General features: G+C 43.0%; 7 protein-coding genes and 2 pseudogenes across 15 annotated transcripts; 2 read left to right on the top strand and 7 right to left on the bottom strand.

The window, feature by feature from the left end:
* Positions 1-8353: 8353 nt before the first annotated feature.
* Positions 8354-30644, bottom strand: VEGFD (vascular endothelial growth factor D). The gene is made up of 7 exons (XM_066619035.1): positions 30101-30644; positions 17029-17239; positions 14903-15093; positions 13863-14011; positions 12794-12891; positions 10346-10541; positions 8354-9004 (listed from the first exon to the last, which is right to left on the bottom strand). Exons 1-7 carry the CDS (start codon positions 30182-30184, stop codon positions 8878-8880), a joined length of 1056 nt encoding a protein of 351 aa, XP_066475132.1. The 5' UTR covers positions 30185-30644; the 3' UTR covers positions 8354-8877.
* On the bottom strand, positions 14385-14504 carry LOC136647019 (5S ribosomal RNA; annotated as a pseudogene).
* A 397-nt stretch (positions 30645-31041) lies between the features above and the next one.
* PIR (pirin) lies at positions 31042-60363 on the bottom strand. 6 transcript variants are annotated; one of them, XM_066619039.1, is made up of 10 exons: positions 60341-60363; positions 59401-59534; positions 58355-58447; positions 51136-51219; positions 48840-49046; positions 37889-37973; positions 35665-35709; positions 33570-33652; positions 32273-32339; positions 31042-31452 (listed from the first exon to the last, which is right to left on the bottom strand). In XM_066619039.1, exons 2-10 carry the CDS (start codon positions 59488-59490, stop codon positions 31337-31339), a joined length of 870 nt encoding a protein of 289 aa, XP_066475136.1. In that variant the 5' UTR covers positions 59491-59534; positions 60341-60363; the 3' UTR covers positions 31042-31336. The 6 variants fall into 6 exon arrangements, with proteins under 6 accessions (XP_066475136.1, XP_066475134.1, XP_066475135.1 ...); XM_066619037.1 differs by lacking the exon at positions 60341-60363 and adding an exon at positions 59944-60132 and having other exon boundaries at positions 59401-59624; XM_066619038.1 differs by lacking the exon at positions 60341-60363 and adding an exon at positions 59944-60132.
* An 11119-nt stretch (positions 60364-71482) lies between these two features.
* On the top strand, positions 71483-101756 carry BMX (BMX non-receptor tyrosine kinase). The gene is made up of 18 exons (XM_066621315.1): positions 71483-71620; positions 71755-71859; positions 76934-77015; positions 79270-79389; positions 80634-80731; positions 84004-84158; positions 85339-85401; positions 86250-86309; positions 91719-91773; positions 93258-93337; positions 94534-94661; positions 95403-95477; positions 95605-95776; positions 96371-96587; positions 98170-98234; positions 98753-98871; positions 99062-99219; positions 101682-101756. Exons 1-18 carry the CDS (start codon positions 71483-71485, stop codon positions 101754-101756), a joined length of 1965 nt encoding a protein of 654 aa, XP_066477412.1.
* A 2735-nt stretch (positions 101757-104491) lies between these two features.
* On the bottom strand, positions 104492-140712 carry ACE2 (angiotensin converting enzyme 2). The gene is made up of 18 exons (XM_066621314.1): positions 140530-140712; positions 139352-139510; positions 132189-132282; positions 130718-130861; positions 127147-127259; positions 124398-124506; positions 123849-123946; positions 121838-122007; positions 120727-120953; positions 119076-119220; positions 117313-117411; positions 114594-114716; positions 113011-113183; positions 111802-111860; positions 106716-106816; positions 105562-105675; positions 104962-105156; positions 104492-104603 (listed from the first exon to the last, which is right to left on the bottom strand). The coding sequence occupies exons 1-18, from the start codon at positions 140710-140712 to the stop codon at positions 104492-104494; spliced, it is 2418 nt and encodes an 805-aa protein (XP_066477411.1).
* A 4743-nt stretch (positions 140713-145455) lies between these two features.
* Positions 145456-164742, bottom strand: CLTRN (collectrin, amino acid transport regulator). The gene is made up of 6 exons (XM_066622339.1): positions 164676-164742; positions 163547-163605; positions 156179-156264; positions 150611-150727; positions 148550-148744; positions 145456-145615 (listed from the first exon to the last, which is right to left on the bottom strand). Exons 1-6 carry the CDS (start codon positions 164740-164742, stop codon positions 145456-145458), a joined length of 684 nt encoding a protein of 227 aa, XP_066478436.1.
* Positions 164743-173297: 8555 nt separating this feature from the next.
* On the top strand, positions 173298-195537 carry ZRSR2 (zinc finger CCCH-type, RNA binding motif and serine/arginine rich 2). Of its 2 annotated transcripts, none has more exons than XM_066622459.1 (11): positions 173298-173367; positions 175460-175539; positions 176133-176211; positions 179467-179575; positions 180377-180463; positions 184376-184414; positions 185337-185452; positions 191128-191341; positions 193128-193183; positions 193395-193504; positions 194961-195537. In XM_066622459.1, exons 1-11 carry the CDS (start codon positions 173303-173305, stop codon positions 195407-195409), a joined length of 1404 nt encoding a protein of 467 aa, XP_066478556.1. In that variant the 5' UTR covers positions 173298-173302; the 3' UTR covers positions 195410-195537. The 2 variants fall into 2 exon arrangements, with proteins under 2 accessions (XP_066478556.1, XP_066478557.1); XM_066622460.1 differs by lacking the exon at positions 173298-173367 and adding an exon at positions 173880-173945.
* On the bottom strand, positions 180814-180933 carry LOC136647280 (5S ribosomal RNA; annotated as a pseudogene).
* A 3854-nt stretch (positions 195538-199391) lies between the features above and the next one.
* AP1S2 (adaptor related protein complex 1 subunit sigma 2) lies at positions 199392-248844 on the bottom strand. 3 transcript variants are annotated; one of them, XM_066622462.1, is made up of 6 exons: positions 248759-248844; positions 244684-244862; positions 229138-229246; positions 227220-227357; positions 217431-217524; positions 199392-201195 (listed from the first exon to the last, which is right to left on the bottom strand). In XM_066622462.1, the coding sequence occupies exons 2-5, from the start codon at positions 244860-244862 to the stop codon at positions 217480-217482; spliced, it is 471 nt and encodes a 156-aa protein (XP_066478559.1). In that variant the 5' UTR covers positions 248759-248844; the 3' UTR covers positions 199392-201195; positions 217431-217479. The 3 variants fall into 3 exon arrangements, with proteins under 3 accessions (XP_066478559.1, XP_066478558.1, XP_066478560.1); XM_066622463.1 differs by lacking the exon at positions 199392-201195 and adding an exon at positions 202542-204494; XM_066622461.1 differs by lacking the exon at positions 217431-217524.
* Between the last annotated feature and the right edge of the window lie 39514 nt (positions 248845-288358).

Genomic DNA, 288358 nt, shown 5'->3' with positions numbered 1-288358 from the left:
CCTGAAACTGCAAGTTGTCTGTATTGTAACTCTTCCCAAGAAATCTGGGACCAAAATCAATCCTTTTCTAAGAACTTTGGTGCTGGGATGTCACACACAGATAATATAGAACAACTCAAAATCCCTATAGAAACTACTCTAAGTATGCACATCTTCATGTTCAGGCACTTTTATTAGCCACTTCATACAGTAAATAAAATTGATCTAAATAGACAAGTACAGGAAGGGGCTGAGCTCTGTCCTATCTCTCTGCTGCAGCTGGACACAGTTCTAGGGAGGTGGGAATTAGGTGACATTTGGTCTCAACCAGCCCAGTGGAGGAAGTCCTGCTATCTTTCCTCACCTTCTGTTGAGACAGAAATAGTTCCAGGAAGGGAGGATCCTGATGGAAGTTGTCCTTATCCAGGCAGATGGTAGAGCCACCTGTGGTTGCCGTTTTACTAGCATAGCTCAATTTTACCTGCACCCCTTTGACACCAGATCTTATCCCCTCTTTTGAAAACATCCCTACCACATTTCTTTCCTTGGACATTTGCCACAAAAATAGGTGACAAATGTAGGTGGCAAACTTCCAGTTTTCCTTCAGATTCCCCAGCTCCACCATAGCATGCACCTGTTTGGCATGGCTGCATGCTATAGCACGGCAGGGTTAGGATTGGGCTGTTAGGGTAGATCTTCCCCTTCATTACCCATGTGTAGGTAACAGCTGAAAATCCATGTGTTCTGCATTTAAGCTGCTTGGGGTTTCAACTATAGAGCTCTTTTCTATTGCTGTTCATTTTTGTTGACTGTTTGCACCTTAAAAATGGTGCAGCCCTGGAATACTTGAAGCCCAGGCATGGATAAAGCCTGAGTTCCCAGCTAAGAGGAACATGTACAGCGTTTCTGCTTCTCCCCTGGGATTTTGTCCCCCTCTTTTTCTTTCTGTAGCAAAGCAGATGGAAAGAGATGTCCAGTTTTCCTGTCCTGAACAGAAAGGACTCGATCTGATACAACCTGACTACAACAAGGCTATTGAAGAGGGGCCTACATTTTCGTGGGACAGAGTTATGGGAATGTTTGGGACTTGCCTCCCTATGTACGTGGATGTGTGTATTCTATCATCTGTTAAGCACTCCTGGAAAGGGAGACTGGTGCAGCTTTTTGGCCCTCCTGGCCATACCAAGAAGTGCCTTGAGTTCAACTATCAGGTCTGTGCTGCCTGTTTCCTGGTCAAAGCTGCATGTGGGGAATTCTGCAGGGAGTTCTCTGCACTATTGCGTTATGTAATATTGCCAGTTCGTTTGCACTCTCTGTGTGGCCTTCTCCTCATGTTACATAATATTAGATGACTTAATACTGCCTTGGTACTTTTTAGACAATACAGTATAGAGCCTAGTTTCAGTAACCCAAGTTTTCTTGCAAATGCTCCAACTCCTCCCTCTGCTCCTTCAGTCATTTTCTGCAGCTGCACTTCCTGTCTGTAACTGTCATGTTACAAATAGAGTCATTTTTCTCCCCCAAATCCTAGGTGAGGGTAGTAGGTCCACTGGCTCCTTTTTGACTACATTCCTGCTACCTACTCCTCACTTCCACACCAGTGTTTTAGGAATCTGCTAAGGAAAGAAATAACACCCTGGCAACAGCAGGTGGAGCTATAGGAACATAAAATTCTTCTGCACAATTACCATTCTGTTGTGCCAGTTGAGAGGGGAAGTTTATTGGCTACTTAGAGTAGTCTAGACCAATTTACTTCAAAAGGACATTAGTGAAAATGGTCAGCTAATTGCCCCTAAAAGATTAGCCAATATATATGATAATATGTTGCTTCCTCTCAGGATTTTATTCTAAAATAGAACCCATTTTCACTCTTGCATGAATTTAAGGTTCCTAATTGCTGCAATGTGAAAGCTGTCTTTGAAATTTCACTATCCCTAAAATAGTTCATCATAAAGAAGCTTTAAGGAAAAAAATAACCATTTGGCTAAATGTCAAAGCACCTGATGAGGACGGAAGCACATATTAGCTTAGCTCTTATTTACACAGAGGTCAATTTTACTGTGTTGTGGTGGCCTAGGGATCATTTTAGGTGAAAACAAGCGTAACTGTGGGCTGCTTTTAAATTGGAAATTTAAAGATGCTTTACAGGAAATCAGAATCTGGCCTTGAGGGGCAAGGTAGATGCATGGCTTACAGTATGATCTGCAAATTGGTATCCTCAGACTCAACAATCACATACCCTCCAACATTCACAAATGAAAGACCTGAGAACATATTTGCATTTAAACACTAAGGTTGGGCCATGTAGTGTGATGGCCCAGACATGCAGCTTGGTCACCCATGGTGTGGACTAAGGAGGTGGGTCCCAGCTGGTCAAGTTACACACACATATCCAGAGTGCCAAAAACATAAAACCCATTGACCACTTTTGACAGTTTGACAAGGGAGATAATACATATTATAGGGTAACTGCTCCACTCTGATTTTACACAATTGATGTGCAATTACATGCAATGATCCTGGTCATCTCACATTCCTGTTCATCCCATATCTCAGTCAGGATTTTTGTTAATGAGAAGAGCATCATATAGGTAGTAAAATGTAAAATGTCATGAGCTATATAGATTCATCTTTATACCCCAGTTTTCACCAACTTGATAATATGTGCAAAACAATGATAAACATGATTCATAATCATTAATCCAGGGTAGGTAATCTTAAATATGTATCCTAGTGTTGCAGTATAGAGTGTAATGCCACAGATACAGGAGCACACTTTATATAGCACATTGATTAATCCAAAATAGTTGTTGACTCCAGTTTCCATACTCTGCTCGCTAATCACCATTGCAGGCTAGAATTTCACATTATAAATACTTAAAATCGACGGCAGTGGAATTCTGTTCATGTCTACTTAGATGTAAGACCCATTGAGTTTAAGAGAATGGACAACCCAATTCTATCTAAAGCCTCACATGGTGATGCAGTGGTACTGGCATGATTATTGCTATACAGGCATGCCCCCTTATCTGCAAGGGTTCTGTTCTGAAACCCCCTGCAGATAACTGAAACTGCAGATATGGGCAAACACTAGTGCCCGTGGTCTGGACCCTCTGTAGGCGAGGGGAGCTGCACCTCCTCTGGAGGGGCTTCTTTGAGGTTGCAGACATCGACCTGTGGCCTAGGCGGGTCTCAGAACGGCTGTTTTCTGCAAGAAACGTCACTTCTAGTTTTTGACCGAAAACCGGAAAAGATGTTTCATGCCCTGCAGAAGAAACCCTAATAAAATACCTCACCATAAAAACATAAGAACAGCCCCACTGGATCAGGCCATAGGCCCATCTAGTCCAGCTTCCTGTATCTCATAGCAGCCCACCAAATGCCCCAGGGAGCACACCAGATAACAAGAGACCTCATCCTGGTGCCCTCCCTTGCATTGGCATTCTGACACAGCCCATTTCTAAAATCAGGAGGTTGCGCATACACATCATGGCGTGTACCCCGTAATGGATTTTTCCTCCAGAAACTTGTCCAATCCCTTTTTAAAGGCGTCCAGGCCAGATGCCGTCAGCACATCCTGTGGCATGGAGTTCCATAGACCAACCACACGCTGTGTAAAGAAATATTTTCTCTTGTCTGTTCTAACCCGCCCAACACTCAATTTTAGTGGATGTCCCCTGGTTCTGGTGTTATGTGAGAGTGTAAAGAGCATCACCGCTTGGCTTCTCTATGAACAGAGTTTGTGAAATTAGATAACAAATGAACAGGACTTTGTTTGAGAAATGTCTGAGGATTCTGTTGCATAGACCCTTTCTGACAAAACTAAAATTGAATTTAGCAGACTTCCTCTGTTACACAGAAAGGTTATCCTGTTAGGCGATATTTGAAGATAACGATGGTGTAATGTATGGTAAAACAAAGAGGGGAAGTAATTGCACATTCTGTGTTGTGTCCATTTTAATGCACCTGTCATACCTCATTGGCTACAATCCATATCCTTTTTCCTTTAATTCAAAACAGATTTTATCCTTCAGCTCAAACCCTTCCTTCATGTCTTCAGTGAATGCTAATGCAAAAGACTGGCAGGCAAAATGGATGACAGGGCGTCATTTGTCGAACCCATCTGTCTTGCCTAATGCTCAGAGCGAAGAGTATTTTATAATGAGCACAGATGAATATCCACCGACGCTACCTTCCCGGAGTTAACCAAGACTGATAGCTCACAACGTGATTTGTGTGCATTAATCCAAACAGGAGTTTCTGTGCATTAATCCGAACAGCAAAGCTGATGCCTTTTGTGAAGGCTAGTTTGTCATTTCATTTAAACAAATACAGCACCACTACTTGAAACTGCATTGTTATTAATTTACACTGCTGTTGGTTGTGGAGAAATGGATTTATTTATTTTATTCATTTATATTTAAAAGATTTATATACCGCCTTTCCAATGCCAGAGCCAATTTGGCTCTTACAATTCCAGAGTAATTGTAAGTAAGTAAGTAATTGTAAGTAAGGCGGCTTACAATTCCAGAGAAATTTTATAACATATGAAATAATAAATAAAATTATAATAAGAACAAAACAACTAAGTGGAGGACGGCAGCTATTTATTATTTATTTGAAAGATTTATCATCCTAAACTGCTGGTGCTCCACTGTTCCTCACAGCTGCAATTTTTCCTCAGGGCAGCACAGTTGTAAAAAGGCAGGCAACCCAATGAATGGGCTCTTTCTTCCTGGTTCTGTGAGGCAGGACAAGCATTTATAACCTTTTCATTTCACTTATAGTGCTACTTCCTTTTCAGCACCAAGAGCTGTTTAGAGCTACTTTGTTTCCCATTGGTTCAGAGTTACTTTGATGGCTGTGAAGGCTCCTGCAGGGTTGGGTCTTTGGCTATGCTCTTATGGGCATTGTTTTTGGTTGCCCACTTGGGGCTGGCTTGTACCTGCACATGCCTGATCTTGTCTGATCTTGGAAGCTAAGCAGGGTCAGGCCTGGTTAGTACTTGGATGGGAGACCGCCTAGGAATACCGGGTGCTGTAGGCTTATACCATAGTCTTTCAAGACTGAAGGTTGCCAACCAACCAGTATCCTGGGTTGAATTTAAGCACACACTCTCTTCATGGCTTAGTGGCAGCTCTCTGTCATCATCACCCCCCCCCCTTTTTGCTGCTTTCTTACCCATCTGCACCTCATTTGCTTTTTTATTTTCTCCTTGCCTTTTACTGGGATTTAAAATCCTAGTCTCTTTCAGTAGGACAATTAAATGACCTGAGACTTGAAATGTCTGAACTCTGACTCTCAGATGACACTGATGAAAAAATCCACCCAAACAACTTCACATGCACTCCGATTCATTCATACCTCAGGGATTCCATTTCATTCATTGGTTTAAATATCAGTGGGTGGTACAGTCCATTGATTTCATGTCTGTCTTTCTGGCATAACCTGTTAAGAAGTCCTACTGTGGTAATAACTTCTGTGGTGAAATAGATGACGATAAATCATATTATCTTTGCTTGTGAAGGTCGTACATTTCTAGCAGGCATATCAATCTGTAGAAATTGGTTCGTTCGAGTATCCAGATGCATTTGAGACTTAAGTGTCATTTAATTTCAAATCTATTGGCTTAATGTCTTTCCTTGCCAAAGAAGGAGAGGGATAGAATGTTTGTTGGTTGGTTGGTTTTGCTCAAATGTGAAAACAAACCTATTTTACTTGTAAATAATGTATTAATTGTTATACATATAATTTTTTTAAGAGATTTTTAAAGAGATAAAAAGGGAAAGAAAAACATACCTTTCTATCTCACCCAACATCCATGTAGTTATACCATAGGAGGAAAGCACGTTTGCTGTACCTGCTGTGGAGTTAATGATACACAATTATCAAGACAAGCCTTCCAAATTGCACCATTATTTCAAAAAGTTTATATTATCATATTCACATATAAAAAGGTAAAATGACCCATTTTGGACCCATTTTGGGCAGGAGGTCTGGTCTAGAGGGTAGAGCCTTCATTTGCCTGAAGATAACATCCACAAGGTCGCCGGTTTGAGGCCACCGGCACTGTGCGACCTTGAAGCAGATGACAAGCTGAGCTATTCCATCTGCTCTGAGCGTGGGAGGATGGAGGCCAGAATGTGAAACCAGATCAGAGTGAAACATCTGGACTGTTGTGGTTATTGAAAGATAGAACCTTCTTTCAATTGTAAAAATCCCTACGGGGATTTAATCAGCTTGCCTATGTAAACCGCCTTGAATAAAGTCTTGAATAAAGACCAAGAAAGGCAGTATATAAAAACCTGTATTATTATTATTATTATTATTATTATTATTATTATTATTTGCATGCATTCACAGGATATATCTTCTTATTGTCTCTGCTGGCAAATCAGTAAAACTGTGTGGTCACATTAAAGCTATATAAAGGTGAATATCTGCATGTTAACAAGATTACAGCCCAATCCTAACCCGTGCTGGAACAGGGAGGCCAGCTGGCCTGCCCCATATCCAATGCAGGGTTGGGGTTGTCTGCAGCTCAGCGTGGAGCAAGGGGAATTCATTCCCCTTACTCAGGGTAATGCAGCAGCAGCCCTAATGAGTCTCTTCGGATCTGCACCACCTTAAGAGGTGGTGCAGATCTGAGCAGCCTGGCGCTGCCCTGGAGTGGGGTTAGGATCCAGCACAAGGCGAGATACTGGCTCCACTCCTCGCTCAGCCCCAACCTGCCCACGGGCATTACATTACCTTTCCAATGATATATAACATGTTGGTATTATTCATACATACCAAGGTTTTCACAACTTTGGCCACTCGTGTCAAGCTCAGTTTGTTGCCCCCCTAAAGCTTGTTACCTGGTGCAGTTGCTACCCCCTGCACTCCTTTAGCTATGCCACTGCTTTGGGCAGGCATGGAAGAGAAAAAAAAATGAGATTCTTCATTCTTTTGTGGGGAGGGGGAGGAAACATTTAAGACATTTATATCCTGCTTTTCAATTAAATGCTTCCAACATGACTTACAAAATTAAGAAATAAGAACAAACATGCCACCAAGTTACAAAGATAAACTATAAAATTAAATTTATAAAATCATAATAAAAGAATCAAAAGCAATCAAAACAAAACCAGAAAGCAAAACATCATTTTCATCTAGTGCCTAACACTCATAAGAGTAAGCATGAACAACCTTGAGAAGCGCATTCCAGGATCAGGACACCACAATCAAGGAGGCACATTCTATAATCACCATTCATGAACAGCCCAATCCTATCTCCTTCTGGTCCAGAGCATGCAGTGTGGCCGACAGAGCACATGTTGCATGCTTTGGGCTGGCAGGAGACCAGAGCCCAAGAGAGGTAAAGTAAAGAACATTTTTACTTAGTTTCCCATAGGCTACCTAGTCTCCAATGGGTCTTGTCAGATCTAAACCAGCAATTTAGCTGCATAAGTATGAGACTTGGGGAAGGGGGGATAGGATCTGGAGTGCATAGCTACCACTGAGATCATCTCCTGACCCAGCCTGATCCCTGCCCCAATCCACTTCCAAAGCACCCCCACTGCCAACCTACCTGCTCTGGTAGAGCTTCTGCTGGCTGCCATTGCCAGCGCGGAGCTTGCCGACTCCCACACCATTGAGAGCAGACTGCAGAATGACAAAGTGGCAGTGCCACCAGTGGCCCTGGCTCTAAGCTAGCTGATCAAGCCAGCAAAAAATTGAGGCCATAATTTCTAAAGGTGAAGGCACATAGAGCCTGGATCAGTGATTTCAGCCTTTTTCATCTCATGGCACACTGAAGGCACTGAAATTGACAAGGCACACCACACAACTACCAGCAGGAGCTCACATCCCCCAACAGCCCTACTAATAAATGACCCTTCCCCAAACTTCTATGGTGCATCTGCAGATCATTTAAGACACACCAATGTGCCACTGCAAACTGGTTGAAAATTGCTGGCCTAGAGTCTCTTCAGATGGCCTCAGTGAATGGGCAAGTTCACTCCGCTTCTAATGATTCTCCCCTCTCCATGTAGAGATGGGCAAGGACCCTACATGTATAAATAAAAGGAGAAGGGAGTGAACTATTGGCCAGGGCTGGAAGAACAGAAAGAACAAGTTTGCCACCACAGGAAATTCCCTTCCTGCCCCTAGCTTCGTTATACCCCATTGTCACGGACCCCCAGTGCTCTCCATCACATAGCTTCCCTCTTGCACTGATGAAAGTGCATGACCTCACGCAGAGTGGAGTAACTGTTCCAGATAACAAGACATGAACCTTCCTGTGTATGAAATGGCACAAGCATGTGTAGAGACAGGACCCTAGTTTGCTCCTTCTGACCAAACTTGTATTTGAAATGATGCAGGGCAATATGTATTTATTAATAACTGAGGCCTTTATTTTCCTATATACATTTTAAATATGGCACACCAGACAGTAGTTCTACAATAAATCCCAGTAATAAAACAAAAGCGGACAGTAGATCAAATAATTCAGTGCTGAATGTATTAGGGAATCCGGTGAATTCTGGAAGGACGGAATATGTTCCTCTACAAAAATATGCGCAATAATAACTGCAGGTTAAGTGTCTAGAACTTTTGTTTTCTGCAATTTCCAACCTATTGGGTGACAATTGCCTTTATAAGCATAGAGTTTTTTCTCCACACAACAGTGGTGGATTTAGGTCTTTTGCAGTGACCCTGGCAGAACCTTTTGCAGTAGACATCTAAGCCAGATGATAATGTCCTTGCAGATCCACTCATCATCTTATTCACGAATACAGACTGGATTTTCTTTTTGCAACAGCGATTCGAGCAGTAATCATCCTGTCCTATGATTATGATGATAGCCAGCTACTTTGCACAGCAGTGTGATGTTTTGTGCATGGAACTGCAGCTTGATTAAGGGGTTTCTTTGCTTTGGGATCCATGAGAACTTCTTCCACCCCGCAGACAGCGACAGTGCCTTGCGCACGCTGGCCGAGCAGTTGGGCACATTCTAGCCTGGAATGGGCATTTGTCTTCACAACTGTTTAAAGACAATAAAATATAAAAGATGAGATGGTAAACGTATCATGGTATGGTGATGTCATACCATGGTATCATGGACGATGGTTAAGACAATATGAGTTGGAAACGATTATAAGAGCATGTAGCTCCATTCTCATAAAGGCAGGACCTCTTTATACCTGACCTGCTTGCTCCAAACCCCATATAGGTAGACTAATATGATCAGTACAATGTGATCAGTGCAATTGCGTTATCGTTTAACAAATACACCACAAGAAGTCTTCCTCTAGCATTTGTGCAAGAGTCTGTGGAATACCACTTACAGTCCAATCTTACCCATTCCACCTTGTTGATGCAGCTGCAACAGAATGGTGACCACTGCCTATGGTGGGAAGACAGTTGCAGAAGTCTTCTCTAGGTAAGGAAACAATTGAAGACTACCCTTACCCAGAGGTAAGCCTCCACGATACAGAGGGGTCTACTCAGATTTGCAACACCTATTTTGCTGTCACAAGTCTGCATTGACCCATGCTGAAAGATTAGGCCCAGAAAGGAGATTGGATATCAGCAGTGCCTTTGCTGCAGATCCTACTCCTCTCCTTGGACCTCTCCACATCTGCCCAGACATCCTGCTGCAAAGCCTGCTGGGACATTGGGCAATAGACTTGACTGCCCAGAGTGTTCCTGTACCCAGATTAAGCAGCAGTGTGGCAGAACAATAAGCACTGGTCAGAACAGGAAGGGCTTTTTCAGAGCACAGCAGTTTCCAATTTGGACACTGCTGTCCTAATGCATGTTGGGTGTGTTGAGTGATAGCCTATTGGCAAGTGGGGAAGGTGGGCAGGGGAGCTGCTATATGACTCAGCTGGCCAAGAGCTTTGTACAACAGCTCCTCCTCCTCCCTCCCTGATCACCAGGCAATGGAAGCAACCCTGAGAGGCCCTATGGTGACACAGGTAGGTTATACATATAGATGGGGTGCTTTGTGCAGCAGCAACTGTTACCCTGCACATGCCTGAACTTGTCTGATCTTGGCAGCTAAGCAGGGTCAGGCCTGGTTAGTACTTGGATGGGAGACTGCCTGGGAATACCGGGTGCTGTAGGCTTCTACCATAGTCTTTCGAGACTGAAGGTTGCCAACCATTTTTTGTGCAGCAGTAATGTGCATCTTTAAGGGATTGGCCCAGTTGCAGGAGCCCTCTGGTGGGCATGGGCCACTGGCTAGTTACCAATCGGATCTAAGTCTGGGTGCCACCTTCTCCCCACCATTCAGCTCTACAACCAACCCGGAGGAGTGGGTCAGGTGCTTGGATGCGGCCTGAATGGACTGTTTTGAACTGTAACGCAAACAAATGCTCACCTGCACGTTTCTGCATTAAACATCTTGTGTTTCTGAAAGCAGCTCTCCTGGTTCTCTGCACACATGTAACAGCTGCAGTTCTCTTTGTTCTGAAATAAATTGCCGGCGCATTTCCATTTACAGATGCACTCACAACTTTCTTCATCAAAGTCCATATTTGGTGCACACATTGCAAGTTCGGCAAGTGGAGGGAGACCTGGCACAAGAGAAACATGTTTTGTAGGAGGAAGGGAGAGAGAGAGAGAGAGAGAGAGAGATATTTATAAAGGCTGTTCTCCGCCGAACGAACTTTTTCAAATGTTGGCAGCTCATAGTTTGCCAAAGGTCACCGAAATAAGGTCTAACTCCAAAGGTATAATATCCTGCAGATTTATATCCTGTCTTGGATTAAACCAATAAAATGCACAATCTGTTCTATCTCTGGTCCCAGGAATTTGGACTATTACCAATATACTTGTAGAACTGCAGAACCCAGTACTCAAAAAGGACATAATATTGGAAATCCATATTGGATAAAAAGAAAACCAGAGTCTGGTGTGCAGCAACTGTTACTCTGCACATGCCTGATCTCAGAAGCTAAGCAGGGTCAGGCCTGGTTAGTACTTGGATGGGAGACTGCCTGGGAACACTGGGTCTTTTGAGACTGAAGGTTGCCAACCACCAGAGTCTGCCTAGATTTTGGTGATCACCTACCCTTTAAAAGTCATTTGTTCTGGTTTATTTTGGACAGGATTCTAAGAGCTGCTGTTGGCTTAGGCATACCCAGTGGGATTTTTGTCTGTTTTCTTGGAACAGCAGACTTTTTTTGAAAGTCCCTGGGGTGGGAACGAACAAAGAATAGGGATGGATGACTTGCCTTACCTGACTCCCTCTCTAAGCAATTCCTGGAACTTGCTTGTAAGGATTTAAATTCCCCTCCATTTTTGAATAGTAGGCACTCATGCTGTGTCTCTGACAGCTCTTGAACTGCCTTGAATGTCAATGCATCTTGGCCCATGGGAGATGGTGGTGGTTGGGAGTTTGTAAATCAAAACATGTTAATCATTTGCTGGGCATGTGATATTTGTTCTTATCTGGTGGGCTGGATTCTGTGCTCTGCATGGATCAGCTATGTTGTTGATGACTGACTCTTCACTTAATTGTGATTTGTGCAGTTACAAAATGCTTTTACTACCAATTTGACAGAGGTGTCCTTTTGCTGGTGGATGCAGAGGTGGACTTTTAGACAGTATTTTTCCACACCTTGTAACTCTGCTGCCAGCAGAGTTACAAGGCATGGAGAAATATTGCCTATGTCCACCTCATTTCATTTTAATGTCATTCTCATTTTATCCAGTCCAAATTTCCATACTTAAATAACTAAGGGTGCAATCCTAACCCCTTATGTCAGTGCTTTCTGGCACTGACTTAAAGGCAATGCAGCCCTTGCAGTTCCCAATGCAGTAAGGGAACATACATTCCCTTACTTTGATGAGGCCTCCATGAGTGACACCCAACTGCAGGACGCAGCACACGTCCCATTGGCACCGCTATGCTAGTGCTGGAAAGCACTGACATAAGGGGTTAGGATTGTGCCCTAAACCAGTGAGTAAGTGTAAATGCTACTGCTTCTATGATATCAAAAGGGATCATTAGACTGAGCAGGACCAGCCCATCCATGAGATCAATTGAAGTGGTTGCCTTGGTCAGCAAATTAGCAAAGGACAGCAACTTCTGTCTGATTGCTTCTACTGATCCCCCTTCGCCTAATCCTCCTTCCAGTCCTTGGCGTATTTCCACTTCCAGCGAATTTCTGAAAAGCAGTGCTCAGCTCAGCAGTGCTCAGTACTAAAGGGCCTTCATGTGGAAGCAACTGTAGTAGCTGTACTGAGCAAGAGCAAAAGCAGGAATCATAACCAACCCTGGCCAGTAGTTTTTCTGCATTTCACAAAATGGAGGCTACTCAGTTGGTTGGCAACCTTCAGTCTCGAAAGACTATGGTATAAGCCTACAGCACCCGGTATTCCCAGGCGGTCTCCCATCCAAGTACTAACCAGGCCTGACCCTGCTTAGCTTCCGAGATCAGAACATGTACCTTCCCCAGGAGAAGCACCAGGCATCAGTGAACTAGGACATTGGCCCAACAAAGAGCCATCTCAGTGGTCCAGTCGCTGAACCTCCCCAATTCTGCTAGCAACAATGACATGAGTTGGTTGACAGGCTCACATCAACACTGTGTCTGGCATGCTGATCTACAATATGGGTATCCCCCTAAGATCCCTACATCATTGCAGGTGGGGAGGGAAGAACTGCTCTCTCTCCAAATTCTATCCATTTGCTGATGGGGAGATGGGAGGAGCTGTTGCCTGCTATTACCACCCACACCACCAGTTGGTTTGAAAGCTGGGGGGGGCAGCATGGCCTGCACAGCCTAGTGCTTTGCTTTAGCGAACTGATTCTAGCACTGACCTTCCCTTCTGCCAGGATGATCTTTGTCTATAACACATTCACATTTACTGTTGTCCCATATCCAGCCATTATGACACAGTTTGTTTATATGGAGGCAGCTACAAGGAAACAGAATGCAAATTATTTTGGGAAAACATTGAAAAATTCACTCAACTATAAACATAAGTAAGTACGTTTCTCACAGGGCAGCTTGGTTTGGCTAGTTGAGTTACACAGATTGGTGGGATTCTATGTATTGGGTTCAAACGGTTTGTTCCGAAACTTGTGTAATCAGATGTGACTGTAACATGCCTGACTTTAAAATCATTCACTAAGAAGCCTCATTAGCAGCAAAGGAACAATTCAAGGAACATTTGCTTACTCATCAAACTGGAGCCTTAAACTATGTTCCAACAGCCTGCTGTTCCCTAATTTACTACAGCTGGCTATGTCAAATTGTGTTTTTTTTCTCTCCAAAAACTTTGTAAAGGATTCCACGTTAATTAGAAACTGCTGCCAGGAGACACTTTTTCTTTATATTACTTAATGTATTTTTACACAGGCTTTTTGAAGCGGTCATCACATGCTTTGTTGGCTTAAAAGTTATACCTGTTCTTGGGTATATTTGGGAAGCTGAATCCAAAAATGGCATTGGTTTTGTCAGATTGGCTCTACCTTTGGGGATATAGCATAGCCACCTTATATGCCGATTCAAGCAGCTTCCTAATGAGGAAGCCATGGCATCGGCTTCATCACGAGGAAGCTATTTGAATGAGCATGTAAGGTGGCTATGCTGTATCCCCGAAACTACAGCCAATTGGGCAAAATGCCATTTTTGAGTTCAGCATCCCAAATATATCCTTAATTTGTTCAAACATCTTTTGCAACTAAAAAAGGGGGTGTTTTTTTTTTTGTAGGCCTGTGTATTTTTTTTGTGACACTGAAAAATAAATATTTTCCATGCTGTTTTGATGATATTCTGATCTTCAAGAAATGCAACATCACTGACAATCCTTGTAGATCTTCATGGTTGGTTTGTTTTAGAGACAAGGGATATAAAGAAAGTGAAAAAAGAAGCAATCCATCTTACCGATCCTCTTCTGGATATTGGACAGATCTTCGTATGATGGTATATGGCTGACGCTGAACATTTGATAAGCACTTACAACCCGTGTGGTTGGCAATTTTGACTTGAACTGGGTCTGGTATGTTGGTTAAAGGAACAGAAATTTCAAAGAGCTGGAAAATTTAAATAGGGACTGAAATGTTAGTGATATTGTCAATTCCTTTATTAAAATACCCCTCCAACTTTTTCCTCCTCAGTGAATTGTTTTCTTACAATTCACTATTACGAACAGGTGATGGACACATGCCAGACCATGGGTTGTCTGACATATGCCTGCCATATGTTTTGAACTGTTTGGAGAAATGTGCCTCCCCTTCACATGCTACACAGTTTTGTTCAGTAAACAAGGGTACGTGGGAAGGAAAGCTTGCATGCAGTACCAAATTGCTGAGGATTCTGGGGTGAGTACCTGCTATGGGCCCAACATAGCACTTCCACCTGTTCCCTGATGGTTGGCAACCTTCAGTCTCGAAAGACTATGGTATAAGCCCACAACACCTGGTATTCCCAGGCAGTCTCCCATCCAAGTACTAACCAGGCCTGACCCTGCTTAGCTTCTGAGATCAGATGAAATCAGGCATGTGCAGGGTAACAGCTGCTGTTGGTGCTTTGGTTACTACAATGGCCAGCCATACTGAGGATTCAGGGGATGGTCCAACCAAATGGATACACTGATGGGAGTGAATCCACAACCAGGGCCCAACCTGGCCAATATCTGATGCTAGGATTACACATGTGCCATACAATGAGTGAATAGGCTCCTAGCCCTGTAGCCCACCTTATGTGACTTAGGGCACACACTGTCTCCCAACTTTCATTCCCAAACTGCAAATTGGGAGATAATAGTCATCTACCAGCATACAGGACTGTTGTGATGAAGAGTCATGTTTAAAAAAGGACTCTGCAAATGATAAAAATGTATAATGAGTGATTTATTCTAGCCTATCTGGCACACTAGAATCTCCTTCAGGCATGCAACCACAGAGTAGGAAACGTCTAAATACCATTTTGGAAATATAGGATGTACTTGTGTTCATGCAGCCCAGGCTCTCTTCATTGCAGCAGCCTCCACATCTGTACACATTCACACAAGGAGGCTTGAAGAACTTATTGGTGGTTGTCCCCAGTTCTTTGGCAACTTCTACACAGGTCTCCCGTGGCATACACTGAGTCCTTTGCCACTCCTCATCTATAACTGGAGAACATAGAGCCATTCTAAAAGGACAGTAGTCGCAACTGGAATAATCGGTCATCACTAGCATGCCATCTGAACCCTTACAGCTGTGCGATGGAACATTACTGTCTGTGGTTTGGGTCTTGTGCTGCCAGAACTCTCATTCCATCAGGCAGTGGCGGACCTCCCATTAGGTTTGATGGGGCAAATGCCCCAGGCACGAGCCTGTAGGACCCTGCAGAAGCCTCTTTGAAGCTCCCAACAGAGTTGGAAACTGTACTTCCAGTTTCCCAGAAGCACAGTTTATAGCTTCGGGGAAGCATCAGGAAGCTTCCCCGACACAAGCTCAGGTTACACAAGGCTCCATGAGCCTCAGGTGAGTGAAGGGAGCAGTGACAGCTCGTTGGGGGGGGCACCATCATGAACCCATGGTCATGGGGCTGGGGAGATCCATCACTGGTGTAAGGCCCTTTACTGCTGTGGCAAGTGACAGGCCATTCAGTGCAACCTGACCAGCATGTGCGGTATCAACATAGACTGCATGAATCAATGTGAACTTGCATCAGCAATATTGCTGGTGCAGGTCCAAGTTGACCCATTGCAGCTGCTGGGGCTTACCTGGGTGCAAGGAGACAAATGTCCCCTTACCCTGAGGAGACCTCCAGCAGTCTAAAACTCACCATGGGAAGCAGCATAACCGACTGACGCCTTCCCCTCCCCAGCACTATTCATTTAAAAAAAGAAAGAAAGAAAGAAACACAGGCCAGGACACACATTTAATGCCACATACTTTGGTTCTGAGCAAAACAACAGATTATGTGGAGACATTGTCTTATACACCGGCCACAGAGTCCTTTGAATTTAATACTAAAGCTGTTTTTGTCATTTCCTTAACACAATCCAGAGGATGGTTGCTTTAAACGGATTTTTCCACTCATCAAAGGAGGAAGAGACGTAAACATGCCACAATATCTAAAAGTAGCCATCTGAAGAATGAGTCAACAACAGCATGCAAAAAACATGGAATTTGCCAGCAGCCCAGAAACAAATATGCTGAAGAGCAAACATTTAAATTCCTCTTTTATGAGGTGTGTCCTGATATAAAACACCTCATTAGTGTTGACATTGCTGAGCAGGGGCTGCCCAGAGGCCTAGTCTTACCAAGTGTAGTAGCTGAGCTTAGAAGTCCAAAAAGAATGTTATCCTCGACTGGTGTGATATGGCCTTTGCCTCCCTGTGACTGGGCCCAATGGTGCCATCTCTTCAGCTAGCCCTTGGAGCTCTCTCTTTAATTGTGGTTGAGCTGCAGAAATTACCAGGTAGGTTTCCCTGCTAATTTGGTATATTGGAGGTCAAGAGAACGCCAGACCAATATTTTTTTTCTGACCAGTTATTGACTCTAGCTGGATCCCATAGCAATGTTCAAATGGCAGGTATATGTGGGCCTGGCAGATCATGGGTCCGCTCCAGCTTTTCCATGGAGGCTGGTACTACTAACAAGGGCAAGCGATCAATCTTGCCAGAGAATTTAGCTCTGGAGGCATTGCTTTGACAAAGCTACCTCCACCTTCAGTGGACACCCTTACAGCCCAATTCTAATTAACCATGTGTAGCAAGGCCTTCTTAGGAGGGGGGCTGAGGAAGGCAGTGGGAGGCAATGAAGAAGGCACTGTCCCTGCAGGTGTGGCACCCTGGGGCATTTGCCCTCCTTAACCTCCCCCCCCGTACACCAGTGGAAGCAGGATGCCTCTTAAAGATCCTTAAAGTGACCATGATCACTTAAAGGCAGAAAGCTTGGGTGGTGTTATAAACAAACCAACAAACAAGAGACAAAGAAAACAAAGGCACAGGAAGAATCCTCAGGCATGGTTCCATACTTGTAACATGAATACCGCCAACAGCCCTATGCGGGCTAGCTAGCGTGTTTAACTTCCCTCCAGATATTCTTGCACCTACTTTTGAGTACGTCAATATCATAGAAAGCTGCGGCAAATCTGGTAGAGCGATGCGACGCAGATCTGGAATCCATTGATGCCACACTCTTAAGTTTTAGTCGGCACTTCCACAATTTCCAGTCCTCAGAGTGGGTAATTCGGAGCAGCTCTTCCAGACTAGCAGCTTTCCTAATCTGCTGCTCTGACCATTCCAGTGCAGACAGTGATGTTTTCTGCAGAGATAGAGGCAAAGCCCAAAGGGGAGAACCAGAACCAAATCAGTCTCATGTTCTGCATTATGCTAGATTAAGCAATGTGATATATGCTTAGCTACTTTATTGATATCGAATTAACTGATAAAAAAATTATTCTATGGTAAAATGCCATTATTCTTGTCCATTAGTTGTTAGATACCCTAGAATGACTAAAGAAGCTGGAGGATCAGAGTCCAGCCCCAGATATGGAATCACCTGAGCAGGAATGCAGCTGTGATGTAAACGACAGAGTTTGCTTGCATGTATAGGAGGGATTTCATGGGGTTTCAAAATAAGTGTCATGTTTTATTTAATTACCCACCACTGCCAAGCAAAGATTAGCAGATCTTCAGTGTTGCTCTTAAGCACCTGTCATTCAACATGGGTTACAGAACTAATTAGAATGGCTCTTCTGAAGCACTGTAGATATTTGCAAGTCACATTATTTTACAATGGACAAGACAAAGTTCAGAATTTTGCCCTGTACACAGGAATTATTTGCATAGTGAAATACAAATAAATTATCATTTGCCTTCTGGGTATCCAAAACCTTTGTTTCCTGAATTCAGTGTATCATCCATAGAATTCTAGGCACAAGAAGCTCTATGTAAGCAAAAGTTCTTTATGTCTGAATACAGTGGGCCCTTTGCATCTATGGGGGTTCCGTTCCCAGACCCCACCCCATGGATGTCAAAATCCACAGGTGGTCAAGTCCAATTTAAAAACACTTTTAAAAGTTAAAAAAATTGTTCCCTACCGTAGCGGCATAAACCACACCAGCAGCAGGGCAGCCTCTAGTGCACATCTGGGGTGTGCCAAGGCATGCAACTTCCTCCCTTGGCGCCTGTGCATACCAGAATGCATCACAGAAGCATTTCCAAATGCTTCTGCTGGGCATGCCAGGGACAAGGGAGGGCGTCGCGGGCCTCATTGTGACCCAGAAGTGACTTCTGGGAGTGCCAGAGACTGCCCGGCAGTCTCAGGATCCATGGATGGTGGAATTCACAGATATTGAGACCGCAGATAAGGAGGGACCATTGTACATGATTATCCCAAATACTTAGGAGGTTTGGTACAGTAGTTCTGTTCCAAATATAGGGCACAATAACTTTCTTGATTGTAATCTCTATTAAATGATTAACATAAAAGTGCTTGTAGTTATCAAAGACAAAGGGCTGGTCTGGACAATACTGCCACAGGATTAGAGATGAAAGGATGAGAGTGTGCACAACCTAACCCTCCCTCAGTGGGGCACAACCTAATTACCGTATGTGGTCAACCTAATTCCACATCTTCTCTCCAAGTGCAATGGAATACTATTACCTTAAAGTTCCAATAATATCCCATGTGTTTAGTCAACAGCACTACGGCATAATGGAAGGGAGGCAGGACATGGCCCACTTACTGGTATATCCAAACTGCATGGGAGCAAGAGTCACTCAGATACTATCATCCAGACTAGTCCAGTTTAAACAACCTTTGAACAAGTGTGTTTTCATTTGTCTGCTAAAATAGTTGAAAATGTCAAGTAAATCAAATAGAGCTTTGATTACATAGCTAATCTTGTTTAGTTTATCACTCTGCATGCTTACTATTTTAACTGTAAAAACTGGTTTCATACTAGAATATAATTATCATTGTTGAACTTAAGCAAAGTCATATGTTTTTCCGTAACATTGACTTCTCATATTTTCCAAAAGTTATTTTGAGCCACAAAGCAAAAGTTGGTTTTCCAGCACTAGAATGGGAGTAGTTCAGCTGGATCAGGCCAAATGCCCATCTTGTCCAACTTCCTATATCTCATAGTACCCCACCAGATGCCAAAGGGAGTGCACAAAACAACAAGATACCTGTATCCTGTTGCCACTCCCTTGCATCTGGCATTCTGAGGTAGCCTATGTCTAAAACCAATCATGTATACCAGTGTTATTCAAACTGTGAGGTGCAGCTCTTTAGGGCGGCGCCAGGAACTCAAAGGGGAGGCGCAGGATGTCCTCTCTCAGTGATACAGTCACACCCCTGGGCAGAATACGAGCCCGACTTCTGCCCGTCGTCTGCGCTTTTTTTTAAAGCAGAAGAAAGGGGAGTTGCTCAGCTGCGAGAGTGGCTGCTGCTGCCCTGTCCTCTTCCGAGCATGCTCGGCTTGCAGTCCTTAACCTTCGCTGATCCTTGTCTGGTTGGTTCCCAGTTCCCAGCCTGGGATCGCTTCTCATCAAAGTGAAATCTCTCTTTTCAACCCCTCCCTCTTCCACTCCCCCCTTTCGATCTCCAAACCTTCCCGCTTTCCTCCCCCTCCCCAAATAAAACGCTTCCTATTTTACCAGTCACCAGGGGTCTTAAAGTTGCTTCCATGCAGTTGGCAACTGGGGGGAGGGGGAGAGACAAGCACACACTTTACTTGGCCAGGAGCAGAAAAGGGGCACTGTTTTTAAAGTGATTTATTAATCTTGTTGTTTGACTGAAGAGGAAAGGCTGTATTTTTAAAGTGAAGAATCTTGCTATTTGATGGGAACACTTATCAGCCATTGATGAAGTGATTGCCAGCCCAATCCTATCCACACTTTCCTGGGAGTAAGCCCCATTGACTCTAATGGGACTTACTTCTGAGTAGACATGCATAGGCTTGAGCTGTGCATTTCCTAGTATAGGAGACAAATCAGCTTCCTAACCAAACCCTTATCAGCTCTGATATATTTTCATGGTCTATTTTTGTTTTCCCCACCAGCTTCTGGAAAAAATTAATTTCATTAAATAAATAAAGGGTTCAGTCCTATCCAAGGAGAATGGGAGAGATGACTAGTTGGATTGGGGTCTACAGGGGTGTGTGTGTGTAATGTTGGTCAGACTGGTTGTTCTGAAAGTTCATTTGATAAAACAATTCTATTGGTATGCTTACAAAGTTTAAAAAAATGAGTCCTCCTGGACCAGACAAAATCTACCTACTCCAGCATCCAGTCTCCAACAGTGATCAGCAGCTGATCATTTATAAAGCATGTATATTGCTGTGTATTAATAATATATTTTTAAGAGCTGCATTTAATTAATGATATGATTAATATAATTAATATTAATGTAGTTAATATAGTTTTAATATTTAATATAATATTATAATAAATATAATATTATAATATTATATAATATTTAATATATAATATAAATATATTATATTTAATATAGTTAATATAGTTAATATTTCTGGCCACTTCCTGCTTAATGATGTCACTTCCAGCCCTCAGGAACACGATGGGGAGTCATGGCCAACAGCCACAGGGGTCAAGGGAGCCACTGGCCGGAAAAGTTTGAGTACCACTGATGTATACCAACCATGGCCTGTAACCTGTGGTGGAATTTTTCCTCCATAAATATGTCCAACCCCCTTTTAAAGGCTTCTAAGCCAGGTGCCATCACTACATCCTGTGGCAAGGAGTTTCACAGATTAATTACACACTGGGTAAAGAAATATTTTCTTTTGTCTAGTCCAACTCTCACACCTGCTATCCCTGTCTCAGCCTCCACATGTTCAAGTGCACAGCTTGCACATGGCCTGTGCATGCCATGCTCACACTCCTATATATTGTACCCTTGCCCTGGAAAAACTGAAGCTTAGATTGTGCTTATGGAAGCTTCTTTGTGTTCAGGTTTAGGTATATTCACACATTATATTGCATGCATGGACATGTTTTCAACTGAATGGCTGTGCATGCATTCATTTAAAGAGTCAGCACAAGGACCTGACTCCTCAAAAATATAGAGTACAGACTTTATGTCCTACTGTATGTAGATAGTGTGTAGATCGCACACACATAATGTGCACATACAGATCAATAGTCTGGGTAAGTTGTGTAGAGATTTTTATGTGTACAAGGACTTGTAAACAAAGAACATGCATTTCAGCACACACTGATTTGCGATGCAGAATGCATGTGTGTAGTCACAGTCCACAAAGAAAACACACAGCTGCACTCAGGTTCCATTAACATCTGTGGTGTTTAAGTATGCATAACACTGTGCTAACTCATGGCCTGTGTACATATAAATGATGTAACATTACAGGTCCATTCTCTGTTAATATCACTTCTCATAAAATACACACAGACACACACACACATTATTAAAATTTTTCAAGCATGCCGTAAAGCAGGGGTGCTCAATAGGTGGATCGCGATCTACCAGTAGATCGCGAGGCAACATGAGTAGATCGCGGAGCCCTGTCTCTCCAAACTGTTAATATGTCAGTTTCGACTAGTGACTAGACGAAACTGACATATTTAGCTAAACTGACACTGAAACTGACACTTTAGCTGCTCTTCAGGCATGCAGCAACAAAACTGACAAAACTGACTAGACTCCAGCAGGGGCTCCATACATTAAAGGGGGTGTCTGTCAGACGCTTCCTTCCCCCCTGGTAGATCTCCAGGCCTTGCTGGGTTTCAAAGTAGCTCTCGAGCCCAAAAAGTGTGAGCACCCCTGCCCTAAAGGGCCTTGAAGTGAAATGTTCATTATTCGATTAATCCAAGAACTGACAGTACAGTAGCTTTGAAACCTGCTAATGGCTGAGAAGGGGCTTTTCCAATCAAAAGCTAATATTTTACAGCTAAATTTCTGTAATACTAGGAACAGACCTGAAGCGATCACATTGACACACAACAAACTGTTTGCAGTTCAGCAAACACAGCTTATGCCAAGTTTCTGGGCGTGAAGTTAAAGAAATATTTTCCGTAATTTTCTAGAGACACCAGGGACCAATCCTATTCAACTTTCCAGCACTGATGCAGCTGTGCCAACAGGGCATGCGCTGTGTCCTCGGGTGGGGGAGCAGTTATGGAAGCCTCCTCAGCACTGCAGCTGCATTGGCACTGGAAAATTGGATAGGATTGGGGCCTAAATGAATGGAAAACCCAAGGCCCACAGCAAATCAATCGTAATGCATTAAAGGCTATTATCAATCCATGCACCTTCTTTTTCTTTTAATGGCTGCTGAACTAAGGCAGTAATCTTTCCTGGAAAGATGCCCCACTAAACATATTGGGATTTACTTCTGAGTAGACATGCATAGGATTGCTCTGCAAGCCCACCTGCTATGAAATGAGAAGCTTATCTCACCACCTCTTCTTCCTGCAGCTGAAGGCCAATCAGCTCCCTACTGGGATCTTTCGATAAACAAAATGGTCCTGACCCCTCTCTCAGCAACTAGCTTGTCTTGCAGTACTACCAGGAATGGTTCTTCCCAGTCTTGCTGGCAATATCAGGCTGAATCTGCACCAGAGACTCATAAGAAATCATGGGTTCTTTCCACAGGAACTTGAGTAGGTCACGGCTGTCACATAAAGGGGATTTTATGTGTTCGTGCACGTCCGTGTACATGGGTGTGTACATTGCTGCACACGCATTCTCAGTTGCCTCTCTCTTCAGCCTGGAGAGCTGTCAGTTTAATTCAAGGAATAGGGATGCTGCTCTCTCAGGCTAGGACAAGAAGAGGAGGACAAGCTCAACCAACTGCTCCTTTGGCTCCCCTCTGCCCCTCCTTTCTTGGTCATTCAGTGGGATGATGCCTGGGGTCAAGATGAAAGTCTCACTGCCACTAACACTTCCCCAACTAGGCATGGGAAAAGAGGAACCAGCTTTGGGGAATGGAGCAACATCAAAGGCCGAAATGAGAGCCAGCAGCACAGCTGCTGCTGCAAGAGCAACACAGTCTCAGCAAATGCTAGCTTCCACTTTGCCCCCCCCCCCTCCGTGCTTGCCCAGAGCTGTAAGCAAGGATTCGGTGGAGAGTGGTTCATGTTCTCTGGGGGCAAGGCAGCGCCACAAATACGCTGCCTGGAACACCACCAGGCAATGGAAACAGCTCAATGATAGTGAAGTGAGGTCCTTTGCCACCTAGGCTAGTCTGCCGCTGATGCAAATATTTAGTCTCACTCCATCCTCAGACTGGCACTTGGGCCACCTGCACTCTGGATGCTGGTGCCCCTTCTGCTGCTTGAACATGAAGAAGGCAAAGACAGAAGCAGCAGCCAGAGCGATCAGTGGCTTCCTTTTACATAAGGAACATGTGCCAATGATGTACCTTCTTCAGGCTTGAAGCGGCTGGAGCTCCATGCCAAGTTCAGAACAGGACACATCTCTCCACCATTATTGCCTGAGATTATGCCCAGTCACTGAACAAGAAACGTTTATGAGAATATTTAACATGCAGTACTGTCAGTTTTTATGCTGGTGTGATTTTTTTCCCCCTCTATCACTGTGAACTACAGGCTTTCAAGCACCACAAAAATCAGGTAGCCAGTGCTGTACCAGTAAATTTTAAAGTGCAACAGCTCATCATGACATCCCACATAGCCACACCCCATTGAGATTATAACAGCAGCAAAGAAGGACAAGAAAAGAACTTACATTTCTTCACCAGAGTGCTTTCTTCTCCTGCCACCTTTTTCTACTTTGACATATATTATACTTCAGTGAAAGAGCTAGATCATTTTAGTCCAGATTCTTAGAGCAGGAGTTTAAAAAAAATGAATAAAACTTGAAAAAATGGGATTTTAAACTATCCCAAATAAATAAGACAAGATATATTTTGAGTGCTAGCTTATGCAAGTTTGCTCAGAAATAAAACTCACCTGTGTTCAAGAAGTTGTACTCTCAAGTAATATTGGAGAGGATTGTAGCCATAATGTAACCTCAGCTACATAGTATCTTTCAGTTAGCCCTTGGGAAAGACTGGCCAAAACATTAATGTACTGTATGCCTCTCTAGGCAAATTTCTCAATTTGCCTTCTGCTGAGCCTGATAGTTCAGGTTGCAGGGGAGGAAGTGGAGTGGGGAATCGTCATAGGCAGCACCTGAATTCTGTTTCTGTTACAGAAGAAGATCCAGAGCTTCACTCAGCCCCTCCTACCCTGTTCTCCCAGGACTAAACCCTTGCTTGTAGTGGGAACTTTCAAGTGTCATACAATGGCATCTACACAGGGAAAAGATGAAGCTGGCATTTGTAAGCTGCTTCTGAACAAACTGGATCAATGCATTAGCTCAAGAAAAGCTTGCTGGTGACTCAATTGTAATCCAAAATATTGCTCACTTTTCAAGGGGGGGGGGAATCTAGGTTGGTTGACATTTCCTGATTTGTATTTCCGTAGCTACTTTGTTTTTGTGTCCTTCATATCAGTTTGCCATATCTTGAAAAACCAGCTATATACAGGTATGTGCCAATTAACAACAGTGAAATGTTCTCCTATCCCCGTTGTTATGAGATTAGGTCATTAAGTGAACATTCAGTCCAATCTATTGCCTTTGTTGTGTAAACAGACACTCCAGCTGTCTGCACAGGCTACTGGAGATGAATTGCCTCTTCTATGCATTAAGAGCCTCTCTGTTGTGTAAACAGACACTCTGCTGCAGGCTATAGGAGACAGGATTGCCTCATTAAGAGTATGGTTATTGTGCTTTGATCACCATCATATATGTAGTTTGTTGTTAAGCGAATGGCTATTAAGCAGTGCACACGTGTATAGTTACGTTTCTTAGGTGTTTTGAAGTGGTAGAAAGGGAAGGTTTCTCTTTACTTGTCCTCATGGGCAAAAATTGGATTGTCTCTAATAAAGCCCGTTCAGTTCCACTTTCCCATCCCAAAAGTGATCATTGTTGAGTGAGGGTCATAAAGCATTTTATCTGCCTTTGCTATTTTAAAACATGGTCCAGGATAGAAGCCTGGAAGTATTTAGCTTTCTTTCATAGCTTACTGGAGAACAATAGATCCTGGAAATGGGCAGGATCTGTTTTCAGGAATATAGTGACCACATTTTTATAAAATGTTGCTCATCATGATTTTACTCACTCTGAATCAGCAGAAGCAATGAGATGATGAAAGACAAAAAAAAATGACAACACATGTACTTCTCTAGGACTGCAATCTTAAACACACTTTCCTGGGTGTAAGCCTCATTTACTATGATGTAACATACTTCTGAGTAAGCCAGGAATCAAACTCTGAAAGAAAGGAATATTCAACACATTTTGCTTAATAGGGAAGATGGTTTGTACAGTAGCAGCCTTGGAATACTGTCTTGAGTTTGTGTCCAATTGTATTTTTTTTTTCAGGGGAATGAAAAAGAACTTTGAGACCTCACAAGTTCTCTTGACCAACTTTTCCTGGGCAAACCATATACCTCTGCCTACCCATTTGGTAGTCATCTGACTCCTCAGGTCTGGAAAGCCAATTCAGTCCCCATAAGAACATAAGAACATAAGAACAGCCCCACTGGATCAGGCCATAGGCCCATCTAGTCCAGCTTCCTGTATCTCACAGCGGCCCACCAAATGCCCCAGGGAGCACACCAGATAACAAGAGACCTCATCCTGGTGCTCTTCCCTACATCTGGCATTCTGACATAACCCATTCCTAAAATCAGGAGGTTGCGCATACACATCATCGCTTGTACCCCATAATGGATTTTTCCTCCAGAAACTCGTCCAATCCCCTTTTAAAGGCGTCTAGGCTAGACGCCAGCACCACATCCTGTGGCAAGGAGTTCCACAGACCGACCACGCGCTGAGTAAAGAAATATTTTCTTTTGTCTGTCCTAACCCGCCCAACACTCAATTTTAGTGGATGTCCCCTGGTTCTGGTATTATGTGAGAGTGTAAAGAGCATCTCCCTATCCACTCTGTCCATCCCCTGCATAATTTTGTATGTCTCAATCATGTCCCCCCTCAAGCGTCTCTTTTCTAGGCTGAAGAGGCCCAAACGCCGTAGCCTTTCCTCATAAGGAAGGTGCCCCAGCCCCGTAATCATCTTAGTTGCTCTCTTTTGCACCTTTTCCATTTCCACTATGTCTTTTTTGAGATGCGGCGACCAGAACTGGACACAATACTCCAGGTGTGGCCTTACCATCGATTTGTACAACGGCATTATAATACTAGCCGTTTTGTTCTCAATACCCTTCCTAATGATCCCAAGCATAGAATTGGCCTTCTTCACTGCCGCCGCACATTGGGTCGACACTTTCATCGACCTGTCCACCACCACCCCAAGATCTCTCTCCTGATCTGTCACAGACAGCTCAGAACCCATCAGCCTATATCGAAAGTTTTGATTTCCCCAGAATGTGTGTTGCTTCTCTCTCTTTTTGCAGCAGACTTAACATCTTTGGAGGAAATGTCCCTTATCCTCCTCAGACCATACTTTGCTAATCCCCCTTTGAAGGTGCCCTAGAAGTTGCCACAGGAGACAATGCCATACAGGCCGGATTCTGGTTACTCGCTGAAATACTCTGCACATACTCAGAGGCCCCTTCCTTTAGTATGACTTCAAATACTACAGGGCCAACAAGACCTGCAGAAGAACCACAAAAGTCATTGGCTTGACAGGTCTTTGGAGTCTAAACTGCTTTTTAGAGTGAACCGTAGCTGCAATGTCTTGAATTCCATAAAACAGGATCTCTAGAAGCAGAAAGAGCCACAAGCATATCATGAGAAGCAGAAGCAGTTTGCAAATTCTCTTGTTGACTCTCTGATGCCTGTTTATTTGAAGCAATGAGCTGTAAGGTACAATTAGCGGAGAACCCCAATACTCTGAAAGAGGAATTTTACATCTCAAATGTATATTCTTGAGGAAGCCCAGAAGAAACTGAGAGGCATCTACAGATGCTGCAGTGTGTCAATCCTTCCCACCTTCGTACAAAAGCTGAGGATCATAAAACAAAAACACTGTGGCTTCATTAGGATCAATAGGCCTGTTGGGTTGACAAGAACTCTGGGTTTCAACCTAGCTTTTCAGCCTCTTCAGGGGAGGAGTTAAATCTCAGCGTAAGGAGCTGGAAGCAAAGACAAGATATTTTCCACAAGACCTGTCCCTGGCTTTCTCTCTCCGCCCCCCCCCCCCACTTGTCTAAAGTTTAAAGCATCCTCTTTCCCTGCATGTTCTTCCAATCACACTATATTCCTCTCTTTTTCTGTGGCAGATATATATTTATGTGAGAAACAGGAAACTAATCTTGCATTTGTGATACATTAGACAGTGCCAGCACCAAGTTGCCAGAGGCCTTAGGCCAAACCCATGCTCCAGAACCCCAGGATGCCCCTAACCCTGATGGAGCATTTGGCCACTGCTGCTGATTCTGAGGGCTCAGAGGTTGGCCTGGCCAGTTGGACCCATTGAGGGGCGTGGGCCATCTGTCAATGCCCAACCTGGACAATCCTGATGCCACCCCTTCATTAGATCTAGGGGAATTAAAAAAAAAACTAATTGCACAGAGTGCTGCGAGATTCCAGCCCCTGCGTCAACAAATTGCAACATTAGAGACCTTTCCCTCTCTACTAGGGCCAGTTGTAGGTCTGTGTGGAGGAGTACAAGGTCAGCCCATCGAGGCCAACTGAAGTGGTTGCATGGCAAGATGCCATCTGGAAAATGCCATCTGATATTGCCTGCCACTCCCTGCCTTGAGGAAGCAAGCAGCAATGGCTGCTAAGAGGAACTGCTACTGCTACTGCTGACCACTTTGACACCACAGATGGCCCATCTGCCCAGGTGAGTAGGTGGGTGAGTACCAATGGCAGGTGCCAATGCCACCTACTGGATGATGCCATTCCTTGTGGATGATGGCAGAAGCTGTCACTGTCTGACATCAGTTGAGTGAAGATGGGGAAGAAGGAGGAGCTACAGCTGCTAGATGGGTGGCTAGGGGAATGGAGAAGAGGGTCTAATTCTTCCTCCAGAACCCAGGGTTAGGTTCCTTAATGCATCACTTCTGCAAACACTACTGCTTGGATAGAGGCCTCTGCTTGGATAGAGGCCTCTGCTGAATGATATTTAAGGCCCCAAACCTCTCTTTCAGCCCCTCAAATTACTTTCTGCTTTCCTGCGCAGTCAGAGGATCAGCCTCTGTCCTGCAAAATGCATGCCTGAACTTGCTATGCTATTGTGAACAAAGCTTGTGTTGAGCAGGTTGTAATCACAGTAAAGTCCTCCAAAAGAGAAAGCTAAGCAGGGTCAGGCCTGGTTAGTACTTGGATGGGAGACCGCCTAGGAATACCGGGTGCTGTAGGCTTATACCAGTCTTTCGAGACTGAAGGTTGCCAACCATCCTGTAATATACTGGGGGGGGGGGGGACACACCACATTCTGTGCTGTGAAAATATTTTAAAACTGAGCCTACTATAGGGATATTCTACAGAGAGATATCCTAAAATGTACTACAAGATGGGATGAGACATAATCCCATGACTTTTCTGTATACCATAGGTAGTATAATGATTAAATCCAACCCTGTTCAAGAAGCACTTTTCCATAAAACAATTCACTGCCCTTAGTACTGCATGAAAGAGGAGCTGTTTAGTTTATAAAGTGGGTTTCGAATAACATGCCACTCAAAAAGATAATAGCCTATCAATCACAGAATAGATCCCAAACTGTAAAATCAACAAGTATCATTTATATGATGAGGAACAAATTTACAACCAACTCCACGAACGTCTTCACAAAAGTTCTACTGTACTTCGTTCAAAAAGACTTAGGGCACAAGCCTATTCATGTCTACTCAGAAGTAAGTCCTATTGTGTTCAATGGGGCTTTCTCCCAGGAAAGTGTGGATAAGATCCCTCAGTGTCAAGGGAACATGCATAGAATTAATCAGATGAGAAATGAAAGAATGTAATGGAAAGAATATAGCCAATACTTAGAAGACAAATAAGTCTTATAAATTATTTGGGGGGGGAAACAAAACATTTACTTCTACTCTTACGTTCTACGAACGTTCCTCGTTCGTGCAGGAACGATCACACTGCATCTTTTTTTAGATTGACCTACACTGCATCTCTATATTGCTTCTGGAATATAATTCATATTATATCACTTTACTGCAGTCATACCCTAGGGCTTGACTGAGTCACACAAGCAAATGGTAATATAATGAGTTACTCTTTTGGACAGTGCAAAGAATATTATCATTAAAAGACATACAGTGTTGTTTTTTCTAAACTATGAAGGCTGCTTGAACTGTCTTGGTGGTTATACCAAGGGAACTAACTGTGCACTTTTATTTTCATACTAACTGCATGAACATAAAATCTTTGATGTGCAGCTTCGAAGTTATAACATATATTTATGCTGGAGCACAGTGGTTGTACCTTTATTTTTCTAACCTGCTGCAGCTTAAGGCCACCAATATTTAAGAAACAACATGTAAAGGAAATGTCATTTTTACAGTTTTTATTCTTGTCAAACAACAAAGCCTCATAGCAAAGTTGCAAGCAATGTAGTGGATTATCTTTTGAAAGTTTCCATCATGAACTAACTTTAGCAAGCATTTCTTATATGCCAGATTTGGCAGCAAAGATGTACTTTTCTCACCCCAGATAAGAATTCAGTCTTTATTACGCAGTACATACCAGATTGTTTTGAAGCAGCCATATACCAAAAAGGAAACCCCTCTAGAGGACGACAAATAAAAATTTGTCAGTCTGGTAGTGTCCTCAAGATTAAAATCTAGAGAGGCAGAAACAGTAATAAAAAGAGCAGAACAGACAACTTGGAATATAAAATTAACTCAGGAATTTTATTATACAAGCCTGGTTCTTTGAAAGAATGAAACAGATATGTGACAGCCAGGACTAAATATCATATATGAACTCTCAGAGTCCCTTTCCAAGAAAAGTTTCCAGGTACTGTTCATCATTCACAGTACAGTTGCATGCATGTAAAGTAAGTCTCAATCAGTTCAGTGGGGCTTACTCCCAAACAAGTGCATTTACAATCACCACTCACAGTTGTTGTAGACCAGAAAGCCAGGTAGTTCCAAAACATTTTTGAACTTCAGTGCAATGTACAATCAATTAAAGCCCACCTACCTTTACAGAGCCATGTTCAGAACCTTGCAGCAGATGTAGAAAAGACACCATGAATATATTTAGAGTGGTCCACGGCTTGTACATCCTTGTGTTTAATATCCACACTTCCGCTACACAGTTGGTCCCATACAGTTGGAGAAGAAATCTGTTTTGAAATGCATTTCTCTATGAACTGTTCCTTCTTTTTATTTTTTTAAAAGCAAATCTCAAAATGTTTACCCATCCACTGTGAACTAAGGAGTATATGTAAAAGAATAGCTGTGGCACAGATTTCTGTGTTTTAAAAAACCAAGTAGAAGTCACTTAAATGCCATTTTGTTCTGTTGTGGAACCTTTTTGGATTAAAAAGTCACCTATATAGTTTAAAAGCTTGTTTCCAGAAGTAGGCAAATACAGGTTCCAGTTCATAAACTCAATACATCTCCCACCTGGATACAAGAAGAAATTCAATATTCACTTGCGGTCCAGGAAACATTAAAAACCGCTAGGTTTTTTTTGGTGACCCACGTTACAGCTCCCTTTCAAGACGGCAGTATAACAACTAATGTTTGGAGCAAGAGGGAGCTGTAATCCAACTCTGTAGTGAAACTTTTTTTCACAGCCTTCATGGAAGCCAGCAGAAGCATGTGTCTTAAATCTGATACAGACACTGGCAAAAAAACTCAGCTGCGCTTTGGCTCAGATCCCATTTCTGTCCCTACCAGTGGGGTAGCATTTACTAAACTAACTGATGCAATGTGGGCTGCCGTTATTTTAAGGACAATTACCTGAAACCTGAAACTTCACAGCACATGATCTTACACGGAAGACATGCTGTGTCTTCTGGAACATAAAAGAGTGCCTTACCGGCATTTCCCACCAACCCCCTGCATCACTCCACCCCCTCTTTATGTTTTTTGAATTGCAAGACTTATGGGACAGAACTTTCCAAGTGCCAGTCATTTATTAAACCAGAATTTATTTATTTATTTATTTTTACAGAGAAAGGCTATGCATACAAAATGTTTTCAATACATAGAACATTTATATACATTGCAGGGGAAATAAAAAGGCAAATATATCAATCTCCAACAGTTCCTTTTGATTCTACACATATTACAGATACATTCTTTGGGCTAATCTGGCAAACCCACACAAAGCAGCAGCAAGCAGGGTTACTCATGAGTAAAGGCAAGATGCTCAAGGTATAATATTTGGAAATATCAGCCCAGCCAGTCTCCCCATCCACATCCCAAATCATTTGTTTCCAATCTTAGATTTCCAAGTGGTGGCTCTCTCAAATCCATTTCTTGCGTTTCTGTAGTCATCAATGGCTTGCAGAATTTCTTCCTGTGTATTCATCACAAATGGACCTAAGACAGATAGATTAACCCGAGTCCATTATTTTAATTTCATTGGAAGCAGAAGCGTAACTAAAAAGGCGTGATAAGTATGGCAGCTGCCACAACGTGGTGTGTAAGCAACCCCTCCCATTCGCTTTCAGAGCCATTTGGGGCAGTGACGGCAACAGGAAGTGTTATGAGGGTTACAGAAAGGAGAGGTGCATCCTTGTAGGAGCACACAAGGACTTCACTGCATCCCAATTGGAGTGGTTCGTGAAGGGACAAAGGGTATGATTGGGTGTGGGCTGCACCCATGAATAGGTTGTTGGCGGGAGGGCCATAGGAGCCACTGATATCACAGGCCAACACACATTTTGCTTCCTTAAATGTTACACAAATTCCTGGGTATACTTGGGGTGCCGATTCCAAAAATGGCATCCATTTTGCCCTATCACGTCTAGTTTTGGTGACACGGCATAGCCTCTTTATTGAACGGTTCAAGCAGCTTCCTCATGAGGAAGCCTACACCATGGCTTCCTCATGAGGAAGCTGCTTGAACCATTCACTAATGAGGCTATACTACATCTCCAAAACTAGACATGATAGGGCAAAACGGATGCCATTTTTAGAATCGGCACCCCAAATTCTTATCAAACCACCATAAAGTTTGGGAAAAACTCTTCTGACCCTCAATTTTGTAGGCCTATGTATTTAACTGTGGGTTTTACAAAAGAGGAAATAAAAATAATAAAAAAACTCAAATTAATGTGGGTGGTTGAAGAGGAAAATATAGAATACATGTATGCCACTTTTATTCAAAAAGAAAACAACTGGATTAACAAATACATACCATGTTGTACCACAGGTTCCTTGATTGGTTCACCAGCTACTAAGACAAAGTGGCTTACTGCTGTATCCTAAATTAACAAATGGAATGTATCAATTGGCAGCATTTTTTTAAAAAAGCAGACACAAATCAGAATATTAGCGCATTATATTGCATATACAGTAGTGGATATTTTTGTGCATTTCATAATTCTTAATGAATGTTAATACTTAAAAAAAATTTTTTTATTAAAGCCAGTCTAATTGTTTGATGTTCCAGACAACAGCAAGAAGGAAAAAAGTTGAAAACAAGGTATTACAGTTTGGAGTTACAAACGCCAAAGTAACAGACTTTGCCAACTTGCGGGAGTAATGGCTCAATCCTCTCTCCCACCATTTTGTGCTATGCAGCGGCACAGACGAAGTGCATGCTGCATGCTATGGGGGAGGCACCCAGATGGCCTGGGAGGGGTAAGTTATTTTGATGACTTAAGTTCAAGGAGAGGCAGGGGACACACGTCGGGCTTGGAAAGCAGGGATAGGATCCCACGTGCACTGCTGCCATTCAGATCCATACTCCCTGAACCACCTCTTGTCCAGCCCACTCCCAGCCTCCTCCAAAGGCAAAAGAATGAAGGTGGCAGCTAGAATGTGGGGTTGCCAAAACAGGAGGCAGGGGCAGTGGAAACAACAGAAACCCAGCAATCCCAGCCCTTTTCCTTTGGAGGTTCTCATTGAGCCTCTAAAGAAGAACGGGAAGGGGGGCGGTCAGACCACCAGGCTGCCCAAACAGGAGGAGGAGGAGGCGGCGCTGGTGCTGATGGTGACACCACAATCTGGTGCCCCCCTTCACATGGTGCCCAGGGCACATTCCCTCTTTGCACATGCCTAGATACGCTTCTGCTCTTAAAAGCACCTTGTTGAATGCAGTTGAACAATCACGAAGAAAAACGAAATTGAAGGAGCATTAATAAAAGAAATCCCATGAAATACAGACTATTTACTCAACAACGGCTTCAGGAGGGTGAACGTGCTACTGAAGAAGAAGGTGTAAAAATGACAGCCAAGGAATTGCTTGCAATTACAGTGGCAGCACAACACATGGAAACATGCACCACTTGACAAATTTTAAGTGAGAAGAAATCTGAGAGGAGAAACCAAATACAAAGCAATCCTTTAAACACTGTAATCTCTCTCTCTCTCTCTCTCTCTCTCTCTCTCTCTCTGTTGTGGGTTCATTCTGTCCCTGTCTCTCTGTTAAATCCTGTCAAGCAATATTTAACAAAAGTGGGTTTTGAGCCAAACAGATGTGCAGCAAATACCTTGTTTTCTAGCTGAACGCCATCACCACCATCCAACACGGCAGTGTGGTGGGGTTCTACTTTTTGCTGAACTTCAGTAGGACCTTTGAAAAGAAAATATTTGTAAGAGGCAAAATATGTGAAATCCCCTGAAGAGTGAATGGCTTTTGCCATCTTACAGTTTCTGTAATATATATCCTGCATCTTTTGGAAAAAAAAAAAATACAGGTGTGCACCGCTTAACAATTGTTCGCTTAATGACGGACTGCAGGTATGATGGTGGTCAAAGCGTAATAAAAATGCTCTTAATGAGGCAATCACATCTCCCATAGCCTGCAGCAGAGTGTCTGTTTACACAACAGAGAGGCTTTTAATGTGAAGAAGAGGCAGTTTATCACCAGTAGCCTGTGCAGCCAGCTAGTGTCTGGAAAGGAGTGTCTGTTTACACAACAAAGGCAATAGATTGGACTGAATGTTCACCTAATGACCTAATTGCACACATCTGTTTCAGGGAAACAGTCAGTGAGTTGGTCACAGAATCATCTCACATGCACTGCAAGACAGACATTCAACATGCTAAGGGGCATTTTATAAAGCTGTCATGCCTGTTCTAAGAAAGATGTGTGCATGCTGGAATAAAGGGACAATATATGGGACATCCAGCATCATGAATGGTCTTTTCAGATAATTGTTTTATTGAGCAACAAACCAGGAGCTGTTTGCTCAGTTGCAGCAGATAGAAAGAAAAGTCATTCCATAAGTGCTACAAATGAAAAGCCCTGGGGCACCATGAGTGTTCACCTGCAGATTTCTAGAGGGTGATATCTAAGGCAGTCCCTGCTCAGATATGCTGTGAATAGGACTGCAGATCAACAATAGCAAAAAAGAGGCAGCAACCTCCATACAGGTGCAAAACTTGGGCTGCTTTGAATATCCCTAAGGGGATATAAATTTGTAAGTTACCCCTGCTAACTGGGTAAGAGGCACTTTTTCAAGTGGGTGTTGCTCTTTTATTTAGCAGAAGGAGAGTAACTGGCCCTCCTCACCCCAGCAGTGTCTTTTCTAGTGGCTGTCTGCTGGTGTTCTTTTTGCATCTTTTTAGATTGTGAGTCCTTTTGGGACAGGGAGCCATTGCTATTTTCTGTAAACCGCTTTGTGAACATTTTATTGAAAAGCGGTATATAGATACTGTTAATAATAATTAATAAATAAATACTGGAGAAATTTATTGAAAATTATTTTTTCTAACTTTTGAGAGGTTGCTGCTTCCCCTTTTTTGCTGCATTACACATCAACAACCAGCATCAAAAGTCAACAGAAAGCCAATGCAGTTGATTTTTAAAAATCTTTATAGTAGCTGACGGAACAAACAAATGCACTAGCTCGCTAGTCCATTTTTGGTTCAGGCTGCATACCTATGCAAATTTAATTCCAAATAGACATGTGTAGGATTACAGTGTAAGGCAACAATCCTAAACATACTTAGAGTCCAGTCCTGAGCTCAGCATGCTAGCCCTACGCCGGCACTAAGTGTCGCAAACGTGCCAAAAGGCATGCCCACAACACTCAGCGCCAGTCCGCACTGAACCCAGCACCAGCCAGAAGCCTTCCACACACCGCCCAGAGCAAGGGAAGAGCTCTGAGCAGCTTAGAGGTCCGTTGGGGTGGGGTGGAAGTGTTCCAGGGTGGAGGGAGGGAAAGGAAACAGGGTGGGAAGGGTAGAATCGGTGGAGCTCTGCTGATCCCCGTGTCGGGCCTTCTGGCCCAACATGGGGACTCTCAACTCTATGCCGGGAAAGACTTGAGTAGACCCACTGCAAAACCTGCGCCCTTCCACCACGGAGACGCTGGCTGTTGCCTGGCGTACACAGGATGCAGCAGCAAGCATTTTGGCACTCTTGCTCCTGCTGGGCTCCTCAGGTTTGGGCTGCCTCTGGGAGTAAATCCCACTGAACTCAATTGGAAGTTACTCTTGAATAAGCATGCACAGGCTTAAGTTGCTAGACATTCTATATTTTGTAAAAGCAGATCACACCTGCTTTAGAAAGAACTTTTTTAAAAAAATCAACTGTTCTGTAAACTAAATTATAGTGAGGGTTGAAAAATAAAAACTTACCAATGTACACATTACCAGAGAGCGTATAAATAAATGCCGTCCAGCCTGAAATGCAATAGAATATACACAAAGATTTAGTACACAGCAGCCAATATTAATGGTCAATTTGTAATGCAGAAAGTTATACTGTACATGCAAATTCCATCAACATTTATGGGTTTGGTTTTTATAACAGCCATCAATTATATAGAGGTTATTTTGTGACATGGAATGCTAGTGGGTTCAGTGAACACATAAAATGGACCCAGGTCTGGATTCATGCCCTCCCTCTGCCACAGGTTCATCTGACTGGTACAGTTTTAACACAGCTGAGGCCACAAGACTTTGCTTTGGTAGACTGCACCACCCAGTCACCCTATCGTCTCTCTGTTTTCCAGCATAAAACTCTGAGCATGTTGAAATGCATGGATGCTACATGCAAGTGAACATTCCACAATTCTCATCTGTTAGAATTATTCTCATCTGTTAGAAAAATGTAATTTTTTTTTTTTAAATAAGTGCACCTCAGAAATAACCACATGGATTTCTGCCACAGCAATTCTCCTTTCAAGGCTACATCCTTTTCGCTCTCTGGGCATGAATCCCAGAACAAGCAGAGAGTTCTGTCTTTTAGACTGGAAAACGTTGACATGTAAAACTCCAGAAACAAGGGCACCATCTTTCTCCAGGAAGATGTCCTAAGAACAGAACTAGATGCTATTCTCAGGACATAAAATGGGCTGGAACTACATTTGTGGAATACAAAATTAGATACTGCTGTAAGGTATATACTCAAAGCGGTAGTTCCCAAATGTAATGCTTGGTTTGCTCTTAGGCTGATAATGTTTCAAGAGTTAATGTCAACTTCAGAATTCAGTTATCGCAGAGTTCCATTATAACTCAGCCTAACCTACTCCATAGGGTTGTTGAGAGGACAGAAAGGAGGGAAGGAACAGGGTACACAACCCTGAGCTCAATGGAGAAAGGGCAGTATAAAAATCTGATCAATAAAAAAAGAAAACAATGATCTCCACAGCTGAGAAGCTTTGCAAGACCAGGCCATTTGCACTCATTTCAGGATTAATAGCTTTTAAAGCATCATAGATGCTGCATAGAAGGCACCTAAACAATGAAATCCATGCAAATATGAATACTGACCCAGTTCCACAGTGCCCTATGACATCTAATTGAGATCTTGTTGCTGAGTATGGAAGAGGTTTTGGGTTGGAGCCTAAGAAGCGGGAACTTTCCTGCTTCCCTCCCCACAGCAGCCTCTACCACTCCTGCTTAAGTGGGCAAAGAGGCACCTTTTAAAGTGGTGCCCTCTTATATTTGGTTGTCCTTCTGCACCCCAGCATGGGTCTTTTCCAATGGCTGGTGTTTCTTTTGCATCTTTTTCAGATTGTGAGCCCTTTGGGGCAAGGAACCAACTGAATACTGTTAACAATGAATAATAATAATAACAACATTGAACCATTTATTGATTTATTTTGCTATGCAAACTGCTTTGTGACCTACTGCTTGTTGAATATTAGTTTGCTTACATACAACAAAATAATGCAAAGAAAGGAATTCACAGACAAATGACTTCTTAATAACTGTTGCAGGCAAGGTTGTATGCCCTTGCAGGCTGGGATTATCTCCCCCCAACCCTACGTTTAATATTAAAGCACCTACTAGCTTTGTATTATTTTCCTGAAAGAAAAAGTTGCAATGACTTACAGAATGAGCTGACAATGAAATCCTTGCCCATTACTTGAAAGATAAATATGTGTGACAAATGTCAAGGAATTCTGTCCATCCTAACTAATTGTGAGCAGCCCATGACACCAAAATAATTCCATATATAAACAGACCACCCCCAGTAATATACCATTGATGAGAATCTGATCCAGGCATTATCACTTAAGCCAGAGGTAGGCAAATTTTTCGGGCAAAGGCGCCAGACATTAGATGATGATGTCATTATGTCATCGCCAAACTTCCGAGTTGCTGACCTCCTGTGGTCAGCAGGCTGTGTGGAGCTCAGCTTAGGAGGCAAAGTCTTCCACCCAATTTGCTGTGAGCCGGACCAGGCATGGTAGAGGTGCCTGACCAAGCTCATGAAGTTCTAGAGCCAGGGCAGGCAGCTCCTCATGGGCCAAATACCTTTGGGTGGCAGGCCAGATACAGTCCACAGGCTGCTGACCCCTGACTTAAGCTATTTCACACTCCCTTCTGACTTGAGGAATACAAAGTTTCCTACCTTTGGGAATTGGCTGTATGTGTTTCGCTCCTTTGTCTAACTTGAAATCCAGATACAGTGTTGGGGTGCGAGTATATACCTTGGACTGGAGAGACGACAGAGGGAAAAAAACAGTTAGGTTTCTATAGGAGGCAGAACAGACACCATGAAGGCAAATTTAGATTTCACAAGGGGTGCATTCTGATGATCCACCACATTTTTTAATGAAAATGTTCACATTAAACAAGCCGCTTACAAAGATATTTATTATAAGAAGCTGAAATAGATATTTGGTCTTCAAACCCCTTATGATCCATTTCAGCACCACAGGGCATTTCAAAACAATACTTTGCTCTTTTCATGCAAAACCCCAACCTCAAACATTCAAAAGAAATTGCATGGAATCAAAACAATAAACAAAGAGCAAAGTAGTTATGACAAGGAATGAAAGTTATGAGACCCAATGATTGGGAAATGAGAGAGCTTTGTGGTGATGAAGACAAATTTATCCCTGAATGGAGGAATCTTCTGCTGACTACAGGAGAACTACAGATTCCTACATTCAAAATTCCTCCATGGGGTGCCTAGGCTCATTAACACAAAGACAAGAATGTAGAGCAGCCATTTTCAACCATTGTGCCATAGCACATTGGTGAGCCGTGAATGGTCCCCAGGTGTGCCGCGAAAATTTGGGAGAGGATCATTTATTAGTAGGGCCAATGGGGATGTGAGACCCTCATTAGCAGCACAGTGTGCCTTGTCAATTGTCAAAAAAACTGGTGGTGTTCCTTGCCCATTTTAGTGCCTTGCCAGTGTGCCATGAGATGTAAAAGGTTGAAAATCACTGATGTAGAGTATAAATGGATCCCTTCATGCAGCCCCATCAATTACATGGGGTGCCTACTTGAACTATTAATTTCCTCCCCCAATCCACCCCCAGAAACAAATGGTAGAAAAGGGAAAAGAAGTTGAATAAGCAGGGACCCTTTAGAAATCAGAGATTTCAATGCTAGGCTATTTTTATGTGTTATATTGCAAGACAGGCTGTAACATTCCTCCCAAAGTTGACTAGACTTTCAAAATGCCACTGTATTTCACTCTAGGTAATATTTTTTGCAACTGCTCTTTTGTGTATTGTGTTTAGGCGGGGGGGTGTAGTTTCTGGTGCTAAGGACAGCACCCTCTAATGCAGCTATTTGCAAACGTTTTCATCTCATGGCACACTGACAAGGCACTAAAATTGTCAAGGCATACCATCAGTTTTTTGGCAACTGACAAAGCACACCACAGGGGTGTGCACACCGTGGGGGTGGGGGGCTCACATTCCCCAATGGCCTTATTCATAAATGACCCTCTACCAAACTCCTGCTGCACGCCTGTGGACCATTTGCGGCACACTAATGTGCCCCAGCACACTGGTTGAAAATGGCTGCTCTAATGTCTGTGCCCAATTCAGTAATGGGCAGGAGGTCTGGTCTAAAGGGTAGAGCCTCCGTTTGCCTGAAGATAACATCCGAAGGTCGCCAGTTCGAGGCCACCGGCACCGTGAATGGCGAGACCTTGAAGCAGCTGACAAGCCTAGCTGAGTTATGGCGAGTTATTCCACCTGCTCTTTGGCCGCTGTCAGCCTGCGTGGGAGGAAAATGGAGGCCAGAATGCGATACCAGATCATTAAAGATCCATCTGAAATGTTGTGGTTCTTGAAAGACAGAACCTTCTTCAATTATAAAAATCTCTATTGGGATTTAGTATTGCCTGCCTATGTAAACCGCCTTGAATTAAAGTCTGAGGAGAAATCTGATGACCAAGAAAGGCGGTATATAAATACCTGTATTAATTATTATTATTATTATTTATTATTAAAACTAATCTGTGCTGACAATACCCATATAGCCACATTTCAGTCTGCAATTACAATGGCAATGCATATGCTTTTGGGGCAGGAGCAGAGAATGCTGCATTCCAGCAAAATCTGGTGATTGGTTTAGAAAATTTGAGAGCTTATGAAACAGTGGCATTACTATGACAGATTCATGGGCTGATCACTACTACATCACTACGAGGAACTTCCAAAGCTCTAAGCCAGTGTTTTTCAACCTGTGGGTTGCCTCTTTTTTTTGGGGGGGGTGTCACAGTAACCTTTCAAAGCCTGTGCAAGAGTAAGTTTGGATCCAATCCAATAATTGTACTACCTGATCAAAACTGAGTTCTTGATATAATCCTGCACAGCCTCTGCTCTCCGTCTTGCCCTGCTGCTCCTAAGGTTGGCCCTGCTCCGGCTGCTCACAGGATTGTTAGGAAGTCTCTAGAGGTAGGGGAAAACAGGGCAGATGGGGTGTGGATGATGGCAACAGGGCAGGCGGGATCAGTGGTGGGTCCCCAGTCTCATTATTTATTAGGGTTGTGGCACAAAAAAGGCTGAAGATCCCTGCTTTAGGCCACAAGGAATGAGTGCCTGATATGGCTTCTTTCTGCTACAAGGGCAATATTGGTGTGAGACGAAGCTGGGATGAAGACTCCTCGATTGGTACCTGGATATTACTAGGGGGTCCCAGTAACAGTAAGAACTGCAAGAACTCCCATATTGTAACACTGGAAGGGGTCTTAAAGCAAGGAGCTCTACTTGTCAGGGAATATATATATAAACACATAAAGTCCCAGCAGAAAAAACAAGAAGCAGGTTGAGACAATCCAAAGAGAGCAGCTGAATAGCAACAAGTCGGCCATCAACAAGGGCATGCAGAGAGGAAACCCCAGCAACAGGAACACAACGAAAAGAGTTTAAAGACATAACTGCTACTCATGAAATTTTGCAAACTTGAACTAATACAAATGGGCAATATAAGTCTTATGCAATTGCATGGACCAGCTTATCCATCTCCCTAGAACTGTTCTGTCAATGGCAGACAAGTGCAACACATATGCAGACTTATTTTATCATTTTTAACTGCAACGCATTATCATTTGTATGTGCATGTTATGCAAACCCTGATTTTTTGGCATCGAGCAGAAGAAAGAAAGAAAGAAAGAAAGAAAGAAAGAAAGAAAGAAAGAAAGAAAGAAAGAAAGAAAGAAAGAAAGAAAGAAAGAAAGAAAGAAAGAAAGAAAGAAAGAAAGAAAGAAAGAAAGAAAGAAAGAAAGAAAGAAAGAAAGAAAGAAAGAAAGAAAGAAAGAAAGAAAGAGGTTTCTTTTTGGTTCTGGTATTCCGCCATTGACAGTGCTTAGGAAACCTAATTCCCCCAAAACAAGAGACTTCAATAATCTCCGACTTCCTGCTGAGATTAATTTATTTAAGAGAATCACTTCTCAATCTTTGAGGAGAGAGTAGTAGCTCACTCACAGACTACCATGAAATGACTGTTGAGTCAGCTCTTTAAGAGATAATAATCATTGTGACAACGACATTATCTGAGCGCAATATTGAAAATCAAGAAATCAATGAATAAGCCTCCAGATTCTACGAGAGCCTTTTCAATATCAATACAGTGTTCCTGTGACAAAGGTCTGTTCCACACATGACAAAATTTCCTACACAGATATCACTTCCACACTGGAAATTCTGAATAATTTTGCTTACGAGCATTGGCAAAGCTCATAAACCTCCTCAATGCGCACATTTCCTTTGTCTAGAGGTGTTTCAAATTGTGTTATTTATTTTACTTAGAAGTATTGTGTTCAGTAAGACTTGGGGCACAATCCTAACCAGGTCTACTCAGAAGTAAGTCCTATTTTGTTCAATGGGGCTTACTCTCCAGAAAGTGTGGTTAGGACTGCCGCCTTAGGCTGTAATCCTATTTTACTTACTGGAAACAAACACCTCTTCCTGTGGCACTAAATTAAAAGTATACTGATAAAACACCAAGCCCATTTCTTCAGTGATTACTGCTGATTATTCTCAAAGTCCCTTGATGGCAGACCATCACCGTATTATACCAATCCAGCAACTGTACATCTCAAATCTTTTCTCAGCCCAATCCTAGGCTACCATAATTCTGCCAGAGCGCTTTATGGCACTTTACAGTAAATACACCTTGCTGTTGGGAGCAGTTGGGCCACCACTGCAAGCATTAAGTGGGGGGGCCCTGCCTGCTAGTGAATATGTCATGGTCGCTCAGCATGGGAGGGAGGTGGGAAAGGGGAGAAATGGTGAGGAGAAAGGGGGGAATGGGAGGGCTGAACAAGGGTGGAAAGGATGGTATCAGCAGCAGCAGTGACACTGATATCCTAACCCTTTTCCAAGGTCCACTCAGACTTGTGCCTGCAAAATCGCTTGCACAGGTCCAAGTAGACCCATTCCAAAGGCTTACCCAGAGTAGACCTGCAGGATTGCCCTCTTTCAGGATACAGTGCGCGCTCCGGCAGCATGGCTGCATCAGCAGGAAAGAGAAAGGACAGGATTGGGCCCTCTCTCTTTTCATTAGAGACGGAACTGCTATTCCCGGAGAAACAAAATGCACCAGAATACCAGTTCCTAGTGGTGTCTTGTGGTGTCTTGTAGTTCATTCAGTATACAAATTGTAATCCTGGTCAGGAAATGAATCACAAGTGGAAATGGATTACACTGAAATTTAAAAAGTGTGTCTTCAGGAAAAAGAAAACCAGTAAATCAAACCACCTTTTAAACCAACACTGCAAAGTACTCATGGAAACATTTGAAGCCACATGTTGAAAGAATTTATGACTGTTTCGGTATGCAGACTCCACTTTGGCCCATCTTGCCTACATTATTCCAAACTCCCCGCTGCCCCCCCCCAGCTATGCATTGTAATAAAGCACTAGTATAAAAATGGTTCAATCAGTCAGCTTCGACATGCAGAAAGAGAATTTATGCTGGGCCTGAAGTCCTTTTTGTTTGTCATACTTGTTCTAGAAAGGGCACTGACTTCCCATTGGTATGAACACAATTTTAACAGACCATGCAGCTTACATGTGGCATTAATTTGGCTTCATAATGAACAACACGTTTGCCAATAAAATCCAAGGAAGGAATGTTAGAAAGTGATAAAATTAAAGTCTTGCTATTAGGCAAGAGTCAGAAAAATATGCAATGTGAAGTCATTCTTGGAGTTCATGGAGAGCATTCATAAGAACAGACAGAACTTCCTTTTTAAATGCTGAATATCTACATCTGCTTAGACCCACTTGTTGCTTATAAATGGCTGGCTAATACTCAAAGTTAAGCTTACTGATATTTCTCAAGTCCGTATTCCACCCATGTCTGAGAGTTGGTATTATAATTGTATTTGATGTACATTGGCTTCCAATGTGTTTACAAGATCAGTTCATGGTGTTTGTTATTATCTTTAGGGACATGACTGTATACTTAAAAAGGATCAATCTGACCAGCATAGGATATGGTATATGCCCTTCTAATCTACACCAACAGAACTTTGTTCTAACCACTCTATACCATTGACTTCACCCCATTGCTGCCACAACTGGGTTCACGTGTCAGCGTAACTCTACATGCCAAACTAGCTGCATCACTGCCACAACTCTAGTTGGTGTAAGCACCCAAACAGGGTGGAGATGTGGGTGGATGGACAGGGAGGGACCAACATCAGTGGCATCACTAGGGTTCGCGTCACCCGGTGCAGGATGATGCCCATGCAGTGGGCGGGGCAACACCCCAGGTGATGGGCATGGGGATGTACCATCACTCCGTTCCCACTGGGTTTTGGCTGTACCTTTTGATAGAACAAAGACAGAACACATTCTGCATGAGATTAAGAATTGATTGATATATAACATGCTGGTATTATTCCTCCAAACTGTGATTTTGATCACTAGTGGTGTCACCCCTCCAAGGGTGTCAACTTACTAACACCTTATTGCAGCAGTTCTCAAACTTTTAGCACTGGAACCCACTTTTTAGAATGACAATCTGTCCAAAACCCACCAGAAGTGATGTCATGGTGGAAGTGACATCATCAGGCAAATTAATTATTTATACTGATTTATTTTAAAGTAAAACAAATAAGCAGAAGCCAGCCCTGGTCCACCAAATGAATTTCCTCTGTTGCCTGCCTACAATAACACCCTCCCCCTCCAAAACCAGTAAGGTTTTCAGCCCTACCCAGTACCCAGTTCAATTTAAGAACTTCTGTTTAAACCAAGGCACTGTCAGCTTTCTGACTTTGCAAGTCTCAAAAAAGTTCACTTTATCAGCTGAAGCCTGTTTTGATCCATTTTAGTGGGTGGGGGGAGGCTGCCTTCTGGAGCATTTGTTGAGCTCCATTTCCATTAGATCAGGACCATTCTAGTGGAATCACATTCCCCTTTGCCTGGCCTGACCACCAGCCAAGGCATTGTCTGCTTACTCACGAGTAAATGCAACTGTGAGGCTTAGTTTCGCTTTCCATAGGGCTCAATACATTCATCTGCTTGGAGGGAGGAACTTCCTTCTCAGGTGTTTTTGGGGGCTGCATTAATTGGATCAGGACCATTCTGGTGTTGTTGGATTCCTCTCAGACCGCCCTTTCCAACGGACTAAGGCAAGTTGCCTACTCACGACTAAACACGTGATACGGCTCACTTTCACTTTCCATAGGGATCCATGCACTTTTTGTTCTCTGGTTTTTTGGCCATAACTTTTGAAAGAAAGGAGATATTTCACTCTGGTTTTTTGCACTGCATTCTGCTCGAAAGTCTGCATCCAAAGGTATATAAAATGACAGAGTTACGCCTAACCACCGCAATTTTAGCGCATCACCCCCCCAGTGCGCGTCACCCGGTGCAGTTCGCACCCCCCTCACCCCCCTAGCGATGCCACTGGCCATCTTATATTCACTACACCATATCTTATATTCTTCCAGAAGACAGACACATCCCTAACATTGGCACAACACTGTTCTGACATTGAAGCTCTTCTAAACCTAAATGCTTCCACAGAAATCATTAGAGAGCAAGCAAGCAAACAAATCAAACATTCCCAGCTTCCTCTGCCTCCTTCACCCCCCCCCCCCAAATCCTGCTGTGATGGAGCATAAGGTGCAGACAAAACTCAGCAGCCAATCTTAGCACTCCAACTATGATTGAAATCGCTGCCAAGGAAAATGTAATTCAGATGACAAAATGTATGGCATGGGCCTTTCTCTCTCTGATCTCATGTCGCACACACCTATGGAACCGTGGCCATGAGAACAATAAAGAAAGGGTACTCTGCATACAAGGGGAACAAAGCGTACAGCCAACTGCACGTGGAACAGATAACAGGAAGATCCTCTGCTAAAATTTGTGTTCTCAGAATTCTCTTTAAAGGTACTCTGCCCCAGAAAAAATCCACATATATGAACACCCTACTGAAGCTTCCACGCCACCATTCCAACAGGGATGCAAGGACAACATACCTCAAAGAGATAAGGGGGGAGGGGAGCACTGGCTGAACTGATATGACATTGTGGAATATTTTGTCAGTGAAATGCATGAAAACGAATCATGGGTGATGGCAGCCTCCTTCCCATTCCAGCAGATGCATCTTCAGAGAGGCACATCTGCTAACTCAGTGTGGTGGGCAAAGTGAAGAGCAACCCAAGTTTAGCTAGACCTGGAATTCCTCCTTCACAGCTATAGTGGATTCATGGGCCACATGGACAGTTTTAGCCCATAACAGTACAATCCTACGCACGTCTTCTCAAATGTAAACTTCACTGAATGTAGTGGGGCTTTACTCCCAGGTAACTGTGCATAACTGGGTGACCCATCAAACTAAACACAGCCCATCAGCCACTGGAATGACCCACCAGAAGCTTGATAAACCTTCTTTATTTTCAGGCTGCCCCAAAATCAGCTACCAAACCTGTCTGTGATCAGTTTTGATGCCTCACAAGTTGTGTATACCAGATTTAAGGGCCATAAAAACAATTCTTAGAATGGGCCCACTAGACTCTTGGGAAAATGCTATAAATAATATTTCACATCTCATAACAAAGAGGATGTGGCTGAGTCCCTTAGGACTGAGTTTTTCAGGAATTCATAAGTACTGGTTAAGTATAATAAAATCAAGTTTACTAGACCAATATATTTTTCTGCACTTTAATTTTAAGACTTTTTTTGGCGTTTATGTGCCTCATTGTGGTTCACAAGTAACTGAATACTAACTGCTGGAACAAACCCATTGTTACTCATTCTACACTCTGTTTTATCTGGCTCATCCCTCGGGGTTCTCTGGTTCCAAAGGCTACTGCAGCCAGACTTAGAGTTCATTCCTTCTGGATATGCTTATTGGTGTCCAATTCAAGTGCGGACATCCTAGTGCTGGCAAGTTTTCAGAATTTTCCCTCCATGTAGGCATTTGCTGCCCCTCTGAGCATGGAGTGCCATATCATACCAGTGGTAGACCTCCCCAAACCCGCACCAGCAGGATACCCGTGCACAAATCCACCCCCACTCACCTGGAGCAAAACAGAGCCTCACATGACTCCAGGTCATAGTGGGAAAGCCTCCTGAGGCTCCACACTCTTCAACTGTGCTTCCAGCAAACAGTTTCTGACCATGTCAGGAGCCTCAGAGATGTTGATTGTTTCAGTGTTTTTATTCAGAGAATAAACGGGCTTTCGTTTCATCATGAAACATGAGTTCTTCCACTTGGAAGACGTTTAGCGAGTGTTTAAACACCAAAGGAGGCAGTGTAGATGATAAATGTCAAACATAGTCAAGTTCCTCTCTCTGGAACTCTCGGAACTCTATAAATTACTTTCAAGCATCACAAAGTGCGTGCTTATTCTAAGCCTTGTCAGAGGCAAGCTCAGCATGAGAAAATTGGTCCTTTCCTTCTAGATCAGTGATTTTCAACCAGTATGCCATAGTACATTGGTGTGCTGTGAATGGTCCACAGGTATGCCGCAGGAGTCGGGGCAGGGTCATTCATTTGTAGGGTCACTGGGGGATGTGAGCCCCCCCACAAGCAGTGTGATGTACCATGTCAATTGTCTAAAAACCGATGGTGTGCCCTGACAATTCTAACACTTTGTCAGTATGCTGCAAGAAGAAAAAAGTTGAAGATCACTGTTCTAGACATACCAGGCACCAGAGTTGATGCTGTGGCTCAAGCACTGGGGTCATGAAGGAATTTGGCTTCACTGATGCACTTAAAAGAGCTTAAGCAGCACAAGCAATAGCCATGTAAAATTCATTCCGTGATTTCTGTAGGCCACAATAATTAGCCTCAAAACAGGAGGCTGAACTATTAGAAGAGGGAAATTTTGCAGACTCTGGGGTGGATCAGTAATTTTCAATAGGATGCATCAGAAAAAGAGGAGAAACAGATTATTTCTATTACTTTGACACACACCCACACACGAGATATAGATCTGTTTCTCAGTATGTGTTACTATACTGACATTCGACAATCAGAACGTTTGACCAAATACCACAAGAACGAAGCCTCAACAGCCTCTAAGCTGACAGGGGCTACACAGGAATGTCTGCACAGACAACCCATCTGCTTCAACATAGGTAGAGGCTCAGTTAATAAAATAAAGCAATGGAATGCCGAGGCAGAGCCCAGGGGTCAGGGTTCAGCTCTGAAAGTGAGGGGTGGGCTTACGTGCTTTGTGTTGGGCCAGCTGGAATTGGCTGAGCAAGCTGTGCTGCTTGTTTTTTCTTTGTAACCTTTTGGGATGGAAGTGGATTTTGGTTTGCTGCAAGAACAAAGACTGCCAGCTTCCTTTGCAAGCCACATTCCAGGATATCATCAAGGCATGCCTCAACACTCTATAGGACAAGACTCACTCCATTATTTTATGTGCTTCCACGATGGTGTACAGCAGCCTAGCATATAAATTGCCCAATAAAGTGCTTGCTTCAAATACCAAGATTATGATCCTTGATACTCAGTCTCCTCTGGCAAGATCCTAACTCCTTTTTCCACTTAGAATGAGTACAAACCATGACTTAACTACAAGCAGATTTAAATTTTTTTCCTTTTTAAGCAAAATATTAGCAATAATTTCTGCATCTCATAGAAAGACCATTTCCAGCAAGACAAGCAAAGGGGTAAATTGTCCTGTGCAATTGCGTACTCTTAAACCAATAGTGCCACTGTCCACTTTTTAGAGATTACAGCTCTATACTGTCTGGTGTTCTCTACTGGCCTTCGGTCAACCCTTTGGATCACAAACAGTGGGCCCTTGGTATCCACAGGGGAACCGTTCTAAGACCTTCCCCCCACAGCAGATACCAAATTCTGTGGATAATGAAATCTGTAGAGGTCCATGTGGTGCTGCAATTACTTACCTGGGGCACACCCAGCCCTCCAGAGGTTGTGCATGACTTTGTGGCTTCCTCAGAAGCCATCCAGGGGTATTCAAATCCAGGGATATCAAGACTGCAGATAAGGAGAGCCCACTATAATTAACTTGTTGAGACATACAATTTCCATGAATTTGGACTACAAGCAATTGACAAGTTAAGGGCGGAAGGAAATCATATAGCCAAACAAGTTCACCGGTTGTGTCCTGGGGATCGCCAGTACAGTTTGCATTTCAACAGCATAGTGCTCCTCACCAGGGCTTCATTTCTGGGGTACTGCGCAGGAAGTTCTTACTCCCCCTGCAACATTTCTCTCGGGTTCTGAACCATCATCATGAATAACAAACCACCTCTTCCAGCCTATGACTTTACTTGGAAGAAACAGCAGGGCCACAGTTTACTCCTTCATCCAGCAGGCTATCACCCTTACTTTCAAGCAAATCCAAAGCAAGTGGGAGAGCAGGGAACAGAATAAGCTGCAGTCAGTTCTTGCAAGAATTGCTGTTCACTCCCCACTTTTTCACTGAAGGGAACTGACACTGCCTGGCCAGAATGCCCTGCTCCCATTGGCTACAACAGCCGCCAATCAACTCAAAATGAATTGTGCTGTAGCAAAACAGTGCTAAAGAAACAGCGTTATCAGGAATATATAACAGTGTTATAAGAATATACCTATTTCAAAAGCACCTGTGCTTCGTCGATTTGTAATTGAGCATTTTACCTTTACATTCAGTGCTTCTCCAGAAATAACAGACACTGTCACACCATTTTGTGAGGGTTTGGGTATGTCATCATTTTTCAGTTCTTGGTATTGAGGTTCCACCATTTTCTCAGAGCTTCGCAGATTGACCCAAAGTTGTAGGCCATGGACTGGCTCTTCAGAGCAGGGCATCTCTGCGTGGAGAATGCCACGGCCAGCTGTCATCCACTACACGCAAAAGGAAAAGGGCTCTGATGAGAAGGGCAAAGCCAACCTCTTAAATAACTCTCATTTTTATTTTTTAGTTTTGTTACAAGCATTCATTGACATGCGTCAGACAAAGAAACTGAAAATCTATCTCTCGTGGTTTGATGCAACCCACAGTTTCCTCTGTCTCACCTGAAAACAGAGAACTGTGGTTTGAACTAATCAAACAGAACCAGTTAATAACCCAGGATATCAAATAGCTGAGATCTGAACAAAGTATAATCCCAGATTCAGATGAGACAGGAAAATGCAGTTTGTGTATAACATTGCAAAAAGAAAGATTTCGGTCTTCTTCCCCTTGCATGCAATGGGCAAGTTTCATAATTTATACTCATAACAATCTTTGATTTCCTCTTGCATTCAACAGTTTTTCCACTAACAATCTTGCAGCCTCCCCTTTATATGACCTCCCACAGGATTTAAAAACAGATTTATTTCACTTGGCTTTTGAGGAAGGATAATTTCCCCAGTGACCCCCCTTTTAAATTATTTTGTATAGATTTTGCTACTCTACGGTTTTATTCTTGTGGTATGCTTTTTTATCTGCTCACTATCTGCATTGTTGCTAATTATTTTAATTTTATTTTTATTACTGTTATTGTTGTATTGTTAATTATATGAGATGTTTTGCATTTTATTACACTATCTGGACACTGCTCTGAGCTTCGGAAAAGCAGTTTACATACAAACATACAAACAAACAAACAAACAAACAAACAAACAAACAAACAAACAAACAAACAAACAAACAAACAAACAAACAAACAAACAAACAAACAAACAAACAAACAAACAAACAAACAAACAAACAAACAAACAAACAAACAAACAAACAAACAAACAAACAAACAAACAAACAAACAAACAAACAAACAAACAAACAAACAAACAAACAAACAAACAAACAGCCAGCCAGCCAGCCAGCCAGCCAGCCAGCCAGCCAGCCAGCCAGCCAGCCAGCCAGCCAGCCAGCCAGCCACAGAATCACAATACATTACTTTATAGAAGCATATCCAAGATATATCCCTCCACTCGGGATCGGTCAATATCTCCAACTTTATATTCCTGCTCAAAGATGGCAAACTTGTAAAAAATTAAATTCTTTACCCACTTGCACCAATGTGCTGGGCCACCTAAGTATAATTATTTTTTATGCTTGTTGCTACAGAAAAAAATTACATATTACAAGAGTTTGAAATAGCGATGAAATCACACAATCTCTACTAGAGGAGAGAATGAAGGGGGTTTGTCTAATGAAAACATCATAAGCCTTGGAAAATACTGCATTTGAGTGGACAGGTTTGGAAGTGACAACAGCTTCTAGAATAATAACCTTTTCAGACCCAGGATCCACCTTTAATCTCAAAGTGATGACGATGATGATGATGATGATGATGATGAAGCCAAATTTGGTTTGGGAGCTTGTGGCCAGCAAGATGACTTGCTAGATTGTCACAGATGCAGAGAAGCCTAAGGCTATCTGGGCACCAGTTTGGGGAGGAGCCAGAGCCACAAATAGGTGGTTAGGAAGGCTATCAAAGTCATTTAAAAGCCCAATGATGAGGGCTGAGGGTTCTGGCCTCTGGAGCAACACAACTGCCAGAAAGGCTCTGGGAAGCTGCCAGACAAGGATGATGAACTGGGTGAAGCCTCTCTCCTCTCCTTGCAAGACTGAGGCTCCACCTTCAACCTGCACAAGAAGGACTACTGGACCTCCCCTTCTTTGGATCTTCCTGTTTGCTGCTCATATCCCCTTTGACCTACTTTTGTCAGTTCATGAAGTGGGTTAAGTCCAAAAGGGCACCAACCTATATGGTAGGACACATCCTAAGTCAGGATACATCCCACTTGTGGGACCTGACCTACAGGGTAAAGACCAATGTGCTACTACATCAACAAGTTTACTAGACCAATGACAAAAAGGGGAGGGGCTATACACTGCTGACCTTCAAAATCAAAGTCAAAAGGAAAGACAAGGGCAGGGAATATCTGTAACAAATTAAGTGCCTCACTACAACCATCAGTCTTGCTTCTGCCCACTCTAGTGTACCTGCAAATCTCCTGGATCCAGTCTACCTGTGTGGCCACAAAAATCTTCATGGGCCATTGATCCACCCTCCAGTAGATAGGAAACCTGAGAAAGAACATGAGAGAGTTTAAAACATTGGGCAAAAGCAAACTCATAGTTTTTCTGGTAAAGGATGGTAGACAACAATGAAGTGGAACTGAGGCCATCTTCTCCTGCTAAACTATTGGAGGAAAAAAGGGGGTAACGCCTGAATGTTACTCCAACCTCATGCTGCTCTGCAAGCATTACTCCTCCGCCCAACAAACTCAAAGGCCGAAAACTCACCTCTGTGTTCTTCAGTCTCTAAAAGGAATAACCAACATACAGCCTGGGTGCTACAAGCAGCAGAGGCAGTACAAGTTCATAGCATTATTGGACAGAAGATGGAAGCTCCATTTGGGCAGAGTTAAGCCTATGCTCCTTTCTGCCTTTTTAGTATGACATGGCAGCTTGCCCAGAGCACTGAAGACAAAATTGCCCTAAGGATGAAAACCCATACATGTGCGGTAGCGTTCCTAGAACAGCAATCTGTCATATCTATTGGTTTTGAAAGCTATGCCCCGTGTTTCTCCAATCAGACCACAGAGGGCTCACGGTTGGAAAATTAAAAACAGATTACAAATTATAACAAAACTTGAACAACAGTGGCAGTAGAATCAATATATTCAAAAGACAAAATGAGGAAATCCGGGAAAGCAAAACAATTAGTGAACAGAACACTCATTTAAAAGAAACGATAGGAGGCTGGAGAATTCCAGCCAAAACAAACAGCCCAATCCTAACTAACTCCCTATGTGGTCATGCAGAGGCACCAGCATGGCACCTGCAGGATACCGTGGGGGAGCTTTGGCCTCCTCAGGGGAAGGGAATATCTGTTCCGTTGCCCTGGGGTAGGCCTGGGCCAGGTTACTGAGGGAGGGTGGTCAACTCTTCCTTGATGGAGGGGACGTTACCATGTGCTTTGAAACGGGTGGTGGTTCGCCCCCTCCTGAAGAGGCCCTCCCCGGATTCCACTGTATTCGACAACTACCGTCCAGTCTCCAAAATCCCGTTTCTGGGCAAGGTAATTGAGCGGGTGGTGGCGTCTCAACTCCAGAGGGTCTTGGATGAAGCGGATTATCTGGATCTTTTCAATCTGGTTTCAGGCTGGGCTTTGGGACGGAAAACGCCTTGGTGGATGACCTACGCTGGGGACTGGACAGGGGGAGTGTGTCCCTGTAGGTCCTGCTGGACCTCTCAGCAGCTTTCGATACCATCGACCACGGTATCCTTCTGGGCCGATTGGTCGGGTTGGGAGTTGGAGGCACTGTTCTGCGGTGGTTCTGCTCCTACTTGGAGGATCGGTCCCAGATGGTGGTGCTGGGGGATGCCTGTTTGACACCCTGGCCCTTGAGGTGTGGGGTGCCACAGGGTTCAATTTTGTCCCCCATGCTATTTAACATCTACATGAAACCACTGGACGAGGTCATCCGGGGATTTGGAGTAGGGTGCCATCAATATGCCGATGACACCCAGCTCTATCTCTCCTTTCCTCCAGACTCCAGGGTGGCAGTTGAGGGCCTGGAGTGCTGTCTGGAGGCAGTGAGGATCTGGATGGGGGCTAACAAGCTGAAATTAAATCTGGATAAGTCAAAGGCTCTCCTGGTTCGGAAATCCTCGATGCAGGTGCTGGACTATCGCCTTGCGCTGAATGGGGTTGCACTCCCCCTGAAGGAGCAGGTCCGCAGCTTGGGGGTCCACCTGGACTCACAGCTGCTCCTGGATTCCCAGGTGGTGGCTGTGGCTAGGGGGACCTTCGCTCAGCTTCGGTTGGTGCACCAGCTGTGGCCCTACTTGGATCGTGCAGACCTGGCCACGGTGATCCATGTCTCAGTGACATCCTGGTTAGATTACTGTAACGCACTCTATGTGGGGCTGCACTTGAAGACGTTTCGGAAACTGCAACTAGTGCAGAATGCGGTGGCCCGTATAGTTACTGGAGGAAGGCAGTTTGACTCTGTCAGTCCGCTTCACTGGTGGCTGCATTGGCTGCCCATTCGTTTCCAGGCCCAATTCAAAGTGCTGGTTTTGACCTTTAAAGCCCTATACTGCTCTGGGCCAGGGTATCTCAGAGACTGCCTACTCCAGTACAATCTGGCCCATCCTCTTAGGTCATCAGAGAAGGCCTTTTTACAAGTGCCGCAGCCTAGTGAGGTACGTGGGACAGCGGCAAGAAATAGTGGTACCAACGCTATGGAATTCCCTTCTCCTTGATTTAAGAACTGCTCCCTCTCTTGAGACTTTTCAGCGAGGCCTGAAGACCCTTCTGTTTAGACAAGCCTTCTGAGTTCTCGGCCTTTTTAAATATCTTTTCAAAATCTTTTAATATCTTTTTAAATACCTGGTTACAGGCCTGATTCTTTTATGATTTGCTGTTCTATGCTCTTTTTACCTGACTACTTTTTATATGACTGCTGTTTTTTATGATATGTTGTTAATATGCTTTCATCTGTTTTTAAATTATGTTTTTAATTTGTTTTAACCTTGTTGCAAGCCGCCTTGAGTCCCTCCGGGGAGAAAGGCAGGGTAGAAATAAAGTTAATAATAATAATAATGAGTCTACTCAGACCTGCACCAGTACTGTAGCTGGCACAAGTCTGCATGGACCCAGGTCAGGGAATTGAGGTCAGCAAGGGGGTTTAGATTCAGCAGGCATCCCCTTCCCAGTCTGCTGTCATTCTAAAAATTGGGTTCTGGTGCTAAAATTTTTGAGAACCACTGGTCTGTAGAATGTAATTAAATGAAACTGACTAGCTGTAAGAACCTTGAGTGCAATTGGTCATTAGTCAGAAAGTCACTAGATAACATGCATTTTTATTCACCATGCATCATGGAGAATGACTATCCCTCTCTAGCTGCTGCAGTCAGGGCTTTTCAAAGCTACAGAAAAGATTCAGAGATAGAAACCAAGGTCAAAATGCATTTTATACTACTGAGGCACTGATCTTCCACAATCAGTTGGAACCAAATCCAGGGCCAGTGTCAGATTCTTCAGGACCTCGGCAAGGCTGAATACTAGGCCCCATGAGCTGCAGGCAGAGAAGATCCCAGAATGGTGTCTGTGGAACCCTCCCCCCCCCATGGTGTGGGCAAAGGGAAATAAGCTCCCAGTAGTTCACCTTACCAAGTGGTAGTCACAACCAGTTTCTCCTCCTTTTTATTCCAACATTACAGTCTCCCAACCAAGCTTAAAGTTTAAAAAATGTCAAGGGATCTAATCACAAATCTCCGGCATCACAATTAATTAACTGACTGCCTTGTATCCAAAACAATCTGTCAGTGCATGTTATTGAGATTCATATCTCCACACCTGCAAGATATAACATGCCAGAAAGAAAAATAGATCCAGCTCACTTGTAATATTATAATGATTTAGATGCACTTTAACAGAGAGGACACTGAACTATTCCAGAAGCTTAATCAACCTGTCAGGCATAAAAACCAAAATAAAATCACAATAATGCTAGAACACTAATTAAATGTTTTTGTTGACTAACGGTACATATACATATACCTTAGAATCACAGACTAGGAAGGGACTTACAAGTCCAACTCCTGCAAAGGCAGGCTGACCACAACTACCACATTCCTGATTGATGACCATCCAGGCTCCATTTAAAGACTTGAAAGAATGGAGAGACTACCAGCTTCCAAGGCAGATTGTTGCACTGCTGAACAGTTCTTACAATCTCTAACATTTCATCAAAATCTGTCTCCTTGTAATTTAAACCCGTTTGTCCTGGTTCTACCTCCCCCGCCCCGAGCAATAAAAAATCCACTCCATTTTCCACATAACAGCCCTCCAGATATTTATAGTTAGTTCTGTCATTGCTTAACCATCCTGTTTCCAAACTAAAACACGCCCAACTCCTTCAACCTGTCTCCATAGGTCATGGTTTCCAGCCCTCTCACCATCCTAATCATCCTCCTCTGGGTTCACTCCAGCTTGTCAAGATCCCTCTTAACATGCAGCACCCAGAACTGAACACGGTATTCAAAATGCAGTCTGACTAAAGCAGATTAACAATAGGTAAAGCTAAATATTCCCTCCTGGCATTAAGCCTAGTTGTTTCCAGCTCTAGGGGTGGTGCTCATCTCCGTTTCTAAGCCAAAGAGACGCTGTTTGTCCATACACAGTTCCCATGGTCATGTGGCCGGCATGACTAGACACCTAAGTGCACGGAACACCATTACCTTCCCACCGAGGTGGTACCTGCTAACTGGTTAAGAGGCAATTTTTCAAGTGGGTGTTCCTCTTTTATTTAGCAGGGGGAGAGTAACTGGCCCACCTCACCCCAGCAGTGACTTTTCTAGTGGCTGTCTGCTGGTGTTGCATCTTTTTAGTTTGTGAGCCTTTTTGGGACAGGGAGCCATTAGTTATTTGATTTTTTCTGTAAACTGCTTGTGAACTTTTTGTTGAAAAGCAGTATATAAATACTGTTAATAATAATACCTACTTATCTACTCGCATTTTTACATGCTTTCGAACTGCTAGGTTGGTGGATTAACAATGTCACTGCTTAATAATTACTGCTCTTCTGTTTCGATCTTAACAGGTTATTAAGATAATGCTGTAATCCTAAGCACACTTAGCTTGGAGTAAAGCCCACTGAACTCAATGGGACTTACTTCTGAGCAGATATTTCTAGAATTGCACTGTCAGTCAGCCTTACTGCCAAGTAAGCATGCATAGTTGCTGTATGGGATTACAGTAGGCTGCATGAAACATACTGTACAGTGATGCCTCGCAAGACGAATGCCTCGCGCAACGAAAAACTCGCAAGACGAAAGCGTTTTGCGATTTTTTTGGTGACTCGAAAGACGAATTTTTCTATGGCCGTGCTTCGCAAGACAAATTTTTTTGCATATTTTTTGTTGTTGTTTTGGTTTATTTTAAATCGCACAACCATTAATACTCAGGATGCATTGCGCATGTTTAAAAAGTTGAAGTTTTGTACAGTATGTATGCCTTTAAAGAGCACTTAATAAACACTTTGTAAACCAAATTTGACTTTGTTCTGACTTTTTTTGCCCATAGGAATGCATTAATTAAATTTCAATGCATTCCTATGGGAAACCGCGCTTCGCAAGACGAAATTTTCGCAATATGGAACGACTCATGGAACAAATTAATTTCATCTTGCGAGGCATCACTGTATTACAATAAACTGAAGTCTTGCTCCATGGCCTGTTGAAATCAATGGAAAACAATTACAGATTTGGTAGTGCATCGTTCCCTGAAAGAAAAATGAACGTGTTCTTATGACGTGAAAGTAATGTGATGATTGAGAATGTGTCACTACTTTTCTTAAATACAGTAATTTTGCCCTTGCTAATTCATGCTTGCAGAGCACTGCCACCTTCTGGCATACAAAGGAAACACTGCAGAATTTCCAAGAGCAGCCTTGTTAGCTGCTCAAGAGTCCCATGAAACAAAACCAAACCAAAGACAAACAGGGTTTTGTGGCTGACATTTAGGGACTCAAGTCCACAAAAGCTTTTACCACCGCAAAATTAAGATAACACAACATGCCTCTTTTCTGATATTCCAGAATTTGTTACAAACATACCAGTGAACCAATCAACTCTTTAAAGCATAGCATCCTATTTTCCTCTCCTGAACTGCTACTCCATTAGCCCACTTACACATGCCTGCATAGTTGAGGAGTGGGGTGGGCAGGGAATCTCAGTGCATGCACAGCCCAACACACTCCCTGAGGTTCCCAAGTCTTAGTTGACGTAGGCCCGAGGAAACCAGGCAACCAGGCTGGAAACCGAGGCAACCAGGCAACCGAGGAAACCGAGGCAACCAGGCACCTTCTGGGGAGGTAAGTAAAAAATATTTTACTTAAAATATTTACTTAAATAAAATATTGTTAGTTACCTTGCTCAGGCAATCCAGTCACCCCTTCCAACATAGGATGGTGAGGGATACAATTGGGACAGAAGAGTCAGTGCTGGCTGGTGAAAATATTGCTACGTAGAACAACCACTTTGCTGCAACTAAGGTAACTGTGAAATCTGACCATTACCTTCTGACACTGGGTTATGCTGGAGGAAGTAGGACATTGATGTCAGTGTAATGCTATATTGGCAATAGCATCCCTTATCTTCTCTCACCACCTGAAGGTAAAAGTGGGGACTGTCCTTCCCCTCAGTTGCATCACAGCAGCCATCTCACCAAGCAAAATGCCTCAGCAGCTATTCTGCTAACCACCACCTTCTTTTTCTGGTCTTCTTCTCAGAAGAGATTGGACTTCTTCTCAGCAATCCAACAATACACAGGCAAGATTTCTACTATGGAGAATATTCAACCACGCTGAGTCTCCCTTGTCTAGTTTTCCAGCCACACTAGAACCACGAGAACAAAACCTATGGCCTAGTTCTCCCTGAAGTACTACCTCTGGGTTGTGCGAGTTCACACTGGGAATCACCGGACAATGTCTTCTTACACAAAACAAGCAGCACAAGATGGCTCAAAGCTTACAACCACCACTGAAAAGAAAATACAGATATGCTCTGGATATAATAATGTTACATAAAGTAAGACATGAACCTGGATGTCTGACAAATGGAATAGGAGGGTTCTAGAGAGGGTAAGAAAGGCTAAGGGTAGGGCTGCATCTTTCAGCAACTTCTTCAAGCATCAGCTGCCAACTGTAGCACAAGCAAATACAAGGAATTATGCAGGAAATGCAAGTGATAAGCTTTGCAGAATATTCAACACCATTATTATTCTATTCTGTTCATTCATTCTAAAGGATTTATGCCCTACCTTGTTCACAGAGAGACTCGAGAAGGCTCACCATATAACTTAAAATACAATAATCAATTAAAACCACAGCAATAAAACAAATCTAAAAAATACACAATAAAAACAGCCTTCGAGAGACAAAATAAATGATGACTGTACTGTTCCGTAGGCAAAGATTTGATGAAAATTGATTTTCTGTCAATGTTATAGAATTAAAAATCTGTCTAAACAAAATACACCCATATCAGAATCCACCTGTGTACCTAAAAAGCGAGGAGAAAGGTAGCTAATACCACAGGCTTTCAGCATGAATACTTTTCAACATGTAGTCGCATGCATGTGGGTGCTCTGTATTGCAGTCAAGCTACTGGATGTAAATGAGCAATGCTTATGATATGGATTACTTACAGTTTCAAAACCTCGGTGAGGATGATCAGGAAAGCCAGCTGGTTTGCCTCCTTTAAATTCATCAAGCATCAGAAATGGATCCAAATTTTTTAACTGAAAATTGAAATCAGTAACATTTTAAAATGTTTGTAAAGTTCAGTCATTATTTTATAGTGGCAGCATACAGTGTTGGCACTGAACCTCATTGAGTAGCATGACCCTATCCTTGAGTTCTACCCACTTGAGAAGAACGCAATCAAAATAAATTGAAGCATTGTAGGAAGAGAAAAGGCACTGTTGCTCAGAAGTCAGTCTTGCCTAGAATGCTGATAAAAGGCCTAAAGAGGCGCCGCCCCAGTCTTGCTAGTCTACTCTAGTCCTACTCTAGTCTTACCTACTCTAGTCCTACTCAAGATCTACTCTAGTCTTGTCAATGCACACAACACCACACCGTAATGAACACCTAAAACTACATTGCAGGTTTGATAGAGAACAGCAATGATTTTAAGTTTCTTCTGGATTCTTAAAAACAAAAATCAGTATTGTTTAACTGTCTCGAAGATGCTGCAGACCAAGGTTGTAAACCTGGGGCCCTGCAAACAATGTTTCCAATTGGCCCCCACGGCTCCTTATATATCGATCATAAGAACATAAGACAAGCCCCACTGGATCAGACCAAAGGCCCAACTAATCCAGCTTCCTGTATCTCACAGTTGGTTGAGATTGGTTGAAAGTTTTGTGCCACGGTGGTACCCAGCACCCCATCAGCAAATGAAGAGCACCCCTCCAACGTTCCTGAATCGTGGGGGAAGACTCACACAGGAGCTGCTGTTGTCAGCTGCTGGGACAGGGCTTTGCCTCTAATAACTGGCAATGGCACTAAAATTGAGAACATCACATAATAAAAGGCCTATGGCTAAAATCCACCTTTTCCCCCCCTCGCTGCTATGAGTGGAGACCACAGTTTAACACCGATCATCTAATAAGAAAAAATGTCCCACACTCCAATGCAACATCAAGTTGTTCTGAAAGGCCAGAAAAGCAAACATTTGCCACAGTTGCCTTACTTCAGGTCTGCCGATGCTCCTGCGGACCCGCGCTCCGACACCTTCCGCCTGTTCCTTGCTGAGCACAGTTTTGATCACTTTTGCAGCCATGCTTCTTGAGGCAAGGAGATGCAGATCCTCACAAGTCCAGGAATCTACCAGAGACCAACCAGGATGCTGTTTAAAGACTGTTAACCAGCGCAAAGGAGCAGAAAGCTCTCATCAAGAAAAGGGCAGAGCAGAAACTGGAAGATAGTAAAGAAAAACAACAACTGGCAAATGATGACATTTATCAACACAAGCCAGGCTTGCCTGGTTTTTGTTGATTGCTGCTGTTTCAATGCAAGCTTGGTTTTTCCCAGCCCTAAAAGCCAGACAAATTCCAAGTTGGTAACCTTCAGTCTCGAAAGGCTATGGCATAAGCCTACAGCACCTGGTATTCCCAAGCAGTCTCCCAGAAAAGTACTAACCAAGCCTGACCCTGCTTAGCTTCTGAGATCAGGCATGTGCAGGGTAAGAGTCCCAAGTTCCCCCCCCCCTTTCCACAGCAGGTCATCATCATACCTCCTAACCGAAGGAAACCTTGAGATGGACAAACAGCAGCGACGCAGCGCTAGATAAAGTTCTGAGAAAACAACAAGTTCATTATGACTCAGCAGAATCTTGGCTCTAAAGGGAGGGGACCAGCAGTAGGCAGCAAGATCAGGGCGTGGATGAGTCATGCGCGCCAGAAAGGGCAGCTTGGGACATTCATGCTGCAGCGTGCAATGAAGTCCCTGCGGGATGCTGCCCTGGAGTGGACCTCCCGGGGGGCAGGGCTTTAGAACAGCAGTGGGGTGGGGGGGGGCAAATGAGAGTCACCAATGCCAGTTTTCTAAGCAGCAAGTCCTGCTGAGTGGGGGGGGGGCGCTTGCTGCAGGCAGATGTGCGGAGAGGGGCACCCTAAAGCTGTATTACCTACACGGTTACGGAGATCAGCGCATTGCAAGGGGGTAGCAACGAACGAAGGGAGCTGCGCCAGCTCCGCCCATCAGCAGGCACGACGTGAAACGAGCAGGGCAGTCTCCCTATCCAGGCAAGCAACGTGAGAAAGGTCCGGTGGAGCAAGGCTCCGATTTGCCCTGAGCCCGGAAAACGAGGCTCAGGCTCAAGAGCAGAGGCGGCGCTTTAGTTCGACCCTTTAAACAAGGGAAGCCCATGGGAAGCTACAGAGCAGCAGCTTCTGATGCTGGGTTGCATAAGGCGCAGTGGGTTCGGATCAGAACCGTTTTATGTTCCACCAAAAAGCCCTAGAATTGCACGTGTCCTCGAAAAATTTCTGAGGAATGCTTCTGGAGCTAAGCTGATGACCACACTGATGATCAACAGGTTTATTGGAAATCAGCTCCAGGCCCTTGCAGTCCAATCCTCTGCATGTCTACTCAGAAGTAAGTCCCATTAGATTTAATGGGGCTTACTCCCAGGAAAGTGTGGATAGGATTGGGCTGTTAGAATCCATTGACAGTCCCTGGCAAATGCAGGGTATTTTTTTGGAGGGGGTGCTAGTCGCCCCTTACCTATACCTGCTCCTTGCAGGGGACCCAATGTCATAACCACAAAAGAGGAGCAGGCACCCCAAAATGTAGGACATCCAAGAAAAATGTAGGACGTGACAAAATAAAAGCTAAAAAACACTTGTATGTTGATTTCATGTAGTTAATTTAAGCACAATATTACTTATTAAATGTAAAAGTATATCACATATAATTTATTGCATATAATTTTTAATTAGAAGGTTATGCGCTGCCTGCAGGGACCCACTCACAGGGAACATTGAAGTTCTTTCCCAGGACATGTCCTGGAAAGCTTGGACTAAAAAAGAGGGCATGTCCTGGAAAAGGAGGACATCTGGTCACCCTGGCTCTGCCTATCCTCAGGCTACTGAGTGGCACATGTAAAATAATGCTCAGATGAAGTTTGGACACTTGCAAGTGACAGAAACATCTGCAATCTGGGTGGGTGTCGACTGCCTGAATGATGGACTGAGTTCCAGGATAGAAGAAAGGCTGGATGTCAATGTCATAATATCCGAAGGTCTCCAGTTCGTGCGACCTTGAAGCAGCTGACAAGCTGAGCCGAGCTATTCCATCTGTTCTGAGCATGGGAGGATGGAGGCCAGAATGTGGGAGGATGGAGGCCAGAGCGTGGGAGGATGGAGGACTAGATGGGCCTGTGGCCTGATCCAGTGGGGCTGTTCTTATTATAATGTGCGATCAGATCAAGAAAGAAACATCTGAATGTTGTGGTTTCTTGAAAGATAGAAACCTTCTTTCAAATTGTAAAAATCCCTACGGGGATTTAAATTGCCTGCCTATGTAAACCGCCTTGAAAAAAGTCTAAGGAGAAATCTGAGGACCAAAAAGGCGGTATAGAAATACCTGTATTATTATTATTATTATTATTATTATTATTATTATTCATAAACAAGCAGATCATAGTCCATGCAGATTTCTGTATATGCTGCTCAGCAGTTGCACAAACATCACAGCCCATGGCATCCTGTCCAGCTGCCATTGCTTCCCCAAGAAATCTGGAGAAAGGTTGCACCAAATTGTTCTTCCCTTTTGTAGTAGTGACTTTGGGAGGGGAATAGACATATTTCCAATGGGGAAATAAACCGTAAATATGAGAGTATATTTGTTCAGTTGTGCTTCTTGCTACCGGTTCTGTTTCCCCTTCCTTTTGCTGCTTTGGGATATTTTTCTAATTACTTCCACTTTTTCCTCTTCCTGGATACAGTACAATACAGCCTGTAATGTAGTGTACAGGATGATATCACAGTGTTCCTCTCAGATGTTTACAGTGTGATCATGTCATGGAGAATAAATGAACCGATGTGAGCCTCACATATTGCATGAATGAGTGGGGGGGGGAGGATTGTGCTGAGTGGCTCCACTATTGGCCTTCGTGTATTTCGCTGGTCCCATTCTCAATGTGGGGTGAAAGCATGGTTCTGTGTCAGGTTCGGTATGCATGATCAGGAACCCTGAATGATTAGGAGTCTCTATCATGAATACAGATCCTGCAAACATACAATCAAACACATGTAGAGGGAGCAGCAGTCCTGTATATCGCCGGAGAGGTCTTCCTCTCACACACTGCTACAGCATGAAAAGAGGATGGAACTAGTCTGTACTCCATGAGGCAGCAGGATGGGGAAGGCAGCAGAATGGCACAGGGTACGCCCACTAACTCACTACCTCCTCCAGCTCACTGCTTGATAATAAATTATCAGCTTGCATCATGGGCAGCTGCCCTGCCAGAGGGGTACTGGTTTATTCATATTCAGGAGTGCATGTATCCCAGTATCTACAGTTTCTTATTGCAGTGTCTTAATGGGAGAAAATTTGCCTCTTTCAGTAAAGTGAAGGGCATTGATATATGTATGGTCCCCATTAGGTGGGGGGGGGGAGGCTGCCTCCGGGGCTGCACACGTTTACTTGAGCTCCGTCTAAAAAACTTCCTTTTTTCCTGTTTATGTGTGCCTTCTTACAATATTTTCTTTTCTGCAGCACCTCTGAATGCAGTTTTGCAAGCCAAGTGTTTTGGTTTGCAAATGTCCCTATTGGGGATAAGAAATCAGCTTTTATCTGTAAGTATGAAGAAACAAAGTAAACGACAGAGAACCAGCCCAGCTGCCTCCGGGCAAACCGCCCTGAAGAAGAAACGCAGCGTCAAGGTCTCTAAACAGCTGCTGTTATTGGAATGTCCACTTAATCATGGAAAAGTGACTAAGACTGTGGAATTAATCTCAGAGGGTGCGGAGGTGATAGAAGAAGGGAGTCAAACATTAAGTCATCCTGGAGAGAGGAGTGAGACGCCATTATCCTCCGGTGTTTTCAAGGGGCGGTGAAATCCAGCTCTGTGTGTAATGCAGCTACTAGCACAGATAATTTGGAATGGATAGGTCTCAAGGAACTGAAAGCCCTGTCTGGCAAACAATGTGCTCTTATCTCACAAACTCTGCTTACTATCTTCAGAGGCCAGCAGGCTATGGCCTGTAAGTTAGAGGCTTTGTGTCATCAGTTGAAAACACTCACAGTGAAGGACAGGCCTCCCTGTGTGGGTGACATTCCTGTTGTTTCCTCAACGTCGGAAGTGAGGACGGGAAGAAGATTGCAACCTTGCAAGATCTCCCTCTCCATTTTTCAAAGCCAGCTAAACTATGGCAGATGGCACACAAAATTCAGAGCAAAATCTTCTCTGAGCAGTTTTTTTGCGCTGTGATTTGCACGAGGTGGACTTGCAGAATGTGACCAAATTAAGGTCTTCTCCCAATTGGCAAAATATCCTGTTGTCTTTTCGACAGGATGTTATACCTCAAATGCTTCGTAAGTCTTCTTCTCTTTTACATCATTTTGGAATACGACCTAAGAAAGTCTATTATGAACCTCCCATTACTGCTTTTACTCAATCTCGGGGAGTTAGACATCCCAATACAGTTAGGGCAGAGGTTTCTCCTATTAGGCCTAGAACATTTGAGCATCTGGATTCACAACTCTTGGATCCCACTTCTAAATTTCAATTGAAAGAGTCATTTTCAGAGCTAGCTCTGCTAGAACAGGAGCGTTTGATTTCTGCCTTGAAAGAGCTGGTGCAAGACTTTGAAAATATACAAGACACATCAGCTTCTACTCCTTTCCAGAAACAGGATGTTTCTCCAGAAGATTTGATGGATATGGAGGTAGCTGCGAAGCTATCTAGGACTCTTCATCCAGACCTACAGTGTCTAATAGACTTTAAAGAACAGTCCATGATATCTTCTCTTTCTTCAACTTTTCTGTTGCTCCCTTCTCAGGTTGGAGAGAATACCCTGGATGAAGTAAAGTCTGCGTCTGTTGCCCATGACTTGGTGCTTCTATCTGCACAAAGTGGATGTCAAACCCCTGGATTAATAGAAACTGATGTTTTACAGCAAAGTCATCTATCTAGTAATTTGACTGTGTTGGAGGCTGATGAACCTTCATCTGGCAATGATCAGACAATTTTAGATTGTCCAGCTCAGGGTACTCAGTGTTCTCCAAAAACTGCAAACTTGTATCCTGTTGTGGAGTTGGGCTCAAGCCCAGTTGGGAGTCAAAGAGTTTCCAATGGGGTTCCCTGTAGAAATGTGGGGGCTGTGACCCTGGTATTGAATCCCTGTGTGGCAGCCGATATTAGTTTTACCATCTCCTCTGTTGCAAATAGTCAGGCTCCTTCAGTGGGTATTTGACCCGAGTGCAGCTAATGTACTTCATCTTGTTTCATGGAATGTGGCGGGGTGGGCTGGGAAATTTGGGCAGTCTGATTTTTTTTTATTTCATCAAGAAATGGGATGTTTTATGTTTTCAGGAAGTCTGGCTTTCCTCTCCCCCCCCCAAGTAGATGGCTTTAGAGCTTTCTTAACCCCGGCGGTCCCTGGTTTGGGAAGGGGCAGACTTAAGGGGGGATTACTTTCATTGGTTTCTACGAATTTGTCTATTGTAGTGGAATCCTTGCCCGCTTTTGACCATTATACTCTGGTGGTAAAACTTAATTTACAGCCAATTCCCTTAATTTTGGTAAATGTGTACTTCCCGCCACTTGTGGGTTTAACCACCTTAAGGCAAATATGGATCAATTTTGAGAAGCATCTCGGGGAGATCCAAGAGGCATATCCTTCTGCTCAGGTGGTCATTTTGGGCGATTTTAATGCAAAAATGGGCAGAAATGATTTGGAACTTTTTACAAAATTTGGAGCTTCCCCCCCCCCCGTCTTTTTCTGACCCTCCTCCATTGTGCAAACGAGTTTCTAACGACTGTAGGTGTAATCGTCAGGGCTTATTTTTGGCCCAATGCTGCATAAAGCAAGATCTAATAATCCTTAACGGCTCATGGCCGGAGGATCACCTGGCAGTGTGTTCCTTTTGGAAGGGGACTAAACCCTCACTTCTAGACTATGTGGCTATTTCTAGATCATTGCTACCGGATTTGCTGGATTTTAGGGTACTCAATAGATCAGAGAACGACCATCTCCCTTTATCGCTCAAATTGTCAACAGCTGAGCATTTTAAGTCAAGAGAGATCCATCACCCTACTGACCATTTAGGTCCTGTGACGAGTTGTGTGAAATGGACCAGTCATGTTAGTGCTAAAATTCAAGGGCTTTTGAGTTGTGAGCGGGTAATGGGCTTTAGGGATGCAATTATAGCTAAGGAAGGTGATCCTTTGTCACATTATAATAATGTTGTTGCTGCCTTAAAACCTTTTTTAAGTAATTATACGTGCAACATTAGTCTGAGAAGTAGATCTTATGACTGGTATGATTCTGAATGTAGGATCCTGAAGAAGCAGGTTACTGCTGCTTTGATTATGGTGAGATAATCTCAATTGGAGGTTCATTATGTGCATTTAAAAAATTTAAAAAAACAATTTGAGGAAACTATTAAATTTAAGAAGGAAATCTTTATAAAGAAAAATTGGGAAGATTTAATTAGTGCAGCTAATCAGAAAAATACATCTCTCTTCTGGCACATAATTAATCCACTACTGAAGGTGTTTCCATCGGGAGCCTCAAATTATATTACAGCATCAGAATGGGTGGAACATCTTCAGGGGATTTATGCATCGGAGGAACCCCCTTGTCCAGATTTAAGATCTAAATTATTAGCTGAAGATCTCCCATCTTGGGAACCTGTAACCAGTGAGGAGGTTGTCTCTCTTATTAGGAGAGTTAAAAGTGAAAAAGCTCCAGGGGAAGATTTTATTAGAAGTGATTTGCTTAAAGAACATCAGGATTGGTGGGCTCCACCTTTGGCTGCCCTATTTTCGTATATTGATGAAACAGCTAATATGCCTTCTGATTGGGGTTGGGCAATTATAGTTCCCATTTATAAAAAAGGAGGTCATGAAATTCCCTCAAATTACAGGCCTATTAGCTTGCTCAATGTCATCAGTAAACTTTATGCCTTGCATCTGAGAGAGAAGCTATTGGCCTGGATGGAATCTCAAGACATTATAGCCGATATTCAGGCAGCCTTTTGCCCTGGAAGATCACACCTTGATCAGACTTTAGTGCTGCAATTTCTTGTCGAAAAACATCTGGCCACTAGGGGTTCTAGACTTTTTGCAGCCTTTGTTGATTTCAAGGCTGCTTTTGACCTAATCCCTGCTAACCATAAGCAGCAATAATCGACGGTCAATGGACGAAGCTGCAAACTTATCCCATAGCCTTGATCTAGGGCAGGGGTCGGCAACCTTCGGCTCTAGAGCCGCATGCGGAGCTGTCTGCTGCGGCTCCTCCCGGTGAAAGTGGCAAAGGGGGTAGCAGGAGGCACCTGTGTTGGGAGGGCAGGCTGCTTCCCTTTGCCCCCTGAGCTCACTGCCCTCCTCTCCCTTCACCCCCACCTGCTCCACATTGGTTTCCCTTTTCAATTTTGCCCGCTCTGCAGGCTTAAGCTCCCTATTTTTCCCTTCCCCAACTCTCCAGCAGGACGCCCTCCTCCTCAGCCATTGCGAGCCCTTGCAGCCGGCCTTTCCCTGAGCAGGTCCCCACTCAGTGCAAGGAGAGGCTTTTCCTCCACAGCTGAGGAGACATCCTGTGTGTCTACTCAGTAGTAAGCCCCATTACAGCGGATGAAGCTTACTCCCAGGAAAGGGTGCCTGGGATGGCAGCCTTGGAGCCTGCTCAAGGCCAAGCGCAAGGATGGGTGAGTGGGAGCCTGCGCAGGTCTGTTCGAGAGCAAGCCCCAGTGTAATACCTGGGCTACTCCCAGGAAGGTGTGGAGGGTCTGTAGCCTCAGCCCCCTCCTGTGCAGGTCTACTCACAAGTAAGCTGTAGTCAGTGGGGCTTCCTCCCAGGAAGGTGTGGAGGGCTGCAGCCTCAGCCCCCTCCTATGCAGGTCTACTCACAAGTAGTCAGTGAGGCTTCCTCCCAGGAAAGTGCAGAGAGGACTGCAACCTGAAAGCTCCAACCAACTTGTCTGCTCAGAAGTCCCATTGTAGTCAATGGAGCTTACTCCCAGGATAGTGTGGAGAGGGTTGCAGCCTAAGTGAGGGAGGACAGGCAGGCAGGACAGAAGCTGGCCTGTAGCTCCCCCCTACCTCTGGCTTCTTCTCTTCCCCACCTCTGGAGTCTGTGTCCTTTTTTCCTTCCAGCAGGGTGCCTCTGGAAGGTGGGGGGAGTTCTTTAGTATCCATGTAAGATAAGCAGATGTCATAACCGACATATGTATTGGAATCCTGGAAGATCTGGTGAGGAGGTAGATGTGGTGTCAGCAGTGGCCCCTTTAAGGGTAAGGCCTGGGCATCCAGCAGAGTGCTGCTGTGTTGCACAGCTGCAGCCACTTGAAGGCAATAGGGCCCTCAGGGATATAAGAGCACCTGAGGCAGGAAGGGTTTGTGGATTGTAGAAGGAGTGCAGGTTGACTTTGGAATCTGACCTGGCTTATTGACTTTGGACTTTGACTTGGATACTCTGATTGATTTACTTTGGAATCTGACCTTGGACTGTGACTTGGCTTATTGACTTTGGACTCTGCCCTGGATACTCTGACTGACTTTGTGACTAAGGGACTGCTGGAGACACTGGAGTTTGAAGTGTGGCTGCTGTGCCCAAGACCTGCTGAGGACCCAGGCTCTGCTGTAGTGGTGGGAGGCTGCTGGCAGGAGAGAGGACCTTTGCAGGTTGAACAGGCAAGCTACCCTGGAGGTGGGGTCCAGCAGGAGTGCAGGGCAGAACCAGGGTCACTTGTTGGGGGAAAGAAGGGGAGCTAATTTGCTTAAAGTGGGCATAATTCTCCAGGCAGAGAATGGCCTTGGAATAAGGCAAAACACCATAGAGGACCAGGTGTCTGAAAACACAGGACAAGAATGTATGACAAAACTAACTAAAAGCTACAAGAGGGGGCTACATTATAAAAATGGGACCTATAAGAGCATAAAGGTAAAAAAAACCCTATATATGCACTGTTATTTTCATTTTAGATGTCAAAAGGGTTTTGTGGCTCCTGAGGTTTTGTTTCCTCCGGAAAATGGGTCCAAATGGCTCTTTGAGTGTTTAAGGTTGCCGACCCCTGGGTTAGCTTGTACAGCAATTCTGGCATAAGGATTAGGTGTTCATCTAATGGTCATCTAACGAATCCAATTTTGGTTAATAAAGGGGTTAGACAGGGTTGTGTTCTTGCCCCCCTCTTATTTAACTTTTATATAAATTCATTGATCACTTCTTTTGATGATCTGGCCTTACATCTTCCAAAGCTTGCTGATCATCATGTTCCTGTTCTGGCATATGCCGATGTGCTTATATTATCAAGAACACAGGTTGGCATGAGGAGGGCTCTTTGCCATCTAGCCCTGGTCAGTTCACAGGAGGAATTAATTATAAATTCTGATAAAACAAAGGTGCTGGTTTTTGCTAGACGTTATAAGGCCTTTCGATGGCTCCTAAATGGGAAACCCATTGAGCAGGTTAAAATAATAAAATACTTGGGGGTGATCTTTCATTATCAAGGAGGCCGTTTGGCCCACAAAAACTTTGTCGGTCAATCAGCGCAGAAAACATCTGGTGCCATTTATCGTTTTTATTCATCTAAAGGCGCCAAATTTCTCCCTGCGGCTTTAAGGCTGCACACTGCTAAAACTAGGGTTCAATTGCTCTATGGCTCTGAGATCGCCCCATATTTAAATACCAGGTCTTTGGAGGTGATCCAGACCAAATTTTTGCGCCAATGTTCCCGATGTGTGCCAAACACTGTAGTCAGGTTGGAATCCGGTACCCCAAGTATAGAGATGTCAATGTCGCTAAATGCCTTGCATTATTTTTTGAAGATTCTCTCGCGACAGGATAACTTTACTTATTTGATCTTTTCAGATCCTTTTGTAGGCACCTGGGGAAAAAAGCTGCTTGGATCATTTCAAACTCTGCAATCTCTCCACAGAGTCTTTAATAATGATGAGCCCGGGAGACGCAAAAGAAATTTTGCGTCAGAGGTTGGTAGACCTCGAACTGAGATCTGCGAGAGCCAGACTTTCTGTGTATGTTTTTCTTGGGGATCAAGCTCTTGCATTTTCTCCTGCCAGATATTTTTATAATATTATTATTCCTAAATTTAGGATTGCTTTTACTAAAGCTAGGTGTAATGCACTATTATCAGCAGTTCTTTTGGGGCGTTATGCAAGGCGTCCCTACTCAGAGAGACTGTGCCCCTGCCCTCAAAATGTGGTGGAGACAAGTGCCCACATTGTTTTGCAATGTCCATACTATGACAATTTGAGATCTAAATTTATCTCCCTGATCTTCGGTATTGAAACGGGGATGCAGGTGGAGGAGCAGCTTGCATTTCTGCTTTCTGATGTATACTCAGATATATCACTCAGGGTTGCCTGCTTCTGTTATGCTGCTCAGTTGGTAAGGAAGAAAATTGAGTGTGTAAATCTCTGATTTTATTATTTTACATATGTGTAACGGGGTGTTGGTTTTAATTCTGTGTATTTTGTTTTGTTGTTTGTGACTAGCTGGTCGGATGCCCGTAAATAAAGTATCTATCTATCTGGTCCCCATTAACCTTTATTTACATTCTTTCTTATGGAGGAAAATTTCTTTTTATAAATCATTTTACTATAAGTCCAATCTTTCCAGTTCCTGAACCTAACATATAACAGAGGCCCCCTGTACCAAAGTGGACTCCACTCTGTACAAATGGCATTGACTGTAAGAAGTGAAAATTGAATGCCCAATTATTGACAATATTTCCCTGTTTAAAATGTACAGACCAGCATAGACAGAACTGTGATGATGGGAAAAAAAGAATCATGGGTAGTGTGAGGAACATGCAAATAACATCTGATAGACACCCCATATTTGCAAAATATATGAGAAAGTAGCACTACTTCCTCTTGAAATGACAATGGAAAAGCGAAGAATATAGTCTCTGTAGAACAAGTCGCACTGAGGTAAGTTGCATGTCTAAAAGTGAATAATTTAAAATGGTAAATTATCTTGTAGCAATTTGAAGCCTAACAAATGTATGTAAGCATAAGTTTTTGTGAACTAGAGTCCACTTTGGATAACCAGCTAGCAAAATCATTTTAAACAGGCTGCTTTTAATGCATTGTTCTCTTCTTGTTTGTTTAATACATTTGACAAAATTACAAAATACATTATACTCACTTCTGAAATTTCTGTGTACATAAGGATGCATTACTATTTTTTTCAAAACATTCTAAATAAAACATTGGACATTTCCAATTATATATTTAGATTAAGGCTAGGACCTTTCCTTTGATCTATAAAACCTGGAAAATATTTGTTTACTTGTCTGTTTGAATTTGTTGTCATATTTAGAGACACTTAGAATTACATTTAGTTGTTTGTTGGATGCATTTCTAAATATATTTCAAATTCAAGTCCGATTGGAATCAGGCTGTTTTTTCGCTGAGGTATTAATATTTCTTTTTTGATATGTATTTTGAGAGTAAGGAAATAATGCAGGTTGATTATCCCTTATTAGGATGACTTGGGATGGCAAGATGTCTGGATTTCAAAATAATTGCATAAATACAATGAGAAATGCTTGCTCTTGCTCTTTTCACTGTTACATATGGCCATTTTGACCTCTTTGAACTATGTCTGTACAAGGACACACAAGAGAGAAGAGTACAGGATGTCCCTGCTTTGTATGTGAGAATGAGCCCAAGACCTTCTACTGTTCACACTACAGAAACAAGTCTTGGACAAAAATGCCTGGATTTCAAAGTAGTCCAAATTTCAGGTGTCTGGATAAGGGGTAAACGACCTGTACAGAAAAAGGGTTATGTTCAGAACTGAAAACTGATGGTATGTTATATGTGAATTGCAAATTGCCTCAGTTTTGTGGCACAATCCTAAACATGTTTATTCAGATGTAAATCCTACTATGTTTAAATGGTGTTTACTCCCAGGAAATGTGTCTAGGGCTGCAATTATATACACCAAGAGAAAGCCCTATTGAACACAATAGGACTTACATCTGCATAAACATGCATAGGATTGCAACCTTAACCTCAGTAAATTGGTGTTCTAGTTAGCAACATTTGCTGCTTTTTAAAGGACCATAAAGTGGAAACCATGGAGAACCAATCCATTCTAGAGGAGCTACTGGTAAAGAAGTCGCAACAGAAGAAGAAAATATCTCCAAATAACTACAAAGAACGACTCTTTGTGCTGACAAAAGCAAGCCTCTCCTACTATGAATATGACAAAGGGGTGAGAAGCTGATTTCTAAATGTGGTGTAAGAATTTAGGGAACCTCTTGGATCTCTACCCTATTTTAATTCTCCTTTACTAAGTTGAGTATTTTGTTGGGAATTGCCAATTTATTCCCTACTTTATCTTCTTAGAAAAAAGGACACCGAAAAGGGTCAATTGACATTAAGAAAATTCGATGTGCTGAAATAGTGACTCTTGAGGAATCCACCCCTCCAGAGAGGCAATATCCCTTCCAGGTAAGCATGTGCACACAGTAAAAGATTATGAATGGCTGCTTAATCTTTGTTGGATGGAATGGCTTGTGTCTTGCAGATTATATCAGTTATAGTCTTAACTCTTTGTTTTCAGTGGGGCCAACGGAACAAAGCAAGTGACAGGGTGTTGGGGGCCTTGGTGCAAAATCGGGAACCCTGAAAGTGCATTAGGTGCTATCGCTACCATTAGGATTATGGGGTCAACCTGGGCATGGGCATTTGACCAGTTCCTGTCCTGTCCAACCTCTAGTGCTGATTCCTGAACAAAACTTATTGTTTTGTCAGAAATTATTCTTCCTTTTGAGCAGAGTACAATCTGGAAGAAATGGTAGTCACCAACCTCAGATCTTCGGGGTAAGGAATCTTGCTTTGGGGGTTCAAGTGGGTGATTGTTTTTGCTCAGCGCATAGATCCACACACTGCTGCCAACCCTGGCTCCAGCATGTACAAAGGCTCCTCTCCATCACTTTTTGGCCCTTACTGTTATGTCCCCTATTTTGTTTGTTTTGCCTTGGAACTGGCTAGAAAAAGTCCCCCTTCCCTCTGGCTTTCTCCTGTCACTTTAATAGCACAGGCCAACACACATTTTGCTTCCTTAAAGGTTACACCAATTCCTGGGTATATTTGGGGTGCTGATTCCAAAAATGGCATCTGTTTTGCCGTATCATGTCTAGTTCAGTTTCAGTTTCAGTACCTCTATTGGCATACAGTTACAATACATACACACTTACATATAAAAAAACAAAACAAAACTTAAAAGAGCTGACTAGAGAACCATAACATGCCAAACTAAAATTGACAATTATAAAGCACGGACTTCAGGAAGTAGGGACACGCTGGACGCCACTATTTGTGAAATAAATATAGCTATCTGGAAAATGATGTTAGGGTCAGTGGAGGCTAGTAAAGATTGCAATATAACAGAGCCCTCAAAAGAGGAGTTAAGATAAGATTGGAGAACTAAGCATTTTTCCCTAGCCACACTATGGAGCGGGCAATGAAAAAGGAGGTGATCTAACGTTTCTGCAACTCGCTGGGGGCAGTGGAATCGTTCCATCTTATTTTTGCCAAATGGGTATAGCTTTCCCTAGCGCACGTTGGGGGAACGGTGCAAGGTGAGTCTATGCTAAAAACAGTACATAACGGGAGATGGTCGCTCAGTTTAAAATCATCAACTTTAAAAGTGGAAACAAGGGGCAAAAAAGAGGCTGAAATTAAAACATAATCAATAACACTAGTACCTACTGGGGAAATATAAGTAAATTCCGAAGCCCCAGAGAAGTTACATAAACTGTTAAGCCAAATCAAATTAAACTGGAGGCTAAAATTTGCCAGAAAATACCCGGCATCGTTAAAACAAATGTCTTTAGAACATCTCGCTAGGTGTCCATGAGTAGAAATAAAAGGTTCACAGTCCTCACAAGCCATCTTGTGAAAAATCTCAATACCATCCCCAACTCTTGAGTTAAAATCAGCACCAATAATTACTGTAGCGTTAGGGAAGATACTGCACGCGGCATTGCATTGTTCTGAGAGGAAGTTCCAAGCTTGCTCCCGCTGCAATTATTTTGGCAGGGGGGGTAGATAGACATTGAAAACGAGAAATGTCTGCTGTTGAACAATCAGTTTGACGATTAGTAAATTGCATAGATTTTCCGATGCCTTCACAAGGGTCCCTGGCAGGAGCGGGTTGATTAGAATTGCCAGACCCGCTTGAGCGCGGCCCTTCTTGTTGGGTCTATGAGCTGGTAGATGGAAAGTTTGATAATCATCAAAAAGAATTGGTTCTATTGACCACGTTTCTTGCAAGAGAATAATGTCAAAAGATGTTAAATAGGATAGAAATTCCTTATCAGAGCACTTCCGTTTCCAACCTGCAATTTTCCAGGAGACCAGCTTAACTTGATTGGGTAAATGTGCAACGATGCCAGAAAACTATGAGGGGAATAGCTCTCAGCCGGAAGTTGCCTTAGTCACGGTTGAAAAAGATTAGAAATCAGTGGGGACATAGCAAGGCAATTAAAAGGTCGGCCAGAGTTAATTATTGCAGAATCAATGCTACTTCCAGCTGAATCTAGCTTCATAGTAAACATATTGAAGTCACCTGGCACATCCTCCTGCGCTAAGGAGGTTGAGCAAGGAGGTTGTCTGGAGGGAGAATGATGATGAGTTGCCTTGGGACGGACGTCCAAATCAGGTGTGAGCGAAGAAATTACAGTCGACAAAGGCTGGCGCTTGGCAGTCTTCGGGGAAGGGGGACACTCACCCTGCTGAATCTCGAGTTCCCAAGGCGCATTGGTATCAAATTTCCCCAATCATTACTAATAAAATGCGCACTGGTCGTTTCTGGTTGTAAATTCAAACCCATAGAATTGGACAGATTGTCAGAAATTGAGTTGGACAAGGAAAGCGAAAATAACGGCCTTTCAACTACATTAGGCATCAGAGGTTTGACTGAAGTCGACAAGATTAAGGCTGAGGGAGGGTTATCCCAGGGAAACGTTCTTGGGCCAACACAAAGGGGGTGGATCGGGGAGTCCAGTTCAGAACAAGAAGAGGACTTCGCATGCTGACACTTCTTAGGCATGGTGCCTGCACCTGCAAGATCCGCCACCAATGGGGTTCGGTTGACACCATGCACTGGACTGCGCAAAAGGGTTCTGGGAGAAACATTTGTTCGAGAACCAAGGGGCAGACTCTTATTTGGAGTAAACGGCTTATGAGATTTGAATTTAAGAAGCGTTTGACTTCCAGACTGTATAAAAGTTCTCTGGATGGTTATATTAAAATTCCTAAAATGTGTTCTAGCATTAAATATAAGATTAGGTAATGCTTCTGAATTAAAAGCCAAATAGAGCCTTTTGGTATAGTTCCTGGAGGGCAAAAAGAAAGATTCCTGCAGTGCAGACAAATCCACTTGTGCCTTCAACAATTGGGACAGAGCCTCAACCATCCTGGGCTTAGAAGACCACAGAAAAGCATCTCCATATGGAATATTAAGAACCACAGCTGAGGGAGTTAATCTCAAGTGCTTATTGCAAACAGTGGATATTGGGCTTCCTCTCTCCAGTTGTGTATTGTTGTTAAGCTTTGCTCTTAAAGGGGAAAGTGGCACTGGGAGAGAGCTGGGCTGGCATAGCTGAAGGTTGCTGCCAGTTTGGATTTTATTTTCCAAATGCTGCAATGCCTGTAAAACAGTTTGCAAGTGTCCTTCGAGTTCATCAAACTGTTCGTAGATTGTTCGAAGGGTCTGAGCAGAGATTAAGCAGGCATCTCCCAAGGATTTTAATTGCACCACAGAGGGAATGCTGACATCCAAGCTTGCCTGAGCTCCACCTAACAGCACAGAGTCTGTATTCTGGATAATGTCTTCCTTATCAGGGGCAGATAAACAGACTGCTGATAAATCCAAGGAGGAAGAGCAGAGGGGGGTAACATCTGTAGCCTCCGACTATTGTTTGGAATTTGTGGGCAAGATAGGTAATTTTTTTTGTAAAAGAAAGGGCTCAATGGAAGGAGTAATCTTTACCACATTGTTTGAGTTCTTTTTTTTTTTTTCCTTTTGGCTCCCTTCTTATCAGTCCCACTCAGCACCGGGCTGGTTCTCCGTCTTTTCATTGTGGAGGCTGTTGGCACTGATGGCTTTTTCTTAGAAGAAGCTATCGGCTGTGGTCTTCAGGAACTTTACCAAGCTATATATTAGCTCAAAACTGCTCAATATCACACTAAACTTATAAAAACAAAAAATATACTATAGAATAACAATAACAAAAAAGGATAGGAAAAAAATAAAAGATGGGAGTAGGAGGATAAAACAAATCTTATAAATTAAAGCCGGAGCACTCTAAAAGAGCAGCTGCACCGGCAGCCATCTTGGAACCTCCATCATGTCTAGTTTTAGAGACACGGCATAGTCTCTTTAGTGAATGGTTCAAGCAGCTTCCTCATGAGGAAGCCTATACCATGGCTTCCTCATGAGGAAGCTGCTTGAACCATTCACTAATGAGGCTATACTATATCTCCCAAACCAGACGTGATAGGGCAAAATGGATGCCATTTTTGGAATCGGCATCCCCAAATTCATATCAAACCACTATAAAGTTTGGGGAAAAACTTTTCTGACCCTCAATTTTGTAGGCCTGTGTAGTTGTTTGATCTGCAGGAGTTAACAAATGTCATTTTGTATGGCACGGAGATAAAGGTTTATCACCTGCTACTTGGTGCAGTGACCAGTTGTTAAAGGCACAGGACAGAAACCAATAGCAAAAGCTGGCAATCATATTCTGATCATAACTGATGCTGTTGTCAACGAGTTCCTGCATAGGATCATTTAGTATGTTTCATGATGGTTGTCTTTAAGGAGCTTCTTTTGCATGTTATGCTCATGCATTCATTCCTTGTGATTGACAAGGCATTGGAAGTAGGCAAAACAACAGTGGCAGCTAGGAACCTAATTCAGTGGCATAGCTAGGGGGTGCAAAGCACTAAGTTTTGCAGGGAGCCTCACTGCAGCATGCAAGTGGCGCCTCCCCTTTGGAGCCATTCTGAGCAGTGGGAGCAAAACAGAGGCAAATGTCTCTGTTTTGCTCCCCACCCGGGAATGACTCCAAGGGGGAGGGGCCACTTGCACGCTTCGGTGAGGCTCCCTGCAAAACACAGTGCTTTGCACCCCCTCTCGCTATGCCACTGGCCTAACTAGATGTGACAAATAAGACTGGTGACAGGACTTTCTGCCTCTTTCCAACTGAAGGGTGAGGGGTACTTTTGGCTGCAGTAGGGACCCACAGTGCTGAGGAAGGGGGTGTTAACCTTTTTCTCTGCACCATTTCGCGTTGCTGTCACTGCCCAGAATGGCTCCGACTGCAAGGGAGAGAGGCAGCTTACACAGTGCATTGAGGTGCCCTGCAAAATGTAATGCCCTGGGATGCCACTGGGGTGTGTGTATGTGAACTCTATATCTCTGATGAAACAAACCTTAGTACGTCGCACCTGGTGTGCCAGCGATATGCTTATTTTCCTTGCTGGTAACTACAGAACTGCTTTTTCCTGCTCTTAGATTGTGTACAAAGGTGGCCTGCTGTATGTGTTCACTGCAAACAAAGAGAGCAGAAGGCACTGGCTGGAAGCTTTGCATAAAGGTATTAAGAGTTCTAGTAGACTAACAGTGCAAGTCTATGCATGCCTACTCAGAAGTACCATTACATTCAGTGGTTCTTACTCCCTGGTAAGTGTTTGTAGGATTGCAGCCTTTGTTCCATTAATATAATGGAACTTGTATCTATGTAGACATACATAGTAACAGTGTAATCCTAAGTGCATTGCATGCCATCTTCCATACTGTGAGGCTTCACAGAACAGTTAGCACACACTTGCAAGGAAATCAGTCTTTATCTAGCAGCCCCACTGTCAATAGCCCTCTATGTTCAGTGGGTCTTGCTGTCTGGCTAGATTAGAAGATATGTTTAGGATGGCAACTGAAAACAGTTTTTGTGATTTAAAATGTATTTCACATCACAAATAATGGGAGAAACTCTTTTAATTTTAATTTTTATTTTTTGTAGGAGGGCAAGCCCAAAACTTCTTGTGCCTGAGGTAGCAGGCTAGGGTTACCAGATACAAAGGGGGACAGAGCACTTAGACCTTTAGTTATTGTAAAGAAGAGGGAATTTGGGCAGGTGAAGCTTTATAAATCCCTTCCATGCTGAGCGGCACCTGCCAAAATCCCTCTTCTACACAATGGTTAAAGGTGTAGGCACTCTGTCCTCCTTTGTATCTGGTAACCCTGTAGCAGGCCAAATGCTGCCCCCTTCCCTAGTGAAGTACCAGTCTTTGCTCCTCCCAATCCCTGGACTGGAAAATGAAGAGAGAGGCGGAGAAGCAGAGAAAGTGTGGAGGAGAAGAGAAAAAAGTGATACTAGACTAGTGTATTGGAGACTGTGTCCTCTTCTGCTCTGTCTCCCTCTTCCTTTTTCAGTCCGGGAAGTGGGAAGGGAAGGAGCAGTGGAAAGAAGTGGGTGGATAGAGGTTGTCATCCCCGGCCAATCTGTTGCCTGAGGCAACTGCCTCTGTATAGATTTACAGCCTTATGGATGTAAATGAAAGCATCTGCACTCTGTATAGATATCCTATATCAGTGGTTTTCAAACTGGGGATTTGCGACACCCTAGCCTGAAGGTCATGGCCTCTGCCCCCCTAAGGGGTGGGGACAGCGAGGAGGCAGGGAGAAGGCAGCAACCGTCCTGGGGTGTGGAGAGCCCTGCGCGAGTGTCTGCAGGGCTCCCCAGCCTGCAGACAGTGAAAGCGATCACTCCACTTTCACTTCTGCAGACCTGGGGAGCCCTGCAGGTCTGCAGCACCCCTGAGTGACACGATCCTGGGGGATCCTGGGGATCGTGTCACTGCCTTACCCCCGCTGCCCCCCCCCCCGCAAGAAATGACAGCAGTGCAAACTCTTCATGAGAGTTTGAAAAACGCTGCCCTATATAAATTTTGTACTCTGCATATGTTCTGGAGCTACTATTCCCAATATTAGTTTTTCAAGTTTAGATTCATGTAACCTTATCAATTTGGAGTACAGAGAGCAAAATTCTTGAGATCCAAATGTCTTACCCATTGCCACCTGAACAAGAGCACTTCGTGTATGGCTGGCCGCCAGCAGAAGTTCCCAGAGGGAAATTAATAGAGCCTGGACAAGAGACATGGGAGGAGTATTCCCTTTGTTATGGGCACATCATGCCAGTGGACAGGTCCTTCAGCATACACATTCATGAGATCAGGAGGGGTGCCTGAGGGGTGAAATTGGGAGGGGTGCCGTTGCACTGAGTCCTGGAGCCAGTAGCATCACAGCAAGGGTACAGCTGGTGCAGGCCACACTGGGTGTCATCTTCAGGAGAGGTGAGACCACACCACCTGAGCCTCCATCCAGTGATCTTTGGCCTGCTCTGGGACACCTCATGCCTTCACCAATGATCACTGAATGAAGGTAGTCTGGAGACAGATACTTTGAATTTAAAGCAATAGGCTGGAAGGTTGGGGGTGATGTCATTGTGTCAAACTTCCTGAATGCCAGTACACACCATACCAGATTGCATCCACCGCAGGGGCTTCTCTGGAGAGATATTTCTCAATATTTATCTCACATACACTCCCATGCATCCCCAACTCCCGCCTATCACAGTAGGGGGGCTGCACCTCCCTCTCCCAGTCTCTAAAGAAAGAAGAGGAGAAGCTGCTTGAGATGGTGCTAAATCCTTTGTTGATGACTCCAGTCCTCCCTGCTGTCCACTGGGCTTCTGGTAGTCCTAAATCTGTGCTTCTGTTGTGCTATTAAGATCCTTGTTTTACAGTAGCAAAAAAAAGTATCTGTTTTTTTCCTCCCTCTGTGCTTTCCAGAGATTCAGGGCAACAGAGAGTTACTAAACAAGTACCACAAAGGAGTCTTTTCAAATGGGAAGTTTCCCTGCTGCAATCAGACATGCAAAACCGCTCCTGGATGCACCATATGGGAGAAATGTAATGTGCTGTTTGTTTTTTTTTTCTTAGTTCCTACATTTGAAGTGTATCCTCTTCGTACCATGTCCAATATGCACAGATAGTTATAGTCAGTAAACTATAACTCATCATGTCAGCAGTAAACATGCAGCCTAATCCTAAACTTCCCAGCACTGCAGGCTACAGCGGTGCCATAATGGCTGCCGGCATATCCTGTGGAGTCTCAAGGAAGCTGCCAAAAGTCTCCTCGGGGGAAGGGGACATGCCATTTAAACCATAATTTTAAAGCTTGTAACTGACAAAATAAATGTTAAATAAAATCAAGCGTCCTCTGTGATACATTTTCATTGTGTTTAGGGTCAGAGCCACATATTAGAAAAAGCTATAGAGTATTGGACAACACTGGTTTGATGTATTTACCATAGGGCACTGAGGGCCCAACCCTTACCTGTGTGTGCCAGCTCAGCACCAGCACACAGTGTCGCAAACGTGCTGTAAGGTTCAGCCCAGCTAACACGCTGAGCCAGCACCAGGTATTGGATAGGTGACCGCCGCCCGGAGCGCTGGGCAACAGAGGGGTAAATGTGGGCAGGGGAAGGCATTCTGGGGTAAGGGGAGGGAAGGGAGAAGGCATGGTGGGGGAGGAAGTGGAGCAGTACTGGCAGAATCCTGAGCCCTGCATCGGGCCTCTCAGCCCAACACAGGACTCCATTACTCTGCACTGGCTAAAAAGCCAGTGCAGAGTGGAGTAGCCCCATAGTGGGACAAATGTCCTCTTCCCCCAAGCAGCTGGTGGCGGCAACATGATGCATTTAGGATGCTGCAGCAGCCATTTTGGCGCTGGGCAGCTCAAGATTGGGCTGTTCATCTGTTTGAATGGGTCTTTCATATATTGTAACTATGCAACCCAACTTTCAGTCATTCAGTGCGCTTTCTATAATCACTGATGGGGGTTACCCAAAGTCTGTTTGTGGGTTCAGGCTCAGACCACGAGGTTCATTTATCATTGTTGTTTTTGTTGATGTAGATTCCAGCCTACATTGCACAAGCACTGCAGGGAGGTCGCTACCACCTGTACCTAGAAAACAGGTGAGTTTGGAACTGTTCAGCAGTGAATTTGTCTGTAGAGTTAGATTTGCTGCTAAACATAGGTGACTCCTGGCAAAGAGAGACGTCCTTGGCTCACCTCTCTTCCATCGGAGAGAAACAATATACTGTATATGGAAATTTCACATAACCTGTAACAGGTTTATTGTCTCTGATAGGTGGAGTCAACTTTCCTAGAGAGATGCTGTGTAGAGTGCTAGAAGAAGGGGCCTGCTTTAGTGCTCTGACAGGCAAGCCCAGGCATGTCGACTTGGAAGTAAGTCCCATTGTGGTCAATGGGGCTTGCTCCCAGGAAAGTATGTATAGCACTGTAGCCTGAAATTCCTTCCTTGTATTGACAAGGGAAATTGTTTTAAGATAGCAAGCCGTTGTGCAGCTCCTGTGCTTGCAATACAGTCAGCAAAGGCAGTACCCTGCATATCTGACTTCTTGCACAAAGAAGCACAAAAGCAGAATTCCTTATCCTTGAAATTTGGAAACATCCTTAGAAAAGAGGGTTTTGACTATACAAGCAAGTTTTCACACAGGACAGCAAGGGTGCTATTTTGCGCTTAAAGAGTCTTCCAGGTATGCTCTGTCCCCACTTTTTCAGCCCATGCTGCAATCGAAATCCAAAGGTGTGCTCACAGCACTCTAAAGGATTGAATTACTTCTTTGAATGAACACTTCAGGTGTACCTGGAAACTCTGTCATTGCTGACTATTGTACAGAACAAGCTTTGTTTGGTGGATTAACAGTCACGCAAATCAGCCAGGCTGATCACACAGGCTTTAACACTAGGCTTGAAGACTCATTTTCATGAACCCTGTTCTTCCAGGCAGTATTTCGAGTTGGGAAAGACATTTAAAGTAGCCATGTGACGATACTTCTTTTTATTTTGTTTCTGCTGTTCTGAGTATTTTTGACAAATCACTTTGCTGACAAATCATTTTTGACAAATCACTTTGGAGTATTAACCAAGCAACATAAGAAATAAACAGATTAGGGTTACCTGCTGCTATGAATACTAGAGATCCCATCAAATTCTGCAGGATTTGTAACTCAATACTACCAAGGCACAAACTAATGATGTACTTGTAGGAGCAGTCTAAAATTGTACAGTACTGGTGTTATTACGGTCTTATTTTTTCCTTCTTCCACCTGGGACTTCATGGGTACAACCGGTCTTTCTATCCCACTACCTAAGTGAGATTTGATGAGGAATCACATTCTGTATCTAGGTGCTTGCATTTATGGTGTTACTATCATTATGAGTGTAACCACACAAGAACAATTTGGGGGCAAGGCTGGGCTCCCCCTCCTCCTTCCCCCCCCCCCCAACAACTGGTTCCTCTTTTAGTAGTACATTTTTGAGTTAATAGGCCATTTTTTTCCTGGGTGCCACTCTAGGCCTACCAAAACTGGTACGCTGTACCCTGGGGTTCCACTACTCAGCCTGCTCTGTGCCTTGCACCCAGACCCCACTAAGGTACCAATTTTTTTATTTCCAGGTTTGGCAGCCCATATCCAAGCAGGCGATTAGGATGTTGCTCCCAGGTGGCAGTCCCTGAGTTGTTTGGGAACAAGACAGGGCAGGCACCCTCTTACCCGCCTGTGTGATAGGCTCTACTTTGGTATGAGAGCAGGAGGGGAGGATGAAAGGAAAAGGAAAACAGAGGCAAGGAAGATAGAAGCAAACTATGGGAAAGCAGCACAGCAGGAAGCCGTGCGTGAAGGGTCCCCCTTTGGTGGTTCATCAGGGCCTGACACAACCTGGCATTAGCCCTGTGGCTTTCCCCAAAGAATCCTCGGGACTGGAGAGGCTGAGGTGCTGAGGATTTTCTGGTAGAGATCGACAACCACAGAGCTGCAGGTCTCAGCAAACAATCGCACAGCCCTCCACCTATTGGCAGGCAAAGGCAGATTTTCCCAGTATCTGGAAATAAGAACTTTGCCCTTACCTTGCCCTAAACAAATAACACTAATGAAAAACCATTTCAGAATCTTCTCTGGCATATTTAATAGCAGAGTGCTGGCTCTTTCGTGTCCTGGGAGCTTGTCCAAATACGTTTTTGAAGTTCGTTACACAAAAGAGGCTTAAGCGTGAAATACATTGCTTCTTTGGAATTTGCTTAGAAAGGAACATGCCTGAGGGCCTTCTGAACAGGCTTTTTGAGTAGCAAAAGGATCACATTCGGAGGCCCTCCTTATAATGCTATTGAATTCTGTATATTCTGGGATTTTGCTCCACCCAAGTATGTTTGGGCCAAACTAGATGTGATATGAGTCACGCCATTCGTGCTGGTGTGCTTAGTTTTCTTATGTCAATAGCATGTGTGGGTGTGGGAGTCCCATTTGGGTGTGGGAACACATTTGGTTCCCATTTGGTTTGACATTTAGTTTATCTCACTAAATGACTCTCAGCTATGTCACGTACTATAGGCTGTATGGGAGAAAACCTGAAGGGTAACCTTGTTCCTAACATTTATGTAATATAGGGCTGGCCCACACATGATGCTAGCTTGTGTCAAGCGTTGAATGTGGCAGGAGCAGTGAACTGGAGGGGGTCTCCCACCCTGCTTCTTTCTACTGTCCTATTCTGGCCCATTGCTCGCAAAATTGCCAGTTGTGAGCAGGATCAGGGCAGTGGCAGCCTGCCTTTTCTTTCAGTGCCGCTGGAGGAAGAAAGAAAAAAAAAAACCACTGTCACCACTGCCTCTGCTCACACGAAGCTGCTCCCGTCATGCTTTGCACATCCTATTTATTTCAAATGGGATGACATTGATAACATTACAGGACAAGAAGGTACTGCTGGAGCATACAGAAAGGGTATCCCCTTTCCCCTGAAAGGGCAGGAATGGGATCACCTTGCCTTCCTTGCCCACCCAGCTACTTTTCGCTCCTCCTTTTTCTCCAGCAGCACTGGAGGAAGAGCAAAAACAAAAAGCTGCCACTGCTGGTGCATGAGATTGCAGCAGCAGTAACATGTTCACACATGAAAGAATGGCAGTATTTGGTGCTCCCTTGGGTCTCAGCCAAGCTTGGAAATAAGTTCCACTGAAAATTACTTTCAGGGGGATGATCCATACTAAAGGCACAATCCTAACCAACTTTCCAGCACTGGCATAGCTGTGCCAGTGGGGCATGTGCTGTATCATGCAGTTGGGGGGCAGTCACGGAGGCCTCCTCAAGGTAAGGCAATGTTTGTTCCCTTACCTCAGAGTTGCATTGCTCTTATGTCAGTGCTGGAGAGTTAGTTAAGATTGCGGTCTAGAACCGTAATGGGGGTAGGGGGGTAGGATGGCTTTAAATCTACTCTCTTCATGTTCCTGTTCCCATTTGGTGACCCCACATGAGACATTTACACAAGAAAAGAAACTTCAGTTAGGCCACTCATGAGGCCCAAGATAATGTGCTTGATGTGCTCTAAAGATTTACAATGTGCAACTTAAGTGCTAGTGATCATTGTAGAAGTGGCAATAATTTCTTTCTTTAATGTGTTAATGTACTTCCCTGAACTACTGATTCTGATTTCATCATCCTTCTCAGGTTCTAGCCTCTGACAAGTCGTTTCTGAAAGAAGTCTTGGCTATGTATAACTATGAACCAAAAGGAAACTCTGATGTTCAACTGGTCAAAAACCACAAATATTATGTTTTGAAAGATGAGGATCCTGACTGGTGGCATGTGAAGGATCTGGAAGGGTGAGTGTTCTCCATGGATGTCTTTGGATCATTCACAATGTCTTAGCTAATCTACCTCATCGCTTATATCTAAGGATACAGTGGGAGGGAACCTCATGTACATTTCTCTGGGCTTCTTGGAGGAAGAGTAGGGTATAAAAGTTGGTATGTAATGGCTTATATAAGTGGTCTGCACACATTATCAGGATAATGTCTGAAGAAGGGACTTATGTAAGATCAGAGCTCCACTTTGATGAGCATTTGGTAAGAGTACATATGTCTCAATCAGGTAAAATGCCTGCTGCACTTACATCAGAGCTTATGCTGATGTACCTGGATGAAATCCTATGCCCTTCCCAGCATCATTGTCAAAAACAGTGCTTGACTGGCAGGGAGCCAGAGAGGGCCTGACCTCCTTAATTCTTGTGCTAGCCTCCTTAGCTGCTGTTTTGGAAAGTTATATGTGGGGCACAAGTTGGCTAAAATTGGGAGGAGTCAGATGGTAAATTTCATTAAGAGTCCCTCTGTGTTCCCTGCCCTAATCTGAACATTGGTCAGAAGCACAATAATCACAGTAGAAAAAGAGAGCAGATGTCCCAATGACGATGGCCTTTCCCACATAACCCTTTAGCAACACTTGCTAATTACACAGGCCAACACAGATTTTTCTTCCCTAAACGTTACACCAATTCCTGGGTATATTTGGGGTGTCTATTCCAAACATGGCATCCATTTTGCCCTATCACATCTAGTTTTGGAGACACGGCATAGCCTCTTTAGTGCATGGTTCAAGCAGCTTCCTCATGAGGAAGCCTACACCATGGCTTCCTAATGAGGAAGCTGCTTGAACCATTCACTAATGAGGCTATACTATATCTCCAAAAATAGACATGATAGGGCAAAACGGATGCCATTTTTGGAATTGGCACCTCAAATTCATATCAAACCACTATAAAGTTTGGGGAAAAACTTTTCTGACCCTCAATTTTGTAGGCCTGTTATGGTTCATCATTCCCCACAAAGATGCCATATTAGCAACGTATGGAAGGTACCATCAACATGCCTCAAGAACAGGAATACCATGATATCATGTAACCCAGTCCCTCATTTTGTCATGTTCCCTTGCATATCTATCTTTGTTGTACTTCCTATAGTTTTTTTTAATGAAGCCTTACGATTACTTGATATTTTTCATTTGCAGAAACGAAGGCCTTGCTCCCCGTGCCTGTCTGATGGAGGTCTCTCACACCACAGATGAAGCAGGGTAAATCATAATCTAGCCATTTTGATATACAGTATTAGCATTCAGCATATTAAAATCAGAGGCCCAATGTAGTTCTTCCATTCATGTGCTATTTCAATGGGAGTTTTAAAAGACCAGCTAAGATGAGAAAATCAGAAATTGCTCTTCAGATTATTCAGAGCTACCTTTTACTGATGGTAAAATATTCTGTCAACATTAATGAGTAATCATATATCATACAGAGCTTATGTTTTACCAACACAGTCTCCACACACAGTCATTCAGCACACAAGGCCATTATGGGAATGGAAAACTTCTAGGTGCCTCTTATATTCCCATATAGCCTACCCTCTTCCATTTAATCAAAGACCATGAGTGGAAGAACAATAAAAACAGACTGTATTACACCCAGTTGGGTTCCTCCATGCAAGGGCTTTGTGGATGTGTTGGGAATCTGAAACTGACCTAAGATTAAATGCAAACTTGATAGAATTTGAACACTGAATAAGTTCAAAAATAGATGTGTTGACAACCTGGAGCAGATACATGGGTCTAAGAAGGAGTCTACAACTCTAATATCCCAATCCTGACCAACTTTCCCGTGCCAGTGCAGCTGTGCCAATGGGCTGGGGTGTGTGCTGCATTCTGTGGGGGGGAGGGGCAGTCATGGAGGCCTCCTCAAGGTAAGGGAATGTTTGCTCCCTTACCTTGGTGCTGCATTGCAGCTGCATCAATGCCGGAAAGTTGGATAGGATTCGGCTGTAAATGTAGATTTTTCCTCTCCATAGTCTCAATATCAAGAATGAGAAATGAAGTTGATGATGTAAAGGATTTTCATAAGGATTTGTTGTATCCTTTTGCTTTTGCAGGGAATGCTCTGATACATCCAGAGTGTCATCCGAAGAGGAGGAAGGCATCGCCAAATATGAGTGAGGAGCAGACATTGGGTGTAACTGATCCTTGGGGCTATGATGGGCCCCCAAGCACTAGGGCTAGTTTGAGTATTTACCAACAGGATTAATCTCTTTGCCCTGGGCCATAGAAGCAAAGATGTTAACAATACCCTCTCCTGCTTCTGTTGTTGTGTAATTACAGAGCTGCTAGTGTTAGGTGCTCTTTGCTTTTCTGTACAGCACACTGAAACTCTTTCATTGGTTTGATTGTACAAACAGGAGCACAATCTCTGTTTGTGCTAGATGAAAAAGGCGATCCGGTGGAAATAAACTTAGAAAGGGACAAGATTCTCTGGATCTAATGCTAGTAGGGGCATCTATTGGACTTCATGCTCACCTCTAAGGATCCCACCAGTTATTTCATGAGAAAATGCATCCAGGAATCACATCTGTGAGTCCCAACCATGTGGAATTTGCATCCATACATTCATTCCAATCTGAGGTTTATTTGTGGCAAACACCATGCTAGTCCCTCCTCTCATGCTGCCAATCATCCTTGAGCCTATGCCTTCATATATCCCAGCAGCAATTGCCTACTGAAATGTGCAAGAGTTTACCCTGAGAGCTTGTGCATCTGAGGGCAGAAAGCTTCATGCTCCCATATAGAATTTAAGAAATACTACATGATTTGCTACTCCAAATTTAACAGGGATTTTTTTTCCCCAGAACATTCAGTTCTGTTCTTTAACTGTTGAAAAAACTGCCCCCCACCCTTGATTCCAAGCAGGAAGGATGGAAATCAATAAGTATAATGGATTGTTTGGTTGCACAGGGCAATCATCCCATTTAGAACCAGAGAGGGGAGCTGTTGAGTATCAGTGCAAGCAGCCAATCACTGTCCTGGCAGTCCTGGCACAATTTATTCATGTTCAATGGAGGCTGTTCAAGTGTGCCTCTCCTACCTTCCCCACACCTCCAGTTTTAGGGACCACAACAACAGTGAAGGCGGGAAACATTTCAACAGGGAGCATGGACAAAGGGATGAGAGTGGAGCAAAAACTGCACATTCCACATGTATCGATTTTCTTCACGTTATCATTTTTTGACGGGGAGAAAGTCCTAGGATTCCCCCCCAGTCCAATCTGTTCACTCCATTATGTTCCATCTGCATATTGGGAGTGTGCGTTCTGGCAGGTGTGAGTGTTAGCCCTTGTGAGGGCAGCATACCTCCTGCCCTACTGGATACCCTAATGGGGAGCCTGGAGCAGCTGGATATTTCACTATGGGGAGAATTCCCCCGCCCTTTCCAAACCCTGCAGGTGTGGATCAGGACTATATTTTATTTTTTGAGACAAGTAGAAGTCTGTGCCTTGCCAAATTTGAATTGGGTTAAAAAATGCATGCTTGTATTAGGGCCCCACAACTGAGGTCATGGTGATTTGAGAAGAGCTTGGGGTAGTTTGGGGGATTAAAAAGAAATTATAAAAAACTCTGAATCACTATGTTTGAGATTTATATAAATAAATGTATTGAAGGAAAATTTATGCCTTGAGATGCTATAGTTCAAACATTTGCATAAATAAAATCACTTAAAATATCTCATTGGACAAATTATTAAGACCTGGATGTGTAATGTTCTCCCTGGTGCCAGGTGCATCAATGGATGGCAAATTATTATTATTGCCCATCTTAGATTTTGTGGATCTCTCTAACAGTGGCACCAGCCATACGCCTATTATGTAATTGGCTGGTCCAACTCGGGGAAGTTCTTTCCCCATGTTTGCTAAGTTCCGGTCTTTAACCAAGACAGATAAGACCTGTCGATTCGAGTGATCTGCCTTTACATGAAGCCACTTATCATGTGCTGAGTGTCCTCAATGGCCCAACCAGTACCCTACAGTCCTACAACCTCTGCTCTGCCAAGGCCTCAAGTCTGGTGGTCATATTGTCCAAGGGTCTTTCCTGGCCCTTGGTCACTACCCTCTCCATGCTGCAACATGCTACCCTGGAAGCAATTGAGGGGTTTTGTGACCCTCATTTCCTGGTTTGTCTGCAACATCTCCCTAAAGCAGGGGTCTCCAAAGTTTTTGGCCAGCGGGCCGCATCAAATATCTGGCATGGTGTTGGGGGCCGGAAAAAAATTTAAATATAAAATTTATATAAATTAAAGAAGTAACTTAGATGAGTGAATAAATGAATGAATGGGCTCATTCATTCAACCTCTCTGGCCCTTAGAACACACTCCAGATGCAACCAGAGCATAGCTCCAGTCATGTTCGGCCAAGTAGGCCAGAGGCTTTCAGGGGACAAGAGGCTGGCCGCAGGCCAGATAGAAGCTCACTGTGGGCCACATCTGACCCCTGGGCTGGGGTTTGGAGACCCCTGCCCTAGAGATGCTGCCACTTCTGGCAGCAGATTCCTCAGTTGCCTAATTCTCTCCATCCCATTGCTCGATTTCTGCAAAGGAGAGACTGGTTTTAAACAGTGCATCCATTAGTGCGGTTAGTGCCAAAGGTGAGAAAGACATCCCTCCCTCCAGCTTTCATTGATCCTGCTGACCAGCTGTCCCCCTGCCACTTTCCAATGCATTGTTTTTAAATAGTGCAGTACTTATCTGATCAGTACCAATGGCAGGAAGACCATTAACACCCCCTTGCAGTGGTTCAAGCAGCAGGGTGTCTGCATCACCCATGGTTTGGGGCGACTCACCCAATGCAGAAGTTCTTGTCAGTGGGGAGGGAGACTCCTCTGGGTTGTTGGGAAACAGGCTCAAGACCACTTTTTTTTGTTGCCATCTGCTTCTCCCCTGCATCCCTCAGTGTGGTAGTGCACCTCCTATGCTGTATACCCATGACCCACCCTTGAGGGATACCTCTGTAGGCCACACAGAGAAACTGGTCAAGGATGTTGAAGAAGCTTCAGGAGCTCCCAGACAGACATTGCCTTTCTTCACTCGTTAGTAGCTCCTCCAAAGTTCTTTGGCGTTGCTCCAGCCTGAGTCTATGCTTCAGCAGCATGTTCCAGTAGCTTGTGTCCTTGAGCCTCTCTGAAATGTAGTAGAACTGATCCATGTTGCAGTGAGTTTTGGCAAAGCTGCCTGGATAGCCTCTTCCTGCCAAATGTCAATGAAGGCTCTCCGTCTTGCTCCACGGAGGATTCCTCCGACAGCCAGGAAGCCCCTTGCTACTGACAGGAGTAGCTGGAACAGTCTGAATACCAGTTTCCTCCATCTATTGTTGATCCAAAGATCCTGAGTTTCTTACAAAATTCAAGTTAGGTCCACTTTTGTGCCTTTCCTTTCTACTCACCACAAGGGGTAGAGACAGCTGCCCATTAAAGCCAAAAAGGAGAGTATGGGCTTTGGCAAAGGAGGCTGCATTGGGAGACAGACTAGGATGCTGTCTTGCCTCCTTTGGGGACTCAAAACCACAGATATTGACAACCACATGAGTTTTGCAAACATACATCTGCAAACCCACATGAAAGATTCTGAACTCGTGGACTAAAAAGTAAAAAGGGTACTTGGCTTATTCTCTGAGAACAAACTCATGGATAAGGAAACCCATGTGGGTTTCACATGCAAGCATGTATTATATCTGTGGCAAAGGCTGTTTACCACATGGAAAACATCGTTGAATGGTGTCGGCTTAAATTAGCCCATTCCTAATATTAGTCATCTCACATAAGAACAGGAAAAAAACTCCTCCATTCCTAATAGTTACATAAGAATCTTAAAATCTTCCTTCACATGGCATTCCTAGCATTTGCACTGAAAACACAGCCAAGTGGCAAAAAATATAGTTGTCTTGAGGAGAAATAACAAGGGTCCTTTGCAATATCATATTCCCTCATAAGCATCACTTAGAGTCATGTGAAGGAACCACAGTGGTTTGAAAATTTGTGCATGGCTTCAAAAATTGTATCTTCACAAGGTCTTTGAGGACATTGCTTGTGATGTTTAATGAAATTGATAATCCCAGAGGTTAAAGTGGGTGACATAACTAAAACAGTGATCAATATGGATTGATTTCCAACCATTCTAAAGCCAGGTGTCCATTCAGGGGGGTGGGAGAGAGTAGGCCCAAGCAAGCATCTTGGTTGTATCACATCAAACTTACAATGCGACCCTATGCATATATACTCAGAAGTGTCACTGAGTTCAATGGGACTTACTCTCAGGTAGGTATATATAAGATTGCAACCTTACTGTAGGTGGTTATTAGCATGATTAGCTGTGAACCAGAAGTTTGTAAATCAAATCCAATTCAAGACATCATCTTTGTGTATAGCTTTTGGAAAGCCATTACAGGTGGGACCTCTGTATCCACTGATTTGGTATCCACTGATTTGATGGGGGTCCACCTTTAACTGCCTGTAACAAGGAAAAAAAAAGAACACCAAAATCCAGTTTCCTACCTTTGCACTATTAAATAATTATGATTTCATTCCTTTAGATTCCATTTATTCACCCCATCTAGTGACTGAATGTGGTATAGCATCTAGACCAGTGTTTCTCAAACTGTGGGTCAGGCCCACTAAGTGGGTTGCGAGCCGATTTCAGTTGGGTCCTCATTCATTTCAATATTTTATTTTTAATATTTCAGACTGGATGCTACCATGTTTTGTGACTACCTTTGGGGAAATGTTACAGATCTGTACTTTTAACAAGTCACTGTGTATATGCTTTTAACAAAGATAGTAAATGGGACTTACTCCTGGGTAAGTGTGGGTAGGACTGAAGCCTAGGATTGTTAAAATTTTCCTACTTGATGATGTCACTTCCAGTGATGACATCACTTCCGGTGGGTCCTGACAGATTCTCATTCTAAAAAGTGGGTCCCAGTGTGAAATGTGTGAGAACCACTCGTCTAGACTCTATACCAATGCATTATTGGGGCAACAATGGAGGAGCAAGTTTTAAAGCTATTTTTCTACTGATTTGGTATCCACTGATTTTTTTCTCCACGGGGGGGGGGGTGTTCCAGAATGGAACCACAGTGGACAACATGGCATGTCCTGTATTTCTTAGGTTCATCAGTATACTTGCAATGTAGGGCTAAAAACATCTGCCTATCTTACTGTCTTTTGTAAGGATTGCTGAGCTATTGTATGTAGAACATTTTTTCTGTTTACAAAAAGTGCTATATCAATATTATGTACTCATTGCTTTGCATATGCTGTGTTGCAAATATAAAATGTTGCAGCAGTCATATATTGCTGTTATTGTGCCTGGGATTTCAGATTTCAAGAGGTATAATTTTAAATTTTAAGGTCTCACAGATATATTTATTTAGAACATACATGCCACTTTTAAAACGTAGCAACTAAATAAATATGTCCTGCTTAATCTCATGACAGGATACTTTCAATGGTTTTTCTAATCTACCTACAGGTGATCTTAGACTAAAATCATTGCACTGCAAATGTGTTTTTCTTCTGTTGCAGTTGGTATGCTGGTAGAATCTCAAGGGCCCAGGCAGAACAATTGCTACGGCAGAAGGTATTGTTGAAAAATCCCTGTGCCAGTTATTTTCAATCACTGTGCCATGGCACACTGGTGTGCCGTGAATGGTCTGCAGGTGTGCCGTGGGAGTTTGTGGGAGGGTCATTTATTATTAGGGTGATTGGGGGGTAGGAGCCCCCCACCAACAGCATGATGTGCCTTGTCAATATCAAAAAACTGATGGTGTGCCTTGACCATTTTAGTACCTTGTCAGTGCGCCATGAGATAAAAAAGGTTGAAAATCACTGCCCTATACATTTGCTAGGTTTCTGCACTGACATTCAACTATAAGCATGAAACAGCTGCCCTTAGAGCACTTCAGCTGATAGCAGTGAGACTATTCTACTTCTTGCTTCTTGGAAGGAACAGCGATTATGTTAGAATTCATTTTGAAGTTAGCAATTGTTTTCCTCACTTCTGTGCTGGAGCTGCACAGTGGGATACCACAGTGAACTTCTGTGCAATGCCTGGCTGTTGATACCTGCAAAATGAGTTTGTGCCGTGGTTCTCAAACTTGGGTTGTGACCCATGTTTTGGTGGTTTTCAAAACTGACAGGGCAGATTCGGCTATGTACATCAAGGGTTAAACTTCGGGGAGTGCTGCTGCCCAATCACCATTATAGCCACATCCCTTGGCTTTTATAACTCAGAAGCCTCTAGGCCAGGGAGGTTTCATACAGAGGTCTAAAGTAAGCATTCATAGTGCCTGCTGAGAGCCAGAAGTGACATTATTAAGTGGAAAGTAACATCATAAAGCAGATGATGGCCCAAAATAAGCACCTTGTTTTCGCATAGTAACTGCAAATGAGCTGCAAATGACAGGAGAGAAAATGTGTAGATCTTGTTCATATTTTTGAGATATGAGAGAACCCAATTATCTAGCTGGGAGAGCCCAGTGGGAGGGGGGAATAAGTTGCTTCCGGTAGAAGCATTTGGCCCTTATGTTTAACTCCCCTGTTCTAGAGCCTCTAAAAAGGTTTAGAACCACTGAGTTAGTGCATTTCTATTGTGCCATCTCCCAGTTAGGGATTATGTTGCAAATATAAAGCCATGGCTGGAGAAGAGTTAGAGGCTGTGATCTCGGCTCAGGGGGAGTTAGAAGTGCTAACATAAGAACTCAAGGAGACGACAGGTCCCCATCCTATTCCTTTGTTATGCTCCTGATCAAACACTCTTGTGTTTTCCCATGAGTCAGTTCATATATTCAGCTGTCAGTTATCCTGATACAATCAACTGGGGCCTGTGCATGTATCAATCAACCCCCATTTCCTTCATGGAGACCATCCTCTTTTGTGGATGTGCATGGTTTGCTCTGATCACCAATGAATGGGAAGGAGCCATGTGAACGGTGAAATCACCGTTTAATTGTTCTTTTTCAGTAATATACTGGTTCAATAGGCCTCTTGCTTTATGAAACCAGTGCAGCAACTGTCTGAACTATAAAGGGTTTCTTCTGGTATTTTTCTTCCTTTTATTAAAAGGGGAAAGAAGGTGCTTTCATGGTTCGGAATTCAAGTCATGTGGGGAAGTACACAGTATCAGTGCTCAGCATGACCTACAGGTAAGTATGTATGGTCTATCCATCATCCATTGTGTCATGAATCATATTGATCTCACTTTTCTGTATGAAAACTGGGCTGTGGAAAATTTTTATCCTGGTTCCTAATTACCAATTGAGTTCACACGTACTACAAACTTAACACCCCCTATATAACGGTTAGCTAATTCTAATGTTAATGTCTTACTTCCCTCACCAAGATGCTTATGGGAAAGCATGCAGAAAATGCCTGTGGTGTGTTTCTGTAAAGTGAGAATAACAGCACCCATAGAAGAAACGGTAGTAAGGAGATTCATCTAAGTATCACTACTTAGTCCATGCCTAAATAAGAAACAAATGTATGTTATTTATCCAGGGGAGATTTATTATTATTATTATTATTATTATTATTATTATTATTATTATTATTATTATTATTATTATTATTATTATTATTATTTATTAACAGTATTTATATACCGCTTTTCAACGGAAAGTTCACAAAATGGTTTACGGAGAAAAACAAACAAACAACTAATGGCTGCTGGTCCCAAAAGGGCTTACAATCTAAAAAGATGCAAAAGAACACCAGTAGACAGCCACTAGAAAAGACAGTAAGGAGGGCCAGTTACTCTCCCCCGCTAAATAAAAGCACCCACTTAAAAAGTGTGTCTTAGCCAGTTAGCAGGGATTAATGTCAAATGTACACTAAAGAAAGCCATAGAAATGTATGGGTTGTCTTGATCCCAACACCAGCAGCAAAGGGGGAAAAATCAATGTTTTAGGAAGAATTTCCTTTTGACAGTAGAAAAATAGGATAGCAGCAAAGATAATGGATTGAAAACAGTGATATTTTTGAACATTTGAAAATGACATTGAACAGCAGGTGCTGGTCAGTTTCAGTTACTCTTTCAATTCTAATGGAAGTTTGGAACATCCCGAACAGCATTAGAGATTATAACACAACATATGAAAAATGACAAGAAGGAGGCACAAAGAGCACTGTGCAACTGACCGCATTAAGGTTAGTAACATGAGCAGTTGTAGAAGGCTAAAATCAATGCTTTTTTTCCATTTCTCTAGGTCACTTTGACCCTATTGTGAGGGTTAAGGTTAGAAGCCTCTCCAAATATGAAAGAGTCATGTTAAACGTTTTCCTGCCTTTTTCCTACATTAGTTAGGAGACTGGAAATGTGATATTGTTTGCAACTATTTTTCAGGGACAAAAAAGGAACAGTCAAGCACTATCACGTTCACGTAAACAGTGTAAACCAATTTTACATTGCTGAGAATTACTGTTTCAGTTCCGTTCCCGAGCTCGTTCAGTATCATCAACACAACTCGGCAGGTAATTTTGTTTCACATCTCAGGGTCCGTACCGTGTCTATAAATGTCCTTTTCTCTGGTGGTCTGTGCTGTGATTGTGGGATGGGCTTTGAGTGGAGCTGTTTTCCTGGATCAAGACTCACCTCATTCACAGACAGAATAGTTGGCCTTAGCCAAGTCAGGATCTATAAGCCTTTCCTTCCATTTGCAGTGCTGATAGTGCTGTTGGAAAGATTACTGATATGTATCTGGTGTCACTTGGATGCTTTAACCCATTTCTGCCCAGCCCACAGGTGCACTTTTGATCCCTGTTGTATATGTGCAATGTTGGGAAGAAATGGCTTAACCCTTCATCAATAACTGTAATGACGTCAACCTGCCAGCCAGGATTAGACAGGATAATTGTCAAGATCCCCTTCCCAATCTCAACTCCTTCAGAGCTTCCCTTGCCACCCTCACCCACTTCGCAGGAATCCATGGGCTCCCCATCTCCTCCTCACCCCCTTCATGGATCCCTTTCACATCCCCTGCAGTCAAATTTGGAAAATCCATGACAACTTCGTGTTTTGTTTTAATTATCTGAACAGGTTTCTTACCAAGAATGGGATTCCTTGATTGTCTAGTAGTGTTTCTGGGGCAAATCAGATGCATGTGATGGGTGTGATGATGAACCCAATTAGGCATGCTGAAGTGTGTGTGAGTCCAACACATGTGACTAAGTGTAGGATTGTAGCCTTGAATAACAAGCAAACTTGCCTTCTAGGTGTGGTTACCCGACTTCGGCATGCAGTATCTACAAAGGCAAGCAAAGTTCCACCCACAGCATCTTTGGGACATGGTATGGACAGACTTTCTTTGCAAAAGCCTCTTTGTTTTTGACAAGGAATGGTCTCACTCCAGCAAACCTTCTCTGGCCTGCAAAAAAAAAAAAAAAAAATTAACAAATGTAAATTATTTCTAACTAGGACCCTGGGAGTTAAAACGTGAAGACATTGTCTTGCTGAAAGAAATTGGGAGTGGTCAGTTTGGAGTGGTGCAGGCGGGAAGATGGAAAGGAAAATATGATGTGGCTGTTAAAATGATCAAGGAAGGGTCTATGTCTGAAGATGAATTCATAGAAGAAGCAGAAACCATGATGTAAGCAGCTGCTATTATGGCAGGAGGGTGGGCAACCTGCAGCTCACAGTGAAGAAAAAGGGGGGGGGGGTTCCCCCTTAACACTATTTTCTTCATTGTAAAGTTCACTGAAATATTTTCAAGATGTTTTCATTTCAATGTTTCGGCCATTCTGGACCTAAAGAATCACAGAGTGTGCATCCACAGGATTTATTTTCTTTCCGCTACCTGTACTTAACATAATCTTAGCTAGATCAGATAGTATTCCATTAGCATCTTTTCTGCTATTTGTGCTAATGTTCAATTTGTGTTCCTGTTGAAGAGAAAGAGGAGGAGAGTCATTTGTGGCATGAATAAACATTCCAGTCAGCAATGGGCTTTCCATGCACGTTACAAATCTTACTGTTTGTAATGTCTCACCTTAAGCCATGTCTGACCATTCCTTCTACTGTAGTTGCTATTTGCTTTGATCCAAGCAAGTAGCTTGTACTGCTCCTTTACAAGACTTTAATCGCTTTGTACAACAAATTGCTTTGCCCCGAAAATGACTAGAAAACCAAGAAATGTACCATCATTATAGTAATTTAAGAAAATCCGTGGATTATTTCATTTTAGGAGGCTCAATCACCCCAGACTTGTTAAACTGTATGGAGTGTGCACAAAGGCGTACCCTATCTATCTAGTGGCGGAGTACATGGCTAACGGCTGCTTGCTGAGCTACTTAAAATCCCATGGGAAAGAACTGCATCCCTTTCAGCTGGTGGAGATGTGTTTCCATGTTTGTGAGGCAATGGCTTTCCTAGAGAGACATCAGTTCATACACAGAGATCTGGTAAGCTCATGCAGTTCTTTCTTCAGAACAGTGACCAGCAGCTCCAACAACTTGCCTGACATTCTGCCACCAGGTCATCTCCATAACAAAACTCAAATGGCAGTAGCTGGTTACACCCGCACCCCCCAAATAAGGAAAGATAAGAGGCAGCCAAGGTCAGAGGAATTTGAATTTGCATTCAGAGCAGGAGAGGGAACTATACTTGACCCATGTTCATGTTGGCAACCTTCAGTCTCAAAAGACTATGGTATCGCGCTCTGAAAGGTGGTTCTGGAACAGCGTCTAGTGTGGCTGAAAAGGCCAGTTCGGGAGTGACAATCCCTTCCACACTGGGAGCAAGTACAGTCTGTCCCTGGTCTGTCTCCCTGGCTATGGGCCTTCCTTCTTTGCCTTTCCCAGTCTGAAGAGACTTGACCCAGCATAAGCAAAATAAGAGAACTATAGCAATTATCAAGGCACAGTATTTTGTATCTTAAAACAGTGCATCTCTGGGTAGGATTGTGGATGACTTACCAGAACATAAGAACATAAGAAAACTCAAAAAGGATATAGTGGAACTGGAAAAGGTGCTGAAGAGAGTGACCAATATGTTTAGTGGGCTGGGGCACCTCTCTTATGAGAAAAGCTACAGCGCTTGGGGCTCTTCAGTCTAAAAGTGTCTTTAGGGAAATGAGGAGGGACATGATTGAGACACATAAAAATTAGACATGGGATAGACAGAGGAGATAGAGCAGCAATTTTCAACCAGTGTGCCACGGCACATTGGTGTGCTATGAATGGTCTGCAGGTGTGCCATGGGAATTTGGGAAAGGGTCATATATTAGTAGGGCCATTGGGGGATGTGAACCCCAGGCTGGCAGTGTGGTGTGCCTTATCAATTGTCAAAAAACTGATGGTGTGCCTTGACAATTTTTTGCACCTTCCTAGTGTACCATGAGATGATAAAGGTTGAAAATTGCTGAGATAGAGGAATATTTTTTACCCTTGCACAATACCAGAGTCAGGATACAGCCTCTAAAATTGATTGCTGGGAGAGTTAGAACAGACAAAAGAAAATATTGCTTTACCCACCATGTAATTAATCTGTGGAACCCATTGCACAGGGTGTGGGGATGGCATCTGGCCTAAATGCCTTTAAAAAGGAATTGGACAGATTTATGGAGGTCTTTGTGAAGTCTGTCACAGGTTACAAACCAGGATGGGTATATACAACCTCCTGGTTTTAGAAGTTGGAACTCATGCTAGTCTTGGATGAGAGAGGGAGAGCAAAATTAATCCCCTCCTACCCCTGAACTGTCCCAGCCCACCCTGATCCATCCACAATCCTTCCCCATTTCTCCCCAATCCACCCCCACCGCTGACTTATCAATGATGATAGGGGACAAAAGATGTTCAGTGGACTGTTGTTGCCCATGTGTGGCTTCCAGCTGTTTGCCCTGGCAGCTGCAGCCTGCCAAATGGCAAGCATCAGGGTGTGTGTGTGGATGAGAGAGAGAGAGAGATTCTAATCAAGCTGATCTGATTTGTGATTAGCAGTGCATCTGTTTTGGACTTGACGTCATTTCTTGTCTTATCTGTAAAGGCTGCTAGGAATTGCCTGGTTGATAGTGACCTAACAGTGAAGGTGTCTGACTTTGGGATGACAAGGTAAGCCACAGCTGAAATCTTCATAATAGTGTAAAATCTTCTAACGCTGTAAAATACCTCAGACATAAATGGGAAATTAAAAATGACCACCACCTCTTTAACAGCTGTAACATCTGGGCAGAGCTGGCTTGAGACCTCCTGATGCATGAGATGGCATGCCAAATGTCACCCCATTACCTGATGATGTGACAGCCTTTGCTTCTGCCAGTCTCCAAGGTTCCAGCTCAGCACTCTCTTCCCCTCCACATTTCCCCTTCCTCTCTGCTCCCTTTTCCTTTTGGATGGATGGACCGGTAGATCATTACTGTCAGTGTAGTTTGGTAGATCTGACTTGTGGAGGATGGATGCAGAAGTCAGCTAGCTAGCTAGCTCTGCAATCCATGCCTACTCAGTAGGAAGTCCCATTGTGTTCAGTGGGGCTTACTCCCATGAAAGTGTGCCTAGAATTGAAGCCAAAGGCCTTCACTCTGCCCCATGCGTTATACTGTGTAGCCTAAAAGCTTGTTCTTGCCCTGTAGGTATGTGCTGGATGACCAATATGTCAGCTCCTTGGGAACCAAATTTCCAGTGAAGTGGTCAGCCCCTGAGGTTTTCCATTACACCAAATTCAGCAGCAAATCTGATGTATGGGCCTTTGGTGAGTACGTGCAATAGTTCTAGAAAATATGACAAAAAGCAACCATGGGTAGAGATGGGCAGATAAGCCAGCCCTGGGTAATGCACATCATTTTCAAACGTATTTCACAAGGGGAATGGTGCAACTGTAATCATCTGGAATACTTACATGGCTTCTTAACAGCTTTTCAACACTGTGGTCATGTCTACAGGAATTTTAATGTGGGAGGTGTTCACTTTGGGGAAACAACCCTATGAGCGGTACGATAACACAGAAGTGATCGAGAAGGTTTCCCATGGTTACCGGCTTTACCGACCACAGTTGGCTTCTGAATCAGTCTATCAAATAATGTACAACTGCTGGCATGAGGTATGTGCTCTAGTCTACTTTAGGCCAAAAAAAGTGGTCTAAGAAGCCCCTCCCTCCATTACAGTGCAGCCTCTAATCTACACAGTGCCAGGATAAGGTTGCTGGGACCCTGGTGCAAAATCTCATATGGGGTTCTCATGGAACCCCATCCACTGGTGGGGTATTAGGTACTACCACTAGTATAGGTACTGAGGATTCAGGGGTAGCCGCACTGGGTGGACCTCAGTCAGTACCCAGCTTGGCCAACCCCTTCTAGTTGCTAAAGTCTACATATAGAATTTCCCAAATCCCTGAAGAGTTTTCCATTCATTTCAAGGAAGGGGTTAAACTCCATCCATGTAAGGGAATGACTGCACAAAGTTTTCCCTTCCAGTTCCAAGCATGCACTTTGCTGCACGCATGCGGCTCTGGTTTCAGGTATCTGACTTCAAGGTAAGTACATGAGGATAAAGTTTAAAATGGAATATTTAAAACTGTATTGATAATGAAGCCATTTTCTTCATTATGTTGAAGAAAGTACAGGTGTGCCCCCATATCCTCAGGGGTTTCATTCTGCAACCCCTTGCAGTTACGTGAAACTGCAGATACAGGTGAACGCCTTCCCCCACCCTCTGGAGGCAAGGGGAGCTCCACTCCCCTTGCCTCCAGAGGGTCCTCTGAGCCCAGCTCAGGCTGCAGATATCCATTCACATCATCTGCCAGGCTCAGACTGAGCCTTTCAGTGAAAAAAGTAACTTCCTGTTTCTCCATGAAACTGGATGTGATGTTTTAATGCCTTATGAGGCATTAGGAGGCCTGAGGAAGCCCCTCACCTCAAGAGGGGACATGCGCTTAGGGAGGCCCCATGAACCAGTGAGTCCACGGATATGGGATCTGCTGATACAGGGTGCCCCTGTATCTAAAAGTAATAATGAAACAATACCTTTCCTGGAAACATTGAAAAGGTGTTCACTGTGTTTCTTTTTAAAATAGGAAGACAATGAGGGAAGAGACTAAGGTTGGTTTCAGACATAATGGGAAACCATGGTTTGTTTAGCTAAACCATGATTTTGCACCATGCCTGAAACAAGGCCTGTCCTTAAACCATAGTTTGTGTGGGTCCAACAAACCAGAATGTGAACCTATGATTGGACGTTGGTTTGCAAACCAACTTGCTAATAGTGGTTTCATGTTATGTCTGAATTCACAAGCCACTGATAAACCATGGCTACAGCCACTGATCTTCCTCAGGAAGCTGTTGCACCAGGCAACAGGAACAAACTTGTGACCTTCTACGGCATAGTCTTGAACAGATAAGAAACAAAAGCAGACAAACAGCTATAAATCATGGTTTGTCTGTTGTGTATTTGGAAGCTGAAGCCATGGTTTGGGTTATTAACTATGGGTAGCACAAACCATGGTGTGAGGCTACATCTGAACCCAGCAAAAGATTGCAATTTTGATTTGATGACACTGTGTTTGATACCAAAGCTGAGGGCCACAAACTGTGTATAGACAGTTGTTTTTCTGGCTCAGTGGAACAACATTTGCCTTACAACTTTTGTGGCACTAGACCAGATCTAGCATCAGTAGTGTGGTAACTGAACATACACAAGAGCAGAAAAGCCAAGCTGCTCCATTTTCCTATTTCTGCAGTTTCTAGCCATTCAAGTAAATGGATTCGTGAGATAGGTAGACCAACTTGCAAGTATCTTCTGGTCTAGTCAATCTCATTCTTGATAAACCTTTAACTTCATTTTCCTTTTAAAGTGCACATACATCGCTAAGATCCTATCTCTCCACTTCCTGAAAACCTGAAATTCAAAGTTTTCATGTATGTTCAATGTTTTTATGTTCTCATCATAGCGCTCATCTCAAGTCTTCTGGGAGTTTCCCTAGACGTCAGAATTCCTTAAAAGGCATTAAAACACCACTTTCGGTTTCCCTCGTTTTTTTGCCTCTACAGGCCATTCTGAAGCCTACTGGAGAGGTGGGCGGATGCATGCTGCCTCTCTGGGCTCCAGAAAGCCCTCTAGTGGGGACTGGAGCACAGCTCCGGTCCCCTTTGAAGGGTCCAAGTGGACCCAAGTCTGGCTCAGTGCAGTTCCGGGGGAGGTCAATGCAGGTCTGAGCCAGATCAAAGGATACAAGATCCATGGAGGCCCCACCTGTATTTGACAGATCTTATCCTTTCTTTTTAAAATCTCCCTGTCCCTTTTTTCTCCTTGATATATACCACTAAAACAGCTAGTATATATATGAGGAGACCCATAGGCAGTCTGAGGGCTTACACAGAGGCAAGTAAATTTTTTTTACTCCTTCCGTTTGCCTTCAGGTCACCCCCACCATAGTATGCAACAGGTGCCTTTTTGGCACAGCTGCATGAAATAGCATGGTGTGGGATAGGATTGAGCTTTAAGAAATCTGTACATCTGAATGAGAATCTGAAGAACTGGCTTTATTTGTTTCTCCCTTATGTATAGTTGCCTGAACACCGTCCGACCTTCCATCGTCTGCTTTCCTCCATAGAACCACACAGAGAAGATGACAAACATTGAAGGAGCATCCATCTAAAGTGGCAGAGAGCTCTTATTTTAATGTCACCGCTAGAAACTTTTGCCCTATGTCTGATCTGAGCAGTGAACGAAATGCAGACAGCACAATGCACAGGGCAAAAAGATGTTTTGGTCAATTGGAACTGTATTATCTGAATTTTTAAAAAATGTATTTTCTCTTTGTACTTCCCCTATTGTAAGAGTTGTGAATGTTGGTAAAAAATTACCGGAAATACAAAACAAAGAATGATGTTACTACAATATGCTGTTAACTGGTGACTCAATGTATAATTGATTAATCCATTTTTTTTGATTAACCAAGTTTGCTTTATTTTTAAAGTGAAAGAAGCAGGTGGTCCTCAAAGCAACCTCCCACTTCTTTTGCTTTGAAAAACAAACTAACAAAAAAGTGGTGCGCAACCAGAGAGTGCATGTCGTGGGAGCAGTGGATGCTGGGAGTGGATTGTGGCTTCCCAACCCCCCATCAGGTACAGTAGTGAAGGACACCTATTACAGGTCAGAAGATTTAAATTCCTTTTACCCTCCAAAGCCTTCTGCTCCTCCATCACCTCTGCTGAATACAGCGTGTGCCTTTTTGCATGGCTGCACCAGAGGGGATAGGATTGGACCATAAATTCTGTATGTGTGTGTATGCTGTGCGTGTGATGACTGTTGTTCTCTGTATTTTGTTTTTACATCTTGAGCAAGTAAAATAGTTAGTTGGAATCCTTTCCTTTTGAGTTCTTGTCAACACTTTGCCTTGCTAGAACTCAATGGTAGTGATGTGTTTCCCATCTTTGGTTACCTGAATAGTTTAAAGCTAACCCAAATACTGGAAGGGCACAATTCTGCCCTTGACTTGGGCCAGCGCAAGTCCCTTGTGCTGGCCCAGGAGGGCCGTAAACGTGCGGTAAGGCACATTTGCGCCTCCTCAGGAGGAAGCCGGACCGGCACTCAGAAAAGTGCAGACCTGTGGAGGCCAACACAAGGCTACGCGCTGGCTTCCTCCATGTGGGTTGTGTCGGCCTGCCTGGGCCGACGCAAGGAGAAAAGGTAGATAGGGGAAGGCGAGGAGGAGACAGGATATCTTGTCCTAAGGCTTTACAATTATGATAGACTGCTCCCACAACAGCTTGGATAACATATGAATAAAAACAGCAAAGCGATACATACACACCCTGCATTTTTGTTTAAATATTTCTGGAAGGCTTTTCAATGACAACACAAAGATGGGCAGAAGGGAGATGGGACTGGCAGAGCACTGCAAATAGCAGACTTAAGAAACCCCATTGCAGGGCTTGGGGCTTTGTCTGAGGGAAGGGGATGGAAATTCCCTTCCTCTGAGGAGACCTCCAACTGCTTCCCAGCGCCCAGTGGTAGCCATTTTGATGCCGCTGTTGCAGCGGGTGCTGGGACGTTTAGGATTGGGCTGTTATACATAAGTTTAAAATCATTTTAAAAGAAAAGAACTGGGATCACTTTTTTTTTTTTAATCTTTGGCAAAATCATTTGTCATTACTTTTTCAAATCTATCTCTGCGTCAATGAAGAGCTGGGGAGTGGAACAAAAAAATTATTGTTATACAATTATAACAAACTTGAGCCATCAAAAATACTTCGAGGACTGCACATGGCCTGCCCCAGATATTTAAAGCACTGGCATTTCCAGCTGGCTTCTTTATTCAGAATTTTATTTATTTGTTACATTATTTATATACCACCTTTCTCATAGACTCAACTCTCATAGTGGTCCTCATGGATGTTCTTCTTATTATTATTATAGCAGTAGCAGCAGCAGCAAAAAAGAGAATCTGTCTTCAAAACAGCAGCTTTTATTTTAGATAAAATTCAGCCAAGGCTGTTGAAAACAAAAGTGCATCATGGAGACACAATTTAAATGCACCCAAATAGGTGCCAGAAACATTTCAAGAAATATTCCATTGTTTGCGTTTTTATAAATGGCAAGTCATTAAATTGTCACTGGGATGATTACAAATAATTTGCTCAGATACAGCAGAGGAGATGTGTCTGAAGCATTCAAACTAGATGAGGCAATGGAGATCTATGATCACAGGGGACCGTGTACCTGGAAGTTTTCCTAAAAGGGTGAAAAATAGTTTGAATCGGGGAGAGACAGCTTTTCAGTAGGTAAACAACTTTTGGGAAGTGCTGGGAGAAAAAAAAAAAAAGACTTTCCCCCCATCATGATCCTGATCCAAATAAAGGCTCATGTGGCTGTTTATACAAATGTAAAGAGATCCACTATCATCCCCACCAGTTTGTCCAGGACACTACCAGTTGACATGCATGCATACCCTGCTGAATCAGGAATGGTGCATATAATGAGAATATACATGCATGGTTGCCAATGCTGACTTTCTTCCACTAGCCCCCACAGCTGTATGTGTGGTTCCTGACGTTGGTCTGGGATCTATATATGCAGTGATGAATGAAATGGTTCATTCTGGCTATCACCTGTTGGGAACTGGAGGGGACTGAATGTGTCATTGGGAGTAGAAGGGCAACTCATTGGTTCAGGCCCATGCAACTCAAAATAAGTGACTGGCCCGGCTGAACCTTTTGCACTGACCCTCTATTTTGCATCTACTTGCACAAATACAGAGGTAGTAATGCTGTGGCAGCCCAATCTTGTAGGCACAGAGCCTTTATGTTTAACATTATCAACATCATAGCTAATAGGCTATGATAAATAGGAGACATGATTTGACTGTGTTTTTTTTAGAAAGTTGTTGTGACCGGTTCCTCTCGTAGAAATGCTGGATTCTTTTCTCCTTCATATACATTAACGGCATCAGTTCGGACTAACTCCTCTTCGGCGGCTCTTCTTCTCCTGTGCATTAAAATAATACATTAGAACAGCCTGGAGATATGTACACAGAGCAAAGCAAGTTCGATTTTTCTCTAGCAATGTTGTACTTAATATCAGCCATGTATGCATGGGCAATCATTGTGCCAAAAGGCAATTATTGGACTCACTAACTTTAATAATACCACTACTCAAGGCACCATGTGGTATTGTGTAGAAGCTGTGTTCATACAAGTGAGTTGAAATGAATGATTTGTTACTTTGCTGTACAGGAGAACTGGATCAAAACTATGTTGTGTTATATTTATATCTCTTACATCTTGTTCAAAATGGGACAGTATAAGTTTAAGGAGAATGCATTGTACATGAAAGCAGCACTAACCTTCTTTGGTTTCTCTGCCCCATGATGATCAAGGCAACTAATGCAATTGCTACAATACCCATGACAACACCAAATACTATAAGCCACACTGTGACTGGGGGTTCATAAGGTGGCGCCAATGTTGGAGGAATGTCAATAAACTCCAGAGTTTGGTCATTCAGCCTGAAAACTTCATTGATGCGTCCCCGAGAGAGTCTGCCAAGAAAGTGGAAATTAAGAGACAATTTTAAAAGAACTTTTTCTTATTAAAATATCTTGCCTTTCTGCTTTAATGTTTAATGGAATTCCACAGAATAATGGTGGGCTGATATGACAGAGCACTTTGCATCTCATAAGATGAAAAATATTCTGACTTCATTATTTATTTACTTCTTTTATTCTTTTAACTTTTGGTTTCTTGCTCACACAAGTTCCTCTCTCTCGCCTCCTCCTTTGTCTTTTCTACTTTTTAATCAAATATACATTTTAATAAATCAAGACCAACATTGCCATTAATTGCAAGTCATTTTTTTCATGAATATTACCAGTATGCCAAATGCTTCATTCAAACAATTCTCCAATCTCACATGCATACTATTTCCTTGCAATCCATGCTTTCACCTGATTGCTTCTTCCACATCAGATTTGGGAACCCAGTCTGTGGTATCAGGCATGGTGACAGCAAAAATAAAGGAGATCCTTGGTGTCTCATCTCCTACATGGACATCTTTGACCCTGATGAATAAACAAAAACAGAAGATTTTATTTCTTCCAGAAGTATGACATTGGACTTAAAACCATATGGATGAACACTATTTCCAAATATACGACAAAAGAGATCTCCATATTGTTCAATGAAACACATATATTGAAGAACTGTTGTTTTCATATACATGGAGGGAACTTCAATCTAGACAAAGATATTCAGTTAACAGTTGCCCAGAGCTATATATTTTGGTTATATATAACCTGGGCTCTGGGGTGGGTGGGAGAGACGTGTTCCTGGGAGGGGAGAGGGCGGAGGGAGGGAAGGGGGAGGCAGTGGGCAGCCCCGTGGGTGGGTGGGTGGCAGTTATGCCAGATCCCAACCCCCATTCCTGGGGAGATCTGAGCGGCTTGAAGTCGCTCCGCTCTCCTCGAACTTGTGCCACCTGAGAAAGTGGCACAAGTCTGAGGAGACCCATAGGGGCCAACATGCTTTACCTGGAGGTAAGGGGAAAAGTTTCCCCTTGCCTCTGGCTGAGCTGCCTTGAGCCCCTATCCTGCACTGGATACAGTGCAGGCTTGCCTGTTCCAGCACAGGGTAGGACTGTGCCCTTAGTCTCAGACAATGCCCGACTACTTTCACTTAACTTGTCTTACAGTCTGCTCTACACTTAAGCTAAAGTATCAGAATTAAAGTGTATTTAAACCCGCACACACCCCCAGTTTGACCCTCAGAGTCCTTTCTACAGAAGCTTCAGAACAACAACGTATTCTGGGGGTAGTTTCTGACTGGGTGAATTTCATCTTGAGGTTAGCATAATAAGGGTGTTACAAGAGCATCCTCATTTTCATATGTGATGATTTGAAGAGTAATATGTAAATGACAAACAATATGTGCTTTTTTTTTTTTTTTTTTTGCTAAATACTATTGTTTTGGCATATTCCTGCTCTGAAGTTACAGAATGTAACCATGATATTTTAGAAAAACTGCTGCACCTTTTTGAAATGAAGCCCCTCTGGCGCTCCACAGCACTAACCCACAGCAAAGATAATTGAAAGGAGTCACTTACTGAAATGCCACAGTTTCATTCTTCTCCTCCAAAAAGTACTTTCTCATGGCATAGGCGATTGTTGATTGGAATAAAAACATTTCATTGGCATTCCATTCGTACTGGAAATTCAGAATGATGTTGGGTCAGATGAATTAAGTCACATTCTAGAATTCTATTCAGCCACCAAGAAGCACCTTCTAAATCAGGGTTCTTCAAACTTTTCAGTAGGTGGGCCACCGTATATTTTACATATTTTTGCAGCCCCCCCCCCCAAAAAAAAAGAGTTATATAGAAGATGGAGACGAGTGATGCATGGCACACTATCTCTGTCCAATCCATTGCAAAACCCATTGCAAAACAAAACCCATTTGTTTACACATGTACAAAAATGATCCTGTTTCATCACTATGATTGGTTTACAGCATTATTGAAAAGTCAATATGCAGAAACCTGATTTGTTTTATCAGCAGGGGTGAGGTTAACATTGAATAATTATAGTAATAATCGGGTCTTATAGCATATAGCCAAGATGACTGAAAATGAGGGTTAGTCAGTGCTATTCAGTGCTAGCCTCAGCACCAGGATGACACAGGACTGGAGTGCAAGGCAGTGAGTATCCCCGCTGGTTGGCAGGGAGGCCTTTCATGACTAGGGGACAGAGGGGGGAGGGCGGAACTGGGCAGAGGGAGGGTGGACTGGAGGGAGATTCAGGCCCAGGTGGAGGGCGGGAATGGTGCCAAAGTCTGTTGCAGAATCCAATGGCTTCTCCCAAGCCACTCTGCCCGACATGGGTCTCTTCAATTCTGCACCCGCTAAAGTGGGTGCAGATCTGAAGAGACCCATTGCCGCCAGTGCAGCCAATGTTCCCTTACCCCAAGGAGGCTCCAGCAGCTGGCCTGGCCCCACAGGATACAGCAGCAGCCATTTCTGCACCACTGTACCTTGTGGCGCTGGTGGAGGACCATAGGATTGGGCTGCCCACCTCATCAGTATTATTTATTTATAGCATGATTGCAGTGGAGATATTTTACACACAACTGATTCTGGGTGCTATATGAGAAAATATATAAATGGTAAGATGAAGGTGGGTCCGTGGAGTAGATCTTGAGCTGTTCTAAATCAAACAAGTCTACATCACGCTTAGAGGAGACTCATAACCTTGTTAGTTACTTCAGAGCAGATCTTCAGTCCTGATATTCAAAGTTCAAATCTTAACATGTGCTTAGACAGCACAAAAATGATGTACAGTACTGGAACTGAGCCCACGTATACAATGCCACACTTGTTTAACATGTGTTGAAACTCAGGTAAATTATAGGAATAAGAGGAGGAGGAGCTCCTCTGTATAGTCATACATTACATTTTAAGCAGAGTAACTATTACAGAGTATGCTAGCCAGTCAGAATGCCAACAGAGAGTAAGAAGATAGAGCAACAATCTCTTCTCCACTAGCTGGTGCTATTGACCATCACACATGGATTTTGGCATTTATATACTATTTCTGTTCCTTTTCACATTCTCAGCTCTTTCAATTTTAAATGGTATTTCCCCCAAACAAATCCCTTATAATAATGGATTATAAACCACATTTTCAGATCATGTGGCTTTTAAATAATGTATACTGTTATTAGGATATGAATAGGGCTGTTCATACATTACGCTGTACCTGGGTACATTTATGTACCTGTTACATATTACAGGGTACAATTATGTACCTGTTTACAATCATTGTATTGTTGGTAATTACATGTTCTGTTCAATGCAGGTGCAATCTGCATACTATGTACATGAACTGCAGGCCTGTAAAAATGAACTCATGTACAGTCATTCACATGGCAACAATGAGTGAACAGCCCTAGCACTGTGATCAGAATGATCAGGCTGGCTTACATCAGTTGATATCCTGTGTGTAAAATCCAATCCATAAAATCCAAAAGAGCAATTTGTAATTTGTGTAAAATCCAAAAGAGCAATTCCATAAAGGCAGTAATTTGTGTAAAATCCAAAAGAGCAATTCCATAAAGGCAGAGGATAGTGGTATGGTTTGGGGGTCCTTGACCTGGCTTATGGACCAATCCTGTTCAGGCCTTTTGCTGCCAGAATGCTCACTCTGGCGATGTAAGGCTCTTTACAGCTGTCACCAACGGCAACAAGACATTTGGTGCAGCCTGGCAGTAGCCACAAACAACCGATGGCTGGGTCCATGTGCCAGCAGACCAGGGATGCCTGCTGGCTCCAGCAACTTAGTGCAGGGGACTTGAGGAAGGCAGGGTGGAATGGGGTGGGCAGGAGTAGGAGCAGAGAGGAGATGGGGCAGGAAGGAGGGTAGATAAGAACCAGGAAAGGGCAGTATCGACAGCAGCTCATCCTGATATCCAAGCCCATTCCTGGCCTTGATCCCCTGACCTGGATTCACATGAATTTGCATCAGTGATATAGCTGGTCTGAGCAGTGGCATCACTAGGGGGGTGTGGGGGGTGCGGGTCTCATCGGGTGACGTGCCAGGGGAGTGACGTGCCCTGGAGGTGATGCGCTAAAATTGCAGCTTTAGGAGCTACTGCATCATGCCATACACCGTTGGGTGCGGAATGTCCAGTGGAACGCAATGCAAAAAACAGAATTGAAATAGCTCCTTTTGTTCAAACGTCATGGCCAAAAACCGGAAAGAAAAAAATGCATGGAGCCCTATGGAAAGTGAAAGTGAGCCGTATCGCGCGTTTACTCGCAAGTAGGCATACCTGCCATAGTCCATCAAAAAGGGCAGGCTGAGAGGAATCCAACGATACCAGAATAGTCCCGATCCAATGAATGCAGCCCAAAAAAAACAGAGAGGACCCTCCCAGCTGCAAGTCTATTGAGCCAGAAACAAAGCCACATGGCTGTGTTTACTCGCGAGTAGGAGAACATTCCTTAGTCCATCAGAAAGGGCAGACAGAGAGGACTCCAACAACGTCAGAATGGTCCTGATCCAATGAGTGCAGTCCCCAAAAACACCTGAGAAGGAGGTCCCTCCCTCCCTGCTTCAAGTCTATGGAGCCCTATGGAAAGCAAAGCAGCCTCACGGTTGCATTTACTTGTGAGTAGGCAGACGCGCCTTGGCTGGCGGTCAGGCCAGGCAAAGGGGAATGTGAGGACACCAGAATGGTCCCGATCCCATGGAACTGGAGCTCAACAAATGCTCCAGAAGGCAGCCTTCTTCCCCCCCCCCCCCCCACTAAAAAGGACAAAAAAGAGGCTTCAACTGGTAAGGGGAATGTTTTCTATTTTGCACTTGTAAAGCCAGGTGGGTCTTCAGAAGAACTTTAAACTGGGCACTGGGAGTTTTGGAAATTTCACTGATCCTTTTCGGGGGGGGGGGGGGGGGTTGTTATTGCAGGCAGACTACAGAGCAAGCTCCGTTGACCACTATGGGACTTACTTCTGAGTAGACATGCATAGGCTTGAGCTCACAGGCTTCAATTCTACCCACACTTTCCTGAGAGTAAGCCCCATTGACCACTATGGGACTTACTTCTGAGTAGACATGCATAGGATTGGGCTCACAGGCTGCAATCCTACCCACATTTTCCTGAGAGTAAGCCCCATTGAGCACAATAGAACTTACTTCAGAGTAGATTCACTTGGTGGAACAGGACTGGCTCCCCCTTATTTAATTATTTCTTTTATTTTAATTATTTATAATTATTTATTTTAATTTGTTTGATGATGTCACTTCTGGCCATGACATTACTTCCAATGGGTCCTGGACAGATTGTCATTCTAAAAAGTGGGTCCCAGTGCTAAAGTTTGAGAACTGCTGCAATAAGGTGTTAGTAAGTTGACATGAGTGTGTGCGTGACTCGACAAGTTTTCAAAATCACTAAAATCAGAGTTTGGAGGAATAATCCCATCATGTTATATATCAATCAATGACCAATTTCATGCAGAATGCAACAAAACAAAGCACATTAAAATTGCTGTGTTCTAACAAAAGGTACAGCCAAAAATCCAGTGGGGGTGGGGCAATGGTACTTCACCACGCTCACAACCTGGGGTGTTGCCCCACCTACTGCATGGGGGGTGACGCACTGGCCTCCTGCACCGGGTGACACAAACTCTAGTGACACCACTGAATTTGAGTAGACCTGGTGAGCTAGTGCAGGCTTACCCCAGGGTAAGGGAACAAATGTTCTCTTAATCCCAAAAATGCCTCCAGATGCTGAAACGTCCCAGGATTCAGTGGGTGCTACATTGGTGCAGCTGAATTGCTGTGTGGCAAGCTGTGTTGGATTGGGCTGAAAGGCAAGCTTTGCTTTCTCTCAGCAGCTCCTTGATGGTCTGGTTTATGGTCATATAATCCTAGCTAGCTAACAGCCTTACACAACTGGCAATTTCTATACATATTGCAGCTGTAAAATTTAGCATTTTGTGTCTCGCTGATTTCAAAGGCAGGGATATAAGCATAAGCCTAACCCTTTACAGAAATCAATGGGATTTAGGGCCAAATCCTATCCAGTACTGGTGTAGCTGTGCCAATAAGGTAACTGCTGCATTCTGCAATGAAGTCACAGAAGCCTCAGGGCTGCATTGCCGCTGCATCAGCACTGGAAAGTTGGATAGGATTGGACCCTTACAGGTCAATCCTATGCATATACTGTATACTCAGAAGTAAATCTCATTGTGTTCAACAGCACTTACTTCCAGGTAAAGCTACCTGGAAGTATTGTAGCCTTCAAACTAGATCATGCCTATATTTACTTATTTACATACGTATGTACCCCTCTCTATACAGAAGTGGCTAAAGCTACTAGAATATATTGCTACATTGAGTCCTACATAGAACAATGCAGGAGTCAGGTGTGCTCCAACCCTAGGATTTCAATTATTTGAATGGTTGTAAACTTTCCTGTGTTGGATTCTAGTTCATGGATTAGTCAATAGCATAAATTAGTAAGGAAGAGTCAGATGATCAAAGTTGATGAGAGCATGCATTATTAAAACAAAATCGATAGCATGCAAATTGTAACAGACTCATTTAGATATCCTTGCTTATTATTTCATGTTATTTTCCTGTTTATTCTTTTAGAATGAAATGTAATATCATCTTTCTGGTCTGTCTACTCACTGCATCACTTCCTAGAGCTGTCTTCAGGCTGATCCTCACTTTGATTGTATAATTGTTAACTGGATTTAAAAGAAAAGAAAAGAGTAGAATCCATTGTTATTATAGTGATATCACTATGTGTGATGGTGAAAAAGGTGCCTAGAGTAGCTCTTGCCTCTAGTGATACCAGACACAAGTTTCAGGGGCTCAGATATTATGAGATCCCTGTATTCTTTTCCAACTCAGATTAAAATTTTTAGATGGAGAAAAATTACCTACCCCCGATCCCCCAAGCCCCCTTCCCTTTAAGCTACATTTACTGGCTGAGTCAGAAGTGGAAGCCAAGGGCATGCTACGTGGGGGTGGTAGGTGAAGTGGAACTGGCCCATCAGCATCCTCAGAGAATCACCACAGCCTAAACTGGTGCTCATGCATATGTTCCACCTGCTTACTCATGTGCAAGCAGATGGCACATGATCACTGGGTTAGGTTGCAGTGATTCTCCAAGGCCACAGGTGGTGTGGTTCTGCCTCACCTGCCTCCCCCGCACCGCATATCTCTGGTGGGAGTAATGGCATCACTTCAGCTGTAGTGAGAGGGAAAGAGGGGTGATCTCCTTCCCTCCCTTCTCCAGCCAGTACTTTGCACTGAGATACTGCCTAGAGCCAACTGGACCTTGGAAAATGTAGCTTGCTCAAGGACTACTGCAATATCAGTAGCTCTTGGAAAAATCATTGATGCCTATACAACAAGGCAGGTGCTGAAAGGACACAGACTGTATATTGACAAAGAAACCCCTTCTGAGCGGCAGACTCTCATGGAGAGCCTGTCTTTTCTGCATTCTGAGACCTGTTGTCAGCCCTGACATATCCTTCCCCCACTCCTGTAAAGTGGAGTTATCCCCCCCCCCCAAGGAGAAGGAGTGAGGGAATCTGTTACAGGATGTCAGTCATCTTTTTTTTTATTTTTGAGGTTCTTGTCAGTTGTATAAGTCTACAATTTATTATGTTTTAATCATGTCATTAAGCCATGAAATTTCAGGGAGAAGGATGAAGCTGCATATAACTGGCTGCGGATAATTCCATCTTCTGTACATGATAAATTTTCAGACATTGAAATGGAACTCGCCTATCTATCCTCGAAGACATTCTTATGCCTGGGTCAAACTACTGCTAGAATAGTTGCTTTTCTTAGTTCTTGCCCTGCAAGACAAGAACATCAAGTACCTACATGGAGTCCAGACTGTGTTCCAGCCAACTGCTCTGTTGGCGTTGTTCGTTTTCAGCCACAAATACAAGGGCTGAAAGTAGTGAAGCAATGGTGTTGCATTCATTTTCTTCTCTCCTGTCACACTTTCTAAGGCCTCAGTCCACGGTTGTGACCTCCCCAAACTAAGCATGTGCCTGTGTTTAGAAAGATATAGGTAGGCATTAAACATACATGTTGTGGTGAGATATCTAAATGCAAAGGCCACTAGATGGCACTGAACAGAATGCCACTGCTTTGCAGGGTGCCACCCCCTGAGCAAAGAGGCACCTTTTAAAGTGGTATCCTCTTATATCTGTTTACCCAGTGAGTAATTAATCCCTGGAACTCCTTGCCACAAGATGTGGAGATGGCACCTGGCCTAGATACCTTTAAAAGAGGATGGCAGATCTATGAAGGCCACCACAGGTTACAAGCCACAATGACTACATGTAACCCCTCAGTTTTGGAGGTAGTCTGAATGCTAGGGAGTGGCAGCAGGATATAGTAACTTGCTTCTTGTCTTGAGTGCTCCCTGAGGCATCTGGTGGGCCACTGTGAAAATACAGAGAGCTGGACTAAATGGGACCTCAGCCTGATCCAGCAGGGCTGTTCTTATGTTCTTATATTTAGCAGGGGCAGAGCAAGTGTCCTTCATCTCCACAGTGTGGCATCTTTTCCAGTGGCTGTTGCTGGTGCCTGTGTGGTTTAGCATCTTTTTTAAGATTAGGAGCTCTTTAACTTTTACTGATTTATTGCTAGATGTAAACTGCTTTTGGCCCAAACATCCCGCTTTTGGCCCAAATGATGCGGCATTCTTGTTCAGGAGCGTAATACCCTTTACAACTGTCGCCAGCCACGACATGCCATTCGGTGTGGCCATGTCCATGCACCAACAGATCAGGGATGCCGACCAGCACACATAAATCAGAGCAGGCAATGGAAGGGAGACAGGGAATGGGAGGAGTGAGGTAGGGGGGAGGGTGGCTTGGGGCTGGGAATCTGGTAGCATTGGTGGCAGCAGGATATGTTGATATTCTGTCCCCTTCCCAATCTCAATCCCATGACCCATGTCCATGTGGACTTATGCCAGAGATATAGCTGGTGCAGGTTCAAGGAGATCCAGAAAGCAGCATGGGCTTATCCCAGGGCAAGGGAACAAATGTTCCCCATCAAGGAGACCTCCAGAGAGCATACCCATGAGATACAGCTTTTTATGAACTACTTCTTGTTGAAAAGCAGTACTGTATATAAATATTCTTAATAATAATAACACTGTTTGGTGTTCAGGCTATCTATTAACTCTGCACAGTGCCAGCACAAAAAGTGTAACAACAGAAAGCCAAGCACCAATAAAGAGAAGCCTTGCTGATTCCTGCTACCAGAGCAGATAAGGGGAGAGGCCTGAAACACAAGCAGGGCTCACAAATTCCTCCCAGTGCATATGTCTGATGCACGGAGGGGAAAACCAGACTTCCTCCATCAGCCCTGCCCCTGCAGTCGATGTACTCCCAGACACACTGCTGTAGCCACACCAATGTACAATTATGCAGAGAGCACTTCATTACCGCAACTTTTCACCAGCTGCTGTGGAATTAGTAATGTCACATTTATGGAGCTCCTCTGTGTGGTTAGCCGCTTTGCAAAGTGCCTCTTGAAACTGGAACTGATAAATGGTTCTTGTGTAATATCTGAATGGAGGGAAAATAATCATTACCATAATAAAAGAACAAAGCCAAATCACCCATTAAGTAACAAGAAAGTCTTGGATTTGAATCTGGCTATCTCATGAAAGGAAGACGAAAAGCTCATGTTCCAGAAGCAATATTAGAATCCTGATCAAATCCAGCTGCCTCGCGGCCATTTTGTTCCTGGCTCAGAAAATTTTCTAAATATAAATCTAACAGGGAACTGAATCCAATATGTCTGATACAATGCAGTCCCTAGCTTTGCTCCCAACATACAGGATAAAAGTGATTCCAGTCCAGGCTTGCAGATCTATCACTTTCAGGTTCTGACTTGAAAACCATGGTGACCACTTGGAAGAACACTGTTTTCAATAAACCTACTCACATGCTATGCTTCCCTGTATCTGCTGTTGGCAACCTTCAGTCTCGAAAGACTATGGTATCACGCTCTGAATGAATCCCTGTATGAGCCTTGTATATTATCTCAAAAGGCTGGGAGCTTAGTACGAAAATGTCAAAATATGAAAATGCAGCTGCTGTGAGATCTCAGCAATTTTTTCAGCAAAATGTCTACATTCTTGTGATGTTACAGGTTGATTAACCCTTATCCAGAACTCCAAAGCCAGAATGCTCCAAAATCCAGAACTTTTTTGAGGGCCAACATGACATAAAATGTCCTTGGGCAGCAGCCGACATGCATTCATTACAAAACAAGTGATCGTGGTTCAATGCACACAAACTGTATTTCATGCACAAAATTATTAAAAATATTGTATAAAATTACTTTCTGGCTATGAGTATAAGGTGTATATGAAACAGAAATGAATTTTGTGTTTAGACTTGGGTCTCATCCCCAAGAAATCTCATCATGGTTATGCAAATATTCCAAAATTCAGTAAAATCTGAAATCCAGAACACTTATGGTCCCAAGCATTTGGGGTAAGGGATGCTTAACCTTATAACTTTTTTGGCTTCATATCATCTACCCTTGTGTCATATTTTAATCTTGTCCTCTCTTAAGTAAATGCCCATTGTTTTATTATCATTTATTTACTATGCTTAAATTGCAATTCTATGCCCACTTAAGTGGGAGTAAGGGTCCAATTTTATCCAACTTTCCAGTGCTCCTGCAGCTGCAATGCGGCCCCGCAGTAAGGGAACAAACATTCCCTTACCTTAGGGAGGCCTCCATAGCTGCCCTCCCACTGCAAAATGCAAAGCAAACCATGTTGGCGCAGTAACCAAAATGTTTACTGGGCTGGGGCACCTTCCTTATGAGAAAAAGCTACAGTGTTTGGGCCTCTTCAATCTAGAAAAGAGGTGCCTGAAGGGAGGCATGATTGAGACATACAAAATTATGCAGGGGATGGACAGAGTGGATAGGGAGATGCTCTTTACACTCTCACATAACACCAGAGCCAGGGGACATCCACTAAAACTGAGTGTTGGGCGGGTTAGGATAGACAAAAGAAAATATTTATTTACCCAGTGTGTAATTAGTCTATGGAACTCCTTGCCATAGGAAGTCATGATGGCATCTTGCCTAGATGCCTTTAAGAGGGGATTGGACAAATTTCTGGAGGACAAGTCCATCACGGATTACAAGCCATGGTAGGTATGTGCAAGCTCCTAGTTTTAGAGGTAGGCTGCCTCTGATTGCTAGATGCAGGGGAGGGCACCAGGATGCAGGTGATGTCTGTAGTCTTGTGTGTTCCCTGAAGCATTTGGTGGGCCACTGAGATACAGGAAGCTGGACTAAATGGGCTTTTGGCTTGATCCAGTGGGGCTCTTCTTATGTTCTTATGGCTGCAGCAGTGCTGGAAAGTTGGATAGGATTTGGCTCTAAATGCCATTGAACAAGACTTACTCCTGAGTAGACATGCTTAGGATTAGGCTATTATAGTCTGCCTTTTTGCTAAAGCACTCAAAGAAATTTACACTGTATAATAAAGACTTGTAGTCTAATAGACATACTTCAAAAGGTAACACAATGAATGGAGAGAGAAGAGGAAGATAAGCATTTTAATTTACCAGTTCCTTCATACGTGCTCATGCCCCAGTTCTCTGAATGATGAGAAGTCACTGGGTCAAAACTTCGCTAAGGTTTGGGCCTTCTTTGGATGAGACAGCATGGGAGACTTAAGTCTTTGTAACATTTTAATCATCTGTCTGGCCCCATGGGACTACTGATGTGTGCTCTCAAGGCATGTGCATCTCCTGGCCTCTCCCCTTGATTTCTGGTTAGTTGTTTTTTTTAACCTACTTTTAGGATGCAATCCTATATACACTTAGCTGAGAGTAGGTGCTACTGAATTTAATGGGACTGACTTCTGAGTAGACATGCACAGGACTGCCTTGTTAAAGTAATATTAGCAGCATGTGAAGACGTTATCCCTCCCATGATTAAAACTCTCCCAAAAGTGAAGGGTGGGGCAAAGACATGCACAGGCCATGAAATGCACACATCTTTAAATGTGTGGGGCAGTTTCAATAGGGGGAGTATCACCCAAACCAGCTCAGTAAGAGTTAGAAGTAAGAGTTACAGTAAGAGTCAGCTCAAAAGAAAGTTAAAGTAAAAGCTGGCAACCATTTGACACACCTTATGAAAGAATAGTCATTAGCAACATGGAAGAGAGCTGCAGGATCACAGTAGGCCTCGCCATGGGGCATGGGTTCAACCACACCCACAATCTCTCGCCTGTTGAGGAGAGAAGTGCAAAACCTTCCATTAGCATTTGAGAAGAATATTGAAACTCTTTATTGATTTCTATAAATAAATAATAATGCCCTCCTTTTATTTAAAAATATCAAAATAGCTTGCAAAACTGGTATGCAAATGAAATGGAAGTGGTAGTTTCTCTGCTGCTATTTTTCCAATGTCCTGAGTTTTAAAATTCTATCTGGGCTTTGCACTGCCAGAACTTGCGTTCCAGCACCACAAGACCCGTTGCGGTAGTCTGAAAGCTGGGCTACTATCGCCTGCTTCTGGGCTGCTACTGCAAATGGGCAGAGGTATGACATCTGCAGCAGTGGCTCCCAAAGGCCCTGCTGGTGCCGGTAGGCCAGGAAGGAAAAGGATCAGTGGAGTATTGGTGTGAGCAGGGTGACCAGATAAAATGGAGGACACCATGCCTATACCTTTAACCATTGTATAGAAGAGGGAATTTTGGCGGGTGCAGCTCAACATGGAAGGGTTTAAAAAAGATCTACAATGGTTAAAGGAATAGGCATTCTGTCCTCCATTGTATCCTCCTGGTCACCCCAGGTGCGAGGAAGGGGAGAGCAGGGACCTGAGATAACTATGGATCCCAGAAGCACTAGCATGCACCATGATCTTATCCCCTCCTTTTTAACTTTTCCCTTTTTGCTACTCAGACTTCCACCAGCTATATAGCTAGCAAAGGTCCGAGGAAACTTTCCCTTCACATTCCTTCTTTCCCTTTGAAAGCTGACCTAAAGGGGGAGGGAAATCTCTCCTAAGCCTCCTGATCGCCCCTACCCCACCACTGGATGCAGTGTACATCCAAATGGCGTGGTTGTATCATCGCCAATGATGGGAAATAATATTGGGCTATAAGATGTAAATGTTGGAAAATTTGACCATAAGGGGTACTACAGACTATGATTTGGGGGGGGGGGGGGGAGAGAAGGAAAAAAAAAAAACTAGTTCAAAATCTATCAGACACCTATAGAAACATCGATGCCATAGTTTTCAGTGGGGAGAAGGAGGGCAAAGACTATGATTTGGGGGGAGGGGGAAATAAAAGAAAAAGAAGCTACTTTAAAATCTGTCAGACACGTATAGAAACATCGGTGCCATTTTAGTTTTCAGTAGGGAGAAGAAGGGCAAAGAGGTTTCAGCGGGATTAAGGTTTCAGAAATGTGTTAAGGGAACATACTTAGATGTATTTGAGATTAAACTGTCCACAAACCCAGTGCATTTCAAAACCGTTTGTTGTAGTTATTAATATATGTGTCAGTCATAATATATGTCAGTCATATTTTTGAGGAAAGGGATTTGTGCCTTTGACATGCTTATCAAGTATGCAAGCCCATTTAATTGTTTCTAACATAACTTGCAGTATTTGAGAGCTGGTTAGAAATACAAGTGCTGTGAGAAATAGGCACATGTGGGGCAGCATGCATAGATACACTTTGACAGTGTTATAGCATAGCAAGATCAAATATTCTCATTATGCAGCCTGTTCTGGCAACTGTGTACTGAATACCAATGAGAAAAAGCTAGCCATTAAAAAATACTGCTAGCAACCCCCTTTTCCCACCCTCACATCACTTATGTAAAAAAGAAGGAAATACACCAGTAATTTGCAGTTCTTTCTCTTAGCTATTCCCTTTACTCACTTCATTTCCCACCATTTCCTCATCCATTGGTCTTTTGGGATTTCACCAGAGAAAACCAGCCACCGCCATTTCTCTAGCATGTAGGTGAAAGGCATCGTTCCAACAATAGTGAGGGCTTGTTTGAGCAGGAAATTGATATCTGTTTCTGTAAAATGAACACATTCCAGAGGGGCAGCTATGTTAGTCTGTAGCAGCAGATATAACAGGGTCATAAAGACCAGCACATTTAGTTATTTAACATAAGGGTTAAAAAGAACACAAGGAAAAGAAATAAGAAGTGAAAGAACAAAGTGAACCAGCAGGGTAAAGAGAAAAAAATTAGTAACTGCAAAAAGTCCTTTTGTGACCAATAGCCCTCACTTCAGTTTCTAAAGTGTTCTCAGAAACTGAGATTAGAACAATTTGAATAATGAGAGGTGAAAGTTTTAGAATTCTGTATATAGTTACTACTAGGTTTTCAGTCATTCAGAGTGCATGCTTTGCATGCAAAAGATCCCAGGTTGAATGGCCTGATAGAGCTTGAAAAGTCCCTATTTGAAACTGTGCAAAGCTGCTGCCAATCAAAGGATACAATACTGTACTAGATCAGTGTTTCTCAATATTTGTCTTCCACCATACCACTTCACATGGTCCATCTGTTCGAAGTACCACTGGAAATAACTTCTGGGTAAGCTAGATGCAACATGACAAACACCAATAAGAGGCTCAGGGTAGATGGGAGGACTTCTTTGAGCACAGAAAAGCATGCTTTGGAGCCTCCTACCATTGTTTGTTATGTTGTGTACCTAGTCTCGCTGCCGGGCAGCAGGGGTTCGGGGTCCTGTGAGTACCACCAGACACCACCACCGGTGGTACCACTGGTTGGGAAACATTGTACTATATCAACCAAAGGTCTGACTCAGTAGAAAGCAGCTTCATATGAACTGCATGAGTATGCTTGTGCAATAGCTGTTTAAATCGGAAGATCTGAGTTTCCATGCTATGCACTCCTAGACGGCTTTAGAAAATGTAGTAAACTGTCCACTGTCATTCAGTTATAGAAACTGCAGTTCTAAATGGCATGACTAAACATGGCATGAGTTTCGTATCTATCAATTAATGTATTCATTAGATCTGCATTACTTAGCATCAGAGTAAAAAAAAAATGGCCAGAATCCAGAGGACCATGTGACTAGTTCCATGTGCCTGAGGGAGTTTTGGACTTGTATTTCTCCAAGAGCAGGCTCTCCACACTGCATGGAAAATCATACCCAAAACACGTGTTTCGTAAGCACTGAATGGACAGAGAGAGATGATCTGGAGCTGCACCAGCTTTTTTTTCCTTTCCTCCTTCTTCCTCCAATACCATGGAGGGAGAAACGGACCATCATAATCCTCTACTGGTTCACTTTCAGCAAACTGGAAGAGGATCAGAGCAGCAACCAGAGCGACAGGTTGGAGAAAATGGCAGACAGACGGGCGAGTTCAGTTTACCACCCCTCAGTTTACCATCCCTCCAACTTTGTGTGTCCTTGTGATAGTTTCATGTCACTTCATGGACAGGCCAGCTTTGCAGCTAAGCTAGTGGCCATCACATCTTGAATTAATGAATTCTTCTTTTGTCCATTTTGAATCCCTCTTAACACTATACATTTTCATTCATATTTCTTGCCATTGTCTTCTTGAAAATGAGGATCCAGAAGGCCAAGCGATTTCAGATGTTTTGGGGTTGCAGCAGACAGGGACATGATCTCTCCTACAGCTTCATGGAACCCTTCGTTGGCACCACTTCTTAGCAGATAAGGAAGATTGGAATATGCCATATCGTATTCAATGTGCCCCATCTCGTGATGTGCTGTCAGGAAGTCATCCATATTCACTTTGGTACACATCTTGATCCTACAGAAAATGCAGTTGTAAAGATTATGGCGGAAGTGCCTTACTGCATTCACTGCTTTGATTACGATTCCCCTGAAGACTCAAGTGCGCCTTTTCTCAATGTACTCTTTTAATCAGACTCTTCACATGCTAAACTGTACCCAGGTACAACTGTTTGCCAGGGTATAATCACTGTCAATCTGTGCCTAGATACAGTTATTCACACATTCCATTCAATGCAGGTACCATCTGTGTACAGCGTACACTCGTGAGTTATCTATAACAATGAACACAGGTAAGGTCATTCATATGGAAATTCATATGGAAATGAAACAGACAGCTGCACTTGGTTACAGACATTCCATATCTGAAAACAGTACTGTATAGCATGTGAGCAGTTTTATGGGCATGCTCCAATTTGGCTCCTAGTTGATTTGATGCCAAAGAATGACCTTGTCTAGTTGGAGTTTGGAACTTATTTTGGTGAAAGTTCTCACTTTAGTGCAGATTAAAATATATGCTTATTTATTTATTTACACATTTATACCCCCACTTTATCGCCCTATAGGGCATTCAAAAGCAGCTTCATTCCTTTATTTTCTGAGCAACTTCTGAGACAGACTATGCTTCCATGTCCTGATTTTCCCATGCACACTGCTTTAGAGCTAAATGCAGGTTTGAAACTGACTGTTCCATATTGAAATGGAATACAGTTGTCTCCTCACCATACTACTTCTTCAATTTATATTAAAATATAATAAAATAAAAAATGAATAATATTCAGATCTAGAACTAGCACGTCTTTGGGGGATTCCATGAGAATCCATTTCCTTTCCATTTCCTACAATAGAGATGCAAACATTTCATGGGATGAAGAAGAAACATCTTCCTCGTGTTTTAAGTACCTGTAGTCTTTTTTCCCCATGTCCCAGGCAGTGGGGTGACAGACAACTTTCCTGCCATCCTGAGGTTCAACAAGCATTGAATTGTTCCAGAAACCTTCAGTCATTGCAAAAAGGCCAACAGAGACAAAAAAATTCTCGGCAGCTTCAAATATTCCTGTTACGGTCCAATTCTGGGGGAGGGGGGAAAACAGACAGTATTTCAGTATTAACTTGTTATTGTATTCACCAATCCTGAAGGACTGTATTATGAGTTCCCAACTGCCCGCACTGAATTCATATCAAATTATTTTGGAAATAAAACTTGTTGCTGCGACTTTGGGAAGCACACAAGGCAGGGGTGCTCACACTTTTTTGGCTCGAGAGCTACTTTGAAACCCAGCAAGGCCCGGAGATCTACCAGGGGGGAAGGAAGCGTCTGACAGACACCCCCTTTGATGTATGGAGCCCCTGCTGGACCAGGTCAGAGGAGGCCCACCAAGTCCAGCTTCCTGTGCCCCACAGTGGCCCACCAGATGCTTCAGGAAGCACACAGGAGGCCTCTCCTCTCTCCCCACCCCACATACTGGGGGCAGCCACAGGTCCCCCCAAGAGGCACATGCCCAGCCTTGCTGCACTACGGGGGGAGGAGCTCCCCACTCCCCGCCCCCCCAAACTCTTTGTGGCTGCGCCCTGAGACCAGCAGGGAGAGGGAGGCATCGCAGGTCCTCCTCGGAAGGGGCGGGGGCTTCCCCATTTCCATGGAGAGGGGCTGCGCGTGCAGGTGGCAGGGGGGTCGACTCACCTGTCAGCCCCGACTGAGGGACTGGAAGGGAAGGGGAGGGTCACTCGGGGCCTCCCGCGGCTACCGCCATCAGAGCAACTCCATCTCGAACTCCCGCCCCCTGAAGAGCAGCTAAAGTGTCAGTTTCAGTGTCAGCTAAATAGTCACTAGACGAAACTGACATATTAACAGTTTGGAGAGACAGGGCTCCGCAATCTACTCATTTTGCCTCGCGATCTACCGGTAGATCGCGATCTACCTATTGAGCACCCCTGGCTTAGAGCCTTGTTGCTTGATGTGGCGCAAGGAGCAGAAGCAAGCAAGGAAGAGACGGCAGACAGATTTTAAAGGGTAGATGCAGAGAAGAAGCTGGAAGCTGGAAGCTCCAGTGCCAACTTCTCCAGCCTTTTATTCACTCTCCTCCCACAATACAGAGCAAGCTGATGTTACTTTCGGTTAAAGATAACGCTAGCTGGCAACAACACATTCTTAGGTCTGACCGCTTCCTATTTCATCCTGTTGTTTACAGGGCTTAGACACTCAGCATAGTACCAAGGCCAGCAGAGTTTACTCTGCGCAGAAGCAGATGTGTCTGCTAGGTTGCCAAGTATGCTAAAGCATTTCAAAGCCCAGCACTTCTGCTCTACTACAAAAACTGACTCCAGCTCCCTGGTCTTTCCAAAAGAGGAGCGAGAGGAAAGAAGACTATTTTGGCTGTGCCCCAGGGCAGAGGAGGGAGAGGGACCAGCCTCCGAAGGTAAACAGCTGCCCTGTCAAGGCAGCAGGCATGAGGTGCTCAGGGCCAACCCTGCTGGTTCACTTTCCCCCTTGTCTGTGATCCAAAGCCACCCTCACGAGAACAGCAGCCCTGTTTAGTTCATGTCTCCGCTTGCAGAATTTGTTAGTGAGTAAAACCTTTGTTTGCTAAGTAGTAGGAAGTCTGAGGTAAAACTTGCCTCAGGATTGTGAGGTAGGGTTGTAAAAAAAAAACCACAGGAATCATTATATCGATTGACTGGTCATGAGAAGCAGGAAACGGGAAAGAACCAGAATTACGCCTGGAAAGTACCAGCTATACATGATGGCTTAGCCATATCGTATTTTTCTTATATGAAACATGTAAGGAAAGCTTATCAGTTACAGAATACTGACGAATGCTAATGAAGTCATTGTGAGATCAAGAACTACCACAAAATGATTTTAATCACCCATGAAGACCATGCTTTTTACCCAGGCATGTGGCCTGCCTACCTTTGCGACCATTGCAGATGATACATCAATGTTTGGTTTAGCAGGATAGGGAATCATTAAGGGGTACAAATTTGTCCAAAATCTACCCCACATGTCACCTTTGACAGAAAGAACAAAATTATAAATAAACACAAAAAATGTACATAGTGCTTTCAAATGCTAAAGCAAGCTTGTGTCACAATGAGCTAACACATAGACTTTTTTTTCCCTCCTTTTACCAAATGTGATTTTCACATTTGAGCTGTTCATTTGCTCAGTGATGCATCCTGAAATTCCCTGTCCTTGAAGGAAGGTGTTATCTTAACCTCTTAAGATAGGTATAAAAAAAACTAGGAAAATTCAGATAGTAATTCACTTGGTCAATTATTCTTCATACAGCAATTCAAGTAACCTGGAGTAATTTATACCAGAGAAATCTTCTACAGTAACACCCATAAAGATTAGCAATAGTCTTACTAAATATATAGCCTGTTATAGCTCTTAGATGGTTTTCAGTCTTGCTCTCAGTGCAGCAAGTAAGAGGTATGGATATTAAAGCCATTTTCATACCAAGTAAATGGGCCGGAAGACATCCTTGTGGGTCAATGCGATGTTCACCATAAACCCTTCGCAGGTTATGCCTCACATAAGCATGCAGTTCTCTATACAAAGGTTTTATCTGGAAAAAAAAAGACAGCCCAGAGAAATGCATTTAATGTTACGCACTGGGTGATGTCTCAAGGACATTTGTCTGCCAATCAGTGGCATCACTAGAGTTTGCATCACCTGGTGCAGGAGGAAAGCATGCCACCCTTATAATGGACCTCCTCCAATGCAGTAGGTGGGGTAATGCCCCAGGCGGTAGGCATGGTGATGTAACATTGCCCTGGCCCACTGGCTTTTTGGCTATAATTTTGATAGAATTGAGATATTTCATTGTGGTTGGTTTCATTGCATTCTGCATGAAATTACACATCAGTTGAAATTTAACATAATGGTATTATTAAAAAAACAGCAAGATTTTAAAAATGTTGGTGAGCAGTGGTGTCAGCCCCACATGCACGTCAACCGGTGTGGCCCACATCCTCCTAGAGACGCATCGCATTTATCTTTTTCTCTCCCCTTTTTACAACAATTCAGCCAAATAGGCTAAAATGAAATATAGCGACTGGCTCAAGATCAGGGCCAACCTATCCACAAAGCCAGCTAAGGAAGTCAGTTGGCGTGACCATGTCGGTTGGTGGAGCACACTCACTTTTGTCCATCCACTTGTCACAAACTTCTCACTTGCCTTGTGAGAAGTGGTAGCACCAACAGCCTTACACACAGTGGTTGTGTAGCATTAGGATGGTTCAAATGATCTACCAGCCATGAATATACACTTCATGGGCAGGTTGTTCAAGCAAATGGTGGCTGAATAACTCCAGGCAGTCTTGGGTGACATAAATTATCGATCCATTCCATCTGGTTTCAGGCTGTGGTTTGGTACTGAAACGAATTTGGCCACCCTGGTGGATGACCTACACTAGAAGAAAACCTGGGGAAATGCAACTCTGTTAATTCTCCTGGACATCTCAGTGACTTTCCATATTTTTCACTGTATCTTCCTGGACTGTCCAGAGCTGAAATTGGGGGCATAATTCTTCTGTGGTTCTGGTGCTATCTTGTTGGCTGTTTCCAGAAAGCAGCACTGGGGAATCAATGCTCATATCCATGTATTCAATCAGTGGATCATTTAGGAGCTGCAATGGGTTGTTCAAATAAATGTATTCATGCCAGTAACGGAAGCTTTCCAACCAACCTTAGCTGAACCTCATTCTGTGTAGTCCAAGTCTAACAATATTTAGGTAAGCATGATTTACGTAATGGTACATTGGAAAGAATCTCATTCACCCCCAGTCAAGCCACAGCACTTTCTACCATGAACCATTCCCTAACCAGTAGGAGTAGTTGAACCATGGCCAGGGATGGATCACCACAGGAACTTCAGAAGAGCCCTGCTAGATCAGATCAAAGGTCCATGTAGTCCTGAATTCTGTTTCCTACAGGGGCTTCCAGGGGCTTCTGAGAAGCCAACCTTGCAGAGCATGAAGGCCGCATATATCCTTTGTTACTTGTAGCCAGGATCTGATATTCAAAGGCATCCTGTCACTGATCACAGAGACTGTATTTAACTAGCATGGCTAACAATGGTCAAGGATGAACCACTCTGGAGATGCTATCATAAGTTCACATGGGCCAAGCCCCTCTTGGCAATAGAGAGTGGCAGCTGCCGTTGCATAGTGAGCTGTAAAAGCTCTCTGGAGGCCTTCTGAGGCCCTCTTCCAGTTTTTGGTGAAAATCAGAAGTGATATTAGAAGGACTTTTGAGGGCCGGGTAGGTGTTAAAGGCCCTCTGGACGTCTGAGAAGGCCTCTGGAGGGCTGCAGAGGCTGCACACAGCCTTCCTGGCCCTCTGAAGTGGGATAGGAAGGCAGCGGCAGGGGGAGCAAGAAAGCCAGCAAGCACGGTGCCCAGGGTTTTTGACCTCCTAGCAACTCCTAGATATGCCACTGACCTTAGATATCTATCTTGAAAGTATCTTAGGAACACTCCCAGGCCATTATACTAAACTCAGATTCAAGGCAGTTAAGGGCCCAATCCTAAACTGGACCAGTACCAGCACTGAGCTTCAGTGCCAGCACTGGGTGTTGCAAACAAGCCATAAGTCATGTCCATGACACCCTGTATGGAGTTAGGACCATTCCAGCACCACTTGGGGCTGAGCCCAGTACCAGCCAGACCCCGAAGAGAGCTAAGTAAGAGCTCTGGGAAGTGGTGAGAAGGCAGGAAGTGAGTTGGACCCACTGAGCTCTGCCAGATCCTGAACACCCTGTTGGACCAGAAGGCCTGACTTAGACTCTCTCAAGTTGACACAGACAAAATAGCTGGCACAGACTTAAGAAGCCACATTGCGGGGCTTGGGACTTCCCCCGAGGAGACCTCCAGCAGCCTCTGTGGCACCACTGTATACAGCAGTAGTCATTTTTGCGCCACTGCACCCAGCAGAGCCACTGCATTCAGGATTGGGTTGTAAGTTCCCTTGAAGTCAACAATAGTTACATTTCAATACACTTAGAAATGGAATGCCAGTGAGCTTAGTGAATAAAGTCCTCATTTTAAGAACTTTCTCACTTACAAGGATTTTGAAGTTAGAGTTCTATATTATTACTTCAGATAATTCATTTTCCTTTCTGAGCTCATGCAAGAACTGCAAAAAGTTTTGCATCAGGCCTCAGTACAGTAAAGAGAAACAAGCCCTGTTCCAACAGTGGACTTACTTGTTCAAATGTCGCCTCCACATCTCTGATCAACTCATCACGACTGTATCGATAATCCTCAGGAAAATCTACTTCATAATTTCCTCTCCAGTAATCACCATAGTCAGAATAACCTGAAAAACCAAGTCATGGAATGAGGCATCAGACTATGGGAAAGTATATTACACAAGGGAACATGGCTTTAAGTAACACTGGCCAAGTTCAACTGTGTAGCCATCAAAGAAGACCAGTGAATCCATATTTGAAATGTTATGGACTCCGTGCGACAAGGATTGTCTTCTTGTTAAAGAGGTAGCTAAATTACTGTATCCAGAAAGAGTAGCCACATTTAAGAATAATATAGAAAATTACTCAAGTTTCAGGCTGATCCATCCCCTAAAGTCAGCAAAGGGCCTCCTGCTTGTATTACTTCTGGCAGAGGCCAGAATGACAACAAGGAACAGGGCCTTCTCTGTGGCAGCACTTTTATTATGGAACTACTCTCTCCCTATGAGTCTTCCAGAGAGGAATGAAGACTTTGCTTTTCCACCTACCCTTCTCTTTTTAATTAGTTGCTTTTAGGTTTTGTGGTTATATTTGTTTAATGTTTTTAACTTGACAATTTTTTAAGATTATTACACTTTATATTTTATTTATCTTATTTTGGCACTGATTTTCTCTATGTTGTACATCACCGGGAGCATTCTGCTTATTTAGAAGGAAAGGTGGGATAGAAATCATTTAAATAAATAATAAATACTGGTTTTGATAGCATGTCATAATTACATTTAGAGAACTAGGAAAATGAGGAGAAAAGGAGGTATTTGACACTCTTAAAAACTTAAAGGTATAAGACCATCTTTTCTCATGCAATATTTCTATTAAATACTGTATAGCAGTGGTACTCAAACTTTTCCGGCCCATGGCTCCCTTGACCCCCATGGCTGTTGGCCATGACTCCCCATCAAGTTCCTGAGGGCTGGAAGTGACATCATTAAACAGGAAGTGGCCAGAAATATTAACTATATTAATATTAATTATATTAATCATATCATTGATTAAATGCAGATATTAAAAATATATTATTAATACACAGCAATATACATGCTTTATAAATGATCAGCTGCTGATCACTGTTGGAGACTGGATGCTGGAGTAGGTAGATTTTGTCTGGTCCAGGAGGACTCATTTTTTTAAACTTTGTAAGCATACCAATAGAATTGTTTTATCAAATGAACTTTCAGAACAACCAGTCTGACCAACATTACACACACACACCCCTGTAGACCCCAATCCAACTAGTCATCTCTCCCATTCTCCTTGGATAGGACTGAACCCTTTATTTATTTAATGAAATTAAGTTTTTCCAGCAGCTGGTGGGGAAAACAAAAATAGACCATGAAAATATATCAGAGCTGATAAGGGTTTGGTTAGGAAGCTGATTTGTCTCCTATACTAGGAGATGCACAGCTCAATCCTATGCATGTCTACTCAGAAGTAAGTCCCATTAGAGTCAATGGGGCTTACTCCCAGGAAAGTGTGGATAGGATTGGGCTGGTAATCACTTCATCAATGGATGATAAGTATTCCCTTCAAATAGCAAGATTCATCACTTTAAAAATACAGCTTCTCCTCTTCAGTCAAACAAGAAGATGAATAAATCACTTTAAAAACTGTTCCCTTCTGCTCCTGGCCAAGTAAAGTGTGTGCATGTCTTCCCCCCCTTTGCCAACTGCATGGAAGCAACTTTAAGAGCCCTGGTGACTGGTAAAATAGGAAGCATTTTATTTGGGAAGGGGGAGGAAAGTGGGAAGATTTGGAGATCGAAAGGGGGGAGTGGAAGAGGGAGGGGTTGAAAAGAGAGATTTCACTTAGATGAGAAGCGATCCCAGGCTGGGAACTAGGAACCAACCAGACAAGGATCAAGGAGGGTTTCTTTCTGACGGTCAGCAAGGGCAAGGACTGCAAACTGAGCATACTCGGTATTTGCCAACTGGAGGGTTGGAGCCGAAGAGGACACAGAAGGCGGCAGCCTCAGAGAGGAGGGAGAAGAGGGTGGGCGGCAGCAGCCACTCTCGCAGAGACTCTCGGAGGGAGCAGCTGAGCAACTCCCATTTCTTCTGCTTTAAAAAAAAAGCAGAGAAGAGATTATGAGAAGACCAAAAAATAGGTCTTTATGAAGAAGATATAAGTTTTGATAAAATATTTTTGATTGATGAGGGGAAATATATAACAAAAATGTACAATTTTCTCCTGGAGATAAGAATGGAGGATGAGACAGTTAAAGATGCAATGGTGCGTTGGGCAAAAAATTTTGGATATAATATACTGATGGACGTCTGGAACCAAATTTGGAATACAAACATTAAGATAACTAAAGCAGTGTCTTTTAAAGAGAATTTATATAAAATGTTTTATAGATGGTATTTAACGCCAGAGAAATTAGCAAAAATGTACTCTGGGTTATCAAACAAGTGTTGGAAATGTAATGAGGTTGAAGGAACCTTTTATCATATGTGGTGGACATGTGAAAAAGCAAAGAAATACTGGAAAATGATACATAAACTGTTGCAAGAGATATTGCATTGCGTATTACCATTCAAACCAGAAATATTCCTCCTGAATGTGACATCAGAAATTAAAGATCAATGTAAGAAACACCTTATCATACATATTGTTACAGCGGCAAGAATATTGTTTGCGCAAAAATGGAAATTTACAGATGTGCCAACTAGAGAAAATTTAATAGATAAAATTTATGAAATAGCAGAAATGGAAGTTTTAACAGAAAGAATGAAAGAAAAAGAGTAAGAAATTATTGGAAGTTTTTTTATGATTGGATAGATAATTTTAGTTAAACAATACTGAGTGTTTCGCTAAATTTAATTTTTTAAATTGATAAATATGATAGCCTTTGTACTGATGATTATGTTGTTTTTTTGTTAACTGAATGATGCATGTTGGAATCTAGGGCCAATACCCTCATGTGTAACCTGTGTTGTACCTGACCTAAGTATAACCCATTTCCTTTCCTGTATCTGTAATAAATAAATAAATAAATAAATAAAAAGCAGAGGAGGTGAAAGGGCTCTGACCAGGAATGGTGGTGTGACTGTGTCGCTGCGAGAGGACAACCTGCGCCTCCCCTGAGCGTTCGTGGCGCCTCCACAGGGAGCTGTGCCTCACAGTTTGAATAACACTGCTGTATAGCCATAATTTGATTTGAGAGAAATAACAGATATATTTTTAATTTCCTGTTGTTCATCATGGGAATAAGAGGAACTTAATACAAGTTCCACCAGTCTAATGTCTCCTGATATCCAACTGATTAATCTTGCCTAACATTCATGGTCTGTTTTGTCTTGGAGTTGGATGGTCTTATATAATCTTAATGCAAAGTGGATATGATGTAACACAATGAAAGAATATATGAATTTATATATATCAGTCATACATATTTTTCTATTATCAGTTTTCTATTATCAGTCATACATATCCCCAAAAGGTGATGCATATGACATTGCATAAGGAGAAGTATTACAGGCTGTGCTGTCTTGAAAACTAAATGAAAAACAGTGTGATTGTAGCTTACCGTTCATTCTTGCAGCCTCATTCTTCAGTTCAACATAACCTTCATATAAAGGTCTCATTTTCTGGCCAATGTCAGCTCTCCAACCTTGCCAAGCCCACAGTCTCTCAGAGTAATCAGTGCTGTCGGCCATGATGACGTCCAGACCTGACATAATAAAATCAGGATCATACCCATTTAAAATTGGGATTTGCCTATATAGTGGCAGACTCTCAGCTATATAAAGCATTGATTCCGTGTACCACCTCAAATGACATGTCTATGCATCAGTGGTGAATGATGGTCAGTCTGGTCATGGATAGCAATTGTGTCCTGCAAGCAGTAGAATTACGTAATTTCTGCTCAAAGTTGCATAAATGCAACAGTGATCAAATGTGTACACCTGTGGCCTGGGCAGAAATGGGTTAATTACTAAAATCATGTGCTAAAATCGAACAGAAGCAACCCCCTTCCTGTTCTATTTCCTTATTTAGTAAACTTTCATCAATGCCTGAAATGATATAAAATGTTAGAAACATATAAATTAATCCATTTCTGCCCAGCCCACAGGTGTACATATTTGAACCCTGTTGTGTATATGCAATGTTGGGCAGAAACAACTTAAACCAGCAAAAAGTGCATTCTGAGAACTTGTTCACACATAGCTCAGCAACAAACCCAGGTTTGTTATTGAGTGTACAGTACACTCAATAAGGAGCTGCAGCCAATCCTGGTTCTCCAATGAGTTTGCCTGAATAATGAATGTGTTTCCAAACACATTTGTTTCATTCATATGTTACATTTTTACAAAATCCAATGGACAGACAAACTACACCAGGGATGTCAAACTTATTTTCATACAGTGGGCCGAATAGCATTCATGGAGCTTACTGAGAGTTGGAAGTGACATCATTAAGGGCACAATCCTAACTCCTTATGTCAGTGCTTTCCAGCACTGACTTAAGGGCAATGCAGCTCTGAGGTAAGGGAACAAACATTCCCTTATTTTGAGGAGGCCTCTGTGAGTGCCACCCAACTTCAGGATACAGCACATGTCCCATTGGCACTGCTATGCCAGTGCTGGAAAGCACTGACATAAAGGGTTAGGATTGTGCCCTAAGCAGATGATGGTCAGAAATAAGCACTTTGTTCTCACATAGAAACTCATTAGCTGCAAATGACAGAAGAGTAAATGAGCAAATCTTGTTCATATTTTCAAGATATGTAAGAGGCTACCAGGCTGGGGGAGTGCAATTATAATGGGAGCCAGATAAATTACTTCTAGGGGCTGCATTCGGCCTGTGGGCCTTATGTTTGACACCCCTGAATTACACATTATGTGTAATGAGTGCTTTGGCCTTACTTTGTGTTTTTTTCCCCTTTACATAATATGTAGGGTACAGTGGAAACCCCACACACTGGTGGATGGTAGGGGGGGTTTTAATACTAGGAAGAGAGTGGACCTGACTAGGTGATGTTCATTCTTTTATTATACCTGGTTCCAGGGGTAAGCAGCTGGCAGGATCGTCTGGCTTACACACAGTCCCAGTACTGTAGATGGTACTCATTTTATTTAAAATAGTGTTCAGCTGCAATTTAAACAGAAGACATGCTATTGAGAAGTCAAAACATTCTTTTTCCAGAAGGCAGAGGCCTGAATCCTGCAACTAGATGAGCAGCTGTTAAAATATACTCCAATGGATAAATACTGTATAGCAAAGTTGCAAGCTCGTAACAGTACTGGCCTGCCTGTCAATAGTCATTGCCTCTAGGTAGGACGTCAGCAGCATGAAACCAAATAAGACTGAACTCTCTTCCGGTTTATAAACGTTTTCCTGCCTGGTTGGCTTGAGAGGACCCTCATTTGCCATCTGTAACCAAGCAAGTAGCCCAAGTTCCCCAGGACTGGTCAGCTGCTGCACATTCCCCCCAGCCATTTGACAATGGAGAGGACAGAGTTGTTGCTTACTGTTGCCACTGCTCACTGCTGTCAGAATGTCAGGGTGTTCCAGCACAGGGCTTTACCACATGGTCTCCAGCCACCTGGTGCTAGTGCGGCTAGGTTTGGATCCAGAGTTCTCTCCCATTTGTGAAGAGTATCTTCTACTCAAAGAAAGACTGTTTTACAGTCCTCTGCTTTGCTCTTGCCACCGGGAATTACTCTTCTGGAGAAGGGGTGGGCCAGCTGACACAGTAGGTTGAAGCACCCTGCAAAACTTGGTGCTGTGCTGCCCTGTAGCTACACTACTGGTTGTGGGTCAGTTCCAACAGCTATTTTTCTGTCACTGTCAGGGTTCACTGGTTTCATCCCACTGCAACTTCTCGTAATTAGAATAAGAAACAGCAAAAGGTTTTGCAGTATCTTAAAGATGAGCAATTTCATATCATTGCTAATTGTGATATTCATAATTAGATGTTTCCAACAGATATAATGCAGTTTAAAAAAAAAAAATCTGCCTTGCAAAGGGCAAGATACAATAAAAATAATATTGTTGGCAACCTTCAGTCTCAAAAGACTATGGTATTGCACTCTCAAAGGTGGTTCTGGAACAGTGTCTAGTATGGCTGAAAAGGCCAATTCGGGAGTGACAATCCCTTCCACACTAAGAGCAAGTGCAGTCTGTCCCTGGTCTGTCTCCTTGGCTATGAGCCTTCCTTCTTTGCCTCTTAGCCTCAGACTGTTGGCCAAGTGTCTCTTCAATCTGGGAAAGGCCATGCTGCACAGCCTGCCTCCAAGCAGGCCGCTCAGAGGCCAGGGTTTCCCACTTGCTGAGGTCCACTCCTAAGGCCTTCAGATCCCTCTTGCAGATGTCCTTGTATCGCAAGATATATGAAAAATATTAAGAAAAATAATATATGTCTAGTCTATGATGTTTATACGCCAGTAAAATGGTAAAGTCCTGATTTGGCACGTCCAACCAGCCTCACCCCAGTGGCACTGCCATTGCTCTTGTCCCAGATGCAAGTAGTGTGTGCTCCTTGTGTGGCAACATGCAGAATTCCCAAAGAAAAAGTCTCTAGAAAAGAAAAAATCTCTACCAGTTCCATATAGCTGTTGAGGAGCAAATAACTATAGATTTATATTTAAAGTGCTAACTTTTGTATAGATTAGAAGATCTTTCTGGCAATTGTGCTTCCTTGGGCGGGCTCCTAACACAATCGATACCAAAGGTTTTTTGATCAGCCCACCCACCCCCACCACAGGATGCAGCACTACCCATTTTGGTGCAGCTGCATGCTATGGTAGGAAAAACCATAGGACTGGGCTGTTAGACAATACTGTACAAGCCACACACCCCCATTAGGGGCAGAATTGTGCATAGCTTATTCTCCCTTCTAGAATACCATTTCTGTTCATCTGGTCATGTGGGGGTGGTTCATCTGCATTGACCCCTCACAAGAGGTCTAATACTGTTTTAAAGTAGATGGTGTGTGATAGTGTGTGAGGTTCATGTGCATTGACCCCTCACAAGAGGTCTAATACTGTTTTAAAGTAGATGGCGTGGTTGGTGTGTGAACCACCAACCAAGGGGTGGTTTGGGCAGTTTTGGTTAAATTAGACCTATGAGAACAACTAACCAGCCATGAAACCATTACCAGCATATAATGAGTCTGTGTAATGTGTGATGGAGTTGATGCAACTCCATCTGCTGTCCAGAGGGGGCAGGATGCTGTCCAGAAGGGTCAAGCTATGGCCCAGTGACTCTGACCTTTCTACCTGTTCTTTCGGTGATCCTTGTGGGGTGTGGCCCTAACCCTTTATCCTTCCCTTCTCCTCTGAGCACTTCCTCTTGTCCTCTGACCACCGACCTGTTAAGATGGGGCACACCAGGGCTCTGATGCTCAGGCTATCTTGAGCACAAGGCATGCAGGGCGAGGCAGCTCCAAGGCCTTGCTATCTCTAAATGTTAGCTGAACCTCTGATCCTAATCAGATGCTGTAAATATACACTCAGTGGAACTGTAAGTAAATAACTTCCTTTTGAGCAACTTTAACAAGCCATTGCCTCTTTGTCTTTTTTATTGATTAGCAGTCAGCTGGGTGGGGTGATACCCAAAGGGGGGGGGGTCTGCTGCTTAAGCTACTCTGCTTCCCCCCAAAGAGGAAACTGTTTTTAATTTCCTCCAACAATGTGTCAGGGAATTATTCCATTTTCAAGACTGAGGGCTAAACTATCTTGATATTTAAAGCACTGTCAGCCCTGACAGACTTAAGTTTTCCTTCATTAATAGGAACTGGATTGGCAGAGGCCTTAAGGATCAGAACCACTGCAGGTGTAGGGGGGTGTAGGTGTCCTAGGGGAGCCCTATCTATGAGGAGCCCTAGAGGAGGCCAATCCAGCTGCTATTAACTGAAGACAGTACTATTATTAACCCTGTCAGGGCTAATGAAACTTTAAATGTCAAAGAACAAACATATCAATAGGCCCTTCAGGGGAGACAGTATGTGAAGCTATGAACTTTAAACTTCCCAGCTATTTTTAAAAAATGTGTTTTAAATTAAAGCTATGTGGGAGCCAACTGGAATACATTATGAAGAAACACAATGACAATCTTCATTATCTCTTTAAGCAGGAAAAGCCCTTTTCAATCTCCCAATGTGAAAACAGCAGAGGACTTTGTTCTCAAATGACACGGAATTGCCGTTGTCAGGCAAGAACCATCACAGAGAGTGTCAGCCCTGAGCAGTAATTTTGCTGTAATTACATGAAACACAAAAGTCTGCAAGAACAAACAGGTGCTGTGTTTGTCATACAAAAAACAATGCATAGGCAGGATGATTTCTGTATGGGTGTCACTCCTTTAGGGGAACATATTCTCAGTTCTCTGTGGAAGTTGGCCCAGTGCAATACTTTAACTACTATACAAATTGGCCCTGTTTTAATAACTTTTTTTTTAAAAAAAGCATCTGATTCTTAACCTCCTGTTTCAAAATATCTGCCATTCACAACCATGCTTCAGGCTATTGTAGGGGTGCCTTAGTTTAACCCATTTCTGCCCAGCCCACAGGTGTATACATTTTATCTGTTGCGTATATGCAATGTTGGGAAGAAATGGCTTTTAAAAAGAAGAAAGTGAGATTAATGAGATGTTTTTAAATAAATACAATATTATGGTCCCCATGCTACCAATTAGGAGGCAGGCATTTCCACAGAATATGACTAAAGCACATTATTTTCTATTCATTTTTCACATTTTTATACCGCCCTTCCTCTGAGGAGCTGAGGGTGGTTTGCATGGTTCCTTCCCTTCTCTTGTCCTCAAAACAACTCTGTGAGGTATGGGTTAGGCTGAAAGATAGTGACTGGCCCAAGGTCACTTACATATTTCAATTTAACTGATTTGTTACAGTGGGAATTAATGAATTCTTCTACTATGGCAAAATATAATACAGGACATGAATTGACTGAGTCGGAGAATATCCTTGCCATACTTTCTGTGCCAAGCTATAAATGTGGGTAAAAATATCCCTCTAAGTACATCGTGAAATGAAAAACTGACAACCTAAGAGAAGAAATTCCACAAGCAATTGGTCTGACCAGGACTTCCAACAGGGAAAAAAGAGAGAATGTGGAGAAAAATGAAGGGATTCATTCCCAAAATGCCCTGCTGCCTGGTTAAGACTAACACAACAGGCAGAGGACTTCCCTGAAGCCAGAGGTAAAGGAGAGGATCCCTGGGATTTCTGGACACCATAGGACTTGCTAGCCAAGGAAGATCCACCAGTTCCACAACCCAGCACCCACAAATGTGTGTAGCATACTTGGTCTGAAGAGGGGCTATCTCATAGACTAAAGATCACCAACATCTATCTGTGAACAGGAAGAATGTTTCGGGGATACTATAAGGGAAGTGGGCAACCTCCTGGGTGGCACAAGGTAACAATAAATCTCTATAGTATACAGCATCTCTCTGGTCATTAGCTGTCACTTTTGGGGCTCCTTTTTTGGTCTCCCAACAAGTTAGATGTTATACCCCAACCCTGTGACATGGACCTACTTTCTTGGGATGATTCTCAGTGGACCGAGGTGCTTACAGTGCTCTCACCCTTTTAAAATGCATTCTTCTCCATGCCTACAAGATGCACTCCAGACATGAATTTCACCCTTCAGCTGAAACTGACCATCATCCAACAACTCAGTCCTTGTTACCCTGGCTACATGGGGAAAGGTTTAAATACACCATTTAGGGCACAATCCTCACCCCTTATGTCAGTGCTTTCCAGCACTGGCATAGGGTGCCAATGGGACGTGTGCTGCATCCTGCAGTTGGATGTCACTCACGGAGGCCTCCTCACAGTAAGGGAATGTTTGTTCCCTTACCTCAGAGCTGCATTGCCCTTATGTCAGTGTTGGAAAGCACCGACATAAGGGATTAGGACTGCGCCCTAAAACATTTAAATGGTGTATTTGGGTATATATGAGGCCAGGGCCTCATAGATATTTCCTGTAGAATTCTCTCCCCTTGGAAGGTACCCATTCCATGGTTGTGCAATCAGATCTCACTTGTTTCCTATTCATGAAAAAATGGACCCCACATGGTTAGGTTAACTTTGAAAGGGCCTTTGGTTGACCTACATAGTTAGACTTTGAATCACTGAACATCTTGGAAAGAACACGGTATTTTAAAATACAAGTTCTTTAAACAAGACTTGTTTACTCAAGCTAGTAAACAAGCACATTCACCACTTTTCCCCTGCTTACCTTGTTGAATTATCAGACAAGGAACAGTCATGAAAATGTTATAACAGTATTTCCAAGTTAATTGCATAGATGATTTAGACTTTTCTCATCCTCCATCCCAATCATTTCTTTACTCTAATCTGAATATGTCAACCTTGATAAGTCCTGTTGAGCAGGATTTGTGTGTGATGTGTGTCTGAGAGTGCATGCACATGCTGGAGTTTGTGAGTTTATGTATGTATAGATAATGGTGTGTGTAAGTACCTCTGTGCCTTTCTCCTGGCAGCCCTGCCTTGATCCTTTCATTGATTTCAAAGAGTTAAGTATTGGTTAATTCTCTTTTAATATGCAACCATAAATTTATCCTGTAATAAATTTTGAATGAATTAACTCATGGTCTGCACATGATTTTCACCCTTAATTGTGAATCCTAACTTCACACCTACATAAAGGACTATGAGACAAACTTGACGATTTTCAGATGCAGCTTCATCAGTGGTAGTGCTGCAGAGATAGGGGAAAGCTCTTCCCTTCTGAATATTGCTCAGATCTCTTAAAAGGGACACATCTTGGAATATACTCATCCTAAATATGAGATTATTGAAGCTGTAGCCCCTTGCACATTTATCTAGGGTAAGTCCTATTTAATCCAGTATGGGGTTTACTTTGAAGTAATCATGCATGAAATTGGGCTGTAAGTAAATGTAAAAGCAAGCATATTGAGGAGAAAAAAAAGTTTATTGTCACTGTGCAACTTATGTCAACTTTGTTTTAAATTAGTCCCTAATATGATTGTGAATCTTGCATTCACTGAGCTACATTTGATTTATTTTCCAAACTCTCTCTGGCATTAATGGTATTCATACGTGACATTTAAAATATCTGAAGTGCACAAATGCATTTTTACAGTTGCACAGAAAATGACATAAATACTAAAATTAGTATGATCAGTAAACATGCATAGGATCAGTATGACATTCAGTATAAATGTTTACTTTGGCGTAAGTCAAATGGGAGTCAAATGGGCTGATTCCTGAGAAAGGGTGCATAATGACTGCATGTTTAACATGTAGTTCTGTGTGTTCTTCCTTTACAGGAAGCCCCATTGAGCTCAGTGGGACTTCTCAGTCAAACATGCCTGGGACTGGGCTATAAAACAACCCTCACCATTCAGGTTTTTGGGTGGTTGTTCTTTTAAAAACAAAATGATGGACTAAAATTCTACAGCATCACAGCCCAATCCTATGCATGTCTACTCAGAAGTAATTTCCATTAGAGTCAATGGGGCTTACTCCCAGGGAAGTGTGGATAGGATTGGCCTGTCACTTGCTTGTGGTTTCGTGACTTGTCTTATCATCTAATCTAGAAATACCCTGTTTCCCCAAAAATAAGACCTGCCCTGAAAATAACACCTAGTGTGTTTTTTGAGAATTGCTGAAATATAAGACCTACCCCAAAAATAAGACCTAGTTGTGATCAGGGCCGGGAGGGGCGGAAGGGGTCCTTGGGTGGGGGCGGGTAAACAACGTAACCAGGAACGCTGAAGTTCCATGCGCGCCACCTAGGAAGCGCCTGCTGTGCTACCTTGGGAAGAGGACGCTGAGGAGGAGCTGAGGTGGGAAGCAGCAAGCAAGGCAGCCTGCATACTGGGCTCTGAGGCTCTCCACACTTTCCAGGGAGTAAGTCCCATTAACTATAAAAGGACTGACTTCTGAAAAAATAAGACCTACCCTGAAAATAAGACATAGTGTGTTTTTTTGAGCCAAAAAATATAAGACAGTGTCTTATTTTGGGGGAAACACGGTATGTATGACCTCATATAATTGCACTAGCCATTTTTACATTCACAGCAAAGTAAACATTTTAAGTTTTAATATATGTTACTAGGGTGAATGATGAACAGGAGCATTTGTAATTGGCACCTACAATGGACTAATTTCAACATGGAGAAAGCCTACAGATACACGACAACATACTTGGCTGTATTTTTCCGGAGACAGCACTGAGGATCCCTTGTCCTGAAGAGACTGAAGTTGGAGTTTGATCATATTATCTGATATGCTATTCAGATTGAAATTACTGGCATTGTTGGAGGCTTCTTCATAAAATACTGACCACCTGGAGCCTGCTTCATTCTGAAAAAGATTCATTTAAATTCTGAATTATTGATTTGCAAGGAAACATAATATGCATCGAATGTTGGACTAGACTTGTGGTCAGATCCAGTAGAGCTTTACGTATGAAATATAATTAATAGAATTTCACTCTCCCAACATGGATCTCAGTACCTCTGGAGTAAACAGTGAAGTAATCACTCCTGCAGATTTTAACAGACTGGTGAAAATCCAAACTCTTTTGCAGCTCTCCAAAAGGAGCTCAACAAACCAGCTGAATGGGCAACAAAATGGCAAGTAAGATTCAATGTCAAGTAAGCATACAACGATGCACACTGGAGCAAAAATCTTTTGCAGCCCAATTCTATCTGCAAAGCTCCACCGGCTTGCTTGTGAATTCCACTGGCAGATATTATTCTTAACCCAGAAAAAGTCATAGTTCCCACTGAAAGCAATCAAATGAGACTAAACAATAAGCCAGGACTAACAAGCCCTTTTGGGGAACTAAGGTCACAATCCTACACACTCATACACGGGAGTAAATCCCATTGAGCTAAATAGGATTATTCATATTTGCTGGATGGTGCCCACCTGCTACTGCAAAGATGAGATTTATCCCTGATCTTTAGAGGGTGAGAAGGAAGGTGGAACAGGAAAATATGGCTAAGATATTTCTAATAGTTTGGGTAGTAAGGGCTTATTCCATATATGGGAATCTGAAAGATACACTATTATGAAAAGTCATCGCAGAATTCTACCTTGGTATAACGTGTGCATTACTGATTATCCAAGAGATTTTTTTCTGGGAATATTCATTTTTGTTGTCTGTCCTGAATAGGACACCATTTCATATCATGTAAGCCATAAACATAAGAATCATGTTGATAGGTTTTGGGGCCCGTATCTCTGTCTAACATTCAAAACTTGTCTCTGAAAATGCCCAGTTCTTCATCTTATTCATTGCTCCATCTCATTTCTATGACTCTAGTTTTATGTTGACAAATCTAAGATAATAACAAATGGTTATCAAAAGTACCCACCATCTTCCTGGCATTTTCGTCTGTGATGTTGGTATTATAATCCCATGAAGCGAGTGAGCTTTCATAAGACAGGTCTTCTGCACGTCTGTTAAATTCTGCCAAAAACTGGACTGCCTGTTGGGCCACATCCTGTGTGACAGCCAGAAGAGCCAAGCTCCAAACCAAACAGAGGTGGACCAACATACTTCCTCCTAGGCCAAGAAGTGCTAGATGAGTGGGGCTCCTTCAAGAAGACTTCCTTATCAGGGTTTGTCTCACCAGCCTCTGTACATAGGTTGAACATGGGAAAAGAGGCAGAATCCAATTCACTCTGCTTTTTATAGTTTTAATGCTGCAAAAGGAAAAAAAAACTAGATTTTTTTTTAAAAGTCGAATAAGCAAAGTAAATAATTAACTTTGACGAAACATAATTGCCTATAATATTTTATGACTTTCATTTGAAAGGCTTTTACTTGTAGTTAATATTTCCCCAGCATCCTGTCAATGATAGAGCTGGTTATTATCTATAGTGTCAGATCTTCTGAGTGGAGAACTGAATTTTTTAAAACAGATTTGTGAGAATATAGTAAGACTGGAAGGGTATGGCTACATCATGATGGGTTTCTACATCAAATGAGCTACATCGAATCAACATGTGAACTTCAGCTTTCCTTACCACTTCACTGTTAGCTGAGTGACCTCTCTTCCTGTTTCTTCTCAGAGTTCTACCCTCTGTCTTTCCCCCCTCTCCATTCCTCTGCAAACCCTGCTTTCCTTGGCCTGCAGCCTGCTGAGACTGTACTATTTCAGTGGACTTGTTATGTCTCCATTCAGATCTAGTGACAAACCATGGTTTGTAGTTATGTGCAAGAGCCTTGGGTTCACTGCTTTCTCCTCCCTGTTTGTCTTTCTTTATGCACAAGGAGAGGAGTTTAATGTTTCCATCCACTGTTTGTAATAGAACATGGTTTCCCATTTCGACCAGGAAACTATGGTTTGCACAGTTTCATAGAAGGACATAGCTAATTAACAAATAATGATATTAGATCCTGGTTCACTATCCTAGTTTGTTAACAAACCACTGTTTCCCATATTTACATGAAATGAGAAACTTTAAATTTTCCCTTTTCATATGTTGGGGGGCAGAAGAGTATATAAACCTAAGCCTCATACCTGTTCATGCACATAATGCTGGTTTCTTGTTACATCTGAACCAATCTGGGGAAGAACAGCAAATAAATTCCCAGGCTTCAGAGGTCCAGTTAGGCTGGCTGGAAAACAATAAAAGATGGGAAGCACAAAATCTGTAAAAGTAATCCAAAGCCTCTGGGGTAGCGAATTTCAGCCACTGTGCTGTGAATGGTACACAGGTGTGCCACAGGAGTTTGGGAGAGGTTGATTTATTAACATGGCCATTGAGGGGGGGCAGGTGAGATCCCAGCCAGCAGTGCAGTATCTTTGTCAATTGTCAAAAAAACTGATGGTTTTGACTTGACAATTTTAGTGCCTTCTCAGTTTGCTGAGAGATGAAAAGGGTTGAAAATCGCTGCTTTGGGGGAAAAGGTGCAGGATGTCCCCTAGCTTCAAATGAGCCCAAGGAACTTCTGTAGGATGTATCCCAAGCTTCTGGGGAGAGTGAACTATCACTGTCCCAGGCTTTGGAGGGCCTGACAGGCTGCATTTCAGAAATGAAACGGGGGAAGTTTACTGAGGCTGCTGAAGTTTCTGAAAGTCTAGGAGGACAGAAAAGTAGCCTCAATACCCCCCCCCCTTTTCATTTCTGGTTTTGAAACCCTAGAACCCACCCACTCCCCAGAGGGGGAGAGCCACGAAAACCAAATAGTCTGTATTTGTCAAATTCTGTATTTGTCAAATCTGTATTTGTCAAATAGTCTGTATTTGTCAAATTCAGGCAAGGGAAAACCAAGCCCCACAATACAAAAAGTCTAAAAGTCTTCAACAATACCAACCTGGGAAGGGAGGGGGATTGCAGCCCCATCCTGGCCTCTCTGCCTCAACGATCCAACCTGCAGCTGGTGGATCGCAGACAGGCAACTGGTTCATGGACCACATTTTAAGCATCACTATTTTAAGCCATCTACAGGGCACCACTGCATTTACACTATGGTTGCATCACTCTCCCTCACAAACGCCAAGCATGAATCTGAAGCCACACAAAACAGGTTTGGCTGGGACCCCATTATTCTCTCTGTGTTTCATCTGATCCCCACAAAGCACTTCCCCAAAGGCAAAGTCCCCATGCATTTTCCAAGGGAAGCTGGCCTGACTCACATGTGACCAGCATGAGCCCAGCTGCTGCTCGGTGAGATTGCTGACCTACCCATTCCAATCAGGCCCCTATGGCTTTGCAAACTCCATGACAGACAATGACCAATGGCTGCAGCCAGACCTCATTGGCACCTGTGACTTGGTTGTCTACCTCAGGGTAGGACTGTGAGGTGAAGGTGCTCTCTGCTCCCAGGGTCTGTAGTATCTGAACTCTGTGACTTGTTGGGTTCTGAGGGGAGGGGGCACTCCTCACTGATCACGAGGCCTGTGTTTTCTGCTACCATGGTATATGGTGGGCAGTGCAAGGGGAAAGTGAGTACCTTGTTAGGTAGGACAAGTCTCTTCACTGGCTCAAACCTGTCTTGCTCAGCTTCCATCTTGTGACATGTGCAGGAGCCACCAGCATGTTCTTTTACCTGAATGCTGTTGAGGCTCCCCTTGTGACTTGTCCTGGTGTCTCCCTGAGAAAAGGTTCCTTACAGCTGGCAGTTTCCCCAAGGTGACTTGAATCCTTTCCACTGAGCTGCCTGCTTTCAGGGGAACTGTCTTTGTACTTGTGCTCTGGTCTGCACAAACGATATTCCTTAAATCAGTGGTCTTCTTCTTGAGAAGCTGATTGGGAAGCCATCAAAAGTGGCAGCAGGCTGGGCCTCAGGTGACACCCCCTCATGTGATACTCTGGCATGACACCCAGGGCATATTGCCCCTCTTCTTTCTATAGAAAAAAAGTGTGTACTGGCCTGTTAGCTAACTTTTGACTGTTTGGGGATAGAGGATCCCTTCCCTGCTAAGCCCCAAAGAAAGTAGTTGTAGCAGGCAGCTATGAGAGACCCCTAAGAAAAGTCTGGTTGGCCTTGTCTCACTTATAGGTATTATTCCAGACCAGTTCTGAGAGTTACAAGAGCATGAGATCACTCTGAACAATCACTGGTTCATGACAGCCTTCCACAGAGAAATCTCCCTATAGTGAGAACTATGTCTGATACACAATTCCTGAATTCAACAGATGGAAACACTTGTATTAACAGTGCATATTTATTCACAGTTCTTAAAAACCAACAAGGTGCATCCCAGGTTATATGGAAGACACAGTCCTTGTCCAAGGGGTTTACAACTGGAAAGGGCAAGGCACGCACAATACGTATAAAAGGAGAGAGATACAAGCAGGTTTTTTAAGAATGCACAGGCAATCTTGCAATTCCCCATTCTTTCCTCTTCTTTATCTCCACTGGACACCAGTATATGGACTGTCACTGCTTCCTCTTACTCTTTGACTCCCTCAATCTTCCACCTGTTTACCCCCCTGAGTACTAGCCAATAGGTGGCCACAACAATAACATGTACACATGTCTACTGCATCAGTGATGGAGCTGCATTTTTTGTAGTAATTTTGAAAGACTACAGAAACCTGCAAACCAGTTTGACCAGAGCGCGCAATGACAAATACCCCATAGAATAATCTCTTTAACACTCTTTGAAACACTATTGCCTGAAAACACAAAACAATCAGCATCTTGAGAACTGGTTTGAAGCTTGGTTTGCAGCTGCCTGTGAGAACTTGGTGGGTGTGAGAGCCAGGATAATGACTGCCCTATGAAGGGAGCAGGTTGGTCAATGAAGAAATGGAGGGTTCTATGAGAATTCCTCATAGAACAGTACTTGTAAAACCTCATGGAAAAATGGGTTTACGTTCAGCCTACCTATGTAAATTGCCTAGAGTTTATGAGAAAGGCAGTATATAAATACTATAATAAATATGCGACATATGCTCTTTTTAGTTTACATTTCATATGCTCCTTTTCTGTGAGCCTCAATGAAATGAATGGCACCTTGTGGCAGATTGAAAGGATTAGCTTCTTATGGCCCAATCCTTTCAGAGGATCTCGTGATCTGCCGCTGTAAAACTTGGACCAATGGTGTAAAAGTCACTCCATTGCTCTGCAGGCTGGGCATACCAGCACAAGTTGCTAGAGGCCATGCACAGGTGCCACCACTCACAGAACTTCCCTGTCCACTGCTGGATCAGGTTGGTTGACAGCAGAGGTGGTTCAGGGACAGAATAGGGCAGGGAGTAGTCAGAGCAGGGGGGAGAATCTTGACAGAAGCAGCACACACCAAGATCCTATTCTCCCCTTCCTGAACCAGACTTAACACAGGTCTTAGGAGACCTATTGGAGCCCAGGCTGCCAATTAGGAATAGCAAAGATTTGAGTGGTCTGGTCACCCCACATAGCATGCAAAAGACTCCATCAGTGACGCTGTGTGCTATGGGCTTGCAGGGAATAGGATTGGGCCCATTGTGAGTGTTTTGGAATAATACAAAGCACATTTTGTGTTCTAGGAAAATAAAACAGCAGACAACTACATACGTAAATAATAACGAATCAATGGAGGCAAAATAATTGCTGTCATTGAACTCCTGATACAGTCAAGGAAGATTGAACAGTGGGAGCTATTACTCTTCCCATAAAAAAACTTTTTGATGAAAAGTGAATTTGGGGTGCATGTGTTGCTGTGCGCATGTGCTTATCAGGGAAACTGCCAATGGGAAGCAAAGTGCATACATTTTGTCTCCTGTTGTTCGATAATTGGCATTTATAGTTAGATAAAATGGGGCAGAGTCTCACAAAGCAGCTCGAGAGAAAAAGGGATGGCATTTCATAAGGGTGTGAACCGTTCATCATTTGCTGCCACATAGACACCGTTAATCTGGCCAGCTTTGAAGTCTAATGAATCGCAGGGAATGCCATTTTCAATTGTTAATGTAGCTTCACATTTTTCTTCTAGGTTTTCTGTTTCTTCAGGCTTCTTGTTGCGTCTGAAAAGGGTAGCGAATAAAGCAGTTATTGGCATTAAAGTGCATCCTCTAAGAAACACGAAATAAAAATAATCTCAGGCTGCAATCCTATACCCACTTTCCTGTGAGTAACTTTCCTCCAACTTTCCCCCCACTTTCCTCATTGAACACAATGGGACTTACTTCTGAGTAGACTTGCCTAGGAGTGTCTGTATGATCTCAGTTTACAACCACAACGCAATCAGACAAATTGTATGATATAGTCACAGCTAGATTGTACGCTTTAGTCTGCATGTGGGAGAAATCTCATATTATTACTTTTCTCACAAACTCCATTTTAGAAAATTAGCTTGGCTAGGAAGTGGCATCCTCACTTTTCACAAGTGAGGTGTTGAAGTGAAGGAAAGTTCAAAAATACAGTCTTCCATTTACAGCCTGAAGTGATACAGCCCAGAAAGCAAAGTCACATAAGATCCTTCTGGAAGTTTAGATCAACTCCTAGAATATGACGGGATGGATGCAATGCTTGTGCACATACTATGTGAAATGTAGACAGGAAATTGAAAAAACCAGCTTGGGAAAATGGGGGCCAACATTACAGCTAAAGGAGGAACAGGCAAACTTTGCTAAGCTCTTTCTCAATGCACTGAATAACTCTTTCTCTGAAGAGGTATTTTTCTGAAGAGCTAAGCTCTTTCTCAATGCACTTTTATCCCAAAGTCACGGCTGATTTTAACATGTAGAGGGGTGTCCAAATTTTTTGGCAGGAGGGCCGTATCATCTCTCTGACACTGTGTCAGGGGCTGGGGAAAAAAGGAATAAATTTACATTTAAAATTTGAATAAATTTACATACATGAATTTATTAGAGATGGAACTTATATGAATGAATGAAGGTCTTGCAGTAGCTCAAGGTCTATAAAAGGCCTTGCACAAAGCAAGGCCAGCCTTTCCTTCATTGCCATTGTCGCATCACAGATGTGAAACAGCAAGTAGTGGAGGGAGCCCTCATCCCACAGCTCAGGTGAGAGATCGAACAGTCGTCCTCATGCTGAGAGCAGTTGCATTGGGCCAGCATGGGCTCCAGCAAGTCTCTGGTGGGCCAGGGGCTCATTGGAGACTGGGGACTCCTCGAGGGCCTGATTGGGAGCCCCCAAGGGCCACAAGTGGCCCCCAGGCCGGGGTTAGGGCACCCCTGATGTAGAACAGCTCAATATAGCAAAAAAAAAGGAAAAATATTAGGACTGCAATGTTTAGCCATTTAATTGATTAATCAATTCAAACGTTGCAACTTATTAACAGTGTCCATATTAACCTGGCACCAGAGATTTTTCCATTGTAATTATTTTAATACAAGTATGTACAATGTCCTCAAGTGGCTCTCTTAAAGGAGGAATTCCTGTTTTCCCACACACAGGAGGGAATGCCTCTTCTAAGATGTTTGCAGAAGAAACACCAGCAAACAGCCACTACAGGGGGAAAAAAACAACACTGTACTGAGATGAAGCAGGACAGAGAATTTAATGTATTTTCTTCCTCTCTTTATGAATTAAAATGAGCTTTATTTACAGTTTGAACTTCCCTTACTGTTGCTGTCAGTTATACATTCTTGTTACACATGTATTTATTCTACAAATAAACAATACAGCACTGCATCACTGACAATTTCTTTTCCAAACTAGCCTATCACTAGTTACAATGGAAGCAGCAACCATTTTACTGGTTCCTCTCCACAGTGCTGAAATATTAAAAGGTTTTGACTTAGAAGGAGCAAGTTAATAATGTCTGTACCGTTTATTTCCAATGTCTGGTTGATTTTTGACCTTGAGGGCCATTGATTCATTGACAAAGACCCTTCCTTGTCATACGTGATGCAGCATCAGCATCTTATGGGAGATAACAAACTCAAAGTTCAGCCCCATAGTACATACTGTAACAACCTGAGTCAGGGCTATATATCAGCTATATTAGCAGCCATAAAAACAAATTGTTCTTCTGCAGATTCTTGGATGAAGAAATTTGCTAAAAATAAATCAAAGGGGGAGTGCAAGAATAAAGTCACCTCTTTGCTTACAATGTTTGAGATCAGAAAATGAAAACTTGATACAACCTCATGTCCAAATGTCTTGTTCACCTGCCTGCCCTTTCTTTAATACCTTCCAGAAATAGTTCAAGGCCATTCGCCCAAGATATAAGAAAACCCAGCTGTTCCAATCATGTGTTTAGTGTTCTATTTAATTTGACCCTTAGAAATACCCAAAGGCCAAAGGCCACACTGTTACTTTCTATTTCAAACTGACATTGTTTCCACTGTCAGTTTGTACCAGGCCCTGATGTGGCACACTCTGCACCTCTTTAATCCTCTTTAATGATGTAGTGTAGGAGAACTTGTGGCTGATACGTTTCCTTTGATCATGCAGGCGCCAAACCTGCAACTGGTGACACAGTGATGTGCAACTAACATGCCACACAGTCCAGTAGTGGACCTCCCATTGATGGAATGGGACAAATGCTCCAGGTGCAGAAACTTGCGTGCCTCTAGGATTGCATGGGAAACCTTTTGAGGCTCCCAATGCGGTTGGAAACTGTGCTTCCAGTTTCAGTAGGCTTCTATAGGCCTCAATAGGCTTCCTCAGTGTGTCCTGGAGTCGCATGAGGCTCCATGCGCTCCAGGTGGGGGGGGGGTGGATTTGCGCGCAGAGTGTGGCGGCATCCCACAGGAGGGGCACCATCATGGACCTTTGCCCTAGGGCACGGGGCTAGGGAGGTCCACCACTAACACAGTCTGTGGAAGTGTGCTAAAGTAACCTGAATTGCAACTGATAATGAAAGAGTACTGCCATTGTTGTTCTATAATCCAGTTAACTGTCATCTCTCTTTAACATCTACAGTTATTACAGTTTATTCAGCTTTATAACATTGAACCAATGCAAAAAGAACAATGCAGGATGCTCACCTCTTGCGTTGCTGGACCCCCAATATTATAAGGAAAATGAGTCCAGCCACAATGATGCAAAGAATCACACCAAATACAATCAGCCAGACTGCCACGGAACGTTCAGCTGGTGGTGCTAACGTCGGCGGGATTTTCAAGAACTGTAGTGTGTCATCAGTTAGTAAAAAGGCACTGTTGATTCGGTTCCTGCTCGTCCTTGAGAGGAATACAAAGTACAACATGTGATCCCAAATAGTTTTAACTACAAAATACAGCATATCAGGAAATTGCTATCGTGTCGACCAGATTACAAAGATATTGTTTTGCTGGACTAAGAAGCGTGGGAATGTGTATTGATAATGGGCAAAATTCAGTACACATCTCTCCTCTATAATTTTGACTAGAATGAGTGAAACATATGGAACTCACAACTGGAGCGCTGTGACCTAATTAATGAAAAATACCCCAGAGACAAGGAATTCCATTCCCTTGTCTCAAGCACCAGATTCCCATGGAAAATGTATCTGCCTATTTCAGTATTAGCTAATATTAGTATTTATATGTACAACTGCTCCTTCAATATATGAATGTTTGTATAATGTGTTACAGAATTTATAATCTTAAAGATTCATAAAGCATGCATAAGACTACAATCCTATACATACTTACTGGAGAGTAACAGCCCACCCAGTGCCCAGGGCAGCAGTGGCGCCAAAATAGCTACTGCTGCATCCAGCTGGTCTGGTAAGCAGCGCCAGGGCTACTTCGGGCAAGAGAGCATATGCTCCCTTACCTTGTGAAGCTACCAGGCAGCCCTGAAGGGCTTCGCCCCCTATTGAGCAGGAGCAGATTTGAGGTGATCCATATTGGTTCTCGCAAGCGAGAAGGGGGGATAGGATGTGGCAGCTTATGCATGTCTACTCAAAGTAAGTTCCATGGTGTTCAATGGGGCTTATTCTCAGGGAAGCATAGATGGCATTGCAGCTTAAAATTGCATCCTTATTAGGCTTCTATGTTCCTAGCTATCGGTCTTTAATTAAATACAATATTCATATATGCCACATAGATTATGTCTACATTCTAGTGATGGCCATCATGAAAATATAAGATGTGAGAACAGCATGCTACTGATGGAGAGATTTAACAGTAAATCTGCTTACAGTGAATGTTTCCAAGAACAGCCAAAACAAAGGGGGAAAAGTGCATTCCACTATTCTTACCATGGTCCAACAAATCAATAATCTCCTTTTCCACCTAATGCGGTGAAATTGGTTTTTGGGTTTTTCTGTGGAAAACAATTTAATCTGTAAGTTTAGAAGTTAATCTCTCCCAAAGAATGCATTCTCATTCATCGCCACATTCACGTTTATTCAACAAGAGGTATTATACCTCTAAAGATAACATGGTTTGTTAAAGGCAAAGTACAACTGCAAGTTAAAAACAAAGAACTATTTTCCACTGAAATCTTGTGAAAACTTTGTAGATAATCCTGCTCACAAACTCCTTGTATACAATAGGCCTGCAGGTCACAAAATGGATTTTTTTTCTGTCTTCAAAATGTTTCATGGGGAGGCCGGAGTGGTGGTGGTAGTGGAATGCATTCCGCCTTGAAGTTGTTTTTTTTAAGAGGAAGTGAGATAAAAATCTGTGTTCTATATTTGCAGATGACAGGTCATACAATGGCAGGAGTCAAAAAAATACATAGTGTACATTATCAACAGCACAATACTAAGCTTGTCTACTTAGAAGTAAATCCTACTAAGTTCAATGGGGTTTACTCCCAGATAAGCATATGCAATATAGGATTGCAGTTTAAATAATGGGGAATACTGAGTAAAAATGGGCCATTCACATTGAAAAGTTAGTGTAGGCTTCAGAAGTTTGAGAAGCATATTATCACACTTTTTTTTTCTAACCACAAGTACTATCTACCAGTAGTGTTTATATTATTTAACTATACTGTTATTATTATTATTAATTATAAAATAAAAAACAAAAAACAATTAATAATAATAATAATAATAATAATAATAATAATAATAATAATAATAATAATAATAATATGGGTGGCTACTATAGTACCTTATGGCTGCTTCCACATGACTCCTGGGAACGGTTGTCACATTTGTGGAGGAATCCATGACCACGAACCAAAATGATACCCGATCTGTCACATTGCAAAGCAACACATTGGAAATTCTGTGGATGATTTTTTGAAAAAGCAGAAATATCAGTAGATACTGAATGACAATCAGTGCTTAAGAAATTAAAAAGAGAGGTGGCCAGGTTCACATTTACTGGAAAATCAGCTCTTTCATCCTAAAGTTTTTGGGACTGAGCCCTAGACACTGTTCTACTATCTATCACTTTGTGCATTCCAGAGCTGAGACCTGGCATTGAAAACAAGTTCTGGGTCACAACAACCTTGTAAGTCATAGTGCACCAGTCCTTTAGGTTTTGCATTCTTTCTTACAGCACAGACTTTTCATTTCAGCACTTAACTCTTCCCTAGACTAGGGATAGCAAGTGGGTGCCCAGAGTTTCAACCTGATCTAGGACTGATTCATGCATGAGGTCAACAGAAGAGGTCACCTTAGGCAGCAGACTGGTGGGGGTTGTTCACCTCTGCCTGCCTGCTCATGCCACTGCTCCTTCTCATCCATGCCCTGAATTGGAAAAAGCAGAGGAGTAGGAGCATTGTTCCCTTTGAGCTGTGCGGTTACATGGCCACACAGCTCAAAATCCAACCAAGCTTGGAGCTCAGCTTTCCTGGAAGTCCATTGATGATGCTATGCATCCGGAAATGCTGTCAAGCTGCTGTACAGCTGGTAAAGGGGCCTGCAGTGGCATGGACACCTTAGGGGGAATACTGAGTAGAAGTGAAAGAAGAAATGTGGAGGAGAGTGTCTGCAACACTCTAGCTCACCGCTCACTTCCCCACACTTTCTCCTGCTCATTTTCTGTCTTACTTGTCCAGAGAGTGGCTGGCAGTCATCAGGAAAGGGTGGTAGCATGTGGCACTCAGCTGAAGCATTTGGCATACTGTTTCTGCCCAGTCCTGACCTGACCTGACCTTCCCGAAGTTCCCAGCGTAGCCACCTGATTTTACCACAACCCAATATTTCAGCTTGACCCATACAAGCCAAGACAGATGAAGCGGCACAAGGGGGAAACGCTGTGAGCACTTCTTTTGCTATTCACAGTGGGAAGGAGGGGAAATTAAAGAGTTCTTTGCCTGTTACGTGGCTCATTCAGCAGAGAATCAGTAAGCAAAGCCAAAGTTGTGGCTTTCCAGAACTTGATCCATTCAAAATATGTCCACTCTTAAAAAGATGTTGCCTACCAGGACAGCAGAGTGACTGGTTTTGCACTGATCCACAGTGACATCTTCTGGCTGATCAACAGCACTGAGCGCTTGTCTTAATTGTTATTGTTCTAGGATTGATTTTGTATGGTATGGTTTCGATATTATTTTATGGTATTTTTATTAAGGAGTATGATATTTTTATTGGGATGTAATAATATAATATACAGTATTTATATACCGCCTTTCTTGGTCTTTATTCAAGACTTTATGTAACTATTTACACCCTAATATTTTCTAGTATATTAATATATTGTAATTCATAAAACTGCAGCTCCAGTGTCATGAGTACCAGACAATTTCAGGAAAATTCCTTCCTGACTCCAAATAATACTCGGAGCATGAGCAAAGTCACTGACTGCCCAATCATATCTCTCACCAGCCCATAGCCCACTGTGCCCAGATGGAGCACTTGCTGTGTGCAGTGATGGGGCCCTGAAGAAGTAAGTAAAAATGATGTTTACTTACCTCCCCATAGCCTCCCATTTTTACTTACCTCCCTGTAGACCACCTGGCCTCCAATGTGCTTCCTCTGACCTATGCCAACTCTTTAGTTGGGGTAAGTGTGAAGTGAGTCAGGGAGCACGTTGGGCCTGGAAAAAGGGGAATAGGATCTTGGCATGTGCTGCTGCTATTGTGATCCTCCCCCTTCCTGCACCCTTCTGTCTCCAGCTTGGCCCACTCTGCATCCCCAAACTGCTCCTGGCTTGGCCTACTACCTGCCTTGAACAATCCTCCCCCATTCTTCCTCCCACTTACCTACCAGTAGCAACACAAGTCAGAGGAGGTTCAGCAATCTGCTGCCAACCGCATATGGCCTCTGGCTGTTTTCCCTAGTGGTCACAATACACAGATCAGTGGAGTGACTTTTGCACCATTCTTCTGGGCCTCACACAGATGGGTCATGAGATCTGTCAGCACAAGCCCGGGATAGGGCCGTGCTGCCCATCTTCCAGTTCAAGCCACCCAACGTCCTTTTTCCTATTGTTGCAGTGCTTGAATATCCAGAGGAATTTAGTTTTCTCCTATTTTTTTATTTTTTGCAGTCTTGGATTGGCATGTCGCACAACTGTATATATTAACAATTCAAATCAGGAACAGGTAACGTGCTCTGCAAGCAAAACACAACAGTAACTAGGAACAACATGAACAGATCTACTGCATGAATTGGGGCAGCTAAACTGCTTCTACTAGAATGCAACAACCACCCCCCAAATCCTCCACTGTAGTTGACGCCACTGTCACCTCCTCCTGTGTTTCCTTAGGAAAGAAGCTGAGCAGGCAGGGAGAGGGGGCTGAAGTGGGATGTGGCAGAGCATGGTGATCTGGAGCCCGCCTTCTGCCCCTTACCTCCAGCTCCGGCACCATTCCCTTCCTTCACATGGTCCTATTTGAATTAACAGGACGTGGAGCATGCTTTCTTAAGTAGCTGGGGGTGTGAGAAGGTGGCACTGGCTCTACTGCCATGACATGAGACTAAGCGGGAAGCGGATCAGAGCCAACTGAAGTGGCTTCCTGGCAAGTGGGCATAAAAGGGCTGACTCTTGTCAGTTGTCTACTCTCCCCCAACTCACTCCAGTCAGCCTGGGCCAACCCTGTTGTGACCAGTGTTCCCTCTAACCTGTGTGGCCACTCAGCCTCAAAGCTTCCTTCTCAGTGCTCAAGAGCCACAGTCAGGTTCCATGTACTCAAGGGGAAAGTAAGAAGGAACACTCGAGGGGAAAGTAAGAGGGAACAGTGGCTGTGACATAGATACAGAGGGGGTTGCAGGCACTTCCTGTTTCATGAATATACTGATCTTGTAGACATTCAGATGAAAACATATTAGGATGACTGAGTGACAATCAGCTGCTCTTATGGTGCTGAATAACCCATTGATAATTTTTTACAACCATTAACAATTCATTGACCCGTTGGTAGAAAAAATGATGCTGTAAGATTCCATTTATGCTAGATATATAACCAGATGTTTGTGTAAGTCAAAAAACACCCTGTTAACATGAAAAAGGAAATCAAAACTTTCTGCCAATGAATAAATGACAAGCTGTAATGGGGACTCATCTCTGATACCAGCAGATAAGTCAATAATCTGATTGCGCCATAATCAGTATGGTGCGATACTTTGATCAGCATGGCATGAAAGGAACTTTGTTTATTCCCTCAGAATGAATTCCCAAGTAAAATACACTGGGGATAGCAATTTCTTGCAATAACTCCTTAATGCAAGAGCATAGTGGGGGGTTTTCATTCTCATTTACACACTTGTACATCTAAGATAATTCTGCTGAAGTGAAGGTGAAAAGATATGCTTGGATTTTGTAGAGAATGGGCATGATTGAGCTCCCTGTTCACTTGTACAGAGAGCACTGTGTAATGCACAGAAAGGATACTGGGTCAGGTGATTATCAAGGTGACCAGATAGAATGGAGGACAGGGTGCCTGTACCTTTAACCAATTTGGGCAGGTGCAGCTCAACATGGAAGGGTTTTAAAAACTGCACCTGCCAAAATTCCCTCTTCTATACAAGGATGAAAGGTACAGACACTCTGTCTTTCATTGCATCAGTTCACCCTGGTGCTTATGCTACTAGTGCCTGAATTCAACCCTCATAAGCAGAGTGTGTGAAATCATCATACACATGCCAGCTATTTAGTTCGGGTTCCACAGTGACCTGTTGCCTGTGGGAAGCTCGTGGGCAAGAGGTGAAGGCAAACCCCCTCTCCCACCATTGCCCCTTTGCAGTGGATCAGAGGCACACTGTTTCTATGCTTGGAAGTAGCATACAGTCAACATAACTAGTAGCCAGCCATAGATTAGTCCTCCCTGAATTGGTCTAATGATCTTTTAAGGCATCTTCCAGCCCATTCCTATCCCTCCCCAACAAAGCATGTCCTGAATGCAATGGGGGAGAGGGGAGAGATCAGACAGCCAGTGAGAGGTTAGTAAAAATATTTTTTACTTACCTCCCAGTAGGCTGCCTGATAGCCAATAGGACTCTTCAGACCTACGAGTTAGTCGTAAGTTAGCTCAGAGGAGATGAAGGGGTCGAGTCCCAGCTGTCAGTCGGGGCTAGGATCACGTGCATGATTGCAGAGGTGAGTGTCCCGCCACCACCAATCTGCTGAGGTGACCCCTTCAGTTTGCCTCATGGATGGGTCAGCCTTGTAGTGCTTCATTAGACTCAAACTAGCTTAGACTATTTTAAAAGTAAATTTTAGTCTTTCTAAATGATACTTCCCGGGTCCCTTAACATTTTGTTCTTGAGTACTGAGAAAACAAGAGACATGAAAATGGCTATCAGGGAAGGAGTGGGTACCTCTTTCTGTGTATTTCTCTGAAAAGATTGGCGGTTTAAATGCGCAGCTACTGCATGCATTTTGCACTTGCTCCTCCCACCAAAGGGTTAATGTCATCTGAGTTGCAGTCCTCAATCTCACAGCAAACAAACAAGAAATCACAAGGCACCAAAGGTTTACACATTGTTTCAGTCTCTGAAGCATAGATAAGTATTGACCAATGATGACACATTCTGCCCAGCAATCTGCTTTATAGCAGGAGATAATCTCAGAAGCATCACAGGAGGGATATTCTTTAGTACAAATTTGATTTGGTCAGGGAGAGGATAAGGACATTAGAATCTGTACCACGATTATGCAAGTAGATGTCTCAGATGTGGGTATCTCACTTGCCATATATTATTTTCCATATAATTTTTTGCAACCTAAAATACATTCAAAGATGTACGGATCTATGATTTTTTAGCTGTTGCCAGGTCATGTTCTTGCAATATAATGGTGATGATAAAATGGTACCTGCTCTCTCTGACACACACCCCAAGGAATGGCTCACTGTCAAATGAAGCTTTAAGAAGAGCCATTTCTTTAGTAAAATCCAAGCCTCCCTCCCATGTTAATGCTAAATTGATACAGAATGCCATTTGTTTGTGAGGGAATTATTTCTGGCTCATAAAAAGTGCATCTATTATTATCTCAAGGGTCCTCCATATATCCTTCCAATTAGCTTGGATGATTCAGCAAGCGGAAATTGTACTACTGTTCTCTTGTGGAGTGAAACAATCACATGGTCATTCTACCTCAAAGCCTGATGAATTTTCAGCTCTGAATGAGATGGAAGACAATTACAACCAGCATTGCACACTGAAAATTGACTAGCTGTGAAACAAAGCCATCAATTAGGCAATCTATTTCCAACACTCTAGTAATGGTATATCATCCTCTTCACTTAATTACAAAACAAACTATCAGGAAAATTAAGAATACACTTACTGGGTGGTTTCTTGACCAGAATACCTTCTCATCGCAAAAGCCACCATTGCTTTAAATAAATATTCTTCGTTAGCATCCCAGGTATACTGTTAAGCAAATGAACAATTGTTATGGACCAGGAACTGGAAAGGAGAATTTTTTTTCCTCATACAAAAGTACAAAACAAAACAAAAATCCCTCAAGAACAAAGGGGAAGGCTGGTGCTTGAAAGTAATAATTTATAAAGTGAAGATTGTCCAACATGTTTTGACCAGAGAGACATTTTAATGGAATTCTAGAATACCAGATAAAACAAGTCACTCAGAGAAGTCTGAATGCTTCCTTCTCTTCAAAAGCCACCAAAACGAGTTTGGAACCAAAATGTTGCCGTATGATTTGTCACACAGATTTTCCATCTGTGTGATGGGAAGCCAGCTCACTTTCTCTTGCCCTTCCATTCTGAGTTCCTGACAGGGATTGGGGAGGGGACTGAGGAGGTTTGGGAGCACATCCTGAGACCCCTTTGGGAGATGGATTCAGTCCCCTTGCTTGACAGACTCCAAAGGCCCCTTCCCCAAGCAAGAGGTGTCTGGTACTCTATCCAGAGAGCCCTTAGAATATGATGTTGGCTCCCCCAGGATCATCTCATTCAGCTGGGTAGCAGACAGGAAAGAAAAATCAAGCTGCTGATTAGGGATTAGGTTTGTGACGGCTGTCTGAACAATGTAGGACAGGAAGATTTTACTTTGGTGGTGGCAGAGAGCTTGTCTGGCTGCTTTATTGCAAGGCACCAGAAACACCAGCAAACGACCCTGGCAGCAGGATTACTCCCCACATCTCAACAGATTGCAGCAGGACTGGTCCTTCCATGAGGTCAACTGAAGCAGCTGGATTAGGGTGGCAATGGCTCCCATCTCTGGATTGGGAAAAGGAGTTCAGAGAGGAATGTGGAGGGGAGGAAAGCGTTGAGCTAGAACACTGGAAAGTGGGAGGAGCAGAGGCTGGCACATCATGGGGTAAGGGGGGCAGCATTTGGCATGCCACCCCAGGCTTCAGGAGGACTAGGGTGGCTCTGGATTGCAGGCAGAAGGAGCTATCAGCCTGCCATAGCTGAATGCCACCCATACAATCATCAGAGGTGGTACTGAAGATCTAAAGACCTGGTGACCTGAGAAATGAATAGGGGCCTGGCTGGCTGGTCCCTCCAGGCTTGGTTCCTCAGACTGAGCCATACCACACATCTCAGCACCAGTGTACTCTTGCCTCTCCTGGTCTCACTCAGTAGATGAACGCAGCTGAATATGTCTTTTCCTTCTGGCCCTTCGGATTCTTGTCTAACACCAGTTTGGCCCTTGACCCCAGCCTGTTTGAATAGTTACTAATTCCCCTGGCCCCTTGGCTATCCTCTGCCTGCTCCACAGCTGGATGCCCCTAGTTATGCTGCTTGGTTCAAAGCCAGACCAAGGTCTGGTATTTACTTAATCTCAGTACGTTTCACACATGCGGCTGAAGAACAGCAGTTGGCAGGCTAGCAGTTTATCTAGAACAGATATCGGACGTTAAACATGCTTCCATTACAAAGACATTTTGCAGGTTTATGACTGATCGTCTCCATCCCAAGCAGTTCACAATCTAGCAGTCATCTGATGGCTTCATCACTCACAGACGTGAGTAAACAATGAGGCAGCGCAGCTCAATAAGACAGGCAGCATTTTTACTCCACCATCTGCCTCTTCTACATTGCTTATGTGGCTTCAATAGTTGATGTATGTTTTAATTTAATTCTAATGCATCACAACTACACCTGCTGCACTTTTAGGAGAAGATTCATGAATGAGACAAAAACACTCAAACATCTATCCAACATCATTTTGAAATGTGTCAGGACAATAACATAGGATCTTGAGATACTATCATCAAACTATTAAACCAGGGTTGTCATATTGGTTTCATACAGTGGGCTGATTAGCTTTCACGATGCTGCTGAGGGCTGGAAGTGATGTCATTAAGCAGAAAGTGATGTCATTAAGCAAGTCATGACCAGAAATAAGCACATTCTTCTCGCTTAGGAACTCATTAGCTGCAATTGAAAGAAGAGAAAATATGCAAATCTTGATCATATTTTCAAGATGTGGGAGAGCCCAATTCTCAAGCAGGCTGCTCTTATAGCAGTGGCGCCTCAGTACAGCTCAGCAGCTGACAACAGCTGACGATGGTGCTGGGAGAGCCAGAGGGCTGGATGAAGAGCTTCAGTGGACCACATCCAGCCACAGGCTTTATGTTTGACACCCCTGTACTAGACAATGCAAAAGGTGGATTGTAAAAGTTTGTTCACCCAATATGACCATCTTCATATTTCTGAGGTCTAAAACAACACTGGAAACTGCCCATTTTCTCGGTTGATTGGGAATATGTGTGGGCATGTGTGTGACAGCATGTAGATCACTCCCTGTGATCCAAAGTTCTGCTGCTCAGCAATCGTTACCTCTGTTTTTTGCTCTTCTGTTAGTTAAGTAATGCTAATTCAGTTGAATGCTTGAGAGGAACTTCCTCCATTCTGTGAGACTAGGTGCGAAGTGTACCCAGTCGCTCAATGATTAAACAATGTTTAATTCAGTTTGATGCAAAGTGAAGCTTTGAATAATGACCTCTGATTGGCTGGTAGAAGCCTTCACCCTGAGTAGTTGTGGTGAACACAGTTAAGATTGGTTCAAGGCAAAAATAAGTTGGCCATTCCATCCAGTGATGTTCGCAGTGGGGGGAAGGGGCAAAATGCTGTTTTTTCAGGCACCTGAACACCTGTGGAAAACACCCCTTCTCCCTCCCCTTCAGAGTCATTTGCAGCTGCAAAAGCAAAGAGGAGGAGACAGCAGCAAATGACTCTGAAGATAAGGGGGTTAGGGACTGCTTTACATGGTGTTCAGGCATGTAGCATTTTGCCCCCCTCTGGGAACACTACTAATCCCATCGCCTTATTAAATTGCTTCTGTCCAGAAAAAGTGGAACCAGGAGATTCAAACAGAGCTTTTGTAGAGGATTTCTCAGTGGCCTGACTGAACCCAATGACTTTGGGCTCAATTTTATGGGTTTTGTTTGAAGTACTGCGATAGTCCAGAAAAATGTATGTATAAAACAACACACGAAAACAGATGTGTGTTTCACTAGCTCAGAATTAAAACCAGACTGGAAGAATTTGTAACCAGAGAGGCCAGGAAGCAGTGAGTGGGTATTTCAGGGCCATAGACTGGATAGCAGAACAACCTCAAAGTTCCTCAAACTAAGCTAACAGTAACCCAAAGAATATAGATTTTATTGAATATAGAAAAACAACAAAAGGTTATGTTTACTTATAGATCAGTTGTGCAGAGGTTAAGTTGTTGAGGGTGAATGATAAATTGAAAATGATTCTATTTATTTAGACATGCACAAGTTAATTGAAGGAGGGGAGAGAGCGAGAGCCCAATCCTGAGCTCTTAGCACCAATCCACCACTGGTGCTGAGTGCCGCCAACATACTGTAAGGCACATCTGCAGCCCCACTCTTCCACATCCAGAGCCTCCGTGTCAGGTCGCTGGCCCAACATGGAGACTATTGATTCTGCACCAGCCTACGGGCTGCCACAGAATTGAGTAGCCCCATTGCAGGGCTGCTTGCCTTCCCCTGAGGAGCCTCTAGTGGCTGCCCTGTTGCATGCAGGATGCCGCGGCAGCCGTTTCGGCGCCATGGCAGTCCCGGTGCAACAGGCAGCTCAGGATTGGGCTGCCTGTCAGGACGCCAGCTGAACTGAGTTTCCTCAACCTGAGAGAACCTAACAAGAGAGATGGAAAAGGTTAGTGGGAGGTTTGAAACAGCACTGGGGAGTGGAGGTTTTTAGTTGTTGGGGAAAGAGAGGGACGGGGAGTATTTATCCCTGAGTCTGCTGGGTAGACTGGGTTATGATGCCCTTCTACAAGGCAAGGCTTACCTGCATGGATTTGGATCCCAGGGAAAATGGAAAAAAAGCAGCCAAAAAGGTAGCTCTTGGTCAGCAAGGAAGACTGTTCCTCTGGAGAGAAGGGCAGAGGATAACTGGAGACTTCCAAGTGGGAACAGCCTCTCAAGAATGGACAGCATGGAAGTCTCTACTGGAGGAAGAGCCTACTACAAAGGACAGTGTGATGTCTTCAGAAATCAGAACAGAAATGCCAGTTCTGTTCCCAGAGCAGGGATGGTTATAGGTATCTGGACAAAACTGCAGCAACTGTTACCCTGCACATGCCTGCTCTTGTTTGATCTCAGAAGCTAAGCAGGGTCAGGCCTGGTTAGTACTTGGATGGGAGACTGCCTGGGAATACCGGGTGCTGTAGGCTTATACCATAGTCTTTCAAGACTGAAGGTTGCCAATCATACAAAACTATTTGTGGACAAATATTGGAGCATCTTCTGGGTGTGCAGTCAGGAATTTCCTGGGCTTGGTTGAGATCAGGTGTGTCCTTCCAGGAGTGCATAGAAGACTTGACTGCACCCCGATCAGGGAGGCTCCTGAAGGGACAAGTATGGCAGCGTATCGGTAGCACCCATGCTTGGATTGTTGGTGGGAAAGATGTTTCAGAGAGATTTGAAATGACTCTCCAAGTGGCCTGGTCGCTGGGCAGTTAAGCTCAGTTTATGAATCATAAACTTGTGCTTGCAGATGATATTATGGTAGGGTGGGGAGCCAGACTTTGCAAGACCGTAGAGAAGGGTCACACATAGTATTAAAGCCTTCTATTCTGAACTATGGTCCTGATGAAGCATTTTCTAGATTAGAAGGAGAAGCTGTACCTCACCCCTCCAGGGAGAAGCCCTGGCTGACCCTCTGGAATGACTGTGAAGGAATCGAGATGGAATTAGGAGGGACTGTGCACGTTTTGAAAGTCCATCTTACATTACCACACCAAAGCACTTTTAAAATGTTACTTTATGAATTCTAAACCTTAAGTGGCTGGATCAATCTCCTTGACCTTGTATCTAATGATATATATATATATATATATATATATATATATATATATATATAAAAGCAGTTCCAGTTGCCAGCAAGTGAAGTATTACATGTCATTCTACTTAACTGTAAGTTGTGCTTGCTATGGAATCAGAAAATCCTGAAATCTTTTAAAGAAGGCAATGGAGACACAGTTATTTAGAAACAGAAAGACAGTTTCAAAATCCTAATCGTAAGAGCTGGAGAATGAACTGCCTTCATACTGACATCCTCTCATTTGGTCAAACTACACATGATTCTTGGTCATAGGAATTTTTTAAATCAAAAACAATCTGGATTGGAAATCTATGCAGCAGGGAAGTGGCAGCTATCTCTTTCATTGTGAGCACTTTTTGTATCAGAATTGCCTCCTCCAAGCTACTCCAAGCTTCTCCCTACAGGAAAAGAATCATCTCTGCAGGGGGGAAAAGCAGCCTGGAAGGAATGATTGCAAAAAAGAGCCTATAAGAGAAAAAGGTACGTGCTCTTTCACCATCATCCCACTTGACCTTCCATTCCAGACTGCAGCTTCCCACAACTGCTTTGGAAAAATCAAACTTGAGGAAAACATTCATGCAACCCAGCATCACAGCGTGTGGTTTGACACGGATACATCCAGAATTCAGTTGCAGTTAAACATCCCTTTTCTAAACACAGTGCCATCCCTTCAAGAGAGAAGGCAGATCTCCACACATTTCAAGGGATGATTAGATGGCAGTGCCTATTCCATTGTAGTGAGTGGGAAGGCCTTTGGGATGTTGAAACTCTGTGTGTGCACCAGAGTTTCTAAGGCCACAAGAAATTGCTGTATGAATTAGGTAGAAACTGAGATATGTCAGTAGATTGCAGTTCCATATAATGGGCTTGAGATTTGGGTTTGAGTCTGTGCACAAATGTTTTATTTCAGTGCAGTTTGTCAGGAGTTATCAAACACCTTGGAAATAAAACTCCTGAGATCAGTCTTGGCAGGAGAGGGGGGAATGCAGCAATGCAATTGCCAGGATTGCGCTGCTGGTGGGCCCAGGAGCTCTACTTCCTTCCTTCCTTCCTTCCTTTACTTACACAACGAGGCAGCAGCATCCTAGGGGTGTGGGGAGCCCTGTGGACACCTCCACAGGGCTTCCCACTGAGAATGAAAAATTTACAATCACAGCCCACTTCCACTTTTGCAGTTGCAAACCAGAAGTGGGTCACAATCTTTTATTTTTCTCTGCATGTTGGAGAGCTCTGCGGAGGTGTTCACAGGGTTCATCACAGCCCCGGAACACTGTTGCTTTGTTGTGTAAGTAAAAGAAAGCCCCCGCCCCCCCCCCCACAGCAGCGCGATCCTGGTGATTACGTCACTGCATTCCCCCTCCCCCCACCCCTTAAAGGGGTAAATGCAGAGGGACTCAGGCTCGGGCGTCATGAAGCCCCAGTTTGAGAATACTGTATTTGCTTCACAGGATAATATATGTGTGAAATGCTCTGGACACTCAGAAAGCGCAATACAAAAATTACTACTTGTTGTGTAGCTACTTGCCAGACTACAGATAACAGGGGAGAACAGAGCAGATGAAGATCTGAGAGAGCTGGAGATGAAGACATGACACTAAAGATACAATAGACAATTGTAGTTTCATGTTCCATAAACAACAGTAGTCTCATGCCAAGATTTTCCCTGTCTCCCCATAACATCTAGCCACACTTACCTGATTTGTGATGTCATCATGCCACACATTTTGCCCTGCCTCTTCTTCAAACGGTTGCCTGCCACTAGCAGAGGCAGATATAAGTGTGCCAAAATTATATGGGGGGAGGGGAGGGGACACATGACTCAGGGCTGCTGTGTTTGGTGGTAAAAGGTCTTCCCTTTCATCAGAGCAACAATGTTTAGGATCCAGATGAAAGAGTTTCAATAGCCAGCTGCTGAGAAGCAGTGCAGGACTGCAGCAGCCACCCTGGGAGAGACCAGATGTTGACACCCAATGCACTGACTTCATTGGAGATTACAAGATCACAGTACATTATATAGTAATTCAGTCCTTCAGTGGTCTGTCTCTGCCTGACAGCCAAAAGAGTGATTCCAACAGGATAAGAATTAAGTAATTGGCAGCTTCATATAGAAGAGGGTTCATCCGAAGAATATTGTACTTGAAATGATTTATGGAAAAATGAAGGCCTGACAGTCTGCTGAGGAATGCGTGCGTTTTTTTAAAGTACGCAAGCATACAATCAATGTGATTTCAAAGCATGAATGCATTTTATGTCAGAATACCTGATTGACTGATAATTTAATACAACTTTTTAGATATGTTTCCATCTCCCTAATGATGCCAATCACTTAAGTTTAGTTGGCCTCTTGTAAACATTTCATGAGAGAAAGTAGATGCTGATGTTTCACTTACTGCTTTGCCTCCCAGAGCTGTTTTGATACTAAGCCGCACTTTGAACGCATTCTGTGCATCTATTAACCAAGGGAAAAAATTATGATAAAACGAGTGATTCAAGGATATATAAACATATCAATAGTGCATTGTAACAGCCCAATCCTATCCACACTTTCCTGGGAGTAAGCCCCATTGACACTAATGGGACTTACTTCTGAGTAGACATGCATAGGATTGGGCTGTAAGACATTTCAGCTCATCAATGCATATATGTCATATATTCTCAGCATAGTTCAGGACATTCTTATATGATACAGGGTCCAGTCCTATCCAACTTTCCAGCACCGATGCAACTGCAATGCAGCCCCAAGGTGAGAACAAATGTTCCCTTACCTTGAGGAGATCTCTGCAACTGTCCCCCCATCGCAGGATGCAGCACATGCCCTATCAGCACAGTTGCAGAAGTGCTAGAAAATTGGATAGAATTGGAAGTCTCAAGCATAGTTACTTCAAACAAATTTCACTTAAATAATTGGGTTGTTTTTCCAAATAAATGTGTTTAGGATATATAGGGGCCCAATCCTATCCAACTTTCGAGCGCTGATGCAGCCATGCCAACTGGGCATGTGTTGCATCCTCTGGTGGGAAGTCAGTCACAGAGACCTTCTCAGGGTAAGGGACTGTTTGTTCCTTTACCTCAGAGCTGCATTGATGCTTGGACATTGGATAGGATTGGATCCTAGGTGTGGATGAAGAAAGGCTGCCATTACGAATGTCCTTGGGGAAAAATGGTAGGGAAATCACAGACCACTAAAACAGTGCTCAGTTCTAAACTATTTATGTATTCCTTTAGCCTATATTGTATCGTTGCTGACGAAACAAAATATATTAATCTAAAGCATTCATTAGTTACCCTACTGCGATTCTCACAGTTTTTTTAATCTGCAAAGGAATTCTCAAAATGGCAATGGCCACAAACCATTTTGTAGTCTGATCCTTTGCATATTTATTTAGAAGTAAGCCCAGCTGAATTCAAGGAGACTTACTTCCAATTAAGTATGCATTGAATTACAACCCTAGTAATTCAGCTCATCATATTTTTAAAGCAACCAGCAGTTGATGGATGAGGTACAGGATGGAAACTTACCTGGTTTGCACAGTTCAGAATAAGCAACCATAACCCAGGCGGATGCAAGCAGCAACCCCCCAAACATCCTTCCAGATTGGAAAACTCCAGGCAAAAAGAAAAAGCTTTCACTGTAATGCAGTCTTAAACTTGCAGTGACCCAGGATTAAAGCACAAAGCAGTATAAGGGAGCAATCAAGTAGAAGGTTTAATAATTAACCCCCTCCCCATTTTAGCAGTTATGGAAAGCAACTATCTTCTGCCAGGTACATCCTTTTATCTCTTTAGACACCTCAGCAAAGAATGTTAGAAATATTTAATTTTCTTTTTCAGCATATTCATATGTTATCCAGAAGTTGAATACATTGTCCTTCTGGACATGTCAAAGTGCATTCAAATCACTATTCCTGCCCATGCCATCAGTTTCCCAGCGATTGCCACACATAGAGTGTGGTTCAGACATAATGATAAACCAGGGTTTAGTGTTACAAGAAGAGCTGTGACAAGCATCAGGCACATACATTTTTCTTTCCTCTCTCCTTTGCACGAACAGAGAAGACTGAAAGCTTCATCTTTCGATTTTGGGGGAAAAAAAAATACAGGTTGCCATATGTCCCAACAAACCGTGGTTTGTACTAATTATGGTAATAAACTAGGGCTGCGACCCTATGCACACTTTCCTGTGAGTAAGCCCCACTGAACCCAGTGGGACTTACTTCTGAGTAAACATGCATAGGATTGTGCAGTAGGATCTGAGACTAGGATTTGACCCTGGTTTATTTGAACTACAGTTTGAACAAAGCACTGTTTCCCAGTGCTTCTCCATTCCCAGTGTTTTCCCAGTGCTTTCATTATCTCCATTCCCAGAAGATGATGGGAAGCAGTGGTTTATTCCTAACCAGAAGTGGAAGTTTTCAGTCTCCTCACCTTGCCTGCAATCATCACTATTTTAGACAATAATCTGAACTCAGCCTGAATCAGGGACTTGTGGTGAAATCACAAAGACAGAGCTGATTAAAATGTACAAAGCCCCCCTCCCCCATTATTTTAATAATGCTATGTGATTGCACATTTAAGAAAAGTACTTGGTCAAATTTTCAAAATTAAGATGGATTTTGAGAGTCTCAGTCTCATGAGAGTAAGAAGCACAAAATCAAATCAATCGCTTTTGTACATTCTTTGTTGTTAACTTTTTTCATACCTCCTGTCATTGCACACAGTAAACATGTAGTGGCTAGCTCTTAATCTTAGGATTAGCTGAACTTCGTATTTCCGGGCTTTGTAGTTTATGTCTGAAGGAAAGCCTTTTTCTGGAACTGTGGATTTTAAAAGTTCAGGTTTGTTTTTTTTAATTAATCAATAAACATTGCAATTTCTATGGCAGAGATTGTATATTGTAGATACTCTGTTAACAGAACCTCAAGCGCTTGACACTGACTGCTATACTGTATGATTGCTTTTAATGCCTGAACAAGATACACGTTCATGGAAATTTCCTAATGTACTCCCATTTTTATGTTGAATTGAGCATTATGACTACTTGGAAGAGGAAGAGATGGAAAATAGGACATGGTTTCTAAAGCATCCATAAATGACAGGATTTTGCATTTTATGGTGATGTGTAAACAGGAAAGGTACAAAATAGGATTTGGAAAACTGGTACAATTTGTGGTTGAGATTTTGAAGGAGAATTGCCACTTCCTTGTGTAAACTTGCCACTCATGTGCAGCCTGGGATACAGTGCAACTGCCATTGCAGAAAATATCCACATGGGAGCCACATACAGTTACGGCTTGTGAGAATCTGAGTACCACACCAGCGCATTGAAGACAGGGCCAGCCCAGCCATGAAGCAACTTACAGATATGCAGCTTGCATCAGGGTGGGTGAAGGGCCGTATTAACCCATGACCAGGCCCCTAGTCTCTCAGGTATTTTGGGCCCCCTATGGTACTCCACTGAGTGATTCTTTTCCAAACCAGGAAGTGCATAACCAAGATAGGGAAGAAAGTAAAGATTTAAGGGGCTTTTTTTTCTTTTGGAGTGTGGTGAAGGTGCTGGCAGCAGCTCAAGGATGGCAATGGAATCACTTGTGCTGACCCTGATTCCAGATCCATAAACTGCCAATGTGGATACACTTTCAGCATAGCCTGATACACAGAGCACAACTGTTCATCCAAGCAAGCCCCTCTGGCCAATATGATAAAGAAAGTAAGTGGCCTTTAACTTTCAGACTGAAAACTTGTCTCATCAAAAGCAGCAACATAGTCCCCATCAGAGTTACAGCTGGGGTATTTAAGGACCAAGCACTGTCAACGTTTCTGTTACTGTTTGTGTGATAGTGAGGAAGTGTTTATGTATTCCTTAATTCATTTCTATCTTGCCTTTTACTGGGTAGTCCAAACAAACAAAACCAGGTTTAAAAGAGCCATTTATTTGTGACACAGTTCACAAAGGAGCAAGTCAATGGGCAGGCTAATGTTGGTCTTTCAAGCAATTCAGAGCATGGCTCCTGTTAAACATCACTTGCTGACCAAAAACAACATATCCATCCCACCTTTCTTCTGTGTAGAATGTAGCACATGGTTCACAGTACACAAATAATGACTAATAGCAATATTATTTGCAGGGAAGCACCTCTACAGATCAGAGGTTAGAACACAGCTATCATGCATGTGCTTGACCAAAGTAAAGGGATACATTTAATGTTCAGGGCTCTAGCATAGCTAGAAGGGGAGCGGCACTCTAACTTTTGCAGGGAATCTCCCTGCTGCGTGTAAGCGGCTCCTGCGCTCCCCTTTGGAGCCATGTAGGCGGGGGGGGGGGGGGAAACAGAGGTGAATGGCTCCCAAGGGGAGGGGAAAGAGTCGCTTGCACGCTGCAGGGAGGCTCCCTACAAAACGTAGTGTGCCGCCCCCCGCCAGCTATGCCAGTGGTTCAGGGGTTATTTGGAAAATTGTGGCTTCAAGGTATGTAAGTGTAATAAAAGTAAGGACCTCTGATTTGGTTAGGTTTCTACTTTTTTAAAGCTCCTTTAGAACAAATTAAAGGAAGAAGTTAGTTCAGGGTGTAAGCCAGATGAAAGGTGAGGTGAAAGTGAGTGACCAGTGATTGGACTAAAGCTCCCCATTCGTCTCTTGTTCCCTTAATCTTCTGCTTCAAACAAAGACATAGAAGTGAGTTTATAGACTTGTGTTATCTCTGTAAATAAGTTCAGGACAGAAGGAAGGGAACATATCTGAGACTAAGCAGAACAGACCTTTCGGAAAGTGACTTTATTCATGCTTGTGTGCCACTCTGTTTGTTCCCCACCTGCTCTTTGTTATAAGCCTTCAAAACATGGATTTATATTTTGTTTTCCCAATAGTCCAAACCCATCCCTGTGGCTTTAGTTACCAATTAAAACGTTTAATAGTAAAATCCTTATATTCTCTTTAAAAATGGAGTTGCCTTGCATAATGATTTACTTTCACTTCCCCACAGTATATTTTTTAGAATCCAAAACAGAATGTAAAAAAAAAAAAGAAATTGATTTTACTGCAGCTTAGTACTAATGGATTCATCTGCTTCTGTTTACTCATCACAGCCCCCTAAGTATCAGTCAAAAGCAGGAACCGGGCTGCTGTTATTTGCACAGCTGTCATTTTATTTATTTATTTAATGTTTCTCTTTTTTATACCACCCTTCCTCCAAGGAGGGTGATGTACATGGTTCCTTCCCTCCTTTTGTTTTCACAACAACCCTGTGAGGTAGGTGAGCCAGAGAGATAGTAATTAGCCCAAGGTCACCTAGGAAGCTTCATGGCTGAATGGGGATTTGAATCTGGATCTTCCAGATTCATCCCAAACCAGTACATATTACTTACATATTACATAGAGCCGGTACAGATCCTTGCTCTATGTAGTATAATTACATATTCTCTCTCTCTCTCTCTCTCTCTCTCTCTCTCTCTCTCTCACACACACACACACACACACAACTAACCATAAACTAGCAATATGAAAATAAATAGTAATTTCCTGCTACTGAGCCAAGATGTTGAGGTGTAAATGAGGACAAGTCAAAGGATGAGAGGATTCTCGCAGGTGCAGCTTATTGTGCTCCCACATGCTCCTTGGTTAACAAGGACTGTCCTTATTTTCTGTACCCACAGCAGGTATATCACAGACCCTGTCCTGCCCTAGTTTCCCTTTAGAGAGATTTTGTGATGCCTTTTATTTCATCCTTGACCTTTTCCTTATCATCTGCCCAACAAAGAGTCCGATAAGGTTTGCTGTTTGATTGGTTCTAATAAAGGCACAGGGTATTGCCCTACATTGTATTGTGGATATTTTGTTTTTGCTGTTGTTCTACTCAGTGATTTTTAACCTTTTTCATCTCATGCCACACTGATAAGGTACTAAAATTGTTAAGGCACACCATCAGTTTTTTGACAATTGGCAAGGCACACCATGCTGTTGGTGGGGACACTCACATCCCTAATGACCCTACTTATAAATGACCCTCCCCCAAACTCCTACGAGGGTCGCCCAGAAAGTAATGCACCACATTTTTTTCTTCAACAATTATTTACTGAACACAATGAAACTTACACACAAGAAAGAATGATGTTTCTTCTACACTCCCTATTTTTCCACGTAATCTCCGTCCAGTTCTATGGCCTTCCTCCAGCGAGACACAAGGGCATGTATGCCCTGTCGGTACCACTCCTTGTTCTGGTCACGAAGCCATTTCTGCACTGTGCGAATCACCTCTTCGTCATCCTCAAAATGTCTTCCGCGAATGGCATCCTTTAATGGCCCAAACAAGTGGAAGTCTGAGGGAGCTAGGTCAGGGCTGTAGGGTGGATGGGGTAACACAGTCCAACCCTGTTTAGTGATGTGTTCTGAAGTCCTCAAACTTGTGTGAGGCCGAGCGTTATCATGTTGATATCACGCCTTCTAATGGCCTCACCCTCTGTGCCCTCTGTGCCCAGCGACTAACCGTACTTCTGTCAACTGCAGATTCTCCATAAACTGTACACAAACGTTTGTGAATGTTCCCAACACTTTCTCCGCAGTGAGAAATTCAATGACGACACGCTGCTTGTAATGTACATCACTTACAGACGCCATTTCGAAACACTGCTGCAGCTACGCTATCTGTCTGAAGAAACCAAAAATTTGTGTGCGCACTCCTGAAAATTCAAATAATGTATATCTAAAGTTTCGCATTCGTACCATTACTGTAGGCTGAGAAAAAAAATGTGGTGCATTACTTTCTGGGCGACCCTCTGCACACCAGTGTGCCACGGCACAGTGGTTGAAAATGGCTAGATGCGTCACCGTTGCCCACCAGCACCATGATTTTGTGCTTGAAAATGTTGCATTTGGTCACCCAGGAAAGGGACTTTAAACCATGGAGCAGGGGTGCTCAATAGGTGGATCGCGATCAACCGGTAGATCGCGAGGCAAAATGAGTAGATCACGGAGTGCCGACCCCCCCCTTCAGGTGCCTCTGGGAGGAAACGCTGGGAGTAAGGCCCATTATACTCAATGGGGCTTACTCCCAGGTAAGTGTGGCTAGGATTGCAGCCTCACATCCTAATCCTAGGCATGTCTACTCAGGAGTAAATCCTGTTATACTCAGTGGGGCTCAAGGTACACCAACATACATTGTACACATAAATGTTATATGTTATGATGGCGTGAACATTGTAAAAAAAAACTCTGGTAGATCTCCGGGCCTTGCTGGGTTTCAAAGTAGCTCTCGAGCCAAAAAAGTGTGAGCACCCCTGCCATGGAGTATCATGAGAAGAAAAATTGGAGATGTTGAAGGAAACCAGGATGGTTGCACAAGAGCTTTCTGAAAAGCTGGGAAGCAAGAAGTGCATGTGTAAGAAGCAGGAGGAGGGAGCGATAATAAAGATACACTGCATAGCTTGCATTGGCCAGGTTAGTGTCAGGAAGGCCGAAGCACAGAATGTCAATACCTAGGAAGATCCTGGACCAGATTATTAAGTAAGATGTCTCTGATAACTTAGAAAACTTAGGGTCATTTCTGGGAGCCCAGCATGGATTTGTCAAGAACAAGCTGTGCCAGATTAACCTTATCCCCTTTTCTGATAAAATGAATCGCCTAGTATAGGGTTTCTCAACATTTCCCCCCTGCTGTACCACTTTGCATGGTCCACCTATTGGAACTACCAACAGAACTAACTGGCAAAGATGTCATCACCAGTTACTTCTGATTTGGGAAGCCAGACACAATGCAACAAACATTGGTAAGAAGTTCGTGGCGAGTGGGAGGGCTTTTCTGAGCACTTGAAAAGCACACGCTGGAGCTCTGCCCACTGAATCAAGCCTCTTACTGCTGCCTGTCATGTTGCATTGCTGGTCTTGCTGCCAGGTGGCGGGAGTATGGGGGTCGCATGCATACCACCAGACACCAGCTCAAGTACCACCGGTGACTACCACTGATTGAGAATCACTGGCCTAGTACATTGTGAGGACTCTATGATCATAGTGTACCTAGATTTTAGCAAAGCATTTGACAAAGTCTTCCGTAATGTCCTTGTGAATAAAATGGTAAAATACAGTTGGCCTGCATTATCCATGAGGATTCTGTTCCTTGAAACCCTGTGGATACCAAAATCTGTGGATGTTTGAATCTGTGGATTTCTGGTGCCCTTTAAGCCTCCAAAGGCTTTCTAAAGCCCACAGAAGTCATGCATGTCCACCCGCAGCCTCTGAGGGCTTCAGTACGAAGCCTGGAGCATTTAAAAGAGAATTTCCAGTTTTCGATGAAAACAAGTAATTTAAGTACAGTTTATTTGCAGTTTTTTATTATTTCATCATTTAAATTTGCTGAAGGAGAGTTGAGGTATGCATTCTATTATGCAATCATCTTTGATTAGTGGCTTTCTGCAAAAGAAAGAAAAGCAAAACTCTTGAGACAAATATGGGCTATTTAGCAGAAGTTGTTCTTGTTCTGTGCTCCTTTAAACACCTTTGGAGTGGAAAATCCCAGGACAATAAAAGATTTACTGCCAGATAAGTTAATTAACAGCTACACCCAGACTTAAACCTAGCTGTTGTATTTGACAAATTAACTGTTTCAAATTCTGGGGGAGTTAATCACTATAGCTTTACTCTAAAAATTAACTTCCTGGGGGCAAAAAGTGTAAACATATTACTGTCACTATTTAATCACTCATAGAATGTTACCAAAGATTTTAGAATACTCATCTTATAATGTGCTTGTGTAAACCCCTGACAGATTGGAGTCACATGAGGTTCCCAGTTGGGGGGACGAGGACACTGACTGCAATCCTAACCACACTTTCCTGAGAGTAAGCCCCATTGAACAAAATAGGACTTACTTCTGAGTAGATCTGGTTAGGCTTGTGCCCCAAGTTTCTTCAGGCTGCTGGCTACTGGTATAAAGTGGCCCTTTCTGCATGCATGTCTGATAAAATGAGTAGCCAAACTGGAAAAAAATATGGCCACAATGCAGCCCCAAGTTAAGTGTGCTTAAGCCTATTGATTTCAATGGCTTTGTGCATGAAGAATTCTAAGTCAGATTGTGGCCTATATATCTTGCAATCTTGTGCAAGTTTTAAAGGGGTCTGATTCCTATAAAGTTAAAATCTGCGGCGAGAAAGTAACCAATTAAAGACCCAATCCCACCCACTTTTCCAGCACCGGTGCAGCCATGCCAATAGGACATGTGCTGCATCCTGTGGAGGGGGGGGGGCCAATCAAGGAGGCCTCCTCCAGGTAAGAGAACATTTGTTCCCTTTCCTCAAGGCTGCAGTTTGGGTGCATCAGCACTGGAAAATTGGATAGGATTGGGCCCTGAGGCTGCAATCCTCTCCACATTTACCTGGGAATAAGCCAAACTGACTATAATGGGACTTACTTCTGAGGAGGCATGTATAGGATTAGGCTCTCATTCATTTGAGAATAGCAAAAACAAATGTAGCATGTACTGTTTTATTAATTAAATAGAGGTGTGTGTGTGTGTTCTCAGAGCCTTAAGAGCTAGTCACACGCAAGGCATCTCTCACATGCAAACGCAATAGAATCAACTAAAACAACCAGAAACAATACAGCACTGGATGTCTGTTTGTTGAATGAATTCAATAATCAGATGCATTGCTACTAAGTACCATGAGGTTTAGAACCCAATCCTAGGCATGTCTACTCAGAAGTAAGTCCCATTCTAGTCAGTGGGGCTTACTCCCAGGTAAGCGTGGATAGGATTGCAGCCTGAGCCCACTCCTATGTATGTCTACTCAGAAGTAAGTCCCATGGAGCTTACTCCCAGGAAAGCGTGGACAGGATGGCAGCCTCAGAGTCCAGTCCTCTGCATGTCTACTCAGAAGTAAGCCCCATTAGAGTCAGTGGGGCTTACTCCCAGGAAAGCGTGGACAGGACTGCAGCCTCACTCCTCGAAGAAGCGCAACATTCTCCACCTGAAAAGTGGACAGTATCCAACACACGTATAGTGGACGAGCCTCTATGACTCCCCCAGTAGGGCCGGAAGCTTCCCATAGTGCCCATGAGACGCGTCACTCTGGTTGTTTTCTTATCTCTTTGGTTGAAATCTTCCTCCCGCTCCAGGGTGGTGGATTTGACGTCACGCCCACTGTCACGTGACGGGATGCAAGATGGCGGCGCCCGTGTCGCTCGTACGGCTGCCGTTGGTGGTCGGGGAGGGGTCGGCGAAACTCAGGTAGGGAGGGGGGTCCGTGTCCTGTCAGCGGCTCCAGAGGTGGGCGCGCGCCTGAGCTCCTCGCAGCCGTTGGGGGCGCGCTCTGTGCGGTGAGGGCGCGCGACTGGGAGGCTGAATGGCACCTGGAGAGCCGAGCGCGACGGGGGGGGGCGGATGGGCGGCAGGAGGGCCTCGCTGGGTGGCCGGAAGTTCTGCCTGGGCTGCAGGGAGCCCTGAGCGCTGCCTAGTAGGCGCTGATGGGGGAGGAAGCAGCCTGCAGGGACAGGGTGTGGGGGGCAGCGTGCCTGCACCTTAAGCAGCTGTCTGGAGGAGGGCGGGGGCAGCTTTCCAACCCTTCCACCTTAAGCTGACCCTGCTAACACGCCCTTTTGCATACTATTCAAGGCATAGAAGGTGCTGCGCCCCCCTTTGTATCTGCTCCCCCTAACCCAGTGTTTCTCAAACTGTGGGTCGCGAGCCCATTTCAGGTGGGTCCCTGTTCATTTCAGTATTTTTTGGCATGTGAGACTGGACACAACCATGGTACATGCGTTTGGGGAGATCCGTGCTCTATGGCAAACTGGGTCTGTGGCCCACAAGTGAGTCAGGACCCAATTTTTGGTAGCTTGTGTAAAAACCGGATAAGGTTGTCGAATGTAAGTCCCAGGGGCCAGATGTGGCCCGCGGAAGCTTTTTACCTGGCCCTTGTCTCTCCCTGCACCACCATCAGCTGCTGAGATGTGCTAAGCTGTCCCATATTTTCAAATATGATCAGGGTTGCTTATTTTCTCTTCTGTCATTTGCAGCTAATGAGTTTCTAAGTGAGAAAAAATGCTCATTTCTGGTTTATGACCTGTTTAATGGCATCATGAATTCTATTTGGCCCGCTGGATAAACTCCTGGATTAGACTATGTGCATCAAGGGTTAAGCAACCTATTACTTGGTGGGATCACTGCTGCCCAATCACCATTGTAGCTGCAGAGGCTAGAGCAGTTGGTAAAGTGAAACTTTTTTGGGGATGGGTCCAGATGCTAAAAAGTTTGAGAACCACTGGGCTACAATGTTAATTGTTCATTAACTATAATGAACAATTATAGTTAATGGGACTTGCTCCTGGGTAAGTGTGGGTAGGATTGCAGCCTAGGATTGCTAGAAATTTTCCTGCTTGATGATGTCATGACATCACTTCTGGTGGGTCCCAACAGATTCACATTCTTAAAAAGTGGGTCCCGGTGCTAAAAGTTTGAGAACCACTTCTGTAACAGTATGAGTTCTGGATGACAAGTTGGAAAGCAGAGAGGAAAGCTCAGGGAATAGGCGGCAAAGGAATGAAAGCACAGAAACTAAAAATGACGGGAATCTTGCAAATTCAATGGATGTAAAAAGAAAACGTGAGGGGTGGTCTTGTTTACATTTCCATTAAGTTGGGACTGTGCCTTTGTTGAAGGAAAGTAGGTCCGAAACAGTAAGCCTTGAAGTCTCTCGTACATAAAACTCTATAAGACTTTTCTTACAATTATAGTGGAAGTGCAAGGTTTTTAAGCCTTTCTAGATAAAAGTCAGGAATCTGCCACATAAAAATTCAGATAATAAGTACCAAATACTGCCCTTAAAAATAATGTCAGGCATATGTATGAAGGGGAAAGGAAGGGAGGGATGGTGCGTAATATCTGCATGTTTAAAATGCAAGTCACTCACTGGAAAACAGAATGTACTGTCAATAGAAAATTATCTCTAGAAAGTCTGTTGTATAATGCTCTTGTGTGAAAGTATGGCTATTGTACATGTGTATAGATAGGGAAAACACAATTCAAACGTGTGGGGAAAATTACAATGATTCATAGACTTTAGGAACTGGAATTATAGAAATTATGACACTTGTGACTCAATTTTGTCTGTTTCTTTTTATATAAGGTTTGTTTTTTGTTACAGGATGTTTTTATAGTCCATAAGACAGTAGGCAAAGCTGTGATTACAATTAATTTGTGTGTTTACCATGTAATCTATTAAGAAAACTCTATAATAAATATTTAGTTAACATTTGAGAAAGTTTAACTCAATATTGGCTGACAAAGTTCCATAAAAATAAAGGAGACTCTCTTCCATCTTCAGCCACAAGAAGTACAGAGCACTTCTGAAGAAGGAAAAAAGAAAGAAAAAGAGACAAACACTAGCAAGACTAAGAGATTCAGGTAAAAATCTTGTTGCTGTTTCCCTTTAAATGTAGCTCATTTTTCATTTCATTGTTGCAGGTTGTTATTTATAATATTGAAGTAGTTGGTGGCAGTTGTCAAATACTACTTAGAAAACTTTAAAAAATTGTTCTTAAACTTGTAAGCTGCTCAAAAATGAATACTATAAAGCAAAGGTTATACTATTGTAGCTTCTTCATAACTGTGTTTCAATAAAATGTCAGGGTTGTGAAGCAAAACTTGACTATTTTGATATGAGTTGAATTTCTTGAAAATGACACTTTAGGATAGGTAGCTTCGCTTTCTTTAACACGAGTGCATAGCTTTAGGTTACTCTTGGATGCTCAAATGCACCTTAGAGGCTTGGGTTTCATGTGTGACTAGGAATGCTTTTCATTGTTCTATGAGGAGGCTGCAGTCATTTCAGTATAATCAAGATCTGGCAAGTGTAATTTGTGACTTTATAACCTTGAGAAGATGTGCCCTGTGCATGCACCAGTGACTGCAGCCTTCAGATGGTGTTGTATCCAGTGTGATGAACTAGTGGTGAACAATACATCTGAAACCAGGCAAACTATTTTATTTTTCTTCAGAAGAAGCAAAGAAGGATGAAAAGGCTTCTGAAGAAGAAGAAGAACTGGATGAAGAAGAGAAACAACTTGAAGAAGAAAGGTGAATAAAAAGGTTTTAAAATAAGTAACCCAATCTTGAGCGTGTTTACTTAGAAGTAAGTCCAGTTGGATTTGCTAGAACTTATTTGCAAGTAAGTGTTCATAGGATTAGATTATGTTCTAGTTTTATAATTCTAATTTTGACATTTGATGTAAAAAATGACACAGGCAGCCCAATCCTGAGCTGTTCAGAGCTGTGGGACCAGGCAGCTCCACAGTGGGCTCCCGCTGGATCCAGCGCCTCCTGCGCTATCGCAGGAGGCTCCTCGGGAAAAGGGGACCTTGGTCCCCTTCCCCTGAGTAAGGGAAGCAGTCCCGCAATGGGACTACTCACTTCAGCGGCGACAGTGTGGTCACTGCTAAAGTGAAGGCGCTTGTGTAGGGCGCACTGGCTCAGCGCCTTCCAAAGCTGAGCCAGCTCTGGCGGGAGCCTGGCGGTAAGCCCTGCAAACATGCCTTACAGCATGTTTGCAACTGTGGTCCGCACCGTGGAGGCATGGCGCAGACCACAGGATCGGGCTCTAAGTTCCCAACTTACGTCTTCTTTTCGATCTGGAGATTTCGTCTGGAAGTTGGAACAGAAGTTGAAACAGCTGGCTCTTGCCAGCTTAGTGCTATTGTGCCAGCAGAAATCACCAGAATAGATGAATTGCACCTGTGTGAAAGTGCCAGTGTGACCATCTGTAACTGGGACATCCATAAGTCATAAATCCATAACTTGGGGATCCAGTATATTTTGGTGTTTTCCTTGGAAACATGACTAACTACAACTTAGCTTTTATTGTAGACATCTCACGGGCTTCTGTTTAGATTATGTACACTAAGTTTTGGATTGCAAAATCTAAAATATTGGGATAAACAAGAAATATAGTTGTGTTACTACTATATGTCCTCAGTCAATACTGTGATTTGATTTATTTATCAGGTTTATCACACATGGTCAGCTTAAATCCTTCCAACGGCCCTGTGACGTAGGTTACATTTAGACTAAATAAGTGACCCAGGGCCCAATCCTATCCAATTTTCCAGTGCCAGTGCAGTCATGCCAGTGGGACACGCACTGCATCCTGTGGTGGGTAGGTAGTCACAAAGGCCTCCTTAAAGTATGGGAACATTTGTTCGCTTACCTTGCACCGGTGCTGCAAAATTGGATAGGACTGGGCCCCCAGTGAGTTCCATAGGTAAAGTGGGATTTGGTAAAGTGTGATAGGTAAAGTCTCAGTCGTATATTAATGCAGATGTGATTCACTGTTATGTTGGCACAAACCAATATTAACCAAACAGTATTCAAACCAAACCAAAACAGTATTAAAAATTGAAATACTGTTTTCTCACTTATAGGATCCTCTCTTTTCCCCACTTGAATCTCCCCCCCCCCAGTTTATTGTACTTTAAATTCAATACAGGTTGAGACTAATTATTTGCGTGGGTTCTGTTCCAAGCACTCACGTGGATTAAAAAAAAACGCACTATAGCAAATCAATTTAGAAAACAAAGTTTCTTTGTTCCAGTGATTGAAAAACAGCATTGCTGACCTTTTGACTCTAAGATAAGAGTCATTAAGAAGACAATCCATCAGCACTTCACTCAGCCCCTCCCTTCACCAATGCAAAATGATCACCTTTCTTTCACATGCTGGGGGAAGGGAGGGGTCCGCAGGAGAGAGAAGGATTGATGGATTGTTAGCCTGCTGCCCTCTCTCTCATTAAGGAGGCTATTGTTAAAGGACTGTTCAGTTTTTAAAACAGATTTTAAAGGGATGCATTTTTCCCCTTCTCCAGGGATCAGCACATTCTTTCTCATTTGTAGGGGCCATTCCTGTTGAGTCAAATCCATGTATAAAAAATCTGTGTATAAATAGGCTGGACCTGTATTAATGGTACTTCAAATTTGTTCTTAACTTAGGGTGCAATCCTATGCACACTTATCTGGGAGTAAGCACTATTGACTACAGTGGAACTTACTCCTGAGTAAACATTTATAGGGTTGGGTTGTTATTGCATACTACAGTGGTTCTCAAACTTTGAGGGAACGTTACTCCCTCAGTAAGTTCTTGTGGGGGAGGGGCTAGGGTAGCAACGCGATCCCCAGGATCATGTCGCTAAGGGGGGCAAGGGGGGTGCTTTGCACTTACTTTTTACAATGTAGGGCTGCAGCAGGCTGCAGGAGGTGCGGGGAGCCCTGTGGAGCCCTCTGCAGAGCTCCCCAAGGCTTGGAAACTGCAATAGAAGCGGGCTCAAAGCACATCCTGCAGAATGGAAGTGCTTTGCACCAGCTTCTATTGGGGAACGTTGCGGAGGGCTGTGCAGGGCTCCCTGCACTTCCTACAGGCTCATGGACCACTGAGCTGTGGCACAGTAAGCAGGAGCAGGGAGGGGGGCGGGGAAGAGGTTTTCCGGGGTGGGGGGAGGGTGGAGAGAGGGCGGGCAGGAGGGGTGCCAGGGGGGAGGGAGCGGTGAGGCAGGAGGCCGGTCCGGTGGAGCTCCGCTCTATCGGATCCTGTCCGTTTGTGCAAGGCTCGACGCCCTACATGAATGCCTTTACCATCAACCTTTTGGTTGGCGGTAAAGTGAGTAGCCCCATTGCGGGGCTGCTTCCCCTACCTGGGGGAAGGGGTCAAAAGTCCTCTTCTAGCAAGGCACTGCCTGTGGCAGGCTAAGGCACACAGGATGTGGCAGCAGCTATTCTCTGTGCCGCTGCAGCCACATGCCCCGGGCAGCTCAGAATTGGGCTGTTAGGCTGCAGTTAATAAACCATAGGCTATACATCAGTCCTATTACAGATTTCTGGAATTATTCTGCAACAGGTAGCTTAAATATTGCAATCTATGCCTCCTAATTCATTTGAGCCTCCCACTGCCTTTGAAGATTAGTCAGTTTACCAATTTGAAACAAAGTTCTAGAATTCTCTTCTCCCTTCCCTCTCTCTCTCCTCCCTCCCTCCCAGCTCCGGGTAATCACTGCTATCTTATGACAGGCCAAGTTCATCCTGTTTCTCAAAGTTTTAAATTGTAAACATTTATGGTTGTACTCAATACTGCTACTAATTTAATTTTGCTAGTGGCTGCTTTAGATTTTTCACTTCTGTATGTTGTGATTTCAAAGTTTGTTGTTTGCAAGTTACCTTAAACATTATTTAAAATTGGAAAGTAGGGTATTAAACAAAAAAATCTTGTCACGCCTGATTGATATTCAGTGGTAGTGAAGTGCAATCTGATATTTAGTGGTGATGAAGCATTATCTGATTATATTCACAGGCAGAAGCTTCATGAGGAATGGTTGCTGAGAGAAGAAAGGGCTCAAGAAGCTTTCAGGATCAAGAAGGAAAAGGAAGAGGCAGCAAGAAAGCGTCAGGAAGAGGAAGAGGTGAATTTATGCTTTGTCCATATGATAGTCAGCCCTTTCTGAACACAGAAAATGAAGAGGAGGGGCGGGAAAGAACCCCCTTCAGTTTACCTCTGACTAACTTTGAAAGTACAACACTAAAATACAGCAGAGCTGGTTGTTATTGATATGTTATTGTCGCGGGAGGGCAATTCTAATTGTCAAGAGAACTTTAATATTAAGAAAATTTAAATACTGCTTTTCAACAAAGCAGTTTACAGAGCTAAATAAATAAAATGGTTCCCTGTACCAAAGGGGATCGGAAGAAACACCAGCAAAGAGCCACTGGAAAACAAACTATGCTGGGGTGAATAGGAACAGTTGATTTCCTTCTACTAAATATAAAACCTGTTTGAGTGAAAGTTAAGACTTCTTCTTTAAGACTGACAGCCCAATCCTATCCACACTTTCCTGGGAGTAAGCCCCATTGACTCTAATGGGACTTACTTCTGAGTAGACATGCATAGGATTGGGCTCTGAGTTTTGTGTGTGAGATGGTGTTGCAGTAGGGAATGAAAAAGAAAATAAAAGATGGACTTTGTTTCTAACGCTTTGTTTCTTTGTTTAATTTTTAGTTACATTCCTTCAATATATCCAAAAGGCACCCATATTGAGATTTTAGTAAAAGGCACCTAATTTTCATTTAATTGGTTCTTTCATTAAATATAAATCCACTACTAAATGTTTGGCAGCCCTAGCAGGGATCCAGTTTTTTAAAACATTTACTTCACATGACTCTACCCTTTTTAGATGACTAAACTAGTCTATGTTCATCTTTTTTAGCAAAAAATAAAAGAAGAATGGGAAGAGCAGCAAAGGAAAGAACAAGAGGAGGAGGAACGAAAACAACAAGTGAAGAAAGACAGAGAGGTGATTCCTGGTCTAGGAGGATAAACACAGTGCATATCCTCTCACAGTAAAAATATTACTTGTTGAAAAGTGCAGCACAACTTTGTGTTGGGCCAGTTAAATAGGCATGGAAATGTCTCTGTTTCTGTAACTCTGTATTCTCGACTGAATACTTATACTATGTTTTTAAGTAACAGTGCAATCCTAGGCATGTCTGCTCAGAAGTAAGTTTCATTAAATTCATTGGGACTTACTCCTAGGTAAGTATGTTTAGGATTGCAGCCTACATGTAGCTTCACCTATTCAAAATACACAATATATAGCTCTTAGAGCATGGTTGGCAACCTTCAGTCTTGAAAGACTATGGTATAAGCCTACAGCACCCGGTATTCCCAGGCGGTCTCCCATCCAAGTACTAACCAGGCCTGACCCTGCTTAGCTTCCGAGATCAGACAAGATCGGGTATCTGCAGGGTAACAATTGCTGCTCCAAGAGGCAAACTGCTACTCTTGTCATAAGAGGCGACTAAACAGACATAAGAGGTGACTAAACAGTCACCGGGTAGATGGGACTTGTCAGCCTGGGAAGGCAGCTCATCTGAGAGAAGGAAAACTCTGATCCCAAACCTCCACTGCCTTGTGGCTACATCCAGTTATGGAAAAGGCTTCAGGAGTCAACCTCGAGGCAAAATCTGGAGCCGGAGTCCCTGAGGCAGTTCATGGCTGACCACAGTCACGCTGACAACTCCTGCGATACCGCTGGAACCAACCGTATTGGCTTCTGCCTTTCCATTGGACCATTTCAGCGACGTGGAGAGGGGGGATTTGCTGCATGGGTAACAGTCTATCCTCCATATCTACTTTACCCAGGCTTCGCGCACTGGAGAGGACACTCTGTTCCAGAACACTATTCAGAGCGCGCTACCAGAGTTTTCCGAGACTGAAGGATGCCAACAAGAAGATTATTATTATTATTATTACTACTACTACTACTACTACCCAGGCTTCGCGCACTGGAGAGGACACTGTTCCAGAACCACTATTCAGAGCGCGATACCATAGTCATCCGAGACTGAAGGATGCCAACAGTATATAGCTCTTGCATTGCTTAGCTAATTATATGCTAACTAATTAAAATGTTATAGCTATATCTGTATTTATATCCTGCCTTATCATTGAGGCTTTGGGGCAATTTATATAAATGCTTATTATTTTTACATATTTTTAAAACAGTAAACAGAATGACTAGAATTATCTCATAAATATTAACCAAAAGTTAATGCCTTTTGGCAGCCACCTTTGTTGTAGCTAGGAGTTGTGATGCACTTTATCCTGTGGGGGGGGGGGGGGGTGGCAGCAGCTGTTGAGTCTTTGGCTAGTAGTTAGGGCCAGACTGCTTTTTCTTGCATTCCTGTGCAATATGGGGTAGCTGGGAGGACTCCTTGTAAATGCAGGGCTAACTGTTGCACCCAGAATTCTTCTGGGAATATGGGGGCACAACCTAATAGTTATGTCAAATGTGACGTTTTGATAGTGAATCCTCTGTAGCAGTGTTTCTCAAACTGTGGGTTGGGACCCACTAGGTGGGTTGCAAGCCAATTTCAGGTGGGTTCCCATTCATTTCAATATTTTATTTTTAATGTATTAGACTTGATGCTCTCATGGTATGTGACTGCATTTGGGAAATGTTACAGACCTGTACTTTGAACAAGCTACTATGTATAATCTTTTAACAGTCATAGACAATGGGATTTACTCCTGGGTAAGTGTGGTTAGGATTACAGTCTAGGATTGTTAAAAATTTTCCTGCTTGATGGTGTCACTTCTGGTGGGTCCTGACAGATTCTCATTCTAAAAAGTGGGTCCCAATGCTAAAAGTGTGAGAACCACTGCTCTGTAGGATAACAGGACATATGTAGCACAATCACTTCTTAAAATTCTTAACCTGGAATGTTACTGCTGCGATTCCTTAACCACTTTTTCCACTCAAAGATGTTACAGCTCATCTTTACGTGACTCGTTCATCAAGACGTATCTTTTTTTGTAGCTGTTGGGTGTGGGGAGGAATACATTATAGATAGCTTATTTTTGTAGGCTGTTTTTCTTTGATCAGGTTAAGAGACCAGATGATCTTTCTGATTTTCCCCTGCTAAGTTTTGTGGTTGGGGCTAACTTCTCTGTTATCTGTACTAATCTTTGGGATTGTTCTGGACAAACCAGTGAAGAGAAGCAGACTGGTTTAGTTATCCAGCAGATAGACAGCCATTTTCAACCACTGTACTGTGGCACACTGGTGTACTGCGAATGGTCCCCAGGTGTGCCATGGGAGTTTCGTGGAGGGTCATTTATTAATAGGACCATTGGGGATATCAATCCCCCACCAACAGCAAGGTGTGCCTTGTCAATTGTCCAAAAACTGATGGTATGCCTTGACAACTTTAATACCTTGTCAGTGTGCCATGAGATGAAAAAGGTTGAAAATCACTGAGATAGGAGAATGTGTAGATAGCATCATAGAATTGGCACTTTCCAGGATTCTTTGAAACCAAAAGAGGAAGGCAGAATTTAAAGCAATGAGCAATTCTCCATTCCTCACTTTCTCAGCAAACACATGAGGTCAAGGAAAGTTGCCAGTTTCTGCTGCTATTTAAAAGCACTGGGAACAGCTATTAAAATGTGAACCTGCTATTCTAGGTAAGGGTTCAGCAAAAGCAAAATAGGCAACATTAATTTAAAAGAGTAAAATGGAAAAGCGTGTGATAGGTATGCATAGTCCAATGGATGAGAATAGAATATTCTTTATTCCCCAGCTTTGACTCTAACCTGTTTCTAATTGATGCAAATAAAAATTGTTTACAGTTTTTGTTGTTATATCTGGCATTTCAAGTCAGATGGGAATAAAAGGGTTTTAAAGAAAAAGACTTAGGGAGGAGCTAGTCAGAAATAAAGATGGTAGCAGAGTACTGCAAATTAGCAAAAGCTAAAAATGTATCCAATACAAGTATGGAGATCCAAGGGAATGCCATTGTGGCTAATCAGATTGTCTGGCCTAATTTAGATTTAGATTGTCTGCCCTTTAGAATTGTCTATCCTAAATTATCTTAAGACCTACTTTCAGATAATAATAGTGGAAAACTAGTAGCAATTGAAAAACTATTTTGGCCAAAGCACTTTTGGACACGGAACAGGGCTCCTTACACTGGCAGTCAGCTAAGGGCTATGAACTCCGTTATATGGGCACAATGTTGATTATGTTCTGCTCAGTCAAAGACACCACTGCATTGATGCGGCAGGTGGAACTGGGCATCCTTGACCCTCTGGACATTACTGAGCAAGCTTATCCAGATTCTAAACTGGTGTTCCTGGGCACATTCCTTCACATCCGAGTCTCTGGCAGCAAATCCTCCAGGATGAAATCTCATGTGACAAGTATTGGAAGGTGAATTTTGTGCCAACCAATTCAAATAGGAATAAAGGCTTTTAAGGACTGAAGAAAACTTGTCTTCCAGACATGTAGACTAGTCCCAGAGAAAACATGTTGTGTATAAATCACTGGAAGAATTACAGTACTTTTATTTGTCAGTAGTGAACATAATAGTTTAACACTGTGATGTATTTTTGCCTTCATTTCTATTTAATTTTAATCTTTATTTCTGTCCAGCTCAGTTTTGGGAGAAAGAATATTGAGTAAGGACAGCAGTCTTGAGAATTATATTAAATAGATAATGTGGAAATATATTATCTTGTACATTATTTTATTTGAATTTTGAATTATATTGCAGAAGTTTTTTTCTCAGTTGTATTTACCAAAGCTAAATAAAACTAACATACTTAGATAATCTTTAAAACTTTACGTTAAGTTCTTAACTAAGGAAACCAGATGATGTGTCTGCATTCAAAGTTTTCACTAGTCCTGTGTTTGCACCATTTATAGGAAGCTGTGCAGAAGATGTTGGACGAGGCTGAAAGTCAGGTATGTTCAGAGCTTTTTCAACTGTAAACGACACACATGAAATTCTGAGCTGCTAATTAGTTTGTATCAGCATTCTCCACTGCTACCTGTATAACTACTGTGTAATGCAGTGTGTTATTAACAGGAACAATGCATATATTGGCTAAAATACTTTTTCCATATGAGAGAGGGTGATATTTGCAGAACTGACAGGGTTTGTTCATATATGTGTTGGATAAATGAATGAGGAGAATGAGCTGCTACTTACTGTCATATAATAAAAAGGAGCATTTGGGGCAATTTAGACTCGTATCAGAGTAACTTGGCAATGTGTATAGCTAGTTCTGTGTGCTGAAAATACTGCAGAAATAGATGTTGAGATACAGTCATATCAAGAGATAGGAAAATTCACATTCTTACATCCTTTTGATTAAATTTCCATATTTTCAGCTAAGTGTGATATGACACTTCTTTAAACGGAATGAAACTATGGGAATCAAATGAAACTATTCGGCTGTCTTAGTTGTCCCCCTGCGCCAATTTTCAATTATTTTAACCATTTAACAGCTTCTATTTCCACAGAAAAATGTTTAGTTACAGAATTTTACTACCAAAATCGTACAGCACTTCACTTGCATAAAAAAATTGAAGATTAGTACTTTATTGTGTTTCAAATTCATTGTATGGCAATGTTAAAAATAATTTTTTGCAGCTCTACATAAAAAATATTTTCAGAAGGTTTTGTGGAGTTGAACTTATTATTTTTAAGTGCAACTCCACAAAATCTTCTGAAAATATTTTTTATGTAGAGCTGCAGTAAATCAGAATTGAATTTTTAACATTTTCATACAATAAATTTGAGATATAATATACAAGTTTAGAAGTAAATCAGTTTACACAAAAACAATATTCTGATAACATTTACAATGTCTTTATTATGCAGCTAGAAAATGGAAGTACTTGGCGCAATCCAGAGCCCCCCGAGAATATAGGAACAGAGAAAGATCGAGCCAATTGCCCATTCTATATTAAAACCGGCGCCTGCAGATTTGGAGACAGGTAAGTGTTTAGTTCTAGTTGGACCTTAGAAATGCTTGCATTTGATTTTTAGGGGAGAAGCATTTGCAATGTTCAGTTCTTTTTCAGCATTTGTCCCGTGTGGTGGCGGGGTCCTCTTTTTTGATTGGAGTCGCCATTTTTCTCAGTTGCAGGCTTGGTCCGGGTGTAGGCGAGGGATTTTCATGTTGCCGTGCAGCGTGTCAAACCAGCGCTGCTTCGGTCGACCTTTCGGTTGTTTGGCATTGACCTCCAATCAATGTTCCAGTCAGTGTTCAGTCCTTGTTAGTTGAAATACTGTACGTTGTTCTCTCAAATAGATGTAATTTGCATATTATGACTTGCAGGCACATGCCAGAAGCCTTAGGAATGGGGAGGTCATTTACACTCACTGACTAGTAAGCAAAGTCAGTATAATGCCTGAATACTCATAAGAACATAAGAACAGCCCCACTGGATCAGGCCATAGGCCCATCTAGTCCAGCTTCCTGTATCTCACAGCGGCCCACCAAATGCCCCAGGGAGCACACCAGGTAACAAGAGACCTCATCCTGGTGCTCTCCCCTACATCTGGCATTCTGACTTAACCCATTCCTAAAATCAGGAGGTTGCGCATACACATCATCGCTTGTACCCCATAATGGATTTTTCCTCCAGAAACTCGTCCAATCCCCTTTTAAAGGCGTCTAGGCTAGACGCCAGCACCACATCCTGTGGCAAGGAGTTCCACAGACCAACCACACGCTGAGTAAAGAAATATTTTCTTTTGTCTGTCCTAACCCGCCCAACACTCAATTTTAGTGGATGTCCCCTGGTTCTGGTATTATGTGAGAGTGTAAAGAGCATCTCCCTATCCACTCTGTCCATCCCCTGCATAATTTTATATGTCTCAATCATGTCCCCCCTCAAGCGTCGCTTTTCTAGGCTGAAGAGGCCCAAACGCCGTAGCCTTTCCTCATAAGGAAGGTGCCCCAGCCCCGTAATCATCTTAGTCGCTCTCTTTTGCACCTTTTCCATTTCCACTATGTCTTTTTTGAGATGCGGCGACCAGAACTGGACACAATACTCCAGGTGTGGCCTTACCATAGATTTGTACAACGGCATTATAATACTAACCGTTTTGTTCTCAATACCCTTCCTAATGATCCCAAGCATAGAATTGGCCTTCTTCACTGCCACCGCACATTGGGTCGACACTTTCATCGACCTGTCCACCACCACCCCAAGATCTCTCTCCTGATCTGTCACAGACAACTCAGAACCCATCAGCCTATATCTAAAGTTTTGATTTTTTGCCCCAATGTGCATGACTTTACACTTACTGACATTGAAGCGCATCTGCCATTTTGCTGCCCATTCTGCCAGTCTGGAGAGATCCTTCTGGAGCTCCTCACAATCACTTCTGGTCTTTACCACTCGGAAAAGTTTGGTGTCATCTGCAAACTTAGCCACTTCACTGCTCAACCCTGTCTCCAGGTCATTTATGAAGAGGTTGAAAAGCACCGGTCCCAGGACAGATCCTTGGGGCACACCGCTTTTCAACTCTCTCCATTGTGAAAATTGCCCATTGACACCCACTCTCTGCTTCCTGGCCTCCAACCAGTTCTCAATCCACGAGAGGACCTGTCCTCTAATTCCCTGACTGTGGAGTTTTTTCAGTAGCCTTTGGTGAGGGACCGTGTCAAACGCCTTCTGAAAGTCCAGATATATAATGTCCACGGGTTCTCCCGCATCCACATGCCTGTTGACCTTTTCAAAGAATTCTATAAGGTTTGTGAGGCAAGACTTACCCTTACAGAAGCCATGCTGACTCTCCCTCAGCAAGGCCTGTTCGTCTATGTGTTTTGAGATCCTATCTTTGATGAGGCATTCCACCATCTTACCCAGTATAGATGTTAGGCTGACCGGCCTATAGTTTCCCGGGTCCCCCCTCTTTCCCTTTTTAAAAATAGGCGTGACATTTGCTATCCTCCAATCTTCTGGTACCGTGGCCGTTTTGAGGGACAAGTTGCATACCTTAGTCAAGAGATCTGCAACTTCATTCTTCAATTCCTTAATAACCCTTGGGTGTATGCCATCAGGGCCCGGTGACTTATTGATCTTTAATTTATCAATGAGGTCTGAAACATCTTCTCTTTTAACCTCTATCTGACTTAACTCCTCGGTTAGGAGGGGCCGTTCGGGCAGCGGTATCTGCCCAAGGTCTTCTGCCGTGAAGACAGATGCAAAGAACTCATTTAATTTCTCTGCCATCTCTAAGTCTCCTTTTATCTCCCCTTTCCCTCCCTCACCATCCAGAGGGCCAACCGCTTCTCTGGCGGGTTTCCTGCTTCTAACATATTTGAAGAAGCTTTTATTATTCCCCTTAATGTTGCTGGCCATGCGTTCCTCATAGTCTCGCTTGGCCTCCCCTATCACCTTCTTACATTTCTTTTGCCACAGTTTATGTTCCTTTTTATTCTCTTCATTAGGGCAAGACTTCCATTTACGGAAGGAAGCTTCCTTGCCCTTCACAGCCTCTCTAACTTGGCTGGTTAGCCATGCGGGCACCCTCCTGGATTTAGTGGAACCCTTCTTTCTTTGCGGTATACACCTCTGCTGGGCCTCTATTACTGTTGTTTTAAGCAGCCTCCATGCACTCTGGAGAGACTGGACTCTTTTTACCCTCCCTTTCAACCTCCTTCTAACCAGCCTCCTCATTTGAGGGAAGTCCGCCCGTCGGAAGTCAAGGGTTTTTGTTAGAGATTTGCCTGGTATTCTTCCCCCAACGTGCACGTCAAAACGGATCGCAGCATGATCACTGTTCCCCAATGGCTCAGTAACGTTTACATCTCTAACCAGGTCCTGCGTACCGCACAAAATTAAATCCAGAGTCACCTGTCCTCTGGTGGGCTCCGTGACTAGCTGATCTAAGCCACAGTCATTTAGCACGTCAAGAAATCCGGTTTCCTTATCGTGACCAGAACACAAATTGACCCAGTCAATATGAGGATAATTGAAGTCCCCCATGATTACAACCCTGTCCTTCCTTGTCACCTCCCTGATCTGTTTCCTCATTTCAAGGTCCCCATCAGATTTCTGGTCTGGAGGACGATAGCACACCCCCAGTATTACATCGCTGCTCAAGCCTGGTAATTTAACCCACAGAGATTCTACGGTGGAGTCGGACCCACCTTCAATCTCTACTTTGCTGGATTCTATCCCTTCCTTAACATAAAGGGCCACCCCACCTCCAACACGCCCCTGCCTGTCCCTCCTGTAGAGTTTATAGCCTGGGATTGCGGTATCCCACTGATTCTCCGCATTCCACCAGGTTTCCGTTATGCCCACTATGTCAATATTTTCCCTTGTCACCAGACATTCCAGTTCTCCCACCTTTGCTCGTAGACTTCGGGCATTCGCATAAAAGCATTTATACACGGAATGCCCCAGGACGGGCTGCTTATTCGCTCCTTTGTCCCTGCATCCTCTCATTGTGCCAAACTGTCTATCACATCCCATCTCCCTACCTTTCCCAATTTCTTCTCCTACCCTGCCTTTGTCTTGTTGTTCTCTAACCTCCCCATCCTCATCCCATAGGGATGAGGAGTCCCGAACCGGATGCCCCTCGGCTCCTGTCGGCCTTCCCCCAGGGATCAGTTTAAAAGCTGCTCTGCCACCTTTTTAATCTTATGCGCCAGCAGTCTGGTTCCATTCTGGTTCAAATGGAGCCCGTCCCTCTTGTACAGGCCCCGCTTGTCCCAAAACGTTCCCCAGTGCCTAACGAATCTAAACCCCTCCTCCCTACACCACCGTCTCATCCACGCATTGAGACCCCTGATCTCCGCCTGCCTAGCTGGCCCTGCGCGTGGAACAGGTAGCACTTCAGAGAACGCTACCTTTGAGGTCCTGGCTTTCAGCTTCCTGCCTAAAAGCCTAAATTTGGCCTCCAGGACCTCCCAGCTACACTTGCCCACGTCGTTGGTGCCGACATGCACCACAGCCGCTACCTCTCCCCCAGCACTGTCTACTAGCCTGTCTAGACGAGAAGTGATGTCCGCAACCTTCGCACCAGGCAGGCAAGTCACCATGCGGTCCTCACATCCGTCGCAAACCCCCCTCTCTATGTTTCTAATAATTGAATCCCCCACTACAAGAAGCCTCCGACCCCCCTCCCGCCGAGGAGTATCCCGAGTACGCTCGGATACGGGCCCATCCCCTGGAGAAGGGATCCCCCCTAGGGGATTGTTTCCCTCCTCTCCAGGATGACGTCCTCCAGTCCCAAGACTTCCCACCCGGGCAGCCGAGGAGCTGCACGCCTGAGGTTGGGACGAAGCCTGATCGTCCCCAGAAGTCTCCCCACGGTCCTCCTCTGGCTGCCTGCGCTTCTCCAGGTCGGCCACCAAGGCTTCAAGGGAGCGGACGCGTTCCCTGAGAGCCTGGAGCTCCTTGCACCGAGGACACACCCATGACTTATGCCCCAGAGGCATATAATCATACATGTGGCACTCGATGCAGAACACTGGATAGCCCCCACCCTGCTGCTGGCTGTCTGACTGCATAGCTTTTTTGTTGTTGTTGTTTTATTTAGGGGTCCTTTTAAAAACCGTACACTGGATAGCAGCCCTTTTCTCTAGGGAAGAGGAAGGGCAGTGTCTGGGGCCCAGGCCTCCTCGCCCTGCTGCTGAACTCGCCCAGATGCTAAACTCTTGTGCCTTACCTGGCACTTAGTTCCCAGAGGCACTGGGTTCCCAGAGGCCACACGCGTCTGCAGAGAGTCTCACGCGATGGCCTGCCTAGCTTTATACTCCTGGCTGGCTCCTCCTCCCTCCTTCCTTCCTGATTGAAAGGGGGGCTGGCCTTCCCAGGTGAGTTTACAAAAGCTCAGGAAGGCAAATGGCTGCTGATGGGCGTGACCTACTCTGCAGGCTCCTGAATGGACTGCTTGGATTAGCCTACTGGGGCTTTTAATAGGTTGGGAATTGGCCCTTCCTAGGTCCTTTCCCTCCTAGTTCTGTTCTCTTAGGCTGGACTGTTTTTGTAACCTCAAGCTAGTTTTTATTTGGGTTTGTTTAATTATTTATTGCTCTCTAGATCCTGTGTCCCAATTTACTGACCTGTTTAGGCTATGTTCTAACTTAGATTAGGTTTAACCTGGGTTAAGTATAGGTTTAATTTAAACAAGTAGAAAACCTGCTTTTCACTTTATCCTCCTCCCTTCCTTCGATTAAGTGCTACCTTAGGTGCAGCTAACTTTCAATTTTGATTTAAATGCCTGACCCTTGGGCACTTACTCACGAGTAGGACTCTGCTCCTGCTCAGAGTAGCCCTATGTACCTCCCTTAGGTGCTAACTTTCAATTTTGATTTAAGGTTGCTTTAAAGGTAAGGTTAAGGTTAGAAGACAGGGAGTTAGAAAGACAAAGCGTTAGAATGAGTACACTTACCTCCTCCTCCTGCTCCTCCTCCTCTCCTTCTCCAAAACTCAGAGGTCTCCTTGCCTTCTCCTCGCCCAGATGCTAAACTCTTGTGCCTTACCTGGCACTTAGTTCCCAGGTATATATATATCCCATACTCCTGTGTGCATATATACTAATTGAATTATCTGCATTCAAATACTTATGGTAGACGGTATATAATGGTAGATGCTGGCAGCTTTAGCAGATGCAGAGTGACTGTGTTTTGTCTGTTGATTTGAAGATGTTCTCGGAGGCATAACTATCCAAGTTCCAGTCAGACACTCCTTATCAGGGGTATGTTTGTCACTTTTGGGATGGAACAATGTAAAAGAGATGACTATGACACAGATGCAAGCCTGGAGTACAGTGAAGAAGAAATCTACCAGCAGTTCCTAGACTTCTATGATGATGTGCTTCCTGAATTCAAGAATGTGGGAAAGGTTATTCAGTTTAAGGTATGAATTTATTAATTGCACAGATTTTTTTACCATCTTTCCCAGCAATGTATGTGATGGTTTAGGTGGAAGGAAGGAGGTGACCTGATGCTGGAGTCCCCATCTTTCCCTGATCTGTTCCATGCTGGGGACAAAAATGGTAACTTGGCTACCAAAGTGAGGATAAAGCCAGGCTAATGAAAAAGAGACTTGGTGCTTGGTAACTTCGCTCAGAGATACGTAGACATAAGAAAAACCCTGCTGGATCAGGTCAAAGGCCCATCTAGTCCATCTTCCTGAATCTCAGAGCAACCCACCAGATGCCTCTGGTATCACTTAAGATAACATGATACCTGTGGGCCTGAAGACACAACTTGGAAGTTTACCTCACACTGAACTTAATGTCTTCATGGAATTAGGTGAAGAATTACTTTATTTTCCCAAGCTTCTTTAAACGTGGGCTGAAATTTTCTTAAAATCAGCTTAATAATTATTATTTTATTATTATTTACTTTATTTATATCCCACCTTTCTCCTTGAAGGGACCCTAGGCGGCTTACAACAATAATTAAAAACACACATTAAAAACGTATGTTTTTACCTTGTTTTAAATTAACAAACATAATAAGTTTAATGAGTACAGGTGTGCGTCACTTAACGACAGGGGTAAGTTCTCCGATTCCCGTTGTTGTGCTTTTAAGTCATTAAGCGAACATTTACTCTAGTCTAGTCCCTTTGTTGTATAAACAGACACTGCCTGCCAGACATGGGCTGCATAGGCTACTGGAGACAGATTGCCTCTTCTTTGCATTAAGAGCCTCTTTGTTGTGTAAACAGACACTCTGCTGCAGGCTGTGGGAGACTTGACTGCCTCATTAAGAGCCTCTTTGTTGTACTTTGACCACCATCATACGTATCTGTCATTAAGTGGAAGGAATCAACACACACCTGTATTGCTGTTTTGAATTATAGTTGAGTTGAGCTGTAGTTGAGTGTGAGCTGCCTGGATGATATTTATACTTGGGGGTTGTGTATATATTAGGTTTATACATAAACTAGGGAAGAAAATGCTTGGCAAAATAAAATCATGACAAGCTTGAGCAAAAAGTCATAGAGAAAGCAGTCGTGTAGATTTCCAGAAGGGTGCAATAGCTGAAATTCTCTGCTCCTAGTATCATCACCCAAAGATGGGAACCCAGGGCAAGGCTTTAATTGAAGATCTTAATGTACAAGAAAGTTCATGTGGGAAATAATAGAAAGCTGATGAATTTGTGCCTTTAAAGCATTGTAGCACTTTTGTGCTATGTGAGCGCTGTTATAAAAAGTGCAATGGGTGGCTGTTTTACAGCCAATGTTAAATACTTATGGCATTCCTATCTTCTGGATTCCAGTCATGGTAAACTGTTTTTTGGGGAAGGTTCAAGGACATGGTGCATCATGGCACCAGTTTGTTATGTGTCAGGGAAGACCACTGACTGCAGAAGTGTGTCATATAGAAGGTGAGATTGGAAATCAATTTTTGGTGGTGTACTAAATAAACATATGAATTTCTCAGGTACTCTGTTGAGATCTGGAAAAGACTACTCGCATTCCAAACAAAAATTAACTTGTACATCCTGTGTTAGAACAGTGGAGAAAACACATTGACCTGTCCAGTAGCAAGCAATGTATTTGTAAATGGCATAAATAAATCATGTAGTATGGACAGAAATGAATGATGTCCTCAAACTAGAAATGTCATTCTAATGACTGAAGTGTTCTGTTCTAGGTCCCGCCTGAATTAATTTTTTCATCTATCTTTTCATAGGTCAGCTGCAACTTTGAACCTCACCTTCGGGGAAATGTGTATGTTCAATACCAATCGTAAGTATTTCAACCTGACCTATAAACGTTATCTGTAAGTGAGAGATCACAAGTTAAACTTCTATGTGCTAAGGTTAATTTGTTTGGGCGTGGTTCATGGATCAGTCTTTCCTTATAAAGCTGGCTAATAATCAGTTTCTGCAATGGCCTGGCTTTAATTTCATTGTTTCTGTGAGGTTCTAATAATACCTTTTTCAACTTATTTTTAAAGAGAACAAGAATGTCAAGAAGCCCTTGCTTTATTCAATGGTCGATGGTATGCAGGGCGGCAACTTCAGTGTGAATTCTGCCCAGTGACAAGGTGGAAATCAGCTATTTGTGGTATGAATAAAGGCTTGTGTCTTTTACTCTGTCTTTTGCATTATTGCCTTAAGTCAGTGGTTCTCAAACTGGTGGGTCACGACCCACCAGTTCGTGTAACACTTCCCCTGTCCCTGTAAGGGGACGGGGAAGTGGAGGGAGGCAGTGACACAATCCCCAGGATCATGTTGTTAAGGGGGGGTGAGTTGTTTGTGCCTGCTTTTAGTGAATGTTTCAAGCCTCGGGGAGCGCTGTGCAGGGCTCCCCGCACCTCCTGCAGCCTGCTGCAGCCCTGCCTTCTTAAAGTAAGTGCAAAGCACCCCCCTCGCCCCCTTAGCGACACGATCCTGGATATCGCATCGCTGCCCTAGCCCCTCCCCCACAAGAACTTACTGAGGGCATAAAGCTCCCTCAAAGTGTGAGAACCACTGCCTTAAGTGCATTCAGCAGTTGTTGAAAGAGAATTCAGCATATTTTCTGATGTTTGTTGCTTTATTATCTAACTGCTGTTGAATACACTTAAGCCAGAGGTTGCCAAACTGTGTGTTGTGACACCCTGGAGCATCACAACGCACTTGCCGGAGTGTTGCAGGATGCTCACCACCCAGCAGGCAGACTTCGCTGCACTGAAAAGTGGTGGGAAGATCTCCAGTGTGCGGTTTAAGCACATCTGCCCTGTCCCCCTTACTGCTGTTTGAAATGGTGTTTCGGACCTCCAAACCCAGAAATATAACTGGCGAGCCCTTATATTTTGGCAACCCTGAGGTTATGTGTGGGCAGGCTTAAGATTAACCATACAGATACTAAAATGCTCTGCAAAGTATAGAAAACAAAACAAAATGCAAGGTTGATTTGAACTTGCCTTTCTGTTGGATTCTGCTGAAGTCTATAAAAAGTGTGCCAGTTGTCTGTGCCAGTGTTCTTCAAACACTCATGAAGCCTCAGTTGTGGGGTTGTGGAAACTTACAAGAACAAAATACAGTGGACCACTGATTAGAGCCCCATTAGATAAAGAAGGAGGCATCTGAAGTGCCCCTTCAAGTATTGGAGATTGTGTCCCAGTCCTGCTCAGGTTCTTAGCAATAAAATAGCTAGTGCCAGGATTCATTGTAACATTTTCTGCTCGCTCTAAGAATATTTGGTTGCAGTGAACAGTGCTGAGAGGGCATTACGGGGGCAGGAAATGGTTGGATAGGGTCCCCGGGGGGGATCGACGGGGGTTCCCAGTCTCATTTTTAATTGGGATTGTGGCATGAAGACCACTGGCCTAAGCTAAATGCTGCTTTGCAGTGATGTGATATATTGATGTGGTTGTTAACTAGGCACTAGTCTTTTTACATATCTTTGTGAGGTGAAATACCATGCAGACAAAAATAAACCTTAAAGTATGCACATGTCTCTGTCCTGATACTATCTGACAGCTAAACTTAAAATTAGTCTTTCCTTTGAAATCTGTTCACCTTAAATCTATTTTCAGGCTTGTCTGAAAGACAAAAGTGTCCACGAGGGAAGCACTGCAACTTTCTTCATGTATTCAGAAATCCCAACAATGAATTCTGGGAAGCCAACAGAGATATTCACATTTCCCCTGAGTGGACTAAACAGACAGGTAAAAACTCTGAAAAGAGAAATAGAGTGGGATACTATGAAGAACATTACAGCAGGTCCAGGAGAAGGAGCGATTCAAGCCCAGATTATTCTTACAACAAAAGAAATGGAGAATCTGAAAGGAGAAAGAGTCATCACAAGCATAAGAAAAGGCACTCTCGTGAGAGGTCAGGAAGTCATGGAAGACGGCGGTCACACAGTAAGAAGAAAAGAGGGCGGAGTCACAACAGGAGCAGGACTCGTAGTCGCAGCAGAAGTTCCTCTCGGTCAAGGAGTCGAGGCAGAAAGCGGTCTGGCAGCAGAGGAAGAAATAGTTGAATTATTGCTGGAGAGTGACTTTTCAAGATGTGTGTATATAACAAACTCTACTGCTACCGGAACTATTGCATACTAGTGACCGTATGGTGTAGTGCTGTGCTCCAGAAATAAAGTTTTTATGCACTGGCCTATTCTAACTTTGTTATAAATTATAAGAAATACATCTCCCAGTGTCTGCAGAACTCCTCTTCCTAATTGTACTTTCATGGAAGTCTGGTGTTTATGCATCCTTGAGTCACTCCAGTGTTACAAGTACTTTAATATAATTGTTCTGATGTTCCACCAAACGTCTTTGAGAGATTTGTGAAAAAATCTAAAATGTGCTTTTGGCCTTTTATGCTAAATCACTTTTTTGGCCAGGTGAAAGTGTGGTATTTAGCAAGTTCTGCATGTAAAACCAGTAGCAATTATGATTACTTTAAGAGCATGGTGCCAGTCTGCTAAAGACTGCATAAAATTTTGCACTGCCTTTCACATAAATAAAACTGAATAACAGAAATTGCCATCTTACTGTAATACAGGACTGGGTAGAAAGATGAACATGAGTCAGTAGAATGAGATACAGTCTACTGCTGGGCTGCATTAACAGAGGCACAGCACCCAGACCATGAAGAGCAATCCACTCTGTTCTGCAAAAAGCAAAACATCACTTGGAATACTAAATGCACCACGTTTTATACTTGAAGCAACATATTTTAAGGATAATGATAAGGTGGAATGGAGTCTGAAGAGGGTGACGCTCTGGAAACCAAGTTCTCTGCGGAAGGGTTAAAAGAGTATGTTTAGCATGGGGGGGGAAGAGAGATGATAGCTTTAATTCTGAAAGGCTGTCATAATGAAGAAAGGAATTGCTCTCTGTGGCTCCTGAGTACAGGACTATAAGCAATGGGTTGAAAATGTAGGAAAGTAGATTTAGGCTTGATTTGAGGAAGAACCTGCTAAGAGTTCCCTGGTTGTTCCAGTCTCTCCTTCATTAGACGTTTTCAAACAGAGGCTGGATGATGGCCATTTGTCTGGGATGCTGTAGCCAGTGCCTGTGCTAGGCAGCTACCCCCTGCCAAGCTCCCTTCCAGCTCTAATATTCTACGATTCCATGTCATTCATGTCCAACAGCAGCTGGAGCAGGAAAACCATTGCTTTTTTTCCTTAGTGCTTATTTTTGATGTTTTAACTTTAACATTGCTTTTTAATGTCCTTTACAGAACTAACAGAACTGTAAAGGCAACAAATGTTGGTTAGTGTGATCTTGCAAATCCTGTCACAGAAATGTGTTGGTGTTGATGTATAAAGCAGGTACAACTCTTCCTCCTCAAAAGCCTCCTTGCTCACATGAAAGCACTAGTATCTTTTGTGGTTCATAGTAACAATGTTTCCCTTCTTTGCAACACAAAATATTTATATCCATGATTTATATCATGGAAATCACTTCTGCAGGGTTCTGAGCTAATGCTTCTAGGTTCTGACCAGACCTTGACCTGCTTCACTTCAGTAAGGTGGCTGTGAGTTCTTGGACCATCTGCTGGACTCATGTGACCATAACCCTAGGATAAGAAACTGTTTCTGTTGCTGGTGGTTGTACCGTGTTAGAAAAGCATGAGTTGCAGAGTGTCAGATGTAAGTTCAAAAGCCAGAGAAAGCAAAATGTTGCTGAAAATATTAGAAAGGCGTTCAAAAATTTTTTTAATATAGGTAAGGCTAATTTTACTTGCCCACAGCAAGCATATGTACTCTTTAATTTCCAGATATTTAGAACACATTCATGGTAGAAGTGCATGTCCTATATTATGGAGGTTTTAATAGCACTATAATCATTCCGGTTGATTAGAGCTTAATGCCACTGCTCCTAGTAACAGTTCCTTCAAAAAGTGTTAGCAAGATCCACCTGGTGCCTACTGCCCTTTTTAAATATACACACTAAAGTCATGAATCAGACACACTGAAGAGGTGCACAAAAGCATATTTCTCAGTCCTTTGATGTAGAAAATAACATAAGGAATCAAAAATAGTTTCAGTTAATTTTCATATGGTCTTTTAACAACGGGCATGTTATATAGACAATCCCATTTTTCTAGAGCAGATGTTTCTATAACCTCAGAAATAAAGCCCCATTTGGTCCAGTGGTGCTGAAACAGAGGAGAAAGGATTTGAACTCATGCCACTACCAGGACAGAAGGCCTCTGAAGAACGGTAAGCTGCAGGCTCTGTTTATGCCTAGGAACGCTATTCATTGTTTTCTGAAGGCTGGAGTTTGCTGCTGTATAATTTACACAGAAATGCTTATAACTGAAGTACATGGTCATGGTGTTACCAATGGTTCACTACAATTTTTTTTTAAAAAAACAGTAAATTAGGATGATTGCAGGTCACTGTGTCTTGTTTTTAAAAGTGTAGCTGACACACCTAACAGACACAAATATACCAAGCAAGAAAATAGCCAATAAATATTTTGGCCTATTTAAACATAAGTAAGGAGCAAGGAATGTATGCACCACACATACAAAAGCATCCTGTTTTGATGTAGTATGCACTGTACAATAAAGTTTTAAGATTGTCCCATGTGTGATGCAATTCTAGAGTGCTAGGGGTTGGCATCTTCATGAATCCTACTGTCCCATCCCCCCTTTTTAGTAATTCATCTTATGATTTGCAAATCTGCTTGGAAATTGTTGCCTGATAGCTGCAACTAAAGATTTTTTGGAACACCAAGTGCTTTATAGTCTGCATGGTTCTTTACTGCGCCCCATGAACAACTCATGTAAGTTTGAATGTATACCAGTTCACAGAATTTAGCTATTCTTGATGAATACAGAACGCCTTGGCTCAGAATGTCAAGTAAACAAGGTGCTGCCTCTAGAAAATTATATGGCCATTATACAATTTTCAAATCAAATCTGGCTTTTAAGTTCACCAAGGCAGTTTTTTTTTTTTTTTGAAGTATTGTAATCTGCATTCCCTTCCTCCACCCTTAAAAGAATGGCAATCTGCCTACATACTTCCAAGTATAGTATACACTGTTCTAACTCTAGAACCAACAAGAACAAGGATCATGCAAGAATGATTTAAAATATTGCTTTGTTACTACCTAGACATAGTATACTGATATTCTCCAGTGTTTAGTTGTACTGCAGAAGCCCTACTCATGATGCCCAAATGCACTGAATCTGAGCTAGCAAACCCAAAGGTAATTTTGACAAGAATGAGATGCTGTCAGTCAGCAGGAGAGCTGATCAGGGATCAGGTGTAAATCCTATTCTGGACAGCACTCCACTTTCTTTGAAGGAGTACCCATGTTTGCAGTTTGGGCGTGTTCTTGGATCCAGCTTTGGTGATGGTGTGTTGTGGCTTGTGACATGTGATTCTTGCACAGCTTCAGGCAGTACACTAACAGCACCCATTCCTGGAAAGGTAAATCCAACCCTAGTGCTACCGTCACCATGTCTTGGGTTCATTTGTTCCTGTTTATTTTACTGTTGGATGAACATTTTGATGGTACATTTTAAAATTTTCTGTTGGGAGCTGCTTTGAAGCCAAAAGCCTTGATGCATTTGCTAAAATGATTGTATACATTAATCTGCAAATGAGGACCATAGAGACAAGAAAATTCAATTGATGGATGTAGTGAATTAAACAGAATAGCTTACTGCACACTTAATGAGAACACTAGCACACCTTTTATGCTTAAAATGTACTAAAGAACAAATTAAGTTTTCGGTAAGAAACTGGGTTTGTTCCAAAATTTCAACCAACTGAAGATGGACTGTTACCAAGTATTTTTTTGTGTGTTTTTTAAAATTGTTTGGTTGTGTATTGTCAGAACATTGGTTGTGTATTGCCTAGTAACCCACCCACACCCACCACCGCCTCCCTCCAAGTTCAATCTTTGCTACATCATGGTATTTAACTTCTACAAAACAAAGGTTAAACTTTTACTATAACACAAACAAACCCTTCCTTAAACTTCTGAATAGAGAGACAATAGCAATGGAGTAAAAATGGACATTTATTACAACTAAACTGGTGAGATACTAAGACAGTTTCCACACAGCTTATGTCACAATCACAACAAAGCTTTTCCAACCAAGCACATACAAGGCAACAGCGTAAACCTTAAACATGTTTGGAGAACACATATAAAAATTGCTTTAAGTCGACATTTTAAAATGCCGTTTCGTCACTTCAACGTCACACAGAGGGCCACTCCCATTACTTGAAGTTCATTATCTCATGTGAAATTTAGAACCTGACTCCTGTGTACCTTATTTTTTCATAAGGTTTCTGTTGCGGGCAGTAGATGGCATGAAGCAATGATTTCAAGTCTGTGGCACTGTTTGATAGGCGTTTGGATGCTTTGGAGCACACTGATCACAGCAAATAGACTCAAAGGAGAACTTCTTAATCACACATTATTGGAAGGGTATGAGAGTGAGAACACGCACACACACATACATACATACATGGGTGATGTCCCACTGCTCCCAATAGCAGATGCTCTCTACTGAGGTTTTCCTAGCGCTAACCGTGTAGGCTATACAGCAAAATGCACATTACAGTAAATAGAGTATGGCTTTGTGATATCCATGCAGCTTGCTCCTATGCATGTTGACCTGGAAGTAAGTCTCATTTTGTTCAGTGAGGCTTATTCCCAAGTCTATGCACACAGGTTTGCACCCTGTTTTGTTACCTGGCTGAGTGAAGGCATGCCAGTGACTTAAATAACGTTCATTGTGTAAGATTTGCTACTTCTGTGTACAGAATCCCTTTCCAACTAAATCCAACATGATGTGAGGTGAAATTAAAGAACACTGATGATTAACATATGAATTGTCCAGCCACCCAAGTAGTTCCTCGGGTTCTGGTTTAGAGGATAGTAGATGATTCTTCTAAAAGGTTGAAGTTTTGCAACATTCCCTTCTTACATTTTTCCCTTTGAGATTATGGTCAACAGTATCTCAATGACTTGAATAAATACTGCTTTAGACTTTTGAAAGGATTATGTGCAATCCAGAGAGCATTTAAACTAGGAATTTTGTTTAAAGAGACATGTCATGTTGTTTCAGCCTGCGCTTCCTTTACATTAAGCCTTTTCTGCCCAACGTTGCATATACGCAAAGGGGAACAAATGTGTACACCTGCAAGCCAGGCAAAAATGGGCTAACTCAGTTTTCCGATTGAACTTTTGTTCTGATGAAATTCTGTTTACAACCCTGTTGCTAAAAATGAAGCTACTGCAACAGCTCACACCAGTTACACTTACAGACCTTAATAGGATTCTTTGGTATAATAAATAGCCATAAACCGTTGTTGTAACCCCACCCCAATCTTCTGTAGGAACCGAAACTGAGTTTTAACAAATGCCGACATACAAAGTCTTTGGTTACACAAAGCCAAGTTCTATGTTAACACTTTTCACTTTGTCACCATATGTAATTGTTACTTTTCCAGATATGGCATACTGTATAGCATCCGATACATTGTGTGATGGCAAAGTAATTTATAAACCATAAATCCTGAAATTGCCATCTATAACTCAAATTGTTGTAAAATCCCTTTATTCTCAAACCTTTTGCTCCCTTTTTTACTTTGAAGTAGATGAAATTTATCTTGTAGGCCTGAATGAAGTAGCTTAGCAAGACAGTAATACTGACAAATAGCATAACACCATTAGCTAACATTAAATGAGGCAGTGAACATTTACAGGTATGTGAAACACCACATAAGACATCAGCAAAGAAGAAGGTTTATGTCAGTCCAATTTCTTCAAGTACACTACGAGGGGTCTCTGCTTCCTGTGGAGGCAAAATTAGAGAGTGAACAGATCTTGTGCTCCTGCCGAAAAAACCATAACCCAAACTAGATTACTGCCTTTATTAACAAGGAAATAATTAAATTCAAGATATACTCTATAAAAAGTCACTAAACACACAACACTTTGCACTTCATCATGATTTTAGGCCTTGATATCACCCACGATTATCATCACGTTTTTCTTTAGGAGACAGTTAACTGGGTAGATAGAAATGTTCTAATATTTTAGTGAACTTACCATTCTATAAAATCTGAAGGCTCCAGCTAAAATTATGAATTAACTGAACATTTTGAGTATAGATTTTGAACCAATACTATGAAAGCCTTTGGAAAGCAACAATCTAAACAAACCAAAGTTTACAAAGTCATACAACAAAAGATTATTAAAAAGAAATCTGGGAAGGTGAATGTTGAAAGAGTGGGTGTATTTATAGCCAATATCTTTCACAAAAGGTAACTTTAGACCAAGATTGCCAAGATGCTGTGCAAAATATCCAGGTTTTTAAACTTCAATATGAACTTCAAATGTTTGATATGCTTGAAATGATTTTGAACCGTTTGGTATCTGTTGGAAAGTTATGCTAGTCTCCTAATCATCCCTCTGTCATACCTGTTTATTATTTATATAGCCAATGGATACCATGCCAATTAGTGAATTTCTATTTTTTTTTTAAGTATTTTAGATGATGGAGGGAACACTTACTTTAGCATCCTAAAAAAAGGCATGGCCAAAAAAGAGAGAAGAGATATTTAGCAACAATTTCTCAACACTAACATGTGCAAGAACACACACATTAAACATCCATTTTAAACTCTTAGGTGTTCAAACAAAGGAGCAGAAATGTGTCACGATATGAAGGAGACAAGCGTATCAATTTTCATATAAAAATAAAATTGTTGAAGGCATTCAGTTGAACTTCACCTTAATCACTTGGAGCCAGGCAAGTTTGACAAGCTACTTGTCAGGGGGCTTAGATCTAAGAGACCTACCTGTATCAGATGTTTGCACAGTGAATAAAAATGATGCTTTCTTATGACAGTAAGAATAAGAGTGTAATTTAACTCCCAAAGCTGCAGAGTTATAAAAGGCTCCCAGATCAACCTAGGTATTACATATAAGGACCAGGTAATCAGGCATTCTTCCACTACTTTGTGCTGACTTAAGGTAGTGGAGCGGATTGTCTGAAGAACAGAGCCAGCATTGCACTAGCTCCTCTGGATAATGTGGCTGGCTTGTTTGGGGGAGGGGGGAAGATGCTTACTAAGAAGGTGACCAATGACAGGAAAGGGGACCACCCTTCTCATTCATGAGACAGGCTACAAGTCCTTCACACAGTAAGATTTATTTGGGAAGTGCAAATCCCCAGTAAGGGATCCATTTCAGCAGCAGTTACAGCCAGCCCAAGGAAGCACAGGCTTCTTCCATGTAAATGCATCTAGTAAGAAGATTTGCTTATTTTTAACATTCTCTTGGATGTTTGGACAAGGTCTACAGCAAAACAGCTGGCACAGATGCACTCAAGTTCTGTGTGGTAAGCAATGGTGCTAATGCCATATAATTCAAATACAACATAAAAGTTAAGTGGAATAATGTTTCAGACTCATAATTAACAAGTGTACTAGATCTGAAAAAATGTAGGAATACTCAACTAGTCAGCATCACAAATGCTATGTAGGGAAGTCATAGTTAAGTCAAGTCATATGGAAGTCACAGATAGCCATGTTGGTAGTTGTGAGAGTCACATGTACAAGTATTAGCAGCTCTTCGAAAACGAACACCCTAGGAACACTTGGAAGTCAACTCTAAGATTAATTGCTGAATGATGCTAACAGACCGGTGAATCATTTCAGAAAAGTGTTTCATAGATTTTGTGTCTGCAGATCAGAATTACCAAAGATAAACTGCATAAATAGGAAACACCATAGCAAAGAGATGGGGAAAAAAAGCCATTCACATGAAAAGTGCATGCAATACTTTATTACAGACATGCCAGGAAAACTAATTCACAAAAATTTACAAGCATGCAGCTATAACAGAACACAGCCCCTCATTAGCACTCTGTGCATAGCATTTTAGGGCTTTAGGCATTAAAAGAATGCAAAGCAGCATTTATCATAAACATTCAGAGAAGTAATTAATATATTGCAAAAAAAAAAAAGTCAAGAAAGCTTTTAATGTGAAAATCTACTATATCATCTGTGTAGGGGTACATATATATATGTACACACACACACATATCCCATACTGACTTGCATTCTGGAATGCTACATATTTAATATAAACCTCCTTAACAAACAAAAAAAATGTCACACTGACATTTTAGATGTAGTGCACTACCACTTAAACAGCTGGAATTTTATATCACCTACATTGGATTTAGCTAAAACCCCTTCCTAATTTTGTAATCACCTTTCTGAAAAATCTGTCCAGTGCATAATACAGCAGCCACTTTACGGAGACATATAAACAAAATTAGATTCCTCCCCCCACCCCCCATGTTTGAACTCTGTTACTTTTTTAGGAACAGAAACCGCAATGTGGCAACCTCCTGTTTCATTTGTAATACATTTATTTCCGTGAATGCTTATATACGAGTGACTGCCAACATATATCAATTGTAATGTGTAGACAGGTCTATTAGTGAACTGGGAGAGGTGCACTGAACGTTGCTCTGTCACTGAAATAACGTGAAAGCTGTGGAACCCCATCTGTATTGGAACTTCTGAGAAAGCCAGGATCAGAGTACTTAGTCTCAAAATAAATACATTGATGAATTGCCAAGTTAGTTTCTAAAATATGAATTTTATTAGCACTATTCTGGGGTGTTCATGACTAGTATAGAAAGTAGATAGTGTAATCACTCATTTCAATGGATTCTAGAATAACTCCCGTATTAATTCTCCCTACACTGTATCAATAAATATCAGATTGAATTTTGATTTGATGGAGCCACTGAACCATGGTTTAAGTAAAGAACTTCAGCCTGAATATTATGTGCTATATCAAGAGATAATGGTAAGATTTAAATGTTAACTTGAAAGTTATGACATGCTTACAAGACATCAAGATGAGACATAGAAAAAACACACAAATGGTAGATTGAAGAAATATACAACAAATGAAAATAACTGTGATATACACTAATTTGTTCAAGATGATTGGATTCACCAAGCTGAGGGTAAGTGTTCTGCCATGAGAAAGTCAGCTCTATCGCCTCTCTGTATGCATGATGAATGAAGTCATTTAGTATACTGGGACATTAAAGTATTCATGCCGTGGCTACAAAAGAAATATGTACATTCTTTACAAATAATACAGAGGATTACATGCATACAACACAAATGACTTTTTATTTACGACTTCTATTTCTCTTTCTACTAATCTTTTGAATGACATGCATCACAAAACATATTACTCAGGGCTTGAAAAAGTACGCCACTGTAGCAGATAACTTAGCAAGCTGTATGTAACTTGACATCATGGAGCAGTTTATTTTAAAAGGCTCCTGTGCATTCCTCAACTGCTTCATGTTATGCTTGTGGTGATGGGCTTGTACCACACATGGCTACCCCCCAGACATTTGTCTGCACATGAGTGAGCTTTATTAGAGAAGGCAAAATTATGTCTGTGTGCCACTGATTGGAACTGACAACCAAATTAACAAAAGGCATTCTCATACTGCATTCCTACTTTCAGGCAAGTTAATTTTGTTTTATGTGGGGGCTGGAGAAGGAGTGGTACAAATTAAACTAGGCAATGTTTTCAATCTCTTTTTCAAAGTGCATCTGACTACATGCAATTGTATAGCCACTGATTTGTTTCTCAGTTTGGCAATACGTAATGTAAGGTTCATTAACTATTTTCTTTTTCTTCATGAGGATATGTGTTTTGCACATTATATTCTTAAAAGGCTCTAGTCACACAGTGGACTATGACCACATTCTTTTGAGTCCATTTTTAAATCACCTGTATTAACATTTCACACATTCATAAAGTATTAACATTCCAAGCCAGCTGATTGCTAATCTACTTACACAGAAAGGAGATTTAGCCCTGACTGGCAGGGAACTCTCAAAGCTAAAGTTAACAAGATCTCAAATTCTTTTTTGTTTATCCTAGGAAAAAACTCTGAATAAGACCATTCCTATAGTCAATTCAAAACAGTTTACTGTACAGATCCTTCAAAGAATGCAGAGATTTTTCATGCACAAGAACATATGTGGGTAATTCCAAAAGGAATGTGTGCATCTCAGAGATATGGAGTTTTCTAGACAATTTTGAAGTGAAAATTTTCCTTAAAAATATTCTAATGCTTTAAATCAATTGGGATCTGACTTAGCACATTTGACTGTTATTTAAGCTACTGACTCCTACTTAACAAAATTAAATGAACGTACATTTTAGAAAGTTTTTCAAATTGTTAAAGCTTGAACTGAAAGATGAGAATAAAAAAATTCAATAAAGAACACAATGTGGTTTAAGTTATAGCAAGACATCCAAAGCTTTAGTTATAAATGGTTTTTACAAAGTGAAGGCTCTGAAGACTATTACACACTAATTTTAGCACATCCAAAAAGCTGTGCAACTATGTAATTTTATACACAGCTTTTTGACATTCCATAATCTAGATCCCTCTCTCAAACAGAGACAGACACACAAAGTTACCTTAAAAAGTCATTTACAACTTTGAAAGAGCCCAATTTGACTATGCAGTATCTACTCATTGTGTTACTAAGGGCGCAATCCTAACCAACTTTCCAGCACTAACATAGCTGTGAAAAAAGTCTCATCTTACTAGCATTTATCCTATCTAGTAGAAATCTATTTGTATTGTACATTTTAGCAGAAATGTAGTTGTGTACAGCAATACTTCCAATAGCACAGCGAATACATCCCCTGAAAATCAAGCACTGTGTGAAACACTATAGAATACATATTAATGAAAAAGGCAAGATGCTGACTGGCCCAGTATGCACTGCTCCCATTGGGTACAACGGCTGTCTATCTTGGCAAGACAAAGAAGGCTGTATCTAATATGCGTTATCTGAAGTATGCCTGTATAATAATAGCAAATTCAAGAGCTTTACTAAAAGTACATATCTCAAAACGGGGCAACCCACAGACAAGGTAGTTGCTTCTACATATTGGGGGATTCCACGTATATGCAGAGTAAGTCTGTAAATTAAAAGAATAGAGGAGAAAAACCCAAATTTGATGTAGGTTGAGAATAGTTAGTGGTCCTTAAAAGTAACTGAACATTGGGGTGTGAGAGGGGACAAAACAGCAGCAAGAAGGAATAGGACTGCTTGAACAAGTTGGGCATAACAGCTGGGGGAATCAAAATGCTTTTGCAGGTCACGCTTGTCACATTCAATCTGCAAACAGACTGGAAAATTTTAGTTTAGTTTAACATTAAATCCAGACCAAAGGCATTTACCTATGGCTTCAATCCAGAGAAACACAAGTAGTGTGCTGCTTGCAGAATGGTGTGTTCTTCTCATTCCACAGGAATAGCCTGAGGAAATCAGCGCAAATTCTGCCTACTACTTACACAAGAAATAGTGCTATTCGACACAATCCAACCCTACATTTTTCACAAAACAATTTAGAGCAGTGTTTCTCAAACTGTGGGTCAGGACCCACTAGGCTGGTTGTGAGCCAATTTCAGGTGTGTCCCCATTCATTTCAATATTTTATTTTTAATATATTAGACTGGTATGTGACTGCATTTGGGGAAATGTTACAGACCTGTACTTTTAACAAGCTACTATGTATATTCTTTTAACAGTGCTAGCAAATGGGACTTACTCCTGGGTAAGTGTGGGTAGGATTGCAGCCTAGGATTGTTAAAATTTTCCTGCTTGATGATGTCACTTCTGGTCATGACATCACTTCCGGTGGGTCCTGACAGATTCTCATTCTAAAAAGTGGGTCCCAGTGCTAAATGTGAGAACCACTGATTTAGAATAACCAAGGGGAATGAGGGCAGGAGCAATGGCAGAAGACCAAGTTCCAGATCAGCAGTTCAGTGCGCATCTTCTACCTCACATAGAGTGTAGAAGACAGCAAGCTAGTAGCCAACAATTGCATGTGTGCTACAAGAGCAATCAATTTATAGATGAATCAGCTTAGGATCTCTTCTTAGAAGTTGATCTCACAAAGGAGACTGTTCTCTGGAAAGGATCGCCACATGATGCAAAATAATGGTTTTCATATAACGCACATGTTAATGGGTTGGGAAGTTTGAGAACAAGGTAGACACTGTTAGACTAGATTAACTGACTGCTCCCAAAGCTATTCAGAATAGGAAACAAGCTCTTTGTCAGTCACCGCTATCTTATCTCTCTGTTAAACTTTTAATGCTTCATTAGCACTCACTTCCAGTCCACTCCTGAACTTGCCTCTCTCCAAGTTTCACTGCCCCCTCCCCACTGATACACCAATGTGCTTTAATGATTTTTTAAAAATGTTTTAAGCAACATAATTGCTTACCAACAAGGTTATGGTATACTATATTATAAATTAAAACAATTTACTCTTGCTTACCCCCCTTTCATGCTATACACCTGAAAAGTTACTATGAACAGCAGCTTACATTAGCAAATTTGGCATGGACCTTTAACACAAGTGGGGAAAATTCATCTTCTGTAAGATTTCTCACAAACAGTGTAATAAGTTCAAACATCCACAGCTGAAACCAAGGAAAAAACTGAAGGTTTAACAAATTAAGGGTGGCCTTACACATTGCAATTGCAGGCAAATATAATGGTAATCAACAGATACTCTCTCCTGAATATCATGATGCTCTAGATTGAGTTACCCTCCACAAATCAAGAGACAGACTTGTAAAAAGAAAATCAAGAGTAGCTTACCCCTTTCTACAGTCCCATTAGCTGGTCTCCAATTCCGAAGCATTAAGTTTTTAACTGAGCCTCTTGCCAAATGTTTGGCAGAGGTTTTTGAAGAGGAGCCTTCACGGGAAAAGGAACAGGGAGCACGAAGACGCCACCCCCCCATGGAGAGGCTGGGAGCCAACTGAATGGGGGGCCACCACTACTGTTCGCCACCATAAGCCCATGCACCCCCTGTGGCACCCAAGGCACCTGCCCTGTCTCGCCACAGCCCAAGATAGGGCCCTGCCTACCTATCTGTTCCTACAGACTAATAAGTTGCTGCTCCTTCCAGTTGGTTGTGTTTCACTTGAAGTTGCTTGCTGACATGCAGCTTGCTCCCCATGACCATCATCCTTCCAGTGCCTCCAAGACATGTCTTTCCTGCTTTTCCATCTGCACAAACAGCCCAGGTCCAGGACAGATGACCCAACTTGCTCCGACTGCACATGTTAATTACTTCTCACACTTGTTAACCACTGCTACAGAAAAGGGCTTCTACAAGGCTGCCCTTCTATCATAGATTAGAATGCTGATAAATCTACCCTTCAAAAGCCAGGAGAACTCACTATCTAATTATCCTACCATCCATAATCACACACCATCTATGCAGCGAGTAAAGCAACTCAGGGGGACTTAGCTCCCATTAGGAATTTGGTGTTAGATACAGGAACCACCAAGGGGGCACCAATCACATCAGAGTCTAAAAAAAGTCTTTCACCATGCAACTACTTGTTTGGGTAGGGAGGAAGAACAAAGGGCAAAGTCACCTAAACCTGCACCTGCATTGATTGACCAGAGCCTTGCTGGATCAGAAGGAAGGCCCATCTAGTTCAGGTCCCTGTGTCTCACAGATGAATTTTAAAGTGGATTCTAAACATTCATGGCGGACTATAGCCAGAGGTTATTAACCATGATGGCTATACTGAACCTCCAGATGCAGGGGCAGTATATTACAGAGTACTATATGCAGGGAAGCATATGGAAATGGAAAAGGTGCAAAAGAGAGCGACTAAGATGATTACGGGGCTGGGGCACCTTCCTTATGAGGAAAGGCTACGGCGTTTGGGCCTCTTCAGCCTAGAAAAGAGACGCTTGAGGGGGGACATGATTGAGACATACAAAATTATGCAGGGGATGGACAGAGTGGATAGGGAGATGCTCTTTACACTCTCACATAATACCAGAACCAGGGGACATCCACTAAAATTGAGTGTTGGGCGGGTTAGGACAGACAAAAGAAAATATTTCTTTACTCAGCGTGTGGTTGGTCTGTGGAACTCCTTGCCACAGGATGTGGTGCTGGCGTCTAGCCTAGACGCCTTTAAAAGGGGATTGGACAAGTTTCTGGAGGAAAAATCCATTATGGGGTACAAGCCATGATGTGTATGCGCAACCTCCTGATTTTAGGAATGGGTTAAGTCAGAATGCCAGATGTAGGGGAGGGCACCAGGATGAGGTCTCTTGTTATCTGGTGTGCTCCCTGGGGCATTTGGTGGGCCGCTGTGAGATACAGGAAGCTGGACTAGATGGGCCTATGGCCTGATCCAGTGGGGCTATGTTCTTATGTTCTTATGAAGCAATTATAGCAGAGGACGACATTGGTGTTCATTCACTGCTTGTGGGGAAATATTCACTGCATTTTTTCCCTGGCCATTATTCCTATTCATTTCATGTCATGACTATTACTATCTCCCAGTCTCACCTATTTCACAGGATTGTTATGAGAACAAAAGAAGGGGAGGAACCACGTTGCACACCACCCTGAGCTCTTCGGAAGGAAAAATATAAATAATTTTGTCATATGGAGATGCCAAAAATTTATGGGCCCGAGCTGTCAAGTGACCTAGCTATGTCACTGATCCACCCTTGCATAAATTTATGTCTCAATGATGTCCTTCCTAAGACACCTTCTTTCTAGACTGGGTACCGCTGCCCAACCGGCCCCTCTTGACTAAGGAATTAAGTCATAGGAATTAAGTTAAGGAATAGAGGTGAAAAGAGAAGACATTACAGACCTAGGCATCCATCCAAGAGTTAAGGAACTGAAGAATGAAGTAGCTGATACAGACTCTTGGCATCCATCCAAGAGTTAAGGAACTGAAGAATGAAGTAGCCGATCTATTGACTAAAATATGCAACTTGTCCCTTAAAATGGCCACGATGCCAGAGGATTAGAGGATAGCAAATATCACATCAATCTTTAAAAAAGGAAGGCAAGGGGACCCAGGAAACTATAGGTTGGTCAGCCTAACATCTGTTCCAAGTAAGATGGTGGAATGCCTCATCAAAGATAAAATCTTAAAACACACAGATGAACAGGCCTTGCTAAGAGAGAATCAGCATGGCTTCTGTAAGGGTAAGTCTTGCCTCAAACCTTTTAGAATTATTTGGAAAGGTCAATAGGCATGTGGATGCGGAAGAACCTGTGGATATTATATATACGGACATTCAGAAGGTGTTTGACACAGTCCCTCAGCAAAGGCTCCTGAGAAAACTCCACAGTCAGGGAATTAGGGGGCAGGTCCTTTCAAGGATTAGGAACTGGTTGAGGACCAGGAAACAGAATGGGTTTCAATGGACAATTTTCACAATGGAGAGAAGTGAAAAGCGGAGTGCTGATCTGTCCTGGGATCGGTGCTTTTCAACCTGTTTATAAATGACATGCAGACAGGGCTAAACAGAGAGGTAGCCAAGTTTGCTGATTACACCAAGCTTTTCCAAGCGGTGAAGACCAAAAGAGATTGTGTAGAGCTCCAGAAGGATCTCTCCAAACTGAGAGACAGGGTAGCAAACGGCAGATGCATTTCAATGTAAGTAAATGTAAATTCATCCACTTTGGGGTAAAGAATCAAAACTTCGCATATAGGCTGATGGGTTCTCTGTGACAGATCAGGAGAGAGATCTTGGGGTAGTGGTGGACAGTTCGATGGAAGTATTAACCAATGTGCAGTGGCAGTGAAGAAGGCTAATTCCATGCTTGGGATCATTAGAAAAGGTATTGAGAATATGATAATGTCATTGTACAAAGGCCACACCTGGAGTATTGTGTCCAGTTCTGGTGGCCACATCTCAAAAAGGATATAGTGGAAATGGAAAAGGTGCAGAAGAGAGCCCCCAAAATGATTACTGGGCTGGAGCATCTCCCTTATGAGGAAAGGCTACAGTGTTTGGGGCTCTTCAGTCTAGAAAAGAGGTGCCTGAGGGGGAACATGATTGAGACATACAAAATTATGTGTGTTATCCTGTAAGGTGCAGTGTCCCCAATCTGGGACTTTGTCCCAGAAAATAACTACCAATAAAGGGGTCAAACAGGGTTGCATCCTGGTACCTCTATTGTTCAACCTGTTTATGAATGACCTCGCTGCAGCCTTGGAGAATGTTAACAGCCATTGTCCTAAGCTGGGCAACCTTCGGGTGCCACTGATTTTATATGCAGATGATATGGCTCTAATATCTTGCACCCACGTTGGCCTTTTGAGGTTGCTTGTGCTGAATATCTAGCAACCAACAAGCTGGAGATTAATTATACCAAGTCCAAAGTTATGATCTTCGCAAAGAGTTGGAAGTCTTACAGCTGGATCTGTAAGGGTAATAAGACTGAGCAAGTCCGCCAGTTTAAATACTTGGATATTACATTTCACTATAGGCACTCATGGGCTTCACATCGCAGCTCAGTGCTTAACTTGGCTAAGCTTTCATCGTCAGCAATTGCACGATTTTATCATACCCGGGGCAACAGATATGTTCTGGCAGCCCTGGAGGTTTTCAAAGCCAAGACTGTTACCCAAGTTCTATATGGTGTTCTGGTCTGGTTCAAGGCACTAAATCTAGCTACAGAGCGTATTCAATCTATTTTCCTTAGGAAACTTTTAGGCATGCCAAGATGTGTTCCTTACTCTGTTTTATGCCTTGAGACAGGTCTTATCAGGTTGGACACAATGGCATGGCTAAGATTTGCAAAGTTTTGGCTTGGTATCCTTTTCAATGTGGTCAATGACAATCTGATGTTCCAACTGGTATCAGACTCGGTTCTGCCTTGTGGGATCACCATTTAACACACCAAGTTAAAAGCAATTGGTCTCGATATGGAGTGTCTGGGTATGTTGTGTCAAACAGCAGCATATAGAGTTGTCAGGGAGAGAATCATGGACATTGAATGTCAAGAGCTAATGAGTTTGGCCAACACCTCCTGCTCCCCATTGCACTTTCATGTACCCGTTCAGTTAGGCAGGATGCCATTTTATTTATCCCAGCTGTATAATCCGCAGTTAAGAAAAGCCTTCATGTTGGCAAGATGTAATGCCCTTCCTTCAGCCCTTCTATGGGGCCAGTTTAAAGGGATACCTCTTTCAACAAGGCTCTGTCCTTGTGATCTGAACCATCAGTTGAACATATCCTTTTGTTCTGTCCCTTGCATAAGACCCAGCATCAGAAACGTGGCCATCTTAGCGCGCTTCCGGGGATGGGCAGAGGCAGATGTGCTACAAGCACTTTTGTCAGTAGAGAAGGGAGAAACTCTCATCAACATCTTTTGTTTTGTCGACACAGTCATAAGTACGCAGGAAATGAGACTGGAAGCCTAGCCCTGTATGAGATCAGCTAATGGGGGCACTATTGACTATTGGATTTTTCCTGTGTGTAACATGCATTTATGGATTGTGGAGCCATCTTCTGATCCTATATAAATTTTGAATTTTATTCGTATATTGTTTTGATGTATATGTATATGCCAATAAAGGTTATAACAACTACAAAATTATGCAGAGGGTGGATAGAATAGATAGAAAGATGCTCTTTCCCTCTCACACAACACCAAAACCAGGGACATCCACTAAAATTGAGTGTTGGGAGAATTAGGACAGACAAAATAAAGTATTTCTTTACCTAGTGTGTAATTAGTCTGTGTAACTCCTTGTCACAGGAAGTAGTGATGGCATCTTGCCTAGATGCCTTTAAGATGGGATTGGACAAATTTCTGGAGGAAAAGTTCATCACGGGTTACAAGTCATGGTAGGTATGTGCAAGCTCCTGGTTTTAGAGGTAGGCTACCTCAGATTGCCAGATGCAGGGGAGGGCATCAGGATGCAGGTTGTGTCTTCTTGTCTTGTGAGCTCCCTGAAGCATTTGGTGGGCCACTGTGAGATACAGGAAGCTGGGCTAGATGGGCCTTTGGCCTGATCCAGTGGGGCTCTTCTTATGTTCTTAATACTGAAGAGCCCCAAACACTGTAACTGTTCCTTGTAAGGGAGGTGGTCTCAGTCGGCTAAATAGTTATGGTTGCTCTCTTTTTGCATCTTTTCCAGTTCTACTATATCAATTTTGTGAACTGGTTTTTGCATTACATAGATAAGTTTCCTGAAGCATGCTTGTTAATTGGTTGTTCTAACAACCAAGATGTATACTTTAAAAGGTAGAGCCTTTATACAACCTAATTCAAAACCTTTGGACATACATCTGCTGCTGAATCCAGCTAATGTGATACACATTTTCTTCCCATGTCAATAGAAAAGGTAAACCTGGAAGGTCTAACTCTCTCATCCAAATCAATGAATTTAAGAAATGATTCACAGCCGAATTCTGCTTATAGTTCATGTCTTTTTCACTCACATGTATCTGTCTAAAAATAAGTTGGGCAATTGTGAAGTTAATAGATTTCTCTTGGCTCTCTGTGGACATACAAAACCACACAGAATGTCACTTACTTGAAAACTAAAAGGCCCAGTCCTATACAGTGCGCACCGGCTTGCTGCTGGCACGCACTGTTGCAAATGTGCCATAAGGCATGTTTGCAGGTCCTAGCACTGGTGGAGTACTGATGATAGCTCAGCACTCGCTGGCACTGGGCTGGTGCTGTGGAGTACTGGAGCTCCGCAGGGCAGCAGAGAGGTAGGTGGGAGTGTGGGGGAAGATGAGTTCCGGGGCGGGGGAGGTGGAGGGTGGGCGGGAAGAAGGAGGGAAGAGGAGTGCTGGGGGGAGGAAGCGGGATAGGAGGGAAGGAGCTGTGGAGTTTTGCTCCACTGGATCCTAAGCCTCAGTGTCAGGACGCCTGCCTGACACGGAAGCTATTACTTCTATGCCGACTTTTGGGTTGTCATTGAATCAAGTAGTCTATTACCTGGGGAGGAGGATAAAAGTTCCTTTCTCCTGAGGAGCAGATGGCGCTGCCCAGGTTGTGCTCAGGATGCAGCGGCAGCCATTTCTGGTGCCACTGCAGACCTGGGTGCCGGGCAGGATTGGGCTGTAAATGTCTAGAACCACCCAGAAGCAGAGAGTTCAACCCACATTACGGATGTTTAAGACCCACTGATTTCCACAGAAGGGAAAAGCATGAGCCTACTTTTCTCCCTGTGAAAGAAATGGGACTTAAACTTATTTGGACTTTAGTTGGCTTGAATCCTAAATACCCATGCTATTTTGGAAATCATAAAAATTCATAATGTGCCACAACACTCCATGACCTCTATCACATACAAAAGTCAATTTCAAGTGTCCTATTTTTCCTCCTATACTTTACTTAAAGTTTGCTTATCTAGATATACAGGTGGAGCCTCATTACTCGCAAGGCTTCTGTTCCTGGAACCCAAGTGAATACCAAATTTCATGTGGGACCAAGTCACGCGCAATTTCGGCTCTACTCAGCTCCTAACAAGACTGGAGTCTTCCTCTGGTCACGTCCAGAGCTGTTCTGAGGCCTGTGGAGGCTGCACGCAGCCTACACTGGCCTCAAAAAGGCCTCTGGAGGTCCAAGAAGGGTACTTACAGTTTTTGGGTGAAAACCGAAAGTGCCTCTCTAGAACTTCTGGAGGCCTTTCTGAGGCCTATGGAGGCCGTGTGCAGCCTCCATGGGCCTCAGAAAGGCCCCTGAAAGCCTCGGAGGCCACTTCTCTGGAGGCCCATGGAGGCCGTGTGCAGCCTCCACAGGCCTCAGTATGACCTCCAGAGGTCCTAGAGAGGCACTTCCGGTTTTCGGGCAAACCGGAAAACCTCTCTAGGACCTCCGGAGGCCATTGTGAGGCTTGTGCAGCCTCCACAGGCCTCAGAAGAGCCTCCGGAGGCAACTGGAGCACAGCTGCAGTCACCTCCGGAAAGCTCAGGTAGGGCCAAGTCTTGCTCCACGCAGGTCCTGGGGACCCGCGTTGAGTCAGATTTGCGGTTAAAATATCACAAATAAAGAGGCCCCACCTGTATTTGATAGGTCGGGCGTCCCCCATATATGTGGGAGATGTATTCCTGGCCTCACTGTGGATACAGGTGAACCGTCTCTCAGTGGCCTCCCCACGCCCATTGCCTTTGTTTATAGTTGAGCAAAGGAAACATGTATTTGCTTTAACCAGACACTATAAGCAGAAGGGAATGACTCAGCAAACATGCTTCTTACTTCCTTTTAACATTTGCTGAGACGTCCTCTCTATGCTACTCTAAGCTACTAAAGGAGAAGGACAGGACAACAAAGTGAGCCAAATTAGGTTCAGAAACAAAGTACTTTGGTTCAAGGATTTACACTGTAATCTATGCAAGTTCAGTGGGGCTTACTGTCCAGAAACTATGCAGAGGATTGTAACTATAGCCTTTTAAACTGTAACTGGAAAGAGGTAAACTGGTATACCCTTATATATTGGTATTGAGCATCCATATTACTAGAAATGTTGGAAAATGGTTCTACTTTTTCTCAGATTGTGATTTGAAAAAATGGAAAAAGGCAGAAAGCTGTGTTATGTGCTTTTATTCTAAGTTCGCATTTTTATTAATTTTAAATGCTTTAAAACTGTACTAGGTAGGTGATGTAGGTGATATTGTGTCAGCAAATGCAGCCACAGTATTATTTCTAAATGGAAAAGTAATCTATTTTAGATTAAAAAGTAATCTATTTAGATTTTCTATTCTGGAAAATATCCTAAACAGTGTGTTTTTATTCGGATATCTTAATCACCAAAATGTGGTGTTTTTATTATTAACAGTGTTTATGTCATTATCAACAAGAATAAATACGTCTACATATTACCAGTGACGTGCAATCAGGGTAGATAAGGGTAGGCAGAGCCTTGCCTGAACCAGGAAGAAAAAATAAAAGAATCCAATGTTTAAAAAAACAAAACCTTTTGCCTTTCCCAAGCTGCTTCTCTCTGTGGCAGCACACAGTCCTTTTAAATCAGCACACACACAAATATGGAGGGAACAAGAAGAGCTGCCAATCAGTTCAATCCCTATGGTGGCTTGCAAGGGACAAAACAGGCAAGGATGCCTGTGGAACCAAGGAGAGCTACCTTTGTTTGCCCAGTAAGAAAAAAGACAGTGCTTGCGTCATTCGTCCCTGGGGAGGCAGCAGGAAGTCTTGCCTGCAGCAGGTTAAGCGGGAATCATGGATGTCTTCCAATTTAAAAAAAGTAGGGCGGCTGGCTAGCCAATAAAAAAATAGCAGGCTCTGGGGAGGAAGCTGAAAGAGTTGCTCCTCTTCTGTTTAAAAAAAAAATCCAGTGGAAAAAAAGCAGGGAGGAGTCTGCACAATGAACTGGCTCTCCAGAGTACCAGGAGTGACCATTTTCTTCAGGAGCCCTGTGCTGAGCTCTCCCCAGTTCCAAGTGGGGGAAGAAGAGGTGAGTTTTAAAAAAATTGAGGGGGTGGGAGAGATGCTCCGGAGACTGAGCTTTATTTTTGGGTGCGGGGAAGAGAGTGTGTTCCAGAGACTGAGCTTAAGGGGGGGAGGGAGGAGTGAATGTGTGTGCCTCCCCTGGCCTGGATCTCACTGCACGTCACTGCATATTACACACTATCTAGAGTTTTTTTTTTCTTTAAACACAAACTTACCTTTTTTTGTGTAGCACTGCACAAAGTTCCTTACAAAAATATGTTGCAATGCACTATATACAAAAGTTAAGTTTGTCCTATCATGAAGCATCTGGTGTTAACTGATGTAAATGTGACAGAATCACGTCTGTATACGGCCTATGTTCCTTTTCTAGCAGACATAATGAATTCCAGGAAATACTGAAATGCTTTTTTATAATCAAGGTTAAACATCTGCCTATTAATTGGCTTTGAGAATTGTCTAAATTCTATTAACACCTGAAAAGTTAACACCACCAGAACAAAAATCATACATAACACACTTCAAACTGATGCTGTTAGTAAGAAAAGGAAAACAAGAAAGCACCCAAAACACACTTCAATACGGTCATGCAAATGTTGCAGAGGGTTAAGCCCATCACAGGTCACTTTTCTGCTTTCATTTTCCTTGTCAAGCAAGGGCTTCATTACACGTGCAAAACTCTCTGCAAAGCACCCATGTAATCCATGCCACCAAAATGTTAAATTTGGTAGTTACCAATCGTACGGATGGGGATCAAAAGGCTAAGGCCTTAGATTGCTCTTAATCATAAGATATCCTCAGACAAACCTCCCCAGTCTTCATTCTGGCTCTACAAACAAAATCAAGCACAATTGAAAATTTGATATTCTGTAATTTAACAACAACATTTACAGCTAGTTTTAAATCCACATTCATACAAACTTATTACATATGATGCGGACTGTTAAGGCTCTTAGACAAGTGGCTTCATTACATTGGCTAAAAAAGTCAATGTTATCAAGGAGAAAGCTAACAAAAATGCGATGAAGACACAAACTCCAATGAACTTTAGATGAAACATGGACAACTCGACATACACATTTTTGCCTTTTATGAAAATGCTCAGGTTCTAGGTTAGGGCTGTTCAGGATACAAAGTGATCATTTCCAGGGGTCAAACTAAATGTGGGGGGGGTGGTGGTGGTGGTAACAGACTCATGAAAGTATCTGCTCCATTCATTTATAAAATGGGGATGGGAGTCTAACAGAACTGTATAAGGAACCCATATGAGAGGGGAACTGAACCATTGACTATTGCTCTAGCTACTGTTCTGTTCCTGGCTTTGGTATTGGATGTGAGCTAGAAATAAAGAGCAGCTGAAGCAACAGACAATGTAGTAAAGTAACGGGAGGATAAAGTTCAGTGACTCTCTCTCACATCCACTGTTAAGAGTCCCTATTCCTACTTTATATGCGAACAGATGACTAGCAACTCCCATAGCTGGTTAAGCTAGATTACATTAATTCAGGTCTTCCCCTTACTATTAGCTTGGTACAACATCTGCCACAGTTTTGTTTTGAAAAGGATCAGCCAAGTGAAACTGAACTAACAGATCTTTAAGTGCCGTATTTTGAAGGCATTTTTCTCAGCAAATCCATCTCTAAGGTCTTTTTCCTTAAGATTTCAGAACTCCTTATACTGTACATTTAACTTTCAATGGCGCAGTTATAACATACACCATTCTTGAAATATTTCGTTTTGTGCAAGAGAAAAATATTCCTTAAAACTGTAAAGGACTATCACCTAAAACATGAATAAAAGACAATGGAGAATAAGGCACAGTCATTCTGTATTCCTGCTGCCATACAATACCTCATAGAGGTACTCTTAATGTAGAGGTCAAAGCACTAACAGAATGGTGATTGTTATCTAACTCAAAGCAGAAGTTTTGTAGAGAGAGTGTTTTTTACTACAGAAATGCAGGTATTATGCAAACTTCAAAAGTTAACATCTTTCTCAGAACCAAGCATACCCTGGCCCTCACTTTGCTCAGATTTAAATAATTTTAGGCGTATGCATAACACTTATATTAGGGAAACAACACATTCCGGTAACACGAGAATGTAGAAATCACAGGGGGCCCCTAGAATGACAAGGAAAGAACTACACTAATAAGCACGCACACCAGCCACTGAGAGTAGCCTTGTTTTTTTCCTATGTGAACTTGACACTCCCACATTTCTACAATCTTGCATTAGAGTAGCTTGAGATGGCTACAGGAGTGCCATGTTGCCATCCCTCTAGAACAGCCATGAGAACTCTTGTCACAAACATGGTTCAGAGCCCACTTCACTTCCTTAGTAAGCTAGCAACAAGTAAAGGGGGGGAAATATAAAGTGTGCTGAACAAAGGAAGCCTGCATTGTTAACTATCCTGTCCTTAAGGGCTTAACAAGCTAACTGGTAGCAGATTTAAAAACCTGGGTCACAACCAAAATGCAGTGGGGAGGAATACAATTTGGAGAGGAAAAGTAGTGACAGGACAGTGGTCAATTCTTCCCTTGACCTCTGCTTCTGCATCCCATTCCTCCAGCTATCCTGGAAACCCCAGCTGGGGGAAAAATTAGGTCAGTGCAGCAAAACATTGGCTACTGACATAAGGATTAAGCACTCCTCTAATGGCTTCTCTTCTAAACCACAATCTCTCGTGCTTTTCAGCTTTTAGTTTAGTTATCAGCCCATTACCCTATTCTGGATTAGGCTTATTTTGCTCACATAACATCAAGTCCTGCTGGCCCAAAAAAGGGAAAGCCATTGGTATTTAAAAGAGAGCTGGGTTAAAGGGGTGTCTGGACTGGAGCCCGGATTCATAAAACATGCAAGTACTTCTTTCACTACAATTATAATTTGTTAAAATAGGTATATCACTGAAAGACTGAAACTGCCTCTTTCACAAGTGGACATTATATATCTACTACAGAACAAGAAGGTAAAGACACTTGCAAACAATGAACCAATTTAACAAACATTATAGTGAAATAGTACTTGTCTATCAGAACATACTTTTAACTATTTGGAAATTTGCCATTAAAAAGTTCCCACTAGGCACCCAATTATTTTTTGTTAGTTAAATTATATTACAGACTTTTACTTAAACTTCTCTGTGAGTAAGCAAGGCAATAAAGGAATACTAAATATATGCAACTGAATAAGAGCATTTGCTATTAGTCTTGGAGGATTGGTTTTCATTTTTGTTCTTGCGCTTCAGCACTTAAGCTTATCAAACTGAACAGAAAAACCATCCTCCAGGATTAGGCTATTAAGTGGGAAGACATTATGGAAAATACATAGCACTAGCTTCAGTCAAAGGCAGGGTAAATAATGGCCCAGTCTTGCCCAGAATACTGGGCATAAAGAAAAAAAAAATTGGGCATGAAGAAAAAAACGGATAAAAACATACATTATAGAAAGCTGTCATGTGCTTACTGGGCAGCAACAACCACAGATTACAACAAAAATAATTAAGGAACAACAATATTTAAGGAAAATACTAACGTAGTTCAGGGACCAGCATTTAAATAATATGTACCATACAGAAAGAGCTGTTTGTCAGCTTTTTTTTTTAAAGAAATCTCAAGGGAAAAGATGACTGTATTTTTTACTTTATTGTTTCAAAGACATTGTTACACTCTTATGTAGCAGCACAGATCCCCACTGTAGTAAAAAAACCACAGTATATTCATGTCATACATTACAAATAGGTTAATTTTTTAAAAGCTATATACCAAGTAGACAGTGTAGAGGAGAAACAAAGCCACAACTGAAATAGTGCATTTACTTTGCATGCAGAAGTTCCCAAGCTCAGTCCTAGGCATCTTAGGTAGAGAAAGGAAAGATCCCAGGAGAGCCGCTGACAATCAGCAAAAATGACATTGAGACAAACAGAACAGTGGCTTGACTCAAGGAAACTCTTTTTGGCTCAACTACTATAGTGAGCTTAACAAATTAGTAAGAGTCACTTATAGGCACCACAATTCAAGACTAACAGAGATGAAATATACTTGGAAATATTTACAGACCACTGAAGAACCATAAAAGAGAATAGCAAAGTTACACAAAGTCCTTAAAGGAATTAAGAGAACTCAAAGATTGTGGCAGAGGGCAGGATTAACTAGAATTCCCCCCCCCCCCAAAAAAAAAACTTATTGAAGAGGTGTAATTCATAAAATGCTCTTCCTGTGGAAATCTCAGACTTTCAATGGGTTTCACATGGAAACAGGAATCGAATCACACTAGGCAAAATACATAGCTAGAACCTTTTTCTGAAAGGATTTAAAAGATAACTACATAAATCATCTAGTACTAACTTCTGTTAACCTTAGATTTTTAATCTGACAGGCTATTTTAACTATAATAAAATTAAATGAATGAATAATCAAAGTGCCAATGTTCCATATTAGTACTGTGAAATTAGCCAATTCCAGGCAAGTAATGTTACTAAGATACAAATAGAAAAAGAAACTTTAGCATACTACAGTTTAGAGTCGGTGCTATTATCAAATTAGTAATTCCTGTGAAATTAATTTCCTATGAAAGTTTCCTGTGAAAACTGTCACAGTTTGAGAAACCTAGTCTTCAGAATAAAATTACCGTATTTCAGCTGAAAAACAAAAGCACACTGTTTCTTTAATATCTTGGATTCCTTACAAAATACAAGCAGCCAGAAATCCAGCTGCAGAATAACTCAATAATGTAGACTATCAGAGCAGCGCAATCCAGAATGCCACCAGATGCCATATGAGGCCCAGTGCCTTTGCACTTAAAAACAAAACCAAAACAAACCTTTACCATGCTTCTTGTGCACTGCCATGAAACCCAAAGTGTGAAACTTCAGCCTTTCACCGCAGTGCAAAGCGCATGGAAGTAACACACGGTAGCCCTTGTCCCCAAACTGTAGCCCATATGTGAAAGCCTGCACTGCTAAAGCATAGCAACACACAATGTAAAAGCTGCTTGGTTTTAATAAAGAATCCTTTTTACTAGTCTGACTAAAGCTGCTTGAGCTTCAAAGGATGTAGCTCAAGAGATAGCAGGTATCAGTTTCGGGCAGCTACTTGAGAGATGGGCCTCACATCACTGATTTAGAGCAAAAGCACATATATGCAATATAGGGACAAAGTAACCTCTAACCCACATATAAGGGGACATGATAATCATAGAAGAAGGCCAAAGGGAACCAAAACTGCTTGATTTTAGTAAAACTGTTAAAAGAAGTTTAAAAGCCTTTGCTTTGCAGAGGTTTGTAGAGGGCCCCACAGTGCTTTACTAACACATAGAAAAGGAATGCAGAGGAGATAAGATAGGCCGCTCGAAACTGGCCATCCTAATGAGGGATGAGTAAGTTCTGCCAAGAAATTATCTTATGAAGTCATATGAACTAATGTCGGCCTTCACACCTGTCTTTAAGTATTTGTGTTATATTGCTCTATTTAATGATGTTACCTGTCAAACAATCTGTATAATTGGCCTGATTTATTTGAATGAAATTCAACACTGGGTAAATGAAATTATAGTGCACCCTGCTGGGATTTAGAAACTTTTGTACTTTTCTAGGTTTTAAGGTGAAACCCCACCTGTATGTAAATCAGAGTCAATCAATTGTTTTGCCCACCTGTTGCCCACCTATTTCCTATGTTTAATGCAAATTATATTTTATCTGTACCCTATTAGGTGTTTGCCCCATCTATGATGTAAAATTTCAGCCAATGAATTGTCTAGATTTGAGGACAAAGGACGGCAAATTGTATAAATGTCCAAATCTCCATTAGGGAGAGGTCCATGCTTTGAGACAGGAGTCCCGTGGACCAAATGCATGCAATTCAAATAAAAGCCTGTGAACCTTCACTCCTGAGTACCGAGTTATTCTTGAGTTGCGTTTTCAACCTTGTAACAGAAGGATGGGAACAATCTGCATGGCACTCAAGTTGAGTGTGAAACAAAGCAACAAAGATCGACTCTCTGTGTCCTGACAATTGCAAAAAGGCTTATATTTCAATCCTGGAAGGACAAATGGCTGCCCACTATCGCCCAATGTAGGGAAGATCTCCTGGCACTATCTATTTTTGAATCTGTTGCATACAGAAGACAATTTTGTGTTGAAAAATGTTTTATATTTGGAAATGTTTTTTAGATATTTTTGTATAGTTTTTTTCCCTGTAACATTTTTCCTTCACTTGTGTTGTTTCACATTTTTTCTTTCCTTATAGATAACAATATGCACTAAAATTGTATCTTTTGTATTATTTTATTCACGAATAAAAGGAAAAAATTTTTTAAAAAGTTGAATGTGGATTGGTGGCAGGTTCAAGGAAGACAGCAGTGGCAGGCTTGGGGTGAAGAACACCCTTCATCCACTGCCGACCGCTTACCATCTGCCACCAATGCGACCCACTTCAGGTGGCTGCATGGATGGGCCAACTATCATTTGAAACCACATGTAAAAGTAATAGTATATACCAAATTATTTCCAAAGCAATTCTCCAGAATTTGTACAACTCACACGGTGGGGGAAAAAATAGCTACCAGCACCCAGCCAGTTGCTTATTGCCTGTTACCCACAAATCTGCAGATATAGGCAGGCTCAGCAATAGGGTACTTTAGCCTACATTGGGGTCTTACAGATAGGGCAGGGGAGGGAATGCAGTCTGTAAGCTTTCAGAGAAATGGAGACAAACTGTGGTCAACAAAGAGTCACTCCAGCTGCCTGCAGCCAGACTTCAGAAGTGGCTCTGTAGCAGTGTTTCCCAACCAGCGGTACTTGTACCACCAGTGATACTTGAGGTAGTACATGGTGGTATTCATGGGAGCCCCAGAGACAAGCTACGCAACGCAACAAGCAGCAGTAGGAGGCTCAGTTTGGCAGGCAAATCTCCAGTGTGAGTTTTTTGTGTGCTCGAAAATGCCCTCCCATCCACCCTGAGCTTCTTACCAGTTTGTCGCATCACGTCTGGAATCTCAATCTGGAAGTAACTGGTGATGACATCATCACAAATTACTTCCAGTGGTACTTCTCATAGGTGGACCATGTAAAGTGGTACAGCGGAGGACAAATGTTGAAAAACGCTGCTGTAAAGCAATATGGGGGAAATTCTGTTTCTTTACTTTTCTACAAAAATTTGTCAGTGCTTTTCTTCAAGACATATTAATCAGGATATTCTTTATTCCTTGGAACCAAGTTTAGTCAATGAAAGATATTTCTCCCCCTTAATTAAGCATAAAAGGGTTACATCAGATGAGAAACGCAACAGTACAGAATCATGAGGGGAAAAAATGCCCTAAGATGCAGTCATCATCTAACGTGGATGGCAACTAAGAGATCGTTTATCCTGTTCACCATCTTTAAGCTTCTGCACGTTGTGTCTCATTACAAATTTCTCAAAAGCGTCTTGTACAGTATGAACTCATATTAGTGTTAAAATTAAATTCAGTATTCCTATGTGATCAGGCTGCATGGGAAATGATTCCACTTAGTCTTCTTCCCAATACCTAAGCATCTTACAAATAAACAATCACAATATTCACTGTGAGGTGGGAAGAGTGCTGAGAAGACTACACTATTTCAATGAATACATATTTGGATGCCCTGTTAGACACAGCAGCAGTCTTCAATTGGTGGGTTGGGATCTGGAAGTGGGTCATGACAAGCTCAGGTGAGTTGCAGCAGTGCTACTTCCACCATTTTGTTTTGAAGATCTTGACTGCATGGCTTGAGCAGTAGCCAGGGCTAGGGTTCTAGATGAGGCAACTCTCAACCTTTGGCTTTCAAGGTGTTGCTCTGACCAAGCATCCCGCCTCCCACCACCTTCAGCAGTTCCTCAGTTTGCCCTACCCAACATTACCAGTCATGTTTTATACATTATTTTTCATTATGCCCTCATAATCATGAAGACTAATCATGAAGACTAAGTTCTTGACTACTTTCCTGAAGTATTTATATGCAACTATGGGCACTGCTCCTTATAAAATTTAAGTCAGGTGGTCCAAACACCATACCTACTAAAGAGGTGTGCAAGGCCACAGACTCAGGAGAAGGAGATAAGACTAAAAACTTTTGATGCAATACTGATCTTGTTGGAACAGTCTTTTAACTATTGTGATGCCATCCTGTTTGCCCAACTGGCTTTATCAAGGACAAAAAATGAACATGCTGATCAATCTGAGGGTCAGGAAAAGTGAGGAGACAAGGAACATACTCCACACAGACCACATCCCCAAATAACTGATCAATCAACCATGATCCCAGGAACACAACAGATAGATTGGTTCGGGTCCTTCCGCCAGCCTTGCCTCAACCAGCACGTACACATCCCCCAAGACTTCCCTTCCCCAAGAGCCTACCCAAGTGGTTTTTGTGATCTAAATAGGAGGCAAAGACCACATGCATCCTTGCATCATTCTTTGGTCTCCATAACACCCAACAGAATCTAGCACCAAGGCTTGGTAACTTGTGTTCAAGAAGGTGGCTATAATTGCGCTTTAAACTTTTGCTTGCTCTCTCTTTTCTACCAATCATCTCTCCCCCTGTTTTTTTCCTCCTTCTTGGTCTTGAGCTTAGGTACTGAGATTGACCGAGTAAGATTCCCTTGGATTCCTTCCTGGAATGTTTTCCCTTTTTCCCCACTCTCTCATTATACAAAATACACACTGCAGACATTCATCCACCATAAGTCAAGCACACATACATATATGTTAGGATTACAATGTTTTCAATGTCTTTCTTCTTTTACAATAAATCTCTAGTTATTTAATTGGAAGGTCTCCCTCTCTCTAAGTCTGTTCTTTAAAAGGAGGGGTTCCCTCTTTCTTTATAGTTAAAGATTCCATATCAGAAAGATGTTTCATTGTGCCTTTGCTATTTTTTCCTTAAAAGGGGCAGAACTGATCACTCCTTATCCTACTCCAGGGAAACATTTATTAAATAATTCCCTATTCAGCTCCTCTGTTAACACCCCTTCTACCTGCCCTTCCCTGGCATCATTCTCCATCAATTCTGCCTTGCCTCATTTCCTTTTTTTCTTATGTTATGACATTATTAATATGCCACTCTCTGCTACTCTTTTGTAAGTGGACAAGGAGAAAAGAAGGGGCAGAATGACACAGTACTAACACATACAGACTGGTAATCAACAGCAGGAAAAGAAGAGAAACTGTAGCTGCACATTCATTCCATCCATGTTGCCTGTTAGGTGCGTTGCAGGTTAGGAATTGAGGTGGGTCCCAGCTCTTGACAAGCTGAAGGCCGCTGAATGACAGGAAGGATTGGAGTTGTTTGCTGCTTTAAAGGCCTCACTAATGGATGCTGGATAGCTAACTGAAGTATAGATTCAAACACAACATTAACTAAACAGATCAAAAACACACACCTTAGAATATAATCCACGTAATCTTTACAAGACTAAGGGCACAATCCTAACCCACTTTCCAGCACTGACATAAGGGCAACGCAGATGCAAGGTAAGGGGACAAACATTCCCTTATCTTGAGGAGGCTACTGTGAGTGCCAGACAATGCAGGATGCAGGACACATACCATTGGCACAGCTATGCCAGTGCTGGAAAGTGGGTTAGGATCTGGGCCTAAGCCACAAAAATTTGCACTTGCATGGCTGCTAGAAGACACTGTCTTAAGCCATGTATCTTTTGTCAATGTGTAGAAACTCTTCATGCTCATAGGTTACAGTCACATTTCAAAATATATAGATTACCAAGTTAATAGTTCAAAATTATAGCTGCCAAGAATTGCAAACTTGCTGTGAAAATTATTTCAGGAATTTTATTTTCCTCAACAAAATCTGTTTTCAAGTGTTGCATCTAACCAAACTGATGGTTTAATTGGTTTACTAAAGCCAGCCAAGAACATCAATATTTATGTATTTTGTTAGCAGCCAATAGATTAGGGGCTGAAACATCACCTATTTACTATATTTCTAAGGCTATTATAACTATGTTCTAAATACCTAGTCCACATCTACTTAAGATAGCTACAGTGTTAAAGGTCTTTAAAATATTTAATTTTAACTATACCTGAAAGTGTCTCAAAGAAGAGAGTCTACCTTCTGGATTTCAGCAATGAGACAGTAAAGAGGTATACAAGCATCAGGTATGACAAAAATTAGTTATTCAGTTAATACAAAAAATATGAATAGAAATTAAAATCGAATAAAGACAAATGCTTATAAAACACACACACAGGACAGTAGCTGCATGTCTAGCAACACCTACAAAGAAACTATGAAAAGAAGCCTTTTTTTAAAAAAACAAAACAGCAGTACTACTGCTCTGCACAGATCACACACAATGTAGTGACTTTTCACGAACATAACAAGAAATGGACAATGCTGTATTAAGAGGGAGAATATTAAATACAGACTACATGCTAGACATGCTGAAAAGCTTTATCTACAACTTTGTAGAAAAGTTTTCTAAGCTTTTCTTGGACAGAGCACAGCATGCCAGTGTGCTTTGGCAAAGAAATAAAGTTTGCTTACCTCCTGTAATAGATCTGCCTGTTCAATGGCTTTAAGAACATTTTTCTTTGAAGTCTCCTGAACTTCTCCTCCCAAAAGAAATTCATCCAAAATAAAATAAGCCTTCTCAAAATTGAAGATGATATCAAGTTCACATACCTAAAAACATAAAAGGTGAAAGGTTAAGATTCAGTATCCTTGTCTAGAATACTGGGCATAAAGAAAAAAAAAATTGGGCATGAAGAAAAAACGGATAAAAACATACATTATAGAAAGCTGTCATGTGCTTACTGGGCAGCAACAACCACAGATTACAACAAAAATAATTAAGGAACAACAATATTTAAGGAAAATATTAACGTAGTTCAGGGACCAGCATTTAAATAATATGTACCATACAGAAAGAGCTGTTTGTCAGCTTTTGGCATGTTCTTAAGCAATGACTGGTATAATATATACTAAAACTCTAAAGAAGTGGTTCTCAAACTGTGGGTCACAACCCAATTTTTGGTGGGTCACAAAATGTCAGATAAGGCTATGTGCATCAAGGGTTAATCAACCTGCTAATTGGGGGCAGGAGCACTACTGCCTAATCACCCTGGCACTCCTAAATCAGCAGCAGCCTAATGGCTCGCAAGGCCACCAGAATGGTCCCGATCCAATGAATGTGGAGCTCAACAAATGCTCCAGAAGATGGTCCCCTCCAACATAGTAAAGAGTATAAAAACAGAGGCTTGAGTGGTTGGTAAAGGGAAATACTTTTTTTTAGGCTTGTAAAGCTAGGTGGGTCCCAACAGAGTGTTGTTTTAAAAAGTGGGTCCCAGTACTAAAAGGTTTGAGAACCACTGCTCTAGATTGATTAGATTTTATTAAGGTTCCTAACAGATTGATTTACACAACATCTTGTGATCAGATAGAACAAAACATTGCAATTCACAAAATTCATTTTACCTATAGAATGTTGTGCATGCTGTAAAAGCACAGACAGCAAACCAATCTAGATTTTCATTATTCCTTTCTATATCACTTTTCAGTATGCAGAACACTTTTAAGATTCACCAAATGCACTGAATAATAATAACTAATAATAATAACTGGGTATTTATATACCGCCTTTCTGGTCATCGGATTACCCCTCTGACTTTATTCAAGGCGGTTTACATAGGTAGGCTGTTTCTAAACGAGAAGGGATTTTTACAATCATAGAAAGGTTCTTTCTTTCAAGAACCACACAATATTTCAGATAGTTCTTTCTTGGTCTGGTATCACTCTGGCCTCCAGTTGCCTCCCATGCAGGCTGACAAGCAGCTCCTACATCTCTCACATGAAGGGCAGCGAAAACGCTTCTTCGCTCACACCAAAGAGCAGATGGCTTCAGCTCGGCTTGTCAGCTGCTTCAAAGTCTCACCATTCACAGAGCTGCCGGCAGCCTCAAACTGGCGACCTTCCAATGTTATCTTTGTTCTAACGGAGGCTCTACCCTCTAGACCAGACCTACTGCCCTGACCTCCTGAATATGCCTAAGAAATAGGTTCTCTGAATTCTAGATCAGCAGTCTCCAAACTTTCCAATACAAGAACCACACTGTATATTTTACACATTTTTGTGGGCCAAAAAGAATCAATTTTATAAATGAATGAATGAAATTTAATCATCATCTGATTCAGAACAAAAGAGAAATGTGACAATTACAAAGAAACACTGCCATGCTTAAGGTCAGAAATGATACATACGGGGTAAAAACGTAAAAAATTAGCAGAAGTTCTGACAAAAAATGTTGCTGTGGGCCAGATAAAATCTTGCAGTGGGTCAGATGTGGCCCCTGGGCCTTGTTTAGCAACCCCTGTTCAATCTGAAAACAAATTGTTTTCTGTATATATAAAACCTGATTGAGTCCTGCATACAGACTTTAAAAGACTGGAAAAACACAGTAACTTACACTTCCAAAATATTTATCAAGCAATTCTACATAACGATGAATTATTTCCAAGGTTATTAGCTCATTATCCTGATCTTCAATGGCACAGCAGAAGTAGAGGCTTGCGTATCTGTAAGAAACATATGTTAATATTCTCAGTTAGGATTAATAAACACACACACCCCGACAATGACAGATTATTTTATGCAGAATGTATATTGTATTAAACTATGTGCAGACTTTATATTTAGAATATTATATTTAACTTATGGATATACTCTTCCTTCATTGTCCATCACTAACCCAATCCTGAAAACAACCCTTATAGCCAAAATCTGGATAACAAGTACAATTACATTAATTTAAATGAGAAAAATTTGAATTCATTCCAAGTTCACACAAAAACCACCCTAAATGCCTTATACCAATGGTTTCCAAACTGGTGAGTAGCAACCTACCAGCCAGAAAAGCACTTAGGTTTGGCACCTTAAGGGGCGGGGGCAGGGGAATTGCAGCAATGCAATCCCCAGGAATGTGCTGCTGTAGGGGAAAGGGGGGGATTTTCTGGCTTACCTGAAGATAGTGACACAGTCAAGGGGTGCTGGAGCCCAGCAGACACCTCCGCAAGGCTTCCAAGTCTTACAAAAAAAAAAAATCAGAAGCCACTTCCAGTTTCCTATTGCAAAACCAGAAATGACTTCCAATCTTTTTTTAAAAAAATTTTCAAGTCTTGGGGAGCCATGAGGAGATGTCCATGGGCTGCCTGCACCCTCTGGACCCTGTCGTTGGCTTCAGGTAAGCCAGGAAACTCCCTTCCCCAGCAGCAGCACAATCTTGAAGATCAATTTATTGATACAGTCAAAGACAGCATTAGACAAAACACAGCAACACAAAAGCACCATTGCTTATGTTGCAATATGTAAAAAATGTGGACTAAAAGGAACAAAAATTCCAACATTTAAAGTACACATTCCATACAAAAACAGGAAGACAGAGTAAGAAAGCATTAGAATTTCTCCTCGTTGCCAATAATGCTCTCATGAGTTACACAGACGGCTCCAAGAAACTTGCACTATGGGTTGTAAACCATAGATTGGATCCCATGAGGGGCTTCTTGGCGATCTCTGAGGCAGGCAAACCTGAAAATTTCCTATTCAGAGGGGTAATAATATTTGCACAGGTAAAATGAACAAAACAAGACACACTCAGTTGTTTCTACTTCACCTGAGCCACAGGGCTGGACCTTTTCAAAAATAAGGATCCTTCTACATGCAGTGTTTCTCAAACTGTGGGTCAGGACCCACTAGGTGGGTTGCAAGTCAATTTCAGGTGGGTGCCCATTCATCCCAATATTTTATTTTTAATGTATTAGACTTGATGCTCTCATGGTATGTGACTGCATTTGGGGAAGTGTTACAGACCTGTACTTTTAACAAGGTATTATGTATATTCTTTTAACGTTAGTAAATGGGACTTATTCCTGGGCAAGTGTGGGTACGATTTCAGCCTAGGATTGTTAAAAAACTTTTCCTGTTGGACGATGTCACTTCCAGTCATGACAGCACTTCCGGTGGGTCCTGAAAGATTCTCATTCTAAAAAGTGGGTCCCAGTGATAAATGTGTGAGAACCACTGTTCTATAGCAACCCTCGACTACTCTCAGGGTACTACTGAGCAATCTCCACCTGGCCAAGAAAAAGGCCATCCTGAGCCTCGGTGCTCTAATAGTGCCAGGTAGGTGGCTGGCACAACTTTCTATCTGGCATCCTCCATGGCTAAAAAAATTTGGGGTTCTGCTAATGTCCCCTTGCCGCTTGGTATCAAACAACCTCTGCCTTATAGCCACTCTTGCCTGGTCTGGAGTCATTGTCAAAACAACCTCTGGAGAGAACCCCAGGTACCTCAGCTTCATGTGGACTGCCTTAAGACAGGAAGACTGGAAATTATCTTGGAGTATTAAATGTGTTCAACCCTGGTTATCGAAATTTAAGTTAAGCCAGAAATTGATGGAAGCAAGAAAAACCCTGGCCTCAACTTTTGCAGACCAGAGTCCGAATGCAAACCTGCATTGGAAACATAACTAGACACCTGGAATATAGATCTTAGGAACATAGATTAACTTTGCCCCTTTGGAACACATTCAGAGGAGGGAAGCCCCAGAATTGTCCCATACAGAATTTGGGACAAGGTTTTAGCTTGATATAATTTAATTGCTGGTAGGATGTAACGGCCACCTTTGGTATATAAAAACTTAACTACTGCTCGGGCAGATTTCTGTCCTATCTCAGTCACAGCTCATGATGGGCAGCCCTGGCTCCAGTTGATTGTAACATTACTGCCAGGTATTTGTAGGTAGAAACCTGTTCTATCATATGACCATTAATGCTCCAAACCCTATTCGTGGGTCGCTTGCCAAAGGATAGGACTTGAAATAGAATCCTTTATTGGCATATAAAACAAATCTACAACTATATACATTTGGTCAGCCAGATAACAAATCAACTTCTCAATTACGCAGCTCAGTGAGCTGATATAGGAAAGTTGCCACAATATCTGTTATTTCCACAGAAGAATCAGATAGGAGGTAGCATATTATTGCCACGTCTGTAAGTCCTCCTCTTGTTCTCAGTATAGGATCCAAAAATCTTTGACAGATCTCGGTGTAGAAGGGACAATAAAGAATAGAATGGACAATGGTCTCTACACAACACAGCCCAGCTTTTTAGAATGTGTTATCTTATGAAATTTCTGAAAGAGGATGGTTGACTGGAGCACATTAAATCTAGGCAAGGGAGAAAGCTCTCCTTTTTTTGATAAGTGTGCAGCAAGTAAAGATATGAGGCTACTTGACCATACAATATAGGAATCTCCAGACTTAATGGGGAACATGCTGTGTTTGCCATCCTATAAAGTTCCTGCCTTTCAATGTCAAGAAATCTGCATTTGATGCACTGATATGCTTCTTGATATGGAAGCGAGCCTAAACATTCAAAGACAGACCGATTGAGTTAATTTTCTTTTCCAAAATGGTTATGGCAAGGGGCCAATTAGATTCAAGGAACATCATATAGAGCAAGCTTTGAGGGTCATAGTTGTAATATATGTGCAGTCAATATTTAATGGCCACCAGCCAGGTCCTGGTTTCTAACAATGATTGGCTCGTTTCTAGACATAAGGCTGCATAAGCTATACAATTTGGAAAACCCAAGATTTTTTGCAGAAATTTACCTTGGACAGACTCCAGGGCTTTAACATCCCAATCTAAAGGGGAATTCCATAAAATAATTGGGGAATCACCTTGGCATTAAAGGTCTTCAAGGCTACTGGTAACGTAATAGTTCCCTCTCGCATAGAAAAAGCGAGCGATAGACTGAGAGGTAACATTAGCTGCATTAATTGCCATTTTTCTGTGAATAGCCCAGGAGAGATTATAATGTAAATTTAGACCAAGATATTTAAACTGCTTAACTTCTTCTAATTTGTGTCCATTTAGGGCCCAATCTTATCCAATTTTCCAGTGCTGGTGCTGGTGTGTCAGTGGGGTGTGCGCTGCATCTTGTGGTGGAGGGGCAGTCACTGGGGGCTTCTCAAGGTATGAGTACATGTATTCCTAAACTATGAGGCTACATTGTAGCTACACCAGGGCTGGAAAGTCGGATAAGATTGGGCCCTTAGTTGCCAATTATACAACTTCCACGTTATAGAGAATACAAGTATTTTAGACTTGTCAAAATTCAGCTGTAACTGGTTTTCTGACAAGTACTCCAAACACTTTTTCAAAAGGCGTTTTAAACCCAAACAGGTCTAAGACATTAGTACGGCATCATCCGCATATAGGGGGATCAGTATACTGGCCCATGGTCTGACTTTTTCTGTGAAGGTAATTCTGTCCTTGAATGGCTAGATGAACTGGACACTGACATTTGATCTAGTCTAATTGATATATAAGTCCATGTATTATATGCCATACACTAAATAAAGGAAGATCGGTACCTGAGTGGATCCTAATCTTGGACAGTGCTCATCCACCTCAGTCAGAGAGGGAGTCAGATCATTAATAAATAGAGTAAATAGGGTGGGGGCCAAAACACACCCTTGTTTGACACAACTTTTCTTGTATGGCGCCCTGCAGAGGTACACTTTATTTGGCATGTGATGCTTTGATGGAGTCTCCATATAAAGAATAGTAGTCTCTTGTCCATTTGTAGCTTTTCTAATTTACTCCAAAGTATTTCCCTATCTATGGAATCAAAGGCTGCTTTTAAGTCTAGAAAGCCTGTGTAAAACCTAAATCTTGTCTTTCTAATATATTTCTCAAAAAAGTGTGAAAGAATGGTGCAATGGTCCAGGGTAGATTTACCCTGTTTCAGAAGTGAAAGTGGTGGGGCTTGTTAGCAGGAATGATGAGTCTGCTTATAGGAAGGAGGTACAGGAGTTGTTATTGTGGTGCAAAGAAAATAATCTCTCACTTAACACAAAAAAAACTAAAGAACTTATAATTGACTTCTGGAAAAAGAAGGATGTATACACACCATTATATATAAATGGTGAGGAGGTGGAGAGGGTTGCAAGTTTCAAATTCCTAGGTATTTACATCATGGAGGACCTCTCACAGACTATTAATACCAGCATGTTGATAAAAAAGACACAAAAGTGGCTATATTTTCTGAGAAGGCTTGGGAAATTAAATTTGTCACAGTAGCTGCTTGTGTCCTATTATCATTGCACTATTGAGAATGTCCTAACTTATGGTATTTTGGTGTGGTATGGAAACTGCTCTGTAGGGGACAAAAAAAGCTCTGCAAAGAATTATTAAGATTGCGCAGAACATCTTCATCTACCAGCTTTGCAGGGCACCTTGACATCTCATGTCTGCAGAAGTCATACAGTATTCTTAGAGACTCCTTCCATCCGGCTTATACGTTTTTTGAACTGTTGCCTTCAGGTAGATGATACAGAACTATTAGAGCACGCACCACATGGTTCTTGAACAGTTTTTATCCTACAGCTATAATTACATTGAATAAGGAACTTAAAATTACTACCAAAGAGGTGAGATAGTTGTTATCATGCTCCTGGGCAATATGGTCTTGTTAATATTGTTTTTATGTTATATGAAGTATGTTGTATAGAATGTGTGGGTGAGTGTGCAGAGTGTGACTGATGTGATTGTTGTATATAGTTATTTATGTTTGTATCTCAAAGGTGCATCGATTTCGTTGTGCTGCAGCACAATGACAATAAAGTAATCGTGCTCCACTTTTGCTTTAGTGGAAGCAGGACGCGATCACTCCACTTTTGCTTTCAAAGCTGCGGGGAGCCCTGCAGAATGTCACGCAGCACAGTGGCGTAGCTAAGGGGGTGCAGGGGGTAGCAGCTGCACCGGGCATCAAGCTTTAGAGGGGCCACAAGCTGAACTTGACAGTAGTGACCAAAATTGTGAAAATCTTGGTATGTATGAATAATACCATCATGTTATATATCATTGGAAAGGTAATTTAATGCAGAGTGCAATGAAACAAATTGCACTAGAATATCTGTATTCTACCAAAAGTTGTGGTCAATTAACCAGAAAATGAAAACACAACTGTCTTGTGGAACAAGTCGATTTGCTTAACTCCAAACCGACCTATAAGACTGATTGTTCTGAGTGCCAATGAGATGTTATTATGATGCAGCATGGAACCAATAACTTTTCATTTATTTACTTAATTAATTAAATTTGATTTTTTTTCATGTGAGGGGGCTACAAAATCTTATTTGACCCTGGGTAGCAGATAGATGCCTTAGCTATGCCACTGACCAAGAAAATACAACTGACTGGGGGAAGGAGGCAGAGCAAGTGGGTGGTAAGCAGCTGGGGGGAGGAGGTGGGATCCTCCCAATTTTCACTTTTTAAAAATCCCGGGCGTGATATCACTTCCGGTTGTGACATCACTTCCAGGGCAACATTTTGAGCATGGCACCGGGCTACATGATCATTAGCTACACCACTGACGCAGTGCTCCCCGCAAGCCCGGGAGGCTGCAGGAGGCTCGGGTAGGAGTACCCAAGCCCCTACAGCCCCTTGAAGGGCGCGATCCTGGGATCACACCGCTTCCTCTTCCCTGCCTCCTGGCTGCTCCCACCCGTTAAGGGGAAACAGGCCAGGGCTCAGAGGCTGGGGCGTCACAACACCCCAGTCTGAAAAGCCCTGGCTTAAGCCAACCATCAGGGGCAATGACAAATCTGGACTAGACACACGGCAGGAATCATTCACAATAGCCCAGAATTGTTTAGAGTTCTTTTGGGAAATTGCTTGCAGTAGTCTTTCCCATTGTTCATTAATGAACTCTATTCTTTTCCTCTTGACAAGCTGACTCAGTTGGTTTTTTAAGGTGAAATAATGTGATGGAAGTCTTGTCATTTGGGAATCCTTATAGTTACAATAGCAATCACACAACCGTACTTTAAGATTCTTATACTCCCTATCAAACCAGGGATCACTGGAGTTCCCCCCCCCCCTTCTGTTTCTCACCTGGAAACCGCTGCTAAGGTCTGATAGAATATATGATACTAATCCTTCATACATTTTGAGCTATATAGAGGAGTCATTTGTATTAATAAGAGGGGATCTAAAATCCAGACATACCTCTCCCTTGAATAAATGGTGACTTCTGTTCATTATCCTCCGATATAATTTTTTGCACGGGATCATGAACATAATCATAATCCAAATCAGGGGGAGTTCTGTCCAGAGATGAATTAATATCCACTGAGACCATGATGGGGAGGGGATCACTAAATACATAATCCCCAATTGTAAAATCTTTAATATAGGGCCTAAAAGCAGGTGATATCAAAACACATTCAATCACACTGGACCCCTTGTGGGAAATATATGTAAATTCCCCAGAATCAGCAAAGGTAGTCAAGCCATTTAGCCAGATTTTGTTAAGCTGAACACAAAATCTAAGCAAAGGCCAGCAGCATTTAGAGTTTGATCTTTGGAATGTCTCTGAAGTAAGAAGGAAGTGTCAAGTAAAATATCTTGATCGATACCAAGGGCTTTTTGGAAAACTAATTCATTGCCTCCTGCCACTCTAGAATTGAAATCTCAAAGAATAATCACCTGGATTGATGGATATTCTCTTTCTAAGGTTTCTACAAAGCTAGAAATACGACTCCACTGCTGGGCAAGTAGTTGACTATAAGAACAAACCAGGATATAAACATTAACTACAGTATGAGCAGTATTATGAAAAGCTATTTGTGTTGTTTGTAACTTACAGGAACCACTAGACATAGTTAGTGGTCTTGAATCAAGATTTTCTGCCACTAGTGCAGCCAAATCTGCAATGGGTCGGCCTTTCTGACTAGCTTTGTAAGCAGGAAGAGAAAAAGATTTATAGCCATTAATGCAAACTGAGTCCAGTGACCAAGTTTCCTGTAGAAGAATGATGTCAAAACTTTTCCGATAATGCAAGCAATCCACATCTTTAGCTTTTCCTCTCCATCCAGCTATATTCCAAGATATAATTTTTACTGTTGAGAGGGGAGGGGGGTTTATAGACAAGGTTGCAAGTCAATCTACTGAAGCCAATTGATCCACTCCCCTATGGTCCTCAAGGTATACACTTCCATTTCTGTTGTAGCCTGCTTTGGAACCAGGGCTCTGAGGAGCAGACCACTGAGATGTATTGGCCTGGGGATCCATTAAGTTATCCTGCAGAGAATGCCATGAACATCTGCCTGCACTGTAATCTCCTTTAATTTATGCAGTTCTGCTGTGTCATCTTTGGCCGGTGGAAAACTCTTATATTGTAGTTGTTCATGAGAATCTTCCTCCAGATTGCTGAGGAGTTCATTTCTTACTTTGTCCAGACTTTTTATAACCCTTACTTGTTCTTCCACAGTTAAACTTTTAAAGGTGGTGATAGCTCCTTCCACAATTTCATCCTCATCTATGTACAGCTGCATCAACAGGTTGTTGACTGGCACCTTGCTCTCAGCAGTATTGCAGCCTTCCGTACCTTAGTCCTTACATGCCAGAGAAGGCATAGAGTCCTGGGAGTCTTCTGGTTCTTCCTTGTCTCTCCCAGTAGGGGTGATATATCCATACCCTCGAAATGGCTTGGACAGTAGCCTCTGTGGAGTGAGCCCTGGTCTTGAGCTTTGCCAGAGATTTTTCAAGAGAGAGTGTTATCTCTTCCAATTCAGCTGCAGCAGTTTGGAAAGCATTTCCCAAAGCAGCCCCATTATTCAGGCTGTCCTGACAGTTATCCACTTGGCTCACCTGTAGTTCATTAGCAGCATGGGTCATTGGCTGCGTGCCAGCTCTCTTTGGCCTTGTTGTCGGGCTGATAACAGCTGGAGGCTATTGAGGTAAGCGTTTGGAAGACAGCAATGGTATCTGGTATGTATCTGTGAAGATTCTCTTTGCTGTTATTTCAAAAGAACTCAGAAAGCCCCACATTCCTAGGAGCATCAGAGGGATGGTCGGGCTTTCAAATTCCAGCATCAGTTTGGTTATGTAACAGGGCACAACTAGTCTTTGAAAATGTTTTCAATCAATCCATCTACCTTCCAATCTAACAAGGCTTGCCAGCAAATCCAGTATTTTAGATTTACTTCCCTATTTTCCATGGTTTCAAACCAAGGAAGTGATTTGACGCCAAGACTGATTTGTTTCACTAGGAGACTGCAAGAGGTAGTTATATTTCCCCTGCTCTCCATCTCCCCTCCACCCCTCCTGGAAAGTTTGGCACTTGTACTCCTGTTCCTTAGGTGTGCCTGATGTTGCAGAGAATTGGAGTCTACAACACTGGAGTCCGTAAGATATTTGTTAAATGACTCCTGAAGAGTCATCGACCCAATGTGCAGCGACAGTAAAGAAGGTCAATTCTATGCTTGGGATCATTAGAAAAGGTATTGAGAACAAAACGGCTAATATTATAATGCCATTGTACAAATCGATGGTAAGGCCACACCTGGAGTACTGTGTCCAGTTCTGGTTGCCGCATCTCAAAAAAGACATAGTGGAAATGGAAAAGGTGCAAAAGAGAGCAACTAAGATGATTACTGGGCTGGGGCACCTTCCTTATGAGGAAAGGCTACGGCGTTTGGGCCTCTTCAGCCTAGAAAAGAGGCGCCTGAGGGGGGACATGATTGAGACATACAAAATTATGCAGGAATGGACAGAGTGGATAGAGAGATGCACTTTACACTCTCACAAAACAACAGAACCAGGGGACATCCACTAAAATTGAGTGTTGGGAGAATTAGAACAGACAAAAGAAAAGAAAACCAGTGTGTGGTTGGTCAGTGGAACTCCTTGTCACAGGATGTGGTGATGACATCTGGCCTAGATGCCTTTAAAAGGGAATTGGACAAGTTTCTGGAGGAAAAATCCATTATGGGTTACAAGCCATGATGTATATGTGCAACCTCCTGATTTTAGAAATGGGCTATGTCAGATGGAAGGCAGGGCACCAGGAGGAGGTCTCTTGTTATCTGGTGTGCTCCCTGGGGCATTTGGTGGGCTGCTGCGAGATACAGGAAGCAGGATTAGATGGGCCTATGGCCTGATCCAGTGGGGTTGTTCTTATGTTCTTAAGAGAGTTAAATGACTTCTGGAGGGTATAAACTTGAGAAGCTAAACAATTTCTTGAAAGAAAATTAGAACCGTCCTCCCAGTTAATATGCTCTGTTCCGCATTAAAGTCAATAGGAGATTATCAGAAAACATACCCTCCTTCTGGTTCAGCTGTTTATCTATGTCAACTATATCTTCTTGAAGGCAATCAGTAGGAGTAGGAGTAGCTTTTGTTTTCTTTGTCCAGAGGCAGGGTGAGGTTGAAGTTGATACACTGTGTCTTTGAACTTGCAGAGAGCTTCCAAAGGCTGATATAACGGAGTTCTCACATAAATCACCATTTTCCTCCACAGCTGCTGAAGGTACTGGTTCTAATGCTGCAAATTTATTTCTAGAGATATCGTTTGAGGTTTCCACCACAGTCGCAGCCCAGCATGATAACTCATCCAAACGTAGTTGTTTGGCTGCTTTTATCAGTGAGACCCGACCCGAAGTGGCTCTTTCCCATTCTTCCTTATCTGTTTGTGTTTAAAGCCGTCTGTTAGAATCCAAAGCAAACCTCAGCTCGTCAGTCATAAAATCCAATAAAAACAGCAGATCCCAAAAGGGAAGTCCTTGTCAGAGAAGAATAATATAATAGCCAGAGAGGTCCAGAATCTGGCAGCTGGGTAATATTTTTAGGAGCACTCCGAGTGTTAGAGCTGTTAGCTGGCAGCCATCTTGTATCCTTTCAAGGATAGGACTTTTGTTTTCTGGTAATTAAGTACCAACTGGTTTTCATCACAAAAAAAGACTAACAGCCCAATCCTGAGCTTCCCTGGGGTGCAAAACCCAGTGGCTCCACAAAGGGCTCCCACCAGATCCAGAGCCTCCCGCGCTACCTCGGGAGGCTCCTCAGGAGAAGGGGACATTCGTCCCCTTCCCCCGAGTAAGGGAAGCAGTCCCACAATGGGACTACTCACTCTAGTGGCAACTTTTTGGTCACCGTTAAAGGGAAGGCGCTCGTGTAGCGTGTGCAACCTGGATCCTGCAGAGCCCGGCTTCGCGGATCCACCTCTCCCCCGCACCAACACACCTTCCCCACACCCCCAGCCACGCCTCCGCTAAGCCCCCAGACACGCGCCCATTTCCTGTTCCACAGCCCAGCTGACAGACACCGCCAAGCCACGGAACGTGGGCACCCGATGCACGCTGGCTCAGCGCCAGCCGGAGCTGATCCAGCTCCAGTGGGAGACCGGCAGTAAGTCCCGCAAGCGTGCCTTATGGCATGCTTCTGACTGTGGTCCGCACCGCGGAGGCGGGGCACAGACCACAGGATTGGGCTCTAAGGACACAATCCTAACCCCCTTATGTCAGTGCTTTCCAGCATTAGCATAGTGGTGCCAATGGGACATGTGCTGCATCCTGCAGTTGGGTGTCACTCACAGAGGCCTCCTCCAAGTAAGGGAATGTTTGTTCCCTTACCTCAGAGCTGCATTGTCCTTATGTCAGTGGTGGAAACCACTGACATAAGAGATTAGGATTGCACCCTAAATTTCTTTAGGGCCTTTCTAAGTCCTGCTGAGGTTCTTGAAAGAATAACTGTGTCATCAGCATATAATAGCACATGTATCTTATGATTGGCGAAGGATGAAAATCAGGAGCATTCAAAAACTCCACTAGACGGGTTATATAGATGTTAAACTGGACAGATGTTAAGACGCATTCCTGTTTTACCCCTTTACAAGTTGGAATACGATCCAAGAGGTGCCTGTTCTTAGTACATTTTACCATAAGGTATGTATTGGAGTAGAGGGCAAGTATCAAAAACAATAATTACTGTCAATAGACAAGCTGTCTAGTTTTTCCCCACAGCTTTGTCTTGGAGATAGACTCAAGGGCAGATTTTAAGTCAATAAATGCTGCATACAGGAAGCCAGATCCTGGGGATCGTGTTGGTGCAATCCCCTCGCAAGCACTTAGGTGGTTCCCTCCTCCTAAGGGAGGACTTTGTGAACCCTACCTTATATCATAAACCATGAAAATTGTGAACCACTGCCTTATATCATAAGGCAGTGTTTTGCAAACTGTAGGTTGGGACCCATTAGGTGGATTGGGAGCCAATTTCAGGTAGGTCCCCATTCATTTCAATATTTTATTTTTAATATATTAGACTTGATGCTACCATGGGATGTGACTGCACTTGAGAAAATATTAGACCTGTACTTTGAACAAGCTACTATGTATGTTCTTTTAACAATGATAATAAATGGAACATACACCTGGGTAAATGTGGATAGGATTGCAGACTAGGATAGTTAAAAATGTTCCTGCTTGATGATGTCACTTTTGGTCATGACATCACTTCCAGTGGGTCCTGACAGATTCTCATTCTAAAAAGTAGGTTCCTGCGCTAAATGTGTGAGAACCACTGTCATAAGGAATCACTATAGCTTTGAATAATCATGAAGCAAGAGATATGTCTTTCACCACATTTAGTTGCAAACTGTAAATAACTTACATTTTGCCCATTTTTTTCCATGGGTTTTTCATCTTCTTCTTTAGGACCCACATTCACAAAAATATGTAGAAGCATAGCACAAAAACAGATATATTGTAAAAGCAAGCACCTAATGCATGGGCCTTGAAAGTGTGGGGATTTGTTACCCATTAAGTGTACATCTCACATAGCCTCACACCAAAAACCTTGGAACACATAAATAGGCATGATCTTAATATGTGTGATAGGGATAACTGAAAATTCATATAACAGACATATGGATAGCAGGGGAAAGTGATAGCAGGGAAAAAGCAACGCTTTCCTCATAGTAAAACAGAGCTTCACCATAAAGCCAGAAAACCAAGAGACCAAAGAACACAGCAGTGCCCTTAAACTGCAATTCTAACTGGATTGAAAACAATTTTATTTGTCTTTTTCTTCTGAATAGCTGGCAAAATAGCCAAGAATCGTTTGTAAGAAATCCTTACAGCACCATCTTATACATGCTTATTTATTAGTCCCGCTGCATTCAGTGGAGCTATTTCCTAGGGAAGTTTGCAAAGGATTGCAGCTTTAGTTGCTTTACAAAATTACACTTCCAGGCTTGTTTTACAACCTTAAAGAAACAGACCTAAAAATTTAAATTCAAAGTTGATGGATAAAATATTGATGTTGTACCTAATAGCTACGCACCGGTACATCACAAATGCTGCTGGCCTCTCCGAAATTTAACTGTTCTTCAGGAAGTTGCCAGCTCCACTAAGAATGTAACAAACATCCCCCAAGGCTCATAATTCTGGATTCCTTCAGATGTACCCAATATGAAAAGATAATCTCCCTCTGCTCGAATGCCTTGCACAACTGCAATGTCAATTGCAGCAGGATGTACGTGAAATGTTCATTGCAAAAATTCCAAATCTTGCTCTTCATTATAGCCAACAAAAAATATACCAGCAAATATAAGCCCCAAAGCTTGTCACTTAAATATTAGTAATAAAAGTGAAGCATTAACATGCGCACAAGAGGCTTAGGCAGTTTGAAAACCAAGCTACCTGTGTATTACTAGCCTCTTTCTTACATTTTGTAACCATGGAATTAGTCCACAGTTACACTGTACTCAGGAAGAAATCCTCCTCATGATTAATGCTAAATGCCTGGTCACAAGGATCTCTCCCCAGCTACAGTGTTTTCCTATACAGTCAAACACTGTTAATGGTGTGGGCAAGGATTCATAGCATGGCACTGGGGCTTGCCAGCATACTCCTGACAGAATTTGTAACCATGGAAACTCACCAGTTACAAATGTCTGAATAGGACTACTACCTCAGTTTCTAGTTTGTTTTTTAAAATACAAGGTTCTAGCTGTCACTGTCATAAAATATCTTAGGAAGGTCTTACTGGCAAAAATGACAGTGCACATGGTCACAGATATTTTTGTAAAATAGCACATTAATCAGCAAGAATTCTCTGCTTCCGAGTTCCAAGGACAAAAAATAATAAACCATAAAAGACAGTTGAGTAACAAATTTCTTCTAAATCTGATCTTCAGAAAGTTATAATGTAGCTTTTTGGTTATACATTTGGAAGGGGACAAGACTGAAAGAACTGTGGTGCTATTGCCGTGGGAATTTTTGGTTGTTGCCTTTTGGTGATATTGCTATGTTTTTATTATGAAATGCATGCAAACAACTGCATGGCTAGGTAGCACTCAAGGGCTAATTGCATTAGTGTTACTGCTTCCCCCATACTGCATAGGGAACCTCTTTTGAAACCAAGAGCCTATGGTTTTATTCTTGTTGTTAACCACTTTGGATTGTCTGCCAACAAGATCTACATTATTATTATTTTATTAATTTATACCCCGCCTTTTTGCCCAACGGGCACACAAGGCGGCTTACACACATTTTAAAAATACAACATTAAAAACAATCATTAAAAACAATTTACAATAATTAAAAAAAATCTAAAAACAAACAAGCTCCGTGGATTTTCATATAAAAAGCAATAAAATATAAATAAATAAAAAGGTATACATACACTCACATACACAGCAGGTAAACATGAGAAAAGTTGGGGCCAAGAAGACCCACAGATAACAAAGTATTGAAGAGGACTGGTTAGGAGAGTGTTTTCAGAATGGCTATTATTATTATTATTATTAACAACAGTATTTATATACCGCTTTTCAACAAAAGTTCACAAAGCGAACTTACAGAGAAAAAACAAATAACTAATGGAAGGGATAACTAAATAACTAACTATTCACACCTTTATCTCTATATTATTTTATGCAACAAGTGGAGTTGCTCCTGAAGACAGTCCTGAGGGAGCTGCTCCTCAAGACAGTCCTGAGGTTACAACTGCTGGACAACATGGTAGACCTAACCTTTGAGGGGTGGGTTACAGGAGCATAGAACTCCAGCACAGTACTCTATTCTTTGCACATAAATCAGAAAAGCAAACTGAAACTGAAAAGCAAAGTGGAAAGCTCATAAGTTAGGAAGGAGTTCTTTAATCAGCACTTTTATTGGGAAGTAACCATTTAATAAATATTCATAATTAGAGGTGGGAGAATTTTTGGGGGGTGGATTTCAGAGTTTTCCAAAGTTAGGAGTGCAGAAAGCAGTGTTATGCATTTTTATTCAAAATGGAAGTAAATACCAAGTAGGTTTCTGATTTCTCACGTCAGAACTGAGCCATAGACTACATGGAAAGTAAAAATACAGGTCACTAGTTAATCCGGAAGCAGGTAATCTCCTGTGACCCTGAATATTCTAAACGGTTAAGTGGCTGAGTCAGGATGATAAAAAACAATTCCTCACAGACTCTTGTTGGGACAAGCCTCATCAGATCAATATCTCAATAACCCATAACTACAGTAAATTTTGCCTTTACCTCTACTAGATAATAGATTTGAAGGGCACAATGTTTCCAGCCCTGAGAGATTTATGAATGGATTTAGTACAAGCAGTACTTGATCTCTTTACATATAAAGCAAAGTTACTTTCATTATATTAGCAAGAACAGCTTTCATTCAATGCATTAGTACAGTCAGTATAACACTTCATAGCTGTTCACACTCCAAAAGGCTGGAAGAATAAAGCAGTGCACTTGTGAAATCTCTCTGAACATGACTGCGTCCTAGTTTACATAAATTAAATAAGATAAAGTTTAAACATTCAGGCACATTAGACAGTCCCCACATTGTTTTGAAAACAGTATGCCTTATTTATTGTAAACAGCCAAGTACAGAACTATTTTATTAAAGTATAAAATAATCTAATCTAATCTTTTCATCAGCACATTTCTAAATGCAATTATAGCATTCTAGACATGAATAATTCCTGCCATGCTACTATTACATTTGAGGGAAACCTTACAAGACATGCTTGTTCAGAAATGTTAAGGGACAAAACAATTTATCCAGAAACAGTAAGGGAGAAAATAGTTATTTCCATAATTTGATATTACTGCAATAACTGTATAGCAATTATAAGCTTTAAGAGGCAACACAACCTTTTGTAGACAATCTTCAGGTCTCTCCACTCCAGAAAGCTGCACATTTTCGGTTTACGGGCTAAGACTGTTTGGACAAGTTCTCTTGTGATTTTCTTCTTTTCTTTGTCAGACAACGGGACATACCACTTCTGAAGTCTCAGCTTCCCCTGACGACTAAAAAGCAACATAAACTGCATCTGTTGAGTTAAATAAAACCACAGTTGATGTCAGTCCTTCAGCCACATTGTGTGAACTGTGCTTTAAGTCAGAGAAAGCTTTCCAACATAAAGACCACTGGTCTTTTCCATCAATTAAATTTTAAAGCCAGCAGTAGTGAATACATTTCAAGGATTCAACACACACACATGATATTTCAGGAAGGATAAATTAGCACCCCTTTTTAAAGGGATACTTCTACACTGAGAATGCAAGTCACAGTAATAATGGATATCAGCACCGAGCTTAGCTAAAATGATTTACTAAAAGCTTACCGTAATCTGAGTGAAACTTAAACCACAAATGTAAAGTATATTCTTGGCAGTTAATCATAGTACATTATGTACTGTCATCCTCTCACTGAAGAGAAAGGTAGCACAATACTAGGAGTTAGTACCTCACGTTAGTATGCCACCATTACTCCTGTTTCATTGGGAAACATTTCTGGAAACCACAGCATAGTAAAATTGCGTAACGAAAAAGTTTCATAGCTCTAAACTCCATTCTAAAGCAGGCGTGCGCCGCTTAATGACGGACTGCATATATGACGGTCAAAGCACAATAAAGATGCTCTTAATGAGGCAATTGCATCTCCCATAGACTGCAGCAGGGTGTCTGTTTACACAACAGAGAGGCTCTTAATGTGAAGAAGAGGCAATCTCCAGTAGCCTGTGTAGCCAGCTAGTGTGTTTACACAACAAAGGCAATAGACTGGACTGTCACTTAATGACCCAATCACATAACAGGGATAGGAGAATGAATCCCTGTCATTAAGTGGCACACACCTGTATTCAGTTCTTACAACCTAATTATGCTGGTGAAGTACATAAAAAATACTTATATGGCATACCATATGCACTAGAGCAGCAGTTCTTAAACTTTTTACTGTTGCAACTCACTTTGTCAATATAGCAACCGTATCACATCCCAGAATGCCTTGTGGTTGCTGGTTCACACCCCAGAATACAAGGCCACATGACATTCTGAGGCATGATGTGGCCAACAAACTGGGTCACACGCCAGGGCTATCCAGAAGCTGCAAGAGATTCTGGAACATGACATGGAGCTCCATATTTCAGTGCTTTGAAAGGAAGTGTCTAGACCTTAGGGTTGCAAACAAAAATGTAAGAGTAGTACTGGCATTGCTTACAATTGAAGGAGGTGTAGCCACAGCTTTGTAATCCCATTCCTTTTTAGGATATATTTAAAAGATACAAGATACATAGTAAAGTACCATGGATGGAGCTACACAACCTGAAATGGCCCTATAGGAACAGACTGCGGCTTCAAGTTATACTTTTACTTGAGCTAGTTTTCTTTCAGAAGTCTTTGTCAATTCTCTTATTGGATCAATTTAAGAACATAAGTTCCTATTTTCTCTTAACTTTGAAGCTACGGAAAGGACAAATCAGACAAGAAATTTTTTGCTCATCTCAATCTCACTATGGTAGGTTTCACAGCTTCGCACTATAAATAAAAAAGAAAAATTTGATGCCAATTCCATTTCCACTTTTCAAAAACGTAGAGGAAGAACACAACCATGGCAGACCTACATAATGCCTGAATCTGAATTAGGCAATAGATTCTTTAAAATGTTGTCATCGCCATCCCCCCACCTTGCTTATTTTGCCAAGAATTTCTCGTTTTACCACCCATTTTAAAGCATCATAGTACAAAGGTCCTCCTTTAAGCCATTTCTGCCCAACATTGCATATACGCAACAGGGATCAAACGTGTACACTTGTGGGCTGGGCATAAATGGGTTTTAATACCACCAGCTTTACTATGAGTGAAAGACGATCAACCAAATCGTCTTTCACTCATAGAAAAAGAAGTTGCTAAGAGTGAGAATACATCTTATCCAAATGTATACAAACCAACACCATCTATTTCAGATGATCCCAGGATTTTAATTAGTTAAAAAAACTAACTTCCTGTGAAAGGCAAAGACAATGAGTTCTCTAAACTTAGAGCAAAGCAAGGAACAAATACTCACTAAGCATTTTAAAAAGACACAGAACATGGACAAAACTAATTCTTATATGCAAATATAAGGGAAGAGAAACTTTCAGAAAGTCAGATTTCTTCTCTTTGACATGAAGTTAAATACATACCATTGCTAAGCAAGTCAAAGATGTGTGTGGTTCAGGGCCTACAATTTCATCTTCCTCACAGAAGGGCTTACTTTTTTTCTTTTCTCACACTGTGAAAGGTTTTAAAACCCTGAGAGACAGTGACAAGAGTGTATTCAAAAGGTCTCTTACCCACCCTCCCTTTAAATACATTTAGAGTAGCAATTATATAGCAGAGCCAGAGCAGGCTAGACAGATAAATATGGTAATTTATTACCACCCAAGAAACATTTCTCAAGCTGGAAATGCTGGTATTTCACTTCAGTTTATCATGCAGCAGAGACACTCCGTGTGCTGAAGTTGAGATTTGCTTGATGTGAGAGCACAGGAGGAGAGAGATAAGTGAAGGGGAAAAAAGTTGTCCCAGAAATGTCTCCAGTTCAGAGCAAAACAGAACCTCCCTAGAGGAAGGCAGTGATACAAGTGTGAGAAATAAAAAAACAAAACTTCCCACAGTTATGGACAGGATCCAGTTCAGTCAATGAACTGCCTTCCCACAGTTAAGTCCTGTGCATAAGCCAAAGGTGCAGGATTACAAGACAAAAATTTGAAATGCATTTTCAGTTGCAAATCTCCTTCAGAAAAAGTTTGAAGACCCACCACTTTCTGACAAGCTAACCCCAAACATTCCCCAATACCATTTCCAAAAACTGAAAAATATAGAACAAAACACTGTGGCCTTGTGCTTTTGTACATGCAGAAGCATGATTCTTTGGAATAGATACTTACAAATACTCCCATTCCACTCACAAGAATGCCATGCAAGAATTGGGGGGGGAGGGAAGAGAGAGGGAGCAAGCACCACTTTTGGTAACTTGCAGCTAGGAAAACTAAAGTTAAGGCCATTTCTGCCAAATGTTGTATATATGCAACAAGAACCAAGTGTGTACAGCTTTGTCAGGTAAAAATGGGTTTAAAAAAAAAGGAGCAAAAGTGTGTTAAGAGAGCTACCCCATTCACCCCACTGTCTGTGCATCCTACTTTCAGGGAGATTTGCACTCAGTGCCCACTCCACACCTCCAGTTTAAAAAGCAAGAGGGACCAAAATGAACAAGGGGGGGGGGGAAGAGAACAGGTATTATTTGTTTTTTTTAAGAAGCAGGAGAGACTCCCAAAGGATTTTTATGCTCATTCATAAGAGCATCAACAACAGGATATGGGACCAGCGTGGTCACCCCCTCACACTCAAAAGGGGTCATGGGTGACAGGAGCATCCACCCAGCCCAGAATGGGGTCTAAAACACACACACACACACACACACACACACACGACTGGGGCCTCACACACACACAGAGCCATCCCTCCAACCTTGGGGATAGACCCTTGACAACTAACTAGTTGTGGTGCCTCCAAGTATATACACACACACACTTTAGTATAGGATTTAAACACACAACATACACTCCTTGGGGATAGACCCTTGACAACTAACTAGCTGTGGTGCCTTCAAGCATACACAAACTCACACTTTATTATGGGCTTTACACACTACCTTGGGGATAGACCCTTGCCAGCTAGCTAGCTGTGGTGCCTGCAACCATACACCAACCCACTTTTATTGTATGCGTGTACACGCAACACGCACGCGCGTCACACACGTGGTGGAGATGGGAAGCCCCGAACACCCCACCGCCACCGCCCCCGCAGTGCCAGTCAGCGCGCGCACGCGCGCGCACACACACACACACGGCGCCTCCAACCGTTAGGCACGCGCGCCCAAGGCCAAACCGCCCGCTTCACTTACCGTTACCCAAGAGGCAGGAGGCGCGCGCGCACACGCAAGGGGCTGGGATGACTTAGAACTCGAGGGGGGGAGGAGAGCAGCGAGCACTGTCTCCCACCCGGACTCGCTACCAGAACAACTGAAGGGAGGGGAGGGGCGGCTCACGGTGAGTAGCCCCGGTGGAAAGTCTTGGGGGCGGGGCTAAGCATGGGGAGGCCCCACCTCTCGACAATCGCGAAACTTCATTCGCTGTCCCTGTCTAAGGAGGGGGAGGAAGCGTCCCTCGAGCAGCCAATCCCTGAGACGGAGAGATGCGAGAGCAGGTGGGAGGAGTAGTAACCGGGGTAGGCAACAACAATCAGGGCGCCGGAGGGGGAGAGGGGCGAGGTGGGCCAATCAGGGCATCGGGTGCACGGCGGAGGGAACGCCCTCTCCTTGCTCCTCGAGGCACAAACCGGTATAGGACGCCTATAAAGAGGTGTACGGAGTGCGCATGCGCAGCAGCGGTGGTTGGTTGGTTATTGATGGTCGAATTCCCGCTTGTCATCGCTTGACAAGACTATTCTGTTTGCCTCTCCCGCCTTCCTTCTCCTCCCCCTCCCCTCTTTGGCGCTGCGTCTGAACGCAGCAGACTGCTGATCCAGGGCAGAGATCCAGGGCATGATCGTGTGTATGTTCCTAGAACACGGGTCTTGGGAGTCCCACAGTGATCGCTTCAAGGATGCCCACCTATAGGCATTGTATACATTGTAACCTATTGACATTACTTCTGCTTGCTGCATCCCACAGCACTGTACTTACTGCCAGAATAGCATATGGAATGGATGGGAGGAGTAGAAGAAGAGGGTCAGAGAAGCAATCCTAAGCACACTTAGGCTACTCCTGGGAGTAAGCCCCATTGACTGTTCATAGGATTGGACTCTCAGAGCGCAATCCTAACCCACTTTCCAGCACCGACATAAGGGCAATGCAGCTCCAAGGTAAGGGAACAGACGTTCTCTTACCCGGAGAAGGCCTCTGTGACTGTCCCTCTACCACAGGATGCAGCTCATGCCCCATTGGCACAACTATGTCAGTGTGGGAAAGCTGGTTAGAATTTGGGACTTAGGGCACAATCCTAAGCAGGTCTGCTCAGAAGTAAGTCCTATTGTGTTCAATGGGGCTTACTCTCAGGAAAGTGTGGTTAGGACTGCAGCCTTACAGTACTTAGTGAGACTAAGCTACTAAAAATAGTTTCTACAGTACTTAGTGAGAGGGCGCAATTCTAACCCCTTATGTCAGTGGTTTCCAGCACTGACATAAGGGCAATGCAGCTCTGAGGTAAGGGAATAAACATTCCCTTACTTTGAGGAGGCTTCTGTGAGTGACACCCTCACTGCAGGATGCAGCACATGTCCCATTGGAAAGCACTGGAAAGCAATGACATAAGGAGTTAGGATTGTGCCCTTATTCATGTCCTGAGTTTTTCCATGTTTTTGTGCCGTAGCTGAACTTCCAACATCAAGGAAAACATTGTCAAGTCACTAACTGTGGCTAATTTGAGCCACTAGCTATAAATGGCTTGTCCCTTCTCAGTACCAATAAACAATCCTTGGGAAAATATTCTGCAAAGAAAGTGCAGTAAAAGGCATGCAGGAAAGAGACCTGATATTGGGTAGTACTTCAAGAGCCTGTTACAGTGCAGTAGTGTATGACTACAGGAGTGCTATGTATATATACAGTAGTTTGGGGAAAAGGCCCAGTTACTGGAAAGAAACTTACCTACTCCATGCTGATGTTCTTCCATGTTTGTTGTGTGGCAATCCTCCTGGCAACCTTCAGTCTTGAAAGACTATAGTATCGCGCTCTGAAAGGTGGTTCTGGAACAGTGTCTAGTGTGGCTAAAAAGGCCGATTCGGGAATGACAATCCCTTCCAAACTGGGAGCAAGTGCAGTCTGTCCCTGGTCTGTCTCCCTGGCTATGGGCCTTCCTTCTTTGCCTCTTAGCCTCAGACTGTTGGCCAAGTGTCTCTTCAAACTGGGAAAGGCCATGCTGCACAGCCTGCCTCCAAGCGGGCAGCTCAGAGGCCAGGGTTTCCCACTTGTTGAGGTCCACTCCTAAGGTCTTCAGATTCCTCTTACAGATGTCCTTGTATCGCAGCTGTGGTCTACCTGTAGGGCGCTTTCCTTGCACGGGTTCTCCATAGAGGAGATCCTTTGGAATCCAGCCATCATCCATTCTCATGACATGACCGAGCCAACGCAGGCATCTCTGTTTCAGCAGTGCATACATGCTAGGGATTCCAGCACGTTCCAGGACTGTGTTGTTTGGAACTTTGTCCTGCCAGGTGATGCCGAGAATGCGTCGGAGGCAGCGCATGTGGAAAGCGTTCAGTTTCCTCTCCTGTTGTGAGTGAAGAGTCCATGACTCACTGCAGTACAGAAGTGTACTCAGGACACAAGCTCTGTAGACCTGGATCTTGGTATGTTCCGTCAGCTTCTTGTTGGACCAGACTCTCTTTGTGATTCTGGAAAACGTGGTAGCTGCTTTACCGATGCGTTTGTTTAGCTCGGTATCGAGAGAAAGAGTGTCGGAGATCGTTGAACCAAGGTACACAAAGTCATGGACAACCTCCAGTTCATGTGCAGAGATTGCAATGCAGGGAGGTGAGTCCACATCCTGAACCATGACTTGTGTTTTCTTCAGGCTGATCGTCAGTCCAAAATCTTGGCAGGCCTTGCTAAAACGATCCATGAGCTGCTGGAGATCTTTGACAGAGTGGGTAGTGACAGCTGCATCTTATAAGAATCGTTGTACTGTGGAACAACTAAGCATTTTGAAACTCTTTCACACCCATAAGCTAAGCCAAGATACTTAGATTTTAAGTCAGTTTGCAACCCATTCCTGTCAAGAAGCATGTGAATTCGGTAGCGTTGTGCCTTTTTGGGTTTTTTTGCACCATTACCCCATTTGATACATTGCACTGGCACACCTATGTAGCTCTGATGCTGCACCTACACCAGGTATTCATTTCATATATGCTTTTGTGACTGCATGGCATAAGGCTTTCTGTGGCTAGGAAAGGAAAAGAGAAGGGGGCAGGACATGGAAGTACAGTGGGCCCTCTGTATCAACAGGGAATACATTCCAGAACCTCCCACAGGTACCAAATTCAGCAGATAATAAAATTGGGGGGGGGGGGGATGCAGCACCGAAGTTACTTGCCTGGGGGTTGTAATCAGCCCTCTGGAGGTCGCGCACAGCCTCCTGGCTTCCTCAGAACATCTCCAGACGTGACTGGAAGTTGCCAGTGCAAACTGGAAGTGACTTCCGGTTGCATCTAGACGGTTCTCTGAAGCTCCCCAGCCATGGGCTCAGCATCCACGGATAATCAATTCTGTGCATACTAAGCCCGTAGATAAGGAAGGCCCACTGTATACCTACAAAATAGCTACCAAAAAGGGATTTGCATTGCCTGAATTAGAAGTTAGCACAGAAGGACTGTTAACCCTTGACTGCAGTTAATATTACCAAAAGTTCACACATATTTCTTTTCTCGCTTTGTGTCACTGTCTTCTCATGTTGGGTGTCATAATCATATCTGCCTGACTTCTGAAGATATGATAGTATATAAATACTACAGTGCGTAATAAAAGCTTTTGAATAAGAGTACTTATTCTTACTTGAAGGTAACCACTGGGGGACTCAGCCGGGGCAATTGACTTCGGGTGATGTGCCTATGTGGATGGTAGCGCTGTCCACTGTTCCTGCTCACAGCCTGAAGGCTGGCCAATGAATGAAAACACAAAAAAAGTTTTCCAGTTTGCTTCCCACTAGTATTAAAGGAATTTGCTTCACTGTATTAATTTGAAAATTAGAATCAAGATTTCTTTTGTTTACTTGATCCTCAAGAGTGTCTTGAGTATTAGGCACATGTAAGTCAATTTATACTCTATAAAGCTTAACATCCTAATTTTGTACCGTTTTCCTAATCACATTACTCATCTCTTATCTCCCTATATTTAAAGTCTCTTACAAGATAATGCTGGAAGATAACAATCACATTCTCTAGTGCCTTTTATGTTCCTATTTAGTCTCATTTATTAATGCATGCAGTTTTCCTTAGTACTTAATAACATGTATTAATGTGTTGGAGGAATTCTTCAATAAACGTACCACAATTACATTTTCTTTGTTCATTAGCAAAAAGAAACTCAATAGAAAACTGTTAAGTAAGAAGGCAAAGTTTTCCTCTCATGAAAAATCAAATACAAATATACAGTACACTGCACTAGATACCAATTTGGGCCCGAATACAAGTTTTTTTTTTGGGGGGGGGGTGTACCCCAAAACATTCAATTGTCTATCACATCCTTTGTTCCCAAGGATTGCATAATATGGTACTAGGCCTGAGATGGACAGAAGTTTTAGTCACTGACTACTAGTGACCCCTTAATGATTGGGTCAGTCTCCAAGATTGTCGAAGTATCGTATCGTACTTCAATATTTTGAAGTTTACACCACATCTGTCTGTGAACAAGCAGAACAGAAGATGTAATGACTATTGGTTAGAATGCATTCCAGGTCAGCATTGGCCAAAGCTGATTACATCAGAAGAATTTATGTTTCCATAATCACAGACTGGGAAGAGGCGGGGAGAGGCTCCCCATGGGAGAGAAGTGGGCTTCAAAGGTGGTATATTTTAACTTGACTTTGACAATCTTTTATTTTACAAGTGTGTTCTGAAGAAGTTTAGAGGTATATCTACTTTTTGCATGATCTGTCACTGATATTCATGAGAGGAAAGTGACATTTGTGCACCCCTTTCTCTGACACCTTTCTCAAATTTGTCTCAAAAGCCAGCTCTTTTACAATCCTGGATCAAAGTTCTGGAGCTTCATTAGCATGGTGCTGTCATTCTCCCCTTGTGACTCATACTGGTCCCTCACCTGGCGAAAGGATTGCTTCCAGATGGTGAACACCCCCACAGGAACTCATGGAGAGATTTGTGCATTTCTTTCAGGTGACTGCCTTCTTTCAAGGGAGTTGTCTTTCTATCCTTGTTTTGCTGTGGTCAAAAACGGTATTTCTTGGATGTTCGTGTTGGTGTGAATGGTATAATGCAGTGCTTCCCAAAGTGTGGGTTGTGACCCACTGTCTGGTCACAAGCCCAAATACAGTGACTTGTGATCTGGGACCCCCCGCCCATGCTTGCGCTGGTTTGGCTTCAAACAGAAGCCATTCCAGAAGCCCCATTATTTACCGGAGCCTCCACAGGCCTCTCCCAGCACAGCAACCCGCTCCACAGCCTTCTGTGGACAACAGAATGACCCTCAGAAGCCTCTGTAAGCAACTTCCAGTTTTCAGAAGCCAAATTCAGTTTGCTTTCGAACACCAGAAGTGACTTACAGAGGCTTCTGAGGGCAGCAGGCAGGGCCAGGATCTGGCAGATATGCCGGATCCTAGCCCCATTCTCAGGCAGCGCGGAGTGACTCCAGGCTGCTCAGTTCAGCTCGAATCTGCGCCACCTATTCAGGTGGCACATATCTGAATAGACCCATTGGGGCCACTGCAGCTCTCCCCAGGGGTAAGGGGAATTTTTTTCCTTGCCTCGGGCCAAGCCTCAATCAGCTCCAAACTTGTGGTGGATACAGCGCAGGCCCACTGGCTTGCCTGTTCCAGCACAAGTTAGGACTGAACTGAAATAGTAATAAACAAGTAATTTTTTTTATGAACACTATTATACTATAGTTCATATATCTGTTGGCAGTATAAAATATTAAAAGAAGACAAAATAAGCCTTCCAAATTTAGCTCCTAAATATTAACATGCGCTTTTGACTCTTGGAAACTCTTGTCCAGGTGCTACAAATAATAATAAGCAGAAAAGGTTGTTTTCAAAATCATCTTATTGACATCCTGTAACCTTAACTTTTTCAGCACAGAAAAAAAGGAAGTTAATGTTGGTCTTGCAAGACCAAACATCAGGCGATGCAAGCAGAAGTGACAATGAGCAGAAATGCTTACACATTTCTGTAAGGTCAAGATGGCTTGTTCTGCAAGGGTTCTCCTTATGTTGATGCATTTTTAATGGAATTGTCTGCATTAGGTTGGCACAGTAGTTGCAGCTCTTGTCTAAAAAGTAAGACTGGTAGTTAATAACTAGGCACCTGGCACTTTTTCTGCTATTCCATCCCAGCTCTCACACTTCTAAAAGCATGTGGTTGTTTTATCCACTGGGAATGACTGCCTGATCCTTTTAAGCGGTGATAGCAGAAGCCACTTTAGCATTCTGTTCTTTGCAAAACCAAGAGCAGAGAGATCTCTGCTAAGTTAGAGGAGCAGAGAGCCTCCTCTGCATAACAGTCCATTGCTCAGGGCTGATAGGAAGACTTTAGAAACCTTTACTGTAACATCTCAGGACAAAACATGACAAGAGACATTGAAAATATCAGATATGTGGATATTCCTTATGATGTCTTTAAAAAGCAGCCAAAGTCTGCTCATGAAGTGGCACACTGACTGAGCACACAATCCGCCAGCACACCAGGTCTTTGCTCTGTCACTAAAGCACTTTGTGCCTGTGTGAAGGAAAGGTTAGACCCTTCCTGTTGGTGCCAGTGGCTGCATGAATGCCCATCAGAGCAGGTCAGTCTGATGCAGGGACAGAGGGAAGAGGGGAGGGGTGGAATGGGGCAGGTGAATGGGGAGGGGTTGAGAAAGATGGTGATTGAGGTGGGCAGTTTGGGCCTGGGAGGTGGTTGGATCAGCAGTAGTGGTGCACATCATATCCTATTCCCCTTCCTGGGCCTGATCCACAAATACAAATCAAATTATGTCAGTGCTATCTCTGGCACAGGTCCAAGTTGACCCATTATGGCTGCTGAGGCTTCCCTTACCCCAAGAAGAAAAATGTTCCCTTACCCCAAGAAGATCTCCAGCAGCTGAAATTCTCCCGTGCAACCATGCTGCATCCTTGGACAAGAATGTTTTCCCAGAAACTACAGCCCGAAAGAAAGAAAGAAAGAAAGAAAGAAAGAAAGAAAGAAAGAAAGAAAGAAAGAAAGAAAGAAAGAAAGAAAGAAAGAAAGAAAGAAAGAAAGAAAGAAAGAAAGCTAGCTAGCTAGCTAGCTAGTGTTTTCTGAGGTGGCATCAGAAGCATTTCACACACCAATATCTAATTCTCTCTTGTATGTGGAATCTGTGTACTAGGAATAATCTACTCTTTTGCTATGGGAAAAAATTAGTACCAGAGAAGGACTAATGCATCTAGACTTCCTTGCCATTAGGGCTTTAAAGAACTGAAGCATACAACGCCATTCCTCCCAGTTTCCCACATGGCCTTGCCAAGCTCAGGGCTTTTATTTCATTTATGTCTATGCTGCAGCCTAGCAAGCCCCATTAAGGAAACAGTATTGCCTATTCAACAGCATGAATCTGCCTTGTGCCACTAGACCTTGACCAATTCATTATTAGTGGAATGGAGCCAGAGAAAGATACAATGATTTGCTCAAAGATGGGGAGGAAAGTGCTTCAGAATTGCAGAGCAGGCTATTAGGGAGGGCTGGTCTTTTAGCAATGACCTCCTTTCCCTTCGGGTTGCTTTCTGAGCTGAACTTATGACCCTTATTACAGATTCATGAATGAACAATTTTGATTGATTTTGGCAGCTTCTAGAAGCAGTGCAGTGATGTGGAAGCAAGAACGATCAGCCACTTCTGAAAAATAAGAATGCCATTATAAGGCATTCTTTGACTTAGTATGTGACATGTGGGTTAGGGAGAACCCTCGACCACTCCTTTTTGTTTTATTATATACTGTGTTTAAAATGAAGCAGCTCTATTAGCCCAGTATTTCCTGAAATGGTGGCACATACCATGATAAATTCAAATTTAGTAAAGTGGACTCAATTTTCAGAAAATAGATTATACAGTCTTGGTTAAGCGCTTGCATTTTTCCCTCCCTCTTTTTTTCCATTACTTTTAGCAGTGGGAGATCCTTGACCTTGGGGTTGGCCGAACAGAGTCCTCTCATAGTCTTTGATGTGATGTAATAAGCAGCAGACTATGATTATGAATCTTGTGCACATTCACTTGGGAGTAACTCCAAGTGAAGTCAAGGGGGTTTACTTGACAGTATACAGATAGGTTTGGACTCCCAGCTTTAACATTTCAAAAGAGAATTGCTGCCACCTTCTACCAGTTCTTTAAACCCAGGCCAGTAGATGTATGGGAATCCAAATCAGGAGTATTTGGGGAATTGGCAGAACACTGATCTTCCCATTTGCATTTTGCAAAGAGCTATGAAATGCACTTCTGAAAGGTGAAGTAGTGACTTTAGAGAAACAACTTGGCTATAGGGGGCAGGGCTTGTTTTTAAGAAAACAATGACTCAAGGCAGAACAACATACTGTATTTAACCAAATCAAGGCTGCAATCCTAACCACACTTTCCTGAGAGTAAGCCCCATTGATCAAAATAGAACTTACTTCTGAGTAGACCTGGTTAGAATTGTGCTCCAAGACATTTACTTAAAACCCATTTTAAGTATACTCGGTCCACAGGTGTGTATACATCTGGTCCCTGCTGCGTATATGCAATGTTGGGCAGAAATGACTTAAGGGGAATTGAAAAGAGCATAACATTTGGTCATTAGGCATAAAAAGTATATTTCTTTCTAACTGCTGTCCTAATTCAGATATTCAGATTTAAGATAATGGTATCAGTATTTTGTTAGCATTGTATTTATGAGCTTTTTCGGAGAACTCTCTCCCCCAAAAGCTTTCGTCAAGAGTTCTCTCACACTTGTATGCTAGCGGTGCTTATCTTATTGCTTTCTTGTTTTCAAATGCCCTTCAACATTTTTTTTCTTACTTCCGTCTAGTCTTGGATGCTAATTACAGCTCAGACAGAGCTATATCAAAGCCCACAAAGGGTGACTTTTTAAGCCTCCTGGGAAGTTATCAATTTAAGATATGTACATGGGTTTGTTGTTTTTTAACAACAAAAATATTATCAGAGCCTTTTACCCAGCAAAAGGAATGAGAAGAGTGCCCCAGAGTGGTTCATTGGCTTAAAAATGGACATGAGAGACACCAGCAACAGCCACTGGGAGGGATGCTGTGCCAGGATGAGAGACAGTTGCACTTCTCTACATGGAAGAGGGCCAACAATGTAAAGGATGTCTCTTTGTCTAGTTAGCAGGGTAATTGGGAGTTTCACTGGCCTTCAGAAGCATTAGGAGCAAAGAAGCTACATAATGTTTGACAATACTGAACGGTGTATTTGATGCGTGTTTAATCAGAAATAAGTTCAAACACATTCAGTGAAGCTTAATCCTAAGTAAATTTGCACAAAACTAGTCAGAGTCTGGGGAAAGGCCACCCCCGAAATGAGCTAACTAAAGGAAAGGCATGCTCCCTTTATTTACAGTATTCATTGTAAGTTTTCCCCTTAGTCCATATGACTGTAGTTAGAGCCCTACCTTAGCCCCATCCCTGTACTAAATGACAGTGGTCTTGTACAGATCAAATACTGAAAGCATCTTATTTTTACTTAATAAAATAAAAAGTCAAAAAAATAGAGAACTCACAGTGAGTCAATAAAAGGTCTCTGCTTAGGGCCTAGGCTACAGCTTATTTGTGCTTGGTCAGACTAGGATTGCGCAGGTTCTTTGTTTTCTCTGAAATTTCCTGGGTACTTAACAAAACAACCCCCTGTTGTGACACATACACAGCTTTTTGTTTATCTGAGACTTGGACAAAAATAGGCTTATCCTGAAAGCAGAGCAACTGAACATAGTGATGCACCTGCACTTATAAAGCAGGCTCTTGCTGTACAGCCTGAAAGTTAATTGTATGTGTGCAAAACCTCATTTTGCATAACGTGAGGAAGAACTCATCAGGGAAATAACATATAATTGGTAAAATCTCTGAGCATTATTCGCTGGGAAGGCTCAAATTTCAAATTCTGATGCCATGATATCAGTGGATCAAACTTAGTTTGCCATTCATAGAAATGAAAACGGATGGCAACAAGAAATAAGCATTTGCCCTTATTGGGATTTGCCTAAAAAGGAACCCTGAACCACACTACTATTTGACTAATTTTATGCTGCAACCCTAAACCCACTTTCCTGGGGGTAAGCCCCACTGAACACAATGGGACTTACTTCTGAGTAGATGTGCATAGGATTGCACTGTTAAGGGTCCATTATCTTCCAAAGCATTTAAAATGAGGAATATCATATTTAACAGCAGGAGAGCAATTATCCCTGTTCACCCCAGTGAAGTGTCTTTTTTTAGTGACTGCTGGTGTTTCTTTTGCTTCTTTTTAGATTGTGACCCATATTGGGACAGGAAACTATTTATTTATTCAAGATTACTTTGTGAATCGTTTTTTTGTTGAAAAGCAATATATATGCATTTGTAATAATAAGTGAAGAATGATTCAGGGTATCTTCAAATAGGATAATTGCATCTAAACTCATATTTCCATTGGCCTTATTTGACCTGTGATCTTATTTGAGCTTATTTGATCATTGGCCTTATTTGATCTTAATCCACATTTGGCATGTCTAGCTTCCCAAGCTGCTACACACGGTTCATGAGAAAAATAGTATTATACTGCAAAACTAAGGATGCTTCCAAAACTCTCACTCAGATTTCTTTCTGGCTTTTGAAGTTCTCTTCTTGTTTCTGAAATGAACGTTCACTAGGAACTTTCCATTGTTGTTTTTTGTTTTATATACAATTTGTTACAGCTTTCAGCTCTTTCTCTATTCAGGGCATTCAAGAGGAATTTTATCAGCAGTACAAAGTTTCTTTTGGGTCTCTCCCCTTCTCCACTGAATCATAATTTCATACAATTAGGGGATCATAATTTCTAGAAATTATAATATATAAAATTATGTAGTCTTATACAAGCTGCAAATGCTATAGCTTCACACAATATAGGCAAATATTTTCTAAGATCCAGGGAATTTCCAGTTCCCAGCCCCCCTTTTTGACCTTGCTCTACCCCCCCGCACTTCTTCTCATGGGCCCTGTGCTTATCTGTCTTTTCACTTTCCTCTCTGCCTTATCGATGCACAAAAACACAGTGGTAAAATACTCTACAAAAATAATCTCAGCGTGAGTACATGTATGGTTGCATCAAGATTGCTTTTTGCAGCCTTTCCCAGTATTGCAAAACCAGAGGGAGAAGAGCAAGCTATCTATGCTTTGCTTTGCTTTGCAAAAATCACAGTAACTAGTGGGATCTTTGGCCAGGGGACCAAGGTTTATATTCTGCTCACCCCAGTTCTGATGTTGGTACCACCCAACTTTCAAGGTTTCTCTTGCAATAAGAAAGAGAACATTGCTGGCCAAATCACAAAGCACAGTTCTCATTCCATTGTTGTAGCTATGAATAGGCATATTCTTTAAAGTGATTTTTCAACGATTGCTTCATTTATCTAGCTCCTGTTTTCTGGGGCAAAGCAACAGTACATTCTGAAGAAGCCTTATTGTTGTGGCCCATCTTTGCCATAGATAAATTATACGTATTATATATCAGTATCTCTTTAAAAAAAATCTATTGCATAAATAACAGGAATGAATTTGCAAGAAAAAAATAAGAGTGATGTTATGAAAATATCTATAGGGCTTTATATTAATAGCACAAAGACACAATAGTGGAACACTCAGAGGCTGTTACAGAACAATGGATCAGGAATGCTTCAACTGCCTTATATTTTATTTACAAATGCTGACAACAGTTGGTTATCAGCATTTCATCAATATGCCCAAAGCTTTAACAAACAACCATTTCCATACAAACTCACTTTTTCCACACATTATCAGAAACGTCTCCAGCTATAAATCATCAGTAGAGGCTTTCCCCTGTTTGTACATAACTCTTCTCCTACAGTGTACATAAGACTGCACTTTGCTCAGTATCATGTTGTACATGTGCACTCATGTGTTTGCGTTCTTGCAGGTGCAAATTCACATCATGGTCCAGGAGACAGAGAGCAGCAGAACAGCCCTATGATCTAGGTAAAATTGGCTTTGTCAGGTCAACACATGGGTGTGTTTAATTGGGATCCTATGCTCACCCAGCAGCAAAGTCTAAAGCAAAATAATAGGAGTTTTTGAGAGAGAGAGAGAGAGAGAGAGAGGCAATGTAGCAAGAATGGCAAGTCTGTTGTCACCAACTAGTTGCAACAACATCTTTCCCAACGGCAAGCTAAATGAGCCATGTGTGGAAGACACAAATCAACGGATGGCTCTGACACTGTCATGGTGATGGTGCTTAACCACACACTAATGGTACTTAATAATGGTGCTTAATAATGGTACCATTCCACACACTAATGTCAGTGCTAGGTTGCAAAGCCATGCACTGGACCATCCCCCAGACTAATCCCAGATGGTGCATTGGATACTGCCACCAGCACCAAGAACTCATGGATCAGCCTGGTTTCATGAATCCTCTGGTGACTGTGGACTCTTGGCTGGTACCTAACCTCTGATGCCTCACCTACTAAACACGTCCTACATGTAATGCACAGGTGTAATGCGCCTTGAAGAGCCCACAGTGCCTTCTTCAACACAGCTAAAACAGGAAAACAAAGAGAAAGAAGGCCTGCCATTCCTGTCAGTTTTATAGCCAGTGGCTGGAAGGAAGCTTGCATGGAGAACCTACAGGTAAGTGGCATCTTAGGAGAATAGTTTGAGTCTTCCTGTGGAACCAAGGACCTCACACAGTGAATAAAATTGCACATACGTATATTGTAATTATTGGTCTCTGTGTGGGGAGAATAGGATTTTAGGAAAGGAGAGCAAAATAGTTCCTGATGGACAATGAAGAATAGAAGCTACAGTAGTTCACAGGAGGCAAGCCTAGGAAATGCCAGGGAGCTAATTGGGAAAGACAATGCAGTAGGAAACCAGAAAAACTGGTGAGTCTCCCCACCCCAAATTGGGCAATAGAAATGCATCCTCCACAAGACAAAGTGTATCTTTTTGGACTCTGCTTTAGAAGGTTCACAGTTTTGGAAGGTTCAAAAAGGGAGGCAACAGGAATAGGACCTACAACTGCAAGCAACACTAACCACACAGCCTCAGACAGGAAATGCAGCTCATAATGTGACCTCTCTCAGGGGCTATGCTATGACACATACCCTTCCTTTTGCTTCCAACCCCACACATGGGATGATCTCAGCCATAGAGCCTTGTACCGTAAGAGCCCTGAGTGGAGCTGAAGCTCAGTGTCATAACATGGGCATATCAAACAAGAGACAACATGTTTAATTCCAGGCCAAGGAGTGCCAGGAGAAAGACCTGAGAAGAGATACATGAGACAATGCATTGTTGCGACACATGCTGTCATGAGTTCTTAATAAGTACCATTGTGGTTAAAACCTGTTGATACCTTTTTTCCTTGAGTGGTCATTCAGTAGGTGGGGAGGGCTAGTTTTACTGCCATTTCATCACAGTTTCATGTTTCCTAGTGCTTAGTGGGGCTGTAGCTCCACTGAAATGCTCCTTCCTTTCCTGTTTCCAAGGCTAGACTGCCCTGCTGGACACCTCTCCCTTCTTTCATACTGTCCAAACCCTTCCTAGCTGCCCTGTTCTTCGCCACTGGCTCCACCTCATGGATTTGTTGATATCGGGTAGACCAGCTAAATCCATGAGGTTCAGCATATCTTCAGAGTTGATGGGCGAGAATTTACTGCTCATCAGGCAGAAGTGAGATATAGCACTGGGACAAGGACAGCATGCAACATCTGCCTGGCCGACTCAGTGTGGAGGGAGAGTCCCCCCAAAGCCAAACAGTTCCGGCACCCACTGCACCAATTTCTACTCCATTTCCACATCAGAAATCTGAGGTCTTGATTTATTTGATCAGTCATTTGAGAGAGAAAACTGAAAGCACGACAATTGATTATATATATTTAAAATTGCATCAGGAGTGTCTCCTGCCTGTTTTTTGTGCCTATTACATGTGACATCCCAAAGTGATGTTTTAGAAAAAAATGCAGTTTGGAACATTTCATTGTGTGCAACTTCTCAAGGACAGTTGAAAGTCCATCACATGGTTCATCATGCTTGGCAGCAGAATTGTAAAGAATCAGTGATAGGTACGTGTTCTAGTATTGGACCCTTGCCATGACAGAACCTCAAATGGTCATTGTGACCTTTTGTGAAGCACCAACTGTGGAAACGGAGGTTACAGGAGCTTTAGAGATAGTTATCTTCTCCCCCTGCCATACTCTTATGCACATGCACACATTCTGTCTAGTCAACATGCATTATGTGAAAGGACCCAGTCCTGTTGGAGCCTTGGACTGATGGAATTAGCATTCTAGCAGTGCAAAATCCTTTACAGTGGTGCAAAAGCTGGGCCACAGTTGGGCACTTTTGGGCCAGTGCTGCAAGCTGGCAGTGGCATGGCACATGCAGAAGTGGCTCCCAAGTCCTCCATAGCAGCAGTAATTTGGCAGCAGAAGCGTGCCATGGGTGGGGAGGGGGAGGGCATAGGGCGATTCAGGGTGGATTGGGGGGCAGGGGTGAGGACGGGAAGGGAGGAGGTGGATCTCTGTGGCACCAACACACACCAGGGTCCTATCCCCCTCTTTCCCAGGCTGCCCTGCCCTTTTTTTTCTCCTCAGACATGTCAGCAAAATGGCTAAGGCTGCAATCCTACCCACAGTTTCCTGGGAGTAAGCCCCATTGACTATAATGGGACTTACTTCTGAGTAGACACACATAGGCTTGGGCTCTAAGGGAGTCAAAGGCTACCAGGGGGTAAGTAATATAACCTCTTGCTGACTGCCCAATTGCCCTCCCCTACCATTAGACGCAGCTCATGGCCCACTAGCATGGCTGCATTGGCACCAAAGGTGCAGCATAGGATTGGGATGTAAGAGAATGAAGTTGGAACCCACGCCTCTAAATATCGTTATCTTTACAGCTTCCCCACCATCTGTTCACCTGATATAAAACATTCTGACAAACCATGCCAGATGAAGCTGTTTTTCATTTCTATATGCAGCCAACTGCCATTAGTGTAGCACAAATCTGACTGGGGAAAGAAAGATATTCATAAGATGCTTAAATCTCTGTCGTTGGAGGAATTTTTTTTTTTTAATGTACTGACATCTGTCTCATGCTGGCAGGTGTTCGGTTCAAGAGCTTATTTTGGACCTGGATAATTTGCTTTATAGCGGGCTGTAGCATAACAAACAGAACATTTTGATCTACATATAGTCACAAACGCAACACAAAAGTGCACTTACCTCTGTGGGGATATCTTTTTGAACATTTTGTGGCTATTCTCATCCGTGGTTTGTTTTTCCATGCTGTTGACAGAGTTCTTTTCTCTCCCAAATGGTAATTTCCATCTTTTCCATTTGGTTCAATGAAAATGTGATGCAGAATTTGCATAGTAGTATTCTGTGCAGGTGTATCTGAATATCTCCACAAGATGGTTGCCCAAGAGAGGGGCAAGACCTGACTTGTATGTCCTATGAGTAAACAACTCCATACCCTGAATAGCTGATTGCATTTTCATGTGGAAACCAGGGAGAACTGAAGATTTGCCTTTTCTGACTGGCCTCCTCATCTTAAGTTAGTTGTTTTGGCATTATTCTTTATGATTTTTTTAAACGATTACTGTATTTCACTTATATTTTATTCCTATTTTTGGATTTTATTGGGTTTTTCCCCTCTATACTGTATGCCACCATGAACATTTAATTTATTTGGAAGGGAAGTCACCATATAAATAATTTAAATAAATTCCCATACAATAATTGAGCACTTGTTCTGGCTCTCAAGTGGGGATGGTATGTGGCAGAGTCAAAGCACACATAATATTGCTTCTTTCCCAGAGAGAGAGAGAGAGAGAGAGAGAGAGAGAGGTGCCATACCTGCATTCCGGGGATGACCCTGGGCAGCATACCTGGAGGTAGCATCATCCCCCAGCCACCCCCCACTCTATCACCAGTCCTGCCCACTACCTCCCTTCTGGAAGCCTTTGGGGAACTGGAGAGACTATGTGCTGCCTCCCTGACCCTCCAAAAGCCTTGTAAGATCCTTGAACGGCCAACAAAAAAAAAATCACTTCTGGTTTCACTGAGAAACCGAAAGTGATTTTTTTTGGCCCTTACAGGTCCTTCTGAGGGTTGGGGAGGCCACGTGTGGACTCTTCAGCCCTCCAAAGGTCTCTGGAAGGGAGGCAGTGGGTGGGACCTGTGGGAGGGTGGCAGTTTGTGGTTGTAGTCCTGGGTGGCACCAGGGTCACAATTGCTACTGGCAACAACATTGTCCATGACTTAACCAAACCCATCTTCTTTTGCCAGGAAAGGCTCACTTATAATAGTAGAACTTGGGGTCATTCAGTGACATTGATTGGCAAGATATGAATATCACACAGACAACATGCTGTGTGAAGTGCCCTTGTGGCCATTAGTTTAAATGAATTTAAAAGTGAAAGAAAAGGAACTATACAAATTCATGGAGGAGTTATTGCTGATTACTACATGGAACTTTCATGTTCCTACATCGGTTCTCTGACTGGAATTTGGTGTTGAGATACTCAAACTAATTGTGGTACTTGGGTTACCTATTCTTCTCTTATCCGTATTATTACCATGGGCACTCACTGTGGACCTGCCCAATTTGATACAGAGATAGAAACCATCACTGCTGCTATGATTCCAATCATCAAGCCCACCAGACAACAATATGGGTTAAAGGAGCCACTGTTGACTACAGTATCTGTGCCACCTGTGGCCACAACATCTCAGTCTTTAGGGGGTGCCTTTTTCAATACCAACAAAATTTTAGGCGGTAGCTGTCACATTGCCAGCCATGTCAACATCAATGGCAATTCCACTGATTTTGACAATGCTGGTTTCCCTGGTACAGATAGTGGTGTCAACATCACCTGTAATCCCATCAACTCTGGCAGCTCCTCTCACTCACACTTCTCTTGAGTCAGCTGTAAAACCAGAATTGGAATCAAGGACTTCCACCACTATCATGCCACTGGAGCCTTCACTGGACCTTCTGATGGAGAGTAGAAAGGCAGTTTCTTATGTGGAGGATCTGAGGCTATATAATGAGAACATCATTAGGATGGCCTCCACATTGAGCAGAAAATATTAGCTCCCAGTGGAACATAACTGATGACCCACTTTACAACTAGGTAGATGCTGTTAGCAGAACAGGACAGTGTAGTTCCCCACAAGTGGAATCTCAACATTGTGGTATTCTGATCTACAGTTCATCACTGAGGTGGACCTGTTTGCCACAAATCACAACACCAAGAGTTGGATATTCTGCAGCCATGCCGGACAAGGTTCCAATTCGATAATATAGGGAATATGTTTCTTCTAGTTCCAAGGGAAGGAGCTCTGTTTTATGCATTTCCTCCTTCTTGCTAATTTTCAAGGTCATCAACAGGATACTCAAGTTAAATATGGACAGTGTCCATATAACACTATGGGTAGCTGAGACAAATCTGGTTTCCTTCTCTGCTCCAGAAGACAAAGGGTGAGTACCTTCACCTATCCTCCCACCTGAACCTTCTTTCTCCAAATCAAGGCCAAATACTACACAATGACCTTGAAACACTGAAGCTCAAAGCATGAAAGATCCAACATTAGTCAGTATTGAAGGGAAACTAAAGGACTTCTTAGTCCGCTTAAGAAAATCCTTGACCTACAGGACTAATGCCTATGTGTCTATGAGTCATCTAACAAACTTTCAGCCTACAGCTGTAGTGGACATATGCTTGCTCAGTTTCAAGATGGTGTTTCTAGAAGCCATAGCTTTGGCCCAGACAGTCAGTGAACTCAGTGTTCTAAACTTCCATTCATCAGATTCCAGCCAGCCAAAGTGGTGTTGAGATTGGAAATTGCAGTTTTGTCTAAGGTGGTCTTAGTGTTCCACATTAATCAAGAGCTGACACTGGCTGTGTTCTTTCAAAACTCAGCTCAGAAGGAGAAAGAGCTCTGCACGTGTTAGATGTTAGGTGAGTCCTTTCTTTCTAAGTTCATAGAACTGCTTCAGTCTGGGCAGATGGTAGGCTGCTTATCTGCTACCAGTGGCCTCTCAAGGTTAAAAATGTTGCTATCCAATGCCTGGTTCATTGTACAACTACTTGTAAGTACAACCAGGGCTTTTTTTCTAATGGAACGCGGGGGGACGGAGTTCCGGCACCTTTTTGCAGGGGCCCCTCCCCTTTGGAGGCATTCCGGGGGGGAGCAAAATAGAGGCATTCGCTGGGTGGGTGCTGGGGGGTGCAGGGCGGGCGGGTGCCTGGCCCCTGCCTGACTGCACAACGACCCCTTCCTGCCCCCATCTCCAAGCTCTCGCCTGAGCCCAGCCCACCTCCCCTCCCCCTGCGCTCTGCTTCCCAGCGCAGCTTCCAAGCTGGTGGAGGGCGCGGGGGACAAGCGCCAATGCCGAGGAGGAGGACAGCCAGCCAGACAGGGAGACGGGCTGCGGTACCCACGGAACGCCCAGATACTGGCTTGGCAGAGGAGGAGAGGAAGGAAGCTGGCTGGTGCAACCTGGTGCCAATCTGCATCACGGGCCGAGGTGTGTCTACTCAGAAGTAAGTCTCATTGTGCTCAATGGGGCTTGCTCCTGGGAAAGGGTGCATAGCCTTGCAGCCTGAGAGCCCAAGCATGCCTACTCAGAAGTAAGTTCCATTGTGTTCAATGGGGCTTACTCCTGGGAACGTGTCATAGCCTTGCAGCCTGAGTAGACAGGCAGAGGAAGGGCTCTGAGGCTGCAGTCCTCTCCACACTTTCCTGGGAGGAAGCCCCACTGCCTCTAGTGGGACTGACTTCTGAGTAGACAGGCAGAGGAGGGGCTCTGAGGCTGCAGTCCTGTCCACATTTTCCTGGGAGGAAGCCCCATTGAGCACAATGGGAGCACTTCTAATGGGACTGACTTCTGAGTAGACAGGCACAGGATTGGGCCCTGAGGCTGCCATCCTATCCACAGTAAGCCCCATTCACTAAAGTGGACTTCTGAGTAGACAGGCACAGGATTGGGCTCGTAGGCTGCAATCCTAGGCACTTTTCTGGGAGTAAGCTCCATTGACTAGAATGAGACTTACTTCAGAGTAGACATACCTAAGATTGGGCTCTTAATCCTGGCAGAGATATATATCTGCACCCATTTTCACATGCTAAGGGCAGGTGAAAAGGGATTCTACGTGTATACAACGTGCTGTCCAGCCTTACCAGAGATCCTCCTCATCCTTCCCCCACAAGCATGCCCTCCACCAGCCTTTGCAGCTCCTCTCCAGCAATGCACAGCAGCTGCTCAGGGCAGCAGAAAACATACAATTGCATGCCAAGCGCCTTCCCAAAGACACAGAGTATTCTGATACCTGAATTAAACCATATTTAATTGCTTGTTTGCAAACGTAGCTGTTTCTATGTGCACCTAAGGACCCCTCTCGTGTAAGAATTCCTTTTTTGTTCTTACTCCCACAGTTGCTTAGAGTAATTTTACTACATGGAACTCATGAAAGCCATTTTTCAGAATACATTCACTGCTTCCTCTCCTCGAAATAGTGCCACACTACATACTACACACTACAAGTGCACCTGTACAGTATTTTTCCCCATCTGTAGAAGACGTAGCTAGGGAGAAGGGGATGTGGAGATTGACAGCCCAATCCTATACATGTCTACTCAGAAGTAAGTTCATCTTTAGGGGGGAAGCACATAAAAAATATTTTATTTCTCCAATAAAAAATGGTTTAAAAATAAATAAATAAATAAATAAAAGATTAACAAGTTTTGAGTTCCTGCACCTTTTTATTTACAAAAAAAGCACTGAGTACAACTATCTCCCTGGCTTACCTGTTAACTAAGAAAGAGCCACCATTTTCCTTGAACTGCACACTCCACCAGAGTGGTTTCATTTTTTGCCATGAACCTGAGAAGTGTTTTGTGCCCAAAGCACTATAGAGTGGTATAGAGCAGTATGTGTTCTATGCCATCAGCCCAGGAAGTGAGTAGCCCTGATAGGGTTATGGGATGGGGCAATGACTTCAGTGTATTGCAGCATGGGATCGCCTCCCCTCCTTTGCTTATCTGTGTGGGGTGCATTGTTCTTCTCCTGTTGGGGTGGTGAGGTGGGGATTCCAGTTGGGTTTCTGTCTGTGGAGTCCTGCTCGGGCAGACTGTATGCAGTGAGGATTCCTAGAGGACAAGTTAACACAATATCTTGCCATGCACGTTGTGAGGGATGAGTGGTGGTTTGTGCAAAGTGCTCCTTTTGTGCTCCAAATGACCATGGTTTTACTATGGTTCCTGATACCAGGGTTCTCATTTTGAGAGACCAGAGAGGCATAGCCCATGCTGTGCACCATGTGATCTGACAGTGCACCTGTGATCTCCCCCATTTATATGCTGTGGTGGACGTACTGTGATGGACTGCCAGATGTAGTCTGTATCCTATGCTGCATTGTAATGGGGTGGGACATTCAGAGGAGTGAGAGGAGTTTTGCTTTTCTTCTGTTTTTTGCTTCTCCTTTGGTCACTGTGGGGTTCCTCTCTAACCTATGCCTGGTCTGTCATTGGAATAGCATTTCCCTGGCATTGTGGGTGTGTCCATAATTTGAAGGGGGCATTACAATTTGTCACCCATCAACTCCTTGTTCCTCCCAAGTCACTCCCTGCTCTCTTCCATTTCTGGCATATCCAGGCTACATATGAGTTACAATACAACATTTTCTTGTTGTTATGCTGGTGTTTGTAGTGTGTCCTTCTGTTGCAGGGCTTCTGTGCTGGCAGGGCCATTGTCATTACAGTGCTTGTCTTATGCCAGTGTATCTTGAGGATAGGATTTATTTACTTTATTTGATTTATTTCACTTCCTTTGAGCCTGAACATTCTGTATTGTACCTCTCATCTAGTCACATTGCTGGCTGCAGCAGCAATAAGGATTATTAGAGAATTAATGCCATTCCACAAGACCTTCGGTCACATGCTGGCACAAGGGCCATATCAGTCCTTTCAGAAGCTGATTGCAGCACAAAGCAGTCATTTGATTGCTTCATCCCTCCTGATGAATGCTGGCTTCATGGTGCACTGAATGGGAGTGGCAAAGCAATCCAGCAGAGCTGCTGTTCTACCCACCTTCATTGAGGAACTGCTTGATCCTCCATCAGGCATGTGATGGATTGTGCAGAAAAGACCTGCCAGCATCAGTCCTTAAAAGTAGCACAAAAATAGCACACGAAGCTAGTTGTGGATGCTTCAATCATTTTAACTTTGAACGAATTTCAAAACTAGTTTTGTATTTTGATCAGGGATTGTCTGAAGAGATCACGGAATGTATGAAGAGCATGATACAGTGCCATTGATTTGGTACTTTGAACAATATCAATAACACTGTATCATGCTCTTCAGCCATTCCCTGATTCCCCCGCCACTTGAATAGATCAATAGAAGCATTTTTAAGAGAGCTAGGGTAAAATTGAGCAGGTGTCTCCTAATCTCACCACAGTGTTAAAACCAGTGCACTGACTGCTCCTACACTGTTTCTGGACACAAGTGTGCTAGTTCTACCCTTAAGTTCTAAAGCTGGGGCTTAGGATAATCAAAGGCAGTGGCAGCACCAGGATGCTGGAGATCCTGGGACAAAGCTCTTACTAAGCTCCCCATAGTGGATTGGGTGAAAGCCTATTGGCTACTGGGGACTAATGGGAGTATCCCCCAACTGGCCACGAAGACAGATGGACCACTTGTGGATGCTCCTATTTGAAGACAGGGGGTAGTGGGCCCAGAAGTGGTGTAAGTATCCAGGGATTCAGGCAACAGCGTGGCTGGTAGACTTCCTAAAGGTCCCTTAGTCAGTGCCTGATATGGCCCTCACCCCTGACACCACTCTTTCTTCTGAGTATGTAGAAATAGTGAGTGAGTTAAAGATATAGCTGCTTCTAAGGAACAATTGCATGCAGCCTGAAACGTGCAAATGGAATATATTTAGAAAATGACTTGTGGGGTATTTAACATAGAGCAATGCCAAACCTCACATACCCAGGAAACTGCACAGGCTGTCCTGCCCTTCACATCCCTTTAGGAAACTTCACATGCTGTCCTGCCAAGGCTGAGATCTGTTGTCTACTGATTGTTACATTTGTGTTGTAGCAAAGAAATTGTTCAGGAGTAGTGGAACAGAGAGGGATGATTTATTGATTGTACTGGGCAACCATCGCACTGGTAGCATCTCTTTTTCCAATATCACCAAAGACCTGCCTAGTCTAGTATGCCCCTCCAGAGGCTACAGAGCCTGCCAACACTGTTCTCTCTTGGGCCAAGTCCCAACACTTGTGTAGGTGCTCATGTGTGGTTTGACTTTTGACTAAATCTCCGTACTTGTGGTTTGTTGTCAGATGGAGACATTTATTCTTGCCCCCCTCCAGGTGTGTATTATTTATTTATTACGCTTGCAATCAGCTGTTCCTCCAGGGAGCTGACTTACAAATGGATATCAAATACTCGTCTTGTTCCTATTCATCACCTCCTACTCAAGCTGCTCCCTTTCTTCCAGTGCTGAGCTCATGACCAAAGGGGAGGTGGGGCAAGGCAAGTGTCATGAATGTTTTCTCTCTGCAAACTGTTCCCATCTCCATTTTAATTATTTTTCAGAGGGGCACAAAAGAAGAAAAAAGGGGTTGTGCAGACTCACCTTGACACACATGCACTACTCCACTTTAGCTCTTCCCCAGAGTCTCTTCACTACTGTGCCATGGCACACTGGTGTGCCGCAAATGGTCTGCAGGTGTGCCGCAGGAGTTTGGGGGAGGGTCATTTATTAGTAGGGCCATTGGGGAATGTAAGCTCCCCACCAACAACATGGTGTGCCTTGTCAGTTGTCAAAAAACTGATGGTGTGCCTTGACAATTTTAGTACCTTGTCAGTGTGCCATGAGATGAAGGTTGAAAATCACTGACCTAGAGTCTCTTCACAGTCCAACTGTTCAAATCTGTCAACAGTGATGTCATCACTGAGCCAATCAGGTTTTGCTATCTGACACAATGTCACTGTTGCTAGGATAAAGGCCAATTGAGAAGAATCACATAGTGCCAAAGTAACAAGTGATGGACGCAGTAAACAACAGCAAACGGGGGCGTTTGAAGGTGAAAAAATTCCACCAGTGGGAAAAATGCCATTTTCTTTCTGGAAACATTTCATATGGCATAAAAAGATCACTTCCAGTGAAACCAGAAGTAGCATTTTTTCTGCTAAAACAGCCATTCTGAAGTCCGCAAAGGCAGTGGGCAGACAGTGCTACCTCTACGGTCTTCACACAGCATAGCTCCAGTTGCCTTTGAGGGGCTCAGGTAGAGCCAAGACTGGCTCAAGTGGGGCCAAGACTGGGGGACCCACGTTGAGCCAGACCCATGGAATCCGCAGATATGGAAGCCCCACCTGTAATGTCTATTAGAATGCTCTGGGTGATGAGACATAATTGCAGTGTGAATTTCTGATGGCCCATGATGTAAGATTTAGGGATACCCACAGTGCAATGGCATCATGCATTGTGTTTGACTGAGGAGTGCCAACTGACCACAAAAAGCACCTCTCCTGCTTCTGTTCCAAAACCTTGATCTGTAGAAATCATCAGGTGAAGTGTTTCATGACATGGAGGTAATCATTATCATAGGCTTCTTTTTGTGAATCAAGCTCTTTCTCCCTCTCTCATCCACACTCATATCTACACCTGAAACAATAGAAAATTTGGCAACCCTGGTTTAATTAGACATTAGTGAGAAGAGTAGAGAAACAAACATGAAGCAGAAGTACAACTCTGTATCTCTTGTAGCATCTAGTTATATCCTTAACCTCAAACTTCTGCTTTTCACCTTTGTCTGGTAACTCAAAACTTGGGAGATATATCTTGCTAATTCATTTGTTTGCAATAAAATGAGAACACATGTTTTCTTAGTCCCCCTGACAGGTGTAATATGTAGCTTTTTGGATATTTGTACCAGCACTGTGTGTCTGATAGCAAGGAACAATAAAATTGTAAATTCATTTTCAGAGTGCCTGAAAATCCTTGCCAATTCAATTACAGTACAGTATGCTACAAATGAAAATGTTTACCTTTGTATTGTGCCAGTTAAAAAGCATTTTGACACAATTTCAGTTAGGTCAAGCTCTGTTTCATTTCAGTATTGAGTGATGACTAGTCTTTTGAGGAAGGATTCTTCCAAATTGCTAAAAATGTGCAATAATTGGATGCCATCTTGTGGTTAGACATTCACATTGCTAACACATGGCTATTAGCTATTCATGACGCAATAAAGGTTGAGCAGCCCTTATTCGAAATTGCAAAATATGGAATATTCCGAAATACAGAACTTTTCTGTGCCAACATGACTCTTTTTTTACTTTTTTGCCTAACGAAACCTTGTTTAATGCCCAAATTATTAAAAATATTATAAAAAATTATCATCAGGTTATGTATATAAGGGTTGTGACACATAGATGACTTTTGTGTTTAGATGTGGGCCCCATCTCCAAGATCCCTCATTATGTATATGCAAGTATTCTGAAATACGGAAAAATCCAATATCTAAAGCACTTCTGGTTCCAAGCATTTTGGATAAGAGATTTTCTTTTGTCTGTCCTAACTCTCCCAACACTCAATTTTAGTGGATGAACCCTGGTTCTGGTGTTACGTGAGAGTGTAAAGAGCCTCCTTCCCATGCATAATTATGGCAGGTCTCAAGGGTTGGCCTGGTGCTGAGAGCAGCCTCTTGGTCCAGCTGGAGGGCCCCTACTGGTGGGCCCCTGGCTTCATGTGGCTCCTGCACCCTCCAAAAGTGCGAGGAACCTTCCCCTCCTGGAGTTAGGGGCCGGGTGCCCCTGGTTGAGACTTCTCCAAACTCTTCAGTTAGGTTGGAGTTAGGGCAGCAGGCCAGGGGCTGCTTTCACCTCCCCAAGCTGCCCTCCCTAAGCAGGCACCCAAGGAGGGGCAACCCCTCCCTATGCCTGCCGGGCTCCTTATGAATCCAGCAGCTGGCCCAGCCAGCCCCACCAGGGCCTCTGAGAGGAATTTTATCAGGGGGTACAAAGTTTCTATTGGGCCCCTTCCCAAAGGGGGGGGTGGCAGTGGCAGAACGAGGACAAAACAGGTAGGGGGAAAGTAGCAACAGCCAGAATGGTCTTTGGAGCCCAGGTCTACTAGTCTTCCCAATGCAGAGCAGGCAGGTCTACCGGCCTTCCATGGTATTGGCAGATAGATACAGAAAACTAAACACACTCCTCTCTAAAATCTTTCAAATATAGAATATCATTGCAAGAGATTAGTATCATTGTATTTAGGCTCACACTAGAATGGACTGTGTACACCAAAACTGACTGCTGCAACAGCTGCAGTCCCAGAGCTGTGTTCCTGAGCTCCTTTACACTCCTTCATAGTTAGACGATCCACAAGCCAAAGAGCTACTGTAGCAGGTCAGTTTTCTCCCAAATGTGACAAGGAATGTATGCATTCCTGGGCCTGGTGTTGATGGCTTCTGGCAGCAGTTGCCACCATGTGCCCACAGTAATGCCCTCAGCATCCCACGTGGGCGGTGAGTTTGGGTGAAACTGGAAAATTTAAGGTCTTGGGAATTTCTGGGCCCCCTTTTTTGGCTCCTGGGCCCCCTCTCTGACCCTGGGCCCAGGTACAAATTACCCCCCTTTACCCCCCTCTCCTAGGCTCTGAGCCCCACCCTTTCCACACATCTCACAACATCTCAGGCCCTACTCCCTGAGAGACCTCCTGCCTGGGGGCCAGATCCAGGCCATACTTGCTCCACCCCTACTCCTGAGGAGCCCCTTGCTCCCAAGGAGCCCTTTACTCCTGAGGTGGCCCATATCTGGGGGCTGGGGCTGGGCCCAGGCGACAGATGCATATTTCCTATTTTTAAGGGAGTGGTGACACCAGGGTGTACATTCGGAGGTGTCCTGTTGGAGGTGAGGTAGCTCATACCCCAATCCTAGCTAACCCCCCTCTCCACTGCACCGATGCAACTGTACCAACAGTGCTTCATCCTATGGTGAGAGGCAGTTGCAGAGGGTTCCTCATGATAAAGAAACTTTTGTTCCTTTACCATGGGGCAAGCCTCTGCTGCCTGAATGAGTTTCCTTGGATCTGCACCAGCCACTTGATTAGTGCAGCTCTGAGATGCGTAAGGGAGAGGGAAGAAGAGGGAACAGGGATAGAAAAGGAAACTGATGAAAGTAAATGAACAAAAATGAAAAAAGGACGGTCTAGTGGTAGGAATGCACATTTAATTGACAAAGTAGCACATTCTGAACCAAATCACCCCACTTCAAAGCCATTTCAGAGGAAGCCAGGCTGCTCTAACGTGTTCTAAAGTGCAGCAAAGCCATGTGAAGTAGTTTCAGATGGCTGGCTCCTTCACTTGGTTTTTCTTCCCATTCTCCTCTTTGTTTGTCTAACTGCTTGGGGAGAAGAGGGGAGGACAGGCAAAAGACCATGTGATTGACATCTCTAAGCCACCAGTGAGACTCATAGCAGCAGAATAAAGCCCTTTTCTTGTCTTTACTTTTCCCATCTGTGTGATTTTTGGGTGGGATCTATGAATATAGGAAGGCATATTGTTCTTCCTTTATTGGCTTAGTGGCTGTGACCTTTGTATCTTGTGGTGAATGTTTCCAGGGGCCTTCAGTGTATTTTTAAAAGCAATAAATCTTTTACCATTCAATCACTTTAAAATTATCCATTCCTACCCATCAAGTGTTCTTGTTTCGTGTGTGATTCATTTCTATGTTTCTGTGTTCATGTGTTCCTGGGCTTGAAACCCAAAATTTGGAATCACAGTGAGTAAGTGAGTGAGTGCTGCAGCCTTATAGTATGATCAGAGCATTCTGAAAAGGCCTTATAAATTCCACTGGGGCTTCCTGCCAGGGAGATATAGACAACAGGCTGAAAACGTGAGACAGAGAGAGAGAGAGAAAAGTCTCAAACCATGTCCCTACATCCTAATGGCTCAATATAGGGCATGTTTACTTTGAAGTAAATTCCAGGTCGTCCAGTGGGATTTACAGTCCAATCCACACTAGAGCTGTGCTGCCCTTTAGGACAGGGAACATTGTAATGTAAATGATTATATGCATGCACCACCAGCGACCATATTGGGGCTGCCACCACAAATGGTGGTGGTGCCAGGGGCCTACTGCCACTGTCAGCTACTTCTGACAGCAAAGCTGGCAATGGGGGAAGGGGTTGGGTGGAATGGGGCAGGAAGGGGGGAAGAATGGGGGAGCTTCTGGGCAGGGAGGGAGATGGGTAAGAGGTGAAACCGGGGGGGGGGGGAGTGGATTCAGGCAGCACCAGCGTGTGCTGGATCATAATCCCTTTCCTTCTCCCTTCTCCTTGGACTTGTGCCAGCAAAATAGCTGGTGAAGATTTGAGGAGACCCATGGGGCTGTGGAATCTTGCTCCAGAGTAAGGCAATGAAGGTTTCCTTATCTTGAGGTGGTACAATGCATGCTCAATTTGTGTGGCTGCATTGGTGGGGGGTGCGGGGTGGGGATTTAGTCAGGATTGGGCTGCTAGTCACAACAATGTGGAAATAAGTTGTACAAATTGAGGGAGAAAGATAGAGAAAAGGCTTCCACCAAGTCCCAGCAGCATATTGCAGGTCATGCCTTGTTATCTGTTCTGGGACACCCAGTGGGGGTTCCATTCTGGGACCCCTAGTGGATTATTAAAAAAAAAAAAGTAGATACCAAATCAGTGGAAAAATAGTTTTAAAGGCCCATTCTTGCTCCTTCATTGTTCCTAATGGAATAATTTCATTCCATTAGATCCCATTATTCACCCCATCCTAGTGGCCAAATGCAGCATAGCGTCTACACCGATGCATTCTGGGGTTAGAATGGAGGAGCAAGAAACTTGGAAATGGATCTTTAAAGCTATCTTTAACCCCGAGAAGCTTGCAACTGGTGCAATTTAACAGCACACTAGTAGGAAATTGGATTTTGGTGCTTTTTTAACCTTGTTATAAGGCATTCAAATGTGGACCCCAGTATCAGTGGTGAGTCAAATCAGTGGATACCAAGGCACCACCTGTACTTTTATCCAAGGTTTATTTACTCCCAAAAGATTAACATGAACAATAAAGGAAAGATTGGAGAGGCACAGAAAGAAGGAAAAGGGGAGAATGCAGGCAGACAACATTTACAATGGGAAAAACATTAAAAGGGAAATGAAAGCTACAAAAAGAGAAGGAAAACTGATAAAACAGAAATAGATAAAAGGATAGAGAAGAAAGCTGATGTGTGCCCTTGTCATCCAAGTGCTTTTTCTCTCTTCGCTCTCTCCCTTGCCTTTTCTCTCTATGTCTAATTAATACAAGCAAACAAAACACTTGTTTTAGGGACTGATTCAATATTGCAACATACCGTACTTGTTTTTTGGCACATCCAAGTTGTATCTTAATCTTGACTCCTGCATATGTTTATAAAGGTGTATAAAAAGGAATGGCCACAAGAGGGACACAAAAGCTTGAAGTTATTCTACAACAGAAAATACTTTAAAAGCTTAATAAAACAGAAACATTGAAGAACTCTTTCATTCACAATGAATGTAATCCTCAGTAAAAAGAATATTGGTCACTGAATATTGGTCTTACCAAATAGGTAAGAGGAAGCCCTGCTTTTTTCTTTTTTTTAAATCCTTGGAACGAACCACCAAAAGCAATGGCAACATGATCTCAGAAGTCAAGACCTCCGGCAAGAATCCAAGATCTGCGACCTGCTCAAGTACATGGCTTCTGCAAAGCACAGATGGGCAGGACATGTCATCCACTGAACAGATGACCGATGGAGCATCAGAATCATGCACTGGATCCCATACCATGTCAAAAGAACCCGCGGCCGACCAGCTACTCGCTGGTCCTTTTCCAGGTCATTTAAACTGCAGGAACTGCCGCACTGGACAACAGTCGCACTAGACCAAAAAACATGGAGCGAGTGTGGGCCACATTGGAAAGATTGCCAATGAGGATGGACCGTCAATGTATCAATGTATGTGTAATACAAACACAGATTTCAAAGACAAGTATTATGAATTACAAAGCAAAGTGAATTCAACTCCTAGAATTTTCTATGATGCAGTATTCACATTGTGAGTTTAGGTGACCATAACTAAAGGCTTGTTGTAATAGTGCAATTCCCAATCTTGCCCACTCTGTGACTCACCTCACCTCATCTGGCCGATGATCCTGGTGGTACCACGGGAGGCCCCAGAAGCCTCTTCTGGGTCGCACTGGGCCATGGCCTCAGTCTGGCCTAGAGAAGTCTCTGGAACATACTTCTGGTTTTTGGAGGCAAATTGGAAGTTGCCTTCTGAAACTGGAAGTAGCTTTCAGAGGTAAGCCAGACTTTACCTTCCAAAACCAGAAGTAGCTTTCAGGGTTTCTGCAGGCCATTATGAGGCATGTACACTGAGTTGCTAGCCCAGCATGACTTGGAAGAGGCCTCTGGGTCCTCCCCACACCTTCAGAATGGCTCCCATTTGGAACCAGGTAAAAATAGTTCCATGACCCATGGAGGGCCCAGGCCATGATGACCCACCTGGCATGGGCTCCTGACCCAACAGTGTGTTGCGACCCATATTTTGGGAACCCTGCAATAGTGGATTCTGCTTATGCAAGGGAGAGAGGCTAGCCCCCGCATCATCCTGCTTCCCAATCTTCAGGAATAGCTTTGGGGGATTTAGAGCAGCGGTTCTCAAACTGGTGGGTTGCGACCCACCAGTTTGTGTAAAGGTTCCCCCATCCCTTTAAGGAGCGGGGGAAGGGGAGAGGCAGGGACTCGATCCCCAGGATCGCGTATGGGGGGGCGAAGGAGGGTGCTTGTGACTTACATTATGTAGGCAGGGCTGCAGCAGGCTGCAGGAGGTGTGGTGAGCCCTGCGCAGCCCTCCCCCGAGGCTTGGAATGTTTGGAAAAAGCGGATGCAAAGCACTTCCATTTTGCAGGAAGCGCTTTGCTCCTGCTGTTTTCAAACGTTCCAAGCCTCGGGGGAGGGCTGTGCAGGGCTCCCTGCACCTCCTGTAGGCTGCTGCAGCCCTGCCTACATACAGTGTCACAAGCACCCCCCTCGCCCCCCCCCACAGGAACTTACTGAGGAAGTAAAGCTTCCTCAAAGTTTGAGAACCACTGATTTAGTGGCTTGCAGCAGGAAAGAGGAAAGGGGAGAATAGAAACCTCTATTCTTTGAGCAGAAGACTGCTTGCAACAGTTGTGGTTCATCCCTGTGTTCTGAAATTTATTAATACAAGCCTTGCCTCTAATTTTTGTTAGTAAGGCTTTATAAGCATACATTTAATGGTTGAATAGTATTCATGAGGTATAGGGAGAATCAGTGATGAGGCAACCCCTCCCCTTTTTCATATCATACATATGATTTTGCCTTTGGAGCCCAAATATTTCTTGCCCAATCCTATGCCCATGGGCACCCAGGGCTGCAGTGGTGCTAAAATGGCAACCGCTGTATCCTATGGACGCTGAACTAGTAGCGGGAGTCTCCTTGGGGGAAGGGAGTGCTTGCTCCCTTATCCTTGTTAACAACGCTGTGGTGCCAATTGGTCTTGGATCTCAAGCACCTGCTTTTGAGCAGACGTAGACCCAACAAGGCCTGTGTCAGGCTGCCCGAACGGGAAGGAGCATAGGATACAGTGGCAGAGTGTCCCATTGTCTCGGCCCTCTCCTGGGCCCGATCCCCTTCTTCCACCCAGTTCCGCCCTCCCCCTGCTCTGAAAAGCTGCACCACCATGTGGTGGTGCCAGTTACCGCTGGCAGCTGCACTGAGTCCTCTTCTCAATGCTGAAACCAGCACCGGCGCTCTCTACTTTCCAGGTGCCAGAAACATGCTTTATGGTACATTTGCAACACCCAGTGCTGGTGGTATGCTATGGAGCTCCAGATTGGGCTGTGAATGGCTACTTTTGTTGAAACCCATGAAATTTCACACACATTGGAAATTTAGCAAGATTCCCTTATTCAATTTGGGCTGTTTACTTGGAATTTTTGCATATGTGTTTGTTTTAGGAGGCTTTGCTTAAGAACCATTTCTCCTTAGCTTGTTTCACCTCTAATTGTCAGAAACGGCTCAAGTGGTCTTGAACTGTGTTCTCAGTTTGCAGAAGAACAAATCCTTTCAATTAAAACGGGAGTTGCCTGTTTGCCATTTGCGGACGTTGTTCCTATAGTTATCATGTAGTATTAATTTTTTTTTAGATTTTCTGAAAACAGTCTTTCAAATGTAATTCTTTTACCACAATCTAAACCTTGAATATACTGAAGATCAGGCCTTTGAAAATTGCAGAATCATTCATTTCTCCTTTGAAATGGTAACCTTGGACAAAAGTTATTGAGAAGCCCAAATAAGCTTTGGGACAATGTGTGCGATGAGGAGAAAATAAGCAAATTAATTTCTACAGGAAGTGAGATGGCCATGGGAAGAATTCATATGGGTCATGCCTATCCCAAACCACATTCCCCTATATTCTTCCATTAAAAGGCCAGTTCTTTGTTTAATAGAGTTGATTTCTTATGTTTCGTTTCCTTGTGGACAGAAAAGAATCAACAATATAGTTCAGCAACATAGGGCTTGGGAGTATTTTTTTGTTGTTTTTTTTGACAGAGCCATACATTTGGGAAAGTACATTCTATATTCTATTTCTCTGTACATCAGAACTCTAATGGTTCTACTGTATTATAGTGCTTATGGGGGCCTCTCATATCTATGCATTATTGCCCTGCAATGAAGCCATGCACTTACTGTTATATCTTTCTCTGTGGTTGCGCAACAAACAGCATCTAAGCAATGAAGAGCTCCAGAAAGAGCTTTACAGACTGGTCAGGTGGGCAACAAATCAGCAAGTGTGGTGAGTAAAATAATGCCTTTGTACAAATCTATGATGCAGGGACATTTGGAATACCATGTGCAATTCAAGTTGCTGCATCTCAAAAAAAGGATATCAGGTTTGCAAACATTTTAGCACTGGGACCCACTTTTTAAATGACACTCTGAGAACCCATCTAAGTTTATGAAACTTTAAAAAAAAGGAGATCCAGAAAGAAATATTTTACTTACTTATGGGCAGCCCAATCCTGAGTTGCCTGGGACACCCAGGCTCAGCAGCACTGAGAACGGCTGCTGCCGGATCCTGTGTGCCCTGGGCTACTGCAGGAGGCACCTCGGGAGAAGGGGAGAGGCTTGCAAACGTGCCTTACAGGAGAGCGCAGGATTGGGCTCTTACTTACTTACTTAAGCCCCAATTCTATCCAATTTTCCGGTGCCAGTGCAGCTGTCCCAATGGGCTGTGCACTACATCCAGTGGTGGTGGGGCAATCACAGAAGCCTCCTCAAGGTATGTTCTCTTACCTTGGGGCTGCATTGTGGCTGCACTGTTGCTGGAAAGTTGGATAGGATTGGGCCCTTACTTACTTACTTATAATACGTAATAGTAACAGAAAAAGGGTTCTGAAACATTCATCTCCCTATATTTACACATGCTAGCAAACTGGGATCTCAGCTCCTTGCAAACTGCAGGAGCTGAGCCTTTTGCAGGACAATTAGCAGCTATCTGATTTTTGAATATCCTCAGGGCTTGAGGCAGTTGGTTATCTGATCTTTCCATCACCTGTGTTTTATTGGAGGCTCTGCTCTACATGACCCACCAAAAATCAGGTCACATCCCAAGAGTGGATCACAGCCCATAGTTTGGGAACCGCTGTCATAGGAGGATTCAAGGGGGGGGGGAAGTGGTACATATTATACCCTGGATTTCCCCTCTGCTCTGGCAATGAAGAGACCCACATGTGAAAACCAAGTTGTTCCACATATCTGGTTCTACCCTAATATTAATACAAAACAATGCTTGTTTGTTTTATAGTTTGTGGTAATTGGTCAATTATTTTTTGTATGAGCTCATCTAATAAAAAGATAGAGGGCTCAATCCTATCCAACTTGCCAGCACTGATGCAGCCATGCTATTGTGGCATGTGCTGCATCCTATGGTGGTGGGGAGTCACGGAGGCCTCCTCAAGGTAAGGAAATGCTTGATCTCTTGCCTTGGGGCTGCATCCAGCTGCATCAGCACTGGAAAGTTGGATAGGATTGGGCCCAGAATCAATGATTTCTTGTTCATGAAAGATTGTCTTTTGATGAAAACATGCAATCTGAACTAGAAGTGGATGATGTAAGGCATTCAAATTTACGCAAACTAATAAGGAAAATTTTTTTTTACAGAGATTGATGAGTGTTGTACAAAGATAAGTCTTGCCAACAAAGAGGTTATTAGGAGCGCAAGATCTAATAACAGGGAGATTGAAAGGAACAGATATGTGTGCTGGAAAACATTTACAAAGAAAAAAAGATGGATATTTTAACAATTTAAAAGGCCCAATCCTATCCAACTTTCCAATTCCAGTGTAGCCACAATGAAGCCCTATGGTAAGGGAACACATGTTTCCATACCTTAAGAAGGCCCCAGTGACTGCCCCTCCACCACAGGTTGCAGCACACACCCTACTGGCACAGCTGCGCCAGCACTGGAAAATTGGATAGGATTGGGCCCTTAATACTTGCTTATTTTAAGAGAGGAGATTCCTGAGCATCCCCAGACAGGTACAAGAATTCATCTCATGCTTCAGTTTTTTTCTTTATCAACAGCAAAGCAAACAAGAAAAATTAAACCTGTGTCAGCCCAAGAAACACTTTGTACTTCATGGTTTGAAAAGTGCATTCCAGAATCCTCTGCAACATCCCAAACAGCCCTTATTGTTCAGTGACTAATAAAAGGGAAGGATAGAAAATTCAAGTCCCCGTATCTCAAATATGAAAAAGTGTTTTATTGTGTCCCCATTTAAGACCTGTGAACTAGCTTGGTGCTTCTTTGAAATGTCTGGTGAGATATACTGTAATTGGCTATTTTTTTTTAAGCTGAATAACATTGTTCAGTAATGCATTTCTATAGCAAATTCTTTGCGTATTTAGATATTATTGCAACTAATGAGGAATTGATAAAGATCCAGATAAATGAGATTTGTAATGCTTATTAAATAGAGTTTAAAATCTGGAGGGGGGAAAAGCCCTCAACAACCAACTTCTTCAGCATTTACAAATGTGTTTTTGTGCTTTGAATTCTGTAAGCCCCCTTTCTTCTCTTTGGAGTATGATAGATAATACAATATATGAAGGTCAGTTGCGTCCCTGCCATAGAGCTCCCTGGGGCAAATGCCCCAGGCGCTGGCCGCCAGGACCCCACGGAAGCCTCTCTGAGCTCCTGATGGGGCAGAAACTGTTTACAGCACAGTTTATAGTGCTGGAGAACCTCAGAGGTTTCCCCTGTGTGGGAAACCATGGCTTCCTCATGAGGAAGCTGCTTGAACCATTCACTAATGAAGCTATACTATATCTCCAAAACTAGACGTGATAGGGCAAAACGGATGCCATTTTTTGAATCGGCACCCCAAATTCATATCAAACCACCATAAAGTTTGGGAAAAACCTTTCTGACCCTCAATTTTGTAGTCCTGTGTAATCCAAGATGGTGTTTCCAATTTTGTGTTCCATGCTTGGTGAAGAGCATCTTGGTCAGAACCTTGTCCTCCATTAAATGGTGATATAACAGGATTACTACTCTGAAGAAAGCAGGCAGTATTTCCAAGACCTTTTTCTAATCTACTATCTTCACATATCTTCATATGTGTCGATATTAATTTCATGCAAACAAAATTGCAGCACCTTTTTGTTTGACACACTGCCCAATCCTAGCCTGCTCTGGAGAAGGCAGGCTGGCAGGCCTGCACTGCATCCAAGGCAGGCTTGAGGCTGAAAGCTGCTCAGCCCAGAGCAAGGGGAATTGCTTCCCCTTACCCCAGGTAAAGTGGCAGCAGCCCCAATGGGGCTACCAGATCTGCACCACCTCAAGAGGTAGCGCAAATCCGAGCAGCCCAGGACTGTCCCGGGCTGCCTGGGAATGGGGTTAGGATCTGGCAGTTATGCCGGATCCTGACTCTGCCTCCCGCTCCCGCCTGCCCACCCCAAGGCTGCCCACCCACCCAAGGAATGCCCGCCGCCTGCGCTCCTCTGCCCCAAAACACCTCCCTCCCGCCTCTCCCCATCCTCCCCACACACCCCCCCAGATCACTGCACCAGCTGAGCTCGGCCAGCACATTCTTACCTGGCTCAGAGCTTGCATTGGCGCAAAAAGCCCAGCACATGTCTGTCCCCCTGGAGTGCTTGACAGCACTTTTGTGACACTCCTGGGCCAGCGAAGGGGACTTGCGTCGGCCCAAGGGCACATTAGGTTAGCGCCCACCGTGCTATAATTTATTTCACTACGTTGGGTTATTCTAGTGCCTTCCAAGCGATGTGCCTTTTGAGGGGTCTGTGCCAGTGCATGTGCCTTCTGCAGCTGAGCAGCCTCATGACTGGATGCAGTGCTGTTTCTGGAAGGTCAGTGATGGCTTCATCACATTATTACTGAACCTCCAGGTTGCCGAGTTCCACACTGCACGGATCTCAGCTGATAGGTGCACAGCCACTTAGCTGCGTGCCTTAGAGAGAACACTGCTTCCAAGACATACAAGTACAATTAACCATAATTTCTCATCTGTAGATGGTCTCTTCTCCCAATGAAACTATTCTCCTGGGCCGCTTCATGTGACTTTCTCTCTCTACACGTGTTAGATATGAGAAAAGCTTTACCCACATTGTCTTCCATCTACTGCAACCTGTGTAGACCTGTTTGTGTGTATCTGCGCTATGTGCAGGATTCTCTCTTGGGCAGGCCACACAAATGTTCAGACTGCTTAATAGCCATGTGATGGCACTCGTGCAAGCAGGTCATGCAAGCATTTTTTGTCTGCAAGGAAACTCCTCCAACACTTTTACAAGATGAGCAGGGAACGAAAACTCAGGCATTAAAAAGAAAAAGGGGAGGGAGCAAAAAGAATGGACAATACCGAGATGCAAACTATGCAATGGAGGTTAGATAGAACAAGAGTTTGGTGGCGTCCAACCGATTTCTCATGCTGACTGAAGCATGTCTCAAGCTTTTGATTCGGATTTGCATTTCATCTAAATCTGCTTGGCAGTCTTTTGTGGACTACAGTGCATTATTCTGATTGTGCCCTAAGAGCTTTGGCCCGTCAAATACTGTGTGAAACCATGGGGAATACATACACCATAACAGAATAGTCTGAATTGCAGGTAGCACAGCAGCTTCTCGCAATTTCAACCCTACTTCAAAAGTTCTGACTCAAACGGGCAATTTAAACAGAGAAAAATGACATTTGTGTAATGACGCTTTTGAGTCGTTAACTTTTAGAGGAATTTTGTATGGTTCTCTTAAAGGAAATGTAGTGGTGTTTGAGGACACCATGCTGGGAAATGGATGGGAAATAATAATCCCACACTGCAGGGAAATAGCCTTGGTTATCCTAGTGTTGGTTTTATTTTTTTCAGTTCTTACTTCAGTGTAGCATGCTTTTTATTGTGCACTTTTCTGACAATGACACACCGTCTTATTTCGTGCAGTTTAAAGGTTAACACCGCTGCATCTCCTCTTTCACAGCAGGAAAAAGTTAAATGACCTACAAAACACTTACATTGCAGTTTACATTTGGGGGAAAAAAAATGTGAATCTAGAAAAAGAACAAAATTAGCAAAAGAAAGTTGGTTTCCCCCCCTAAGAATCAGCATGGGAAAGGTCATTCTCTTTCTATTTCTGGTTTTATGCTAGTCTTTGGTTGTTGTTTTTGGTTATCATCTGTGTGCTGCTGCTTTTCCTGGGCTGAACTCCCGGATGAGAGAATATACATTTTCAAGATATAGTAGGAATTCTCCTCAGATGGGGCTTGTTCTCATGACAACTTAACACACTGTGGTCCCTGGAAGAATCAGACTACAACAAGTTAGGTATTTGAACCCTGATACCACAAACTGGCATTGCCCTATAGAATGCCACACTAAACCATCCTAAATCAGATCATTGGCAGTAAAAAAAAAAAAGCTGAATTGAGTGCATGCTTTATCAGACTTAGGGCGCAATCCTAACCCCTTATGTCAGTGCTTTCCAGTACTGGCATAGCGGTACCAATGGGACGTGTGCTGCATCCTGCAGTTGGGTGTCACTCACAGAGGTCTCCTTAAAGTAAGGGAATGTTTGTTCCCTTACCTTGGAGCTTCATTGCCCTTATGTCAGTGCTTATGTCAGGGGTTAGGACTGCGCCCTTAATGCTATGGCCAGTCCTTTGGCCATCATGCATTGGGTGGTTATAAGAACAGGCTCTCAATAACAGAAGCAGGATGCCAGGATGGTGTAGTGGTTTGGGACTTACAGCCCAGTCCTGAGCTCCAGAAAGCTGATAGAGCAGCAGCACCACAGCAGCTACCATTGTTGGGAACTTGAGTCAGGTGACTAGGACTAGAGTCGTGAAAATGCGTGGTTTTGGTGACTTGACGACTCATGAGTCACACGCATAGAAGTCTCTGAAAAAACTCGAGTCAGGGCCCCCCCGACCCGGCACTCATCCCCATGCATGCTGACTCGAGTCTGCCTGTGTCTGGGGGTCCCTGCTCACTGTTTTTGCCACATGGAAAACCTCATAGGGCCGGCATTCCCACGGCGAGTAGCAGGGAGTTCCAGCCAGGAGGCAGGAAAGGGTTAATGAATTGGACAGGGGGGAGGTGGGAGTGAGCTCTTTTTCCTCGTCTCTGATAGGAAGGAAGGAATGGATGATCATTGGACAAAGGATGGGCATTTGAATATTTTTTATTGGCTGTGGGAGAGCAGGAGGAGGAGCCCAAGGGATTTCTTGCCAGAAGCCCAGGGTGGTGGGAGAAATCTCTTTTGCCTGATTCTGCTTTCCAACCTCGTGGCGACTTCTTGACTCCATTGTTACTTGGGGGAGGGAGCCCACCAGATCCAGAGCGTTCATGTGGGGCTTGGCGTCTGACACAAACGCTCTTACTTCAACGCTGATCTTTTGGTCGGTGGTGAATCGAGTAACCCCATTGTGGGGCTACTTCCCCTACTCGGGAGAAGGGGATGAAAGTCCCCTTCTCCCGAGGTGCTGCCCACAGCTGCACAGTTGGTGTGCAGAATGCGGCAGCAGCCATTTTCGGTGCTGCCGCAGCCGCGTGCCACAGGAGCTCAGGATTGGGCTGTAAGTGGTGGAGCACTGAAGGACAGAAAGAAAAAAATGTTAGGCGGTGTTGAAAAATATTTAAAACTATGTTCAAAAACTTTAAACTGGGATGCTTGCTCACTTAGCACCACATAAAAACAACACCAAACCAGCAAAATCTGAATGTTTAGCCTGGTCTAAAAGGATATTACATAGCTTGAAAGAGAGGAAAGCAAACTAGATTTGCAATCCTAACTTCACTTACTAGGAAGTGATCCCTGTTGAACACAGTGGGAACACAGTAAATGTGCATAAATTTGCTCCACACACCTTGGATTTCAAGTTTCACTCTGAAGATACTTTTTAATTTCACTTTTACAAATTCCTTTGATCTTCCACCTACACAGCTAAATGGTGATCCATTAGAAGGAAGAATAGGCCGCCCTTCTAATCAGATCATTGTTACTGCACAAAATGTGCTGATTATGTCCCCAGATTAATCAAAGAAAATATTCATTTTAATAAGCTTGAATATCACCAGTAGTAGGGGAAAGGAAATTATTAGTAAAAATGAGGCTTTTGTGTAAAAGAACCTCTTTTATTATATTTGCAAAAGGTCTTATTTCCTAGAGCAGGGATCCCCAAACTTTTTGGCCAGAGGGCCGCATCAAATATCTGGCATGGTGTTGAGGGCCAGAAAAAAAATTTAAATATTAAATTTAAATAAATAAATTAGAGATGGAATTTAGATGAGTGAATAAATGAATGAATGGGCTCATTCATTCAACCTCTCTGGCCCTCAGAACACCCTCCAGACACAACCAGAGCACAGCTCTGGTTATGTACAGTTGAATGGGCCAGAGGCTTTCAGGGGACAAGAGGCTGGCTGTGGGCCAGATAGAGGCTTGTCGCATCTGCATCTGGCCCCCGGACCAGGGTTTGGAGACCCCTGTCCTAGAGCATTGAAATACAACATTAAAAAAAACAAAAACCATGAGCAATGTTTCCTGTGTCAAGCCATGGTTCAAACCCATGGAAGCGGGAGACTAGTTTGTTCAGGCAAACAAAGGGTCCATGGCTTGCCAGGTTAGCTCAGTAATTCAAGGGGCGCCCAGAAAGCCGAATCCTAACCTTGAGAAACATCCACAGTTACAGCACTGATGGTGCTGATGTCTCCACGCTGATGGATGCTGGCACAATGTTGGACAAACACCATGCCAACACAGCTTAGATGTCACCTGGATGCCGGTGTAACTGCTGGTAGGGAGGCTGAATCAGGAAGAAGATTGAGGCATGACAGTGGGAGAAATGTGGGAGAGAAATCAACATAGACCATATCCTATACCCTCTTCACACAACAGTCACACCCCCAATTTCGGAAAAAAGTTGCACCAACAAACCAACACCAACAAGAAGCTGGCAAGGTGGACGAACAATGGGGAAGGGATAAACACCA

Source organism: Tiliqua scincoides, chromosome 3, assembly GCF_035046505.1.
Source record: "Tiliqua scincoides isolate rTilSci1 chromosome 3, rTilSci1.hap2, whole genome shotgun sequence".
NCBI classification, from domain to species: domain Eukaryota; kingdom Metazoa; phylum Chordata; class Lepidosauria; order Squamata; family Scincidae; genus Tiliqua; species Tiliqua scincoides.
The sequence above is the reverse complement of the archived record's forward strand: the minus strand, read 5'-3'. Positions and strand labels throughout refer to the sequence as shown.

Excerpts from the sequence above, each read along its gene's own strand:
- VEGFD (XM_066619035.1), bottom strand. The coding sequence starts at position 30,184 with ATGTACAAGCCGTGGACCACTCTAAATATATTCATGGTGTCTTTTCTA. Across the intron at positions 17,240-30,100 it reads CTGAACATGGCTCTGTAAAG|AAAACATCACTGTCTGCACT; the intron begins GTAGGTGGGCTT and ends CTATCTCTGCAG. Across the intron at positions 15,094-17,028 it reads TGATATTGACGTACTCAAAA|TTATAGATGAGGAGTGGCAA; the intron begins GTAGGTGCAAGA and ends TATGTTCTCCAG.
- PIR (XM_066619039.1), bottom strand. The coding sequence starts at position 59,490 with ATGGCTGCAAAAGTGATCAAAACTGTGCTCAGCAAGGAACAGGCGGAA. Across the intron at positions 35,710-37,888 it reads CATACAGCCAATTCCCAAAG|GCTGGACGGCATTTATTTAT; the intron begins GTAGGAAACTTT and ends ATTGCATTTCAG. Across the intron at positions 31,453-32,272 it reads GGAACCTGTGGTACAACATG|GTCCATTTGTGATGAATACA; the intron begins GTATGTATTTGT and ends TATCTGTCTTAG.
- BMX (XM_066621315.1), top strand. The coding sequence starts at position 71,483 with ATGGAGAACCAATCCATTCTAGAGGAGCTACTGGTAAAGAAGTCGCAA. Across the intron at positions 84,159-85,338 it reads CATGTGAAGGATCTGGAAGG|AAACGAAGGCCTTGCTCCCC; the intron begins GTGAGTGTTCTC and ends TTTCATTTGCAG. Across the intron at positions 94,662-95,402 it reads TCATCAACACAACTCGGCAG|GTGTGGTTACCCGACTTCGG; the intron begins GTAATTTTGTTT and ends CTTGCCTTCTAG.
- ACE2 (XM_066621314.1), bottom strand. The coding sequence starts at position 140,712 with ATGTTGGTCCACCTCTGTTTGGTTTGGAGCTTGGCTCTTCTGGCTGTC. Across the intron at positions 117,412-119,075 it reads AGGAAATGGTGGGAAATGAA|GCGAGAGATTGTGGGTGTGG; the intron begins GTGAGTAAAGGG and ends TCTCCTCAACAG. Across the intron at positions 105,676-106,715 it reads AATGAAACTGTGGCATTTCA|GGTCAAAGATGTCCATGTAG; the intron begins GTAAGTGACTCC and ends TTTATTCATCAG.
- CLTRN (XM_066622339.1), bottom strand. The coding sequence starts at position 164,742 with ATGTTTGGGGGGTTGCTGCTTGCATCCGCCTGGGTTATGGTTGCTTAT. Across the intron at positions 163,606-164,675 it reads TTCTGAACTGTGCAAACCAG|ATGCACAGAATGCGTTCAAA; the intron begins GTAAGTTTCCAT and ends CTTGGTTAATAG. Across the intron at positions 150,728-156,178 it reads TCTGGTCAAGAAACCACCCA|AATTTCCAATGTGTTGCTTT; the intron begins GTAAGTGTATTC and ends AATCATCCACAG.
- ZRSR2 (XM_066622459.1), top strand. The coding sequence starts at position 173,303 with ATGGCGGCGCCCGTGTCGCTCGTACGGCTGCCGTTGGTGGTCGGGGAG. Across the intron at positions 179,576-180,376 it reads AGCGTCAGGAAGAGGAAGAG|CAAAAAATAAAAGAAGAATG; the intron begins GTGAATTTATGC and ends CATCTTTTTTAG. Across the intron at positions 180,464-184,375 it reads AAGTGAAGAAAGACAGAGAG|GAAGCTGTGCAGAAGATGTT; the intron begins GTGATTCCTGGT and ends CACCATTTATAG.
- AP1S2 (XM_066622461.1), bottom strand. The coding sequence starts at position 244,862 with ATGCAGTTTATGTTGCTTTTTAGTCGTCAGGGGAAGCTGAGACTTCAG. Across the intron at positions 227,358-229,137 it reads TTGATAAATATTTTGGAAGT|GTATGTGAACTTGATATCAT; the intron begins GTAAGTTACTGT and ends TTATGTTTTTAG. Across the intron at positions 201,196-227,219 it reads AGGCAGATCTATTACAGGAG|GAAGCAGAGACCCCTCGTAG; the intron begins GTAAGCAAACTT and ends TTGCCTCCACAG.